Source organism: Colius striatus, chromosome 4, assembly GCF_028858725.1.
Source record: "Colius striatus isolate bColStr4 chromosome 4, bColStr4.1.hap1, whole genome shotgun sequence".
NCBI lineage: Eukaryota > Metazoa > Chordata > Aves > Coliiformes > Coliidae > Colius > Colius striatus.
In genome coordinates this window covers 78,448,265-78,736,622 of record NC_084762.1, presented here as the reverse complement: position 1 = coordinate 78,736,622, position 288,358 = coordinate 78,448,265, and the positions used below count along the sequence as shown (strand labels likewise).

The 288,358-nt window shown below is 37.0% G+C and overlaps 1 protein-coding gene across 1 annotated transcript; it reads left to right on the top strand.

The window, feature by feature from the left end:
* The first annotated feature begins 118,416 nt into the window (after positions 1–118,416).
* Positions 118,417–279,716, top strand: ANGPT1 (angiopoietin 1). Its single transcript, XM_061994978.1, has 9 exons — positions 118,417–118,842; positions 192,277–192,432; positions 195,461–195,582; positions 205,883–206,115; positions 221,845–221,972; positions 227,422–227,523; positions 241,272–241,438; positions 266,545–266,675; positions 277,483–279,716. The coding sequence occupies exons 1-9, from the start codon at positions 118,546–118,548 to the stop codon at positions 277,641–277,643; spliced, it is 1,497 nt and encodes a 498-aa protein (XP_061850962.1). The 5' UTR covers positions 118,417–118,545; the 3' UTR covers positions 277,644–279,716.
* Positions 279,717–288,358: the final 8,642 nt, after the last annotated feature.

Here is a 288,358-nt window from a genome sequence, read left to right as displayed (position 1 = left end):
TGCTAAAGCCAGGTATTACAAGGTGATTGCGGTTTACAACTTAACCTTAGGCAAACATAGTCTGTCTGTGAATTTTGGAAGAAATTAGGTACCTAATTGGGAACAGCTGTTGTGAACATTGCCTCCAGAATTCTTGTGCCCTACTGCTGAATGCACTTCTATACCTCTCAGAGGTGTTGTAGGAATGAAGACCTTAAACAGTAAGCTGATAGGGAAACATGTTTTGGGCACACATATCTCAAGATGAAATGATGTTCTAGGAGTGCTTATTTTTCTCCATAGACTATAATGGAAGACTACAGATGCCACACTTCCATGTCTATAATACACACTTCCAAGTTAGGGCACACAAATCCTGCTATACGTAATTTAATAATTCTTAGAGATTAGTATGATGTCTCCATGACTTTACTGTCAGAAAATGAGTAGTGAATAAAACTTAGTGGTATACCCACTGAAATGATCTCTATAGAGTCCATGGACATAGCTTACAGAAGTTACACAGAAACCTGTAAGACAGTCATATTTTAATAGGGTTTCATCCCCCTTTCTTGTTGCTTGAGTAATAACCCTAAGCAAATTAAGTTGCTTGAGCAGAACAAGGCTTTTTCTGTCATGATGATCAGTCAAGTTGGATCCTTTTCACTGCTTATCTTTGCAAGCAGTTGGTGGGTAAATGTGCAGGCTGTTGCCTAACCCCATTCTTGTGTTACCTTCTGACGTTGAACTGTTCTTGTTTTCTATATGATATAGACTAAATTAAAATAAAATGCACATAGTTCACTTCATAATGAGCCTGGAAAGTTAAATTAAGATGTGAGTGCGTAGCTATTCCAGGGCTGTTATTAGAACATGTGTGTTTCCAGACTATAAAATGGTTCAAATTTAATACTCAAAAGGCCTATCTCTGATAGACCCAATTTTATTAGTTTTTTAAACTAGTTTGCAGAGTCCTCATTATCAGCCCTGGTCACAGTTCATTGAGAAGAATGTACACAAAATTTTTAGGAAAAAATTACTCATTATCTATGAAGGGGATGTGAAGAGCCAGAATGATGGAAAAAATATTATTTTAAATACAACTGTATTTCAAAATCTCTTTTGTGGATCTACATGTTTTTAAATCACCTAGTAGACATGCACTTGTCCTTTAATCATGGATAATTATACCCTACCAGGCACATGTATAGATTGTGTCTGAGTGAAAAACAGTACTTTAAACCTGCATACTTTCTGTTTCCCACTTTAATGGCTACTCACAACTTCTTAGAATAGTGAACTCATGGTTAGCTGATTGCCAGGCTTATAAATTCAGACCATATTTCAATAGTTGAGGTACGTTCTGCCTAGTCCACAGTAACAGGTTCTGCATTTCAGGTTGCCAGTATTTCCTTGGAGATGCATGAAATACAGAATATGTGGTAGCTTATCTGACACTATAAATACCTTATAGATTCATGTTTGTCAAAAAACCTATATTCAGAATGGGAAAAGATTTGATAAACAATTAGATGCTGTTTTTCCATTGAACCCAAACCACAATGAAAATTTGGCTCAATATATTAGAGCCTTAAGGTGTTTTGACTATCCCAAGAATGGTTGATCTTTCCATATTCTGTTATGAGCATTACAGTGTAATAAATATTTAGATTTGGATATCAAAGCTAAGATGCATTTGTGGTAATGGTCAAAGTGTATCAGATTTTTCTCCTTCAAATAATTAAAAATGTAGTTTGAGACAGACATTTGACCATTCACTGCTTGTTGTAAGAAATGAGCAGCCACCTGTAACACCTTAGACTTTTTTGCATTCTCACATATAAAACTGAACAGAGAGACAGTCACTTACTAAAGGATTTTGGAAACTGGTAAAAATGAAGGAAATGTAGAGAAAGGCAAGAATAAAGACCGAACTTGCTGAAATAAAAGATCCAGTTTTTCAACAATTTTATAACACCAGAGCAACATAAAACTTAGATAAATGTAGTAACCTTCAAGTATTCCACAAATAAACTTGGACGCTGCATCTGGGTTAGAAGTAAAATATCCAAGTCCTGATCATTTCAACTAATTTTTGACCTTTTACAAAGTAAGTATTCCTGCTGCTGCACAAAAAAGGGAAAAAAATGTACTTTATACTAAGATTCGGAACATATTTACAAAAAAATTAAGTCTTTGAGGGATAAGCAGTTATGAGAGAATTCATTATATTTTCTTTTCCCTTGTAAATCTCTGTGGTCAGAGAGGATCTCTGTAGGAACCAGAGGAATTTTACAAAAAACAGACACCTCTATTTCCCTGATGTCCCACTCTTCATTATGCCAAAAGGTTTTAAAAATATGTATATGGTCTTTGCTTAAAATAACACTCTGTTTATTTCACACTGACAAAAATGTGCTGTTTTCTCCTCTAAAAAGTCTAATGAAATCTGTAAATTGCCCTCAGTAGAAAGATATGTAGTAATTTGCTCAGAAGAAATATTGTGCAATTTTCCTTTTACTTTCTTCCTCCTGCCTTTTCTTTCTCCCAGTCTCTTTCAGAAAGACCTTCACATAAGCTTAATTAAGAAATACCTATGCATCAGTAGAGGTAAGAGGCAGTGTTTCTACTGACAGTGGTATTGATATATTGTACTATCAGTGTATTTTGGCTAATGATCTAAAACACATTACAGCTGTAAACCTTCAGATCTGGACACTTGCCACACTATAGTAACATCATATACATATATACACAAAATACATGTACACACACGTGCACATATATGCATATATTCCTATTTATATGCACACTGAAATGAGGGTCAAGGCTCGTGCATTCTATAAGGTCTTTTTATAGATCATAAATCAATTTATTATGAGTGTTTCTGCTTCATGGTTATGAAATGTAGCCAGAATTTTTTTTAATGTTATGTGATATGATGTTAGCCAAACATGAAAAAGCATTAAAAGAATGTTCAACCAGGGGAGATTTAATGAACACCAAACAAGAAGTGCTTTCATAAATCTACTTGCATGTGTTAGGATGAAGGCAAAAAATCTGGTCATATGTAACAAGATAATATTTTGTACATGTAAACATGGCAGAGCTTCTTTTTTAAATGATGATATTAAGGGACACAAGTAAACAGTACAAAAAATAAATGTATCCCTGTGATAATGAATGTAACCACAGTGAGCTAGAAGCACTCATGAGATAATGCTTGCATGCTGGCCTCTATCATAAATATAAAGTACATGTTTCAGTGTGTTGGAAAGGGAAGGGTTAGTGTAGGCTCTGCAGTGAGCAGAGAGAGATGAAGAGCAGTAGCAGTGAGGTGCCAAGTGTGAGCATAACAAGCCACTCTTTCCTGAAGTGACAAAATCATTTGTCTCAAAACAGAGACCATGATAGATAAGCACTTTAAATGTTCAATAAGTTAAAAAAGAAATTTAAAGAACTGATTTCCTCAAGTGTGCTAGTAATTCAGGCAGTAAAATCTGGAGCTTCTTACTCCTAAACTTAAGTTTAAACTCCTCAAAATAATACGGAAAACACCTGGAACTGATGAGTTTATACTCAAAGTGACCCTATAACTCAGGTTATTAAGTTTAAAATTGGGATGAATATAAGACTGTCATCAGAGGAGCAGAGACACAACTGGGAAAGCTAAAGCCTTGTTGGGGTTATAATCTGAAAGGGAGGACAAGAACGACAAGAAGGGCTTCCTCAAATATGTTGTACCAACTAGGAACTCATGAAAGCGTAGGGTCTGATTGAGCTGTGAAGGTTGAGGGCAGCCTTGGCTGCAGAGACCAGGAGATGGTGGAGTTCAGGATGTTGTGCAGTAGGAAGAGAATACCAAGCAGGATCATAACTCCAGGCTTTAGCAGGGCCAACTTTGCCCTTTACAAGCAATTGCTAGGGGACATCCCATGGGTACTGGAAGGTAAAGGGGCCCAAGATAGTTGGTCTGTGTTCAAGGATCACTTTTTCCAAGCTCAAGATCAGAGCATCCCAGTGGGTAGGAAAATGAGAAAGGGAGTCAGGAGACTTGCATGGTTAAACAGGGAACTGTTGGGCAAATTCAAGTGGAAGAAGAGAGTCTATAGATCATGGAAGAAAGGGATGGCCATTTGGGATGAATATAAGACTGTTGTCACAGGATGTAGGGAGGCAACTAGGAAAGCTAAAGCTTCATTGGCATTGGCATTGAAAGGGAGGTCAAGGACAACAAGAAGGGCTTCTTCAAATACATTGCAGATAAAACTAACACTGCAGGCCCTGTAGGCCCACTGTTGAATGAGGCTGGTGTCCCGGTGACAGGGATACAGAGAAGGCAGAGTTATGGAATGCCTTCTTTGCCTCTGTCTATACTGCTGGAGACTGTCCTCAGGAGCCCCAGACGCCAGGGGAAGTCAGGTTAAAGGAGGATTTTTGTTTGGTTGATGAGGACTGGGTTCAGGATCAGCTGAGCAGTCTGGATGTACATAAATCCATGGACCCCCATGGGATGGACCCACAGGTGCTGAGGGAGCTGGCAGTAGTCATTGCTAAACCATTCCCCATCATCTTCAGTAAGTCATGGAGAACAGGAGAAGTGTCTGAGGACTGTAGGAAAGCAAATGTCACTCCAGCCTTCAGAAAGGGTAAGAAGGAGGAGCCGGGTAACCACAGACTGGTCAGACTCACCTCCATCCCTGGAAAAATAAGATCTCCACTCAGTCTCTTCTTCTCTAGACTAAACAGCTCCATTTCCCACAGCCTTTCCTTGTATGAAAGATGTTCCAGTTCCCTGGTCATCTTGGTGGCCCTGCGCTGGACTCTCTCCAGAAATTCTCCGTCCCTCTTGACCTGAGGAGCCCAGAGTTGGACACAGTACTCCAGATGAGGCCTCACCAGGGTAGAGGGCTAGAAGAACCTCCCTCGACTTCCCAGATGCAGGACACTGCACTTGTCCTTCTTGAACCTCATAGGATTCTCTCTGCCCAACTCTCAAGCCGGCTGAGATCCTCTGAATGTCAGCACAGCCTTCTGAGGAATCAGTCAGTCCTCCCAGTTTGGTGTCATCAGCCAACTTGCTGAGGGTACACTCTGTCCCCTCATCCAGATCGTTGATGAAGATGTTGAATAAGACTGGCCCCAGAATTGATCCCTATGGAACTCCACTGGCCACAGGCCTCCAACTCAACTCTGTGTCATTGATCACCACCCTCTGGGCTCTGTCATTCAGCCAGCTCTTGATTCACCTCACTGTCCTCTCATCCAAGCCACACTCCTGAGCTTTCTGATGAGGATGTTGTGGGAGACAGTGTTAAAATCCTTGTTGAAGTCAGGATAGGTGGCATCCGCTGCTCTCCCCTCATCTAGGCAGCCGGTTATGCACTCATAGAAGGCTATCAGGTTAGTCAAACAAGATTTCCCCTTGGTGAAGCCATGTTGACTCCCCTTGATAACTATCTTTTCCTTCATAAGTTTAATGACAACATTCAGGATGAGTTGTTCCATCACTTTTCCAGGGATGGAGGTGAGGCTGACCGGCTCTTAGTTTCCTGGGTAGTCCTTCCTGCCCTTTGAAGACTGGTGTGACATTGGCCTTTCTCCAGTCCTCAGGCACCTCACCTGTCCTTCATGATTTTTTAAAAATGATGGAGAGAGGCTTAGCAATCATATCAGCCAGCTCTCTCGGCACTCTAGGATGCATCCCATCAGGATCCATTGACTTATGAGCCTTAAGCTTGGCCAACAAGTCTTTAATCTCTTCCTCTTCCACCCAGGGCAAGTCTTCTGCTGTCCAGGCCATCCTGTTATCCTTGCTGGACTGGGCTTCCCGAGAGCCAGCCTTAACCATAAAGACTGAAGCAAAGAAGGCATTCAGTACTTCGACCTACTCTGCATCCTCAGTCACCAGGGCACCCTCAGCATTTAGCAACGAGCCCACATTACCCCTCACCATCCTTCTGCTGCTGATGTACTTGAAAAATGCCTTATTGCTGTCCTTAACATCCCTGGCTAAATTTAATTCTAGAAGGGCTCTAGCCTTCCTAGTTGCACCCCTGCATGCCCTGGCAATGTTCCTATACTCTTCCCAAGAAGCCAGCCCCTGTTTCCACCTTTCATAGATGGCTGCTTTCTGCCTGAGTTGTCCCAGCAGATTCTTGCTCATCCATGGAGGCCTCCTACCTCCTTTTCCTCCTTTCTTGCTCATTGGGACACACTGATCCTGGGTTTTGAGGAAGTGGTGCTTGAAGATTGACCAGCTCTCATTGGCACTTCTACCTTCTAGAATCATATCCCATGAGATCCATCCAAGTAGATCTTTGGAGAGGCCAAAGTCGACTCGCCTGAAATCCGGGGTCACGGTCATGGTCCGACTTTGTGTTCTGCCCCTTACACAGGATCTTGAACTCTACAATCTCATGGTCACCACAGCCGAGGTTGCCTCCAACCTTCACATCCCCAACCAGGCCCTCTCTATTCATCAGTACCAGGTCCAGCAGCACATGTCTCCTTGTTGGTTCCTCGATCATCTGCGAGAGGAAGTTGTCATCAACAATCTGTAGGAACCTCCTGGACTGCGTGTGCTTGGCTGTGTGGCTATCCCAGCAAATATCAGGGTGGTTGAAGTTCCCCCTGAGGACCAAGGGATTGTGATTGTGAGGCAGCTCCCAGCTGTTCGTAGAGGAGACTGAGGGGTGACATCATTCATCTTTACAAATATGTAAAGGGTGAGTGTTAGGAGGATGGAGCCAGACTGTTCTCAATGATGGCCAATGATAGGACAAGGAGCAATGGGTACAAGCTGGAACATAAGAGGTTCCAAAGAAACACAAGGAAGAATTTCTTCACTGTGAGGTTGATGGAACACTGGAACTGGATGCCCAGATGGGTTATTGAGTCTCCTTCTCTGGAGACATTCAAAACCCACCTAGATGAGTTCCTGTGTGACCTATTCTAGGTGGTCCTGCTCTGGCAAGGGGTTTGGACTAGATGGTCTTTCGAGGTCCCTTCCAACCCTTAAGATTCTGTGGTTCTGTGATTTTTTCAGATGAACTGATCACTGCTCTTTTTTCCTTACATGTATGTCTGAAGATGGACATGCAAAAATGGACTACAAACTTCTGATTCATCTCTTCTTTACTTTTACCATTTTTTTCATTGAGATAATATTTATCAGCTTTCACAGAAAAGTTTCTAATGGGTGGAAAGCAGATTAAAGTACCTTTTTAGTGAGCACAGTAGATACAAAGTAGAAAATACTGAATGAGACCTTGAAAGCTCTTGAAGAACAATCTAAACAAAACAGGGGCGAATAGTTGTAGTACATTTTCTGGAGATTCTTTTTCACGGTAAGAAATTTGAATAGCTGCTGAAATCTATTTATTTTACTGGCAGTTATGGCTTGAAAGAAAAATTTTAAAAGTAATAAAAAATAGCAAGTTTATTTGGAGACAACAGGAAGTGGAAGAACATGATACTTAAGAGGAAATGATTAACTGTCTTTAGATCAGTGTTCTCTCTTGCTTATTGAATGCGAGCATACACTCTGTAACTTGCAGAAAGATCTTTCTGCTTCTTATTTACCTCTTGCAATAAGTGTAGTCAGCTCATGTGCCTGCTGTTATAGTGAAGAGGAACAGGAAAAGTAACAGGACAGGGGAGTATACCTGGGTACTAAGATATGTTAGAGTCGTCATTGCTTTAGTTCATCCTAGTTACAATCCTACTTTTTCAAGACATAATGGTGAATTCTGGAAATGCTCATATGGGAGGACATCTTACCGACCAAGTAAAGATATTGAAGAAAAGGGGAAGGAACACCCATGAGAGCTTTTGTAAGTACATGGAAAGATTAGGTCCAGAAAATGAGTTATTATAAAAACTAGAAGTTTGGGAATGTTTGACTGACTTGGATTATGCAGACTATATTTTGCCTATATGATTTATAATGTTTAAGCTAAAGAAAGAGTTAAATAAATCATAGTTGTTCAGTGATTGAGCATCTACTGATCACACTAGCTTAAAACCACAGATTTCAGGATAAACGTGCATAATATGCCTTATTTACGGTCAGAAGACTAAGGACCAACAATTTAAAACTTAATTCTCACCTAAGGAGTAGTTGCAAAATTCCTTTTAAGAGGCACTTTCAGGTTTAGAAGGGAGAAATTCCCTTTTAGTAAGTGTGTTTATGTCAAAGTCCTCCTAGCTTCCTTTCCCAGTTCTCAAGATAGATCTGGCTGCAGAGAAAATGAAAGGATCGTTCTGTAAAAAGTTACTCATGAGTTTTTGTGTTTTAAAGATATATCCTTAATGGACAGTGACAGATTTTTGCGGTTGTATGAGGTAGAAACATGATTCATTTACTAAGAAGACCTTGTGATGAGTTTGGTCAACATTTCTTCAAGTCATAGACCTTCCAGTGTTCTAGGTGAAGTTCTGCTTCCATAGATTTTTAAAAGAATCATATTTACCATAGCAAAATAGAAGAGCGTACAAATAGTTTGCACTTTGTCCCTTCTGGCTCTAGAAAAGAAGTATTAGAAATGAGTAAAAATACACTCCCTGTCTCCTCAACTTCCGTGTTCAAGGCTCCTATCTACATTCTCACACATGTTATCAATCACTCCACATCCATCTTAATAGAGTCAAACTTCACTCTCCTGCCTTTCAGCACCATGCATACTCTACATATTCCTGTAGGTCATCAACTTTCCTGACTATCTTGAAGCTTAAAATGTTCAGCTGAAATACACTTAATCAAGCAATAGCCCTAACAACCAAAAACAGGCACAATCTGTTAATATGTTTCCCTTTTTAGTAGAAAACCATAAATGATGTCAGGGTTGTACAGGGTTGGACATATTTCTTTAAACAATTAAGTAGAACTGATACCTTCCTAGGTCCAGCAGAGCTTTCTAGTAGTAGTTTTTTTGACTCTTTCTTCAATATGTACAGTGTGATGTAATGCTGTGCCTGAGACGTTTTGGAAACTCTAGGCCTCTTGTGTAAACTGGTAATCTTTTAATTGCACTGTTCACATGACATTATGATGTGACTGATGCCATGCTTGAAAGGCAAATATTTTTCAAAAGAGGTTTGAGAGAGGGTAAAGAATTTTTTTAATTGTGAGTTACCATCATAATACCCTCATAATCCCGTGAGTATTCACTGCTGTTCAGGCTACAAGAGGAAGTGCATGTTCTACCACACTCATTTGGTGTTGTTCAGATGATCTAGTGTCATACAGACTTGGGTTTGTATGAGTGAATCCCCCTTTGAACAAATAGCATCAGATGTACTGGCACCAGCTTGATCCCAAGATCTTACTTGCTGTAATCTTCAGATTGTACTTGCCTTGAAAATAAAACCTAATATCCAGAACAAATTCTTTGCTTTATAAAAGCATCAGCTATCTGTTCACACCTTCCATGGGCTGTTTGGGCCACCCAGATGAAGTAGTCGCAAATCAAAATGGAACTCCCGTCATGCTGTTAAACACTCCCCTAAGATAAGAGCAACAGGCCTGTAACATCAATTATCTCACCAGTAAGAGACAGCAATGAGGTTTCACAGTATCTTGTTCTTTTGACAGTTTGTGCTAAAATAAACCAGGTTACAGCACAAATAAATGAATATGTTAAAAAATAGTCTCATCTATGTGGCTGTTGTGCACAAAAGCATTGTGTATGTGGCTATAGCAGACTCAAACTGAACTGAGTCTAAGACTGATTAATGACAGAGCAAATACATTTAGCTTTGGTAGTGGGCTTCTACTTATATAGTAGAGAAAATCACAGAGTCACTGTTGGGGAGAATTAGGCTAGACATGAATTTATTTTATATTTCCAGGACTGCTTGTTGAAAATACCTCTACTCTTTCCCCATGAATTAAAAATACTTCCCCCAGTCTTTTTCTTTGGAATTTTGTATGTTAAATCAATTAGTTTTATTTACTTGAGAGCCAGACAGGAATGTAAAGACCTTAAATGGATGCGGTTATTAGCACAATTTACCCATCCTTTCATTAGGCCAAAGATGCCACTCATGAGTCTCTAATACACCTGAAAAATCTTTCCTGCATCAACTCTGAGAAAGGAAATGTTTAGCCCTTCTACCTGCCACCTTTCTTGCTATGCATCACAAGCAATATTCCAGAACTCAGTATGAGTCTCAGCGAGGGACATAAATTGCAGTGATCTTAACTTATTTTTCTCAGATCAATAAGCTGGATATTGGCAAAGATTTCATAAGGCTGCTGTGAACAACCATCCTTCTTTATTTAAAAGCATTTGGAGACAGAAAGTACACTGAAGTGAGGGAATATTCTATAGATGTGCCTTTTTTTTCTTTTTTGTTTTTTTACCATCATGTATACTGCATATGTTGTCATATGGACTGAGAACAGAGCAAATTTCAGATTATTTGGGCAGTAATGTACTTAAATTCATTGATTTGTTTATGTCTTTATACCTACAGCGGTATTAATGGTATTTCTTGTTTCTTGTGAAAATCAGCCAAGAAATGCGGAGGTATTACTACTTTTTTACTGTGTTTTATAGTCTTCCTTTCAGTAGCAGCATGACTATCCAGTAGTCATTGAAGTATCCAACAATATCCTGTGCATGCAGCAGGAGCAGTCATAGTTAATATTGGGTATGAAAGAAGTAATACATTCACCAATATTGCAAGAAAAAGAAAGAGACTAATCATTTCCTTTCTGCTTTTTTACAAATGAACAAAAAGTCTCAATGAAGAAAGGTTAGAAAATTAGTATTGCATATTCTCTTTTACTTTTATTCAACAAAAATAAGGTTCCTTTAAATGAAGCAAAAATAATTTATAGCTTTTCTCATCATGTCGAAAAACCAGAAAAGAGTGGTTTTGATGTGTCTAAGGTTCAGAAAACAGTAAGCAAATAAAAAGAAACTGTATATTTTTCATTAGAGGAAGGATTCCTGACTGGCAATTTTTTGAATTCTCAAAATTGCTAGTGATGCCTGACAATAGTAATTGACACTAAAGCATTCCTTTTGGGTGCAATCTGAAGAATTTATTATACATGACCTAATGCCTAAATTGCAAGGTTCTGTCATACCTGCCATAGTTTACTTCTATCTTCTATCTGTTCCTCACATTTTCTTCTATAATGTCTGAAAGATTTTCATCTCGAATAATTATTTGTTGCCAGTTTTAATTGTGACTGTTAAGTGACAAATTTGTTCTGTCTCTGACTTCCTTCATGATCTTTTCTAACTGGCATGATTCCCCTTTCTACCCCTTTGTAGCACCAGCAATACTTCTTTTAAAAGAAGACATCTTGACACTGCAGGTCTGGCTAGTGGCCTGCTGCACAGAGTGATTTTTACCATGCATGTTCAAAGTCTCAGCAATCTGCATGGCCTCCTATGTCACAGACTGGTGTTCCCAGGCATGATGGTAAGAATCATACATAAAGAACGACCTTCTGTAGCTTTTATTAAATAGTATGATAGCAACATTATCTCTTTTTTTCCCCCTACTTTTCTTTCCTTCCCTTCCCTAGGGAGGATTTAATAAACTTCCTATCAGTGTTTCTAAGTCTACATAACACCAGACAGCCGTGTGGCTCTCCACTTTCAATGTGATTTTGAAGGCAGGCTCTGGAAAGTTGATAACATATTTCATGACCTTCGTGTCTGGAAGCAGTTTCCCCTGATTGAAGTCATATAAGTTCAGCTAAGTTGGAGTGTGTTGTAAATATTTATCTGACAGTCTGACATATAAAGTTGTTCTGAAATTACAAAGTACATTCCTGTCTTTCATGTATTATTACCACTTTTTTTCAATACACTTGTGAGTGATATTATTTAGAGAACCTTCTATAAGTGACTTATCATTGCTTGTTAAAGTTCTCACACTCTGTTGTACGGTCATTTTTTTAGGATGGTAGCTCTTGAGTTGTATTACTTCCCTATCTTTTAAAACATAAATGTAAGATTATTTCAGAAGTGCAACAAGAATTTATGCAATGAGGTAAGCATGGTTGGCACATTTCATTTTAAAACCTAGTTTTGTGGCACTTATTTCCACGAAGGGCTCCAGATGCTTTCTATTGCTGGCAAATCTATGGTGTTGACAACTTCTCTAATCATTAGGTCGTTTGTCATTACCTATCAAATAATTATATATCAAGTAATGCTTCTGGGTAGAAATTCTTTCCCAGAGACAGAATTAATTCAGCTTAAACTTCTCCTGCATATCCTTGTTGTTTTCATTTATAGTCTAAAATTAATTTTATGCTGTACAAGGTGCTGTGTCTGAAATGTACTCTTTTTTTTTACAGAGATATAAGACAGGTTCAATAAAGTCAGTACTAGGATGAATTGTGTGCTGCTGCTGAGCTCTCAACTGGAGTCTTTTCAAGTTCAAACAAAGCTCTAAGTGTATTTTGCAAAACTTTAGTGTGCTTCAGTGTGAGTCGCTTCTCTGAGTTTGTGAGTAGCTTTCATGGGAAGAAGGAGGAAGGGAACTGAGGTGACAAGTCAGCTAATTTCAGCAAGCATTTCTCATTTGTACCTCTTTCAGCTGAAACAACCATTGATGGGTTGAAATAGCTGCAGTACAGCTTCCCTGACACTATATTTTCCAAGGCCGGAAGCCATTATAGTCTGTCAAACTCCACATTTCAAAGACTGTCACTGGCTACTATTAGGATGCAGTTAGAGACTGTGGATGTGCAGTTTCTCTGAGCCTGGTAACTGGAGATAGTTTACCTTTGTAATAATTAATGTCAGGAGCAAACCTCTGGATTATATATACATAGACACACACAAAAAATGTTGACTCATAATCATGGGTTAATTTTTGTTCTAGTTTTGGTGTTGTTTCCTATTAAATGTTGATTTATTAAAATAATTATGTAAATGACATAAAAGCCTGTAATTACTCTCTGAAGCCTGCCTCTGACTGAATTAGAAACATTACTTCTCCTTCAATCCTGAATGACAGCAAAATAAAAACTATTCAGGAAACATTAGGAGAAACTTTTAACATGTAAAATACCTATCACTTATTTAAAAGTATTAAATTTAGCTATTAATGTAGATGAACACTAAAGAAACAAGATATACAAGGAAAAATTTCTTGATTAATTCCAACCTAACAATGATTTTGTGTAGCTAGAGAACAAATTCTCACATTTCAAGTTAAAAACTAATTTAAATGTGGTCAGATAGCTCTAAGACTTATATTTCCAAAGAAAACAAACTAACTGTTTTATGGTACCTCTGTTTGCAGAAAAATGAGAGCTTTCCTTTGCTTTTTGGCTGAGAAGGGACTGAATAGCTGCAGAAATAAATTAGTTTGTTACCAACTATTTGGATCAAACAAGGAGAAAACTGCTTTCTGCAGATCATGATGGTTGGGCAGACTGATAACTGGTCCCAAAATCTATAGATACCATGAAAACAATGTGAGGGAAGAGGGAAAATTAAATTCTTTCCATGTTCTGTTTAGCAACTGCAAAATAGGCACTTCTGAGATAGTATCATGATATTAAATATTCTAGACTCATTTATCAGTGTTACCTGATGTTCTATGCTCTATATTGCAGGACTTTGTTATTCTGTATTCTTAGGGATGCAAAAAAACCCTTCAGAAAACCACCTGCTGATACATAAGTAAGTAGTTCAGTTTTGATCATTTAAGAGTGATTGCGTTTGAGAGGATGCAATCTGATTGTCTACCTAGTTGACTGCAGTCTTTTGGGAAATTTACAAGAAAATCATGTTTTGATTAAAAATATATATATTCTTCTAACTATTTATGCATTTAGTTTCTAAAATTTAAATGAAAATTGCTGCTTTTCCAACATTAATGCAAATTATGTCATTTTTTTGCATCTTGGATTCTAGTTCAATAAAGCACTCAAGTTTTCATGGGAATGTGTTCTCAGGAATATAACTGCTGAAAACCTTAAACTCTTAAACAGGAAATAATATGTGTCATGAGCTGTTGCTATAGCTTTATAAAAAGTTGTGTGTTATCAGGGTGGTAACTCATCCATGTCTGATTCTGCAAAGGAGATCCCATTAGTGACATGGCTCTCCATACAGGTTTTTTGTGTTTCTATAAGATAAAGAATACTTGATACATATATTTGCATTGGAAGAAACTGTGTATGTGCATGAGGAGCAGACTACCATTTGATCCAACCAAGGACAAACTACCAGTATGACCCAACTAAATATGTAGTCTCATATGAATAAGAATTGAATATTTACCCTCTAACTCATATCATAAAGGTATTCAACATCATATTGATCCAGTATATTGTGATAGTTTCTCTTTTCAGGACGTTATTGTTCAATGATATGAATTTAATCACATTAAGAAGACCACAAATGGAATGATTTGTATTGACCTTATACCCAACAGAGACATGATATAGTTAAGGATACGTGTAAGGAAGATTTCTCAGGAAATAGTGAACTGTTGAAACTGAAGATTTAAAATTCAGAGCTTGCTGTTCTGTTCTTGGCTCTGTCACAGTGTTGATATGGGATGTTTGACCAGTCACTAAACCACCCTATGCTTTCACTGCACCTTCTGTTACCAAGTTAGAGTGAGGTTTTATTTTCTTTCTTACTCTGTTTATAAAGCATTTTGCAACTCTCAAAAGGGAAAATGAGCATTACAAGTTTAAAGTTATAAGATTGTTGCCATATATATGTAATTCAACCCACTTATCTAAAGCAATGAAAAGCCTTATAAGCATAGTACTATATCTTTTTAGCTGAGCTATTCCATACCATATGACAGAGAGAGTATGCTTGTTGTTGCGGTTTGTATCTATTTCACTGAAAATATCTGATGCTGGTTTTCTGTAAAAAGCAGATTATGGACAAGATAGAGCCAGTTTCATCCAAATGATTAATTTCTATGTTCCAAAACTAAGCTTTTCATACAGTGGTGGGGAAGCGTAATGCAATAGATGGCTTTCTTTACTGTTGTTAAGTCACTGCTACAGTATTATTTCAATTTAATCACTTTTACAGAAGTGTAACAGAAGGTATTTCCAATAAATATACACTTTGCTTGCACTGGGACATATTTACACTACTATGAAATAATTTTATTTACTTCAAGTAGTCATTGAAGTACAAATATTTTTGCTAGACAGAGTAAGATTCGTGTGTGAGTCATTACAGGAAGAGTGATTTAAAACAGCTTTTTTTCCATCACCTGGGTCTCTGCACTTTGGTGCTAAGATTTCAACCCTTTGGAATCGCCTTGAGCCTTCTAGATCATTCTCCTTGAAAATTAGATGTTTCACTGGTTTATATGAGTATTCTACTCTTTAAAGCAAAACTTTGTAAGTTTTACATCTGCTTGTCTTTTTGTTAAACAATTGTACTGTTAAAACTGAAGCTATGGACAACACTAGGGTATCAGTTGAATGTTTAAGAAAGCAAGCAAGTTCATGTTTTATCTAGATTTCACATATGATAAATGCTTGAATATTCATTTCTCTATTTCAAGAGAGTTTGAGTTCTTGTAACTCACAAACATAGAGAAATACATCTTTTCTTACCATGTGCTTCTCCTACATTGCCTTTTGCTACCCCTTCTTTTACTTTGGCACTAGGCATCAGGATCTCCTGGTTAAATGCTCTTGCCATACATCAGTGGTTGTAATGTCCTCCGTTAGTGTTGCATTCACACAAAATTGCCTTATTCTTAAAAAGAAAATAACAACAAAAGTAGAAACAGACTCAATAATTTACTAAAGGTAATTGTTGAAATATCTTTACATTACTAACAGAAGAGGTCAAATCTCACCTCAGAGATTATGCTGTCGTTTTTAAATGTGTGACCTCATCTAGTAGTTCTTTATTTCAGTAGCATTCTTCTAAACTACACAGGCTCTGTTTGACCTGAGCAAACTTCTTTCATCTGGAATAACAAACACAGTCAGCATTAAATACAGCAATATGTTCACTAGAAAAAATGATATTGCTCTTATTACTTTGTTTCTTTTTTATATTCTAAGCTACTTATTACTCCTTTTCAATACACACATCCTGATATGAAATGTTCTTCATGATGATTTAATAAAACCAAATTAACATCTTCAAGATTTTATGTAAATTCACTGACTGATATTTCTTTCATGTCTCTGGTCCTCAGGATAGAGTAGTAATCAGTTAAGAAAGACTGTATGGTGCTCTTCGGTTCTTTTAACCCTTTCAAGACATATTCCACCTTAAAATGAATAGCCTTATAACAGTTTGAAATGTCGGAGATCTAAGATTTGTAGCAATGTAGGTGGGGACTCAACTTCAACAGAAGAAAACAATCTATCTTCCCCCTGTACTTTCTGAGAACCCTTTCCTGCTGGATCTTGGCAACATTAAAGACATCCATCACTACTAACTATGCTTGTCTTGAAACAACACACTGATGTACCTATTATAGAAGGCTTGATTTAAACATTTCCACTCCATCTCCGCACGTGATCTCCATACATGGACTCACATATGTAATCCCAGAGATGCACTTTGTAATCTGATTAGTGCTGTAAACTGATGGAGGTGGACAGGGCTGTATGTCTCTCTGTGAGCATCTCAAGAGGGCTGGCCTGAGCAGGTTTTGCCAGATACAAGGAATGCTGCTGTGAACTTCACAATTATTACTTTAAAAAATTACAGGCTCTGGCTGTCACCCAAAATATAGCAATTTACCTCTGATGACTGATGTTCTGGTAGCAAACTGTGCATACCCTATTTTGATTTACTATGATTATGGTATGTGCCCTCCAACTTTTCTTTCCTTGTTTTTGAGGAGATTACAGGCGTGCTTCTTCCTAAATCCCAAAAGTGCAGCTGTGAGCAGGAGAGACATATGCATGTGATTAATCAGTGGATGATGAGAAATCAGTGCCCCATTTTCATTATTTTGTGGTGACCAAAATTTCCTAGCTATTCATGCATAAAGTGGGTTTTAGTCTGTAGAAAATTCAACATTGGGATAGCAATGGGGATAGCTAAGTGCGGATGAGATTTTTCAGGAGATTTTGTAGAAAATAGTCTTCTTTTTACAGCAAATGAGAACTGGGGCTATCCTTTATAGCTGTAGAGGGCTGTGGGATCAAACTTTGTTACTATGTCTGGTTCTATACATTTCGCCAAAAATAACTTTGAAGGCTAAAAGAATTAAAATGTTAACTTACTGAGAGAAAGAAAAATAATCTGCTGTTTCTACAAACAGCCTTTCACTGTCTCTCTGCAGCTGCCTCAGCAATACTCAGTAGGATAAGAAATAGGTTTTCATTGCTATTAAAGACCACATGAAAATATATGGAGGAGTCTCCTCTGAAATAGAAGGCTGATTCATTTTATTTTGTTTTACAAAGAGAGATGAATTATGCATTACTGCACAGCTTCTGAAGGATTTAATGGCACTCCTTACAGATATTTAGAATTATCTGAGAAACATATGAGATGCGTAAAGAACTTTTTTCTTTTGAAATATTTACAGCTGGGAAAGAAGATTTAAGTCTTAAATGTTGAGGTACTTCTTATCTATTGAAATATAATGATCCATGCATTTTAGTGCTACTGTGTTAGTGATATTTGAGCAAGAATAAAAATATGGGTTTCTTCTTTGTGTGAGATGCATACTATTTATTCGTATTTGTGTTTGCTTTTAGAGGTATGAATGAATGGGACTTGGAATCTGACATGAATTGAGGAAGATATATAGCACAAGCTAAACCTGAAATTAGCAGTGCTTCTCATTTCTGTCTACTGTTTCTCTCCTATAAGAGAGATAGGTAATGGTTTGATGAAATGCATGGACATGAGTAACCTGTTTTCAGATGGAGAGCAATGAGATAACTGGAATTTAGCAAATATTACTTCAAATTGTTTTTGTGGTTTACTTTTTTAAAGTTCAACTATCTTACTGAAATAAATATATGATACACTGTGACACTCCATCTGTGAATCTGTCTGTGTATGTAGTCTTTCCCAGGACCTACTTGAGAGAAGATTTTTTTAATGTCAAGGAATTCTTTCTCATTACATAGCTTTAAATATTGGAAATATATTCACCAAATGGCCATATGTCATGACATCTCATCGTTACTATCTAACAGATGGTTTAGTGAAAATCTGGCTCTTTGCTTTCCGTAAAATCAAGTTATAAGTAACAGCTAAGGAAAACTGTGTCTGGAGAGGTCTCAGGAGTGTATGCTTTTCTAATTAGATTGATGCTTAGGTAAATTTAATATTGAGATGGCTGAGCATTGCAACAGGAATCCCTTAAAACCTCTGCACTAAAGTTAGGAGCTTGCTTCTCTCTCTCGCCCTCTTAATGGAGTAGTGGAACATCTTTAAGCTATACTGGAGTCAGAGAGATTTGTATGACCACATTTTTGTGATTTAGAAAGTATGCCAGACTATCCCAAGAATGCTGCAATATAGAAACAGTGTTGAGCCCTACTACTGGAAAGAAACTGAAAGGAATGGGCAAGACCTGCGAGGTGGTAAGTTCAGGCAGAAAATTGGGACCGTTGTTAAAAATGGTCAATCAAAAGAGATGCTTTTTGCCCGAGTAGAGAAAAAGAAGGTATAGGCATAGATGGCAACATAGTATAGGACGTCATCTCTACACAGTCTTGTCCTATCACAACGGTGGAGTCCGTGTTGCTGTAAATGGTAACCTAGACCTAGTATGAAAAGCTGCTACAAACAAACTATAGTGGTTTTGCTTCTACAAGAAGCTTCCCCTGTAGCTGATAGGGCTAGGGCCAATAAATTCTAAGATGGACCCTGCAGCTGACCTAGGCCTGGCCAATTAGTGATGAAGGTCATGCGTCTGTGAATAACGTATTTGAGAATGAGAAGAAGTTGCTGTGCAGTTGCAAAACTGCTGCAGCAAAGGGAGTGAGAACATGAAAGCATCTCTGTAGACACCAAGGTCAGTGGAGAAGGAGGGGGAGGAGGGTGCTTAGGCCCTGGAAGAGAGATTCCACTGTGACCTGTGGTGAGGACCATGGTGAGGCAACTGTGCCACTGCAGTACATGGAGGCCATCAGGAAGAGAGATCCACTCACGGCCCATGGAGGACGTCATGCTGGAGTGAGTAGATGCCTGAAGGAGGCTGTGACTCCATGGGAAGCTTTCTCTAGAGCAAGTTCCTGGCAGAACCTGGGGAGTCTGTGGGGAGAGAAGAGCCCACATCAGAGCAAGTTTGCTGTCAGGACTTGTGATCCTGTGAGGGACTCAGACTGGAGCAGTTGGTACCTGAAGGATTGTTCTCCCAGTGGATGACCCACGTTGGGGCAGGGTGTGAGGAGCTGCCCCTATGGGAGGCTCCATGCCGGAGCAGTTCATGAAGAACTGTATCCCATGGGAAGGAGAAGTTCCTGAGGGACTATGTCCCATGAGGAGGGACCCCACAATGTAGCAGTGGGAAGTCCCTAAGTTGAGTCTGTTTTGCCCATGACACTAATTGCCGAGTGATCTCTCCGTCCTTAACTCAACTCACAAACCATTTTTTAAATTTCTCTCTCTCTCCTGTTCACTTTAGGAGGGTGAATTATATTATGACTTGGTGGACACACTCCCTGACTTGTAAGCAGGTCTGCACTAATCTCTTTCTTTCTGTGGATCAAGATTTGCCACAGTCCAACAGCCATATTTTTACTGGCTTATTCAAAGTACTCCACAATCTGTATTTTCTTCCCACAAAGATCTGTTGCAATTTCTATTCAATTGTTGAATACACACAAATCACTGGTGTCCAGTGTCTATATAGGCAGCCTCTGTCTCACGGTGAATCTGGAGACTAAGGAAGCACAGGAACATTTCTCCACTGCTGTTAAGCACTATTTTTAGATATCTCTAGTGTTTTAAACTCTACATTTGGACACACATCATTCTTGAACTATTCCTGCTCTTTAAAAAATCCTGCAGAGTAGACAATCTTTAAAGGTTTTAACCTGTTAGATGTGGCTGGCTTCCAGGACGTTATGTCAAGGCATACTTTAGAGCATGAAAAAAATTTCTTCTGAGGTGGAAATAAGTACTCCAGGGGAAAAAAAAGTGACACCGTCCTGCAAAGAAGTCATCACTCTTTCATAGAGTTTCTAAGGGACTCTGGAAAACAGGATATTGTTTCTAGATTGCTGCACTCACAATCAGCACAATTTGCAACACAGTTTATGGCATCAGACATGCACATGTGACATAGAAGGCTTAATTCAGAGTAGTTCAAGTCACCAGCTATAAATAGTTCTTCTCGTGAGTGTGACTGGATAAACAAATGATAAATGTGCATCTTCATGAGTATAGGAAAGAAAGGACAAACTTATAGCACTCCATCTTTCCTGCTAGAAATGTAAAATGTTGGGTGCTTTATGTTCAAAGCCATGTTCCTTACGGTAGTGATTGTAGTCTTAGAACCAACAGAGTACAGTGTTTCTGCTACAGCTGAGCACTCAATCTTCTCATATAGGAGTCTGAAATTACATTTCCCCAAATTTCACACACTCTAAGATATATTATGCGGCCAGCATTTTGGTTACAATTTAAAAAAAATCCCAAAAAACCAAAACAGAGCAGGATAAATTATAATGAAATTATAAATTTATAAACAAACTATTAACAGAGCAAGCCAAAATTATTTTTCAAATGCAACACCTGTACATTATTTTAACTTTAGATCATGAAGTCTGCAGGTGAAAACTAGACACACAGTTTTACCAAATGTGTGTAAAACCCAAAACTTGGTTGTTTCAAATGAAAAACTATTTTCAATTAAAAAAACCCCAACCCAATCACTTTCCTACTGGTTTCTATTTTAGTTTTTGCATTACAAATGTTAACAAACCTCAAATTTCTAGAAATTAATTTCAACAAAAATATAAGTCTTTTTAAAAAATTGCATTTAAAAATCAACAAGTATTTTTTATTCTTAAAGTAAAAACAACACTAAGCTGTTTTGGGTTTTTTTTACCTATTTAATTTCCATTTTTTAAACAAAATCAGTTACATTGGAATAAAACACCAATTTTACACTTCAAACCTTTGAATGCATTTCCAGCTATCTAGAGATGTTAAAGAAACAAAATTAAATTTTCAATTATGCTGAAGAAGGAAGCCTGTATTTTTCTAATCAGGACAGGAAATGTTCCTGAGGACAGGTGGGATGTCAGACCTTTGCAGTTTTCACTTTCTGAGTACAGCTGCACCTGTACATCTGTACATAAATTTAATGACAGATGCTTAGCGCTCATATGGAAGAAGAATTTTCACAATTAACTGCATGAGATGTTTCCAAAAGATTTAATAAACTTATGCAATATTCTTGCAAAGGCCTTTAGTTTGTAAAACATTCTTATATTTAACAGGTAGTTTTCTATATTTCAGTTAATATATCCAGTTTTACAGAGGTAGTTCATTTCACTCCCTTTCTATTTTCTTCTCAATGGCTTCTTCTTAAGGTACTTTGCAAATAACAGCAATAAATCCCAAAGGATTTTGAACTATATTGAACTAACATCTCTGTAAGAGAAATATGTTTGAAATACACTGTAGGCTGAAATAGTAGTCTTCTAAATTGATATCTACAAAGACAATATCTCCTTGGTTAAGATTAACAGAATGCCAAAGAAAATACTGCATTCTCATAGTGCAAACTAAAATATCACTTGATATTTGCAAACAGAATTGGACAAAGACAGGAAAATCCACTGTTAAAAGGTCTGACATTTTTTTCTATTAGAATTTGAAAGGAAAACTAAAAAATTACAGAGGTCTCCATGGAAAAAAGAAGCCATTATTAATTGAATTAAAAAATAGCTACAAACTGCACTAAAAACTAATTAAATGATTAAATTTAGAATCATTGTGAGAATAAAAATTTTTATAGCTTTAAAGCAACTTTTTATCTTCAAACTATTTTATTCTGCTTTTGTTGTTATTATGTATGTACATTGTGATTTTATCTTCTATTTTGTTTTAAATATATTTACTTATATACATTTATTTTTGAAGCTTTTTGAATCTTATTGTAAAGAACAACTGTTTCTGACATAGAACTTATGTGACTTTTTTCTTCAGAGTGTCTTTGGAGTTTTCATAGAAGGCCCTGAAACTTTGAACTAGCAAATGAGTCCTCAGTATAATTTAGCTAGAAGCTTGTTTTTAATATCTGGATAGCATCTTGGATGTATTTTGCTGCAGTAATAAAACATCTGCTACTCTAACTTGCATTGAGTGAGACACCTTTCTTTCTTATTCCAGATTTTTCTTCACTAATTTCATGTTATAATAGAGCAACTTTACACCTCAATTCAAGGCATCAGATTGCTTTATTAAAATAGAAGAGATACTCTGAAGAAGTTATTATAATAAGACATATAAAATGTTCAAAGCTCCTATTTAAAATATTTATGATACATTTTTAAAAGTAAAAAATAAAATATGTGGGTGTTGTGATTTAGAAACTGCTGAAATCCAGAGGAACTAATTTCTGAAGCAGTGTGAACCATATTAAGGGGTATGAACTGTGAAGACCCAGCTGTGTTGGGGAGCTGGAATTTCTGTGGCAAGTATGTTCTTGTGAATCCTGAAAGTCAAGCAGCCCAACTGTTTCAGGAGCCGTGGCAATTGGAGAGAAAGCCTATAAACTGTAAGAAAAAAGTCCTATAAACTGTCAGAAGATAGGATTTTTCTCATTTCCAGAGGGAAGATATTTAAATAGATGCATTCCTACAGTATATGCCATTCTTCTAATGATTCTGTTATTTTTCTTGGGAAAAATATTACATTCCCTACTCAACTCTCCTAGGGAAGTATCTGCCTAATCTTTCTGCAATGCCCAATAAACTTGCTTCTCCACTTGCTTCAGTGTAAAGACGACTTATAATTTCTATATGCTTGTGATATGATTTAATGTGCCTCTCTTGTTTACAGCTCATTACTATGAACCATCTCTAAGAAGTCCAATATCAATGCTATTGGCTAGCCCACATCACAGCAAGATTGCTTTCTTTTTGAAAAAAAGCATTCCTGTCTAAACTTTGTTTCCAAATTATTTTCCTGAGTGAAGCTATACTATTGTTGCTCTGTAAAAAAATGAGAAGATTCTCTATGAGACTCAGTCTAAATATTTAACTTGCAGAAATCATAATAGCTCCATGGTGCTTGTTGAACAAGGATTTCTGATATGCAATGTAAAATATCTGCTTTTCAACCAAAAGTTAATGACGAGCTTCGATACATTCCTCCCAAGCCTCAGTGAGTTCAACTATTTCCTTTCAGAAGTAGATTGATTACAGTTCTCATTTTCATATTTCAGCTCTTTAAGTCAGGATTATGCTATTATAAATTTGGAGGTCACTTTTGGTTCTTTGTGTCAACTGACACTGCAATTGTCACATAAATAAAAACTTTAGGTGATTACTGTTAGGACTTAGCATTAATCATGCATAATGTAGCTGTTGTGGTTTTCAGATCTTAGAAAACTTGATGTTTTAATGTAAGACAGTACTAATATGAGGCCCAAATGTTAGCAATTGTAGGCAAAATGCATTGCTGCTTTTTTATCATTAAGTTAGTAAATAACAGACTACCAATTATCAATGTGATTTAAAAAATAATAAATAACTTGACCAAAAGCCATATATTTTTCATTTCTTGGTCCTCAATTCTTTAAAGGAACACAGCTCTCTGAGACGTGATTAGCATGATAGTCTTCTGAAACATGATATTTTTAGTAGAAAATAAGTGTTGGCTTCTAAAAGTTTGGAGGAGAGGGATAATTGGAGATAATTAATTGGAGAGAACAATTGCATACAGAAAGACTTTATGCTCTTAAATTACTTTTAATGAGAGGTCGAAAGAGCAATGCAGTCACTAAAGAATATCTGCATTAAAATCTTAAGTGTTGCGGCACTTCAGGGAAATGTATAACATAATTTCTTACCAACAGTCAGACAATTCTCCAGGCAGCCATACATAATGCAGTAGAACTCTGTTATGACAAGGGAAAAGTAATATGGTTTCATTAAAAACTAGTGAATGAGACAGGTTAGGTCCCGATAAATAAAGGTGGTCTTTAAAATGTCATATATATAGGAGTAGAAATAACATTGTATATATTATTTATAATATGTTACACTGATATTGTGAAGCTGACCTCAACTAGACTGAGAAATTCCTTGTACTGGACACCAGGTCAAAATATTGAGACATCCTATGACCTATCTAAATAATGTTCCAAACCTCCAACCCCTACCATTTTATGATTCTATGATTCTGTGTTTGAAGATCTGCCTCTTTTCAGATGGAAATAGCTAGCAGACAGTGTATGTTTACTTCAGATGCAAACCTCACAGTTATTCACACCTTTCAAGTTAAAGTTGAACTACTACCCCATGCTACCAAAACTGAACTTATTCATTAAGTTGAGATCATTTTTCTATAAGTGAACTGAAAATTACTATGTGATCTTTATTTGTTTGTCTTGTTTTCACCATCCTCTGGGCCTGGTAATTCAGTTTTCAGACCACCTCACTCTCTGCCTTTTCAACCTATTCTTTTCTATAAACCTGCAGTTCCTCGAGTCCTTCTTGACATTTGTGAAGATAGGAGTGATGTTTGTTTTCCTCCAGTCCTCATGTACTTCTAATCATGACTGAATGTTATTGAGTGTTGTCCACAATGGCATATGCCAACTTCCTCATTAACTGTGGGTGCATCTCATCAGGCTACATGGACTTATTTATGTTCAATTTGCTTAAATATTTCTTGGTCTGATACCCTTCTACCACAGGTACATCTTCCTCCAGTTTTTCCCATGTTTCTTGGACCTAGGATTCCTGAAGGCTGGTCTTACTAGTAAAGACTAAAGTGAAGAAAGTATTCAGTACCTCAGCCTTTTCCATGTCCTGTGTCACCAAATACATCCATCTTCAGCAGTGAACCCACATTTTCCCTAGTCTTCCTTTTGGCACTACATATTTTCGAAGCTCTTTTGGCTTCTGACTTTCCTTGCTAGACTCAGTTTTGTTTGGTCTTTGACTTTGTTAATCTCACGTCTAGATGCTCAGACAATGCCTCTGTATTCTTCCCATTCCCTATATTCCTGACAAAGCTTGTACTTATGTTGCTAAAGACATAACAGTGAGACAAATGAGCTGCCAGCCATCTATATTCCTTATTATGCTTCTAGGTAGCATCTAATCACTAATGGTGATTAAATTTCCTGAGACAAAGCCTGGGCATGGTTTTCTGGATAGCATGCACCCAAAAGCACCCTCAATAGGCAACATGGTCTAGAGTGCAGCAGATGTGAAACTTTTACCCATATTTTCTCATTTGTTCCAACAAGCTTTTCCATCTTATACCTTCCTAGAACACCCCTTGGCATGTAGTATGCACTTGCAATATAACAATATGAAAAAACCCTGCTCTATTTTCTTCAATATTACTTCCAGGCACTTTGGATAGAAAGACAATAGATAAATCTGTAGTGGGTCTAGGATGGTAGTGATCAACAGTGCTGTGCTTACTGTTGATATCAATATTATGGCTACTGCTCACACAGCATCAGGGCTGTCCCTCCAGCATTCCTTCCCCCACCTTCACCAATAGCTGTGGGTGGGCATGATCTTGGGAGGGACCATGGCCAGGACAGTTGACCCAGGCTGACCAAGGAGATATTCCATACCATATGATGTCAGCTCAGTAATGAGAGGAGCGGGAAGCGGGGGGCAAGATTCATTTTTTTGGCCTTCCAAAAGCAACCATTACACGTACTGAAGCCCTGCTTCTTTATTAAACTGCTTTTATCTCAACCCACGAGACTCTCATCTTATTTTTCTCCCCTTCCCTGGCTTGCTGAGGAGGTGGGTGATAGAGCAGTGTGGTGGGCACCTGGCATCCAGCCAGGATCAAACTACCACAAAAACATACCATCATATGCTACTCAGAAACAACACAAGATTAAGAGAAGACATAGGGCCAAGTGCTAGGAGATGTGGGTGTCAGTGGTCTGTGATACTTGACCTCAAATCTGGAAAGAGATTTCATAGATTGGAGATATTTAACTATGCAAGTACAGCTTAAGAGATCTCAAGGCCTCTGGTGACATATTTTGGTCAGCAGAGATGACTGAGTTGAAATTACTTCTGTAAAAAGACATAGATTGCCTTACAAGTCATTCTCCATCTGGTCCTCACACTCTTGTTTCAATGGGTCTGTAAAGCCCTCAATTTTTCTACTGTCAGAATATTTTGCAAGACCATATCTTCTATTTATTCAGAAAAAAGTTTAATACTAATGTTGGGCAGTGTAGGATATTAGTCTTCTTTCAAAGACTGGAATGGGAATTATTTGATACATATGGAGATATTTGGCATCTTTTCCTAAAAGAGAGGGTTACCAATAAAAAAATTGTATCAGGTGAAGGTTTCATGATACTGATTTAATTTCTTATAATAAATATCTTCTTTGACAGTTGGCACTGTAAAAAAATACTTTGTGAATTTCTCATTTTTTTTGTCTGGATTTCATGTAAAATGTGTTTCCTCTTCCCTAAAGAAAAGTTAACAACTCTGCACACACCATACTAGATTAGAGAGTAGATCTGAATTACACCCATCTCATTTAATTCTAACAGCTAGTATGAAAGGCTCAAATCTTTATGTCTCCCATTTGATATGCCTTTTCGTCTGCTAGTGTCACATGTCAAAAGCTCTATGAAGAAGACTGGGCATCAGCTGACCAATTTACATTGTTTTGTGTGAAAAGTATAGATATTGCTGGCTGCCTTTCACAGAGTCACAGAATGGTAGGCGTTGGAAGGGACCTTTAAAGATCATCTAGTCCAACCCCCCTGCAGATGCAAGTCCACCTAGATCAGGTTGCACAGGAACTTGTCCAGGCAGGTTTTGAAGACCTCCAGAGAAGGAGACTCCACATCCTCCATGGGCAGTCTGTTCCACTGCTCCTTCATCCTCACTGTGAAATAGTTTTTTCTTATGTTTAAATGGAACTTTTTGGGTTCCAGCTTTTTTCAATACTCCTTGTCCTGTCACTGGATACAACAGAAAAAAGAGATGTCCCAACCTCCTGACAACCATCATTTAGATATTTGTAAATATTAATAAAATCCCCACTCAGTCTCCTCTTCTCTAGACTAAACACCTCCAGTTCCCACAGCCTTTCCTCACAGGGGAGATGCTTCAGAACCCTGGCCATCTTGGTGGCCCTGCACCGGACTCTCTCCAGAAGTTCTTCGTCCTTCTTGAGCTGGGGAGCCCAGAACTAGACACAGTACTCCAGATGAGGTCTCACCAGGGCAGAATAGAGGGGAAGCAAAACTCCTTTGACCTTCTGGCCACACTCTTCTTGATGCATCCCAGGATGTCATTGGCCTTCTTGGCCACGAGGGCACATTGCAGGCCCATGTTTAATTTGTTCTCAACCAGGACTCCCACGTCTCTCTCTGTAGAGCTGCTCTCCAACAGGTCAAACCCCAGCCTGTACTGGTGCATGGGGTTATTCCTCTCAAGATGCAAGGAAATTATGAGGTAATGTCAGCTGATGGACTTCTGGACTTCCCTGCATCTGGACTATCGGAATGCCAAAAGGCATTCCTTGCCAGTCAGAAAGAACTCAGGAAAGTGTGAAGTAATACTGACCAGAAAAGGGAAATCTTGTGCATATCTGGTCAAAAAAACTGCTTCCACCATTCATTGAAGAAATACAGCTGTCATTCATCAAAATGGTGCAAAGCCTCAGGGCTCTGTTTAACTCCTTGTTGACCGATACTGGATGAGCGGGTAACATCAGTTTCCAGAAATGCCTCATTTTATTTCCATCTGGCTGGGAAAAGTAATTACCTTCTTTCTGATGAGAATTTTACTACAGTAGTCTGCAATTTTTCTCACTCCTGTGAAAAATACTTTAAATATGGTTTTAGAAACCAAATACGACTGTCATGAGCACACTCTAGCTAGTACAAAATGTATCTTTCTACTTTCCTTATGGTTTTGACCACTAAAAAAAAAGAGAGAAGTTTGTGAAGTCCATTGTGGTAGGTGACTTTCTCTTCCAGATTAAGAACTTCTTTCTTGAAGGCAATTATCAGGCAGAGGAGGATTTGTCTTGGCACATTCTACAACCACTCAGAAATAAACAAAGTCAAAGTTGAGGACAAGACTTATTTACCAATGAAGCCAATACTAAAATGAGACTGTTAAGACATTAGATGGATATCAAATCTGTCTGTCCTTAGGAAAAAACTGACAAATTTCCCTTCTTAGACACCTTCTCCAATACATGTAACCTCACAAAATATTTTTGTTTCCAGGCTCTTTTAGTCTCTCTTATTTCAGGAAGAGGGTTTTTTTTTTTTTTCTCAAAGGAGGAAGTGTTAAAGTCTTTTGGAAGTTTGTTAATTTCTGCATTACTGTCATTTATTTTATTGGGAAAGTGGGCAGATGCTAGGATAAATAAAAGTAGAAAATATTTGGTAGATAGTAATACAAGGAATTAGTAAGTCACCCAGAGGACTGTGAAAAATTTCAAAGATACATAACCAGCTAGAGTAAATGAAGTCAGTGTTACTGCTGCAGGATTTCAGTGTTGATAAATATAAAAGGAAATATAAAGGAAATATAAAGGAAAATTTGAAGTCTAAAGTTAACAGCACCAGGTCAGTTTAGGGGAACTGGCTGTCACTGCATATATGTTACTGAAAGCTGATGTTCAGAAGAGTTAGGAATCAGATGAGAGACAGTCTAAGTCACTAGGGTTTACAAGAACGAAGAAATTTGCTTTTAAAATGTTATTAACATTGCACAATAAATTCATATGTTTTTCTGTGATACTGTATGTGAATCTGGCCATCCTGTCTTAAAAGCAAAAAGAATAATACAAAATATAGAGTGAATCAGAATTACATGATGAAATTAACAAACCTATGGCTATAAAAAAAAATTATATCAAGAGAAATTCAGAGGTCATTTTGCTTATCATAGAAGACAGCCTGTCATGGCACTAGATAAAATAATTTAAAGAATGAAACAGAAACTCCATGTTTGTAACTTCTGTTCTCCTAGTCTTAAAAATGTGTGACATTTAAAGAAACTTGAGTGTAAAAATTCTAAAATGCATAAAAAGTAATAATTTTCTACATAAAACACTTTTGACATAGGATACCTCTAGTATGCTCACAGGAAAAGGAAAGGGAAAGACTAGAGGAAAGGGAAATAAGACATTTCTTTTAGAAGTATGTAATGAATTTGAAACAACAGCTTCAGGATAAATAATAAACACCACATCTAAGTGATTATGGCAGTTTCTACTACTAGACTCACTTTTGTTTACTTATATGGGTTTTTGAATATTCATGTGAATTGTCTGACATAGTCACTTTTGGAAATATATCTCATATAATGTTGAAATGACTATGTTGTATACGACTGATTATAAACGAGTAACTAGTTACTGCTACAGATGGTGAAAAGAAATAAAAATAAGAGAGTCTTTTAACACTGATACTGGGTCAACGGTTTCTGAATACAAATCTGTCTTCTAGATGCATTGAAATGATTGACATGCAGTTGATAGCTGAAAGTAGACAATATTGACACAGTATGTTAATTTGATTATTTCATACAATATTTGTAATATTACCACCTCTTTTATATTTTACACATCAATTTTATCTTGCCCTAAATGAATACAGAGACACTGGGATGTCTTCATACATCACTTAGCACAGTAATTGATCCTGATTGCCAAAATATAAACAAGCATAGTGAATTACTTTAGTTCTATTTGGAAAACTGAAACATATCTGAATAACAATATTGACTTTGTCTCATGTTATTGTATGTTAAAAGCAAACCTGAACTTCATCTATTACTAATACTATGATCAGATAAGGCATTTCCCCAGGTCCCTTAGCCATATCTGCAGATCCCATTGAGATGGAAAGAAGGAAAATAACTCTAAACTATTTCTCACTGTTTAATAAAACTGTGAACCTAATCTACTCATGTACATTTCCAGGGGTTACAAGGCTGCCAAATCTTTTTACTTAAGTAAATTGTTCTGGAATAGTGGGTCCGTAAATAATTAAAGTGATGCTATACCCCTGTCAGTCACTGTCAGTGAAACAAATAGAGTATTTTAATTACTATACATAACATCTTTGTAACAACGAATTCCCACATCCCTGCCTGCTCTGAGTTCCTTCCAGAAGAGTTCAAATGAAAAAAGATATTTTCTATAGTATTTTATTTTAAATAACTGAGGAATATCAGTCCAGTCAACCCTTTATGCTGCATTCCAGATGTGTAGTACTTAAAACACTATGGGATTGTGTAATGCAATTAAGGGAATTTGATCAAGAGACCAGACAAACAAAATATTCAGTGATAATGACTTGCCAATGTGAGTCTTCCTTGAAGTAATGCAAAATTCTCTCTTTTTAATGAAGCAAGTTAAATAAATGTGTACCTTAATATTGTTGTTCCAGGAATGGACCATTGAGAAGTTAAAAATCCTTACTCATCAAGAACTCCTCTGGAGTTTTGGGTATTTTTTTGGGTGTACTTTCTCCAGAGTTTTTGTTTTGTTTTATTTTTTGTTGTTGTTTTTTTTTTAAAAAAAAAAAAAAGAAAAAAGCCATCTATAGTCATAAAGTAATATTTTGAAGAAACTTAAGAAGCATCACCTAACATGCAAGAAGTTGTTTCAGTGTTCATCCTGTTACCACAAGAACATGAATCCCATCTATGAAAATACTTTCTCTTCTTTCTCAATTCAGTGTTTTAATTTTTAATTTCTTACTCTGTTGAACTTTTCCTAGAACAAGATAGACGATGATAGCATATGGGACAGAGTATTCTGAGGTGGTTCTATGTTTTGGGCATAAGTGAACCAACAAAAAAAATTCACACTGCACACAAACCCATATTTCCACCTAATGGTTAAAAAAGTGACTAGTTTACCTCCAGGGCCAAATTACATTCAAATTACTCAGACATAAAATTTTGTGAAGTCATCTGAGCTAAAAGTGTAGGTAAGGTGGCTTGGATTTGGTGGCTTTATTACCCCAATGTTGTTGTCAATTATTACTTTGAAGGAGAGAACATAGTTTTTTTAAACTCCCCTGGGTAGAAATAAAAGCCATTATTTATTTTAGGAGAGACCAATGGCTTTACATGGGCCAATCAATCTTTTTTAAGGAAGGATAACAATAAGGTCAAAGTTTTAACAAGACCTAAAATTAATGTAATTCCTTATGGACATTCAAAATGTTTAAGACTTGAAGAGATGGCCTGAAATCAACAAAGTAAAATACAGTAAAAAAAAAGTGAAATGATTGTCAATAAAAAGCTTGATACATAACTAGTTATTTCTTATGGCAGAAATTGGACTATTAAAATCGATGACAAACTATAAGTTTATGAGGCTGCAAGAAGAAATTATGAAGGATGCATCTTCCATCCAGGAAGTAGCTAGTAAAGTTTCTTCAGGAAATTGAAGTGTTCACCTGGATGATGTGCCCAGCTGCACACCATGCTTCTTGGAAGGTATAGATTAAGAGGAGTGAATTGAGAGAAAAGAAATAAGCATGAAAGGAGGTTTTGAAACTCTAAATTGCTAGAAAAGGTTGAAAAGTGTGTTTGTTTAATCTAAGAAACAAAAAACCAAGGGAGTGGGACATAAGAGTCTTCCAGTAGACAAAAGAAATAGATATTAAATTCTAAGAATGGAGATTTAGGATGAAAAGCTCTGGAATCTTTTATTGGAAGTTTGTAAGATCAACTCGTGCAAACAACTACTGAGGAGAATGGTATAGACATCTGAGAGTTTGTCCAAGTCACAAGTTGGAAACATGATTTTATATATCTTCTACTTTTAACAGTAATTTGCAACATGGCTATGTGATAAAAGGACAATTAATACTGTCTCATATGCAAGAACATGTTCAAAAACATGAAACTGAAAAATTAAAAACTCAAATCAATGAGTGGTTACTTTTCTGTGGATACCACTCTGAAATGCAAGAAAGTGTTTGGATTTTCTCATTTCTATCTTGTTTTAAAGTTTAACTTCAAGAATTTAACTATTAGTCTACTGATTGACATTATGTTAATGAAAATGAATTTGCTTTCAACTGTTTTTTCAAATAGATATGCTTTTTCTAGGTTGATCTTTTCCTACATTTCTCCATTTATATTTTTAAATATTATTATTCAAAACAATACATATTTTTTTATTGTTAATATTATTCTCAGATATTATTCTTGTCTTTTGAATCTTCAGCTTGATCTTTCTTTCAGTTATCTTATTGAGTTTTTCTGAATGGAACTTAAAAGAATGCCAAAATATATTTGTTATCTATATAGGAAAACTTGGAATATTGAGAACTGCAAGCTGGTGTATTAACTTTGAAAAAACTCAGTCTTTGTGTATTATTTTTTTAAATCCTAATTTCAGTGTTACATATTTTCTTTTAAGAAATAATTTTAGAAACAAATATAATTTTAAGTAACTTTGAGTTCACAGTGAGGACTGTGATATTTTTAACAATTTCAATTTCTTGAGAATAATTACACACATGTAACTTAGTGGGACTAAGTTTTATTTATTATAAAAGTTGGAATATATAGGGATTTGTATTTCGGCTTTGAAAGTTACTAATGAAAGATAATTTTGATTTTGGCTCACAGATAGGTTTGTTATCTAACAGTAAAACTGATTCTTCATTCTTTGAAAAGATCATCTGTTTAGTATTGTGTAGCTGATAGCTGTCCTTAGTATATTTTTGCACTTGAGAAAGGCTAATGCATATCTACTGTAGGAAAGATGAATTAATGCCAGAGGAATAATACTGCATTGTCAGAGGAAACTGAGCTTTGCAGTTGATAGTTTCCCCTGTGACTGGGGTGGGAATGTGGAATAAAACACAGTCTCATAAATCACTGCACTCAGGTGGTGAGTATGGAAGCAGTGCAGGCTTGTCTATACAAAACTAAATAGTGTCTCTTAGCAGTTTTTCTACTGACTCCACATCTAACACTGCAGTGAGTTTCAGTGGCTTTAATTTTTCAAAACTAGCAGTAGATTAAGACCCTATTAAAACAGAGACTAAAAATGCATAGGCAACACAACAATAAATTTTTACATTCAACTTGTGTATTTCAACTGCAAAATGCAAGAGGCTGTATATGAAAACTGCTAAACTCCTCCCCAAGGAAAACTACTAAGCAATGGCCTAGTGAAAGAATATTTGCTACAGGAATACCTTTTCATAACCATCAGTCATCAGGAAGAGGGGAAAATATGAACAAATATGAGACTAAATGTTTTAGAACTAATGCTGTTCCACGTATAACATTACATTACTAGTGAAGGTCTGTCTCTATAGGAGGAAATATCACTTTATGTCTCTACATAGGGCTGTAGTTCTGCACAATAGAAGGCAAAGTAACAGCACAGTTCTGTATAAAGTACCAAAAATTAAGATCTATTTTCATTTGTATCAGTGAAAGCTAAAATACTTATTATTTTGTCTTTATTTGCTAATTTATTTTCTCTTTACTTTCACTTGACAATCTTCAAGTTAACACAACTTCTCTGAGTCAGTATTAAAATTAGAATTTTTACAGAAAAGTTTCTTTCTAAACTATGAGATTCTAGTAGAAATAGAAAAAAAAATAATATGAACATAGGCAATTTGTGTTTAGCTGAGAGTGATCCCTGGATACATCATCATTGGGAAAAGCAATATGTTCTTTAGATAATACTTTTGGTCCTTTTCTGGTATGAATTTAAAATTCCGTCATGGATTTGAGATAGAGAGGACTTTAAATTGTTGTGGAAAACTATTTAAATAAACTTCCAAGTTTTTGAATGTTTGCTGGAAGCTTGTTTGATTTGCTCCTTTTAAAAAAATCATGCCGGTAATCTTGCAACCACAGTTAATCCCCTGGGACTTTTGATTAAGACAGAAACAGTCTGTTTCTCTGCCTCTTCAGCTTCTAAGCCCAACTAGAATCAGAGAGAGGAGATAGTCTGAAAAGTAAAGATAGTCAGCTAAGTAAAGACTAGAGTCAGGTCTGTTCTTACCTCATCCTCATTCATCTGCTCATCTGTTTTGACCTTTCTGAGAAACAAAAAGGAATTTCTTTTGTGTTAAGGTTAGGACCATTTAGGAAGCAACGGACTGTTGCTATTTCAGACAGGTCCCTATGAGGATCCCTTTCTCTCTCACTTTTGACAGTGCCTGCATTGTCTGTCATATCAACACAAGCTGTTTGGATCAATCTGAGCTGTTGCCAAGGAAAGCTGTTGCAAAACAATGTGAAGTCTCTGCACGGACAAGTCTAAACAAGCTTCTTCCCAAAGTGGACTAAGCTGAACGACACAAAGGAGCTCTTGTGTGGAATAAACTTTTCCATATTCTTTCATTCCCAGATACTTCCCTGTGGTCGGCCTGGATGGCTTGCCCTTGCTGCTTTCATTTCTACAGGGCTGAATCATCCCTGTCCAAATCTGTCTGTCCCTCACAGCTGCCCTGTACATTCTTTGCAGATTTGTGAAATGGTATTTTTCTCTTCCATCCAAATATACAAATGTTATGAGTTCTGCCAACCACTATTAGGCAGCTAAGAGGATTTTAAAGTGGATTTCTAAAAGGACTTCTTGAGATATCCTTCAAATGTACATGTGCATTGAGTAAGTGGTCAATTAAGCATCTTCTTCCAACGGCAGTCATTTACCCACAGATCTCCAAACTATTGTGATGTAAAACTGCAGTCTCAAATACTTGTTCCTTTCAGATTTTCTGATAATTCAGTAGAAGACTACATTTTTTTTTGTTGGTGACAACTACCAATCATGTTTGCATTTCTGGATCCTTCAAGAGGGAAAGAAACGTATTTTTTAGAAGCTACGTCTTTGAGGGTCAAGTGGCTAGAAAGCAACTTGGCAGAAGATCTGAGTGGTCTCTTGGAAACGAAATTGAACATGAACCAGAAATGTGACATTACAGCAAAGAAGGCTGAAGGTATCCCAGACTATATAAGGAAAAGTGGTCATCCTTCCCTTCGACACTGCTGAGGTCACATTTGGAGAAGTATGTCCATTTCTAGAGTCCTCAGTACAAGAGAGCCATAGAGGCACTGGAGAGAGCCCAGCAAAATCCTGCAAGGATAATTAAGGGCCTGGACTCTCTCTCTTGTGAGAAAATGCAGAGAGAGCTGGGACTGCCATGCTTGGAGAAGAGAAGACTCGGGGAGATCCCATCAATGTATGTAAATACTTGAAGGAAGGATATAAAGAGAGTGGAGCCAGGCTTTTTTCAGTGGTGCCTAATGAAAGTATATTAAGCGATGAGCTTGAACCGAAGTGCAGCAGGTTCCCTCTAAACATCAGCAAACACTTTTTTACTGTGAAGGTGACTGAGCACTGACACAGGTTGCCCAGGGAGTCTGTGAGTCTCCCTCCTTGGAATTATTCAGAAGCCATCTGGACACAGTCCTGGGCAACCATATCTAGGTGGCCCTGCTTGAGCAGAGGTATTGGATCAAATGATCTCCAGAGGTCCCTTACAATCTCACTCACTCTATGATTCTGTTATGATTATGAGAATTGTCACTTGGAGTTTTGTAGGATTATAAAGATCATGACGCAGAGTTTAAACTTGATTTAGAGAAGCAGAAGCTAGTGTTTTGAGTAGCTTGAGTATTGACAATACAGGGATTTTTGGTATATGAGATGAGATACCTCGTAAAATTTTATTTGAAGCAATAGTGTCATAAGAACCTTCTCTGCACATAGTTTGTTACAATTTCTGTCTGAAAAATATGAGCTACTTGCCTGAAAAAAAGAATAAAATGAAATTTGTAATAGTTGGCTTAGCTTTAATGATTGACATGATTTGGACTTAGTTTACTTTTAAATGGTTCAGGTTCGCTCTGAAGCTCACTGTATTGCCTGTCCTGGCTTCACAGCATATGAAAGCAATAACACACCATATGGTAGAACTTTATTTAATAACTATTGTTGACCTTTCTTTCAACTCCCAGCCTTTGTGCAGGACAATCCCATCACACTTCACCAAGACAGTAAGTACTGCAAGCTGGACCTGCATACTGCCCTGTGGCTGTTTCACCTTAGTATGCATAAACTATTTACAATGTGTTTATATAAAGATTATGGAAGCTCTGTGATATAGACCATTCACACATAATGAGCCAATTCCAATGCCTTTCAACCCCAGTAGTTCCTTGGAAGAAGTAACGTCATTGAAGTCAGTGGGGTTCCTCATGGAGGGGTTAAGTATGACTCAACATGAGGAAAGGCATTGAGAGCTGGGCTTATGTTTTCTATGACGCAGCTAAACATTATCTCTACAGATTCTTTAGTTCAGGGTTTTGGTTTTTTTTAAATTGATAGTGATCTCAGTACAACCATAATTGTAGTACATTATATAAATACTACAAGTACAGCAAAGGTCATTTTCATCCTGACCCTGCCCTTCTACCACTCCCAGCACAGAATGAGTGACTCATTTATTTCAGTGGAAAAATTTCCATCACTTTAACAGAAACAGATAGCGCTTTGAGGGATCAAGATCATAATTACTTTCACAGCCGTATATGTTGTACATTGGTGAAAGTTTTAACAATTAAAAAAATGATTAGTCAATCACATAATTTCTATTCTCCTCTGTATCAATGTCTTAGAAAATTATTTTCCTTCCCTTCAAACTCAATTCTGAACAGATTAGTTAATACTTTTACTATGTCAGAACTATCTGATGCTGTGACCTTCCTTCTGAATGTTTATTTAGTTAACCTTTATGTCAAAAATTGATGACTATTGATACCTACAACTACAGCAATGTTTGTGATGTGCTCTCAGTCTTCAGGGGGATTTGAGGAGGTATATAATTTCAAGGGCTTCCCTCTTTAAAGCATGCTCATTTATCATTCTACTGTCTCACATAAACAGGGATTTTGCACGTTATCTGAATTAAACATTAATTTAGAACCAATTTAATTTTTATGCCTTGCTAACCTCAGTACAGAGATTGTGGTTAACTGCAGTAAGACAGTTGAAACCTAGAAAGGGTATTCAACTGGAGAAAGCCAAAAACTTAACTAGATACCATTGCAGAAATGACTGTAGCAAATTTCTAACACAAAACAAATATACTGCTTTTTGTTGCCATGACAAAGTTTTGTTGCACTGTGTTAAGGATGTCAAAAATGCCTTTTAATGGAGTTTGGGGAATTCAAACAAAAAGGAAAGCTAAGGACTATTTTGCGATCTTAATTTGCTAATAGGAATAATGATTTGGCAAAGAAATATAATATAAAATGAAAAACAGTCATATTAGGACAACTACCACATTGCAATGCGAGACCAATGTTGTTCTGCCATCAAATTAAGATAAATGCTGTAATTCAATGTCTAACTAGAATTTGTTCAGTTGCTGGAAGCTGAAAAAATAACTAAACATTGATGTGAAAATAACACATCGTTCTCATCAAGGAAAAGTACAATACTGTCATTGTTATGCTTGCTGTGAGACTAGAGCTAGAATGATTATTAAATCTGTTGTATCTTTCAAACATATAACACTTTTTTGAAAACAGGTACTTTATTCTGAAATAACTTTATGGTAGCTACTCTACAGACATTGAGGATAAAAATGCCTTTTGTGCAGGAAAGTAATTTGCAGAAAGACTAAAGATAATTTTAAGAGTTATTAAAGAATTGTAGCATCCTGATCTCAGCAGATCTAGACAAAACAATTTTAACTTTCATACAATATCTAAAATCCTCCATGTATACAAAAGATAGACTTCATAGAAAACTTTGTAAATATTGTTTTTAATGAGAAAGCATTTGTGAGAACTTTAATGATTTTTTTTTCTCTATAATTTATCTAGCATTTTTAATTTAAAGCAACATCCTCCCAGTTACTGGAAAATGGCTTCAGATTTTCTTTGTTTCCTCAATGTCGGTGTTCAGTTTCTGAAGTTATCTCTATAGAAACCTGAAACTTTCAGAAATTCTTCAAGACCCACCTGGACACATTCCTATGCAACCTGATCTAGGTTGACCTGCTTCTGCAGGGAGCTGGACTAGATGATCTCTGACTGTCCCTTCCAACCCTACCATTCTATGATTCTATGATTGAGATAAAGTATTATATGCCATGTGTGCTTGCACAAATATTTCTAGTTGAAAGAAATAGTAAATAGAAATAGAATGTGGATGTGCCCACACAACAAGTGATAGTCTCGTAAACAGGAATTCAAAATCCATTAAATATCAAATAACAATCTGTTTTGCAAAGAGTTATATTTTACTTCAGTGTTAAGAAAGATGATAGAATAGGAAGCAAGTTCAATGTTTTGTTAGGATTTTGTGTTCCTAATTTCAGGCAATCAGATGCACAAATCTTTTTAAAGGGTACCTCATTTACCTATTCTGATTATGGAAAGACACAGATGGTTTTAAAAGTGAACAAAACTTTGTTTAAAACTCTCATAAGTATGACATAAGTGGGCAGAAACTGTATTATTAGTCTCTAAGGACAGTAAATAAATGAAACACATATAAATATATGTTAGTTATAGTAAGTATAACTTAATTTTGTGTTCTTAAAGGACACATTATGTTAAGGAAAATAAAATAACTTGACAAATTTTAGTATTTGACAGAATTTCTACTTTTTAAGAGTATAGTATTTGAGGAGTTTTTTTGTTTGATTTTTTTTTCAAGGGGATGTTTTACTTCTTCACTGTGAGGGTGAAGGAACACTGGAATGGGCTGCCCAAATGGGTTGTAGAGTCTGCTTCTTTGGAGACATTCAAAACCTGACTGGACAGGTTTCTGTGTGACCTACTCTAGGTGGTCCTACTCTGGCAGGGGGATTGGACTAGATTGTCTTTCAGGGTCCCTTGCAACCCCTTAAGATTCTGTGATTCTATGATGTTTTCACTCATAAACAAGGAAAAAAATGACAGATATGTACACATAACAAGGCTAGAGTAGCTTCACCTTAAGGGGATACTACAGTTTCCACAGTGGTATGAATTGTGTATATTAAAGACATTTTTTAGACAGAGTTATACATTAAATAATAGTGAACTCTAACTTGTCAGAGTTAAGTGGAATTTAATCACCCAACCTCTGGATTTTGGGGGAGCTGAGCAATGAAATTACACGAAACTCTGAAAATTTAGGGTTAAAAGGGTCCGGCAAGCATAAAAATAAGGAAATTCAAAATGATATGTGACCCCAAAAGACTTGGAATTTGGACAAGCTATGAACAAGTGTCTAAAAGTTCAGATCTTTATCTGATCCTCTGGAGCCTACACAGTTGAGCTGGAAGTCTTGAAGAAGGATGGTTACTTTTAAGATTTCTAGCACTTTATGGTGGTTTAGCCCTGGATGGGGGCCAGATGCCCACCAAATCATTCTATTACTTCCCCTCCTAAACTGGACAGGGGAGAGAGAAATATAATGAGAGGTTTGTGGGTCAAGGTAAAGACAGGAAATCACTCAGCAATTAACATCAGGGGAAAAACAGACTCAACTTGGGGAGAAATGATTTGATCTATTAATGAACAATCAGAATAGAGCAGGGAAAATGAGAAATAAATCCGAATCTTAAAACACCTCCCCCCACCTCTCCTTCTTCCCAGACTCTCCTTCCTTCCCCCTCTGCAGTGCAGGGGATGGGGGATGGGGGTTGTAGTCAGTTCATTAGAGATGGACTTTGCCACTGCATTTTCTCAGGGGGAGACCTCCTCACACCTCCCACTGTTACAGTGTGGGGTCCCTCTGACTGGACATAGTCCACAAACTTTTGCAATGTTGGTCCTTCCCACAGGCTAGTTTTTCCCAAATTGCTCTGGAATGAGTCCTTCCCACTGGGTGTACCTTTTCACACACTGCCCCAATGGGGATCTTCCATTGGGAGAAAAATCCTGTAGGTACAGGCTGCTCCAACCTGAGTCACAAGTCCTGACAGCAAACCTGCTCTGGCATGGACACCTCTCTGCATGGCTTCCCAGGTCCAGCCAGGTACTCACTCCAGTGTGGGCTTCTCACAGAGTCACAGCCTACTTCAGACATCCACCTGCTCTGGAATGAGGTCCTTCATGGGCTCTTGGTGGATCTCTACTGCCCCGTGTACCTCTATCACTTCAAGGGGACAGCTGCCTCACCATGGTCTTCACCACGGGTCTCAGGGGAGTCTCTCTTCCAGTACCTGGGCATTTTCTCCCCTCCTTTTCCAGTGACCTTGATGTCTGTGGGAAAAGTTATTCTCACATTTTCACTCCCTCCTGCTGCTGCAGATTTGCATCTATGAAGCAACTTCTTCCCCTTCTCAAATATATTGTTCACAGAATCGTTATCTCCATTACTAATTGGCCTGTCCTTGGTCAACAATGGGTTCGTCTTACAGCCAACTGGCACTGGCCCTGTCAGCTACAGGAGTGGTTTTTGGAAGCTCTTTGTTTAAAGCCACTTCTGTAGGCCCTTGGCTACCAAAACCTGACTGAGATAAAACCACTACACACTTCTACTTCTGTTCGTAGCTGAATATAATCCCTAAATAATCTTTACTTCTTGGTATGCTCTTCCTATTTGTTTCTGGAAAAGTGATTTGGAGGGAATGGATGTTAAAATGTAATCTTTTCCAACTTAATAATTCTTTTCTCATATATAAATTTAATAATAAGTAATTTAAAGTCATTAATTAAGGCCAGGAAAATGAGAAGTAGTATAAAATTAGTAGTTGTCTTCTGACTTGCCCAAAAGCAGACTTCAAAGTATCATGCTGAAAGGAGTTTGACTGAGCTCTTGAATAACTTGTTTGAGATGAATTATGTTAAATGTTTCAGTACTGACCTGAAGATAGTGGGTAGAAATTTCCTAGTGAGAACTGGTCATGTCACAAAACTGGCATTATTGATATGATGAAGAATGGAGAAAATGCGATCTGAAGGGATACCTTGAGACAGAATACACTTTATATCCACAAATTCAGTGCACTATTTAATCTAAAGGACAATACTGGAACAAGTGAAAATTAGTATGTAGATAAATTTGAGATGGAAATGAGAAAAATACTCTTAAACATCAGAGTAACAGGACATTGTAACGACTCTTCCACAGTAGCAGTGGAGGTGAGAAATATAACTGCTGTCAGGATGGAGCTAGAGTAAATATTTGGGGGATTTCAACTTGTGATTACAAACAGAAATAGTTGATACAGAAAATGGAATTTGTTCTTTTAAAAAATATCCCTGTCAATTCATGAAACATATGCATATGTTTTAAAATTTGAAAACTGCTGCTAGAGTTCAGATGTAGTGGACAAGTGGAAGTGGACAGTCTGACAAATAATGTAAACATAATATTTTTTTCTCCCTGATGTTTGTCATAAAAAGAGAATAAAATGATACTGGCATGAACAGTTATATACTGATTGAACTGAAAATTCATTAATAATTGAATACATTAGAAATATAATCTACTTCAGTTTAAGTGTCCTCTGCGTTTCTCATTTGACAATTGCTGAAATTTTTCCAATGTCCTGTGGGACTATGATTCTTCCTCAGAGGTCCAGCCCTCACAAATGTAGAATATAATAGGCATAAGCTAGGAGAGCGTTTAATCTCAATTTTTAACACATAACTTAATCTCCAGAGATCACACTAAACCTAACACAAAGCCTGTGTGTTAGGCCTACATGTTAAACAGGTCTATACATTTCTACAGCAGGGGGCAAGAGAAGATTTTCAATTTATTTTCTGTTTTATCCTATTTTTCTGTGTGTAGATACATTTTATACCATATATATCTCAGCTTCAGATCTGAGGATCGGCATGACAGTCAATTCAAAGCACTGTTAATCCATTTCAAGTAGAGTAACTGGTCTTCTCTGAATATTTACATTTCATAGAAACATAGAATCATAGAATGGTAGGGGTTGGAAGGGACTTTTAGAGATCATCTAGTCCAACTCCCCTGCAGAAGCAGCTTCATCTAGATCAGGTCCCATAGGAACATGTCCAGGCAGGTCTTGAAGACCTCCAAGGAAGGAGCCTCCACAACCCCTCTGGGCAACCTGTGCCAGGGCTCCCTCACCCTCATAGTGAAATAGTTTTTTCTTCTATTTAAGTGGAACTTTTTGTGTTCCTGGTTCATCCCATTACCCCTTGTCTTGTTGCTAGTTATTTAAAGATAAATTTCCTCTCATCGCTGTCTGAATAAACTATAAGTAAAGACATAATAATCAAACATGACTTTACTTATACTATTGTTACCTATTGAAGAAAAATGTAGTGAGACAGAAGTTTCAAATAGTACTGAAATTCTCTCTGTGTTAATAATTATCTCTCATCTAAAGAGAAGATACATTTGAGGAAACAGACTTAATTTTTTCAAATTTTAGTGCTTTGAATCAGCCACATCCACACAGAAAACACTGATTTGTGTTTTCCGCACAAGAACTGGAAGATTCTCTGATTTTTCTGCATATCTTGCTTGCTCCTGCCCTTTGGAATAAAAATGCACTATCAGATGCACAGCACTGTGACTTTTATATGCTAGGACTCCTTAAATGGCAGCAACCATACATACTGTCTGTTTTAATTTGGGATGTGAAATAGTAAGGTAGCTCCACCTAATAATACCGACTTTATTTGTTTACACTGTGCTCTTAAGGAATTCATCACCCTTTAGGGATTCTGTGTTCCTAGAAACAGAATGTCTTTCTATTGGGACTATAGCACATCTGTATAGGTGACAAGTGCTTGAAAATGCCACTTCTTTAAAAGTAGTGTAGTAAGAGCCTGATCTCTTTCTCTCTTTTTTTTTTTTTTTTTTTTTTTTTGTACTTTGTGTGTTGCTTCTACAAAATATTAAGTGATCTGAGATCTCAAGGGGGTTTTTTTGGATTTTGATCTATTACTGTAGAGACATTTCTGTCATTTTACTGTTTTTTTATAGCTGGCAAGCTAAATCCTGAGGTAAGGCAAGTTAATTTTGTAGAACAGTATTGATTTCTATTTGTCCCCACTGTGTTTCATGCAATTATTTTTCAGTAAGCGGGACTAGTAAGCAGAATAGAAAATAAGATGGAAAAATTGTTGAAGTAGAAATTTGACACTACAAAAGAAAAATTGTAATATTTTCCTGATTATTTGCAGATTATAGGTTTTTTGACATAGCTCAAGAATTTTATTTGATAGATTTTATGTTATAGTAAGTATAGTAAGTATAAATATTTTGCAACAGTTTCATTGCTGACGTGTAACATTACCTAGGTACTGACTTCATCCCTCCCTACAAATATATGTAGGCAAAGTTGTCATTGAAATACTATTGAAATCTTTGCAACATTTTGTTTTGGTGGGCATTTTAGTGTGACATTTGTTTAGCATTTTTAAAGATAACCATTCAAGAAAAGATGAATACCTGAAAATCCTAGTAAATTTCATTAGAGACAAAATAATGTGTGACTTCCAATGCATTATTTCTGGTAGTAAATAAAATGTTATGTCATATGAACGATAAATATATTTTTTCAAAATTTGTGTAATGCAATTTATAGTCACTCATACCAAGAATTGGCTTCTTAACTAAAAATATCAGTTAAAAACAAGATATGTCAAGACTAAAATACTGTTTAGATAAATGCTTTGATTTTGGATTTACCTTTTTTTAATAATGATTGGTTAGTATTGACATGTTGTAATTATTATTCTTTCTTGGCAGGTTTTAACACTTGTGGAAGACATACCATTGTTTTTCACTTAAGTTAAAATTGGATGAATCAGCTTCTGTGTTTGAAAAATAATACAATCTTAAACAAATGTACACAGTTCTTTTATTCTTTTTCTCTTTGTATGCAGCCTTATCTACATGACTTGCTATCAGCAGGAATATTGTGACATTATCTGAAAACTGAGCAAGTACTAGAAAATTCAAAAGACAAAACATCTTGCTCTCTGATATCAGAGTTTTAAGCACCAGCATCCAGACGAGACTTACAAACACAAACTCTTTGCCTGCATGAACTTCTGAGACACTTTTTGCACTTTGCATGTGAATAACCTGTACAAGAGACCATGGAATATAATTTTTGGTGGTTGACAGAACCCAAGTGAATAGAGTTCATTTTTGAGGCTGTCAGAAATCTGCCTTATCCATATGGGCTTTATGTTCTGGAAGATGAGAAAGTAGAATCTCTAGGCAATCTCTTGTTGCATTTGTGCCAGACATATGATATTTACATTAAGTTGATGTTTATATATTTTTATACAGGAAGAGTCCTTTTTTGTTAAAGCACTCTCTCTCAGACACCAATCTGGAAAAGTTTAAACACATCACTAAGTTTATGCCTTTTTTCACAGTCACAATGAATCAATGGGTGTTAAATTACATCTTGACAAAAAAAATCTTTACAACTTTGTGACCTTAAATATTTTATACAGATTTAAAGTCTCTATGTATGAAATATTTCAATTTTACAAGGAAAAAACCCCCAATTAGAAAAGAGAAAATTTTGCTGCGAAGCACCAGTAAGAAGGTTTTTTTCCGTATATGTTAATAAATTTCTCATGTGGAAGCAAGATGCACAAAATTAGTCTCAAGATGGTCAAATATAATGTCTTGTTCATGCTTTTCCTTTATAAACTATATTTTTTTCCTCAAATAAAAGAATTCTATTTACTTTTATACCAGAAAAAATGGTATACTTTTATGGTGGCTATAGACCACAGTCACTCAATTGCCTGAAGCTACTGAAAATTTGCTCATGATTTTTTTAGCATCTATCACTTGAATAAAGAAAAACCCATTAAAAGAAACATTACTCAAACTCTTTTTCTGATTACTTTAATATTTTGACACATTAAAACCAGAAATTAATGCGGTAAAATTTGCATAACATAAACCTAGATTGTAGAATCAAATTTTATCTCTTCATCTCTGTAGTGTTTATTATGGTGACATCTACCTCAGCCAGATGTGAGTGTTACAAACATGTTCTCTTCTCAAAATTATGGCAGTACAATTAAATTTTAGTTTCTTAATTGTACTGGAGGGAATAAGAGAAATTCCAGTGCACCAGTATCTTTATTATTTTATTTGATTAATCTCAAGTGAGCATAGCATAATTGCATTTATGATTGTAAAAAAATAAATGAGTTGAAACTCTGCAAACAGTATCATTTCCCTTTTTACATCTCTCTCTGTTATGTTATGAGGAATGCTTACAATGAGGTATGTTAATTGGAGATTCATTTAGTTATTTCAGTTCCTTTCACGGGGGAAACACGAGTTTTTAATTGGCTTGCACAATGGCTTATTTAGTTCATTACCACATTTCTGATATTTTTTCAATTCCTCCAAATCAGAAGAAAGGCAAAATATGAATTAGGCTTCATGAAAAAATGGAACAGAAAACAAGAGTTTGTCCTTCCAGGTATTTATATTCTTACTTTTGTCTACATTCGACACCTGAATTTAAACAAAATTCTTTCAATGGTCTGTGGAAAAAACATGATTTTAGTCAATGGTGCACTTTTTCATCAAATGTATTATGTTTATTATCTCTCTAATTCTGGTTAGAAATAACAACATACTCTGGACTTCAGAAACATTTCTATCAAACATTATCAAAACTGATGCAATTTAACACAATATTTCATTTTTGACAAAACAATATATTTTAAGAAAAGCACATTTTGTCATGTTCTCCTACCAGCATTGCTAATGAAAAACATCAGTATAAAAAATAATTTATGGAAATATCCCAGTCTTTCAAAGAATGGTGGGGTTTTTTTTCAGTTTTGTCTGCACTGCACTTTCATCTGCAGCTAGAATGATATAGAAATAGCTTGTGTTAAAAAAAAGGCCCTTGTTGTGGTGTATCAGTCTTGGAACAGGAAGGTACTAGAAATATTGTGAGACAGACGATTTTCAAGATTGCCAGCTCAATTTTGCAGGCCCAAGGGGGATTTTGTTGTTTAGATAAGCCATTTAATATTTGCCCAGAACAAGTCTTGGGTCACTTAAGAGTTCAGTAAAAAACTTCTGTTACATGAGCAATTATTGTTATACTCCTGTAATCTTATCTTCTGCACAGAGATTTAGCTAAAGTACTCAAAGTTTGCAAAAAAAATCTTAATGATAAAATTTGTACCATGGGTCTATGAAATCTCTACTCTGTGGTTACAGTATCCATTTAAAAAAAAAACTCTGTGAGCCTGCAAGACATCAAGAGGCTGAGATTTGCTGCTATGTGATAGATAAACAACATCAGTCATTACAAAAGCCTAGCTGTTAATTTGCTTTCACATGTATCTGTGCAACGCCTGATATATCCTCTTGTTTATGCAGATATTTCTTTTCTATGTTGCATGCTTCAGGTCAATGTAGCTGACCCTTTAAGGTAGAAAGCAGGCATTAGTGAAATGCACTTTATCTTTTGAGAAACGTGGAGGGGAGATTAGGAAATACCTCTGGAATGGCTTATATTTTGATCAGGTGCATTTGCAGACACATCTCTTATCCCTCCCCAAAATTACAGAAGGATTTACAAGTCTTACTGTGAAAGTGGTGTCAAAGACATCTCTAAGTAAAGAAAGACATTCTTCAGAGCTTCAATCCATCTGTTGAGAGCTTTCTTGGCAGGCAACTCTCATCACAAAAAGGTGTTCAAAGAGAGGGATTTGCTCTGAACTGGCAAGTTGTAATGATGCTTCACAGGCGTCATATGAATTGTATTAAAGTCTCTTGGGATTTAAGTGAAATTGCTTTGCTCTTCCTTGTAACTGGCAGGTTTAGGGAATATGCTGCTGTTGAAATAGATCAATATAAATGTCCACAGATCACTTTTGTGCACTGTAGTGAGTATGATAAGTTCTGGATGAACTTAATATAACAAAAGAACAGCTATTTTAACCTATTTGCTTTGTCTTTTATCATGATGATTTATCAGCTTCTTTTACTGCTATTTCTATGTTCTAGAGAAGTGTAAGGAATAGAAGAACTGAATTAGAGCATATGTTCATCTCAGAGCTTTCTGTGGTTTTGTCTGTTGAGGGGAAACATCTATGAGTTTTATAATGGGAACTGTCATGGTGCTCCACTTGATTTCTCAAAAATGTAGGAATCTTTCTGTCATCAACATCTGGTGTTTTTGACAGAGATGGAAAAAAGTCAGTAAAACTACCTCCCTTGTAGTTTCAGCAGTGAATTTAGTCCTAAACTTTCACAGGCTTTCATCCTGCAAGAGCTATTGAGATGCAAAAAGGATGCAAAAAGGCAGTGGTAAGTGTGAATAATGTATATCACGAATGAGTCAGAATTGTCCAGGCATCATCGAACTCCTGCCATAGATTTGATGCTACACCCTTGGGTTTTTGCAACTAGCTCACTGTACAACTCAGATGGCTTGCCAAAAAGGGAACTGCCATTCCCACTGTAGTGGTGAGGATATTTGCACTGATGGCAAGGAAAACACGTTGTCCTGCCAGCAGAAAACAGATCCTTTTTTGGGCTACAAAAAAGTGACATTAATTAGAGGTGAACAATGTTAACAAATGCCTTGAATTATTTCCACTACTCTCTACACTTTTAAAGACATGTTTGCATAATTCAGGAGCACCATTTCTCATCACTCATTGCTATTGCATATGAAATTTTTGCTTCAGCTTTTTACACTACTCCCCGGGACACTAATTTTTATGAACTGTATACATGGTGAACTTTACTGACATAACTAGTCCCACTGACTTCAGGACTGTTGTTCACTTGCCTAACCTACAGCAGGAATAATTTTGTCACAATTGTGGTGGTATAGAGGTATAAGGAAAAAACAGTAGAGAGAAAGCGCTAGCTGTGAGAACAGATTGATTTTCAGACCAGTTTTGTTCCTCAGTCTCTGAAGCTAGTCAGTGTACTGAAATTCTGCATAGATGGGGAAGGATTCATGGAAATGCTGAAAATCTTAAAGATGACATCATTTGAATGATTTTCAGATTTTAACAGCTAAAACTGACTAAAATAGTTTATTGAGTTACTATGGATTAAAGAACTATTTTTTTAAACAAATATCAAAAAGGTTAAATGAAGTTGTTTTTAATTGTCAGTACAAACCACTTTGCAATAGAGTGTCTTGGTTACACTTACATTATTTCTTTCTAATTTATTGAGGTTATATTTAGAGTAACATTGTTGTCATGGAGTAGGCTAGAATTTATTCCTTACCCTTGAAAATCATAGAGGTAGTCAAATTACTCAAAGGTATATTTAAATATCATTCATGTAATAAAATTTCTTATCTTAGACATCTTAAAATAACCCTTTTCCTTTCTGCTGGCATGGCATATCAAAGAGTGTTCAGCAAGGTAGAAATGTTTTACAGTAAAATATGGTGTCTGGTTCCAACACACAAACACCCAAACCACTGCACAGAGGTGAGGCTGTGCCTCTTCATTTAGCTCAATTGTTTATAGAAATTTCTTGGTAACAATAAGTTGATCAGAAAATCTTTAGAAACACTTTTTTTTTTCACTAAAAAACCCGATGCTATTGAATGCAAAACACATTGAAGAATGTATATGTTTTGAAAGTATCAACAATGATAGTTCTTTAGATCACACTGTTTTCTGGAAAAATAAACATGTTTAAAGGCTTGTTTACATTCTAAGCCACTGCTTGTGTCTGAAAGGTTTTGTTTTCATATAAGTACAAAAAAACCCCTTATTTCATAGCCTTGAAGTTTATAATGAAAGGCTTAAATTTTGTTCATCTATGGAGGAGAGCTTACGGTAGCAGGATCACCAAGATGATCAGGGGACTGGAACATCTTTCATATGAGGAAGGACTGCGGGAACTGGGGCTGTTTAGTCTGAAGAAGAGGAGATTGAGGGGTGATCTTATTAACATTTACAAGTATATAAAGGGTGGGTGTCAGAAGGTTGAGACATCCCTTTTTTCTATTGTAGCTAGCAACAGGACAAAGGGTAATGGGATGAAGCTGGAACACAAAAAGTTTCATTTAAATATAAGAAAAAACTATTTCACTGTTCAGGTGAGGGAGCCCTGGCACAGGCTGCCCAGAGGAGTTGTGGAGTCTCCTTCCTTGGAGGTCTTCAAGACCCGCCTGGACATGTTCCTATGCGACCTGATCTAGGTGAAGCTGCTTCTGCAGGGAGGTTGGACTAGATGATCACCAAAAGTCTCTTCCAACCCCTACCAATCTATGATTCTATGATATCTTCAAAGAGAGTTGTCTCCAAATTCCTTACATCTTTCTTGAAAATACTGGAGTCCATAAACTTTTGAGTAAATATTTTATTAGCAGTGAAGAAACAAATTGAAGACTTGTATCTATATGTGGAGAATAATTTATTATAATGACGAACAAGTGACATGAAGAGCAGGAGCCCAGTTCAAAAACCACAGATGCTTTATTGCTGAAGAACACTAATACATTTTTTGCTAGTGTTCCCATAAAAAGTGTACAGCAAATATAAGCTTTTTTATAATTCAGTAGTTAGAGTTCTATGATATGCACTGTAATTACAGTGCTATGGTAATTCTCTCTCTTCTGCATGACATGTAAGGTTTTTTCAGTATCTTTTTGAACTTCTATGCTATTAATTTGATTAAGTTTCAGGTTTTTCTTTATAAACTGCAGTAGGACAATTTTTACCTGTATTCTTTGGCACTGACAGGTTCATTCCAGCTAACAGCTTTCCTCATCCTTGAGAAAATGCTTAAATCTGTGTAGCTTTGCTATTCTGGCTACTTTTCCAGTAAAATTCCTTGATTTATTCCATTGTTGTTCATCGCTCTATGTTTCATCCATAGTTTTTTCTGTAGATCTATGTCTTTAATCAACATCTTTTTTCTAATAGTATTATTCTTAGTTTAGGGCTTTACTTTTTTTTGTTGTAGTTGTTCCAAGCAGTTGGTTCACTTATGTAAGGGGAGTAGAATCCCATTGTCAGCTTTAAAAATGAAAAGAAACCTACAAGTGCAGATGAGGTCTAAAGTCACATAAACTAGGTTATGAAAAACTTTCTCCCAGTTGGGGAATCTGTTTTTTCTGTTCTTAGTTTTCATCACACCTGTAAGCTGACAGCTTGTGACTATTACCAGACACAGTATCTATCTATCAATCAGTGTTTGCTTTTGTTAATTAAGAGCAGATGGTAAGTGTTAAAAAAAAAATTAAAAGTATGCAACTGTGGATGAAGTGGAAAAAAAAAGTAAAAAAAAAAAAAAGAGAACAGGCTATGTACTTGGCCCACAAATGTATTAGTCCATACATGGATTTATGGGAACATATTCAGTTTTATTTTCTAAGAGTAAATGAAATTGTTATCTGTGCATAGGACATCTGTCTTTGCATTTAAAAAAAAAAGTAAAAGAATTATATTACTTTTGCTTGAAACTGAAAAGACTTCATTAGGCCCCTTCCAACCACTACCATTCTATGATTCTATGTTTCTAAAGGTCCACTGAAAAAAATCCAACTTCCCTTTAGGTTAAACCTGATTTGGAATCTGTAAGGTGAATTAGCCCAGGTTAACAGTGAACACAGTTCACTTGTACCAGGTCCCTGGTCAAATAAGATCTGTCACATACTCTACTTCATAGATTCATAGAATCAAAGAATGGTAGGGGTTGGAAGGGACCTTTAGAGAACATCTAGCCCAACCCCCTTGCAGTAACAAGTCCAACTAGATCAGATCACAATCAATCTATTTGCATTCCTGATTGTAATATGCACGTCAGGGGGTTGCAGTGCATTTGGTTGATAATGTCTAATTTTTTTTTCAGTTGTTAGGGAAGTTTCTGCAACAGTTTTCAAATGAGTTTAGATGTGATCAGTACAAAATATTCAAACTGTAGCTTTCTTCACTATGGTCAAAATCCTGAATCAGGAGAAACAATTCCTCCAACCACAGTGGTACTACTTCTACAAGCAAGGACATGTTTTCCCTGATTGCAGTGGGAAATTACATTATGTCTTTTTATACAAAAAGAACAGAATACACAGCTCTGTAGGAAAGAAAGCTTCACCGGAAAGAGCAGTGGATCAGCAGCAATACAAATTCCTCCCCTGAGTTCATAAACATACTGAGGGCTCAAGATCTAACACCTTTCCAACAGCAAGACTAGGAGTCATATTAGAATCTACATTGCTCAAAGGATCAGTCAGCATCTACATCCAAAGCTATACAAAATGGCTTTGCTCAAACTAGACTCTTAACCACATCAGTGAACCATTATCTTAACTTTCAGTGAGTGGCTGCATGGTGCTTGGTTGCCAGCTGTGGTTAAACCACAACAGACACTGTAATAGCTCCTTTTGTATCCTGTCTGATGCAGGAAGTATAAATGAAGTTATACTGAAAAAAATATAGAACTCTAACTCTTATTGAATAGTATCTCCTACTCCAAAATTCATCTACCTAGAAAAATCTGGATATTTCACTTGCATCAATTGTTGTCCGTACAGTAGTTCTGGCAAGGCAAAAGAAGTAGAACAAAACCAAAAAATCATCCAGTTTTTATTCTTTATACAATTTCTTTGAGCATGGACAAAATGGAGATGACTACCCACTGCCTAGTTGTGAGGAATTGACTGCTCAAATTCTTACTTTCCTGTTGTTAAAAAAAAAAAATAAATCCTTTTTGTGTGTGTGTGTGTGTGTGTGTGCACACTCACAATGGCTTAGCATGCACACACATGCACTTTATTTGCCTGTTAGTAGCCCTTTTCTATTAAATAAGTCCATTGAGATTGAAAAATTTCTCTTCTCTCAGTGTGGGAAAACTGAAAAAGTCCTTGCAAAATATTTTTTAAATGCTGGCAGCCATGGATACAAGGATACAAGCCAGAATAGGCAGCTCTACTTTGTTTTTGTTTTTGTTTTGAAGGGTCTGAAGATGTATACAAACTCCTGCACTCCACTCTTAAGCATGCACTGAGTCCCATGGAGGTCTGGGATGTATCTGAACTGCATTACTGACCCTTCTCCTCAGTCTGGTGCTCTGAGTATACCTGTGATTGTAATGCTTTGATATTGATCACTTTCTGAAGAGTGAGTAGGAGTACAGATGAACATTGAACCAAGCCCTTTTTTCTCCAAGATGTTGATGTGCAGATGTCAATGAACTTTCTGGGAAGAAGTACATCAACTCTGACAGAGATCGCTCAAGATGAGGTTGGAATTTTCCCCTGTGACTAGTCTGTGAGATTGCCCCAGTACAGGCTGGTTCTGTACCGAGCTGTCATGGTTCAGAGTCTGTCTGAAGCTGCCATACATGGCACAGGCAAATGCAAAGAACGCTGGGATTAGTGATTTTTTAGTTTTCTCTCCAATGTTATTGCAAGTTTCTGGGATTCTTCCTAATGGAAGACAAAAAACCATATATAAAACCTAAGAATTCTGCAAGATGAGATAATTATTTCCTCCCTTTCTGCAGTCTGAAACTCTTCATGTAGCTTCCTAACACACATCTTAAGGAACTGTGAACTTTGAGAGTTTGGTTTAAAGACATACATTTATTGCTGCAGAAGACGAGTGTCTGAGGTGTCTCTCTGGTTATTTGGTCATTGTAGAGTGTATGACAGTGAACCTTAGTAACAAAATGTTAGTAATTTGTAAAATATTTAGGTATAAAAAAATATGTAGAAAATACTTGAAGACAAACTTGTTACAACTTATTTCTCATGTGATATGAGATGAATGCTCTGCTATGTGCACAAAACTCAAAACTGGCCTCTCAGTCAAGAAAGAACTTTAAACTGTCCTCCGTTTACAAGGGAAAAAAATCCAGTTCTCTTTCAACATGAATCTTATGCTTTAGTTCATGCCCTACAGGAATATGTTCAGCATTTCAGACCTGAGTCCTCCAAGTCCACAGCAGTGCCAAGAATTATAAAATGTGTCTGTAACTACAATGCTGATTGGATTTTGTTCATGTGGAAGGCAATTAGTCGAAAGGTTACCATTTTCCAGTTTGTTTAAACCTGTGTGCTAAGGTGCTTGCAAGTAACATTTTTTTTCTCCTTATAAAAACTCTGTAAACTGAAATACCTCAGGGACAGTAGGGAGCTGTTTCTGCACATAATTTGATTTCACATCACATTAATCCATGGACGATATATTTTTCCTTAGGAATTGCTTTTTTTTGTATATACTTGTTCACTTCTACTTTCAAAAAACAACCAGGAAGTCTTGTCTCCAATCCCATATAGAGGCAAAAAGGATAAGGAAGTGGATTATTAACCTTAGTCTGTCATATGGTATGCTGGCAGGCTTATTGGTAATAAAACATAAGGTTTAAAAAGAAAGATATGGTGTCATATAACAAAGCTGAAGCTCAGTCTTTTTAAGGCAGCCTCATAGTCATCACCTGACATTGACAACTTCAAGACTTATTTCCTATAAGGAAGAAAAAGAAAATGTATTTTTATCACTTTTGTGGAAACATTAAACAGTGGGGCTATACAAAAGCCAAACACTGGCAAAGAATATTTGAAAACGTGCTTGTTATTATGGATATATGTTAAACTAGGACCTAACTCTGTGGTGACATATTTGAGAGTTGTTTCTTCTACTTGCAGGAAAAAATGATGTGGGATCTGTTGCTGATTTAGCTAGAAGGTTACTGTTCCAATATATATTATTTTGAATAAACCAAACCTGGAAATGAACAGTAATTTCTGGACAGTTAAGGTGTTTTCTATAAGCCATTCTTTTATCACTGTTACATGACCACATTTTTACTCCCTTTATCACTGTACTTGATCTAGGCATCCTTTTGCTATAGAAAACATTGTCTCTTCAGACATTTGGTTGAAAGATGCATCTGTGAAAGACTGCTTCACTGAGGCTGCAACTCAGAGGAAAGCATAAGTCTATAAGATTGCCTTAAGAGGATGAACCAAGGTACCAACTTTAAATTTCTGTCTAAGGTTGAAAGTGGATGTTCCTGGGGATAATTCATGGCATGGTTGTTGAAGAACAGCCAAATTTATACTGAATTACTGAGAAGTGGCTTAAAACCCATGGTTCTATCCGACACTTGGTCTCTTGAAATTATAAACAAATCCCTCAGCCTCCTGGGGTTCAGTGCTAGGTGAGCTCAGCTCAGCTCCTCTTCCCGATTTCTCTGCTCAGTGGGAACTGCCATGGGAGACATTGGCTGTGATCCTTGTTAGCGGCACAGAGGTACCTGCCAAATTCACAACATTGTTCACTTCACTGGGCTGCAGGCAAACGTATGCTTTTTATCGGGCTAACAAGTACTCCCTGCTGGTGGTGACATTTAATGTCTTCAACACTTTAAAAGTTTTGTGTAGTTTGCAATGTACATGGCTTTTTATGACAGGAGATCTCTGATTATTTTCCATTGCCTATAGATTGAGGCATACCCACACTTCTCTTTATGATTATGTCTCTAGTAGAGCTGTTCACTCCTGGGAAGATTTACCTATGCAACAAAACATTTTGTTGAAGGTAGATCATGAAGTATTTCATAGTCAAGGTGAATCCTCTGTGCTAGCATACTCCATGCCTTACATTATATTAGCACTTGGCAAATACTTTTTGATTTACTCACCTGTGAAGTAAACACTATTCCCGTTGTAAGGTATTTCACATACACAAGGCATTTCAGAGTGATTTATCTGTGCAAGGAAGGGCTGAAGTCTTGGAATTTGAAAGGTTTTCAATAAGTAGGATCTTTATTAGCATTAAGTATGAAGAGAAATTTTCTGGCTGTAACTCCATACATTTAATCAGAATTTTGGAAAGCCATCTGTGTATGGTGGGATATAATGTACTACTGTACAAAAGGCTGAATTTGGTGGGGAAGTAGCTGTCCTTCATTTGAAGTGAACATCAGGAAGCAGCTGAGCTCATTTCAGGAAAAGATGGCTGAAATAATAGAAGCCACCAAACCAAATTCAAGGTGGATTAGAGCCTGACCATTGAGTAGTACAAAGGATCTCTGGAAGGTGTATTAGAAAAGCAGTGGCTACTCAACTAGGGCAGACAACTCCTCCAGCAGTCAGGCTGTTTCTGTTCAGGCTCTGCAGAAAATAAAGAATAAAATAAGCAGCTGATGAAGCATGGCTGAAGCATCCTTCCTTCTCTCCTCTTAAAAATGAGATTATTAACTAAAAAGAAAATAATACAAAATTACAGTTTTGTAGCGTGCAAATAACTGTTAATTTTTCTTTTTTAGTCTCTGGACTTGTTTTCTTTGACATTGATGGCAGAAACAAAGCTAAATCCATTTTAATTCTTTCTCCACTGGTCCATCGATCATTTTAATTGTGTGAGTGTGCATGCATTGTATGCGTGTGCGTGGGTGGGAACCAATATGCCAAGAAGACCAAGCCTGACATCAGCTTTCCCTGAGGTTAGGACAAGGGCCCAAGAGCATAGGCCTGAAAACAAGGCTGTCTACCCCAGAGCAGGGGCTCTGTAGCCTCTACAAGATATGTCTACAGAAGGAAAAGTCTGAAGCATTACATTACTGCAGCTCTCAGCACTTAATACCACTGTACTATTTTCATTCGTCTGTTCCAGCCACCTTTGCCTGAAATTCAACTCTTTACTATATATATCCCAGGCACTTTATTGCTGCCACTTGAAATACATGTTGTTCAGGATATTAAAAATAAATATTATTTTAGAAAATGTAAAGATTTCCAAGATCTCATTACAAACCACAGTCATTTGTGACTCTGCATGGTTTGAGTGATTGATTATACTTTCCTGTAAGTCAGAAATCATCAATTTTTAAGTAAGTACATAATATCTATTCGTTTAAAAATAAATATAAGTTTTAGCAAAATAAACAATTTGATTATTTAAAAATAAACATTCAATGGTTTTATACAGGATGCTAAAATGTCATCCTGGAAATTTTTGTAAGAATGAATTTTTTATGAGAAACTAATGGCCGATCTTTGTTATTTAATGCAAAGCAACTATCACCAATGATACTAAGGGATATAAAATGATATGGTAAATGAGGTGCTAAATGGAGATGGCAAACACCTTTACTCAGCTTTCAAACCTTTCTAACATCAATGCAAACCCTTGCTGAAGTGATGAACTTGCTTAAAATTCATGAAACCTTTCATATAGACGAAAATTTAATTCATGAAAAACATTCGGATGAAGAAAATGATAAATTTGATTTATAAGCCATAAAAAAAATCTGCCTTAAAAATAATGAAAAGCATAACACTAAAAACAACCTAGGGACCAGCAGAAACCTGAAGGCTGCAGTTGTGTGTGTTTGAGTAAAGATGGCCTTGACTGGAGCAGTTTGTAGGAAGGGCTTTGTCTGGACACACATTCAGCTCTGGAAGTTGCAGCTTTTCAAGAGCTATGACCAGAGAACAATAACAGTATTTTCTGGTCTTGAAGTATTAATGTCCTCTCCTAATGTATTGAAATACAGATAGAGAGAAGGGTCTTTCCTCAGCAACTATAGGTGAGAAAACATAGGGAGAGTTCCAGGGTTGGACTGAAACCAAAACAGCCTTTAACAACCATGAGGATGTATAAATGTGGCTCTTCAAACTAAATATGCATGCAAAAGCCTGACTTAGGACACATATTTCCTGAGATTGTGGTCTTAGTGTTCTACTTGGTCATATTTAAAGCCTTCAATTTCATATAAATGTGGCTCTTTTGCAAACTAGTTTGTCTCCCTGTGAGAAGACCTTGAGATACTCAGTCTAAATTCTTCATTCTTAGTTTTATCTTCAGATTCTCTAAACAGTTCATTTTTACACTGTTCATACTCTTACCTGTCAAGTATATATAATGCTATTTGCTCCTACTCCAGGATAAATATATTTAGGCCTACTATTTTAACTTACATGTGGGTAATTTTTACTTTGCTTTTCAGAAACTTATAGTTTCCATAAGGTTATAGTAGATTTACTGCAGTCCAGATTCCTAAAAAGACCCATCTCATCTTTGGTACCTTGTCATAGGTACAAGACAAAGAATGCTTGTTCATTCATTCATTCATTCATTCATTCAATCATTCATTCATTCAGCTTCAGAAGTATTGCATAGTACTTTATAGGATTATATTTGTTTGAAAAAAATGCTTATATGCTGCACTAATTTTCCTAGATTTCTTTCTTATTCTGTACTGCATTAATTTATTTTTCCCCTGAGGTTTACAGATATTCCAACAAAAAATTTGCTTACCCTAGCCCTTCACTTTCCAACTAGTACTAACACCTCTTCCAATTCATTGCCATCTCAAAATGTCATCCATGCTCCCTGTACTACAATTTCCATATGGAGATATTCAGTAAGGCCAAGTGCCAATCTCAGTTGCTGTCTCTTCCAATGTAGTATTTTTCTTTATCATAATCCTTTATTTGCTTCTTTAGCTAGTTCTAAATTTACATTTATATTTTTAATAATTCATATTGGCTTGGGTAAATATGTCAAGTTAGATTTTATGATATAGAATATAAAATTCTTTATTAAAATTTAATTTTAACACACTACATGCACATTATTCTGTGGTCTTTTAATATCTGAAAATCAGTTTATCAGGCAAAAGGGCTTTTTTCCTTCATAGATGATTATTTGTTACCAATTCTTTTTTTACTCTCAGAAACAGTCACATTATTTTAGTCCATTTCAGTTTATTAGTTGATGAGAATTGCTCTCTTTTCCTGATGTAAATCAGTACACTTACTTTTCTCAGTATTTTTGGGACCTGCTGAGTTTACAGTATCATTGGAAAATGGAACTATTGCTTTCTTGTTTTTGCTTGTTTTTAATGGTTTGTCTTTCAAAACAACACAGAAAGTAAACCAGCTGTAGGTACATCTTCTACAGTTATATGAGAGCAGTATATATATTTGTATTCAGTAACATTTTATTATAAGGAGATACACGAGGTGGGAAGGAGAAAGGAAGGAAATAGTGACTACATTTCATGCTGCAATGAAGACAAGATCCATGAGCTAGCAGTTATGACATTTGCTATATCCAGCCAATGCAGGGATGCTACATTTATCTTCAGAGCACTATAGCTGGATTTAATGATCTCTGAGTTACGACATGGTGACAGGCTTGAGCCACTGCCTCTGTTTAAAGAACAGTCATTGACTCTGTGGTCTCAAGTTGGATTAAGTGAGGTTTAGATTGGATGTTAGGAAAAAAATCTTCACCAAAAGGGTTGTCAAGCATTGGAACAGGTTGCCCAGAGAAGTTGTGGAGTTACCATCACTGGAAATAACTAAAAGATGTGTAGATATGGCACTGAAAAGATATATTTTAGTGGTAGACATCACAGTGTTGGGTTAACAGTTGGGCTAGGTGATCTTAAAGCTCTCTTCCAACTTGAACAATTATATGAAAGTAACTGGATTATTTGGGAGTAGACTAGCAAATTTAATAAAGAGGTCTTTAAGGGACTTGGGGAGTGGGGGGAGAAGCAAAACAGAACAAACTGTCCCCTCTAGCTGGGAAATAGGGCAGGACAGGGTATGCAATGATAAGTGCCCTTCATCTGCACACTGGGCTGAGATACGGAAGGCTGACCACCCTGAGAAAGAGTCAAATCAGGGAGGATCCTCCTGCACCCGCCCAGGGAAACCTGTGTGTTTGAGCAAGCCCCTGAGCTGCCTCTACACCAATGCAAGCAGCCTGGGGAATCAGCAGGAGGAACTGGAGATGTGGGTGCGGATGCGGGGCTACGACTTCACTGTGGTCACAGAGACGTGGTGGGACAGCTGCCGTGACTGGAGCACAGCCATGGAGGGTTATGTATTGTTCAGGAAACACAGACTGACAAGGCGTGGAGGTGGAGGTGCTCTCTATGTGAGAGAGCATTTAATGTGTACTGAACTGTGCCTGGGTGGGGATGAGGAGAGAGTAGAGTGCTTATGGGTAAAAAATAATGGCCAGGGCAAGGCAGGTGATATTGTTGTAGGAGTCTGCTACAGGCCACCTGATCAGGAGGAGGATGTGGATGAGGCCTTCTACAAACAGCTGGGAGCTGCCTCACAATCACGGTCCCTGGTTCATGGGGGACTTCAACCACCCTGATGTTTGCTGGGATAGCCGCACAGCCAAGCACACGCAGTCCAGGAGGTTCCTACAGATTGTTGACAACAACTTCCTCTAGCAGATGATCGAGGAACCAACGAGGAGGGGTGTGCTGCTGGACCTGGTACTGATGAATAGAGAGGGCCTGGTTGGGGATGTGAAGGTTGGAGGCAACCTCGGCTGCAGTGACCATGAGACGGTAGAGTTCAAGATCCTGTGTGGAAGGGGCAGGACACAAAGTCGGACCATGACCGTGACCCTGGATTTCAGGCGAGCCAACTTTGGCCTCTTCAAAGACCTACTTGGATGGATCTCATGGGATATGATTCTAGAAGGTAGAACTGCCAATGAGATCTGGTCAGTCTTCAAGCACCACTTCCTCCAAACCCAGGATCAGTGTGTCCCAACGCGCAAGAAAGGAGGAAAAGGAGGTAGGAGGCCTCCATGGATGAGCAAGGATCTACTGGGACAACTCAGGCAGAAAGAGAGGTGGAAACAGGGGCTGGCTTCTTGGGAAGAATATAGGAACATTGCCAGGGCATGCAGGGGTGCAACTAGGAAGGCTAGAGCCCTTCTAGAGTTAAATTTAGCCAGGGATGTTAGTACAGTAATAAGGCATTTTTCAAGTACATCAGCAGCAGAAGGATGGTGAGGGGTAATGTGGGCCTGCTGCTAAACACTGAGGGTGCCCTGGTGACTGAGGATGCAGAGTAGGTAGAAGTACTGAATGTCACGTCAGTCTTCAAAGGGCGGGAAGGACAACCCAGGAAACTACAGGCCAGTCAGCCTCACCTCCATCCCTGGAAAAGTGATGGAACAACTCATCCTGAATGTTGTCATTAAACTTATGAAGGAAAAGATCGTTATCAGGGGGAGTCAACACAGATTCACCAAAGGGAAATTCTGTTTGAACAACCTGATAGTCTTCTATCAGTGCATAACCGGCTGGCTAGATGAGGGGAGAGCAGCGGATGTCATCTACCTTGACTTCAGCAAGGCTTTTGACACTGTCTCCCAAAACATCCTCATCAGAAACTTCAAGCAGTGTGGCTTGGACTAGTGGACAGTGAGGTGGATCGAGAGTTGGCTGAATGACAGAGCCTAGGGGGTGGTGATCAATGGCGCAGAATTGAGTTGGAAGCCTGTGGCCAGTGGAGTTCCACAGGGATCAGTTCTGGGGCCAGTGTTGTTCATCATCTTCATCAACGACCTGGATGAGGGGACAGAGTGTACCCTCAGCAAGTTGGCCGATGACACCAAACTGGGAGGACTGGCTGATTCCCCAGAAGGCTGTGCTGCCATTCAGCGAGACCTCGACCGACTTGAGAGTTGGGCAGAGAGGAACCTCATGAGGTTCAACAAGGACAAGTGCAGAGTCCTGCATCTGGGAAGGAACAATCCCATGCACTAGTACAGGCTGAGGGTCGAACTGCTGAAGAGCAGCTCTGCAGAGAGCGTCCTGGGAGTCCTGACTGATAATAAACTAAATATGAGCCAGCAATGTGCCCTTGGCAGAACTACTCAAGTGAAGACCTTATTATCTTCACTTAATCTGTTTAATGTTTTAATACAAAAACCTTAAAGAATAGGAGGGAGAAGAGAATAAACATGTTGGAAAAAACTTCTGCTTTAACAGTGTTTAAATCCATTCTGAGTAGGAACTGGCTGAGACACCCAGTTACTGCCACTTAGAGCTGCCACAGCAAAGCGTATTACACTGGCTGTCAGGACAATGAATGAATCCCTGCAAGTAAATCGTGCCAATACAACGAGCTAAAATCAGTTCAGCACTTCAGAGACAGTTTGTGTGAAGAACATATGCTTTCATGAGGGAAGATAATGATGGGAAACTATGACCATTTAAGGATTTGCCACTCTCTATGTACCTTTAAATATGTGGAGCCCTGCCTACCTTATCCCTGTAGGAACTAGATGAAAGTTGCAGTGATGATGGTTTAACATTTCCAGTTTTGTTCTAGACTGTAAGCCTGCTTGTCTAGTAAAGTTAAAACAATAGAATTTTACATAGTATAAAGAAAGCGTGACATGAATAACAACTTAGTCATAAAAATAGTAGATACAGACTGCATGCAAAGCTGTCTGGAGGATAAACGTTTTTTCAGTAAGTTTCAAGGTTTGAAATTTTGATTTTACTGAAAACTTTACTAAATAAAACAATGAAAGTTTTGAGTGGTTAGGTGTTGAGTCAAAACCAGAAGTGCTTTTATATGGGAGAGTGTTTTTGACTGCACTATGTGGTCATATTTGTTTCTCTTTCTTATGATCAGAGATAAATATTTTGCTGTCTGAGTTAGACTAAGAATTTCAACCTGTGTCTTTAACATCCCAGCATGTGAACCAATGAAATGTGAGTACTAATCTTGATCTTTCTCATCTTTACTGGTTGCAATACTCAGGAAGCCTTGGATCTGCAAAATGTTGAAAGAGATACTTTTCTGGAAGACATCTGCTTCGATAAAATTTCGCTCCTTCCAAAACATTTGTTCAGCTTTAATCATTACCTCTTCCTTGTATTCTATTACTGTGTCTGTCTGCTATTTTTTAAGACATCTAAAGGTATTAGTTGTTCAAATATCATTCCAACATGGTGGGAGCTAATCAACAAACTTTTGCTGAGTTTTTAAAATATCAGACTTTCTTTATGAACAGAGTTTTTAGGAAGGCCTACAATTATTTCTTTCTATTTGGCTCAATGTTTATCCTTTGCTTATAACACATTCTAATTATACTATTACTGCATTAATACGCACATAAAGAATTAATTGACAGAGCCTAATTCTTGCAGGCAAAACTATGCCCATATGAACAAAAGCTTGTTTTCAAACTATGTTTTATATTTTTGCCTAGTCCAAATGATTATGGTTCTTCATTCTTTACATTTGAAAGTTATTTCAGTGACCATTAACTATATAGAACAAACGAGAATAACATAGCATAGCACAGAACAGAGTAATTCAGTTGGAAGGGACCTACAGTAATTGTCTAGTCCAACTGCCTGACCAATCCAGAGCTGCCCTAAAGTATGTTGTCAAAGGCACTGTCTAAATGCCTCTTAAACACTGACAGGCTTGGGGCATTAACTTCCTCTCTAGAAAGCCTGTTCCAGTGTTTGACCACCCTCTCAGTAAGAAATGTGTCCTGATGTCAAGTGTGAACCTCTCCTGCTGAAGCTTTGACCCATTCCCACATGTCTTGTTACTGGATACCAGAGACAAGGGATTAACATCTCCCTCTCCACTTCTCCAGTGGAGTATGTTGCAAAAGATTATCTTTACAATAAAGACTAGAAAAAGATGAACTTTTTGAGACAAGAAAGCTATTAACATCATGGGAGCAAAAGGGGAATAAAATAGAACAGAATACCCAATGAGTATACTTATCCTGAAAGCAATGCTTGTCCTTACTGTTATTTGCCTTGATCCAATGACCTTCTGAACCAAGGAAAGACATGTGGAAAGTCTACACCTGAGAGAGGGAAACAAAGTCTCTGGAATGACTGGACTTTATTAGGACTGGCTAGGTATCCTCTAAACAATGTCTTCTGAAATATTTTGTACAGAGTCTTTAATTAAAAAACCCCACAAGATTAACATGGAGCCTAGTTTCCTCTTTCTGTCTTGGGTAAAAATGTAGAGGGAGATGTCACTCCTGCCAACAGAAGTGAAATGTGTGAAAATAATTAAGCATTTCAAAATGGAATTTTGAACGGCCATGGAAGAGTAAATAATAACATGAAAAACAATGACAAAGACATTAAATTTTGCCATTAAATAGGAGGAGAAGATGAGACTCTTATCCCAAGGGTAACAAGTCAAGACTGACTTTGGCCTTAGTTCAATGGTTTTCTTTACTGCAAGAAAGAGCTATATTCAGTTCTTCTTGTACATGGAGAAGTTTATTTTGGGTCAGGAATACATGAAATAAAACTTGAAAGAGTAACTGAGCTTTGGATGAGAGTTACTTGAGAGCACAAATAGTTTAGGTCCTTGTAAGGTTGCTTTATAGAGATGTTCACATGGCTTACCTTACATACAGCTAAGAGTCACGTAACAAGACATGACATATCTCTTCAACTATACCTATGCTTCTGAAAGGTCCCCAATATGCTGTGTGAGATGTATAGTGTGACCTCTGAACTAACAGCTTTGCATAAAAATAGCTTAGAGAGGACTACTGAGAAACACTAATGAATCCTCATGTATACGAGGTTGTGACCAGTATCTTTTGAAGTCCAAGTGGGAGTGACTTTTCAGACGGGAGTAGTTGAACAGTTCTGTCCCCACAGAGCTGCAAAAAATAACTTTTCTTCTCTTTATTGATATTAATGGTATCGCAAGAGTTGTCAACATTAAGGTTAAAATTTGGTTTCCTTTATAAATCTGATTCATAGAGGATTTCACATCTGGATTATTTCAAATTACATCAAGCTTCAAGAAATGTGGTGTCTAAATTGTCAGCATGAGTGTGACTTTTTTTAAGCAAAAGTGTTTAAATCCATTAAAATATTAGAGCTATGGAGTGGGAAAGTATAACGTGTTCCCATGGGATCAATGGGAGTTTTGCCTTTGACTTCAATTGAAACAGGAAGCATGCCATAACTCGTAATCAGTCTCAGAATTCCCCAGCCCCATCCCATGCTCCAAACTTTAGCTAAATTAAAAGTGGATCATGGAGGGTATATATGCTTTTTCCCTCTGGCAACCTTTTAGCAGGAATTCAGTGATGCTTTATCTCAAACTCACTTCTAGTTACAGTGTCAGTACACCTCTGCTGAAATAACACCTTATTGTCAGAGCAATGGAAACACGCCACACATAAATCTCCAGTGTCTTCAATGCAAGAGACTGGTATCTTGTTTCGAGTCCCCTGAAACATGCAGTCACAGAGTGAGAGTAACTAGAGACGGAAAGCTGAGTATTAGGTCACATGTTACTCTCCCCTGTCAGTCTAAAATTGATCCCTGCAGTGTACAACCTAGTTTTGAATAACATGAGTATTAAGGGACATTCTGCTCTATCCTCAGGAGTATATACCAATTTAACAGACTTGCTTTAGGAAACATATCCAGATAAACACTAGATACTCCCTGAACTCAGTCTAAGGGTAACCTCTTTGATCACATAAAATAATCATGTTATCTCTTGCTCCCACTATCTTTTAGTTCTTGCAGATGATGATGTCTGTTTCTTCACATCTCCTTCTGTCATTACTTTACCTAATATTACTTTACCTACCCTATTCATATAGGGATCTTTTAATATTGCCTTATTTTGTTGTCTTTGTTTAATTTGAGCATGAAGGGATCTTATTTTCATTCCATCTTATTTTGGTGACTATAGTTGGTACCTTCAAAATGTATGTGTTACAGATTATAGTACAGTAGAAATACCCAGTGCCTCTTTCTGAAATTGATAACATCTCACAGTTCACAAGTAGCTGTCTTCTCTAGTTTTTCTTGCACAAACATTGACTGTAAAATTTACTATTGAAAATTATGCCTGACAGCTGAAATAACATTCAATTGCCCTGTATTCAGGAACGCTGCTTTATATCATGTCAGGTTACATCATGCAGTATGTGATACAAGTTACCTGAAATAATGCAGCTCAAATAAACAAAAAGAACACAAAAACCCAACACTCCTCTGTCCTCTCCACTCTCCCTTCCCTCCCCCACACCCTCCCCCTCAAAATCAGGAATTTGAGCCGACTGTTATCTTCAGTGTAAAATAGCTCAACTGATTATAGGATAAAATGACTTATCAGAAACATATGTTTTTGAGTAAGCTGGTTGCTTGTGACAGTGAACTGTTGCTTTTAATAACAAATCACATATCGTGATGTAAATCCTGGCTCATCCATCCCCAGGTTGTGCCACATTCAACAATGTGTCTAAGAGTTAGTGAAGACTGGTAACACAACAGAGTATAGTACAGTGAATGATACAGACTGATTACTCCAAGGGAATATTTCAACAATTTCTTCTATTATAGAAAAGATCAGTTGTAAGGGACCTACAGTGATCAATCTAGTACAACTGCCTGACCAATTCAGAGCTGACCAAAAGTATATTATTAAGAGCATTGTCCAAATGTCTCAATACTGACAGGTTTGGAGCATTGACTTTCTCTCTAGCAAGCCCATTCCAGTGTTTGACCACTCTCTTGGTAAACAAATGTTTCTTAATATCCAGTCTAAACCTTCCCTGCTGCAGCTTTGAACCATTCATATTGTCCTGTCACTGGATACCAGTGAGAAGGGCTCATCAAGAGGTCAGAGCAAGATGGGTGAAACCATTGCTCCACTGTGATCAGTGAAATTGCTCCCTTGATGTCAAAGAACTTAACATTCCAAAATTTCAGTACAAAATCTGTATTTGGCTATTTTGTGAAAGTGCCTAAATGTATTTGTATTAAAGGCAGTGACAAAACTCAAGATGAATTTAAAGAAATATCTTCCAAAAAAATATCTCAAGAGCAACACAGAGAAGATATAATTTCTTGGTTGATGCAACATGAAATAATTCAGGCTTTTTAAAGTTTCTTCCTATTCCTATTGGATTGGCAGGTCAGAGACTACCCTGTGAACTTCTTTCTTTCCACAGCTCTGTCCAAACTTATTTGTTCTTTCAGCCCTCAGCATTCCAGACCTGTCACCAGTAAAGAGAGTAAAAGAATATTAAATTAACATAAGTAAGTATTTATCAGCTTTGCCTCTGTCGTGAAGAGGTCTGATCTGGCACCTCGGGAAGCCTCCTCTTTTTATGTTATGAAAGCTGAAGTGGCCCACGTAACAAGCAGCCAAATTCCCAGTCTTTTAGTTACTTTTAAATTAAGTTTTAACAGGACTGTCAAGCACTGCATGCAGTATGTCAGTTAACACTCTGAGGTAAAATTGACAAAGAGCACTTTCTGTACCTTCAGAGCAAGTATATCTTTACCAACACTTTGGAGCTATTTTAGGTTTGTAAGCTGCAAGTATCTCCTGCCCTCAGATTTGATAACAGTAGAACCAAGAGTAGAGATGAGTAGCACCTGGCAATTAATAATCTGGCAAGTCTGTAGTCTTTAATAAGCAGAATGATAAAAGTTTAAAATGTCCTGACTCTGTCAATCCCTTCTCCAAATACTGAGGAATGTTTGTTTCACAATCGAAGGCAGGCTTGCCCCCCTTCTCCCTCCCCGTTATTGCTATGTAAAGATCTCTTAGAAGTATGTGAAAAATCAGAGAAGGGTTGATCCTGAGATGAAATACATTAAAAATAACAGAATTCTTTGTGTTGGTTGCCAAAAAGGAAAATCCTCCCATAATTTTGTGAAAGTAAATGACTTTCAGAATTCTATAATTGTTCCTTTCAACATTACTTTCTTCTCATCATGTCCCAGAACAGCAAAGCCTCTGCATATGCTGTGGTTAGCTTTTAAGAACCAGTCACTGAAATGAAAGTGAAATGAGAAAAAGGGCATTTTAAGAATTCTCTAACTTTTCTTGTAGTGTTTCCATTTAATAACATCTGCTGTTCATAACTCATGAAAGAAACCCGTAATAGTCTGTAATACTGACACACGGTAGAAAGCAAGAATCTTTCAACTATTTCAGGTAGGCAAATACTTTCATGTTAAAGTAATAAAAGCAGAATATTAATTTCTTCCTGACCATTTGCTAATACAATCTGACCTCAGTGTTGCTGGCACTGGGGAGTATAAGGTGGCCCACCCTGACTGCTGTGACACAGACTTGCAGTCATCACCACGTCCACACTCAGTCTGCTGCACTTCATGTACCAAACCTAATCTGTGCTTGCCTTGCTCTGCTGGCAACATGCAGACAAGCAGCTGGTGCCGGGATGGTTCTTGTTGCCTTGGGTGCTGGGCTGTCACTTATCCTCCTCAACTGCTTTCCTCTGGGCATCAAAAAATTGTGCCTTTTTTTGACAGCAGTATGTGGGAAGTTCTGTCCATCATCTTTTGTCTGTGTCTGAGTGACTTGCCTGTGGCACACAGGTGTGTTAGGTAGAATATGATTTTGTTTCACTGTCCATCATGGTGCTTCCAGTAGTTCTTTTATATATATATATATATAAATATAGCTGGATGCTAAGAGAACTGTCAGATTTAACTCCTGTGTATAACCTTACAGGGACACCAATAATCTACTAGGAAGTAAAATCAGATGTAGAAAGTCAGGCTTATGCCTCATCTTAAAAACACTACTAGGCTTTGGGATATTGTCAGAAAAAAGTGTCTGAGGGGTTCTAAAATACCAAAGGAAAGTCTTGCCTATGATGATCAAATTAAGACAAACTATGCCTAATGAAAGAAAAAGCCAAATAGGTATTGCTGTGGGTAAAAACAAACAGACAAAGTAACTTGACTTTCCATAATAACCAGTTTCACCCTTATTTCACTCAGATTTGATACATAAATCCAGGAGCACCATTCTTAAAAGTTCCATGACATATAGAGCAGTAGTAGAGAAACGAACTCTTGTGTCATATGTAGGCAGGATGAAACAGCAAGATGAAATACTGATTGCCACTTCATGGTTTATACCCCTGGACTCTAATATGTGAGCTTACCTCATCTTGGATGCAAAACCATTAAGGTGCATCATGGGTCAGAAACTCCTTGAGGGCTGAGAGGTCTCTCCAGTGAACGCAGGGCAAAGTCTGACAGTCTGGGACTCTCCCACTCCAAGGCAGGAGTAGGGCAGCCAGGAGTCATGAAGACTACATCAGCCCTGAGCATCAGACACCTCTCTGGGGACAAGGATAGGCCAAGGCTGGGACAGAACACTGACTCACAGGTCAAAGTCAATATCAAAACCTTGTATTTTTCTTGAACGTCGTGAAGTTTCTGTTCATCTAGTCCTCAAGTTCTCAATACACTTTGGATTGAAGCTTTGTTGTTTGACATATCATTCTGTCCCCTTAATTTAATAATGTCCACAATGTTGCTGAGGGTGTGCTTTGACTTCTCATTCCAGTGATGAAGATATTAAACAATATTAGATAAACATCAGCTTCTGGAATACAGCACTACTGATCAACTGCAAACTGAATGTCAAGATTGCCATCATCTGAGCCCAATAGTTCCAGTCAGCTTACAAAACCCCTGCCAGTGTGTCCATTCGGCCCATAATTCCTCAGCTTCCAAAAGACAATGCTATGGGGGGTAGTGTCAAAGACTATATTGAAGTCAAGATATGATACATCCACTGTTTTCCTGCTGTCTTCAAATATGTTCATTTCATCACAGAAGGTAGTCAGGCTGATGAAACATGATTTATCTCTGGTGGATGCACGCTGACTTGTCTTAATGACTTTGTTGTTCATGTTGATGTTGAATTACTAGGGGTTGTTCCACTATCTTTCCAGGAACAGAGGTGAAGCTGATAGACGCATTTGTCCCAAGTTATCTTGGTCTTTAAGTTGGGAGTAACATTAGCCTTTTCCTTGTTGTTAGTAATTTTTCCATGTATCACGATTCTCATCAGTGATTCAGAACAGACTTACAATCTCACCAGAGCCAACTCTTTCAGCATTTGATTGAATCCTACACATTTTAAGTTGCCTATATCTGGATTTTCTGACATTACTAGCACAACTCATGAGTCTCAGAGATTGATATCAGCCAGGTTAGAGCACTGAAGATTTTTATTTTGGATGGAGGTACTTGTCTTCACCATTTGGAGACATATTTGAGCTTCACTGCTTTTCATTCAAAGGTCAAAGAGGACACTAGGCCTTTTTTTGACTTGCAATGAAATGTCTTTCTGACACTAACACCTATGTCAATATTACCCATATAATTTTCCTTATTACAGAATCACAGAATGGTACGGGTTGCAATTTCTAGAGATCATCTAGTCCAACCCTCTGCTAAAGCAGGTTCACCTCCATCAGGTCACACAGGAATGCAGCCAGGTAGGTATTGAAAACCTCCAGAGAGGGAGACTTTATAGCCTCTCTGGGCAGTATGTTCCATCCAGTGCTCTGTTACCCTCACAGCAAAGAAGTCTCTCTTGGTCAAGCAGAAATCCTTATACGTCAGCTTGTGTCCATTACTCCTTGTTCTGGCACTGGGTACTACAGAAAAAAAAGCCTCATCCCATCTTATTGACACTTGCCCTTTAAGTATTTATAAGTGTTGATAAGATCCCCCTTCAGTTTTCTGTTGTCCAGGCTAAATAGTCTGAGGTCTCACAGCCTTTCCTCATATGAGAGATGTATCAGTCCTCTCATCACCTTGGTAGCCCTCCACTGGACTCTCTCCAGAAGTTTCTTATCACTCTTGAACTGGGGAGCCCAGAACTGGATGCAATACTTCCAAATGTGACCTTACTAGGGCAGAGTAGTTTGTTTACTACTTGCCTATATCATTTCAGTCCTTCATCCATCATTTGGTGAAGAACTCTCTAAGGCAGTTTAGAACTTTTTACTGTAAGACTTTGTTAAGACCCCGGTAGTCTTAGAAATAACACAAATCTACAAGATCAGTTTTCAGAAAGGCACACCATTCCCATTGCTGGTATCCACAAATACTAATTTATTCCAAGACATTAATATTCCTAAGTATGATGATCAACTTTTATTAGAAATCTGATTAGACAAAGTCCATTCTAAAAACTCTGACTTCATATTAGTGGAATACTTAAACTGCAAAGGGTTTAAACACAGAGACATTGGTTGATTTTACTGAAATTCTTTAGTAAAGTTTCAGTCTTTAAAAGTGTTCCTGAATATTGTTCTTTTGGTTTTGAAAAGAGATAACTGCTTTTTAATAGTTTCACAAGGTAGAAAATAATGTTTAAAAAAAATCTCAAAAAATTCAAAGGTTATCCTCCTTCTCATGGCATGAACAAATCTAAATCAGCCTTTGCAGAGAGCTTTAGGCGAAATACTTGTCAAATTTTCTGTTGATGAAGAAATAATTTTTTTTTTTAATGTCTTACACAACTTTTTTCTTTTAGACTCTGAAATCAGTCCTTTTCTACCTATATTCCTTTAACTCATTGATCCTCATCTATTAACAAATTATGTGTTGAGGTTCTGAATTCTGCAAGAATCCATGTAATACTATGTGATATGTTGCCAAGGGACATTGTAATCCTGAAAATATTGGTTGCAGAGAAAATAATGCAAAGGATTTGGAGACAGAGGGGATAGAGTCAGTTTCATGGGCCGTGAGGCCACACAGTGTTGAGTGCTAATCAGTGTGAATTATAACCTTGCAAGTCTTTGAACAGCTGAGGTTGAAACCACACAGTGCAACATCCTCTCTTTGATGGCAGAACTTCTTATCCTAGAAGCCAAGACTACAAGTATAGCACCCAAGTGCTAAAAACCCTTGAAGTTTCCTCCTCAAAGAGGAGATTCTTCCTATGCTGGCTTCACAAAAAAATTCTCCTTTAGCAAAATAAAGATGGGCAACGCATGAACCTAAGTCTAGGCATGAGATTGCTCACACTGTTTAGTTGTTGGCAATTAGCAGCTGTCACACTTCTGGACAAGTTTTGGATCTGGTAAAACATTCCCAAAAAAACCTTGACTTTAATACCTCACACAGGTCAGGGACCATTCCAGGGGGAAATTTGGATGCAACATTGTTTTGTAAGGTAAGAGAGTTTGGCTGTTAGTATATAAAGTGCCATGTGAGATGGCCTCAAGGTCTTAGTTGATTGTCTTTAGTAGTATACAAATGTTTACAGCAATTTTATTCCAAGTAGATTTATTGGGCAAGTCTCCACCAAGAAAATTTTCGTTGTTAGAGCTCTTGTTGAGGTTCACATTGAAGAACATTGACACAAAACAGTACCTCCTAAACATGCCAATCACTGTCACTGAGAACACACTTGGGCGCTCCACTTACCTCACAGATTGTAGAAATATGATCAACATGATTTTTTTTTGCCTTCCTCATAGCTGCATCTTCTTTGCACCCTAACTCAACCAGACATGTTTTTTAGCCATCTCTACTGGTAGACTTCATCAAGTTTGATATTTGTAATGTTCAAGAGCAATATTAAACTCTTTATCATTACTGCTAACCTGAGGGAAGGTTGAAATAGTCCTCCACTGATTATCATATATCACAACTATTGGTGATATCAAATTGTCCCTCAGATGTGGGCTGTTAATAATAATAATTAATAATAAATAATACTTAATTCTGTTGCTAAAAGAAACACTCAAATTTTCAGAATTACATTGAGGTTTTTTTTTTTTTTTACAAATCAAAAGTGACTTTCTTTTATATGCAGATAGGAAAAAATCATCAGTTGGGAATGAATATGCTTAGCTCCCTTTAATTGAGTCAGCCTGTGCCAAATTATCTTAGCAAAGATTATGGCTGCAGGATAGGCAGAATAATTTTAAAACTGTCTCCATGATGATAATTTGTTTGTTTTAAAGAAGAAAAAATTACTTCATAGTTGTTAGGGATCATTTATTGTTTTAAGGCATTATTAAATTCTAACAGTAATGTTTTTCACTGTGTCAAGCAGAGATAATTAGATCTATCGTAACTATCCAGATTGAAATATCTTCTTATTTTCCTTGTATGGGAAAAAGAGTCCTTTTAGAAGAGTAATAGATAAACAGCTCTACTTCTTTTTAAGGACATAGAACAAAATAAATTGGTTAGGTATTCTTTTAGAGCTTAATGGGAATATGGAAGCAACTAATATTCTTACAAGCTAAGTAATACAAAGCATATGACTTTCCTAATTAAAAACATAGAGAAATAGAGCTCTGACTAAAAAATCAAGATAGAAAACTCAGTCATAATTTCTATAGAACTGTATGTGAAAACATTGTGATAATCTACATAAAAATAGTGCTATAATTCTGTGATTCTATCAAATGTAATTAATAGAATATAAAACATTTTCTACAACTACATATTTTGGCTTATTATTGATAAATTTCATATTTTGAAATGAAAGTGTGATTTATACTTGATTTTATAAATATTTTAGAGTTTTGTTGCAGTGTTCTTAATCTTACTTTTTTACCCCATTTCCCTTTTTTTTTTAAAGTCAAAATATTTCTTGTGCTTTGAAGACCAAGCATGCCATCACTGTGGTCTGTGAGCCTATAAGGAATCTCTTTATTTGAAAAAATGCACAGTAGATAATCTATTTTCTACTGGAGACAGCATTGCATTTTTATTTCAATAGACCTTAAATGCCTACGAACACAAGAATGGCCTATTGCTAGATATAGATATAAATATAGATTAGATATAGATATAGATATAGATATAGATATAGATATAGATATAGATATAGATATAGATATAGATATAGATATATCCAAGCAAATTCCTGATAGGAAGTAAAAGAGACAAAGTGTAACAAAACAATGCAACCTTTAGAAAGAAGTGTTCAGTTATTTCAAGTTGATTGGACAGCAACTAAAAATATGAATGATTTCTCATTCATCTTGCTAAAGCTGGCTTAAGCATTTTTATGCTATGTGGCTCAGAGACTGAACTGTCATTTTCATCAAAGCTTTATAAGATGGTAAATTAAAATCAGGTTCTACAGTCAGGCCATATGCTATATCCTAGGACATATCAGGTTTTAAAATCAAATTTCAGAAAGTATTTCTCTTCAGACACTCTGAAAAAGTGTAATGAAGCAAACATCATCTGGATGTGGGATACAGGGAGACATGAGAGTGAAATAAATTTCAGGTTTGTTGATTTCCATCTGGATAGCTCATTAGCTTCAAGTGGAGCTAGATACAATTAGATATGATTAAATCAGTCAAAAAAAAAGGAGGAATCTTTAAAAAGAAAATGCAGACAGCATAATTTTTCCTTCAAAACTGGGAAAACTGCGAAAAATTGAGTTTACTAATGTTGATTAACGTTGATTCTGTTGATTCTGTTTGCGTTCTTCTGAACATTCCTAGACATGAATGATGCTACCACCTATATCTCTATATTTTTTTTTCTGTCAAAACTCTTCAAGATGCTAAAAGAAGGAAGAGGCAGTCATTTACTGTCTTTCATTCCAATTCAGACAATGATATTATTAAGGCAGTAAAAATGTTCCTGACAACATTGAGCTGCAAAACTGCATACTTTGTTGAGAGTTGCAATAATGAAGAATAAGACAGGCACTGATCAGGATCTTTAATCTTTTTATCATTTCCTCTCATCTCACCTTCCACTCACTGGAGTACCCTGATATCCACTGAAACATTATCCCCTCAGATAATGAACCTAGAAGCTGCTCTAGAAGGTGGAGTAATTCTCATGTGGTCTGGGTTTCCCAGTCATATTTAATCAAGGCACTTAAACAAATATTTAATTCTTAATGGGTATAAAAAAATTCATTTGGACTCTTTGTATATTTCTATTAAAAAATTATACTTAGTTCTTTCTTTGACTTCTGTAGAAATATTCCAGATTTACACTCAGAAGATCTGAGATGAGAATCTGGCCTAGTATGTCAACACATTAGGGAAAAGAAACATCTGGATTCAAAGCTGTTCTCTAAGATCTTTTTCACAATTCCCAAGAAAGTAAGGAACCACTGGTAGCAGATAGCCCCCTTCTTGCCAAGATTCTGCAAAAAAATGATAGAGTATTTGTTTCTTGGTGAAAAAGATTAGGTAGTGGCTATAGTGAAAAGTATGTTTTGCTATCTAAATGTGTATTTTCACATTAAAAGGAAAAAAAAGGAGTATGTTAAAACTAGTGTGCTTTATCTTACAGAAGAACAGATTGCTGTTTTGGCTGACTACAAACTTAGCGTTACAAATTACATTAAAAGCAATTTTTTATCACTTACTTTGAGTACATAAATACGACAGCATAAATAATTTGCTGTAGGCATTTTTTGCATCTTCTCAATCAGAAACTATCATGGATATGACTGCATACCTTCATTTTCTATGTTGAAATTTAGCAATGGCAAACTTTTTTTTTCTTTTAAGACAAAACAGAAGACCTCCTGCATCTCTCGTTCTGACAAAAGCCAGAACAAACAGCAATATGTCTGGGTAAAACACTCAGTTGGTCGTAAAATTAGAGTTGATTGAAAATTTTCACTCAATAATTGTTAAAAGAACATCAAGTTCTTCAAGATGTGATTTTGCAATGTTCCTTGCAGGTCAACACAACCGAGTTAGCTGCAATTCAAAGAAAAGTCAGTCTGAAAAAGGAAGCATGTTTGTAGACAAAATTCTGGCAACAGAATTTTTCCTGAGCCCTGGTGAAATGCTTCATACCCTATATGAAATTTCTAACTTTGATTAGTAGTTGTGTCAAATACCTATATCACATCCTCTTAGGATTTTATGTAACCAAGTTAGGGTTGATCAAATGTTTTCTATCAAATTTGGTTTTAGCAGAAAATTTAATTTTCTAAGAAACATTTTCATACTGCAAGTGTCTGTTTTCCATGGAAAAACTGATCTTTTGCCAATACCCCCAAATGAAACCTTTGTTGCCAACTCCTAATACTTCTTTTTTTTTTTTCAGCAGATAGCTTTCTGAGGCTTGTTTTGTCAAAAAGATAACATTTTCCAGAGATGCATTTGTTTTTGTGTTATGAGACTAAGACTATAGTTCAGTAATTCCATTTCATGTTTTTATCATGTCTCATCTTATCTGCCTTTCTAAAGTAAACAACTCCAAACTCTTCAGCCTGCCTTCACACAAATTTTTCATGGCCTCAGTCTTTCTCAGAACTGTGTACTTCTGCAATATCTTCTTGGTGGTGGTGTGACCTGTTCAGCACATCTCATTGGCAAGGTAAACCAGTCAACTTATAAAAGATAGAACTTTTTTTAACATTCTCCAATGTTGTCTTTTTAATGTTTTATCGCTTCAGTTGTATATGTAACTTCTCCTTCACATTGACAGAGGTATTTCCTGAATGCCTATGTTCATCTCCTGAATTAACATAGCTAATTCAGTAACCTGTAGGTAGTTCAAGTGTTTTTCCTTCAATATGCATTATGTTGCACTTGTCAGCACCACATTGTGATACCTGTCAACATGTGCTCATTTACAAAGCATGATTAAGACCCAAGGAGAATTAAGATTTGTGCTTGGTCTCAATTTAATTAACCCCACCTCAATATTTTAATATGTGGCTATATGTATTCAACATAAAATGACCTTAGTTTAGATGTCTTGTATTTCTTACCTGTATTTACAGATTGTAGGCTTTTTATCTGGAGACAATGCCTGTTGAACACTTTTAATATAAAAGAAGCAAGAATGGTGTAGAGGAAAATGTATTATTTATGAACAGGGAGCCACTTTTGAAAATGAATTGAATAGGTAAACATTTTCAAGAGCCCTAAATAAATGAATAACTTGATGAGGTCTTCTAAAGACAGATGGGAGCAGCCTCAAAGTCACAGGCCCTGGTTCTCATGGGGGATTTTAACTACCCAGACATTTGCTGGAAGGTCCACATGGCTAGTTACTTACAGTCCAGAAAGTTCATTCAGTGCATCAGTGATAACTTCTTGATGCAAATTGTGGATGTACCAACTAGGAACTCATGAACGAGCAGGGTCTGATTGAAGTGGTGAAGGTTGAGGGCAGCCTTGGCTGCAGAGACCAGGAGATGATGGAGTTCAGGATGTTGTGCAGTAGGAAGAGAATACCAAGCAGGATCATAACTCCAGGCTTTAGCAGGGCCAACTTTGCCCTTTACAAGCAATTGCTAGGGGACATCCCATGGGTACTGGAAGGTAAAGGGGCCCAAGATAGTTGGTCTGTGTTCAAGGATCACTTTTTCCAAGCTCAAGATCAGAGCATCCCAGTGGGTAGGAAAATGAGAAAGGGAGTCAGGAGACTTGCATGGTTAAACAGGGAACTGTTGGGCAAATTCAAGTGGAAGAAGAGAGTCTATAGATCACGGAAGAAAGGGATGGCCATTTGGGATGAATATAAGACTGTTGTCACAGGATGTAGGGAGGCAACTAGGAAAGCTAAAGCTTCATTGGCGTTGGCATTGAAAGGGAGGTCAAGGACAACAAGAAGGGCTTCTTCAAATACATTGCAGATAAAACTAACACTAGAGGAAAGTAGGCCCACTGTTGAATGAGGCTGGTGTCCTGGTGACAGAGGATACAGAGAAGGCAGAGTTATGGAATGCCTTCTTTGCCTCTGTCTATACTGCTGGAGACTGTCCTCAGGAGCCCCAGACGCCAGGGGAAGTCAGGTTAAAGGAGGATTTTTGTTTGGTTGATGAGGACTGGGTTCAGGATCAGCTGAGCAGTCTGGATGTACATAAATCCAGGGGCCCCAATGGGATGCACTTGCGGGTGCTGAGGGAGCTGGTGGAAGTCATTGCTAAACCACTCCCCATCATCTTGAGTAAGTCGTGGAGAACAGGAGAGGTGCCTGAGGACTGCAGGAAAGCAAATGTCACTCCAGCCTTCAAAAAGGGTAAGAAGGAGGAGACGGGTAACTACAGACTGGTCAGCCTCACCTCCATCCCTGGAAAGGTGATGGAATAGTTTATGCTGGGTGGTTATCCTGGGTATCCAGGCATTTGAAGGACAAGAGGGTCATTAGGAGCAGTCAACCAAGGGGAAGTCATGTTTGACCTACCTGATAGCCTTTTATGAAGGCATAACCAGGAGGATAGATGGTGGTGGTGCAGTGGATGTGGTTTATCTGGATTTCAGTAAAGCATTTGACACCATCTCCCACAGCATCCTTCCAGCAAAACTGAGAAAGTGTGGGCTGGATGATCAGATAGTGAGGTGGATTGTTAACCGGTTGAAGGGGAGAAGACAGAGAGTTGTGATCAATAGAATAGGGTCTAGTTAGAGGCCTGTACCTGGTGGAGTACCTCAGGGTTCGGTGCTGGGACTGGTACTGTTCAATATATTCGTTAATAACCTTGATGAGGGAACAGAGGGCACGGTCAGCAAGTTTACCAGTGTCACTAAACTAGGGGCAGTGGCTGATGCACCAGAAGGCTGTGCTGCCATTCAATGAGACCTGGACAGACTGGAGAGTTGGGCAGAGAGAAATCTAATGAAATTGAACAAGGGCAAGTGTAGAGTCTTGCATCTGGGAAGGAATAACTCCATGTACCAATGTATATTGGGGAATGAACTGTCAGAGAGTAGTGTAGGAGAAAGGGACCTGGGGGTCCTGATGTACAGCAGGATGGCCCTGAGCCAGCAATGTGCCCCTGTGGCCAAGAAGGCCAGTTGCATCCTGGGGTATATGATAAGGGCTGTGGGCAGTAGGTTGAGAGAGGTTCTCCTCCCCCTCTACTCTGCCCTTGTGAGACCACGTCAGGAATATTGTGTCTAGTTCTGGGCACCTCAGTTCAAGAAGGACAGGGAGCTGCTGGAGATAGCTCAGGGCAGGGCTATGAAGACGATGGAGTGGATGGTCTCCCTTCTGATGAAGGGCTGAGGGAGCTGAGGCTCTTTAGCTTGGAGAAGAGGAGACTGAAGGGTAACCTCATCACTGTTTACAAATACGTAAAGGATGGGTGTCAGAATGATGAAGCCAGACTGTTCTCAGTGATGTCCAGCTGTAGGACCAGAGGCAATGGGTACATAGCTGGAACATAAGAGGTTCTAGAGAAACATAAGGCAAAACTTATTCACTGTGAGGAAGCTTTGGAACAGGCTGCCCAGATGGATTGTGGAGTCTCCTTCTCTGGAAACATTCAAGACCCAACTGGATGAGTTCCTGTGTGACCTACTCTAGGAGATTGTCATGGTTTTGCCCAGCCAGCAATGAAACACCATGACAGTCTCTTTTTCGGTGCCCCCCATTTGTTAGAAAAAATCCCCACCCTCGTTAGAATGGCAGAGGACCAGTGAGATTGGAGGCATAAAAATATAACCAAGGATCGTGTGGATTGAGACAAGGTCAGGGAGGACTCCTTGCCAATTGTGGTTCTGGGCAAAACAGACTCCACTACTCGACTTAGAGAGGAAAGTAGGAAAGTTTATTCTACTACCTACGAGAAACAGAATGGAATAAAAGCAAAAAGCAGTAGGATTCTGAGAAAATTACAATCAGCACTTTAAGATCTCCCTCCCCCATCCCTCCTTTCTTCCCGGGCCCAGCTCACTGCTCCCGATATCTCTACCTCCTCCCCCCTCAATGGCTCGGGGAGGCAGGGAATGGGGGATGTGGTCAGTCTCTCACAGATGGGCTCTGACTTCTTTCTTCTCAGAGGAGGACAATTCCTTGCATTCTTCCCCTGCTCCAATACAGGGTCCCTCCCAAGGGACACAGTCCTTAATGAACTTCTCTGATGTGGATTGTTCCCAACAGCTATTGCTTCTGTCAATACAGGGTCCCTTACATGGGACACAGCCTCCTCTGCCCTTTTTCTGCCCCTGGCACAGGGTCTTTTATGAAGTGCAAACAAATCAAAGCTTCACCAGACGTCTCCACAGGATACAGGGGAGTCTCTGCTCCAACACATCTCCTCCTCTCTTCCCTCACTGATCTTGGGGTCTGCATGTTTGCTTCTCTTTCTCTTCCAACTCCTTGCATTACCAGCCAGAAAAGAAGGAAAAAACAATAAAGGAACAGGAAGAACCCTCCTTTTCCTGCTCCTTCTTCTTAAAAAGTGATCATGGAGGCTCAGCCCTAGAAATGGGTCTGACTCAGAGCTGGGGAGAGATTTGAGGAACTTCTTACAAAGGCCATCTTAACAGCCTCTTCCCCAGTACCAGAAATGGCTCCACATAAAACCATGACAGAGGTCCTGCTCTGGCAAGAGGGTGGGACTAGATGATCTTTCAAGGTCCCCTCCAATCCTTAAGATTCTGTGATTTTGTGATCACTGGCTATATATTACTTAATTCCTGAAACATGAAATAGTTATTTATTTATTAATTATTTACTTCACAACTAAAGCTTATATAGAGCTCACAATTGTACAGGAAGAAATAAATTGTTTCTGGATTATACATATATATACGTATATACAGTTATTTTTGTGTCCAGAAAACTGCATAAATATCTTAGTAATCAATTGACTGGGCTCAAAAATTCTCTTAATCAAATATCTTAAATCATCAAAAATACTTTTCAATATTTTAATTGATACAATGATAAAAAGAAAACTTGTTTTATTTCTAGTTATCTCACTATCAAAATATAAGACATCTTGCAATATCTTCAGTGTTTTATGTGTCTTGCTATATTGAAACAGCTACCTGTTTACTAAAATTTGAGTTGACATCTGTAAGAGAGAGATCTAAAAGCTCTTCAAATATGTGTTATAAAACCCTTCAACCACTGATCTCCTCTGTGTCACATCTTAGGGAATTCAATTATATCATCAGCACCCTTAACTCTTTTTTTTTAGTATTGGGGTGCAAATTTTCACACTTCAGTTGCAGATTTCTGGATGAGCAAATTATGGTAAATTGTTGATGACATATAAATTTGAAGTTTAAATCTTTGTTACTGTTCTTCGTTTCTCTTCCACAGCTGATATTTTGCCCAATATTTCTCTGATGCTCATGACACAAAAATTATGGAAAAGTCTGAATTTTTCCCTTTCTTCTTAGTCAAGAGAGAGCTCTTTTTGTCAAGTTATTATGAAATAGGTTGGGTCATGGCCATGCCTGTGTACTGACAGCTGATATCAGTCAAAAAGAAGTGATAAAGCAGAGGGGGATATATGAAAAGTCTTGGTTTTCTGAATGACCTGGATTATTCAATTTTGAGTTAGTGACATTAAGTTTACCAGAATAATACCAAAAATATTACACATCTACATTCATATTTAAAGTGTGATGACTACCAGAGATATTGCCAGAATATATTTCAGTTCAATGGAAATTGAAATTACAGGGTTTGGGGCTAAATTCACAGACTACTTTGTGATGAGGATACTTCTGTACTATCCATTGCAGCTTGGCTGCCACAAGCAATCCAACTGCTATGGAGTTGGGCAATTTAGCCTTTGTAGAGCACCCCACTAACACAACTATCATATTTCTGATAATCTGTAACATACTGCAGGATGTCATGTGATGTTTATGTTCTCTGCACTGCAGTCTACAGCTTTTAGTCTCCTGCTATCTCTTGGGAGGTCACAATACATGAATTAGATATGGACTGTCCATACATCATATGGAAAGAGAGAAGTGCCAGCACTCTGACCAGATAATAAGCTCAGCAAACTAACAGGAAACATCACACAGAATGCCTTGTCAAGATGTAGGCATTCTATCATTGCCACAGCAAGAGATTTCATATTATATATAATTCATAGCTATTCCTGCTGTTGAGACTTGTTTCTTAAGGATTGAGTAGAGGAACAAGGTCAATGAAGGAATGAGGTTTTAAGCGACTTTTTCCACATAGACCCATGTTACAATATTCACCTGTTGTCAGGAGATGTGGCTACAGGTTCATGTGCTCTCTAAACTGATTTGAAGTCACATCTCCTGCTTCATGGGAGAGAGTGGTTATTCTATATTTATAAGGTATACGGGATGGAGAGAGACCGATCATGCGTTGCTGGGACACCAGCAATCACAATGCACCCATCTGGTTTAGTAGTAAATAGAAGTTAAAAGCAGATATATCCAGATGGGAATTATAAAAATATTTCATAGAACATACTCCTGATTTCCAACTTTTTGTTGCTCAGGAAATTCATGATCAGAGAAGGTATCTGTTGAAGCTGTTTGTCTTTCAAGGAGCAATTAAGATCTTAACGGGATAGAAGCAGGAAAAAAAAAGCATAAATCTTTGGGATTTTTTCAATCCATGTTTTGTCCTTCTCAGCAAATTCAGAAGGCAGAATGTATGAAGGATCAAGCTTCTTGTGTAACTGCTAGTGTGGAAGGAATGAGTCCTTGTTCCCTGAGAGTAAATTAATTTGTTTGCTTATCTGTTGAGTAATGGTTTGTTTGATTGCAGTTTGTCAGATCTGTGGTTTGGCTACAATTTCATGTTTGCAGAACATGTTTGGGGTTGTCTGTTCTGAGTAGGAAAAAATGTCTTGCAGCTGAGGGACGAAAAAACCTTTCTGCTTTTAATCACTGACAACAGCGTTAAAAGTTTGTTAGCTGCCAAACCTCCATGACAGGAGAGGATTGACCTAGGTAGATGTTTCAAAAGCCCAAGTAGTGAAGAACTAGCAGCAGGTGAAGGGTAATTGGCAGTGGAAAGTGCATTGTCCTGTCTTTAAGATGAGGAAAAAAAAAAATACTGAAAAACCAGCACAGAAATCAAGAAATTGAAATGAGTTTAAATTCTGCAAATAGCTTTTAAAAATCAAGTCAGTAACTTTTTTATGTCCTTGTTTAAAAAATTGCCATGGTATATGTGGGGTGACATGATAGCTGAGAATTTCACTTGAAGAGTTCATTGTGTATTTCCTGAAAGCATGTAAAATGTTTACGTGTTTGCATGTAAAACAGTGTATTTTGGAATACAGACGTGATTCAGTTGAAGGTGTAGCAATTAAAATTTCATTTAGAAAGACCTCACAACAGTGATTATGTATCTGAAAGAGATTGGGGTTATCAGTCCAAGAATCACAGCATGTAGTGCCCGTTTTATGGGTTATGGGATGGCAATCTCAATCTAATGTAGTATGTTCTTTGGCATTTTTTTGGGACAACTCAGCTTCTATTTGCAAAATTATCCACTTTTGGGGGGGAATTATGTCAATTAGAAGGTATTGCGGAATCAGGCTGTATTTACACCTCTACTTGCAAGACAAATTTAACAGTTATCTGCCTGGGTAACTTTTTAAACAGAAACAGTAGAAAGGCTTCTTGCCTTGTCATAGTAATAAACACAGATATATATGCATTTATTAAGTCAGATGGATGGGCAACTAGGATCACAATCACAACTATATTTACTGTTTATTATGCATTTTTGTTATAATCCTTTAGAAAAGGAGTGTCTGGGCAGCAGAAAGAAAGGCTACATGTTGCCTTGACATTGCACTCTTACGTAAAAGTCAATGGAAAGAGGGACAGGTCACTTCTGGATCAAGTTGATGTTTTATTACTGGCAGTCAAGATAGGAAAAGTAGGATGGTCAGTCAGAATAGGCAAGAAAGGTAAAAAGACTTCGAATATCAGGGTACAAATTTCAGTAATGGAAAGGAAGTCTCAGAGGGAGAAGAGATGGACTGTGTTAAAGGAAAGTCATGCTTGACCAACTTGATAAACTTCAAGAGGCCTTGCATAGGGATCCAATTGAAGATTGAAGAATTGGGCAATCATTAATGGCATCTGGGATGATATAATGCCTGACACAAGTATAAAATGGGAGCAACTTGCCAAATGGAACCACTAAGAGGCATTAAACAAAGCAAAGTAGTGATTATCCTGCTTTATTAGTGTTGGTGCATCCTTGCTTCTAGTATTATGTGAAGCTCTTTACCGGATAACTTCTGGAGGTCCCTTCCAACCTCAACTATTCTGGAGTCTGATGATTCTGTGAATTTGTTGTGGCCCAGGATGACACTCAAAGTCACAGAATCAAAGTGTAGAGAAAAGAATACATGAGCATACAGAGTATAGGTTTTTATTTCTCTTCTATCTTATGCTGAAAACTGTAATTACAGATGGAAGCACTTAAGATTTACAGTTAAGCTGTTCCTCTTCCAGTGTCTTTGAGAAGAATGGTAGCTAGTGTCAGAGAAGTATTTTGCAGATGTGTAAGGATCCACAGTGGATAGAAAACTCCAGGATGTCAGAGTTGCTCAAGCATATTTGTCTTGAATTTATCCTCTAAGTAGTGTCTCATCTGGTGTGTCAATGAATTAAACTTATTCATCAAGAAGTTCAAAACTCCTAGTCTTTGCTTTTGTCTTAATCAGTGCTTCAAATTTGGGGTAGTAACCTACCAGTACTTGACCTGTGATATGACTGTGACTGTGCAAGGGTCTTGGCTTGGATTACATCCAGATGAAATACAGCGAGAAGATCACAACAGATTCTGCTCAAATATATTTTCCCACTGATCTACTGCTTTCACATATTCCTGGCCTTTTCTACTGCATTTACCTCTCTTATCTAACAGGTGCTGTTCCTCATTATCAGGAGTTCTGTGGTACCAGCTGTTCTAAACTACTGTGGACACTTTACATCCTTCAGTAGTCCAGAAAAAAAACAGTTGTTTTTTTTTTTCGTTTATCTTTTCCAGTTCTGGCTTACTGATGCTATGTATTTGGGATAATATGTGTCTGTGCTGGGCCCTATTACTTGGTAACCATGACTGTACCTGCTGCTTTGATTAAGGAAAGTGTTAAAAAGTCACTTCCCTGTTGTCAGTCTCAGTAACTTTCCAGTAATTTTGTAGTTATTGGTCAGCACAGAATTAAACATGATGGCCATTTGAAGGGTAAAAATAAAAGATCCTGGTGTCAGATTGCTCTGTACAGTGTTTGCAAATAATAGTGGAAAAAGAATGTAGACTGGGAGTAGAACTTCTAAGCCATGAATCTGAGGGTTTTGGCAATTGTTAAAAATTTTAGCTGCTGCACACATGCCTCAGTCCTGGTCTTGCAGACTTAGGTCATCCTAGTGCTCATCCTATTGAATGTGTGATGATCATCCATTCTGTGTATAGACCAGTTCATTTCTGAGTGGACTTCAAGAATGAACTACCTAGGCTCTCTATGGTCTGGTTCTGAGGAGAAATCTTTTCAGAAACCCATTCCAACAGGCAGTATGAAAGAGGTTTGCTTCCTCACTCACTTCTTCAGCCTTATCCTTGGAAGACTTATTTTTCACATATCTACATACTCTCATGTAGCAGCTTAGTTTCATGACATAGAAACAGCACCACAGCTGTTAGCTACAATATTAAGACACAATGACAAAATTTCTTTTTTACTTTTTTTTCTTTTTTGCTTTTCCCTCCAGTCCTTTTTGTCCTGCAGATTTTACCAGTATAGTTTTTACCATGTTTTAAATCCCAGATGAGTGGGCTTTTCCATCCCAACCCTGAAGGCTTTGGGATTCTAAGTACAGACATAACAATACAGCTTAGAATTTGTCAAGGGGAAATGTACAAAGACTTTAAACCAAAGGATTTTGGAAAACAGACGCTGGAAATGGCACATAACAGAAACTGCAAAATTCAGACTCCCAGGGTCACTGAAGCAGACTTGATCCCAGTAGGCACTGCTTGCAGCCTGTTATTGTTCTTCTGGAAGAAGCCTGTTTTGATCTCTGGAAGCTAATGAAAATTGAGCTGTTTACTTAGGAAAGTGTCTGAGATATGGACTGGGGAAACTGCTCATGAAGTAGGTGACTTAAATATTGAGTGTGTGAGGTGTTTGAACAAGAACTGGGTGCCAGTAGAGATCTTCCCACACATTATGCTAGGTCTCTCATAACCTACCTCTCCTATCTTCTGGCTTTTGTCCTGCTCAGAATTAGTATGCAAGTAATTGTGTGCAGCTGTAGCTGTCATTTGGCTCCAGCTCAGGACAATAACAGTATAGTACACTTCGTTTGGGCCAAACGATGTTTGCTTGAGTCCTCTCTACTGTCCTGCCATAATTTAATTTCATAGATTACCCATCTACTTAATCAAAGATCAAGCTCATGTACCCAGGCAGTTGACTGACTACAGATACCCAAACTGCTTAAACAGAAAAGAGAAATGGTCATTGTAGATAACCAAGATAAATAACCAGCCTTTGTCCATTTCATATACATATCCTCTGTATAAGTCAGCTCTGGTGATTTTAGGTTCTGTCTGTGCAGTCCTGTGCCTGCTGGTGTCCCAATGAGAATGGAGGGGAGAGCTTGTAACTGCTGGATCTAGTACGTTCTCCAAGCTCTGCCAAGACTAGGTCCAGTACATGAAGAATCAAGGAGACTATCAGATGCAGACAGCCCACTGTTACCTCTAGCAGTAAATTATTTATGCTTCATGATGACAGTCTTCTGTGTAATTACAGAAGTACAAAAATATTTTTTCAACAGCATGCATCCTTCCTGTACAGCACAAAATGCTCTAAAATACTGAATGTATTGTTCAGAAAAAAGTAGCCTCTATGGAAAAGCTCATTGTCCCAGAAGACATCTAGGTATACTTTCTACCTGTCTCACACTGATGTATAACTATATAACCGCTGACACAGATGAAATGGGAATAGTAAGTGATGATCAATGGGTAGGAGGTAAGTCAGTCCAATCTCGTTTTCCTTCTCCAAGTACTTTTGAGCAGGAAAATCATCATTCTTCCTGTTTAGGTATGTGTGTATCTACATTTTAAAATTAATATGGTCTATTCATGTCCAGTGTCAGGAAAAGGAGTAATGGACACAAGCTGGAACACAGCCTTCCTGTAAGGGTAATGGATCCCTGGTACAGGCTTCCCAGAGAGGTTGTGGAGTCTCCTTCTCTGGACATTTTCGAAACTCGCCTGGACGTGTTCCTGAGTGACCTGATCTAAGTGAACCTGCTTTATAAGAGCATTTGGACTAGATGATCTCTGGATGTCCCTTCCGACTCTTGCCATTCTGTGTTTCTGTGATATTGTGTAATTCCAGTAAAACAAGCCAGTGGGGGATTTTTGTGGAAAGAAACAAGTATGGGGCTGTGATTCACAACTTGGAACAAATGTAGCAGGAAGTAAAAGCCATCAGATGTTACAGTCACTGGGTCCTGTACTAGAGAGCTTATTTTGAGAGGAGAAGGGTTTGGGTAGCATAAGTCCAGCTCCTAGTCTGTGATAGAAGGACAGACTAGTCAGCAACACTAAGCTATTTTACTGGCAGAATGTCTAGGAGCTGACTATATGCTTAGAAAATGATAAGAAAACAGAAATGGGTCTCAATGGCCTTAAAAATGATCCAGAGTTTGTCCTCAGATGCTCTTTATTTTCCTAGGCAGCAAACAGGAGGCCCGTCAAACATCTGTATCTGACTACACTGCAATCAGGCAGTTGCCAAGATCTTTGCAGTACTTGCAGGATGTCTTCCCACCATCTATACTGCAATTGTTATCCTCAATCTGTATTAAGCCTTCTTCAGAGCCTTCACCTTAGTCAAACACACCTGGTTCTGTTAGACCTGTACCAATAGATTAAACAAAGCCAAAGCCTCTCCTTTGACTCTAAATACAGAAGATTTGGATGGCTGAAATTCTCCCTCCTCTACAAGTAAGAAAAGAATGAACGTGTTTGTAGTTCCTATGGACCAGTACTTGGCTAATGGTGTATTCCAGAGCTGTAGAAGAAGTTCAGCTGGCTCAAGCCAAAACTATGCAAAGGAAAGTGCTAGCAGTTAAACGGCTGGGCTAGACTCAATGCCATGCTACGGTCCTGCGAAGCTAAACTAAACTTCATGCACAGCCATAATGCAGCATACAGGACCTTTGCATGTGCTGGCAGTAAGAGACCTGTTGGAAGAGTCTCCTCTTTGGGCTGTAGCAGCTGTTTTAGATCTAATCATCTTCATTATGGCTTGAGATAAACATGGTGGGATTGGGGATAATGCAAATAAGACACACATGGCCTTGATCTAGCTCAAATCCTTTCCTTGTCTCCATGATGATAACCATAGTGTTGTAGCTAACATTTGGTTATGTGGTACGGGCAAAGTTTGAGGCAGTGTGCCAACATAGAGACACAATGTGTGGCAGATTCACATTGTTGCCTGTGACTACAGATGGAAACCAAAACCAAAGGGAAATATAGGGCTCTGTGCCTGCACATAAAGGATGCAAGGCTGTTTCCAAGGACAATGACTCTGTGGGTAAACAGACAGAAATGGATCATGAAGGGGCCGTGAAAAGACTCACAGCGTATCTGTAGGAGATTCACTAGCTGCAGGAGATCTGGCATGGTCAGGCAGTCCTGACTTAGCATAAAGCTAGTTGGCACAAAGTTAACTCATCAACATTTTTTGAGTACTATAAACTTATATCTCTGGCTCAAGTGTAAGTTTATCAGCATTCTGCATCATGTAGTGGGAGTGTTCTTGTTTCAGCCAAGTCTGGATTTAATCTACAGCCAAGCTACGGACAGCCACTGAGAGCTGTAACCTAACAAGAAAATGGATAAGTGCACTAATGGTAAAAATTCAGTAAAAATGAAGTCAATACAGCATGGGGGAGCAAACTGGCAAATATAAGTGCTGAGCAGAGAAATGAAAAGTATCCAAAATACCAAGTGATTATAGAGAAATGGTGTTACAGCATATACAATTCCTATGGATATCAAGTGCAGAGCATGCTGTGACAAATGTTTTGCAAATGGCCCAGTGGAAGTTGAAATATACAGCCTTCACAGTAGGAAAGACAAGTAAAAAACACAGTGAATGAGCTTATGACATGCTCCCTGTGATCCTTAATGTTCATATATCATTCAAGTGATTTCCTGCAGACCAGAGAAACTCCAGTGTTGCTAATTTTACTGGAAGTTTCTCCTGCCTTCCTTCAGTGTCACTTCATTATTACTGGGCCATGCAACTAAGCAGAAGACCCACTTTGATGTCATCTGCATCCTTTCAAGGATAATCTGGAGAACCTAAGTGCATTAAAAAGTGCCCCATTTCTCAGTTTATAGGTCCATTTTTTTCCTTTAGGTAAGCAACATCTTATTTTTACTAGGATATCTTAGCCCACATTTAAATCAAGCCAGGTAAACACAAGTAGAAAATACCAGTATTCATAACATCTCAGATAATGCAGTTGTTCCTATTTATAAAATGTAACCAAAGAAATATAAGAAAAAAAAAACACCTACTCATAATATACTTATGTCAGGAAAGTCTCTCTCTGCCGCATTCAGGTGACTTCCAGTTCTGAGAGGTGTCAGCTCCAGTCCTTGGATAGGTTATACATATCACTTCATAGAATAGATTGAGTTGGAAGAAACCTTTAAAGATCATCTAGTCCAACCTCCCTGCAATAAGAAGGGACATCTTCAACTAGATCAGATTGCTCAGAGTCTCATCTAGCCTCATGTTGAGCATTTCCAGATATGAGGCACTCTTGACCACAGGTTCTAGTGTTTCACCACCCTCACTGTAAAACATTCGTTCCTTAGATCTAGTCTGAATCTACCCTATCTAGTTTATAACCTCTAGCTTATTTCCTCTTGTCCTATCACAGCAGGCCCTACTAAAAAGTTTGTCCACATCTTTCTTATAAACTCCCTTAAAGGACCGAATGGCGGCAATAAGGTCTCCCTAGAACCTTCTCTTCTATAGGCTGAGCAATCCCAACTCACACAGCTTTTTGTCATAGGAGAGGTTCCAGTCCTCTGATCATTTTCATGGTCCTGCTCTAGAACAACTCCAACATGTCCATGTCTTTCCTGTGCTGAGGACTCCAGAGCTGGATACAGCACTGCAAGTGGGGTATCACCAGACCAGAGTGGCAAAATTACCTCTCTTGGCCTGTTGACCACACTGCTTTTGATGCAGCCCAGGATACAACTGTCTTTCTGGGCTGCAAGCATCCATGTCCATGACTCATGTCTCCTCATCTCCAGCTTTTCATCCACCAGTATTCACAAGTCCTTCTCCATAGTGCTGTTCTCAATCCCTTCATCTCCCAGCAAGTATTGATATCAGGTGTGACTCTGACCCAGGTGCATGACCTTGCATTTGGCTTTATTGAACCTTATAAGGTTCATGTGGGTCTACTTCTCAAGCTTGTCCAGGTCCCTCTGGATGGCATCCCTTCCCTCAAGTGCACTCCACTCAGTCTTACAAAATTGCTGAGAATGTACTTGATTTCACTGTCTATGATGAAGATATTAGTACTAGTCAAAATACAGACCCCTGAGGGACAGCACTTGCTACTAATCTCCATGTGGACATTGAGCCATTGGCTACTACCTCCTGCATATTACCATCTAACCAACTCCTCATCCATGAAACAGTCTATCCATGAAATCCATATCTCCAATTTAGAGAAAAGGATGTTGTAGGAGACCACATCCAAGACTTTACAGAAGTCCAAATAGAATCATAGAATCGTTTCAGGTGGAAGACATCATCGAGTGCAGCCTTTGTCCCAGCTCTATCAACCACTAGACCATTTCTTTAAGTGCAACATCCACCCATCTCTTAAACACCTCCAGGGACGGACGGTGACTCCACCACCTCACTGGGCAGCCCGTTCCAATACCTGACAACCCTTGCAGTAAAGAAATTCCTCCTAATAGAAAGCCTGAACCTCCCCTAGCTGTGATGTCCTCCAGGACAGTGCTGCGGTCTGATCTGGTTTACATCTTTGTAAGTGATCTGGATGAGGGGATTGAGTGCATCAGTCAGTTAGTTTGCATATAACATGAAGCTGATTAGGTGTGTAGACCTGCTTGAGGGCACAAAGGCACTTTAGAAGGACCTGAATAGACTAGATTGATGGGCTGACACCAATTGTGTGAGATTTAACTAGATTAAGTGCCAGTCCCTGAACTTGGGCTACAACAACTCCACGCAATGCTACAGGCTTGAGGATGTTGGTTAACAGCTGAATGAATATGAGCCAGTAGTGTGCCCAAGTGGTCAAGAAGGCCAATGGCTTGTATTAGAAAGAGTGTGGCTAACAGGATCTGTGTTCAGTTTTGGGCCCCTCAGTACAAGAAAGACATTGAGGTGCTGGAGTATGTACAGACACGGGCAATGAAGTGGCTGAGGGAGCTGGGGTGATTTAGCCTGGAGAAGAGAAGGCTGAGAAGAGACATGGTAACTCTACAACTATATGAAATGAGGTTGTAGTGGTGGGGGAGTCAGTCTCACCTATGGTAATGAATGACAGCACAAGAAGAAATGAGCTCCAGTTGTGCCATGGGAGGTTTAGATTAGAGATTATAGGATCACACAGAATCACAGAATGGTAGGGGGTCAGAAGGGACCTTTAGAGATCATCTAGTCCAATGCCTCTGACAAAGCAGGTTAACCTAGTTCAGGTCGCACAGGAACACGTACACCTTGGTTTTCAAGGCCTCCAGAGAAGGAGACTCCACACCCTCCCTGGGCAGCCTGTGCCAGGGCTCCCTCACCCTCACAGTAAAATAGTTTTTCCTTATGTTTAAGTGGAACTTTTTTAATTTCTCCATCTCATTACTCCTTGTCCTGTTGCTAGATACAATAGAAAAAAGGGATGTCTCAACGTCCTGACATCCACCATTTAGATATTTGTAAATATTACTAAGATCAGTCTCCTCTTCTCTAGGATAAACAGCCCCAGTTACTGCAGCCTTTCCTCATAAGGAAGATGCTTGAGTCCGCTGATCATCTTGCCGGCCCTGTGCTAGACTCTCTCCAGAAGTTCCCTGTCTCTCTTGAGTTGAGGAGCCCAGAACAAGACACAGGACTCCAATATGAGGCCTCACCAGGACAGACTAGAGGGATAGGAGAATCTCCCTTCATCTGTTAGCCACACTCTTCTTGATGCATCCCAGGATGCCATTGGCTTTCTTGGCCACGAGGGCACATTGCTGGCTCCTGTTCAGTTTATTATCAACCAGGACTCCCAAGTCGCTCTCTGCAGAGCTGCTCTTCAGCAGTTCGACTGCCAGCCTGTACTGGTGCATGGGGTTGTTCCTTCCCAGATGCAGGACTCTGCACTTGTCCTTGTTGAACCTCATGAGGTTCCTCTCTGCCCAACTCTCAAGCCGGTCGAGATCCCGCTGAATGGCAGCACAGCCTTCTGGGGAATCAGCCAGTCCTCCCAGTTTGGTGTCATCAGGGAACTTGCTGAGGGTACACTGTCCCTTCATCCAGGTCATTGATGAAGATGTTGAACAAGACTGGCCCAGAACTGATCCTGTGGAACTCCACTGGCCACAGGCCTCCAACTCGACTCTGTGCCATCAGTCATCACCCTCTGGGCTTTGTCATTCAGGCAGCTCTCGATCCACCTCACTGTCCACTCATCCAAGCCACACTGCTTGAGCTTTCTGATGAGGATGTTATGGGAGACAGTGTCAAAAGCCTTGCTGAAGTCAAGGTACGTGACATCTGCTGTTCTCCTCTCATCTAGCCAGGAAGTTATGCACTCATAGAAGACTATCAGGTTGGTCAAACAGAATTTCCCTTTGGTGAATCTGTGTTGACTCCCCCTGATAACTATCTTTTCCTTCATAAGTTTAATGACAACATTCAGGATGAGTTGTTCCATCACTTTTCCAGGGATGGAGGTGAGGCTGACTGGCCTGTAGTTTCCTGGATCGTCCTTCCTGCCCTTTTTGAAGACTGGGGTGACATTGGCCTTTCTCCAGTTCTCAGGCACCTCGCCTGTCCTCCATGATTGTTCAAAAATGATAGAGAGAGGCTTAGCAATCACATCAGCCAGCTCTCTCAGCACTCTAGGATGCATCCCATCAGGACCCATTGACTTATGAGCCTTAAACTTGGCCAACAAGTCTTTAACCTCTTCCTCTTCCACCAATGGCAAGTCCTCTGCTGTCCAGGCCATCCTGTTATCCTTGCTGGTCTGAGCTTCCCGAGGGCCAGCCTTGGACATAAATACTGAACCAAAGTAGGTGTTCAGTACTTCAGCCTCCTCTGCATCCTTGGTCACTTCTGTGTTTAGCAACGGGCCCACATTCCAGTTCATCTTCCTTTTGCTGCTGATGTACTTGAAAAACATCTTATTTCTGTCCTTAACTTCCCTGGCTAAATTCAATTCTAAGAAGGGCTTTAGCTTTCCTGGTTGCACTTCTGCATGCCCTGGCATTTTTCCTACACTCATCCCAAGATGAATGCATGCCCTATTTCTACCTCTCATAGATGGCTGCTTTCTGCCTGAGTTGTCCCAGCAGATCCTTGTTCATCCATGGAGGCCTCCTACCTATATGATGTTACATTTGAAAACATCAATCCTAAGCCACATTATTGTATAATGTGACTTATTCAGGATGTTTTTCACAATTGATTGAAGATAAAAGTATTCCAAATTAGGAAAGGAAATCAAGAGTTATTAACTTTATGAGAGAAATTCATGATTCAGATTTCATGACATGAAAATATAACAGTAAAAGGGTGAAACCAGGCATTGGAAAAATAATATTTATTTTTTCTTGTCATAGAAACATCTATGAAAATCACCTGCAGGACACCATGAGCTAATAGATGAAACTTTTTACAATTATTTTCAATTGTAATGCTAATCCTCAAGAGTACACTGACATTTTCCTTATGAAATTGCCTCACAAATAGCACAAAATTTAATTGAGTTATTGGTATGTTTATTGACACAAGCATCAAATGACTTTGTCTTCATGAAACGGCTGATCCAAACATTCTCAATCTATCTGTTTCCATGAGCATAAATTAGACACAATTTATCTTATGTCTAGTCTTTACAGTGTCAGATAAAAGTGACAGGAGCCATGACACAATAATATGCAGATGACAACTGTAGAGTTGCAGTGATTTAGTCCATTTTGAATGTCCAGCTACATAGGCTGGTGTGATGGAGGCCAGCAACAAACCTGACTGCTTTTCAGGACCACAGGACGTGGTTTTACTGCTGCATTGACTTGTAGATGTCCAATGTTAACACCTGGAAGAATGACAGTGCCTGCCTGTTGTCACCAAACAATTTCAAATCTCGAGTGGATTTGCTGGGAGGATGGGAGGGATAAAATGAACACTGCTCGTGACTGTTGGACAGACTAAGGTGCATGCTGTATGCTTGTCCAGTCAATATCACTATTGCTTCCAGATCTATAAATAGATATAAAAAACCTTATCATAATACAAAAACTATTTAATGTTAGTGGTTTAAACTACCTGTAGTTGTATAATGAGATTAAAACTTGATGGAACAGCATTAGGCTCTGTGATGCCTCTGGATAAAGCCAATGGTATCTTAGTCAATATTACAATATAAGAAAAAATGGAAAACTCCAGTAATGTCCAGGGCTGAATGAATGCCATCATCCTTTCCTGTAACTTACTAAATGCCCTTCTCTCTGACTGTTTATCCTTTTTATTAAAGTTCCACCAGGAAGATCTCAGGAAATGTTCCTTAGAGAGAAACTGAGGGAGAGGCTTTGTAGTATCCCTGTGCCAAGCTGTTACTGGGCTATGTAGATGAGCTGCAAATCCACCTAGAATACCATTTAAAACCAGTAATCTTTACTGATTCATGAGAAGCACCTACTACCTAATGAACCACTGATTATTATTTGATCCCCAGCTTGCTTGGTGTTTTTTAATCCAAAGTACCCCACCTATGACAAAACTCTAGAGATAAAAATAAGTTATTCCCTAGAAAGTGTGCATTACCACAGAATAATTAAGATTTTGTTATTATCATTTTGCATCCTGACTAGCCAATACATTAATTTTAGCCATACATGTTTCTTACATGACAAATGACACTATAAATTGAGGTAATAGAGGGCAAGGACAGGTCCTTTGTCTTCAGAATTCAGGTAGTACTATCAGGTGTTACTGCTAATATTATGATGGATGTATCACATATATATGTACACGTTTTAATATTATACATAGTAACTGCAGTGGAGACCATCAGGCATCAGATTTCCTTGAATCTTCTTTTTCAGCTGTGTGTTTCTCCAACTGTGTTTGGGCAGAGGAAAAGAGGCTGTGGTCAGGCTGTGGTCTCAGTACACCTGCTTTGGCACACTCTCAGAGCATACCTTGTAGCAATAAAAAATGATCCCTCACTCTTCCCTCTCTGCTGTGAAAGACAGAGTAGGAATAATGGTTACAGTGAAATTGAGTTCTTATCTAGAGGAGTTCCCTATAGGAAGCAGCTACAGGATGTTCACAGGAGTGCAGAGGTATCCTCACATACCTTACAGATGAGGGAGAGTCATCCACATGCACCCAAAGCACATGGAGCAGTTGGTTCACCAATATCCTGGTGGAAGCAGCTAAGTACAAGCATGAAAAGAATTTAATGGTCTGGGGAGAAATATACATTTTTGTTCTTTCTTCTGAAGGGGATAGTCAGTTAAAAAAACCAAACTAAATAAAACAACTTTTTTTTTTTTTTTTAGGAATGGTAACTACAAGTAAATGACAGAAGATTTTTTGTTGTTGTATTGATAATTGAGATTGATCCAGATCTCCTGGAAGGCTGTCACTTTTTGTGATAGAGTACAGGGATTCTGGAAAAACAAGTAAAATTTCTGGAATAATCTCAAGTCAGTCAGGCTGCAGTGATTTTTCTGTTTTCTTAAGGTTCTTTTGAAAGACTGCAGGAAGATGCATGGGAGTGAGAATCAGTAAAGAAGTGAATTGAAGAGGAGACTAGGAGGACTGAAGAAGGAAATATCAAAGATTGTCTGATATGAGACAATTGGAAGAAGGTGTTATATTTTATAGTTGAAATTGCTATATGGTAGTCATCAGTTAAATTTCTGACATTGATTGATACAGATATTCATTGGCTTCCTTGCTTCTGAGTATTTTCTGAGCAATAACTGACACTGTGACAAATTATCTAAGAAAAAAAGATCTCTTTACTTTCTACTAAAGATTCATGCAAATGAAGTGTCCAAAAACTGTACAAATGCATGATGAATGGAGAAAGTATTACTTTGCTCTAGGGGCAAAAGCAATGTTACAGGCAAAGAGAGTTTGTTCTGTTTCTAACAAATGCTTCATTCTGACCCTCTTAATCATTTTTGTCTACTATAGGCAGAGGAAGCTAGCTGTAACATTGCATTAAAAAATTGTGAAGATGTTGCACTCCACAGAAGCTTTAATATGAAAAAAAGAAAATTCTAAAAGGTAAGATGAATGAGCTGTCAGTCTGAAAGCATAGGGAAAGCTAAATTTAAAAGTTGGACACAGTTGTGCAAGACAGTGTTATGCCAAAAGCTGTAATATTAGCACTGAAAGGAGAGCCACAGGCAGCAGAGGGTAAGATGGTAAACTTCAGCCTTATGATAGTGAACTTATCCCCGCTAAGGGAGTTTGTGAACTAAATTCGTAGGGAAACAACCTGTTGGAAAGGATTCAATTTGTAATTGGACCAGAGGAAAAAGTATCTGTTATAGGATTAAATAGAGGTCATGCAATGGTGTTGTTGAGTTGGTTCTCCCACTGTTCTGTTCTGAGTCCACCTTAGAACATCCTCAGAGATTGGGGAAAGTTGCAGGACAGGAGTTGACAACTGTACTTTTCACTTATTTAAGTAGTCATTCTTTGTCTGTGGTAAAGGCTTAATCAAGAGGTAGATAGAATTTGTGTGTGTAAGGAGAGTGGAGGAATAGCAATTTCCAAAATATTTGGTGCTCTCCACTTGTGCAAATGGATTCAAGATGTATTTTTTTTCTCTGAAGGTAAGCTACCTCCTTAAAGTGAGTAGGAAATGAGAACTTAAAAGCATACATTTAAAGAGGAGTAATGTACACTTATCATGCTGTAGGTTGATTGTGGTGGTGTTGTCATATAATCTAAAACAAGTAAATATGTAATCAGAAGGTATTGTTTATGATTATATTTCCTAGTTTATCAGTATTTGAATAATGAAAGCCTCATTGTGTTAAGTCCACACTGGATTTCAAATTGCTTGTGGCACTAAGGTGTGGTAAATCTTCTTTTTATATGCTGATACAGTCCTTAAAACCTCATTCCTGCCTGGAACTGATGCACAAAATTATCTAGTCAGTGTTACAAATCTCCTGAGTCCTGCCATCCAGAATCTTAGAGCAATATCTCATTTGAGAAGGACAGGAAAGGAAACTGCTTTCCTATCCACAAATTAAAGAATAAATTTATGTTTCTTTTACTTCAAATTTATCTTGACCTGTCTTTGTTTTAAGACCAAAAGCCTTTAAGCAAAGTATAGCCACTTCTTGGTGTGGAGAGAGAAACTGCGTGTAGCTAGTATCTCTTGAGGAAGTTGCTGCTACCACAGAATCATGGAATCACAGAACTGTTTCAGTTGGAAAAAAACTTTAAGATCATCAAATCCAAGCACTAATCTAACATTGCCAAGCCCAGTACTAAAACATGTCCCTCACCACCTCATCTAAACATTTTTAAAATATCTCCAGGAATGGTGACTCCACCACACCACTGGGCAGCCTATTCCAGTGTTTAACAATCTTCTCAGTGAAAAACTTTTTCCCAATCTTCAATCTAAACCTCCCTTGATGCAATTTAATACCATTTCCTCTTGTGCTATCATTCATTACATGAGAGCAGAGACCGATCTCCACCTTACTACAGTCTTCTTGCAGGTAGCTGTAGAGAGTGATCGTGTCTGCTATTAGCATCCTCTTCTTCAGAGTAAATCATCCCAGCTCCCTCAGCCACTTCTCTTAAGACCTGTGTTCTTAACTCTTCACCACCTTTGTTGCCCATCTCTGGACACTCACCAGCCCCTCAATGTCTTTCTCGTAGTGAGGGACCCAAAACTGGACACAATATTTGAGATGTGACCTCACTAGTGCTGAGTACAGGGGGCTAATCACTTCCCTGGTCCTGCTGGTCACACTATTTCAGATACAGGGCAGGATGCCATTGGCCCTTTTGGCCATGTGGGCACACTGCTGGCTCATATTCAGCCTGCTGTTGATTAACATCCCCAGGTCCTTTTCCACCAGGCAGCTTTCCAGTCACTCTGTCTCAAGCCTGTAGTGTTACATGGGGCTGTTGTGGCCCAAGAACAAGATCCAGCACTTGGCCTTGTTGAATCTCATACAATTGGCTTAAGCCCATAACTGAGCTTTCCTGCTCTCAAACAGATCTATGCACCCACCTCGCTTTGTGTCATCTGCAGACTTACTGAGGGTGCACTTGATTCCCTCATCCAGATTATTGATGAAAATAAATATAACAAGCTCCAGTGCTGAGCCCTGGGAACACCACTGATGACCAGTCACTGACTGAGTTTAATCACCACCACTGTCTGGGTCAAGCCACCCAGATAATTTTCTGCTGCTGTCTGCACAGTTTGTTTTGGAAAAAATATATATGTTATTGATACTAAATGTTGCTACTTGATTATTAGACACTTTATTGTTTTTGTCTAATAAGGAACCTTTACAAGTGAAGAAAACACTTCCTGATTATTTACTTTCCTGAGGCCCTGGTAGAAAAGGGAAATGTCATAATTGCCGATGCAATTGTAGAATGGTCAGAAGATCATAGTAGTGTGTCACACTAAAATGTTTTTAGTGAGATATTAGACAGACGTCTGGTGTATTTCTAAACTATGTGTCAGGTCTTGAAAGTTTTCAACTGATTGTCTCCAGGTTTAGTAAAGCAAAAATTTCTGTGGTAAAGGGCTATCACAAATATACAAAGGCTTTAAAACTCAGAGGAACAATACTCATACTGAAAACTTATGTGTAGATCTCAAAGAACTTTTAATCACTGGATGTCTCACTAATTTGCAGCAGATTTCTTAGCTAACAATTATAGCCTCTTTTTCAATTCACAAAGTATTTGTGAATACAGTATTTGCAAACTGTGACTCTCGCAAACTATTCAGTCACTCAAAGCTCTTAGAAAAGTATCTCTTTAATACTTTCCAAGTGTTATATTCCACTCTTTAAAATAAGGGGGAAAAGGGTTGAATCTGGAACAACAAAAAAATATATTTAAATGTAAGAGAAAATTATTTTACTATTAGGGGGACAGAGCTCTAGCACAGGCTGCCCAGGGAGCATGTGGAGTCTCCTCTCGAGTTATTCAAAACCCACCTGGACATGTTCCTGTGTAACCTGATCTAGATGGACCTGCTTCTGCAGTGGGGTTGGGCTAGATGGTCTCCAGAGGTCCCTTCCAATCCCTACCATTCTATGATTCTAAGCTACATAACAGTATTTTGCATATATATTTACCTCTCTATATGTATAATATAGCTATAGCTACAAACACTTTGTCTATTGCTTGTGACTTCTGTGACGTGCAGCTCCTCACTGAAAACCTCACTCTGGAGGCAGAAGATGGCTTTCTTGTGCATTTAAAAGGTAGTCTTCAATGAAGATCAAATCTCAAATGTGTTACAACCCCTCTGTGACCCCATCTAAAGATTGTCCAGTAACATATACATGGTACATCTCAAATGAGCCCGTTCCACTGCTCCCTCACTCTCACGGTGAAATAGTTTTTTCTTATGTTTAAGTGGAACTTTTTGTGTTCCAGCTTCATCCCATTACCCCTTGTCCTGTTGCTAGCTACAATAGAAAAAAGGAATGTCCCAACCTCCTGGCACTCACCCTTTAGATATTTATAAATGATAATAAGATCTCCCCTCAATCTCCTCTTCTCCAGACTAAACAGCCCCAGTTCCCGTAGCCTTTCCTATTATGAAAGATGTTCTATACCCTTGATCATCTTGGTGGCCCTGCACTGGACTCTCTCCAGCACTTCCCTGTCCCTCTTGAGCTGAGGAGCCCAGAACTGGACACAGTACACCAGATGAGACCTCACCAGAGCAGAGGGGGAGAAGAACCTCCCTCAACCTGCTGGCCACATTCTTCTTGATGCATCCCAGGATGCCATTGGCCTTCTTGGCCATGAGGGCACAATGCTGGCTCATATTTAGTTTATTATCAATCAGGACTCCCAGGTCTCTCTCTGCAGAGCTGCTCTTCAGCAGTTCGACCCCCAGCCTGTACTGGTGCATGGGATTGTTCCTTCCCAGATGCAGGACTCTGTACTTGTCCTTGTTGAACCTCATGAGGTTCCTCTCTGCCCAACTCTCAAGTCGGTCGAGATTTCGCTGAATGGCAGCACAGCCTCTGGGGAATCAGCCAGTCCTCCCAGTTTGGTGTCATCGGCCAACTTGCTGAGGGTACACTCTGTCCCCTCATCCAGATTGTTGATGAAGATGTTGAACAAGACTGGCCCCAGAACTGATCCTGTGGAATTCCACTGGCCACAGGCCTCCAACTTGACTCTGTGCCATCAGTCACCACCCTCTGGGCTCCGTCATTCAGGCAGCTCTCGATCCACCTCACTGTCCACTCATCCAAGTTTATTCTATTTTATTTATATGCATACATAAGTGTATATATATATATTTATGCATACGTAAACCACACATACATACACACACATATAAATATATAAAAAAACTTCTGAGAGAAAATATCTTTGAAATTATATAATTAGATAAGAAGATTTGGATATTCACCTTTGGATGTTTTTAAAAAATACAAATGTCACTTCCTTCTTTCCTTCTAAACAAAGAAATTTCTCTGTTGTTCCAGACATTCACTTTTAATTTAACAGAGAAACAAGCAAACAAAAAAAAAAGCAACTACAACTACATGCAAATAATCAAAGCTTCTCCCTAAGCAATGAAATAATTCATTTTACAAAATTCCCCTGGTTTAAACATAGGGGCAGTATTAATAGTGAAATTATCACTGAACATTTTTTTGGTCAAGTAGTTTCTCAGGGCTACTCTATAAATTAACAGTTATTTCAAACAGTCTATTAGTCTGTGGTCTTCTGCCAGAATGTTACATGTAAACATCATAACTGTTAGAAATACATATGAAAAATGGAAATTTACAATTTAAATCTTCAAAGAGTGAACATCTTTTTTCCTTATTAAAATTTTATTGGCAAGTTTATAGAGAGGTTAAATACTTATAATTTTGTTTTCCTAGAAATATTTTTCATATAGCACTATTAAAGAATCAATTTTAAAAGTCTGTTAGTACATTAAGCATGTTGCCAACATTTAATGTAGTCTGGTCATCATAAATACATAAGCAGGAAGATTTAATGTGAAATGCAAGAAGTGAATTTATAAATTGGTGCTTTGAAAGCCTTACAGTTAATAAGAAGGAGATACACTTTTAAAAACTCTATTTCTTTTGTTGGAACAGCTGTATCTTGCACACACCATAACCCCAGGTGAATTCATGCTTGCATTGTTGTATATAATAGAGCTATCTCACACAACATAAATGTAATAATATTAAAGAAACCATATCAAATTTTTGTAGAACTGAAAAAAAAATACATAGATACTTCATTGCCTGCTTTTCCATCTTTCTATAGTTCAGATTTATGTTTTTAAATATTTTTCATTATTTCTTGAACTTTCAAAATATGTTCATAGAGTCATAGAACTGTTTAGATTGGAAGAGATCCTTAAAAGGATTAAGTCCAACCATTAACCTAACACCGCCAAGTCCACCACTAAACCATGTCCCTAAAGTGTCACATCTATACATCTTTTAAATACCTCCAGGGATCATGACAATCACTTCCTTGAGCAGCCTGTCCTAGTGTTTGACAACCCTTTCAGTGAAGAAATTTTTCTTAGTATCCAATTTAAACTTCCACTGGAGCAACTTGAAGACACTTCTGTCTATCAGCACGATGGATTATGCTTGTTTAGGCTGCAAGAAGTAAACACTTATTTAAATTATAATTATCTCCTTTATCTGTTTTTTTTGAATTGGTATAGGATGACTTGATTGCTATAGTAAATGCACACAGCTAAGTGTCAGGAGAGCTGTAGCCTAAAGTGTGTCCTCTTGGTAGAACTTTGAACTTCTTTATCAGTCCTCCACACTAACAAATTTATGTCTAGTTACTTCTGTAAATTACTACTGGAACTATGAAATCACTTATATCTGACTTTGTGGCAAAGATGGCAGTTCTTTTAGTCTACTTTCTTACTGGGAAAGTCTCTAGATTTTACTGAAGTACCAAGAGAGCATATAAGGGAGGAGAAGGTAATTAGAGAACTTAAAAAATGTTCTCAGAGGCAAAATGGATAAAAGTATTTACAGTTGCTCTTTAACAATATTGGTTGTGATTAAAATTAAGAATGTATGGGGCAGAGATAAACAGTAAAAAATACACAAAAGCAGAAAAGCTTCTTTTTTACAGAAACTAATACTTTCTGGTATTGAGGGGCAGGCTGTATGATATAATCTTTGGTTGAAAAAAAAATGGCTGAAAGTATCTTCAGTAGTGCCATTTATTCAGTGGAAGAAATGATAAATGGACTTTGCATGGGTTGTAGGTCCTGGTTCTTTACACTAAAAAAAAACAGCTATTTTGGTACTTGGAATGCTTCGCATAACAAACATACTGGCATAGATTGATTCATAATCTTACCCTTGGGTCATAAACTTTTTTACCAGTTCTGCTTGTGCTTGTGGAGTACTTGGTGCAAATTTACACTAGTACTTTCACCAGTGTTTACTTGAGCATTTCAGTTAGTTTCAAAGTGACTAGGTCAGAAATACGTAAATGTAGTTCACTCCATTCCTGCTTTGCTCTCAGTGACTTTTTTTGTTGCATTTTTCATTTGATATGAAATGTAAATCATTGCATTTAAAGATTTTTGCATCTTTATGCAAGCTTCAAGAATAAAGAAGGTACAGCAGAATCCTGTACAACTGTGTATGGATGCTGCCAGTCTAAAATTGGCAGGACATTAAGAATTTTCTGTTGTTTTTCAACCACTTTAAGACATTCTGGAGGAACTGGTTAATTTAGACCATTTGTTCTTGTTGTCAGACATCCTGCACCTCATATCTCTTTCCTTGTGACTTGTGTAGGCGTACAGCAATACAGAACCAGAGCTTGATATTTTTCTTTCTTTAGGAAGGAGATGACTGCATGCGTTTGTTTGCCACACATTGCAGTAATATGGACTCTTGAGTTTTGAGTACATTGAAATGCCAATGCCGCTACATATAGTTTAATATTACATATAGGTCAGGGTTATGTGTAAAGGGGAAAATGACATTTCTCCAAGGACAGATAATATTATTTATAACAAAGTTCTTACACATTTCAGTGATAGTATCAATTGTTTACAACTGACTGCAACAAGAAGTTGAAATGGTCTGATAAGGGATTGAAGCTTGGGTCTAAGCCCAGATCCTTTTACTAAGGCTGTAATAGGGCACCTTGCAAGACCATGTAGCCAGGGAGCTGCTGAAAATGTAGCATAAGTATTTTTAGGTAAAAACCTGGTTCCATTGCAAATTTTTCATTAAGGTAATGATTTAAATGATTTCAAAGTTTCTCCCCTACTGTGAGGCTGATATATCATTTGTACAGGGTATTTAAAAAATAAAAGCATTTGTTAATGCTAGTACATTGCCTGAACTGAAAGAGAATTTTATTATCATTTATGAAGATTATGTCTGTTAAGATAGCCTCTAACGGTGAAATCACATTCTAGTGTAATGATTATATTGATGTTTTAGGTGATTTTCAGCTTTGAACATTGTAAAGAGAACAGCAGCTGAAATACTTTTGATAATGAAACATGCAGTTAGCATGAAAATAATTGATCCCAAGTTGGGACTCTTTTCTGTCATAGAATTTCAGAAAAGCTCAATCAATGGTATTTCTTAGGTGATAGTTACATATAGATTGTCAAAAATGTCAATAAGCTGAAAGTCAACCTGTAGATTCCAGTGATAATCTGAACATAAATCTTTTTTATCTCTTTTTTGAAACCTTTTCAAAATTTGTTGTTCTCTATCATTCGACAATGACATGAAATTAGAGAAAGGATTCAGACGAGGAAGAGAGTCCATTTCTTATGTTCTCTGCAAGACATAAAAAGGACTTTTTAAAAGACATTTTTACTAGTGATCTACCAGTGATATTTGCTGATATTCAGAAATTGGCCTCATGTAACCCAGGGTTAGTTTACTGTAGGTCTTTAAAGGAAGGGCCACTGCAGGATGGCATCTCTCCCCCTTCGCCCCATGCTCCATACTGTCTCTTCCGCTGCTGCAACTGCATCCCAAGAGCAGCTGCATTTACAGACAGAGGAAGTGGCTACAAACACTATTAATTAGATTGGAACCCCTCAAAATACTATCACTATCATTTTAATTGATTCCTTTTGTTCTAAAATGTGGGTTGTTTTCTTTTTACACTGGTGATGTAAATTTTCCACTTTTTCGCCGTGCATGTATGCAGGTGCGTGCTCAGTCCTTGCTCAGGCGGGAATGCGTTTGTTTTTATTTGTTTCCCTCCGTCTTTCCCTCGTTTTGGGCCCGGGAGCGGCCCTGGCCGGGGCGGCGGGAGCGGGGCGGCGGGTGGCCAGCAGGGGGCGGTCACAGCCCGCGCGCCGCGCGGCGCAGCGCCCGCCGCAGAGCCGAGCTCGCCCCCGGCCCCTCGGGGCCCGGCGCCAGTCGGGGCTCCTGCGCCTCCGCGGCCGCGCCGGGAAACGGACTGGGGGTCTGAGCAACTGCAGTTAGAGAAAAATCGTCTCCAGGAGTACAGCAGCAGCAACAGCCACCAGCGGTAGCGCGAAAGAACTGTTTTGTCACTGTCCTCCCAAAATCTCTAAAATAAACAAACAAAACACCCCAGCCACTTTGGAACAAAATGTAGCCAGAAAAAACCTTTACTTTCCTGCATTTGAAACACACTAATTTCAAGTATGTAATAAAAAGATACCAATTATCCTAGTGATGATAGTGTGGAGATGAAGCTTACTTCTGACATTTTGGTCTTAGCTCTGCTGCAATGGCTGGGGCTTCCTTTGTCTTATATTCAAAAGGCCTGTATGGATAAGTGCATGAGAACTGAAAATCTCAACTAATGGTTTCTGAAGTAGCCTCTCCTACAGGTGCAAATATGCTAAAGTGGATTTAATTATGAGTTATTTCTTTTAGAGCAAAATATAAATATATCTCCACTGCATCAGTTAAATTTCACACGAACATGAAAAGTGTTGTAGGAGTTACTTGTTCAATTCCATATCTCCTTGAATACAATTTACCCACATTCATCCTTTTTACAACCTAACTAATGACTTTTTAGAGTAGTGGCAGGACTTGTGTAGTTGTTGAACACAGTCATAGGCTATCCTTTCCCTTTTGTTACAATCACAGTAAAATCATTCTTGTTCAGTCAGACCAATGCCTAAATGTAGAGCAGTAGGTTGAAACTGAAGTGCTAAACAATGAACTACAATGTTCCATTACTGAATTTCTTTTTGCAAATAGATTCAGAGAATTATTTTCCCATAATAATCAATTTATCTCAAATCTGCTATGTTTATTGCTTAGACAAGCATTAAGGTGGACTTATGTACTGCAGACAGTGCATACGCTTTTTTCCTAGGTTCAGCTACACATCAGCACCATATTCTTACTCCAATTAGCTTATTTCCTTTTAGAAAAAGAAAAGAAAAGTGGGAGTAATTTAACCTTAGGTAGAATTGCTTTGCAATGAGATCCATCTGCACAAAGGTGTGTTGATAGTACCCAGGTGGCATGCTTCTACTTACTCACTTCTCCACTTAAAAATGCCCACCAGTGGGAGATTTAGATATGTATCTCACTCCAACTTCCTGGTAGCTTCCTGACCTCCAGTTTCACTTCTAACACTTTTTTGTTTTGTTTTAAAAATCACCTGAGGGAGTATTTTTTAAGTGATACAGCTCATTTGACCTGCAGATGATGTGTATGAAAACGTGTTAGTTGATTAAAACTGAGCCTTTTGCAAAATTACAGCCTGATTATGTTTCCTTTCTCGTATTTATTTCTTTCTCCTTTCTTAAGAGATGCTCATCATAATGCCATCAGAGTGTTGTCTAGACTGGGGAAACATAATACTCCTGTCTTTGACAAGTATAACATCGTTTCTACAGGGCTTTCCACAAAAAAACATAGCCAAAAAGGACCCACGTGCATGCATTTTCCCTTCCTAAATACTTTGCAAAGATGTGTGCCTTCCATCTGGAATAATGAACTTATGAAGGTACTTTACATACAAAGTCTTTGACTGAACTAAAATCCAAGCAAACAGCTAGTGTCTGTCCTTTAAGTGACAGACTTTATTCTTTGGAGCTCCTGTGCATAGGAAGACAAGTACCACCCATGAGATTTGTAAGTTCCATTAGACATCTTGGGTAAAGTTCACATAGCATGCTAGTCAAGTGGACCAAGGCTTTGAGCTTGTCCCGATTTTTTTTCAGTGTGCAAAGGGAGACCAGATTGCTTTCAACAGCCTGGATTGCCAAGGCATGCTACAGCATTTAATAAAGACAGCTTCAAACGTCATACTCAAGTAGCTTGCATCACGATGGCTTGGCTGAAAAGCAACTAAGAACAGATCACTAGCTTTCTGGATACCATATGGTTGTCTTTCTGTAAATTATGTGGACTATGGTCTGAATTGAAATTTCTAGGTGTCAGCAAAAGTGAATGCACTGCACAGCTGAACTCTTGCCATCAATATTGATCTGTCTTCCTACTGGGTCCAACTATTCTTTGTTTGTGTAATCTCTGATGCAACACTGATGCTGCTTGATGTCTTGTCATAATGGTAACAGCTGAATGGATCAATCATTTAGTAATTAAAAACAGATTATAAAAAACATTAAAGGAAGAACCATTTCTTTTTAAGAGTTTATAAGTGAATAGACCTGGCAGCTGAGATGCTATTTACTACCTTTTCCAATGGGAAGCATTCTCCTCAAAACCAGCTTGCGTTATGTTAGGTAGCTGTTCAGAAGTTAAGGACTTCTGCTGCTTCTCAAGTGAAACATCAGTAATGCATGGTCATCAGTGTCTAATGCTAAGGAGAAGTCCAGGAGAATAAGAAGAGATGATTACATAATTTTCAGTGGCTGATGATACTGTTTGGTATCATTTGGTATACTTTTACCAACCAAACTCAAGTCATACCAACCAGTCTTGATACTGAGGTAATCTATTTTTGTTAGATGAGTTGCTTTCCCTTTATCTGGATTCTCTAAGGGTTTATTTGGGATACGATGTACAATACTGAATATTAAGAAATTACGTTGTCAGGACTGATCTAGACTCTGTCAAGATCAATGAAGGTGGGTAGGCAGAGGAGATGTCCTGTCTGAATAATTCACTGCCTATTTTGTTATTACCGTGATAGTTGCTGTTTGTTACTCTCTCATGCACCAGCAAGAATTTGGATAATCAAACAGGTAACACTTCTGCAAGTGTGACACAGTTCAAACAGAGCAATGAAACCACCTTTCCCTACTCTTCTAGTGCTGCTGCCTGTCTTTGTTTCTATTGCATTCTCATCTAATACATAACATTTTCAGATTCCCAAAACAAATCCTCTAGTAGAGTGAGCATATGAAAAGTCTTGAAAGCAGAGACTTCTCAAAGTAAAGATCTGGTTTCCATTAGCACATTGCAAACTCACCACCTTGTCTCCATGACACAAACCAGCTAAGAACATATTACTGTACTTCTTCAGGTTTTAGATTCCTCTTGTCTTCTGAGGTCCTGTGCTTTTAACAATGATATACTTTGTAGGACCTAATTCTGGTTGAATGGAGGGTGAGTGATACAGTAAAAATATACATTGGGAAAGACTGAAGAGAAGAGGCTTAAGCATTCAAAGTTTGCTGGAAGGAGAGAGAATGGGTTAATCTCAATGGAAAATAGCAATAATGCTGATGTTCCATTTCCTTCACATTTCATTAATACAGTGACTGCCTTGCTTTAGAGCATTTAATAACACTTCTGCTCTGTATAACATTTGCTCATGTTCCCATTCAAGTCTTCAATTTTCCTTTGCCTTTGGGAAAAAAAAAAAAAAGCAGCTCCCCTGTTATAGGTAGTGTGAAAACACCGCAGCAGGAAGCAGTTTTCTAAACAGAAATTGTTGGTAGCGACTGCTACGGAAATTTTGATTCATCCTTCTTTCTTTGATCTAGCACTGGTGAAATCGGGGAATGTTAATACGACATTTTTCTCTCATGCACATAACATAGTGGAATAAGTGGCACTTGTTACCCCCTAATGCTCATACCTTACATATTGACAGGCCCTAATAAAACATAAATCATATGTGCAATTTATTTCAAAAAAGCAGAGCAACAATATGATGGCAACATATTAATGACATTACAACTTCCCCAGTCACTGTAGACCTTTCTGCCTACTTCCTTTGTACTGGACAAGGTCTAGTACTCTCCCTGCTTCCTACAACAGACAGTACCTCCAGATGCACAGCCTTGCTTTGCACTCCCTTTGTGTGTATTTTAGGAACTGTGAGTTTATGCTTGCTTACTGCCTATGGTAGTATTTAAAGTGATGATTCCATATTTATTAAAACATTTCTTTTAAAACACCATATGAGCAATAAAGAACTTGCAAAAACAGACTAAGGGTGGAGAAAGCAGAGCCACATCAGATGTCGCTGCACTTTGCACTTCATGCCTGAAAGGTCAATACGAAAGCCTCAGCACTGTGTTTGATCTTGTCATGGTACTTTCATTTTTTTACAGTTCCTGGTTCTGACATGAATAGTTACAAGCACTTGTGTCACTGCACAAACATCCAGTGTTTCCAGTGGCATGGTACGGTCCCAGACACTTAAATAATGTCATGTGGGACAGGTAATGAAGGGAACATGAGTTCATGGCAATTCAAACATGGATCTGTGTGCAGCTAGGGGACATGAAAAATCTGAGGATATTTCTTTTACACACTTCAGAATTGAAGGAACAAGATTATATCATGCAACAAAACTCCCTAGAGCTTGGCTTTCTTGGATCTGGATTACATCTTCAAGGCTGTACTTAAAATTTTGATAAAGTTGTCCTCATTTTGCCACTTGTTGTATAATAATGTTTTTCTATGTAAAAACTACCATTGGCCAGATGGAACTTTTTATAAATTACAATAACAGTGTTTTATAAATGACTGCAAATCACCAGCTGAAATGTGACACTATATAAACATATGCATTTAAAATCTTTTGTAGAAGATATGTAAAGTACTTTACTAGCAGTAATACTTGGATACAGACCTAGCTAGTCTCTTGTTTTCTGGGTTTTTTTTTTTCTTTGCCTCCTGCTCTCCTGTTCCAGCACTTACAGCAGACTTGACTCTTGTTCTGGGACCAACCTGGGCACACACAGTTGATAACTGTTAGAGTGGACGTCAGCTGAGCACAGTCTCCAAACAGGAAAGGGACTCTGGTCCTTTTAAAAAGAAGAATGTACATTTTCACAGGTCGAGTCTCTCCCAGTCTTCACCATTGTACCAAGATGATCCTCACCTGATCCAAGGCATGGGGTTTAATTATTGCATGGGAAACATGCAGAGAAAGTTGCAGTCAGAAAATACTTCATCTCCACCTTCTGAATTAGAAGATGACATCACAGATGCTAAAACCAGAGTAATATTTCTTACTTTTTTTTCCCCCTAAGAATTATACAATATTTCAATGTCAGAGCAGGGGATTAAACCCTAAACTGGCAAAAGTAATCACTTCCCAGGTCATGAGCTCGACACTCCCTAAGAGCTAAGGTTAATATTTATCTATGCCCCCTGGCAGTAGTTTTGAAGGTGTTGATCTTGGGGATTAATTGCTCTTTTAAATGTGCAGTTAACAGTTTAAATAACATTTTTATTGGCATACAGTAGTTAAATGCCTACTAGAGTGCTGATGGGTTTATGATGATCAAAGTGAATTAAGAGACCATCTTTGAGTTACACACTATTAGAAACACTGGGTTATTTGAATACTCTGGTTTAATTAATGTGTGTGAGATGTAGAGTAGCTGGTGTATACAGAGAAGAAAATGTTAATTTTAAAATATTATACTTCAGAATATTTTCTGTTCTATTTACTGTTGGAAATTAAGCTCTCAGGCTACTGGTGCTCCAGCCACCCAGTGCCTGAGCACATATGTTCCCGAGGACACAGTCCAGGCTCTGGTGCTCATATTTAAGCACTGGTTTTCCACAGGATACAGCACCATGCTTGGAAGAAGTATTGCCAGGGTGTCACAGGTCCTAAACTGCACTATGTTCACAGAAGTAGCTGAAGAATTGACTGCAAATAAACATCAGTTTTGGATTCAATACAGTATAAACGGTATCTGTATGATGATTAGTATTAGAAGAAATCAAAGATAGTCATAACCTCATTAATTATCTTTGTTTTTACAGCTTAGTGATCAGGCATTTTGAGATCTTCAAAGTGACTAGAAGCCTGAAACATATATTCTGGCTTCCTGCTATATGTGTTTCTCTCTAACAGTGTGGCTATGCCTGCTTTCCGCAGGGAACTGCAACCTGACAATGTCCACAGCTTCACTAAAGTGAGTTTTACACACCTCTTTGGGCATTTGTGCCAGAGTAGGTTGTATAAATGTGCTTTAGGAAATTTCTGAAGGGAAGGTGGAATGCCTCTAGTGCAATTGTGGTGTGACATGAAGATGTCTGAGCTATGAGGCTAGTTATAGCTATGTAGCACAGTGCTTGAGACTCAGTACTAGGCATGCCCTTGTCTCCAGGACATGGATTCCTATCTATATTTTGCAGCTCTTTTTGAAAATAGTCCCTGACTATTACTGACTTGGTCCTAGCAGACCAATTAATCAGAGCCGAGTTGTGATAAATGTTTCCCTGTATAAAATTATGACAAGTTACTGTCTAAGTATAGGGTGAATATATCCTATACTTCATCTGGGAAGTACAGCATGTGGATGTAACAAGGCTATTTAGCATGGCACAGCTGATGTACCTCGCTGCTGCGATTCCATGGGATGCCGCTCGTAAACCATACTTAGCCTCTTGCCTCACTGCTGTTTATTTGTGTGGTCTGACTTTTTGTTTCCTAATTAAAATCATCATGTACAATTGGGAAGAAATTGTTTGGTCTCTTAAAATAATTTTCTAATTAGTTAACCATGAATTTTGGTATTATCAGGACAGTGCTGGAATGGAGCACAGAAACCAACCCTCTGCTTCATACCCACGTATAGAATGTGAAACCAGAAGCTGTTTGCGAAAATAAATAATAGGTGGGGAGAAAAGTACACTACAAAAATACAGGAGATATTTTATTTTTAAACCACCTTCTTAAATAAGAAATGATTGCAATTCTTAATTCCAGCCTGTCTCTCTGTGCCTCTCCCTTTCAATGGCTACATTGCTCCTTATTTACCTCTACTATTTCATCTCTCAGGTGGCTAATCCCTGCCTTTTTCTCTGCTATATCTATCACTCAGAACCCAACTCTTAGCTACTGGGAATGAATTAATAAATAGACTGAATGTAAAGAAGCTGCCATGTTCCTAGAGGCTGCAAGGTTTTAGGTAGACTGAAGTCCAATATGCTACTCTTGCTATTGAAATATTCAATTAGGATTTGACTTAATTACTGAAAATACATGTAGTTATATGGATATATAATCTATTTAGTAGTGCCAGAGAAAGCAGTTGAAATTTTGACTCTCTGATTCAGAGAAAAGAGGTAAGATTTTAAAGGATTTTTTAATGCAAAATCTAGGCTCGATCAGATCTGTCATATATTCACACCATCACAGTGAGATTTTATTGCCTGCAGTTTAAATTTAAATATGTTTTTGCATTGTTTTTCACCAGTTTCTAGAGGAATGTACCCTTTTGTTTCTTTTGTTCCATTTACTGCATTTTGTTTCATCTGAGGATTCTGTATCATATAAGCTAGGTTGGCTATGCTATAAATCTCAGTATTGGTCAATGTAAAAAATAACTGTATTGTTCTCCTCTCTACTTCCTTTCTTACTATTTGTTCTCTCCAGAACAAGAACTAGGAAGGTGATCTTGAATGCTGGAAGACTGGGCTGCTTGCATTCTGTCACATCGTTAACTATTGACTACTACTACTCCTGTATGGTCAAAAAAATTAAGCTAAAATGGATGAATGCTGAGAGTATGCATGGAACTGAGTGTGTTCCTTCGTGAAAAATATAGCAAGGACTCGGATACAAATGCTGCCATATTGAGATTGCTTACTTTTGGGACTAGTTAATTTCTCAGAAACATCATTGCCTTTGCCACATTCTTTTTTAACGAGACACCTAATATAATTAAGATGGGGTTTTGAGGGCAAACTCAAACAAGAATAGCAATTCAAGTTCATAATCTCATTTTTTTCCCAATTTAAAATTGATATCAAAAGCTAGATATTTCACACACATAATTAACTGTTAGCCTGTATAGTTGAAGAGCGGGTTTCATCCTTCTTTTGACTGAAAGCAGATGTGTTATAGTTCTAGAAAAGCAATAATGCCAGGTTTTTTACAGAAACTTGTAAAATGGAGATTCGGTGCATTCTCTGTACCTTTTTCCTCTTTGTTCATTGATGCATAGATTACACCTCTTCCAGGCCATTTTCACCAGTGGCTTTGATTTGCAGGTATTTTTCAAAATGTTAATAGAAATTGATTAGAGCACTGTAGAAACTCAAGAGAAAAAGTTGATGTTCTTCCCTTCTACTGCAGCATTATATCCAGTAAAGTTTCTTTCCTGTGGACTATTTTACCTAAGGCTATTTTATGAAAAAATTGTCAGGAGAATCAGGTTTAATTGGAAAAATTTTCTACCTTTATGGAAGTAGAATGGTGCTACCATGTAAATACTATTTCCTTGCTACATCTTTTTCTACATAGAGGAAACAAAAGAGAAGGTTGTTTAGAGTGTCATCCAGGTTGATGGGGAATTTGGTTGGTGTGTCTCAATGAGCAGAAGAAATCAGAGTACTCATTCATGGCCTCTTGTGAATACATCTGCTCAAAAAGATAAGAGTTGGATTTCTGTCTCATTCCATATCATAGAGTAGAACGATTTAAAACAAGGACACACTTCCCAATGCTCTGACCATTCATGGCAGTGGCATCACTTCCCTCTTTGTTCCACCTGAGTTAAAAAGAACTGAGCTACATAGAGATCTATGAAGAAAAGCCTTTCTAATGAGGACAGAAAGACTGAATTCACCAAAGCATAGTGCTCAAGAATGATGACTAGATCTCATGTTTCTTCTATGGACAACGTGAGGGATTTTGTCACCAATATTTTGGCTTTTGTGTCTCTAACCACTTGAATCAGGATTTTGGTTTCCATTAGGTAAGAAGGCTATAGCCTTGCAGGACTTGACCCTTAATACTCCAAATGAGAGAGTTTAAGTTGGTAATGTATAGAGTTTGAGGAAACTTCAATTATTTGTTGCTAAATATTCAACTTTCACCGTTATTCAAAATAATCTTTTTTTATTTACATTTGACGGGGGGACTGCAATATTTTTTTCCCAATCATGATATCATGATTCCTGCCTTTGTGACCTCAAGAATAGATGCACATATTGCAGAGTGCTTGGAGCTATATTTTTAATTAATTCAAGAACTGGATGTAATGAATCAATGGGTTATTGTTTCTCTCCTGTACTTTTCTCTGGCAATCGGGAGATAGTCCATAGAATAAGTAAACTGTTCAACCAAACAATATTGCTAATAAATAATTGTCACAAAGTTCACTTTAAATTTAATTTGCAAAAAAAAGGCACATTCACATGATAGAGCTAAATGACTTGTAGCCATACAAAATATCTTTCTTTTAAATCTCTGCAATTGCTTGGTTTTGTCTAGAATTTACAGTGGATGTTGATTATCAGCCATTTTATATCAGGATATTTATTTTTCTATTTTCAAACAGAAATGCCATGCCTTCTGTGTTCAGCTACTGTACATCACTTCCTGTTGGAAGTTGGTCCTTAAAAATGACTCGAGTATCCTGCAATAGTGCGAAAGCTAAAGACAAAACTTACCTTAGACATATAAAAAGAGGATGCTGGGGTCATTCCCTCCTTCCCCAGAGAATGAGAGCAAATTCAAGTAAATTATTCTACATGATTTTTTCACTACATGTGTAAACTGAAAGATTTGTTATGAATATAAGAACAACTTTATTTTCCCATGTTCCCAGAAGTAGGAAAATAAATTTTCAAAAGAACATCTACGTCTCTCAGCTGCCAACGTGTTTGAAAACAGTCCAATAAAGCTTTTGCCCAGAGAAACTTCACAATCTCTGTGTCAGACAAAATTCAGACAGGTTTTATGACATAACCAGTAGCTCAGATGTTCCTGTGGTAAACCACCATGTTCTAAGAGCTGATGCTTCTTGCCACTCTACTAGTGTTCCCAGCTGTTTATGTGTTCCCAGGTGTGAAATCAAATGCCAGGAGAGCAGGGCTGGGCTGCAGCATGACTCAGCATCCACCACTGTTCCTTTGAAGGAAGAATATGGCAAGCAGCACTATGTGGGATTATGCACATGTAAATATACAAACTTCAGTCCTGAGAAGTAATTTCTTTAAGATGACTGATTGCTTGTTCCCAGGAGAGTAAGACATTTTTCACTGTTTCCCACAGCATTCTCTTAGAGAAATTGCCTGTTCTTGGCTTGGATGGACATACAATTTCCTGGGTGAAAAACTGGTTAGATGGTTGAGTCCAAAGAGTCGTGGTCAATGGAGTTAAATCCAGTTGATGCCTGGTCACAAGTGGTGTCCCTCAAGGCTCAGTACCTGGGCCACTCGTGTTTAACATCTTTAGTAATGATCTGAATTAGGGGATAAAGTTCACCCTTAGTAAGTTTGTAGATGACACCAAGCTGGGTGGAAGTGTCAATCTGCTTGAGGGCAGGGAAGCTTTACAGAGAGATCAAGATAGGCTGGATGGCTGGGCCAAGGCCAATGCCATGAGTTTTAATAAGGCCAAGTGCTGGGTCCTGCACTTGGTCCACAACAACTCCCAGCAGTGCTACAGGCCTGGGGAGGAGTGGTTGGAAAGCTGCCAGGCAGAGAGGGACCTGGCAGTGTTGGTTGACAGCAGCTGAATATGAGCCAGCCATGTGCCCAGGTGGCCAAGAAGGCCAATGGCATCCTGGTCTGGATCAGGAACAGTGTTGTCAGCAGCAGCAGGTGATCATTCCCCTCTACTTGGCTTTGGTGAGGCCACACCTTGAATACTGTGTCCAGTTTTGGGCCCCTCTCTACAAGAAGCACGTGGAGGTGCAGGAGAGGATCCAGAGGTGAGCTACCAAGCTAGTCTGTTCTCCCTAGTAACAAACAATAGAAGAAGAGGAAATGGCCTCAAGTTGTGCTAGGGGAGATTCAGGCTGGATATTAGGAGGAATATCTTTACTGAGAGTATTGTCAGGCATTGGAATGGGCTGCCCAGGGAGGTGATGGAGTCACCGTCCCTTGGAGGCATTTAAGAGATGAGTGGATGTTGCACTTAGGGCAATGTTATAGTGGTTGATAGGGCTGGGACAAAGGCTAGGCTCAATGACCTTAAAGGTCTCCTCCAGCTGAAACAACTCTATGATTCTATAAAAGAAAGCATACAGGTAGTAGAAGAAAGTGTTATTGCATGGTAATTCAGTCTTTCCCTTCCTCTGCTCTCAAGACCATCTGACTGTAGGGTCAGACAAATAACCTGCATTTCATTCTGGTCTTAGTACTACGGTAAATTTCAACCATCTCCACTGAAGTCGCTGAAGAAGCATGAAAATAACTTGTTAGACTTATGGGACTTCAGGTACTATTTTATTCTTTGACTTTATACACTTAGAGTGAGGGGGTTTGGAATGTGCTATATTAAAAGTAAACATTTTTTGTCCTGCTAAATAGTATTGGTTTACCTAGAGTTAAAAGCCTGCTTCTAATACCTGTACTTGGGAGCTACTCTGCAGTGACTTCCCTTATATGCTGAGGAAGTTGAGTTGAAGTAACTTCAATTTCAGTATGTGACATGATGCAACCTTATTGCAACCCATCTGCAGCAATATCACATATTGCAGCAGAAATGTAAAGAAAGGGAAACAAATTTGGTTTCCTAGAATATGTATTTGAACTCTGAGCATGATATGATTCTGTGACAAAAGCCATTAAATTATATTAATGCTCAATATGTGGGAACTGATATCGTGTGAATGTAACCTTTATCTGGATGTTGAATTCTCATTTATTTTGCCTTGTAGGATTGATTACATAGTGAGCTACAGTATTTTGCATAACTACTAAATAAACAATGTGTATGAGACTCTGAATGGTCTGGGAATGAAGCCTCTAGATCCATCCCTTCCCTGTTACACAGAAGAAAGGTTTAGGGGAATACGAAACTACTCATTGTGTTGGAGGAAGTGGTCTTAGGAAAATAAAGAATCTTTTAAATGTATGCATTCCCCTACTCAGTTTCTCTCCAAGATATGGGTGTTCTTTGCAATCCTGGAGAAATCATTTAGATTACATCTGTAGTACTCAATGTAAGATCCTGCAAAAATGCCTACAATGACCTTGACTGAACTTTTAGAATTATTTTAATCTCACCTTACCAAGATTTTCAGATCTTTAAAAGCTAGGACAGGTCATATAGGTCAGATGGTACTGGGATAATAAACTATACATTTATGAGGTCAGTTAGAAGACACCAAACCATTGAAATTCTTTGGGCAAGTTTATTTGGTGGTTGATCATTTTTTTGGAAAGAAAAAAGTAAATAATAGGAATAGAAAAGTTTAGAAAATGAAAACTTTTCTTATTTCTGAACTTCTTTTCCTTAGATAAAATGGAATTGCTTAGACAAATGTGCCGTGGAATTAAATGGCTATAGATCTGGAAAGAAGTTTTTAATGTATTTTTTGTTGCACTCCTGCTTGTGTCTGCATGGAACGATGAATGTGCTAGGGAGGAGGTTAAAGTGAATTTGACCTGACTGGCTCAATGTTCTTATCAACTCAACTTTGCTATAGGTTTTGGGGAACAGCAAACCAACATTGGGGGTCTCTGTGTTAGAGGATTGGAAGTGTCTGTGCTTCTAGCTAGAGACACTGGTGGTACCAGCCAGAGCAGCCGCAATACTTTCTGAGTTTCAGTGTAGCGAAAAGAGCTGCTGTCCTTGCTAAAGTTTAAATGTGTCCCAGCACAATTCACTTTCTGTTCCTAACCTTGGGCTAGAAAGGCTGTAAAGTAGGACTGGCTCTTGCACATTCCCGTGGGCTCCTGCCATAACTTCCTCACCTCTGTGTGAGACTCCCACATGTTTGGACACACGAGATGTTTCAGATGTGCTACTCCTACAAGACAGATGTGGGCAGTACTTGAGTAGGAGGATTTGGTTGTGTCTAGCAAAGAGTCTTTAGCACACTGTGCTGGTAGGATGTTCTCTGTCTGCTCCATAGCTGTGCTGCATCTCTTCACTGTGGTACTTGACCATTGTGTGCTGCTCAGTCTAGGGCATGGGGTCAGGGCTCTGGTTTTGAGAGGCAGGTACTGTGGCACGGAACTAAGCTGGAGACAAATAAGCAAATGTCAAAGATGCCTGTTAACATTGTGTGACTCTTCAAGGTCTTTATGGCTGTTACCCCTCAGGAAGAAGGGGACAGAAGGGGAAGAAGAAGTCACCTCAAGCCAATGAGAAGGGGCCATGTAATAGCAATAGAGTGACCCTCTCCTTCTGGGGAGTCTTTTCTGATCTGAAAAACATCAGTTGTGTGTTTTCAATCTCACTTTTCCATATTTGCTTGTGAATAAGGCTATTGCTTAAATACTCTGCAGAAAGTGAATGTAGCATTTGTGTAAAAAGCAGTATTTTAAAATATGAACTAAAAATCTAGGAAGCCTTTGTACACCCACCTTCACTATTCTCCTTTTAGCTACTCTGAGGCCCTTTCATAAAGTTCCCTTTTTACTTTTTTTTAAAAAGCATGTATTGTTATCATGTTTATGCTCTGGTATTTTTGCTTTGCCTCATAGAGAATAGAGGTTTTTATGCTAACCCTTCAGCTCAACATCTGATCTCTCAGTTTTCTTCCATATTGAAGCTCCCTGGTCTTATATGAGCAGATATCTTGCAATTGCATTTCACAGTAATTGCAAAGACAATGTAATAAACCTTAGCAGAACAAGTTCTGGTGAAAACGGAGAGTTATGAGAAATGCTATATGAGAGCAGGAAAGCAAACTAAGAAGAAGCTGTTTTTCAGAGTGTTCTTTGCTTTGTATTCTTTTCTTTTTATTCCTTCTCTGTATTGGACATACAGACATTTTAAAGCAAGACTTCCTCATTTCTCTATATTATTGAAGGGGATATTTCTTATTGGTTCAAATGCAGCAGTTTCTTTCTGGATGCAAGACGAAAAGCTTTCACCCCTGGTTTTGAGTTGGAACAGCTTCCTTGGGAGCAGGTCGGATGTCTGGCTAAATATTCCAGGCAGTTCTTTTAGAATGAAGTTGTAGTTGTGGTAGAGGTACCAATTGCATGAGAATTGAAGGTGTTTGCTCCCAGTATACTTGCCAGTAGTCTCCTTATGGTAAAAACCTTGTAGTGATGTGTTGTTTCTATTTGGAAAGCTACTTACTTTCATGGGAAAACAATGTGCAGTGACCTGCATAGGTGTTGGCTGGTATTTACAGAACAACAAATACTCATCAGGAACTGAGATGCAAATTCTTCTGGATTTCAGGAATATTCCAATCTGCGCATTTTTTATTTGTCCCTAGCAAATACTGATGTTGTTATTTAAGTATAACTTTGTTTCTTAAACAGTTACCACAGCCTTATCCTGAGGAAGTTGCCCCCAAGAAAGTTTCTTTATATAATGAGAGGTGCCTGTATAGCCCAAATAGACTTGTAAATTGGAAGAAGTATTTTGCATGTGATAACTATGCAGCGGTACAGAAGACAATCTGGAATAGTTCAGCCACTATCCCTCACTGTTTTATAATTAGTTACCTTAGTTTAGATGCCAAAGTATTTCAATAATAGAAAATTATTATCCTTCTGAACTGCCATATTCCATTACTATTTGGCAGCCTTAATTTCATTATAAGCTGTAAAAAAAAAAAAACCCTGCAAACTGCTAAAGAAGCAGAACAGTCTTAGAAAAGCAGCTAAAGCATGTCAGGGTTAAACGTAACTTTTTTCCCATGTGTCATTCCCCCGACTTAGAATTCTTTAATAGATACTGAGCAGCACAGAACTGAAAGTATTTTTAATTTCAGTGCTTTGTATATTTACAGAGGGATTACAACAAACCCCTACACTTTATCTACATTTTAATAGGTCAGTGTGAACATATGAAGTGTATTAAGGTGGACTGCCTTCCTTATTAAACTTCTGTGAATTCGTCAAAAGCCCTTAGTAGTTGTGTGCAACAGGGGCTGGAAAGCCATGCAGGATTGAGGTCATGCATCCAGCCAGTTTGTAAGATGATCCCTCTGTAGTGAGCCATCAGCCATCCTTAGCATAGGGGCGCACTCATACACGCATTCCTGTCAAGTCATCTTGTGAAAGGCTGCTTGCTTCCAGCTTGGCTTGAAAGTGCAACCTTAATAAAACTCACTGAAGTCTGAGAGAAAATAGCAGTTCTGCAGCAGATAGTGTAGGGGAAAGAGACTGGGATATGCATATGCAGCTGACTAAAGCAGGCTACATGCTGGACTGTAGCAGAGAGGAAACAATAAATCTTAACTACTATGCAATAAATATTCCCAATTTTAACTAAGGAAGCTATCCTCACAGTGAAATTAAAAAAAATAACACTTTATCCAAGCTCGGTTACTAAAGCGTGCTCCTCCAGTCCTTTTTCCAAAAGACTTTAAGGGAAATTAAAAACAAATTTAAAGAAAGAGGAAGACGAATTTTTCTTAAAGGAGGAAAGGAAAGTAACAATAACATGTCAGTTTTTCTTTACTTTACTTTCCTGGCAGCTATTCTTGCTCACATCGGCTGTAATAGCCAGCGTCGGGGTCCAGAAGCCAGTGGAAGAAGATTTAACCGGATTCAGCATGGGCAGTGCACCTATACTTTCATTCTGCCTGAACAGGATGGGAACTGTCGTGAAAGCACGACAGACCAGTACAACACAAATGCTCTTCAGAGAGATGCTCCTCACGTGGAACAGGATTTCTCTTCCCAGAAACTGCAACATCTGGAACATGTGATGGAAAATTACACTCAGTGGCTGCAAAAAGTAAGTGGTTTTTAATTTTTTTTTTTCCTCATTTCTCACTAAATGGAGTTTTTGGTGATGCCTGCACTGTTCAAAGTTTTCATTAGTTTCTGTGAGAACTGAGGTAATAAGGAGAGATTGAGTTTGTGTCTGTGTAAGGGAGTAATATTCCAGACAGAGTGCACCCTTCTCAGTGACATTGCTCGTGAGAGCAGAATTTTCTTCATGTACTGAAAGATGAAACTTCTTAAAGCTTTATCTCAAGAGACCAAGGATGTTTGTGAGCCAGAAAGCACAGAAATCCTCTAGAGACTCTAATGAGAGAGCTTACTAAGTATCCCTACAAACTCTGCTTATAGCTCACAGCTTCAGATCAGATGCCACACAGGATACCTGCTACTTTGACAGCAAAAAAGAACATATAAAAAAAATTGGCATTTGAAGGCACTGGGTTAAGAATATCATTGTTCCTCTGTAAATAGATCCTGTAAAGCTATTCTACCCAGCTAATTGCTGGAAAGAAATGAGAAAGTATATAGGCATTTGCACTCCCTAAACATCACAGTAAACATTTTGAACTGTGTAGATTACATTGGACTTGAAACAGCTTGTTTTCATTTGTGTATGGATATGTACATTCTTTCATAGAAAGAGAAAAATGGATTTGAAGGTGTTGCAATACCTTAGCAGTAGTAATTACTTTTAAGAATTTCTACAATAGATCTGAACTTCTAATAAACTTCTCAGTATTTTATGCATGAGATGAAGTTTGGAACTGGAAAGACTTAAATATGTGAATAAATTAATTCATATGAGCAGTCCCATCCACCTTAACAGGATTACTCACTTGTGTAAAATTATACACCTTGTAGAATCTTGTCCATGCCTTGATAATGAAAACGCCTTAGGACAGCTGACCAGTGAAAATAAAGAAACAAACAGTCTTTGTATATAGTTGCTTGTAACATTCCTATTCTCACACTGGCATTTTGACCCAGCAAAACTTGGAAAATTGAGCAATAGAGTAATGCAACTGACATGTAAGATGACACAAGAAAACCGCTGTATGTACCCACTTGAGAGATACATGGTTTAACTCTAACACAAGTTGATCCTAAGAATGAATATCATAAAAATTCTAGTGAAGACTGTACTAAGTGGACTAAAACTTCATTTAAGCATAGATACTGTTTCCTATCTCATTTACATTTGTTTCATACAAACAGTATACAAGACAGAAATATGTTAAAAAGTATATACAGTCATGCCCATCCCCCTAACCCTGCTCAAATCTTTAGAGATCATTTCCTGATCTCTTGGTAAATTAATTGTGCTCTTTGCATATCTGGCTTTGGCAAGAGAGAAAAGACTCTGTCCATTTAACATGTGACTATAAACCAAAATATAACCAAGCATTTCCTTTTTAGACTACTTCTCTAATTTTTTTAACATCTTGATCTGCTTCAGGGAATACAAGGCTGTGAGGGGATGTCTTTCGCAGAAGAAAGCATTTCTTAAGAAATTATATTACTGTACTTTGGGAGGCTGAGGCAAGCATTAAAAAAAGGAAATTTGCTGCCTGTGTTTATGCACACATGATTTTACTTGAACAAATTGCCTGCTGAATCATGCTTGTAAGACCTTACTTATTCTATGTTTGTCCACTAGAGACTGAACTAAGATCACTGTTTCACTGTGAACTGAATGTGAAGAAATATGAGTCTCTGGTGTGTGAATGTCTGAGTTAGGGTTAGTCCTCTCATGCTTTGGAGGGAAGTGATTAAACAGGTAGGAAGCCTCGTAAGAGGGACTTGTATTTGAGGACTATTTTCTTCTGCAGTGAATGTAAAACTGGCTATGGGCGGAACTGTCCCCCTCCTGCTTTCCTTCCCAGCCCCCAGCCCTCTGCTCCCAGGGGTTTACATAAAACTGGGATTGTGCATGTATCCCCATGTGTCAGTTTTCCCTGGGATGAAAGGACTCGTTTCTCTGTGTGATGGAGTATGCCTCACTCTGAACAAATGGGGCTGATCCAGCTGCATTATAACATCTCTGAATACTGCAACTACTTTGTTGCTGTTGCCAGTACAAAGCTTCTCACCCATAACTCATTTCCTTTAAAAACAAGCACAATGCCTAATTGTAATGAGTATATTATGCAGATATCTTGCATCTCATTCTTAAAATCTGCATTTATTTTATCCCCTAGATTTTTAATATCAGATACAGCTGCTGCTACACTAAACAGCATTTTATAATGCACCTGCTGTGAACAAAGTAAAAAATAATTAATAACTATAGGTCTATAGCTCTATGACTGGAAGTGAATAGTTGTAATAAGAAATAATGTTTAAGAATTTGAGATATGTTCTGATATATAAAGGAAATATGTTTAATTAATTTCATTAAAATTGTACATAGGAAATGCTTGGCAGGATTAATTGTTTTCTCAGCACAGATACTATCTTACAATATGGAAAGAGTATTTATTTTAAAAGTTTGTAAGAATCCAAATTTCCTTAATTCTGTAGTATTTTAATTTTAAAATGTTTTAACTTGATATCTAAACTAGCTGATTTCTAGGAGCAAAACAAGTATTCATTTTTTTAATATGTAAATTTTCTAATGCTTAAAACCAAAGTTCTTTGAGGACCTACAAGCTTAATTTTAGATAAAAATACTCTTGCTTGGGGAGCCAATTACAGACAATTAAGTCCCAGCCTGGTCCATTAGTATTTGCATATCTATAGTCAGGATAACTAGGATTGGTTGGCAAACCAAGGACAAGACAAAAGGCTTTGCGCAGAAAGTACTTGGGAGAAGATGGGTAAACATTGGGTAAACATTTTCTGAGATTTTCCTAGAACTGTTTATTTTAATACCGGATAACTTTCCCCATTGTTTAAGCTTGAGTTTCATTTCTGCAATATGTTTATACTAATAGTTCAAAACAAACAGTTCATCACAAGTTTCTTTCTTGCAGTAACTGACTGGCACACGTGATACTGTTTGGTATTTAATTACAGCACTAAGTATTGCCAAAGAGGAGTTACATGGAATTTTAACATCATGTTCTGATTGAGACCTTTCTGTTAGGCAACTTGCTGAACTTACAGTATCTATGAACTCAGTATATATTCAGGATAGGTACCCAGATGAACGTTTCCTACACTTATCCCTCAGTCCAAATAGAAGTAATAATTGCTATTAGAGTAGGAAGTGAATTTTACATGATTTAGTCTTTCTTTTTTTCTGATTGTTACCTAAGTAGAATACCATAAAAGTTTAAAATTAATGTTGAATAATAGTATACTATAAGAACTTAACACAGATGTGCAAGTTGGAGTTGAAAGTGAACCACACTTATTCTGGTCAGCCACTATCCATACTTAGATTTTTTTTTTTTTTCTCAGCATTTTCTCTGGAAATATTGATGGCACCACTACAGTTAAAACTAGATAAAGAACTTTCAGCTCTCTTCTCTTTCCCTTTACAGTGCTTGTGCTGTCACCAACTATAACAGAATTAACATAAAATTTTGAAATGGATTCAGTAATTAATGAAAGAAATTATGAGCAATTTTTCTTTAGTATCTGTAGCCATTTGATAGTCTACTTTAAAGCTTATACTTACTCTGCAAATAAATTGCTAAATTATTTGTCTATGACATTCTCTATGCTCTCTGTTGAGTTGTTTTACAGAAGTAACATCTCAAGTGCTCACTTGAGTTTTAAACATGTAAGGAATCTAGATTTTGAAGGGGACCACTTATTGCACAGAAGAAACTGGCTTTTGGACTGATGTTTGTCATTGTGTGCCATAGCTCCATTAAAAGTCTACTCCCCACTGCTGTCAGGGGATCCACTGCAATGAAATAGTAATAATATGCTTGTGGAGTGGCTGGATTTTGCCTTGGATTTCATATGGTGAGGATAGGAAAATTCCTTATGTGTCACTTTTGTTGTGAATCTGTGTGAAAGTGTGACAGAGCCTGTGCTGAGGAAGAGAGTTCTAAAGAACTGTCATAATATCCTCTGAGGTAGATTTATATTGATATAAAGATGGAGGTGACCATAGTGTATGTAAAATTTCAAAGCATTAAGAAACCAGTTATCCCTAATTGAACTACGACAAGAAATAGTAAAAAACTATTTTTATTTATGATTATGTCTCATTGTGTGTTTTATAATGTAACATGTGACCTTGAAGTCCACATCACAGAATCACAGAATGATAGGAGTTGGAAGAGACCTCCAGAGATTGTCTAGTGCAGCTGTTTGCTAGAGCAGGCTCCCCTCAATCAGGCCGAACAAGAACATGTCCAGACAGGTTTGAAAACCTCCAGAGAAGGAGTCTTCAAAATGTCTCAGGGCAGCCTGTGCCAGGGCTCCCTCACCCTCTCACAAAAGAAGTTTCTCCTTTTGTTCAATTGGAACTTCCTGTGTTCCAACTAGTGCACACTACCCCTTGTCTTGTCGCTGGGCACTACAGAAAAAAAAAACCTGAACCCATCCTTTAAATACCCATTGTTTAGGTATTTATAAGCCTTGGTGAGATCCTCTACCAGTCCTCTCCAGGCTAAAAAGTCCTAGGTCTGAGACCTAGATGAGAGATGTTCCAGTCCTCTAAATACATAATATTTGTACATTAAATGCAACCAGAAGATCCATGATAAACTTCTGTTAATTTTTTGCAAATAAAAGCCGGTCATTAGGTTTGGAATCTGCCATTCTACTTGTATGGGCATTACAAACAGGGCTGTGTAAGAAATGACTTTACATTAATCTTTCATTTTTCAAGATAGACCAGGGCTGAAAGGAAACAGAGAACTTCATCCACAACTGTTCACTAGACTCCTATTTGGAATCCAGCTTGAACCTGGATTTCTCGTCTGAACCAAGAGGCTGTTTAGTATTTTAAGTGTACTTTTTTGCTTTGGAATCAATGAATTCTGATATCCAAGCCTCATCTTAGTGACATTTGAGGTGCAGTTCCCACAAACAAGCTCCCACAAACTAATGGTGGGATTCAAATTAGAAGGATTACTTATATAGTATGTGCTACTCAATGAATAAGTATACATAAAAGCCAAATTTAAGGAGAAATAATCAGTTCATGGAAACAAACTTCTAAGAAAATTTATTTCATTGTAAAACCAAAATTGATTATTTACCTCCACAAAATGTCATGGACAATAACATTAATTTCAAAGACTTAATAATCAAGTTACTGATGTCCTTGAGATATTTTAAGATACTCACAAGAAAAAGGAAAGACTTCAAATGTGGAAATACCTGAAAGCCTTATGTTATTGAGGATAACCTAATTGGCATTGTTTGGGGTTTTTTTTAAGAATCAGAGAGGTAGACTGAAGGGTAGTCTCACATTTGGCAGCAAATTACTTTAAAAAAATATTTCCCATGTGTGGACAGAAGACTTTATCATAATGTGCGGTAGAACCTGAATGTGTTCATTTACAGTGATGGCAGCTGTAATTAGGAACTTTCTGGTAACAATAAAATATTACATTTATTAGTCATCAGAACTGTCCAACCAACATGCCCAGTGGGAGATCTCGTTTGGAGCACTGAGAGCTTTTCTAAATGCAACTGATATGAAGTAAAATGCATGTCAATTTGAGGGTGCTGAGAACTCATCGTTCTCATTCTCTTCTGTGGTTTGGAAGCAATCTCTACTTCACAGTGCTGAGTGTCTTGGGAAAAAAAAAGACAATCCATGTGGGAAAAGTATAGAGCTGGATATTTTAGACCTACATCAGCCCACTCAAAGTCCTGGCCAAAACCCAGAGATAGCGAAGATAGGTTTTTCTTTGCTGTTGGGAATCTCTCAGTGCTGTGTTAAGAAGCAGTAGCAAGCCCAGAAGTAGAGTCAGACATCTGAACTGTCCTTTGGAAGTTCTTGCTTCTCTTCATGTACGCCAGGGAAAATCTGAGCAGCTTGCTTCCCAGTTTAAATGCTTCAGTTAAGTGGGATGGATTTAAGCTTTACTTCTGTCTATGGCTGTAGCATAGGCTTCCTTTGTGACTGCAAGGAAATCAAAACTGTATTCCTGTTTCATTTCTCTGACACAGATATAGTACTACTACTCAGTTTCACAAGGCTTTTGGGAGGCTTAGTGTGTTATTTTTTCTGTTGCTATTGGGGTGTTTCTGGTTAACTGCATTTTGTGCTGTTAACAGTTTATGTATGAAAATAATACTTTCAATATTTACAGAAAATATTGCTAAATTAAAAATATTTTGCAAGGAAAATATTTTTAAGATAAGTAAAATAATTTATTTAAAAATAAATATATTCATGCAATGAAAAGGAATCTATAATATTAAGTATCTTTTTAAGGTTGCAGTTGAGTAAATGTATTATATATGTCCTCCTAACACAGAAGGTCCTCATTCCTGCTGTGGTCTTAAAACCCATTGAGCAGCTACCACTCCAGTCTACATTCATCTAAAATGAATAGGACTGTTTCTTAGTCTTGTAAAGATTCTCAGGAAGATCTGTGAGAAATGTCTAGTTTTTCAGAGCGATTGTTAGCAGTGATTTTGAATAAACTTGGCATTATCAAAACTGGGCTTGCTTGTGTGATTTATTGCAAGCATATTGTGAAAGGTAAAGATACTTAACAATCTGCTTGTAGTCAATCTCAGCTGTGGTTCACCTTAGTTTGATTATCTTCTCTGTAATTGCAATAAGATGCAAACAGGTAAAAGCTGTAAATTATGACCTTCTAGAATCAATATCATGGCTTTAGCTGTGCTGAGAACCTCATCTTCAACACCAGTAGCTCAAGTGTCTTGAATAAACAGTCCTGGTGTAAAAGTCTCTCCAGTAGCATAAGGATTTCCTCTCTTGTTAAAGGGTTGAAGTTTGATCAGGAAAAGGAAATTGAAATGGTTTCATATTTCATAGGAAGGGGTCATATTCTTATGAAACAAGCTGTAATTTAACACAAGTTTATTCTTCTGTAACCACATGTGCATACTTTAGACGGTATTTTGAAACACCAGGGCAGTGAATGTTCACTTGGAAGGGTAACAGAAATGCCATAAATTGTTGCACATTTGCACTACATTCTCAATGCTCCTGCACAAAGATCAAGCTTATCTTTTCATTATATCAGTTAGAAATAAGGTCAATCTAAAGCAGAGTAAGTCGCTCCTAAATTGGGATAAGAAATCTACCCAGGGACTCGCCCCAGTTTAATTATACCAATTTATAACTGATGCGAGTCAAACTAGTGAAATTCCTTGTCTAATGAAAACCTATGGGGCTACACTCAACATTGAACAAACATCTGGATGCATACAGTCAAAGCAAGACAGGTACAGAGACAGCTAGAAAAATGCTCAAGCTACACTATTCTACATTTCTAAAAATAATTTGCTTTCAGAATTGAAACCAACCAATCAACCAACAAAAAAAAAAAAAAAAGTATTGAGATAATTTTATAATACTTCAGAGGAAGTAATGTAGAAAATCAATATTCTAGGCCATGGAAGTACATGAATAAAACAAATTTGTTACACTACCTTAGTAACTTCTGTCAGTAGTAATGAAAAAAAAGGAAGAAAATCCAGAACAAAAAGGATAATAGAAAACTATTCTAGCTTTAGGGTGCAATAGATGTGTCTTTAGCAAAGGTACTTTAAAGATCTTTTATGTGGTATTACAGTCAGTCACATGATCTGTTACTATTCATAGAATAGAACCATAGAATCATAGAAAGGTAGGGGTTGGAAAGGACCTTTAGAGATCATCTAGTCCAACCCCTCTGCAGAAGCAGCTTCATCTAGATCAGGTCGCATAGGAACATGTCCAGGCGGGTCTTGAAGACCTCAGAGGAAGGAGACTCCACAACCCCTCTGGGCAGCCTGTGCCAGAGCTCCCTCACCCTCACAGTGAAAGAGTTTTTTCTTATATTTAAGTGGAACTTTTTGCGTTCCTAGTTCATCCCATTACCCCTTGTCTGTTGCTAGCTACTATAGAAAAAAGGGATGCCCGAACCTCCTGACACTCACCATTTAGATATTTGTATATGTTAATAACATCTCCCCTCAGTCTCCTCTTCTCCAGACTAAACAGCCCCAGTTCCTGCAGCCTTTCCTCGTATGAAAGATGTTCCAGTCCCCTGATCATCTTGGTGGCCTTGCACTGGACTCTCTCCAGAAGTTCTCTGTCCCTCTTGAGCTGAGGAGCCCAGAACAAGACACAGTAAACCAGATGAGGCCTCACCAGGGCAGAGTAGAGGGGGAGAAGAACCTCCTTTGACCTGCTGGCCACACTCTTCTTGCATCCCAGGATGCTGTCGGCCTTCTTGGCCACGAGAGCACATCGCTGACTCATGGTTAGTTTATTATCAATCAGGACTCCCAGGTCTCTCTCTGCAGAGCTGCTCTTCAGCAGTTCGACCCCCAGCCTGTACTGGTGAATGGGGTTGTTCCTTCCCAGATGCAGGACTCTGCACTTGTCCTTGTTGAACCTCATGAGGTTCCTCTCTGCCCAACTCTCAAGCCAGTTGAGATCCCGCTGAATGGCAGCACAGCCTTCTGGGGAAGCAGCCAGTCCTCTCAGTTTGGTGTCACCAGCCAACTTGCTGAGGGTACACTCTGTCCCCTCATCCAGGTCATTGATGAAGGTGTTGAATAAGACTGCCCCAGAATCGATCCCTGTGGAACTCCACTGGCCACAGGCCTCCATCTTGATTCCGTGCCATTGATCACCACCCTCTGGGCTCTGTCTTTCAGCCAGCTCTCGATCCACCTCACTGTCCACTCATCCAAGCCACACTGCCTGAGCTTTCTGATGAGGATGATATGGGAGACAGTGTCAAAAGCCTTGCTGAAGTCAAGGTAGATGACATCCTCTGCTCTCCTCTCATCTAGTCAACCAGTTAAGCACTCATCAAAGGAAATCAGGTTGGTTAAACAGAATTTCCCCTTGGTGAATCTTTGTTGACTTCCCTTGATAACCATGTTTTCCTTCATATGTTTAGTGACAACATTCAGAATGAGTTGTTCCATCATTTTTCCAGGGATGGAGGTGAGGCTGACTGGCCTGTAGTTTCCTGGGTAGTCCTTCCTGCCCTTTGAAGACTGACGTGACATTGGCCTTTCTCCAGTCCTCAGGCACCTCACCTGTCCTCCATGATTGTTCAAAAATGATGGAGAGAGGCTGAGTAATCACATCAGCCAGCTCTCTCAGCACTCTAGGATGCATCCCATCAGGACCCATTGACTTATGAGCTTTAAACTTGCCCAAGCCTTTAACCTCTTCCTCTTCCACCCAGGTCAAGTCCTCTGCTGTCCAGGCCATCCTGCTGTCCTTGCTGGACTTAGCCTCTGGAGGGCTGGCCTTGGCTGTAAAGACTGAAGCAAAGAAGGCATTCGGTACTTTGGCCTTCTCTGCATCCTTGGTCACCAGGGCACCCTCAGTGTTTAAAAGGGCTCTAGCCTTCCTAGTTGCACCCGTGCATGTCCTGGTAATGTTCCTATACTCTTCCCAAGAAGCCAGCCCTTGTTTCCTCCTCTCATAGATGGCTGCTTTCTGCCTGAGTTGTCCCAGCAGATCCTTGCTCATCCATGGAGGCCTCCTACTTCCTTTTCCTCCTTTCTTGCGCATTGGGACACACTGATCCTGGGTTTCGAGGAAGTGGTGCTTGAAGATTGACTAGCTCTCATTGGCACTTCAATCTTTTAGAATCATATCCCATGAGATCCATACAAGTAGGTCTTTGAAGAGGCCAAAGTCGGCTCGCCTGAAATGCAGGTTCATGGTCCTGCTTTGTGTTCTGCCTCTTCCACACAGGATCTTGAACTCTACCATCTCAGTCACTGCAGCCGAGGTCCCCAACCAGGCCCTCTCTATTTGTCAGTACCAGGTCCAGCAGCACACCCCTCCTTGTTGGTTCCTTGATCATCTGTGACAGGAAGTTGTCATCAACAATCTGTAGGAACCTCCTGGACTGCGTGTGCTTGGCTGTGTGGCTATCCCAGCAAATATCAGGGTGGTTGAAGTCCCCCATGAACCAGGGACCGTGATTGTGAGGCAGCTCCCAGCTGTTTGTAGAAGGCCTCATCCACATCCTCCTCCTGATCAGGTGGCCTGTAGCAGACTCCTACAACAATATCACCTGCCTTGCCCTGGCCATTATTTTTTACCCATAAGCACTCTACTCTCTCCTCATCCCCACCCAGGCACAGTTCAGTACACATTAATTGCTCTCTGACATAGAAAGCACCTCCTCCTCCACGTCTTGTCAGTCTGTCTTTCCTGAACAACACATAACCCTCCATGGCTGTGCTCTAGTCATGGCAGCTGTCCCACCACGTCTCTGTGACCGCAATGAGGTCGTAGCCCCGCATCCACACCCACATCTCCAGTTCCTCCTACTTATTTCCCAGGCTGCTTGCATTGGTGTAGAGACAGCGCAGGGTCTTACTCTAACACACAGATTTCCTTGGATGGATGCAGGAGGATCCTCTCCGGTTTGTCTCTTCCTCAAGGTAGTCAGCCTTCCGTATCTCAGCCCAGTGTGCAGATGAAGGGCACTTATCATTGCATTCCCTGTCCTGCCCTCTTTCCCAAATAGAGGAGACAACTTGTTCTATTTTGCTTCTCCCCCCCCAACTCAAGTCCCTTAGTTTAAAGACCTCTTTATTAAGTTTGCTAGCCTACTCTTAAATATTCCAGTGCCCTTACGGAAGAGATGAATCCCATCCCATCCTATGAAACTGTAGTCCCCAAGGAAGGAATCCAAAGCCTTTCTGCTGGCACCAGCCTCTCAACCAGGAGTTCACTTGGCTGATTTTTCCGTTGCAGACTCCCCCTTAATCTCTAGTGAACAGGATGGAGGACATCATTCATACCTACATGGAACACAAGTAAGGGGTAGTAGCCTGCATCTCTGCCTAGCCGTGGCACCCTCAGCCACCTCCCTGATCTTGGTTTCTGACAGGCAACACACCTCTCATGATTCCCTATCTGCTCCACAGATAGGTCTCTCATTGCCCCTTAGCAGTGAGTCACCCACAACAAGCACCCGTCTCTTCCTTCTATGGTGTCCATTACTTGTTGCAGGTGGAGCAGCTGATGGGTTGTTTGGTGGGTTGTTTGATGGATTTTCCCCTTTTGGAGCTTGCTATCTTAAAGAGAAAGAAATAGACTGAAAGAGCAGGTACAATCACACAGTTGGAAAATCTGGTTTGAAGATCTATGAGTAAAAAGTGGCTGATCAGAAATTCTATGAGATGTCTGTAGAATTCCTTTCCCTTGGTCACCTCACCCTGGTGCGTGAGTGTGTGTACACATATATGCATGTACATGCACATGTATATGCATTTAGATTTTTGAGTGTTTGGTATTACGGTACATGGAAATCTGATTCTAAGTGTTGTATCTTAAATCCATTTTTTTGTTTCATACCTACTTGCCTCTTGTCAGTCTGGTTTTCTCTTGGAACTGATTTGTTGGCTCAAAAAAACTAGAGAAGTTGGCAGCAAGCTGAAATCTGATGTATTGTTCACATACATTAATTCTGCATGAACAATTCCCCAAACTGTGTTGTTGACAAACTCTAAAGCCTTTGCTTTTGTTCTATACAGAATGTATGTGAAGCAAGAATTTTCATGTATTCTGGAAAATAATATTGTACCTTGTACTCTCCATCCTTTGTTTCTCTCCTTATATGTGCATATGTTTCAAGACAGACCTGATTGTGCTTTGTGCATACATGGCATCTACTTCATTAATAGAACTTGGCAGAACTACATAGTTATATTTTTTTCACCAGGTCTTCTGGGAGTTTTTATTTATTGGATTAAATTCTTCCCATTTGTCACATTTTGCCTTATTTTCTTGTTGCAAATAATATACCAGGCATTCCTTCTGCAATAAGAATGTATAGGAAAAACCAAAATCCACTTGTTCCAGTTATCAGAATTCCCTTCTGACCTGGTTGTGCCCAAGGATTTGCGTCCTGGCATACTTTCTCCTCCCTCTGTACCAAGCAGGAAAACAGGCTTGAGAGATTACCCTAGAGACAGGATAAGCTCTGAGTATCCCTACCAGGAAATTAAGGCAAGACTAGAGAACTGTGGGAGACAACTGGAAGCATGAGCAGACTACCTTAGAATGTAATTTAGCTCTTTTTCACAGCATGGCTTCTTTCACACTAAAACATGGATGATCAGATTGGTGCTAATCAATCTTGAATCTAAAAACTGTTTCTACTGCAGGCTGATAGGCCATTTATAGACTGATTGTGCCTTGTTTCACATCTAAACTTCCTTTAAAGGCTTTCTGTTTGCAAGAGAATTTTCTTACAAGATACTATCTGTGTTATGAAGCTTCTGTCTTCAGGATAACATTGTTTAGCAGGCCAGGCTTTTAGTTTCCTCATCTGTGCCCACCCCAATCTAAACCTGCAGAGGGAACTTGCAAGGTTTCAAGGAGAAAAACACTGGTGTCTTTTGATTGCTCCTGCCCACTAGTTTAAACGTTGCAGCAAACCTTCAGTCATTATCAAAAGCTCTCCAGCCTTCAAAGTAGGATTCTTACTTCCTGACTGTAGGTGAAAAAAACCCTGATTCTCTACTAAATGTGAATTTACTATTTTGAGATGTATTTTAATGTTCAACATTTAATACACTCCAAATTAACAGAGTCCATTTAAAATATTCACAGTAGTCAAAGAAGTGATCCTAGTACAATCCTGAGAGATGCTTTTACATTTATCTTCAGGGTTGTGGTAGACATGCCTGCCCTTTGGATCATGCTATTTATGAATCTGTTCAAGTTGTCAACCTATGCTTATAAAAGTTTAATTTTTTTTTCTGAATCTCTTGTCTGAAAATACGTTCTTTCATAGTGGGAATATAGGAAAAAATGATATAGTTGTTCAATGATGATTTTATAATTTTTTTTTTCTAAGCATTGTGTTGAATGAATTTTCCATTTGAATTAAACCACCTATGGCTCTATTCAAATATTCTGATTTTCACTTTTATGCATTCAGCTTTAGTTAGCTTTAGCAGAAATTATCTTCTGTCAGCTATAATTTTCATACAGAAGCATTTTTAGGGAAATAGAACTGTATTAAATATATACTGTTGCAAAACCATCTCCCGTTAGCTCAGTGTGGGTAACACTGAGGTTGAATAATTGGATTATTTACATGCCTTTCTCTTCTCTCTTCCAAGTCATATGTTTATGTCTCAAGAAGGCTAGGATCTTCAGATAATTATCTCACTATCACTGTCAGACCACTAGTTCTAAAAACCTACCAAAAATTGTGTAGAAATGACTTGATATTTCTGAAATCTCACAGAAACACTCTATATACAACCTGGTTCTCTGAAGACTCCTCCAATACCAAAGTACTCAATGTAGATTGATATAGACATTGAAAATTGGTCACTTATATGTAGATAAAAGTAGCTGAAGTGAGAATTTATAATCACTGTCATTTTCATTTAAGCATTACATATATTCATTTGTGTCATAGTTAAATATTTACCCTCTATAGTCTTAATTCTTCAGGAAATTCCTGTGGCCTTGTAGGACACATTGGCAAGTCAACACAATAACAGGCAGCCCCTAAACCATTGTGCCTTTGGTCCTGTGCCTGGAATTTTGAGGATCTGCTCAGAGGGAATATTGCTTAGAGAGATGACCTATCTCTCTCTGAGTGAACTATTCTCTATTCTTCCTTGGCTAACACTTCATACTTCACTCTGTGTGGGACTTACCATGGTAGAGATAAATGGTCAAGGCCCATCTGTATTTCCTCCATCACTTCTATCCTGTAAATAGGAAAGGTCATCAATTCTAGGAAGTTTTTCTGTTACTATTTTTGTGCAGAAGAGATATGGACTTCAAAATTATTTATCACTTTAGCCTGCTAACTACAGAGGCGATGATTAAGGTTGTTTCTCTTCACATTTTTCTTGAATGATCCAGTTTGATCTCTTGACTTTTCCAAGAATCATGTCTGATGCAATAAACATCCTTTTGTATATTCCTGGGGCATTGTTTGCCACCGTGACATCGAAGAGCGCACCGTTATGGCCTCTGCCCTCACATCCATTATTAAAGAATTATATGTAACTGTTACAATACCAGGGTTCTGTGCAGGGCAGCATAGGCAAGACAATGGTATTTTCAGAGGTTCACAAGAAGAGTTTACCAAGTAACAAAGGATTATCTTTAAAGGTAAAGGATGATTACAGTAGAATAAATTCAATAATTGTTGGTAAAAGATAAATTTTAATAGTTTGATCTGCTTGGTGAGCCACTGTGCCAGTCACCCTAAAAAAAAATAATGTGGTTCTGTCTGCAACTGAGAGGTATCCTGCTGAGTGAGTGATTTCAAACCCTCATTAGTGTAGTTTTGCTGAGAAAGATGACTTCCACCACTAACTTCCCTGAAATCATGGTGGCACTAGTTGAGTTTCTGCATCTCATCTCACTGGAAAAGTGCTCACACCTCATTGCATGCTTTCATACACTTCTCTAAAGACACAATGTTATTGGTAAACTATGTGAAATATCTGCGATAGGTTTGCAGGCTGGGTAAACTGTAAGTGAAATAAGAATATGTATATCTTTCTAAGTGCTTTTTAAATTATTTTCAATTCTGTAAAATAGTTGTGGGACAGGTAGGCCCAAGGAAACTGAAGATGAGTTTGGAATTGAAGACTACTGTCTCTTGGAAAGGGTCACGTCAGAGAAAGCGTAAGAGACCTGGAGAAAGATTGAAAAGGCTAAATATTCGATAGGAGGTGAGGGTAGTGTTCCAGAGCAAGAAGTATGTCTATTTGAAGTTGATAGAGGGTTTTCATTAAAAGTCTGGCAAGAACTGTGGTAATTGCTTCTGTAATCCATAAATGCATGTGCTACCCAAGGTATCAACATGTCACTAAAGCAGCAAATAAGGTAACTTGTCCTATAGTGACAGAAAACTCAAAAATTTCTGCAGTGTAACGCACTATGTTCAATAAAATGCCCTGAAGCAATGTAGCTGTAAACTATTGACTGGTAGTACAAAGACCATAATAATATATATTTCAGCAGTATTACAGTCTGATGAAGAAAAATTCATCCCATTTGGGGAAGACATTATTTAAAATAAGTCTTGTTTCATTAAAAAAAAAAAACAGAAAAAATACTTTTAAGAATAAAGGAGTGAAGCAAAGAAGATGCTCAGCAGCATGGTTTAGTAAGGAAACGGTGAATTTTCCAAATTTTGCTGGTTATATTAAAGCATCTTAAATAGAGATGACGCCCAGCTAAAATGTTGAGCAGAACCAGAATGCCATGTGTGGCAGTGCAGATGGCCACAAAAACACTCTTCTACCAGGAACATTTTAATAACTGTCAATGACAACCTTGAAAGTAATGTTTGTGTTTGCTGCATGTATTTGACCATTAAATGAAGAAACTGGCAACTACGCAATCTGTGATGAGTTAGAAGTCAGAAATACTAGAAGAGCATTTGACCAAACTTGCCAACTTTATCTTTAAGATGTTCTAAGAATCAAGGGTCCTGTTTATAGTTGATGACATTTAGATGGTAGTGGTTTCTAGGAAACACCTATCACAATGTAAGCTTTACCCCTATAAAATAAATCGTTCATTTCACTATTGGAAAGTGTTATCACAAGCATACTCTATTTTATACTTTTGGATTACAATAGGAAGTCCAGAGACTTCTTACAGAAGTCTTCCTATAGACAACACTGTCACAACAATTCAAAGCATGAAAAAAGGTGAGTTATAATTCCTTGCACAGTTCACCTAGGGGATCATATGACCTTACCTATCTTTTTTGCCAAAGCATGATAATCATGATAGCACATGCTGTACTGGCTGCCAAGTTGTAAAAACATAAAAATATTTCATTATTGTTATATGAGTGGATAAATGATGTATTTAAATGTTTATAATACATATGTATATATTGACTTTTTAAGTGAAACTTTCAAAATAGTTATAAAATTGCATATAGATAGAAATAAAACAATTTTTCTGGCATTTGAATTCTTAAAGCTACAATTATTGATTGTGTTGATTTAATGTTAAACAAGTAAGCCAAAAAAGTAGCATTTGTTGCCTTCTACTTTAATGCTACCCACAAAAAATTCCTGCATTATGAACTCCAGAAATGGAAAAAAAAAGTTTCCCCAATTCAGGATTTTACACTCCTACATGTCTTGGAAACCTCTAGTAATCTGGCCTCTGATCTTGCGGGGTATTTCCTAGAAGAATAATTGAACAAGATTGAAAATGCTTTTGCCTCATTGTTATAAGCATACAGTTAGGACATTAGGACAAACCCTTAAGATTCTGTGAATTCTTGATTTATAAAATATAAAACAAGTGTGACATCCTTTTTTGTGCATTTTTAAAGATTACTTCAATATTTTCATTCATTATTTTCTGCAAGGTCATGAATAGCTTCTGAAAGTACATTCAAAACTCTTTGATCCTTTATCACTAGAATTAGCCTTGCTTTTTTAGTTCAGGCTGTAACTCACCATGATCGAACACTGGAAAATGTGTTTTACAGTAAATTTCTGATTTTCATTCTTATTAAGTTTCAAGATGACATCTCAATGTCAGTTATGGCAGTGTGGTTTTGAATGCTCATGTTTTCACATCCATAGTGAAAACTCCTTCTGAAAGGCTTTATAAGTGCATTGCAGACAGATTATTTTTAGACTACTCATAATGCAATACAAGCTTTATATTGTGAGACTACTTTACAAACTATGTCAGAGTTGCTATGTGTTTTTTTCTGTCAGATTGAGTATTTTTGGGTTTGCTTTTATCAGACTTAGTCTGATAGATGTTAGATCATATTTTCTGGGTGTTGCTAGTGTGAGACCTTACCAAAAAGTATAACTGGAAAAAGCAGTTATTTCCTTTGGGAACATGAACCCAAAGGAGGTTTTCAACAAATTCCACAAACTCAAACCATTATCATTAAATAGGCTTGAGAGGATTAGAATCTGAAAAAAGAAGTCTCTCTACTCTCATTCGAGTGTGATGCTAATGAATTCCTGCAGAGCAAAGCTTGACCAATGCTGCTCACAGTGAATCAGCAGTAACAATCTGAACTCAGTTCCTGTCCATGAAAGGGTATTTCCCAACCTCAAGCCCACCCAGCTGAAACTGACCCTTTGGCCTCTCCTTCCTCTGGTGCTTTCGGGAATGGTAGAATTTCCAGGTCTACTTTTTGACACTCTCTCCAGATTCACCTACTTCAAAACATCTCTTCCCTAATGTAATGGGATTTCTTAATGGTAAGAGGCCAACCTCAGCTCTGTCTGGACAAACCTATTTGTCAGAAGAGGAAATTCCCAGATGGTCAGGAGGAATTTTAAAGGGCTGGAGGGATATGTTGCAAAACAACAGCCTAGCACTCATAGAGACTGAAGTCTGCTATTTATAGAAAAGCAGAGGCAGAGAACAGATGGTGTGCTTCCTCACAATATGCTCTACAGTCGCTGCATTGTGTCAGCATAAATTTGTGGGATACCACATCCAGAACTGAAATGATAGTGTGGTCTCTATCTGCAGCCAGTTCTTTCCTCCACATGCCTAGAAAGATATTAGCTAATACCATGTGTAGTGGTAATTTTATGATACAAAAAAAGACCACCTTTAGAAAGCACTGGAACAATAGTATAAGTAAAAAATCAAGTCAAGGGCATTGGTGGAATGATGCCAGTGTCAATCTGCTGCAGCTGAAAGAAGACTCAAGCCCAGTCTGTGAGAATCAGACAAACCGTGTTCTTTGTTCATTAGAGAATAGAATCTTGTGTACAGCTTTTATTATAAGCACAACCTTCTCCCAAAACTCCTCAGGCCCGAAAATGGCATGTACATCTCATGAGAACAATTTTATAATACTGTTTTCAGTATTTCCTCTTTTGTTCACATCAAAAAGAAAAGGAATGACTTTACCTATGGTATTTTTTCAGGATTCCACTATATGGCCTCTTAAAACACCAAAGAAGACATGAGATATCTGTTGAAACAGAACTCAAACTGTCAGTCAGATTATCTGAATTTAAACCTAGTCTCAGATTCTATCTGAGTTATATTTTCAGGGGAAATTTGAGTTTCTCATGTTTCTTTTCCTGAAGCCAGGCAGCTAGTGGCATTGTTTCTTTTTCTGAAATGTTTAAAAATAGAGGAGTCCTTTTTGTTGATATTTTCTGCAGATTATTTGGACATTTCCATAAGAAATGTGTGACTGAATTGCAATCTAGTTAGAGACTTTCCAGCCTGAGGACTTGAGAACTCAGGTAGAAGTATCCATGTGGCAGAGGGCAAAATAGTTGTTTTCAGTCAAAAGGTTAGAATCTTGGTCAAATAATGTAATATATCTCTTTTTATCTGTTTATATATTATAAATTAATCTCGCTTTTCTTCTACAATATTTGAGTTTTTCATAAACTGAAAGAAAGGTTACCTGGTGATAAAGAGAAAATCATCAGCCTGCTACAATGTGGCTGTCTTAGGGCTGTCTCAAGTGCAAGTAGAATGAAATTGCAGTATGATCTTGGGATACAAAGGAGATGCCTAAGTGCACTAACAATGCACAGGCACAGTGGAGATACTAGGAAAAGAATGCACTGTATTGGTGTTCTCCTGTTTATCTGGGAACAGTTGCTTCTGCAGTTCCTTTTTTTTTTCCTCCTTAAAAAGATAGAGAGAATATGCATGTGGAATGTTGTTGATATAGACAAGATCATGCAAACTGTCCCCACTGAACCAGAGTCATCTGAGTTCAAAGAGAAATATTTATAACTTTCCTTCCATTGTCCTTGTTTTTGGTTTAATTAAGAAAAATATTTTTCATCTGGCTAATTTAGTTCATGTTAAAAGCACAAAAAAAATCACCAATCTGCCTAAGAAAAAGCACTTATAGCAAAAATGTTTTAAAACAAAAAAGTTGATCTATGTTGAACACTTTATAATATTCCACAATTTTTTTAGTGATATACTAGAAATGCATTTCTGGATGTCACAGAAATGATGTGAAAAATAGAAGCTCTCTCTTTTTTATGAACTTGATGGAATCTGTATGACTAGGCTGATAGGATTATGTGTCATTCCTCTGGCATCTTCTGATTATAATGCCTTTTAATACTGTAAGCCAGTCACCAAGCCCATCTACATTTTACTTATATGTTTCTACACTGCAACATACTGACAAAAAAATCTTACTGTGAATGTAACCAGATAATATTTTTCAATTAGAAGAGTTACTGGAATTTCCCCCCCCCATAAACTATCTCTCTGCTTAAATTTTTAACTTATTCATATTTTTCAGCTCATGCTGTCTTTGATAATTCACACATCCGTGATTCTTTTGTGTAGTGCTTTTTGCAAAATGATTGTTAATTAAAATGTACTTTCCAAATAAAATTTGACTGCTATTGCCTTCCTTTGGGAAATCTTTTGTATATGGAATAAAATTGTTTGCCCAGTTCTTAAATCCAGAATTTGTTCTAGAACATTCCTAGCTAGAAGCAACTAATGAAAGTTTTTTATATTTAATTACTAAGCATAAATAAAAACCACTTGCCTTTCACAGTTCATCACAACTGAATTATGTACATTAAATACAACACACCATGGAGAGGGAACACAGGCAAAATGCAATTGCAGTAAAAGTATAGATTTTTTTAGCTTGGAACAAAGCTTATAGAATTACTGATAAACTTGATAAGAAAATGTTGCAATCATTACGTTTCAAATTATGAACAACAGTTTACTTACATTTTCTGATATAAATAAAACATCTAGAAAGATGTTACTTATAGTGATATCACAAGTAGAACTTCTCAGTGCAAACAAGACAGTGCTGGTTCAATTTCTGGCATTACGGAAGTAGTAGTGTTCATGCTCTAAGTTCCGTGCATATATCTGTTACATCTCTCTTTAATAGTGACAGAAGCTGCACACATGCTTTCTAGTCTTGCACTCATTTTTTAAATAATAGCAACAATTGATCATATTTCTATAACCTTTTGTATTCAACATGTCAACACATCTTACAGACATCAATGAGTAAAGCTTCAGAGTCATCAGAAGGCTTGGTGATAGTATTTTGTTCTTGTTATCCAGTGGAAAACTCAAAGTGCACAAGCAGTATCTGATGTACCTTTAGACACGTGGGAAATCAAAGTAAAACCAACAAGAAAAGAAGGACTTGAAGCAGCCTCAGTGTTTATATGGTAACTATTAAAAAACTTCACAGTAAGAGACATAGGTAAATATCCAGGAGTCTCTCAGGTTACTCATTACTGTCTAGAAATTGTATTTTTTGTGGCAGTTACTGATGGACTAATTTTATAACTTCTGTAAATTGACACTGTTTAACCTAGAATGGTGGAATGCTGTTGATTTAAATCAACTAGGCATCTGGATGTTCATGTTTGCATCAAAACCTCATTGTCAATGTATCAGAAACCATGCCTCTTTGATGAATTTTCCCACTTTATTAGAATGAAATTAAACTGATCAGAGCCTCTCATACATCCATGCTATTTCATTTTCTCACTCATTTTCCAAAGTGGCCTTTTTTCTGGCTTTATTAAGAGGCCAGCCCTGGTCAAACAACCTGATGTGTAAAGAGGCAGTGATGATATGCAGGTGTGTATCCTCAGCCAAATCATTTGACATCTACTTCTAGAGAATTTTTTACTCTTTTTAGCAAATAAAAAACTTTCCTGAAACAAAATATCTTGTTATGTTACAGACCATTGCTTCCTATTGCTGCAGAGAATTTTTGGAAACATCTGACAACACTAATTTTAAAGTGAAAAGTAACATCTGAAATTTGTTGAAAGTGCCTTACAATATCCTGTATAATTTATTAGCAACAAAACACTCTCTGATGGGCTTAAATGTGATGACAGGTAAAATAGAGCATGTGCCGCCTTGTATGAATCATGCTAGAAACTCATCCAAATGATGTATGAAATATACAGATCCAATAGTTTTTTACACAAAGAATGTGCTTTAAAACCCTTTGTTTAATCACGAGTAGGAAAATCACAGAGTTTAACGGTAGCATTGAAGCAATTTTTTATTTTCCTTTTAATATCTATCATTTGAAGTTTAGAGGCTCCTGTACATTCAGTCTGTAAATTAAAGTCTGTCAGAAAGAGAATGTAAAATCTGATCTTCACAGGGACTATGACAGCTGCTCCTCACATTGTCAGTAGAAGTGTGTGTTTAATGATATTGAAAATCCATACATAAATTACATTTTCAAAGATTACTAGTAATCAGGGTGTACAGTCTGCCACGCCAGTCTCTTAGGAGCTGCAGAATCAACATCTGTTGACAATTTAGACCCATTAAGAAAGTTCTCAAAAATCAGAGCAGTCCTGAATCAGACAGTATGTAGGGCAGTCTTTTGACCATTAAGTCAACAAAGGTCACTAGCACTTGTTCTCATGGAAGACTTCAACTTGCCAGATGTCTACTGGAAGTATGGTGCAGCAGACAAACAAACTTCCACATTCTTATCCATGTTCAAGATTGCAAATTAGGGAATTTTCTTACAGGTTTGGTGTTTTTTTCCTGTCTGTAATCCTTATAAGGGCTATACCAAGAACTCAACAATGCTTTACCAGTCTGGTCATTGTAAATTAATCTGCTTTATGTGATTGTAAGACAAAGTTAGTTCACACACATATATATGCTCATCAACTTGCTGGGTCTCTGGTTTTAAGATAAATTTGCTTTGCTTGCAGTAAGCCACACACCTGCACATCCCAGACTGGCCTGCAGACCTGCAGCAAAGGACGGGTCTGGGCACTGGGGTGCTGCAGTGCCAAGTGGGAAGTTCCCTCTAGAACATATCCTGTCAATAGATCTACTTCTGCTCTTTCACTTAAAACCAATTGCAAAAATTGAACCCAAGAGTTAAACTTCTTTCAGTGTAAACCCCACAAAATGGATGCATTTTGCACCAAGTTTGTGGTAGTATAGCTCTAACAGAGATAGTAGAATAATAAGCAGCTGGGAAAAGTCTCACAAGCTCTGGCATTTGTTGTGGAGGACTTCGACTTACTGAACGTCTGCTGGAAATACAGTGCAGCAGAGAGAAAACAGTCTAGAGAGTTCCTGGAGTGTGGAAGATAACTTCCTGATAAGACAGCTGGTGAGAGAGATCATGAGGGATGGTGCCTTGCTGGACACGATGTTTTTGAACAGAGAAGGTCATGTGGGAGATGATAAGTTGGAGGCTATCTTGGGCATAGCAATCACAAAATGATATTTTGAATCCTTGAAGGCTTAAGGAATGACTTTTAACTTGGACTTCCAGAGGACAGACTTTGGGCTGCTTAGGCATCTGGTTGTCAGAGTCCCCTGGGAGGCAGTCCTGAAGAACAAAGGAGTCCAGGAAGGCTGGACATTCTTCAAGAAGGAAATCTTAAAGGTACAGAGGCAGACCATCCCCACATGTCAAAAGATGAGTCAGCAGCAAAGAAGACTGGCTTGGCTGAACAGAGTTTTGCCTGGGACTCAGGAGAAAAAGGAGAGTCTATGACTTTTGCAAGAAGGAGTAGGCAACTCAGGAGCACTACACGGCTTTTGTGAGGTTATACAGGAAGGAAATTGGAAGGGCTAAAGCCCAACTAGAATTTAATCTGGCTACTACTGTAAACGGTAATTAAAAGTGTTTCTGTAAATATATCAGCATTAAAAGAAGGGCTAAGGAGAATCTCCACCCTTTATTTAACATAGAGGGAAATATAGAGACAAGAGATGAAGGAAAGGCTGAGATATTTAATGCTTTGTCTCAATCTTTAAGAGCTGTTGTTCTCCAGGCACCCAACCCACTGATCTCCATAATCCCAAGGGAAATGTTTAGTGACCTGCTACACCACTTAGACACTTAGAATTCATAGAGACCTGGACAGGCTGGATGATGAGCCAAGGCAATTGTATGAAGTCTAACGAGGCCAAGTGCCGGGTCCTGCCCTTGGGCTGCAACAACCCCATGCAACGCTACAGGCTTGGGGAGGAGTGACTGAAAAGCTGCTTGTTGGAAAGGGACCTGGAGATGTTGGCAAATAGCTAGCTGGATATGAGCCAGCAGTGTACCCAGGTGGTCAAGAAGGCCGATGGCTTTCGGGCTTTTATCAAAATAATACGGTCAACAGGACTAGGGAAGAGTTTGTCCTCTTGTACTCAGCACTGATGAAGCTGTACCTCAAGTACTGTGTTCTGTTTTGGACCCCTCACTACAAGAAAGACACTAAGATTTTGGAGCATATCCAAAGATGGGCAATGAAAGTGGTGAAGGATTTGGAGAACAAGTCTTATGAGGAGCAGCTGATGGAGCTGGGTTGTTTAGTCTACAGAAAGGGAAGGATACCTTATCACTCTCCATAACTACTTGAAAGAATATTCTAGTGATGTGGGAGTCAGTCTCTTCTCCCAGATAACAAGTGATAAGACAAGAGCAAACGCTCTCAAATTGTGTCAGATAAGGTTTAAATTGGATATTGGGAAAACTCCTTCACTTAAGGAGCTGTCAAATATTAGAACAGACTGGACAGGGAACCAATTGAGTCAGCATCCCCAGATGTATTTAAGATGTTCTGGGCCCTTCAGTTCAAGAAGGACAGCCAAGCTGCTGGGGAGAGTTCATTGCAGAGCCATCAAGATGATAGAGTGGAGCATCTCCCTTATGATGAAAGGCAGAGGGAGTTGAGGCTCTTTAGCTTGGAGGAGACTGAGGGGTGACCTCATTAATGTTTACAAATACGTAAAGGACGGGTGTCAGGAAGATGGAGGCAGGCTCTTCTCAGTGATGTACAGTGGTAAGACAAGAGGCAATGGGTATAAACTAGAACAGAAGAGGTTTCAAAGAAATACAAGGAAGAATTCCTTCACTGTGAGGGTGACAGAGCACTGGCACAGGCTGCCCAGATAGGTTATTGAATCTCCTTCTATGGGGACACTTAAAACCTACCTAGACGAGTTCCTGTGTGACCTACTCTAGGTGATCCTGCTCTGGCAGGGGCGGTTGGACTAGATGATCTTTCAAAGTCCCTTCCAACCCTTAAGATTCTGTGATTCTGTGTAAATATGGTGCTTAGGGACATGGTTGGTGGTGGATATGACAGTGTAAGCTTGGACTTGATGATCACAAGGGTCTATTCCAAGCTAAATGATTCTATGATTCTATGATTGCATGATTAGTAGAAATGAGTTTGTTCTAAAATGATTACAAAATGTGAACATTTTCAAAGTGATTTGTCTGTACACAGAGTGCTGTACCTGGTTCATCAACATATTTTTTTGTGTGATACATATTTTTTACTCTGTTGCCTGGCAAAATGTCATCATTGCAGAACAAATGACTATGACAATATGGATATTTAATTTAACTTTTATGAGTGAGTCTGAAGTTGCCACATACTTGCCTAAAACCACATTGTGTGAATTTTCAGACATGTAAAAGAAAGTGGTCTATTTTTATATATTGCTATTATGTGCAAATGTCCAAAATTAACATTTTTACTATACTGTGTATAATTTTACTTGACTTCATATACGTACACATATTTTCTACTGTAGGTCTTAGAAAGCTATGTTCATGTAAATATTTAGAATAGCATACTTTTGTTTGATTTACAATTTCTTCAAATGTCTTCTAGTTTGGAAGAGTTAGCTTCTTAGGTCAAAACACTGTTATCTCTGTTGCATAGCGTGTAAGGGAATGAACCATTAAAATGCATAAGCACAAACAAATTTGGTAAAAATATAAGGAATATTAGTCAAGACATCATTCCACTATGGAGTAGAAAACATATCAAATTTTCTGTAGGAAGAAGGATAAGATGGAAGGAAGATGATAAGAAAATTCCAAGGAACAATGTTAGTATATCTGAAAACTTGCAGAAGCCTTTTCATTTAAAGATTAATGATCAGGTCTTTTATCCATACTTAAAACATTCTTTGCAACAGAAAATGACACTTTAATGAGAAAATCGGTACATAGGTTTACTTATATTTTGACATCCTTTTCTATGTTATCAAGGCTAGGAAATATTAATACTAATTTCACACATTTTGGAGTATTTTGATTAATTTCTCTCAGTGACATAAGACATTCTCTCTTTCTTGTTATACTCTCTGGAATATCCGCTGGCCTTGCTTCTGTTTCCGCTTACTTTGGCTGTACATCAGTATAACATCTCTGAGTTCAACAAAATGTAACTACAAGCAAAACAGGCATTGTTTGCTTTTGCATGTGTACACATAATTTTGAACATATGGTTCCAAGTATATTCTTTATTTAAATTGTCATTAACTTCAATGTATGCTTGTTTTTCATTTTTGTTATACTTTTATGTTTTATGTTATTTGCCCAAGAGATTCATAGTCAGCTTCAAGGCTTCTTCTTTGGGAAACACCCAAAAGGAGTTAAACGAAAGCAGCTAGAAAACTCCACTGTATGAAGACATCCAAAGATATTCAGTTTGCCCAATACAAGTGACTGTTACAAGAAGTGAGACTAGGGTTGATGAATACAATCTGAATTAACAATTACTACTAGTGTAGGAGATTTTGGGAGTTATTATGGATCAGCTTTCATCTGGAGGTATTCTAAATTCTGGTGAGGCCAACTTCTCTTTCAAATACTCACCGTACCTGAGAGAGACTGAAAAAGTTTTATTTTCCTCTTATTTCAACGTATCATCCAAAGATAATTTGGCAGATTTCAATATCTCTTTGGCACAAGAGAACTTTTCAGATACCTATAATCTTTTTTTTCCGCCTTCAAATTATAATCTAGAAATACCTAAATTTTGTTAGTAGAGGTTACTATCTTAAGAATATGCAAAAATTATTATTTTCTACCCAGGAAATCACAAGCATTGTAAAATAAGGATGTTCAATGAAACTCAAACCATCTGCAACTTTGAATGACAGAATATATATTCGGGAAGAATCTTTTGATCCCTTTTTTTTAAAAAAAAATATTTACTGTCATAGAATCCACTTATACTCACTTCAGAAATAGCACTAAAGAACTGCATTACAAACATGAAAACGAAACTCTCTTTAGCACAGACTGATTTGGTTGAAACCTGGTATAATGTTAAAATCATCAGAAATACTGTGTCAGAATGTGCTGTTTAATTATTTGGTTAGAATTTTTTTTTTTTACTTAATGATAGTGAAAAAATGAGACATACAGTAATATTGATGTAAGCAGTGACAATTTTACACATATTCATCACACTAAAACTGACCTCTATTGCTTTGAGGACAAGACATTACTCTTCACAACATAATTTTAATTTAAGTTTTGCATAGTTTTCTCCTGTCATGAAATGTTATTCTCAATCTATTAGATTTGATGGAATTAATAGGGTGATTTAAATCTTGAATTTCCTATTCTTCATATCAAGAGGTTATATAGCAGTAAGAGATTAACACCTCTGATGACTGTCCTAAAAAACAGAAGATGAATAGGGAACAAGACTTTAAAGATAGGAAGGGAAGTCATTCAATACAGAAAAAAGAATCTTGCCCTTTCATTTTTGTAAGTAAAATAAGCCGATCACTTTTATATTTTTGTTACTTCAGATCTCCATACTTACAGTTGTCCCAGTAGTACTTTTCTGCACTTGTTTATATAATCTGAGGATAGATGTTCAGAATTGTACAAATTAGTCCTGTCTTTTTTTTTTTTTTCCTCTAGAAAACCTCAAGTAATAAAGATGATATTTGGTGGCTGAAACTTCCATTTCTGGTTGTTGAATGACTATCTGTCTCTCCAATCTCCATATAAATATTTTAACAGAAAATTGAAGCAAAAAGTTCATTCACTTATAGGGTTGTACAGGGATTACCTTTAATTTTCAACCTGTTCATCATCTAGTTGCTCTGTTTTTTTCTTCTTTGTTTTCATTTAACTTATTATAACTTGATACTAGATGATCTATTCAAGTGCCTCTGTTCTTTATGACATAGTTTTATTTCCTGATTATTATGGTTTTTTTTCCTTTGGTCATTCATTGTGGGTAACTTTTTAGTTCTCTCTGTTCTTCAGGCAGTCTCAAGAATTTTCCAAGATCTTAAAATTAGGTTTCAGCTTGATCAGGAATTATTATTCATAATTCTTTGTGAAAGGAAATGCAATCCTGGCTCAGAAACAGCCAGTCTGATGAGCTGGCTTTGTGCCGCAGGGTGATCCCTGAGATTCCAAGATGCAGGGGAACTGGAGTGCCTAGGAGTCAAAGCTGACCCAGAAACCTTGGCAGCTAGATGATACGGCTCCCATGAGCTTCAAAACTCCTGCCTTCATGTCTGTCCAGGCTGAAATGGAGCCAAGAACTTGTTAACCTTGGAGGACCTGGGAGTCTAGACCTTTGCAGCTGGCTATCCTAGGAGTTTCCAGGCCATACATTCTTGCAAATCCATTCAGTGGCTCTTTGCAGAGCTAGAAAATTGGAAGTGTCTTTATGTTGGGCCACAAAATGGAAATGGAGGTGACAAATCCTGCCTGGAAAGTTTCATTGCACCTTTGAACTCCTTTCATGAAACATTCTTACAATAATAATTTGGAATTGTTTTAAGAGGATTTTTGAAGTAGAGTTTGCTTGAAGGACCTCTGCAAGTCCCCGGATGTTTTGTTCTTTGAAACACTGATACAGAGAAGAAGAGTTTTTGAGGTATCTTGCAGTGGCTCCAGGAGTTTGTTTTAAACTCTTGCTCTAGATTTGACCTAGAAAGCAAGGTGTATCCTTGATTTTTCATCACCCTGAAGTTATCTACATCACATTAGAAGATAGCATTTTAGCTCTCACAATTTATTAATCCAAACCATCAACTAAGATTTTAATGTTTCTAATAATTTAAAAATACTTGTTTAAGAACCTTACTCAGTCTGGCCTCTATGCTGGTAAAGTGTCAGATAGAAGATGGAGGACAAAATGGTCTCCTGCTAAGGTACTGGAGGTCTCATAGTTCATGTCAGAATGTTGCAATTATTGAGCCAATTTATTAAGATCAAAATGTGTCAACATAGCATTTACTTGTAAGAGAATATATAAAGTCTACACAAGGCCTAAGACTATAACTGGATGTCTTTTGTGAAAAGAATATATTTGTCCTCTTCATGCCCAAGGCATATCTTTTCAATTCATGATTAAAACTGCCTGAACAGCACAAAGGTGTGAAAGATATTTCTGTACTGTACTACTTCCTAATAAACAATAAGTGCCATGTTTCAAGTGCTAGAACTCAGGCTCAGACTCTGAGTTCAAACATTATTCTCTAGGCTACATTCTTATACTCTCAGTGTTTAGGATGTAGATACCTAAATGCCTTACTAGATACTAATTAAATTAAGAAAGTGTTTTGTGTTTATGTAGCTAATTGGGTAGTTAGGCAAGAAAAAAAACAAAAGGAAAGAAAAAGGAAATGATAATCCTCATCAAATCAGAACTTGAAATAATTACTAATTATACCACTTTTATGAATTTTTTTGTAAAACTTCATTGGTTTGTTCTTCCTTATGAAACTATTATTTTATTCAAGTCAGACTTCTGCCTACTCTATAGAATGTTGCAAAATCTATAATCAGCAAAAGTTACAAAAGCAAATTGGCAATAACAAATATTCTTGAGAGTTTACTTTGTGCTTAAGATCTACATTAATAGAGGTCAAACTATTTGATTATCATTAATTGGATTTCAGAGAAGTTTACAATTTTAGAGGACCTGGCTAGGAATTCTTTGCGTTATTGACAAAGTTTGTGTTCTGCTTTGTGTCAGCTGAAATAAACAGATAGAAAATGTGTTTCTCTGCAGCCTTTTTCTGTATTATGTTAAGGAACATTAAAGAGATAACACTAATTTGAGGAGATTCCTTCAAAAATTTCATTTATTAAGTCACCAAAGTCTGATAGAATTAGACCCTAGCTGAATCTTTCTTAAAAGCTGATAAATATCTATCCCTTTTCTTAGGTGGCTGATTTTTAAATATAAACCAGAAAGTTCTTATATAAAGTCTTTGTGCTTCAAAATTTATTTTGCGTCACTCTTGTAGGATTTGAATACAGGAAACACATTTTAAGTTATATAATGGAAGAATATAACACTGTAGGTCACACAGATTGGCTCACATTAATTTACAGGTCACTAGTCATGATATGTCAGTTAAGAAGTCACTATTTTCAATTACAAACCTCCCTTGAAGTTGCTCTTTGGTTTTTTTTTGGTCATTCACAGGCTAATCCACATGTCCCACAGATGTTTATGCAGATGCATTAATATTTTTTAAAATATTTTATTTTAGATGATGTTCAAAAACTATAATAAATGGTTTGCTGCAAAAAGTGTGTTGTAGCCCTAGTACATTTACCCAAGGAAAAGACTCATTCTTGGAGTTGCTTCCTCCTAATACACCCCACAAAGCACCAGGCCATTCAGCCTTGGGCTGTGTCTGAGCTGTGAGACAGGAATGGCACACATATGCTTAGCAGTCCAATCTCCTACTGATGTTCCCGCTGGGGTATCATGTTGGACACAAGGACTCATGAATGCATTCAGAGGGATGGCAGCACAGCAAAGCATACTACCCCCTTGCAACAGGAATCTGTGCTCAGGGGCTCCATGAGAAAGATGGAGTCAATGTGTGACTTCATGCGCCTCATATTGCTGCTGTTGTAGTATGGGAAAAATGATAGGCACAAACCACAGACAATGGTTTAATCCAAAAAGTAGAATGGTTCAAATAACTGAATTGTTTTAGCAGGCTAAATGAATCAAAATTTGAGAAACTGTTACAGTGGCTCAGGAGGGATTGGCTTTGTTTGCCCGTTTTTGCAAAAATAAGAAATAAATGTAAATAATATTACAATGCAGGTGCACACTGTTACACTGTCACTTGTAAACACAGAAACTAGGTTCATAAATCTGTGATTCTCTTTCCATTTGGTAATGAAAGATGGTGAATTTTGGAGGTATTTGTTCAACTTCTGTTTGGAAAAAAAGGGAGAGGGGTAGTTTTGCCCTGAGGACAGGGATTTAAAGGTCAATGTCCTTTGCTTTATGACTCAATATCTCTTCCTTTATGACTAACAGTGTTACAGCCTCTTATGTGACTAATTCCCAGAGAAAAATTGTAAAATTAAACTAATTAATACATATAAAATTTTATGTCTAAGTCTGAAAAGTATCAAGGAAATATGAATAATTCATTTTTTACATTTTTGTGTGCATCTATTGAGTTGGACAGAATACACTTCCTTTTTGCGTGGTTATAAAAAAAAGAACTTGTTAAGGCCAAAATGCAGAAACTTGTAGCAATAAAATAACATAAGCACTAAATCTTGTTAGAATAATGCTTGTATTTCAGTTATGAAATAATCAGTGTTATGCATTGGGATGATTTTTCTTCTCTGCTAAGGGATATCACAAGTTTTCCTAGAGACTAGTCCCTGGATAACACAAACATAATACTAATTTTTCTCAAAAGTTATTTTGTTAACATTATCAACCATTGACTTAACTATCTCACTGCTACCTAAGATTTATATTCATATGAAGTTAACAAAACATGGATGTAGTAGTTCATACGGGACTTATTATACTATAACTACTTAGAATAGTGGTTGAACACTTTATCAGCTAAAGAGAACAAACTGCTACATGTTAATATGTAACAGATATCTAAATCAGTTATCTTCACTTATACAAATATTATATTACATCCTGTCTTTTGGCCAATGCACCAAAATCTATTGCCTTTGAAAATGTACTTGCAGCTCACACCCATTTGCAAACTTAAATAAGATGTCACATTAAATTGTGTATTTTGTTTTTAAAGAGTTTGGATCAGTACTAAAAATATTTTTTGTTGAAATTACATATTGTATTCATTATCTTGAATTATGTTGAATTCCATGATAGTAATTTTCCATAATCAAGGAAAGGAAACTCTAAAAAAATTCTCACATACTGTTGCTAACTCAAATACAAGCAAACAAAACTGTTCATATTATGATTTCAATTAGTAATCACAGTGAAGACACGTTTTTCTACAGGAAAAAAAATTTTGCATATACACAACATAATGTTTATATCTGAGAAAACTGCAATCAAATTCCAACATTTCTGAACTCTGAAGACAGGTAAAGACAAAATGCATTATTTTTCTTTTTCATAATCAAGATATCAAATATTGAATGTCAGCAATTGCTGTCATAAAAAGGAAAAAAGTAAGGTTTAGTAACAAATATATCTTTGTCAAGATTTGTAATCTCAGTTGTTAGAAGACAGTGATTTAAATAATTTTTCCTATAAAAAATGACAATAATTTTTACAAGAATTTAGGAGTGTTTGACAGCAAAGGGCACTCATTTTCTGGGAAGGTAATAAAACCACTTTTTAATTTACATAAATACTGTGCAAGTATATGTATATACAGTATATATAAACATATCTAAAAGAAACAGTAAGAAAAATACAAATACAAGGCAAAATCTCACAGTGCATACATGGTAAGGTCTTCATATATTGTAAGCAGACTGTATTTACTGCATTACGTGTTTTGAAATTGAAGAAAAATAACTAATACTTCCTGTTTATGTGTCCAAATATTTGTTCCTACAGAAACTTGTTTGAGTATCTGTATGAATGTATGTATGCATTGATGCATGTGGTTATAGATATGTAGGATTTCTATGTTTCAGTCTGTGGTCCGTACAGAAAAAAAAAAAAAAGTGGAAAATCTCAGTCAATATAAATATATTCATGTGAAGTTAGAAAGACGTAGATACATATATTTACAGTTAATATAAACATATTTCTTTTCAGCTTTACAGTTATGAGGCACACGAGTGACTATACTAGTGGCATTTGGAAGATGTCTCTATATTTTAAGTATTTAATCTTCTACCATGGATATAGCTCTGTTAGTCACTTTCAGGCAAAGTTTCCACTGAAATCAGAAGTTTAGTCTGAGAAAGTGCTTTAGGTTTAAGCTTTTTATTGAGAAATAGCTGTCAATAATAATTCCCTTTTCAAATAAAGACTATGCTCAGACATGGCTTAAGCATTGTATTTGCTAATTTATTACTTTTAAACTTACACTTAAAAGATATTTATGAGCACATAATTTAGAAATTAACATCTGGAAGCTCAGAACGGATGCAGTTTGAGAGTAAGGTGGCTGGAGAAATGCTTCCCATGCTTAGAATTATATTGAATTTGCTTCCTGGAACAGGAATGTGAGGCACCGCAATGGCTTTCATATGTTTACAAATGGTGCATGAAAAGCATCACCGTTCAGCATTGTTTGGGTAAGTTAGACCCACAGGTTGTATACTCAGCATGGATTTTTCCTGTCACGAGAGAGGATAAGCTCATCGGGTCCATTAGGTCAGAGGTTGAATAGGAAAGGCAAGAGACCATGCAAGAGTTCCCACCACTATGCCCTACTTGTAAATAAATAGGAGACTTCAGTCTCCACCACTATTAAGTCTTCTCTTTTCACAAACACTTAATTCAGCAGCACAAATAGGCTTTTTTTTTTTTTCTTAAAAGATAAAAAGACACCTAGAGATCTTATTCTGTTTGCCTGGGACTGTCAACCTCTCTTTACCATTTGTGACGATTGATTGCTTCTGTGTTTCATCAATTAAAAATGTTTCAGAGTAAAAAGTCTTCAGTATGTTTAATAGAATCTGGTTAAGTAAACATCCTCCACCAAAGCAGTACAAGTAGAGCTTAAAAGAAATAATGCTACTGTGCCAAGTTAATAAATACTAGGACATTTAGCATTTTACCATGTCGTAAGCATAGTCATTAAAAACCAAAAAAAGCTTTGTGTACTCACTGTAGTTGTCATGATACTATAGCCATTTAAGTATTGCAGGGTTTTTACATTTTTGAAATGTTGGATTTTCTGGTTGTATCATATGGAAAACATGTTTCAAAGAACCAAAAGCTGAACTTGAAGATGGAGCAATGGTCAGGCCTTGTGAAAAAACTGACAAAGTTCTTTGTTACTAATTTCTTTCTGACAATAGAATAAATTTGCAAGGATACGATGTGAAAGGATCCAATGCATCATCCTAGTGTCACCAGCTTTATTGGAAAAGCAGACTTTCATCTGTGATTTTATTTCAAGACAGATAAAATCTATTATAGTTAGGTGACAGATACTTGTTACATCCAAGAAAACTGACCTTAACAACTGCATGTTTCCAAAACATATCACTGGAAAGTTTTACACTAAATGATACTTTGGGGATATGAACATTTAAGAAAAATATATCCCCAACAACTTAACTTTTCCAGGATGTGTGTTTGACAAGCTGGTTTCTATTTTAGGCATACAAGGGTATCTAATTAAGTCGCATTAGGTCCAAAACTCCATGTTTGTCTGTCCCTAAACCTTGAGAAAATTTGGGATTGGAGATAGGTGTGTATAAGTGGAATGGTTGTGGCTGTGGCTATATGCTTCTGGAATACCTGCCATGGTGCTCCAGCAGTTATCAGTCATCTGTACCTTAATTTTTTTTCCCTAAAAACTTCTCATATAATGCCTTCTCTATCATTACTGAAAACTTAATTTACAATCTTCTTGGTTAAAGATTTTTTTTTTTTACTAATTGCTGAGAAATGTGGTCAATAAAAGGAAAGTAGAAGTAAGTTCTGAAGGAAAGATAGTTGAGTTCTTCCCTTCTAAATTCAGCTTTAACTTATATCTGAGTTCTAGATTTCCACTCTATGGTCTTCAGCTTCCAGTTCTTTTTCATTTTCTCTCCACCACTCCTTTGGGCCTGTGCAATTTTGAGCATTACCATATACTTAATGAAAGATTAAAAATAAAAAAGTAATAGTTCTGTAATTAGATAGTCACTAGAGATTTTGTATGTTGTGTAACTTTTTTCAGATTTGAAAAGCACCCATGCTTTACACTGGAAATGAAAATACAAGATAGTCATATGTTTATGAATGAGAAAGTAACTAATTAAAATAAAGATTATTGTAAGTATTCCTACTGATTACATTTGTGACATATTTGACCAAACCATTGGCAGGAAGAGCATTCTTGTTTTGAATTCCAAATAGTAAGATTGCTTAATTAGGCAGCATTCTTTAACATATATGAACTACTAAAGTTGAGGTTGTTTAAGTATGCTATAACCATTCATACAACCTAAAACTACACCAGGAAAAGTTTTCATATTTCATGAGCCCATATGCATTTGTTGGCAATAGTGTCACAGTATTTCCAGGCAATTGCTACAATTTATATTGCATTAGCAAAACAAAGTACTGTGCTATTAAGAAAAGAAAAAAAGAGTAATTTAATTTACCACTTCAATTAAAAAATATGTTAAATGTTGCAATTTCATAGCTGTGCAACGATACAGTGCATTTGCTTGAAGACATCACAGCACTGCAACTATGCCAAAAAATGAGCAGTACAGCCATGCTAATCTCCCAACACAAGAAACTAAAGTGTTATAGAGGAAGGAAACTTTAACAAACAGGTTCTCATCACTTAACAGTTCAGTTAATCAACTTTGATAACAAATTGAAAAGTACATTTATTTACATACCAATTTTGGTTCAACAACATGAGAATGAATTTCTACTCTAGTTTGTCAATGCCTTTCCTGTACTGAACAATCTAAACTGTGATGCAGAATTCCATATGTGATCTTGTGAGTTCCAAATAGTTCAGGAGACTTTTCAGTGAAGTGCCAAACAGGGAGGAAGCTTCTCAGACTGCACATCATTTTATGTGCTTGTGTCTGGACTCACTGCTGCAAGGGCACCCTCTTGCTCGACTCCACCAGGATTCCTACGGCCATCTCTGAAGAGCTGCTCCACAGCCAGCTGCACTAGTGCATAGGGCTGTCCCCTTAGGGGGAAGGAGTTTATACCCACTAATATTGCATTTTACTATGTGTCCATCAATCCATTTCTCTGACTTACTGGAGTCCCTCTGAACAGCAGCCCTGCCCTCCTGTCTATCAACTGCTCACTGCAGTTTACTATTATCTGAGAATTTGCTAAGAGTACATTTGATTTTGTTTTACTACTTGATTATTAAAACGTAAGAACTGGCCTCCAATATGGACAATGAGGAACAGCACTAGCAGCCACACATCAACTAGACTGTAGCTGAGGCAGACCAGTCAATTTTTCACAAACCTTAGTCCACCTATCCAGTTCTCTCCTCCCAGCTATGGCTACTGAGAGGACAGGCTGAAAGCCTGGCTAAGGCAGGATACCTGCTACTGTTTCCTCACCCCCACAGTCAGCCATGTCCTCATGAGAGGCAAGAAGAAGAGATAAGTAGCAGCCACTTAACTGTCCGAGGTCTTGTACATTGATCTGCAAATTGTGTGTTATCTATTTTATTTTCTATTTCTTCTTTAATATGCAAAAAACTCTTGATCTCCATTTAAATGTGAGGAGAAAATTCCTTCCCTTGAGAGTGAGGAATCTCTAGCACAGGCTGCCCAGAGAGGTTGTGGAGTCTTCTCTGGAGGTTTTCAAACCCACTTGGATACATTCCTGTGCAATCTGATGCAGGTGAAACTGCTTTACCAGTGGATTGGACTAGATGATCTCTAAAGGTCACTTTCAATCCTCTGATTCTGTGATCTGTAGCATGCTACTAATAATTTTAAAATATTAAAATCAGTTACTAATTTAAATGATCAAATATTCAGTGTTACACAGTTTGCCAACTGTGTAACACAACACAACAGTCCACTAATACAATTTTGCTTTATTCAAACAGTCTCCTGGAGTTTGATTCAAAGTTCTCGGCCAAAACTCTCTAGTACTTAGGTCATTTCACTCACTAATTCCAAAGAAAATCATCATATCTTCTTAAAAGTCCAAACTCAGTGCTGCATTATTTGTGTCCAAAGACCTAAAGCTTTAAAATCAAGGTACTGAATACAAATATTTGGTTGGTTGTTTACATCTAAGTCAACCCTCAGCAGCCAGGGGTTCTGAAGAGGCCAAAGAACAAAACTTTCAAGACTTACTGGGCCAGAACTTGTGTGTCCCACCATCTGATATCTTCCTTTTCTAGTACAAAATGTGACAGGTGAAGCAAGGTGAGGGAAAGCTACCTTAAAAATTCCTTTCACAACTAATCGAGTTCATTGGCTGAAGAATACTTAGAGATTTATTTTCACTTTCAACAAATAATTCCACTCATACAATTGCAATTGTATTGTATTTTGGCTAGGAATTTATTCTACAGTGAAGGAAATACTCAGAATGTTTAAAAAAACTAACATAAAGATGGCAATATGAAATGAAATGAAATATCCACATACAAATTACTCCTACATTCATTTCATCTGCTCTATGAGCAGCCAAAACGATCCTCTCTGTATTTCTGCTACAATGAATACCTCCAATTTTTCTATGAGTTTAAAAAGTTCCATTTCAATGCCTACTTAAATGCCACAGTGCTTTATATTCTCCTCTGAGAGTGAGCAGAATTATCCTCTCTATACCCTTGCTACGGAAGAATAGTATTGTTTTCTCTGTGGTATTGAGGGAATAATAGATTAAACGACTTTCTCAATAACACAGAAAAAAGAATCCTAGTATCATGAAATCTTAAACATGAGTATTAACCACCAGACCACCAAAGCTCTGCAACCTGAAGCACAATCTGCTAAAGGAAAAATGTCAAGTTAAATATTTTAAATTGAAACTGGTGAGTCTTCCAATCCCTTCCACAGTTATTCTCCAACAGAGCTGAACAGGACCTTGTGCATTACCTGACTGTAGAAATGAAAGTTCTAAAGGATGCAGTGAGGAATATCACGGAGGACCAGCTCATGTGAGCTGGGACAGCAAGGAGAGGACTTTCTGGACAGCACTGCATATTGTGTCAGCTTTCAGGAGAGCTGTCATCATGGTTTCTGTGTCAGTAGAAGAATATTTAAACAAAAAAACAGTTGTAAACCCCTCTAATCAGAGTTGCACTTGACATTTGCAGACCATACCAGGTGAAAGAGAGACAAAAAATGAATCTGAAAGCTTAGAAGAACTATTTTTTTTTTAATAACCTGCATAGTCTGCCCTTGTAGAGTGAGTGGAACAGGAGATACTGTTGGCTCTCTCATGAAGTTTCCTGCAGCAAGAAGTGCTGAAGTCATGGAGTCACCCAGGAACAGCACTGACCAGGAACAGTGCCTTTGCACTACACCTCGCACTCTCTCACCAAGACTGGACAGTTGGGCAGGATAGACAAATTGCTGGATATCCTGATTGATGCCAGAATGTTGAGAGAGGTTCTCCTCCTCCCCTACTGTTCCCTGGGAAGACCACATGGGGAGTACTATGTCCAGTTCTGAACTGCTCAGTTCAAGATTCTGGAGATAGTCCAGTGGAGCACTACCAAGATGATCAGGGGACTGGAACATCTTTCCTATGGGAAAAGGCTGTGAGACCTCGGGCTGTTTAGCCTGTGCAAGATTGAGGGGACACTTTAACATCACTTATAAATATCTAAAAGATGAATGTCAGGAGGATGGGGTGACATTTTTTCTGTAGTGTCCAGTGACAGGACAAGAGATAATGAACATAAAATGGGACACAAAAAATTCCACTTAAACACAAGGAAAAACTGCTGTAAGGGTGATGGAGCTCTGGCACAGGCTACTCAAGGAGGCTGCAGTCTCATCTCTGGAGATTTCCTGACCTGCCTGGACATATCCTTGTGTGACCCGATTAAGATGAACCTGCTTAAACAGGGGATTGAACTAGATGATCTCTAGAGAACCCTTGCAACCCCTACCATTCTGTAATCCTGTGTGAACTCTGGATAAGTGAGATGAGAAAAGACAGAGACTGTTCAAACACGTTAACATGTGACAAGTGAGGAACAGTAAGAGGGTGTCCTGAGTTTCTTTTACAGGGCAAGGTTCTTCCATCTTACACTCTTATGTTGACCAGTTGTGGAATTAATGCTTAGCTTTAAAATCCATGAAATTTAATGTATATTTATAATTATCACGGTGGAAAATGTGTTACTGTTAGAGTGAATGTGAGATAGTTTTAAGATAAGCATGGATAATGTGTGAGGTTATTTTAATTAATAGTTTTTGGTTGGTCTTTTTCTTTTATTGTTTAAGAAACTGCAAATGAGTTGTTTAAATCCAACAGTCAGAAATCTTGAGGTGAACAAATAATAAACTCATTTCATAATATGCTAGAAAGTTATAGCACTGATTAAAATGAGAGCACTTTTGTCTCAGAGTATTGCTTCATGATTAATGGATAAGAATTTGCATATGGAGTATTGCACTTTCTAGTGCTACTAGTGAAATGTAAAAATCTCTTTTCTTTGTCTTTGTTTTTCCTCCAGAAAGTCTGATTTCTTGGAATTATCATATTATGGAAAAAATATATTCTTTTATGTAGAATCAAAATTAATAGTCACTCATATTTTCAGGAGAAAAAAAAAAGGGAAATGTTACCTGCATTTGTTACAGAATAAGAATAAAAATCTAAAAATAAAACCAAACACTGAAAATTTACCTTCTTAAATTCTCATAATTTTTTCTTAACATAAGAATTTATAAAATTTCAATGACATTTGTAAATCTGAAAACAGATGAGTTTACTTTGCAATATAAAAGAAACCACTGAAATATCTTTTTTCCAGCATAGAATTATCAAAAATATATTAATTTTTCTAATGTCAAATGTAGTAAATATACTAGTATTTCAAAAGCCACGTTGGAATTCACATTACAGCATCTAAGTTAGCAGAAGATTTTCTTCCATAGTATGTCCAGGACAATACTGTTGCAAACTTTGAATATGGATTTTGGAAAAAGTCATAGTAGGAATAGGAGAATTTGTCCTGGAGTTCTTCATTAGTACTCCACTTCCCTGGAAGACTTGTCCCTTGTGACTATAGCATCATACTGGAAATCATTTGTCTAACTGATATTTTAGTGCAAGAACATTTCCAGATGGATCCTGATCAACATCCCCCCACCTCCATTCTGTTTTCTTTGAAAATAAACTTCCAAAGATGAGACTCTGATTCAGCAGGAAATTCGGTGATTAAATTGGAGATATTTTTTGAAAGAAAGGACTATACTCATAGGTGGTCAGGCTGACATATATCCAGAGTGAAACTGGACTGTCCTTTTGGAACTATAAATAAAAGAGTAAGAGAACACTGAAACTCTTAAATTGCATTTTGATCAGTGTTTTTACTCCCTTACCAGAAAAAGAATTGGAGACCAATCTAAGTATCAACAAACTAAATAATATTCTTTTCTTCTCATCATAAAAAAATGATGAAGTCATAGTGAGAGAGATGGCTGAAAGGTTTGGTGAAATTAGGCTCAATCATGTTTGTCAGCTGACAATTATTAAACAGCTTTTGAGAAATGCAATTCCTAAAAGTCACATATTTTTAATTTCAGTTACAGGACAAAATATAAAATGAAAGATTTACTTGTACTTTGCTATTTAACTGTGGTAGCTAAAAGCTGAAGGAAAAAAATGCTTTGGTCTGAACATGGATAATAACTTGAAGAAAGAGTTTGTGTCTGATTCTAGATAAAATTACACAGCTAGACCTTTCCTTTCACCCTTTTCAGTCATAAACATAGAGACAGAAGTATTCAAACTCCATGACTGTATTTAAATTTTGAAGCTTGGCACTGTTTCCAACTGTTGCCAGTAGTAGATCTTTCTGAGGACAGTCTTCATTTATTTTTAACTCTGTTCAAAGGAGTCATCTGCTTCTCAAATATCTCAGCTAAAAAATGACTGCAATGTATATTTAATAATTAACTGCTAATGAGCTGAAATGAGCAACTTTATAATTGAGTAAGCATTTGTAAATCCATTCTCTTCTTCTGTTTACCTAATGAGATTTTAAACTTTTAGGATTTGCAAATCACAGTGTTTTTCAAAGTTGTTTTCCAGCAGATGAGAACTTTTATATACTGATATGAAGCTAACTTTTCTTTGATGCTCTCCACCAATTCCTTAGACAAAGACTATGAACTGAAAAACCATCTGAGTATATGTTAAAAATACTACCCAAATCAAAAGTATATTCAGTGCATATGGAAAGGTAGTTAAAGGTTTTAAAAGACAGAAGTAAATAGGAGTAAAATAGAGCATAGTTATACTTTGGCAAATTTGCTTTCTAAGTTTCCTCTGTGCTTCTCCATATTGTGAAGAGTTTGACTCAATTAATCAATGGTAAAAGAAGCCATTCCTATTAACAAATGTTCCTTGAAATGAAAATTATGGAAGTTTGCAGGATTTCTCATACAAATCTTAAGGACAGACCCTGATCCCAGTTTACTCTCTGAGGATTGCAAAGATTATTTTGCATAGTTGATAGTTCTGATGGATTTTGGCCAGTACATCTCACTATTAAGAAACACTGATGATCTATGATTTATAGTTGAGTGTCAGAGCCAGCTTTGAAAACATGGAGGTTTTTTCTTTAGAATTACTCTGAAAATCCCTTGAGAAGAGAACTGTCTGGCCCTTCTATTTCCAGTCTGAGCAGGAAGTTCAGGGGAACAAGCAAGCTAGAATAATATCAGAATATTTGTACAAAGTTTAAGCTGAATCTGGAGTGAAATCAAGTGTATGCTTTCTTTTTCTTTTTTAATTAGGCATGCAATGCTTATCAGCAGATGATTTTATCCTAGTGCTTTGCTCAGATCTTAAGGTTACTCCAAACACATCCTCTGTAATGAGAACATGACTCCTAGTATTTTCTGCCTTTGTGGTCTGCACACCATGGGATTGTCATGTGGATTTATTGTACCCCGAGAAGACCACTTGAGAAGCTAGGCTTGGGAGGTACAGACAATCTCTGATCTCCTCAGTGTGCTAGATTACACAACTAAGACACAGCACATACAATGACCCATGTCCTCTCCTTTTTCTATGTCCATCCTGGTCTCACGTCCCCAGTCTGTGCAGCTGCTAGAGCCTGATACAGAGTATCTTTTGCTAACTGTGAGGTGCAGAGTCAAGAAAGTCACTTTGCACAAGATTACTTTTAAGCATCATGCTGCCCAATATTTAGCCATGTATGACCATAAAATATTTAAAGGAAAACACAAACAGTGAAACTATTTGAGTACTTAGCATCCCTCTTTTTCCTCCGGAGTAGTGAATGACTAACAGCCCTGGTTTTTAGCTTTTACTCAGAAAGACATTTCCATTAGTTTCTGTCTGATCTGAGATTGAGTTTTGTAGCTAAATATTTTGTGGCTTAGGGCTTCAGTCTTAAACAGGGACCAAACAGCTTAAACTCCTGTGTTGTCTTTGAATTGCATAGGTTGCCAGATTTCTAAGTTAGTTTTACCTGCCTCAGTATGAAAGGAAAGCAAGGAGAGTAAGTGAGAATGAATAATTGTGAAGCTGAACTTCTTCAGGAGTTGACAGTTTATCAGCTCTGTACAGTAGGAAGAAGGAAATGTATGGAATGAAATCAAGATAGACTTAAACTTGTGCATGAACCAGGGAACTTCTCAGTGTGATGCGCCTCTGCAAAGCTGACTCTGAAAAGAGCTCTGCATGGGGCTCATTAAAATTCTGCAGTCATGGTCCACAAACAGCAGTACACGCAATGAATAAAAATCCTACAAACACAAAACAGGAAAAATCAGATTGCTTTGTTATAATCTGATGTTTCAGTCTTGAAAATCATGCTCTCAGTGGCATTTCTATTGGCTTAAGTGGTATGATGGAGTCCTCAGGACTATCTGAAGATAAATCAGCCCTGCAGCCTCATCAAAAAAACCCACCAGTCCAAATATTAATTTCTCCTTCACTCTGTTGCCTCAGTATGGCTAAAAGTACATATTGTACTCTTCTGCTGCTTTTTCTTTTTTTAAATGAAAATATGAAATGACATGAGAGAATAATTTTGCATGCAATTACTTGCAATTTCATAAAGTAGGATGTTTTTACTCATGATTTAACAAACAAACACAGAATGTTTCAAAAGCTAATAGCTTTTGAGACCTGAGAGGAACAGTTAGCCAGAACTCTTTGATAACATAAATATCTCATGAACAAAACTATAGCCTGTACTTGAGTTGGATATTGTTTTCTAGAAGTAAATCTAAGGTGAAATTCTGATCCTGCCTTCTCAGATACATAGGCAGCTAATAGGAAATGGAGAATTGGGTTCTGGAAGTTGTTTGTTTAGTTTAATTCAGGGTAAAAGATACTCTTAATTATAGTTTATGAACACTAATGTGTACGATAAAATAGTAAATGCTATACATCAGTGTTCTTTTTAAAATATATATTTCATTAAAACTAACATACAACAGTTGCTCCAGAAAGTTCAACGCTGTCCTCCTTTCTCAGGCAGCCTATCCCTTCATTAGGTTCATCTGGATATCATCGGAATAAAGAACTGCAGGGTCTGCTCCCATGGACTGTGGATGAAATAAATTCAACAGGATCATTCACTAAGAAAACAAGTCAAAAAGGCTTTTTCTGTTTGTAGTGTGAGACATGCTGACAGCAGCTAACTTTACCAGAAAGCTTGTTGCTTCCATGTAAACCTGTTCCCCTTCAGATTTTTGGGACATGTTGCCAAAGAACTTTGGCAGAGTCTATGTTTGCCACTGCTGATCCCCTTTAATGAGGTTTGTGAGTCATTTGAAACCTGCAAAGCAAAGCGAGACTTGCCAATTTTGCCAATTTCATTATGCTTTGGCTGGCAGTTATGAGTCATTTCCAAAAGCCTAATGGACATATTTATTAGGTTGCTACAAGGGTACTACTTTCTTTCTTTTCCTGGCAGATTTCCATATTTGCTGTGACTAATGCAAACTCTATTGTTTCTTGACATGAGGAAAAAAAAGACATTTTTTTTAATCCTCACGGGCAGATGCTGTCAGCTACCAGAATAAAGACTTCAGTGTTTAGCTTTCCACACAGCCCAATGACCACACAGAGGCAACAGGAGATTTCTAATGGCTAGAATGAAAGAATAAACAAAAAAATAACATCAATGGACTAAAAAAGTAAACAATTTGCATATTTCTTCCTGTCAGTCTGCCTTTTCTTCAGTGGCATATCACTATGGAAACAAGTAAAGATCACCTTAAGACAGTTATTAGCATTTCAACAAACCAGCCACTTTTTGGCCACTCCTCAGAAGGTTGCTATGTCATTTGGATGCACAAAAGTGAATGTCAAAGCAATTCAGAATGCCTAGAGTACTCAACTTTTTACTGCTTTCAGGACCTTAGGCAAAATTGTCAATGGAACCAAAGGGGCATTTTTGCTTAGTAAAGAATGGAGGATGGCACTGCTGGAAGCCTATTATCTGCTCAGTGCCTGACCTGAGCAAGTGGCTTGGATGTCAGACAGAAGTATTTGAGTGGGAAATATCTGTTTCCTGATCCCAAGATAGATCTGCCAGGATGATATTTCATCCCTTCCACAGAAAGGGAGAAAGAAGATTTTCGTAATACTGGGATCCATATTTACACTTTGGGTTTCCACATTTCATTCTCCTTTCTTTGGGAAGGTGCAGGAAGCAGAGTTTCCTGCTTTTCTCTATGCATTTCACATCCATTCTCAGACTACCCCTATTTTGGCAAATGTTACTGTTCTGCAGGGTGCTCCTCAGGTGTCTTTTCCCTCAGTTGGACTAGTTGGGACATACATTTTCCTTTTATTTAAAACAAATGATGTTATTGCCATATGTGTCTATAGAGGACCAGATACATAATTCAGGAGAGGAAGCAGGGCAGAGAAAGTGTGATATTCTTTATTTACATTCCAGTGAGATTAGAATTATTGCAAGGATTTGACCCTAGCAGTTGCTGCATATGCAAGCAAAGCAGAGGGTCAGAAGTCTTTCCCTACTCGTCATTTCCCTAGCACAGTAGCACAAATGAAACATTTATGGTCCCAAGATCCTGTAAGGTGGTCCAACCTATTTTTTCTCATTCAAACTGTCACTGGAGAGTTTACACAGCAGATGCTTACATCTGTCACTGCAAACACACTTTTTCAGCAGGTTCTGGACCTCCTGAGGGTCAGTGGCTCCTGTTCCTTCTGCTGCACCCTGCTAGTCCCTGCCTACTCCTCAAAAGGTGGTTCAGCAGAAAGCAGCAGTTTTCATCAGTTATTTTCATCTTCAAACAGATTTTTCTCAGTGAATATTTCTGCAGATATCATATTTCTGTGTACCAATACACTTTTAGATACAACTTCATCAGCACAAGCTGGAAAATCTGAGAAAAACTGTGAAAAGCTCAGAAAAGCAAGTGAACTCTGCTGCCAGAATTGCCAACCTGCACTACTGCCTACCAGTGCTGATCCCCTCAGACTAATTATGAGATAGTGCTATGTAGTCTTCAGACACTGAAAGAATTAAGCTGATGCACCAGTCAACTTTCTCTGCTAGCCATTTTGTTAATATTCCATACTTTCTATGGAATCTGGGATCATATCCATATTGATACATTACTAGTACACTCTCATCACTACAGGACCATCAACCTACTGCTGTTGTCTCCACAGTCTGAAAGGATGGACCTGTTTTAGCTGCATGTGATGAATCAGATAGGGTCCAAGCTACATTCATTTAACTGACTTTATGAATCAGAGACCTCACGGTTCAATTTTCTCCTCTGCAAAATGAGAATAATGATATTTTCTTACTTCCACAAGATATTGCATACATAAATATATTAAAGACTGTGAGATAAGAAAATAATGGATCTGTAGTTCAAAGAGCTTAAACCAATGGCACAGGAATAGACTGATAGATCCATTTGACTCTAAACAAATCTAAGGAGATTTGGATATGCTTTTATTTAAGTAATACAGTATAATTTGACTGAAATTGTTTGACAAATAAGATATGAAAGAAAAGGTTATTAAAACAATTCAATCTGCTTCAACTTTCAAAAAAAGAAGTACAGAGATTTGAGGGCGGTTGGATTAGCAAAAACATGCACTCTCCCTAATACCAGAGCAGAGTCATTGCATCTTCCAAACATGTATAGATAACGCTACTTATCTATAGAAGTCTATATCAGAACACTAATGCTGTCTATATCAATGAAGGGTTTTAACTTACCTTCACATCTTCAAGTGTATATGTAAGAGATATGGAACAGCACCCAGAACATTCAACGACTAAGCCCTCTATCATTTTCTTCCACTGAAATTAAATTATTTCTTTTTGCTAAGCATAAAAAAATCCACAAACAAACCCTCAAAAATAAGACAAAACTTTAAATGGGTCAATTTGAAAGGAACCCCTCAAAATTAAAGATCAGTTCTCCACACTACTGTCTGTGGAAGTGACTGCTTAAATGAGATACTGTCATAGCACTCTAGGAGTGACTTCTGTTAATGAGAATGAGAATGAAAAACACAACCAGACCAAAGTCTTTTGCAATATATGTGTCAGAGAAAGAAATAGACTCAGGATCATCAGTACAGATCTGATGGCTTACTTATGTCAAATGTATAAGTGATTGCGTTTTTAACAGGCTTTCAGTATGACTTGGCCTCTGAACTGTGCTGTGCTCAGTACATTACAGTAGCATCTTTCTTTACTCTTTATGAATATATCGAATTTCACTACGTTTCAGGCACCATTACGACACTGGATTGCAAGCTGAGAAGTGTTGTAATTTAGGTGTAATATTCCTCTGCTATGAGTTTGCAAAAAAAAAAAAACCTGATACAAAAACCAGAAATATTTCTACCTCAAGAACCTCCACACATCTCATTTCTGTAATTCCTAAGTGCCTCTAGGCCATTGGCATGATTTCTGTCAGGCAGGCAGTTGCTAGCCTGCTTTCAAAGGAAGAAAACTGAACTACAGTGTCGGTTAATTGAATCATAGAATCATGGAATTGTTTTATTTGGAAAAGACCTTAAAGACTTTGAAGTACTTGCCTTATCCAAGGTCATCCAAGCATAGGCAGTAGCATAATCTTGAGCATCTATGTGTAACTATCAAATACTGCTTACTTCCAAGTATGTAAGTATTCTTAGAAGGAAGGAGGAATGAAAGATTCTGTACCATTTGCTTGAATCTAGGTGCTTAAATGTTGCTTGAGTTACACTCAAAGTTTTTAAAGCCAGTTATGGATCTGACTAAAATATTACAGGCAGCAATAAACTCTTTACTACAGACCACTACTATAAAAATCTAAAGAAAACTGAATTATCCATTACTTTCCTTGAATGGGAGTGTTGTATCTCAGTAACAAAATTTGCAAACTGGTGTTGTTTTTGTTTGCCTCTATCATTGCAATACAAACACATTTCCAGGTATAACAGACTGCTAAATATCAGTATGTTTCGTTATTCAAATCAGCTGTGTGAAGTAAGTTCTATATTCTCTAGGAAAGTATCTGTACTTAGGAAGTGCTTCCTGAATGGATTTACTACTTTAGATATTAGTGGTAATTTCAAATAAACTTAAAATATTTCACCTACTATACTCTGATTTATTTTATAAACATTTATTGGAAGCTGATTGCCAAACTTTGTACAAACTAACTAAAAAGTAGTTTGCTGGCTAAATTAAAAATCCAGTTACAATATGTATCTAATGTCTAAATCTAAGGGCAGTAATTCAAGTCTGAAAACAACCACACTCAGTTTCACATTCTGGTAACAGCATCAAGACTGCTGTTTACATCCCCGTGTGTTACAGAGTTTACAAAACATGATTGGTCTATCATAAAAGTCAAAAGATATTTGTATATATATAGGTGCATAGCATGCATCACGCTAAGCCTGTTTCAGCCTGTTTCAGCCTGTTTCTGTTTTTCACATTATCATTCACATATACATGCAGTATATATACATACAGAATACTTTTTACATAGTTTTGTGAGGAGCCACTTTTGCTTGGTAATGGAGTGGGATCTACAGTGAAGGCCTCATAAAGAGTTCTTGGACTTTGCCCCAGGTCTGAGGTTCAGACTCACCTCTGGCCCAACTGGGCCAATCTGGCACCTCTATGATCACTATTTAAGGACAGGAATTTGAATACGTAGAAGGAGATGGAAGGGAAGAGCAAGATGGAGGTGGCTATGAGGATCACAGAGTCAGGAAAAGAAAAAGTGATGCCGGACCATAGACATCCTTGCAACCCACAAAGAGAAGTAGGGACTCTGTGACAAAGGAGTGTGAGTTGAGATTCTGGGTCAGGAGGAGTGAGCAGTTTAGACCCCAAACCAGAGAAGATGAACTGGGGTTGCAGTGCCCCATCAGAACAGCCCATGCAGGGCTGCCCGGTGTGTGGGACACCCCGAGTTGGAACAAGGGAGGGCTGGTGAGGAGCACTTCTCCTCAGGAGTGAGATGAGAGGCAAGAGATATCAGGAAAGGACTGACTGTATCCCCTATTCCCTGTCCCTGGTACTGCTTATGGGGGAGGAAGTAATGACACTGGGTGCAGGGCTCTGAGCCTGTGAAGAGAGAAGGGGTAGGGGAAAACTGATCTTAAAGAGGTGATTGCACTTCCATTATTCATCCTGCTCTGTATTATTTTTCCATTGGATATTTCTGGTTTTTATGTTTTAGATTGAGGCAGATTAAGTTTTGTTTTCTTCCACAGTGTGAGTAGCTTGGTCTGTTTTGTCTGCGACCATCAGCAGTAATTAAGCTCTCCCCATTCTTTGGGAGTTCCGAAGTCTGTGGCACTTAAGTCTGATCATGGTTTTTTGTCCTTCAATGGGCTTAAACCATGACATACAGTTACTATGTACAGTTACTTGCCAATTGGATTTGTTCTTTGAGCTTTTAAAGAATTCATATATCTTTCATACGGGGAAAGGCTGTGGGAACTGGGGCTGTTGAGTCTGGAAAAGAGGAGACTGAGGGGGGATCTCATTAATATTTATAAACACCTAAATGATGGGTATCAGGAGATTGGGACACCCCTTTTTTCTATTGTATCTAGCAACAGGACAAGGGGTAATGGGATGAAGCTGAAACACAAAAAGTTCCATGTCCTTCTTTGGAGGTCTTCCAGACCCATAGATGGACCTGCTTCTGCAGGGGGTTTGGACTAGATGATCTCTAAAGGTCCCTTCCAAACCCTGATTCTATGATTTGTGTCTTTTCCTGGCAAAGTTGATAAAAATGTATTAAAATAAATTAGAATAAATCCATTATACCATAACAATAGCCTCTGGAACCTGTATAAAATAAATACTTGGTATATTTAGCTTGCTAACATAGGTATCTAATGAAGTATTTTAAAACAATAACCCATCGCTTATGATAATTCCTATCTTTTCAGTAAGGTCATTGACAACTATAAATATTAATGAAATTTGAAGCCCAGTCTTTGGTGTAACATTATAGCTTTAGATAAAATGCAAGCAAATCAGTCAAACTCATAGGAGTTTACTCCTTATGCATGCCCACATGGAAGAGCAGCAGTGGACAGTAGCCTGCATTCTTGAAAAGACATTGCATTCTCTCAGCCATATCTCAGATCTTGGCTCCCAGTAGGCAGCACACCTCACCTGACTCCTTGCCTGGTTGACTAAGAGTAGTTTCAACTACTAGTCACTTCAAAAATGAGATGCTATCCCTTAACCAACTTTAGAAGGCAAGTCTTTGCAAATCCAGACATAAAGCCCAGTCTACCAGAGCTGTAACACATGGCTGTTGTATCTCTTTTAAACTACATAATTTTCACAAAAGGGTAGAAAAAATATGTCTCATTTATCTCAATAAGAATATATATGTATCACACATTTCTCTGATCTCCTGTTAATTCATTCTGTTTTCTAGAAAATCTATATTACAGTGTCGTTATTAGAAGTATACTAAAAGCCTGTACATTATCTGCCTTGATTATATGAGAAATTGGGAAAAGAAAGGAGTCTTCTGATTATGTTCACTTAATATTTTGCATTTCTTACAGTCTAAATGTAAATGTTTCAGAAAATATAGGGACAAAGTAACAGACAGAGATGAATAAAAAATATGCCTAAAAGCTGATCTTGCCATCCTTCAAAAATTACAAAATGTATTTTTTTTGTAACAAAAGTTACAAAAATGTAATTGCTTTAAATGAAAATATAATTTATGATTACTTTTAGAACATTTTATGAATAGCCTAATACTCGTGGCTGTAGCTTGAGTTTTATAATCAATGATTCATCTTGTTTTGTTGTGTATGTGTGTGTTTTCTTGATCTATTGAGTTTTTGAGAGCTTGTTCTGTCACAGGGTCTTTTTTTAGGCTTGTTCTACTAGATACTTCATTGTCTCTGATTAGAAAAAATATTGTCTGTTCCAAATAAGACAGTTAAATAAAAAAAACACCCCTATTGAGAATACTTAGAGCTCAGGATTTATTTTATTCAAATGTAAATGTACATTAATCCTCATTTTTCCTAAAGGAAACTAAGGCGTGGAGATGACAAACGGAGATAGTGGCACAGTGGCACAGTAAGCTCTAGACCACAGGAGTTTCTAATTTGTTCAATGTCTATTCAGCTTGAATATTTCCATGGTGCCTGTTTATCTCAGATAGTCACATGCCGTTTTTCAGTTTCCTTTCAAGGATCAGTGTGCCAAATACTGTCATGCAGCGATTGCTATTGACATGGGGACCTCCATGTCAAAGTTAACACCACATGATCACATTTTCTAGCAGCTTAAATCAGAAGCTAGCTAAAGTCACATCTATTTAAAATTATAAAGGAGTGAGCAAAGTAAATCAAAAGAAGCAGTGATTACCTCAGCTATTATTAGATGGGACATCCAGAATGGGAGAGGAAAACATACTATGTGTAGCCTCCAGCTCCAGGCATTTGAGCTGTATGGGTATATTAGGAGTGCAGAAGCCTTATAGAAGCAGTGAAGAGAGGAAGGATCTATGAACAGTATGCAGATCAGCAACACTGTGAGCCTGCCTTTACAGACATCAGCATGGAGTGCCTAGGACAGGGGGACTGAAGAAAATCTAGATTTGTGCTCTTTGCAGGTAGCCTGTCACGTCTGTCACATTTCCCTTTTCACCTTTAGGTTCAAACATATACCAATATCCTGCTGCATGCTAACAACTTGCCAATAGCTTATGAAGCTGAGATTCTTTGATTATAGCAGGGAAAATAATGTGGAAATAGAGAAGCTAAAAAATGACCTGCTTAGCTTATTTATAAATTTTCCATACCACTTGAAAAATTTCTGCTATCTTGTTGCCTTTAAATAACACTTAAATCAGCTTAAGGTAGCCGTTGAATAAAAGCACTGTATTCAAAATAGATAATACAGTTGTAGAATTTTGTTGAATACATAAGTGAATTGAAAAAGAAAGCATACTAACCTGTGTGTTTTAAGGGTATATTGGTCGGGTTTTGTTCCCTGTGCCTAGCTAACTTGTTCTCAGCTTCCAGGAAAGTGGTAAATACAGCATAAATCTTCATTCAGAAGACATAACCCTGAGCAATACCAGCTGGGGGCTTCTGTTGGAAAATCCTGAGAGCCTTCCACTAGAGATGCCTTTCAGGAGCATGTCTTTTGAATATTTACTGTGCATTGATAATGCAAGTTAGCATAGTGATGCTGTATTCTTGAAGCCTTCATTGAAGTCCAGATTTTGATCTTTCATATTCAAACTGATTTCTTGCACTTGTAATGATAAGAATTACCCTCACTTTTCCTCCCAGTTGAAATAAGAATGCCAAGGAAGGAGCCTCCACAACCCCTCTGGGAATAAATTGAGAAGTAGCATTGAGTATTTGTTTCTACAAAGGGAAGGTGTGAGGGTATCAGGCTGTAGCTATCTACTTAGCAAGTCACATTCTTCAAAGTGGAAATTCACTACTGACAGTCTTATATGCATGTTTATTATCTAAATATATGGATATTTTCAGCTCATTACATGAGGACTTCAAAGAGGACATGTCACAGCATATAAAATCATGCTGCTTGTCACACCACAGGCTGTATTCTGGTCTGCCTTTAGGATTTTCCTTTTCACGTATTTCTATAGCAGTCTGGAGCTCTTCATTGGAATGTACATGAAATAAAGCCTGTTTTTCAGCCACTCACATTTCTCACTGGATACATGTGGCTAAACATCTGGCACTGGTTTGTGGCACACAGATATCCAGGACTGAAAAGACAGCATTGACAAAAAGAGAAACTGTACTACACTTTACAAGTAATGGCTTCTCTGCTTTGCCCTGCTGGGAAATTTCAACTTAGTCTTTGGTCTGTGCTGTGACTGCCCCCTTGCTCTCCTGGCTGCAAAACTGTGGTCAGAATCAGTATCTGGCTTGTGCAGCTCTGCAAGCGTGTGTCACAGCAGCATTACTCTTTACTGGGTAAATACAGAGATTGTTCATTTTTCCCTCTTTCCCTTAGGGACAAACAAACAAAAGGAAGTACTTTTTCTCATGATGTGTAATAAAATTATGGAACTCGTTGACACAGGATGTTGTGGAGGCCAAAAATATAAATGATTTTTAAATGATATTAGATAAATAAATGAGGGTTGGATCCAACAGTGATTATAAAGTACAATTATCTGCATATAAACTTACCTCAGGAATTCCTAAGCTACAGGTATCATGGAGAATATATTGTCCATGAGAAATGATACATGCTTTGCTCTTATAGGGCTTCTACTATTAACCATTGTCAGAAATAGAATTCTGAACAACAGAAAATTAGTAAATTAGTAAATTAGTATAGTCATTTTAAGTCTTTCTGTTCTCGTCTTTTAAAATTTCCTAATTATTGCCAGTACTAAAGTCTCCAAGTATGTTTTCTTATCTTGTCGTTCAACCCACTAACTTATTTCTCAAGGCAATGAAGCAACAGAAAATGTTACTAAATGTCAGTTTGCTTCATAAAATTATCAACAGATTTTTTTTTACTTTTTCAGTGGATTTTTTTTTTATTTTAACAGATAATGGAAATTGAACCAGTCTCTAATATGCCACACAGCAGCTTAACCAGAGGAAATTCTCCCTTACTTTCTAGGAAGAATTGATCATTTCTTTTAAAATTGCTAAATATTGAAGTGGTTTACAGTCATACAGCTGCATTCCAGCAAGAATCTACAGGAACTGACCTGGAGTCTGTTTGAACAAACTGCCCAGGGAAGATTCTCCAGAGAGCAATTGGCTACAGATTTATCAATATTAACTGTTAAAGTAGCAGGTCCTTATCTGGTGCAAATCAACTCCACCAAGCTCTGCCATCTTCATGCCAGTCAGACAGCTAAGGATGAGACCTGAAATTTGGTTAACAACACAGTAAGTGTTTAGAAAAATAAAATAAATATTTGTACAAATTTTTGTGAAGAAATTCAAGTTGATCACTGAAATAATATATTTTAAAAATTTCTTCACCATATGCTTGTTTTAAAATTCAACTTTTCCCCCTGAAATAAACAAATCCACTTGATCTTAAAAATTTGTGATAACTGCCTATGAAGTAAGGTGAGACAAACTCACATGAATCCAGATTATTGTAATGGAAGCAGATTCATGCCTGTAGCTTCATTTGAATAAAGCACTATTTACATCTTTGACTTCTTCCCTGCCTCCACTTAAAATAAAGGACCATATATCAATCTCTTTCCATACAACTGTACTATTCCCACTAACATTAGTAAGGATTGTGTATATGACTTATGGATGCTATGTAATTTCCAATGGCAGTAGCAGTGTTTACACTGTAGAACTGTCTGCACAGGTGAGAGAATAGTTCTTTTGTTATTTAATTCAGATAGAAAACACCTAAAGCAAATCACCCTCAGTAGACAGATACCGTGAAGGCTATATACTCTGTGACTGTATTTAAACAAAAAACTTCTCGATTAAATTAATTCTTCCATTAAATACAATTTCCTTCTGAATTTCACAGCACTTCAAGTAGGCAGATTCATTCAAGTAGACAGGAGATTCCTATGTAAAAAGAGATAATGAGGTGTTGAAAGATGGTGCTAAATGCTTTTCCTTAAACACATAGACATATATAATTAGTCAGAGGACCACAGAGAAAAGAAAGCTTTAAATAGAACATGACACTGAAAGAAAACAAAAGAAAACTTCTCAGGGGAGGAAATTATGTTATGTAAACAACAGATTTCTTCAGAGAGAATATAAAATAGTTCTGGAATCAGTGAGGCCAGTAGACATGTTTTCTGTGCAAATCTACACAACTGTGTTAATCCTGTAAATCCTATCATCATAACCTATTAACAAAATGTTTTGGCAGCCAACAGCAGAGGAGAAACAGTCTCCACAATAAATTTATCAATGTCTTCTCCTTTTTTCAAATAAATAATTGTTCAAAAATATCTTGAATATCTTGTGCTGAGCCACACTGCCTCAAATCAGTGTCTGTCAATGTCACATCCGTTGAAGCACTAGGATCTGCTATGGGTAAAAAGTACCAAGTGATGAGTAAGTACATTTACACTCATGACCTGAGGGCAGGGTTGTAACTGTTTCTAAATCTCTTAAAAGGCTAATTACCAGCTAAGTACCAACTAAAAGGCTAAATACCAACACCTTAGAGCATTTCTTAACTTTTATGACTACCTGAAATTTTGGTAAGAGAGAAATTAACTGTATTTGAATCTGTGGATAAAGGAAATACAATGTGTAAATAAGTTTACAAGATGAATACAAGAAATTCCATAACGAAAAACAGGTTAAGAAAGTAGTAGGTGAAACTTTTACATTAAATATGCTTATAGTAAAGACTAGGGTAATGAATGACACATTTCCAGTTTATGAGTTATGCCAAAGTACTTCAAGCAAGTCACTTATCAAATTTGAGGGATGTAATTTGATTATACTAACCCTGAATTTTCAATATTTTTCTTGCACCCTAACAAATATCGTCTCAGTGATTTTTTCTTTCCCTTGATTTTTCAAATTGTGCTTGATTTAAAAAAAAAAGAAAAAAATGTTTCCATACTGCTGATAGCAGAAAGTACTCGATGGTCCAGGTAGTATTTTTCTCTACAACAAGAGATGGGAGAAGAAATGGCTAGTCCTGTTTTGTATTATGAAGAGAAAGGGAAAGGGAGAAGAGGATGAGGAGGGAGAAGGGGGAAAACAAAAGGGAGTGTAAAGGGAAATGATATTTCCATGGTGATTTAATGACAGGTGATTATCTGACATCTATAATTTAATTCATCTATGAAAAGTATTTCTTTGTTATAAGGAGGTGGTAATCCATTTATGGAATTTCCCCCCCCCCCCCAACCTATATATCCCCAGTTGAATAATTCTTTCACTGCTCTTTACAGTAAATTCATAGGGCTCGGGGGTGCTATATATCACTTGAGGATGTGGTCCTCTATCATCAAATCATAACAGCCATGTTTTAAAGACCCACTTAGATAAGCATATTCAACAGCAATCATGCCATCACTATTGAAGGTGAAGGTTTAAATTGCATTGTTGAAATAAGATAGTTTTATATTTTTATTTCCACTGCTCTTTATCTGAACCACAGGAAACAAAAGCCTTCTTACACAATGATCAGAAAACGTTTGGAAGAATTAAATGAATTCTCTGAAACATAATCAATTATTTTACATGTGAAACCTAGACTGTGCTGTCAATTTTGCTTCCACAGTCATAACCCATGTAGCTAATCACAAACTGATAATACCACTTTCAAGTGTATGCAACATCAAAACCCGTATTGTTTGTAAAAAGAAAGCAAGAAGCTCTATTTCATTTAAGTGATGACTGATAAAAAGCAGTTCATTTGAAACCTGTTTGCATTGGCTGTGTCTTGCTATCCCTTTCAATGCCTCTTTTGTGTAGTGAAGGATTTTATTTAAAAGTGCAGGGTGTCTTAAAGTGTTGAATGTGTCCATGGGTCAAAATTGAGCAGTTTTGGTAAGCATTACTGGTCTCAGGTTGTTGTGTGTAGACATCTGCAGAATAGGTAGACAGTTGTAAATAAATCCTACCTTCCAAACCTGTTAAATCTCTTTTTTTTTTTTTTTTTTTTTTGTAAGCTAACTGTATGTTAAAAGTCTGTTTTGATTTCTTTGGAAGATAGGCTTGCCAGCATTGAATGCTGTGCAACTATTATGTATGTGGAATGTGAGAACTCCTAAATTTCAAACCAAAAGTTTATTTATGCAGAAGATTTGTGGAGCAATTTTCTGAATATCTTCCCACTTTGAACAGTGCCCAAATAAGAAATCTGTGGGAATTAGGAACAGAAACAGAGTATAGCACTAAGACATATATTCATAAAATTCTGATACTTACAGTGGAATTTTGGAGGTATGGAAACATTTAAATTTAAGCATTTTACAAATCTGTAATGGATTTTGCATGGGGTCACCCAACCTGTGAATCCTCAGACCCATAGTTTTTCACAATTATGTTCAAAAACTATCTTCAGAGACTGCTTAATGCACACCTGAAATCTTAAATTCACCATGAAGTACAGTGGTATCCTTTCTATGATTTAGCTGATTGTTGGGAAAAGAAGCTAAATGGTATACTTACTCAATGATTCTTGCAAAATTCATAAACAGTGCTGGGAAAAGAGACAAATCCTTAGGACACCTGAAATGTATATCACTGGGCTGCCACAGCACAATCCTACTTAAATACTTTCTTTTTAGCATTATGAACCTTGTGGTCTTCATGATACAATGATCCTGTTTCAGCAGAAGTGTATAGAACATATTTGACCCATCTTAGTTCACATTCCTATGGATCAAACTCTTACTTGGAAGAGACTTTGCAGACCTACAAGCTCTCAGACTGAAGAGGGAATAGTTCTGTTTTCTACTCTCTCATATAAAAGTGTTAATAAACCCCAAATAATTTAGTTTTACTGTAACTGAGGAGCTGATGGCTAATCCAGGAGGAAATATCTAACAGTTATGTCAACCTAATTCCAGTGACACACATCTGCCAGCTGGCTTGAGTAAACTTCTGCTCACTATATTTCAACTATGACATATTATTAAGAGCTTAACGACCAACTTTCAAGTTGATCAAGTTGTATAAGTAATTAAAATATTTAACTTTGCTCTAAAGCTCTCCTTATAGATCTAAATTTAGTCCATCTGAAATTCATGTCCTAGAAGATTATTCTTAAAAATGTTCCTATGCTTTACTGTTTATATGAGATACAATCTTTGGACATACTGATTAACCTCTGTACTGTAGAGGAGTATCCTTTATGTGCAAGACCGTGAAACTTCTCTACCTTGACTAAAAGGCAAGGTTTCTGTTCTACAATCAACATTATGTATACTGTTTAGTTTGACTCTATTAAAAGTGTGTGCATTTGTCAATATTTGGCTGAACAGAAATATTTTTTTAGGTTTAGGTTGGCTACTTGACTAGTAGTTTGGGACCTCAACAATCATCTTGAAAACCATTAATTATATAGGCCTGTTGGGATGTATTAGTGAAATGACCAGTTCTAGTGCCCAGGATAAAGGAAACAATGAAACGCAATAGTGAAGCTGTACCCTTATCTTGCAAACCTAAAGCAATATCTTTATAAAAGAGATTGTTGGAGTGGGCTAATCCTGGAAAATTTATCAGAATGACTCCCAGTCTTTTCTTATTCAGAAAAGAAACGAAAGAGAAAAAAATCTCCCCTTTATAAATACATTGAAACAGAGTTTAGACTCACACCAATGGCATTGGCACTAAGGTATATAAGAAACTAGCTAAGAGACATCTTAAAATCACAAATTCCTTAAAGCTAGCAATATTTTTATTTTCCCAGAGTACAAAAGTGAAGAGATGAATCATGCCAAATAATACAGAATGTAATTATTTTTAGCTCTGATTCAACAGGAGATTTACAGACAGATTAGTTGTCACCAAAGAAGTATTTGCATCTGTTGTTTATGTTATGACATCTCAGATCAAAGTAAGGCTTTAACTTTCTGTTTTCCAAATGAATAATAACACTGGAAAAAAGCTGAAGATGTGAGGAGGGAAAAGCTATAGAGTATTAAATACGTTGAGAACAATTTTGAAATGAAGGGGATACTTATGATGAAGCCCAGAGGTTGAATGCATCAAACTTCAGAACACTCTGCATCCTCAACCGCTGGATTATGTACATATATGTGTGTGCCTGTGAATCCTAATGATTGTGGAAACACTCCATGTTAAAAACGAGGCCTGCATTGGCCTCAGGCTTTGCTGCATGTCCAGTGTGCTTAATTCTGTGTACCTATCGTGATAAAACATTTCTGTGGCTGAAGTTAACGAAGTTAGTACTGAGTTGCATTGGCAGAAACAAATCCAGCAAAAATGCAGAGTGGAAACTCAGCCAAAATAAAGCTTCTTTCTAAACAGATGCTAAGATTTTTTGAGTAAGTATGAATCTTTGAGGAGCTGGTTTTAAGTAAGTTGAGGGTCTCTTTGAAGAGATAATTGGATTCCTACAGTCAAAAGGGATCTATTAACTACCTTGTAAAAACAGACATCACCAACAGGAAAAAAATCCCATAGCAACAAAAACCCCGTTTGAGTCTTTAATGAGATCATAATTAGACCTTTTATGAGGGTTAACTAAGAAGCAAAAAAGAAGAAAGGCACCTATGAGTTAGCTCTGGAGATCTCATCACAATTAAAATTCACTTTTAAAATACAACTCAGGTCAATAATAGTCAAAGGTATTTTCATTTATTAGATTTCAGAGATCTTTAATGAAATAATTGCCTGGCTTTGGTTCAGTTTGTATTCTCTGATGCCATACAGAGATCTCCATGGAAAGACACTGTATAGTAACAGATGCTCAGAATTTCAGCCTGTATAAGTGTATCAGTACAAACATACACTGACTCAATAATATTGTTCTACACATGCATGAAAAGGTAGGATCTGAGAAGTCTTTTTCAAAGAACAGCCATGATAAATTATTTCTGTCTTTGGCTGCAAATTTCCTGGACATGGCAAGTGTTGGGCTTAACGTGTAGACTGATGTTCTCTTCTTGGCTTTATTTATGGTCTTTCTTGGGCACAGTTAACTGAGTAGAAATTTAACAGAGACAAAATGTTATTAACAAAAAAAGCAAACAAAATGACCAGAAAGGCCTTTCTCTCAGCACTCATTTACATATCACTGTTGGTATTACTTGGAAAGAGTGTAATATGGTAAAAAAGGTCTAAATATAAGGTTGACTTTAAATTGGCATTGTCTTACAAAAATATTTAAAGTCACTGTGTGGATATAAATTCTTACAGAATGTTCTTTTCCCTTAACTGAACATTACATTTGATTTGTTTGGATTATTTATTTGTGTTGGAACAACTGTATGAATTTAAATTTAATTTAATGAGCTAACTAACTTGTCCTTTAATGGTATCAAAGTTTCACTAAATTTGAGAAGTAAACATGGTTTTAAACAAAATTAGGGGGATGGTTTAAATAACTAATTTAATCTGATTTTGAAAGTTAAGTATTGTGAAGTATAGCTGCTGTGTTTTCTCAGCAATTCTGAAGTTCTATTACATGTTCTTTTATTTTTGAGTAAGGTAAACTATTTCTAGCTGAAAGCATGGCCTTCACTTTGAATCCCAATATATTTCTCTCATACAATTTTCTGTGTAGAAATAGCACTATTTTTAAATAACTTGTAACTGTTCAAAATAAATTTCAGTCATCCATGTAAGAGACAGTACATCAGCATCCCTTTGTGTTTATACCTTATGTTACAGAAAATTATCCTGGAAGGATATTTACAGCAATTAAAAATCATTCTATTTATTATTAAGCAATCATTTATTATTAAGCAACCATTTATTATTAAGCAATCATTCTGCTGATGTACCAAAGCACAACTATTCATAGCGTCCTAAGAATGACAGATTCAATAGAACTATTCAATCACCTCTTTCCTTCCTTAAAAATTCAGGATTATTTCCTAAAGGATATTTCTCCAGCTACTAAGTCTATCAGAGTTAATTCTATACTATATGTTCCATTTTTAACATTCACCTCATTCTTCTCAATAAAATCTTTACAGTTCACACAAGAGTAGAATAAACTTTAATTATAAAAGAAATAAAATTAAATACCAATCTGTTTAACATCTCAGGACAAAGAAAGATAGTTTATACTAAAAAATCTTCTTACTACTCTGACTTTGCAAAAAAGTGTGTTAAAAAGTGGATATTATGACAATCTATTGCAGTAAAGGATGCAAGCATTCCTCTTTGTGCTAGTTCAGCTGATCTACAGCATGGTCTGTGCCAAGACCCTCTTCCTTTCTTAAAAACTGCAAAGATGTCCACAACTGAGTCATTCTTCATATTTGTGCTGGTCACTTATTTCTTGTAAATGTCACCAAATCTTTGAAGTGTTTTGTTAATGAGGGCACATAGGGCTTGCATCATGTTTGAATCACACATAGAAGAGCTCTGTTCATGTTTATGAGGATATTTGTTTACTAACCAATAAAAACAGCATTGGATTAAGGATTTTTTTTTTCTCTCATTACTTACATGAGTTATAATTGCAGCTTTGTGATTTTGGTAGTTCACATGGAGCTTACCTTCCGAAAGGCAATATTTACCCTATATTTACAAAAGGAAATTAAAACTGCCATATGAAGGAAAATTATATGACAGCTCGTGTTTCAGTTTATTATTTCACAGGTGTATCAGAGACTTCTTGTGAGACAAGCTAACAGCCTTGTGGAAAGTTCATGGAAGCCAGGAAGTCATAAACTAAATGTCACTTGGTTTTTAACTGCTCATTGTTTTATAGTTGTGATGATTAAATAGGGATTCACACTCTTAATTTTAGCAGCAGATGAGTTATCAGTGTCAGCTTCCTTTTTACCTGATAAATTCATGTGTTGTACACATTTTTTTTTCTGACAGGATGGAAATAGAAACTACTTCTTACAGAATCACTTGTCACATACATGAGTACACTGTCACCACCAGGAAAGTGGGGAATAGACTAAACCTTTGTATAGAGCTGTTTCAAGAATAACCATCTCCAACCACCAGTGTCCATATTGCTCTACATAACAAAAATAGAAGCAGCATTATGAATGCATTGCATTCAAGTAGGGCTGGGTGAATTCCTGATCTGCTCTGAGTTTCTGGGAGCTGGGACAAGGGAAAAAAGCCAAATTACTTTTCTCTTACATTTTGTTAATGTCCAGGAAAAAAATCTGTAGGAAATTTTGATAGTACAGCTAGAGGAATTTCTTTCTACTTCTTGCAAAAATCTGCTTTCACTTATGAAAGCAGGCTGGTTCGTCCATGTGCCAGTGAAAAACTGTGCAACTATCCCAGATAAAAGGGAAACTTAGAGTAACCAGGCTAACACAGATGTTTGCAAACACATGAAGGAGAAGTGAGACACTCATGTTTTCTAAAGACTCAGTTGTCAGTTTGGATAAGGAACCTACAATTCAAGCTGAATATTGCTGTATGCTTGAGATTTGTTATCTAGTTTTCTTTGGCAAGCAGAGGAAGTCTTACCTGAAAAGCTGTTAAGATCAGCTAAGCTACTGCAGTGCTCCAGCTGAGTCTCTCATCCTACATGCCACAGGTTTGTGGATGATGATGAAGAAGTTGCTTTCATGTCATAACCTTCTCTCACATGGCAGCAGTGGATTGCATGTCCACTTACAATGACCCTTCCTTTGAGGTGCCATGACGGCACAGCTATCGCTGCTGCCCCACTGTGAAAGATCTGCTACTGGAACTGCAGAGAGGTAAAAAGATAAGCTTCAAACAAACCCCCAACACTCCGACCTTTCAGGAAGTTCAGTTCTCAACTGGATCTCTGCAGCTTTTGGTTCTGTTACATAAACCTTCCTCTATTCTTTCTTTTAAAGAAAACACCTTTGTGATGGTCTTGCAGTCCACTTGCAAATAAAGGAACAAAGGTCTGTTTTCCTGCTTCTTTGTCATCACACTGACAAAACGAACAGTGTCACTACTTCTACTGTTATCACAGAGAAATCCATTAAACATTCTAGACCTTGTACAGAAATTGATGTCTCTCCTTCCCTTTTCCTGCTGGGAATTTGTGGTAGCGTGGTAATTTATTTCAATTGAAACAGAAGCATTTCTGTTTTAGCTTTCTTTTAATGTCTAGAAGCTAGCAGTTTATACTAAATAGTGGTTAATAATTCCTATGTGTATGCTTGCATTAATGTTAACAGCATACTTCTCATAGGAAAAGTATCTTGCATAACATGTTATCAGGTTTACAGGAAAATTATAACCCCCAATGTTTGGTTTCAGAGCAGATTACAATTGCAGACAGTAATAAAATGATAGCTATCCTGTTGGCTTTGGGAAGATGCTTTTACCTATTCTGGATCTGAAAGTCAAAAAGAAAAGTGAAGTTTCAGGTGTGAAATCCTAGTCAAACTGAGGTTAACTGTAAAACCTCCACTGACTTCAAGATGTCTGGATTTCAGACTTTATTCCAACCTTTCTGGGTCATTCCATCATACGTTTTTTTTCCCTCTGATAAATCTATAAGTTTCTTAACTCCACATTGTTTGACCTCATGGAAATGAAAACAGAACATTACCTGAATAGAAAGAATTAGATCTAAATGAGACATGAATGCAGTGGGGAATCAGGGATTTCCTGGCTTGTTACCCCACAACTCTCCTGTATGGCTCTGTCATTTCCATACCCTGGTCTCTTCCCCTACCTGATCATACCTTTAGGCACGGCATGAAGTCAGTATTGTTTTCATCAGCATCAATATCAGGGATGGAAAACCTGTATCCTGAAAAAGAGAACATCTATACCTATCTTGGAACCTTTAATCATGACTTTTATTTTTTTTCCCATGAATTAGATTTAGATTTTCAGTGCTCAGGGCATATGGCTCTGCAGATGGGAACAGGGTTCAAATGTGCTTTGCAGTAATTGCTATAGCTTCCTTGAGTCCTCTGTGAGCAACAAATATGAGTGTGATTAGTCACAAACAGAATGTTGTTTTAGCATTTGACAAGATTTTTCATCTGTTTTTGGTACTGAAGAAATTGCTATGCTATACTGTTCTGACTACAGAGCATGAATGTTTTCACTAGTTAATAGGTATAATGTGGAACTGTTAAAATAATTGTGACCTACAACTTAGTGAAATATCTGACAAACTTTCCTAAAGATTCATTAATACTTTATTCTCTACTATTATGGTACAAGTGTGATAAATGTGAACAGTATTAGTGTCAATTCTTTTGATTAAATAGCTATAATTATGAGAAATGTTATCCTAATTCTTGTATGTTCTTCACTTGTAGCTAAACTAATGACCTGAAAGTCTGCATTTATGTACAGCAACTGCAAAGCCAATACCACAGATATTTTTCCTTACCCCTGAGGGAGAAAAATGGTACCACATGACTATCATTAAGAAAATAAGATTGAACCAAAATCCTGAATCTGAATACTTGAAAGTTTAGGAATATCTGTATTTAATTTAGGGCCCTGGTCATCTCTGATTCTGGAGAGTTACAGCATGGTTTAAAGGTTTGGGATATTTTCCTTTTATTTAATAGTCCTGTTATTCTGATATGTTGGTTTATTCAATGTATTTTTATTACATTGTAAATGCTTCTGGGTTATTACAAAACGACTCTTCTGAATGTGGTTTTATTTGGCAAGAAAACATTAGTCCTATAGCTATACATGACCTACTTGGGATTTATTGTAAAATTAAAAGGATTGTAGAAGGAAGATTGAGAAAGCAAAACCAATGACAAATACTAAGAATGCAAATAAGAACTGAGTAAAGGACAGACATAAATAACTGGTGTGTCTCACCTTTGACTCATTGCTCTGTGTTTTCACTACATTAATCATGCCAGAAAGATTGTCACTTTATTTTTCTGAACTGTGAAACTCTGTCAGGGCAAGGGCCAGTACATGGTTACTGGATTACAAATTGGAAGTAACTGATTGTTATCACTTTGGGCACAGGGACACCATGGAAATTTGCAAACAGAAGTAGCAACTTAATCAGAGAGAGACTGGGCCTGACAGCTATCCTGCTGCCTTGCTGGGAATGTGGGAGCAGCCAAGGGTACCAGTACACCTGGGATCATTGGGAAGATGCTCATACTTAGATTGTCCAAAGGATACATCAAAGATATTTAAACAATTTCTTTCTATTAAGAAAGAATTAAAACCATGCTATGTCACTTCTGGCATAAGTCTTTGAATCTGTATTGAGTATACAAGAATCTCAAACCATTTGTGTCTAATTGTTTTTAACTTGATCATTAAGCATTGTGAATACATGCCTGGTGGCTTCTGTTTTCCCTCGTAAAGCCAGACATATTTACAAATTGCTGCATGCAAACTGCCTATCTCTTTGTCTAGCAACCAATTTCTAATAAATGCTCCTCTTCCTCTCTCTGTGATTTGCTACATCTGTTGTTCTATATGTGTTTATGCACATACATAATAATTGTTTGTCTACGAATTTGTTTGTCCTGTGTTTCTTAACAACAGCAATAGGAACTGTACATCAGCTGTAGAACGATAAACTACTGACAATGAGTTAGCAGATATGAAAATGAAGGCTGAAAGCTTCTCTACTTTAGCTTGTGATCTGATGACATACAAAAGAATGCCTTGCAACAACATTGACTTCCAGGAAGTTATGATTATGATAAAGTGAAGTAGGGATGAATATTCTTGCCAGGTCCTAGAGAAAAAAAAACAAAAAGGGAAAAATGTTGCTCGTGCAAGGCCTTAGGAGGGAGATTCTTCCATCATTCCTTTACATTTGTCTCCTCTTTACAGTGACTTAAGAATGTCTCTGAAAGATTTAAATTTTCAGATTTTCCCTAAATTTAAACAAATTTGGACTGGTTTTTATTCCACAGAATTAGAGTAACAGAAGAGGTTGTCAACCCACTTTTCTTATCACCACTACTGATATTGTGCTCAGTGCTAGTTTCAAAAAGGTCTGATTTTACTCCTCATCATTGCATCATAGCTCCAGTATGGTTACTCCTTTAGCACCTAATGGACACAATATTTATTCCTGCTATATGGACTCTCTAGAGAAAATTACAGTTTTACATTTCTTGTTCAAAGGCTGCAGCATTCAAGAAGTAAACTTGGGGCAAGGAATTGATCCTCACAATTATATCCTCATTCTCACTCCAGCAACACGGGAGGAAGGTGTTAGTATTAGCATGTTTACTTTAAGGAAGTCTATGGTTACTCACTTTCAAAATCTCCAGGGCAAAGTAATGGAAGGAGGGACCACAATTGTCTTTGTAAAGTTTGTCTACTCTCATATTTCCTATAAAAAAGACCTTATCTTTTTATACAATTATTAAAGCCTTAAAAGGATATATATCTTGAACTATGACATTTCGGATAAATGAAGGCAATTCCATCTAAGTAAGTTCATGATCTTTTCTGCAACCTAATGATAACCTGATATTTTATCATATCATATCATCAATTTAGTGGAATGAACTCATCCTTGTTTTATACATGCACGCATACATACATGTATGTACATATGTAAATATATGTACATGTATATTGAATATGTGACAGAGTCAATCTGAGATTTTCATGCATGTTACTCATTTTAATAATTATTGGAAAAGATTATTTGACAAGACTTATTTATGTATTATAATTAACTATTTAACATGTATTACAGCTGTCAGATCCATCAGCAAAGGAAGAAATAATATTTTCTGGGGCTCTATATATTTTGGCAGGACCATCTCCCCAGTACGCAGAGTTATACATTCATCACAATGCTGAAAATTATAGGACTGTCTGGACACACTTAGAGAATAATGGATGTGTATAGAATTTCAAGAATGGAAAGAAAAGGTGTTAGATTTTGTACTAGTAGTTAACTCTTTTTAATGCTATGGGAAACTGATGTTCTTGGTTTACTGCTACAGATATTGCTGGAAATTTCATTTATTCGTGCCTTTAGATTATAAAGCAATTCCAGCAGAGATGTATCAATACAATTTTTTAATGTTGCTAGTAAAACTAAGGTAAATACTGTCATGTACCCAGAACAACGACTTGTGCTGAGATTATTGTAATAAAAGATAAGAAACATAAATATAGCCAAACTTTATAGGACACAAATGAACATTACTGTCTATCTACATGATAAGCCATAATTTAGGGAAGTTATCATATATACACTCATGTAAATCTATGCACATAAATACTTTGTGTGAGATTATATAAACCCTTGTCAAGGACTAATTGCTGATAGACTAAAGTAGTTCAGCAGACTTCAGGCCTCTACCTCCCTGTTTTCCACGGGGGAATGGATTTTACGGCATATGGAGGCTTTGTTCTTTGCTCTATTAGGCACCAGTGGATAAGAAGACGGGAATCATAATGTTAAAGCTAAATGCTGAATACAAGACATAAAGCAAAATAAAAAAATATTTGCCATTATTAGGCAAGGGAAAAGAGGGGAAAAAAACAGGGCTCTTGATAAAATATTATCATTCTATGTAGTGTAGATGAGATTCTTTAAAACATTTTTTAATGAATAAGACATGTTGAAGTCAGGGATCTTATCTGCTTACAAACACTTTGGCTACTTAGGTGCTCTAGCTTGTCAAAGGCTTCACTAAGGTCACAAGTTGGGAGCATATTCTGCGCTAGAACAGGCCATTTACCATACTGTTGTTACAGATTAATTCTGCTTTGTTTTTTCCCTGTGATTTGAGGTTAAGTTAGTGTATAAATGTTAAACATGGCTACAGGATGACTGGCCCTGCACTTCAACTGGTTTTGGCAAAGCTCTACTGTGGTTCACGCCTTACCATGTGCCTGTTAAATATCATAGACATCACAGGTGGGAAGTACATAATAAGATTTACATTTCTGGTAACACTAAAACTTTAGGAAGTGTACATTATTCCCTGTCATCTAGCAAAAGTTATGACATCACTTTCAGTTTCACTCTCCACTAGGTGATTAATGATAGAAGCACACACATGGAGGACGTGAATACACAGTGCTTAGGTCATGAGATCTGCTGAGTGTTTTAAGACTGGTGGGATGCAGGGAGTGGATATTTTGGTATCTCTCGGCTGAAGTTAAAAATAAGTAAATGTCTGGAACAGTGGGGAAGTTATTTGATGGCCCACGGGTTGCCTTTGCATTCCTGGAGCCCCATGTATACTTGAAATTGCAGAACTTTCAGTGGTTTCAGTGTATCTAAACTTCCCATTTATGCTTTCAAAAAACATCATAAATTAAGACTGTAGATTATTGGCAGTCACCATCATACAGTGTCTTGGGTCTCCAGCTGACTTTGAGACATTTTATCACATGCTGATGAAGGGCAGAAAGGTAGTCTCTAAGGAAGTTGCATTTTACACGGGAAAGACAGCCAAATGCTCATGAAAAGGATTTGATTTCTTCGTTAATGAGGACCTAAGACAGAACTTAAGCACTAAAGCAGAGCTCATGGTAATGAATGAAGAGATTCCTGTTCTGAGGTATTTATATAAGGCACTATAGAAAGAATCTTGTGCAAAGACTAGAATGTAAAGTAGCTGAGTCTCAATTTCACATTTCTTGGAAAAGTGTTTTCATACACAGAGTACCAACAATACACTCATATGCCATAGTGATGAGTGTAAGAAATCAAGTAGAATAAAAATAGATTAAATAACACAATTTAGAAACATTATACTCCCTCCTATAACACAAATTTAAAGTTATGTATAGATTCCAAACTATACTACAGCTTCCCAGGTTCACTGAAAGTTTAGGTATAAGCTGGCAGTGAAACACAGCAACCAGAGCTGTTTATGCAGTTTAAGATTATATTTTTTCAAGAACCATGTGTAATGTAATGAGGAGATGTTTCAGTGAAATTCATTTTAAGTCATATGTCCATCCTCTAGGAATGAACATGTCGAAATATCCTTCTTCACAGAAGTTATTTCAATATTAGTCATTCTGAAAAGTACCCGTCATCAAAAGTATCTTTGCCAAAGAAAACTGATTAATTCCACACTTTAACAGCAAAATATTTTTTTTGAAAAACCCCTGCAGATGTTAATTTGTTTAGGGTAAGATTGCCTTTTTTACAATTATGCCTTCTCCTTCAGTGTGTATTGTGGATGGTCCATGTTTGCAGTCAACTGTATAATCAAATGAATTTAGTTTATAGAATTAAGTGGTTTGGAAAGTTAGATCAAGAAAGAAAAATGTGGTTGACACTGTAATAAAATTTGTAAAGGTTGACATTGAACTAGATAATTCTTTGAACCAGAAATATTACTAATAGGTAGAAAATGAGAACATATTGTTATGATTTACTTGTTATTAGTAGCTTCCTTATGGGATCATTAAATAACATTTGATATGATTCTCAGTTATGCTACTTATTGACTTTTTTAAGACTTAAGGTTAAAAAATTGAGAGGTCTAACAGTCATAAAAAAGTAATTGAAATTGACTCAGAGTCGTATGTATGCTTTTGTAATAATTGTAGTTAGTTACATTTGAAATGACAAATTTATACAGACTTTTGAGGTTTAGTCTACAAGTAAGCTTTTAGAGTAATATAAACCTTTGAAAACAAATTGGAAATGTTTCTTGAAGATACCTTAGTAGAAAGATCAGACTGAATTATCATAGGCCAGTACAATCAATACTTGTCCTAAGTCAATACATTGTCTTTGATATGCCAGATACTTTGTGAGAAAGAAACTTAACCTTCTTGTTTCCACATAGTACCCATATACTGAGTATTACGCTTTTGGGTAAAACTAACTGGAGAAGTCTTGATATCTTGAAACAAAGAACATTGTGTTCTTCAAATCTTGTCTTGACTGATGTAGTAAGGACTATTTCTTTTCATATTAAAGCACGGTGCTTAATAAAATTATTTTTGCTTTCAATTTCAAAAAATTCCAGTGGGATGCAACACAGTATATTCTTCCATGATTATTGTCTATTATGGCCTATTACTTTTTATGTACTTTACTGAATAACAGATATGCCAAGCCACCACTGACCCAAGCTCAATTATCCACAAATTGGTTGATTTTCAGAGACTGTAGTTTCTAAAGCAGCGTACTAGAAGTAAATTGAGTACAATAATTTGCTGTTATTTTACAATTGTAGAGCTGGTTCATTCAATAGTTTCTGAAATGGTTCTGCTGACTTTATCCCTACTGTGGGTTGGATTCATACATTCAGAAACATTCTCAGCAGCTTTCCTCATTTTGATGATTTGGTTTCTACAGAACTGCTTCTCTTATGTATATCAGTATATGTGGGTTTGGTTTTCTTTGACTGTGTTTTTGATTCATGAGACTTCTCTTTTTCATTCTAGAAGTTTCAATAGGAGAAGAGTTTCAAACCTCTCTCAGTCCAATGTTGCTTTTATTATTTTATTCCAGATACTGAGTATGTGAGCTCAGGTCTGAAGTAAAGTAGAGAGAAACGATAGAACTAGAAAGAACTATAAAATGCTACATAATCTGCTCGATCTTTACCTAAACTATTCTTTAAAGAAATCCAGTGACGGAGTTTTCACAGTTTTCCCACAAGTTCCCTATCATTATTTTATTACCTGTATTGTTACAAAACGTTTCTTATAATATATAAGGATTCCATTTCATTCACTGCAGCTTCATGGATGTGGAAAACTCTTTGCCATTTTCTGTCCTTCTAGACAGTTATTTTCTTGTTATTTTTATTTTATTAAGATTAAATTTATTAAGATAAACTTTCCTTTCAGTTTTCCAGAACTATGACCACTCTGTCTTCTTCACATGCTCTGAAAATAATGTGTATGTTTCTTGATTTGGAACAATCAGACATAGAAACAAACTTCCTGCAGACACTATAGTGATGTTGAATCCAGCAGAAAGATTACTTCACATGTTTTGGAACATGTTACATCTGTTATCCCTAATATCTTCTGACAACAAGATGTCTTGTCATCTTTTTGTCTATCTGAAGAGGAAAATCTGGGGATGGTGGGGTGTGGGAGGTGTGTTATTTATTTTTTAACTATATAAAATATTCTTCTACATTCATAGACAACTTCTATTGAACTGAAAGTTGCTATAAACCCAAGCTCGAGCACCATAAGGCAAGTGTCATTCATATATTGGAAGTCACCTGGATTAGAAATTTCAATATTGGTCAGCTGGAGTTGAACTGAACTTTGTTTGGTCTCTGTGCTGAGAAAGCAGCTACTGTTTAACTGGTCACATGCTAAAAAAATGAGAAGTGGTTATTTATATCTGTGAGCATATCCATACATATCAGGATATGTTAACAGTTTATATATATATATATATATATACACACATCTTACACAGGCTATAAAACAAACATGCATAGTCAACCACCCATTTTTCATGAGAGCAATTGAATTGTGTCTATTAATTATAGACAAAAATGTTGAGTTCCACTTCCAGAAATAGTGGAAGGATATATTCTGGTTGGTGTCTACTTTTTGGATCTATAAGACAAGGCTGCATCATTGTAAATTTGTCATTTTATCAGTCTTTTCTCATTGACAAATGCCTTGTAGAAGATATTACATCTTTTTAAAAATAAACGCAATGTTGGCCTTTTCAATACATAAATACAATCACTTTTCTCAGTGCTCCTTCCTAACTCCCTCTTCTGCAAAAGTCAAAGAAATTCAAAATTTCAACTTCTTTTAGCTTACTCCCGCTAAAACTGTTTGCGTGTTTATAAAATACGTATTATATCAAATGTCACTTTTATATTTCATTCCCCAAGGCAGTTTGTCTGTGTGGAGAGGTATGATTCAACCTCAAACAGAAGAACAAATAAAGAAATGAACTTTCATTGGTTCCAGGGGTATAGTATTACTAGTACCTCTTCAGGTACACAGACTTTCCATTATGCAAAATGATGTACATTATATGGCAGGAAAGGGATAGAAGTCTACTATTACTTCAAATTGCACCGCTGTTCTAAGGCACTGTGTGAAAACCTGATGTCAGCTGGATGCCACAGCAGTCCTTAACATATAACTACATGGGTTCAAAGTTACTTGATCAAAGTAAAAGCAAAAGCTTTTATTTTATTTATAAGCCATCTGCCACAAACCATTGTAATTTACTTAGACCTTAAGTTACAGCTTTCATTTAAACAGTTCTATTAGAGTTTGTGTGATTACTATGAAGATTATTCTATAGACATTGTCCAGAAAAAGCTAAATATTTTAAAGCATAATCCTCTGGAATGTTTATTAAACAATAACACTGAATCTTCTGACATTTAACTTAATTATAGGATGAAGAGGTTCTAAAAATTACTTAAACCCCTAAATATTCTTGAATTTACTTCTGTGACTAGGTGCCACATTTTCTACGAGGCCACCCTGTAAGGATCCCTTTTTCACTTGTTAAATAGATACTATTCTTCTTAACTAACCACAAAGAAAGCTCAGTCTAAGATTCAGTAAATTCAACACAATGTCTCCAAAGGCTTCAGATAAAACTCAGTGCTTGGCAATAATGAACTTGGTAAATGTTGGTTTCCTGTAATAAAAATAATAACTGAAATCTTGGCTTATTGAAATCAGTGGGAATGTTGCCATTGATTTTAGCAGGGCCAGGATTGCAACCAATAAATCTACTGAGCAAACTGAAAGAAGTGGGTAAAGAAGAAAGGGAAATTAATATAACAGAACTTCTACATTATTTCAGTCCTTCTTCTACCTTCCTCTGCCTGAGTGAATAGCTCATGATACTCCTGAGGTGTGCTCACAGAAATTGTTATGGCCTGTACTGAATACAAAATATTTACAAAAGCTTTCAATGAGCAATTGTGAAACAGAAAAATCAGCTTTGCCATTATAATGAGATTCAGAATCTCAGTCTGAGATTCAAATAGAGGCTGTTTTAGGGGTGAGTAACCAAGGGCAATTGCTCAAGACTAGATACCATAGGGAATGTGTTAGACTACAATAAAGTACAAGTTATCCAATATGCCTCAATCAATGCCTGTGTTCTTAGTAAAAACGTGCTGTGGCTCCACACAGATGCAGTTAGATCTTTCAAATGCAATCCCTTCTCTAATGTGAGAAAAATAATAGGAAAAAATTAGTAAATTAAAACACATATTTTTATCTTTTTATATTTACATTCCATCTGTGTTTCTTTTAACTGATATGTGAAAATATTAATTACTGATGTGTAACAAGTGTGGCTACCATATTTTTGCATGGGTTTTCAAAGATACGTACAGAAAGACAGTTTCAGAAAGCTGCATATCAGCAAATCAAGCATTGCACAGTCATACTATAGACTTTCAATGTTCTTATCTGGAAAGAAAGGACATGTGAGGATAACGTATATGCTGGTACCTCATCAAGGACGGTACCATGACTTGAGAGCCCTGTGTTTCATTAGGAGGTAAAAGGTCTCGGAATTTGACCTTTTAATTTCTTGTTCGGGTGGTCTAGTACCTGGATCTGAATATGGAGAAGGACAACTATCAGTCTGTGGGACATTTTCATAGGGATTATTTATAACTAAGGGATAGTATGAAAAATAAAAAATTACTGATTAGAAAATAAGAAGCAATCGGTGCCTAAAAATACGTTATCTCCTATGAAAGATGAATAGAGGCAAAGCAATTCTGAACATAAAGGCATGGTGTCGAAATGTGACGGATCTGCAAAATCTCCCTTGAACTAGTTTACTATTTGTAACATTTATCTTACAGTAGTAAACTAAAACAAAGTAGCAAACTAACACTGGGAGTAGAAAATGGTGTCACCCATTGAGACATTGTTTTGCAATAAACAGGTTTCTTTCTCTGATAAATCTCATTTTAATATTTATTCAAAAATAAATGTTCCCCACCACCTAGAACAGTCTGCAGATTTCCAGACCAGGTTGGTTACCTGACAATTCAAGAAAATATTTTTCTTGTCTTAAATTTTAGGCCATTCTCTTTGGTTTTGACCATCATGGTTATCAAGTGCTCCTCCAAATGGGGTTAAACAAGCCACCACCAACTGTCTTATCCAGAAAGTATTTTACATTGCGGCAGTGTTCCCTCTCTGTAAAAATGTTTATAAACTAGTAGGAGATGCACATAAATGATAAAATTGGTAATAAACCTTTTGTGAGCTCAACTGATGTGGCTCATTTGAACACTGAACAGTAGTTACCCCTAAGCAACGGTATGCTATTGGCAAGATGAAAGCAGCCCTTCTTATTAATCACATTGTATATCATTTCACTCCTGCTCCTTTCTTCAGTCTTTAAATCAACTCCATCTGGTTCTTAGTTGTTCAGATGTGCAGCTTATTTTTTCACAGTGAAGCATACTTATTGCTGCAGAAACAGGTCCAATGTGATTAAAGTTATTAAACATGATAAAAAATATTGAATGTAATTAAAATGGTGGTTACCTAAGTCTGGAATCAGCTAACCATAAAAACTACGATGATCCCAAATGAAACTGAGGATCGAATCTTCACTCACTGTATATTGTCTGGACTCCAGCTGATTTCAGTGGAAGGTATTGAAAGTATGTTAACATTTTATGGAGCACATCAAGAAAAATGCCAGACTAATGCTTGTACAAGTAAGACACAATCTCATCCTATTGTAAACCGGTCCTGGGTTTCTGGTCTGCTGTGGCAGATAGAATGTAATGACTTGTTAACTACAACAACCCGAAACAAAAAATACTCCCCTTTCTGAGGTACTCAGTTTATTTATGGGATCTTAATTCAGATTCTGTTAAAACAGGGTGCAAATGTAAGCCAAACAATATGAAGATAACAAAAGTAACAGAGCAAAACAACTTTTTTATTCTTTTTTTCTTTAACAAGAGCTTCTGTCTTTTATTGGCATGACTGTGTCCATTACTTTAGGATTTTTGAGGGCACCTGAACTAAGCTGCATTCATTGTTGAGTTTATGAAACTATTTCTGGGGCTCTAACCCAGTAAAAATTTGTATTGCTGAATTAGTGTGATAGCAACAATCCCATGAAGGTAGTGTATCTTCTAGGAAGTACTCACATGTAAGTTGTAATGTTTAAGTGAGACGTGGTGTTTCCCTGTGGTGTGATTTGTTCATTTAGAGGTTCATTTTGGAGCTTTCATGATATTTCTACCACAAATACTCACTGCAACCTCAACACAGATGGAGGCAGGCAGGGCTGTGATACTTGGAAAAAACATTGGGAGTCGGTGACTGGAAAGGCCTACCCAGATAGTTAGGTTCCTACTCCAACAATCACACAGTCAACTGAGACTTGGTCTCCTCCTGAAAATGTTGAATTTTCTCCTTTTTGTCAAGAATGCCAGCTATGCACCTTGATTGTCACCAGAATGCCTACACAGGTAAAAATATCTCATCTACAACCTTTTCTCTTTTACAGCTTGAGAACTACATTGTGGAAAACATGAAATCGGAGATGGTGCAGCTGCAGCAGAATGCTGTGCAGAACCACACTGCCACCATGCTTGAGATAGGGACCAGCCTCCTCAGCCAGACTGCAGAGCAGACAAGAAAACTCACGGATGTTGAAACTCAGGTATGTTCCCAGAGTGGTTTTTAAAAGCTTTTAATTGCAGAGAACTTTTCCCATCGTCTTTCCTTTCTAATACACCACCATGCAAAACATTTCAACACAGGGCTCCAAGAAACATACACACCTTTTCTTGGTGCTAACAGTTGTGATGACTGACCCTTGTTATGTGTCTCTTTTGAGTTCATTTAGCTCATGTATTTAGCTCTGTGTGTGTAAGGCAGGCAGGACTGTCCAGGAAACAAACTCAGTGCTTGACTTCAAATAAACAGCCCAGTGACCAACTTTGAATGATACAAATGTCAAGCTAAATAACAAGTTTCAGTCTAAAACAGAGCCTTTGATTTCCATTGTTATTTGCCTCTTTACAATTACAAGAAAGTTTGTTTATTCTCTGCAAGATATTTCCAGCTGTTTGAAGATTGGTGTATGTCTGCAGCTTTTAAATAGAGAGGGACAAGCATTAGCTTCTTTTTACAAAACACTATGTCTTTGTTATTACTGTGAAATTGTATAACCTCACATGAATTTAAGAGCCATTTACATATGATTCCTAAATCATGGTTGTGATTGAAGTGACAAGAACTTATTATTGTCGTAACACAGAGTATAATTTAATACTGGGCTTGTTGCAAAGAAATGAACTACTTTTCCCATTTGAATTCTTTTATCAGTTTAAGATTTTGTTCCTCATTTTTGCTGACTTCTTGATCTTTGTAGCATGTCGTATATTCCTAGCTGCATGGCATTTGTTATTTAAAACAGAGAAATTAAAGTACTATATTTATCTGGTTTGTTTTAGTAGCATATACACTTCTTGAAGGATCATATTTTCTGTTCAAACATCCTTACTGATGTTTACAATATCATTACCAAGTTTTTACATAATTACATTACAGTACACAGAGAAGTAACAGTAGTTATGAAAGACAGATACAGTCTTATATAGGTTCCCTGCATTCTTTTTCATACATGTTAACTATTATTCACTAATAATAACAAATAATCATTATTCACTTATAAATGTTGCCATCTCAAATGACCCAAAATGTTGGAGAAAATGTTTAATTCAGTAACAACAGAATATATAAATGGAGATATAAGAGACAAAGACCTATGTACTGTAGTTTCATATGTTCAGTAAAGAAAAAAAAAAAAGGTGTAGAAATTATTTTCATAGTCCAGAAGACCTACCTAGGGGTAAGTGCTGAGTACTCATTTGCAGTTTCCTCCTTTAAGCAGGTAAAGGACAAACATGCAATGCCTTACTTTTCCTTTGTGGCACCACTTCAAGGTGAAGGCATCACTGACAATTGCATGGAGGAGCAGATGACTTCCTCTCTCCACAGATATTGATGAAGAACGTAAGGGGTGTTCAAGATATCACTGGGGTTGGCTCTTCCTTGTTGCAGTACTAGCTTTGACTTTTAGCTCAGTGATGGTATTTCCCATATCCTATCTTTGAGCAATATTAGAAAGTCCCAGTAGTCTCTGGCATTACCATCAATCAGGAAAAAAGTAGTGCAGGTGGCTCAAGAAATTGAAAAGAAATTGCTCTTGGCAGTGATAGAGGTAGCCAGTTGCATAGCAGAGGTGAAGCTCTGTAGGATAAAAGTTGGAGAAAGGTAGATCAGGATCTCATTCTTGTAAAAAGAAGTACTCTTATCAGTCTAAGGAGGCATCTGAAGGACCGAAGATAAAGCCTTCAATTCCTGAAAATCTCACCGCTTGATCCATCCAAAATCCCATTGATTCCCTTTAGGCTTTCTTCTCTACCTGAAGCCCTACTGATATTTTGTAGACTATTCAACAGATTTATGTTCTTTGGAAATCTGTTGATGTCTCTTGTCTTCTTACCCCCTGCCAACCTCCATAATACATCTTCAATTTCTGTAGGTTCTTCTGAAACTGTGGTGGTGCGTCCTGGCACTTCCAAATGTATCCATCTGGAACAACCTTAACAACTGCATATTGATAATTTCCCACTTTTTCAACCTCTGTACCCTTAAAAAAGAACAACTCAAGTTGCTGTCTGAATGTTGGCAATTTTAAACAAAAATAAGACACTGAATTGACTTTAAAAGGCATCCTTTTGCCTTTATGTTCTATAACAAATTCCTATCAGGAATGCATGAGAGATATGTTACCATATAATCCTATGATGATGCTTATAAACGTGCTTCCAAGAAAGGACTGATTGGTTCCATTAAAGAGGCATCATTTTCAGTTCCAGAAGTGATTGTGTCTCATTGTTGTATGCGCAAACATCCACAAAAATTATTTACACACACTCCTTCAGCTGTATGGCATAAACAACAATAGCTCAACATAACCAATTTAATTAATATTATTGCTTTAATTTATGAAAGCATTCTGTTATTTCTACCTTTGAACTGGTTTTTTTTGTTTGAAAGGATCTATTCTCTTTCATCTAGTTGAAAGGCTTCTTTCAGTCTGATGTACTTAGTAACACTTGTGTTACTGATACAAACCACCACCAAAGTGAAAAGCAATTGTATTAAGCAATGCTTAGGATCACAGTCTTCATCTTAAAAATCTATGTAAGAGTGCAAATAGTGAAAACACAAGCAGACACCAGACTTTTGCCAACGCTGCAAAAGAAAGAACTCGGGAAAGTTAAAGTAGGAGTTCTATTTACAAAACAGCCCATGTAACACTTTGGCTTCAGTCCAAATACTCTTGCACTCTTCTGGTTTAAGCATGCTTTGTAGGAATGCACGTCTGACTCATGCCTCTTGTTCTTTCCATTGAAATGAAGCTTATTTGGCAGTCACTTTTCATTTTTCTGCTGGCCTAGTATTATTCTACAATAAATAGGGTGCCAGAATATCAGCTGGTACATATCAGTGTAGCTTGATTGAGTTCATTTGCACCAGATGAGCAGCTGAGCTTAAAAAAGGATTTAGAAACAATTTTTGATGAAACACCAAATCAGAATGAAATGATTGCATTGTGTTACTATTATGATATAACCATGACAATATAAACATGATGTTTTTAATTTATCCTTAAGGTGCTAAATCAAACATCTAGACTTGAAATTCAACTACTGGAAAATTCACTGTCCACGTACAAGCTAGAAAAACAGCTGCTACAACAGACACATGAAATCCTGAAAATTCATGAGAAAAATAGGTAAGAATGAGCAGCTGGTTGCTTACACTCTTTCTCTGTTCATCACAAAGTGGTCTATGCATACTTTGTTCTAAGCAACTGATGAAAGGAAAGAAGCAAATATGGGAAGTGTAAAATACAGCTAATATTTATGAAATAGCTAAAATAGCTAACGTGTGAATTTATCATGTAGTTTCTAACACATGATTTTTACCACTTGGTAAAAATGTGGTTGATTTTTACCACTTCATGTGCAATGCATCTTGGTTTGCTTCATGATAATTTAGTCATATGACCACAGTTCCTGTTACTGAAAAGTATAAAGATAACTTTCAAGTAGAAAAATATTAATAATGCATAAAAATTAGAAAATCTTCAGTAGTTAATCTTTCTAATTTTAATGAATACAAAGATCTGACAAGTAGAAGAATCTCTCTCTCTTAGAAATGGATATATATAGTATACTTGGAGCCGTGCTCCATTTAAAGAATAATTGAATGGTAACCATTTGGGATTTATGTTGAAATTGAATTATAAAATATTTAGCAGCACATAACTATTTAAGCAGAGTCAGTAAGAAGTTTCAGTGTCATCCCTTTCTGTGCTACACAGCAACATCTCTTTCTGTGAGAGGTGCCTCTGTGATGTATTATCTGAAGTCACTAGATTTAGCAATTCTGCATCTGAGAGTACCTGTGGTGGGCTGACCTTGTCTGCTCTGCCAGACACCCACCCAGCCATTCTCTCACTTCTCCTCCTCAACGGGATATAGCAAGAAAATACAATGAAAATCTTGTGGTCGAAATAAAGACAGGGAGATCATCCCCCACCAGTTATAGTCATGAGCAAAGCAGCCTCATTTATTACTAATGAGTAATAACATAAGATAGTAAGAAATAGAAACAAAACCTAAAAGATCTTTCTCCCCTTCCTCCCCTTCTTCTCATGCTCAGCATCACTCCTGACTCCTTCCTCCCACACCAAACAGTGCAGAGGTATGAAGAATAGGGGTTGTGGCCAGATCAACACACTTTGCCTTTCCTTTTTATCATAGCATGGTAGGGGGTGAAAGGGACCTTTAGAGATCATCTAGTCCAAACCCCCTGCAGAAGCAAGTCCACCTAGATCAGGTCACACAGGAACATGTCCAGGTGGGTTTTGAAGACCTTCAGAGAAAGAGACTCTACACCCTCCCTGGACAGCCTGTGCCAGGGCTCCATCCCCCTAACAATAAAACAGTTTTTCCTTATGTTTAAATTGAACTTTTCCAGCTTCATCACATTACCCCTTGTCCAACCTGCTAGTGGCTATTCCTCAGACAAGTCTTCACAATCTGTCTATTTCTTGATATAAACAGCAAACTCTACACCACTCCTTCCTCCCCTGTCTCTTCTCAACAGTCTGTAGTCATTAATAGCAGCACTCCAGTCATAAGACTCCTTTCACTAAGTTTCACTAATGGCCACTAGGTGATAGCTTCCTAGCAGCATGGTGCTTCCAGCTTCTCCTGTTTCTTGCCCATGCTGTGTGCATAGATGTAGAGGCACTTTATTTGGACTGTTGGCCTTGTCACCTTCTTAGAGAAAAACCCCTTAATTCCTCAGAGGTGTTTGACTGGTGGTTCTCTGTTGGCTCCTATTACCTCAGCAGCCTCCGGCACATCTCCATAAGACTTCAAGTGGGCTCTAGTGTAGCCAGCATGTCACAGAACAGAGGGCTGATGACCCTCAATAGCACTCTGTCCTTTCAACCTTGGTGTGCTAACCTACAGCTTGTCACAGCCTGATATTATTTTCCTGTCCCTTCAAGTCCAGTTTGAGACAGGTGAATTACATCTGATATCAGCAGGCCTGGTGCCATCCCATTATAGAAAAATCCAAACTTGTGGGGGTGACACCAGCCACAGAGCAACATATTAGTAGACTGAGTCCATCTGTTTCTTCCAATACTGCTGCCCGCAACTGGCAGGAGAGAGATCCTTTCCTTCATATGTTTACTAACAACACTGAGAATGAGATGTTCCGTCACCTTTCCAGGGATGGAGGTGAGGCTGACCGGCCTGTAGTTTCCTGGGTCATTCTTCCTGCCCTTTTTGAAGACTGGAGTGACATTGGCCTTTCTCCAGTCCTCAGGCACCTCACCTGTCCTCCATAATTGTTCAAAAACACTGGACAGAGACTTGACAACCATATCAGCCAGCTCCCTCGTCACTCTTGGATGCACCCCATCACATCCCATTGACTTATAAGTTGCCCAACAAGTGTTTAACCTCTTCCTCATTCACCCAGTGCAAGTCCTCTGCTGTCCAGGCCATCCTACTATCCTTGCTTCCTGAGAGACGACCTTGACTGTAAAGACCAAAGCAAAGAAAGAATTCAGTATTTCAGCCTTCTCTGCATCCTCAGTGACCAGGGCACTCTCTGTGTTCAGCAGCAGGCCTACAATCTCTCTAATGTTCCTTTTGCTGCTGATGCACCTGAAAAAACCCTTTTTGCTTTCCTTTACTTCCTGATCAAGTTTAATTCTAAAAGGATTTTAGCCTTCCTGATTGCACCCCTGTATGCTCTGGCAAAGTTCCTGTACTCTTTCCAAAAAATTAGGTCCTGTTTCCACCTCTCATAGATGGCTGCTGTCTCCCTGAGTTGTCCTAGCAGATCTTTATTTCTCCATAGTGTCCTCATGCCTCATTTTTCCCACTTTTCTACTTGTTGGGACATTCCTAGGCTTGGAGGAAGTGGGACTTGAAGATCAACCAGGTCTCTTGGGCACTTCTACCATCTAGAATCCTATCCCATGTGATCCCTTTGAGCAAGTCTTTGAAGAGGCCAAAGTTAGCTTGCCTGAAATCCAGGGTCACAATCCTGATTGGTGTTCTGCTTCTTCCACACAGGATCTTGAACCCTACTATCTCATGGTAACTGCAGCCAGGGTTGAATATGTTCATATTCAAGGTTCTTGAATATGCTTTCCCTGATGGGCAACATTTTTGGCTGGTGGGCTCAGCTATGCCCTGTGTTGTGTCTGTGGGAGCTGGCTGGAACAATTTGGAACTGGCTGTTTTCCAAGTGAGGCAGCCCTGGCCTCTCCTCACAGAGAAATAGGCCTGGGAACCTGTACTCAATACTAGATGAAGCCTTTTTCCTTCTTGGCTGCCCTTTTAGAGACCAAAGACTCATAGTACTGCCTCTGTAATGGCCGAGTTTAAGCAGGGAAGACAGAGAGGGCTTTTGCTCCCCAACTTCACTCTCAGTTCCCTTCTAGAAACTGTGAAGTAAATCTGACTAGGACTGAGGTTTCTGTTTCCTCTATTTACATTTGATATTAAAACAAGGCAAACATCTTTACAAGTAAGGTAGCTACTGTACAAGCTTTAGAGGACTGTTTAAATCAAGATCAGACAATTTGCCAACAGGTAATGTGATTGTGCTGCTGCTGGACAGCAATCTACAACAAAGGCAGAAAGACCTTGCCAAGGGTTATAGGCAAGGAAGACTAACACCACAGTGGACAAGGAGCTATTAGGAAAAGAAGATAAAGAACCAGATAATGATGAAAAATAGAACAAACTGTTACGAAAAAGTGTGTTTGATAAATGTGTCTAGTTGCAAAGCTGGTAAAACAATACACCATTATTGCTACCGGTTGTGAAAACCAATTAATGTGTTTTCGTCTAGCAAAGATTTATAACCAGTAATTCCAGTAGAGGTTATTCTGGATAAATTGGATTACACTGAAAATTCCTGAACTCCACTGATTTTACTTGATGAATTTGAAATATAAATAAATCAGTATGAGATTCATTTAGACTTCAGTCATGTCAAAATTAAGTAATTCGCCTAAACTGCATATATTGACTCACTCTGTAGTCCATGGAAAGAGTAGGCATGTGCAGAAGGCTCTTCATTCTACATATTTTGGAAACCTATTTTGATTTGGGTTTAACCCAAGAATTAGTTTAATATATAAATATCTGCTGCAATCTGGTTAGCAACAAAATTTTATTTGCTGCTTGTATACTTAAAATTCAGAATTTATTTATCTTACTAATGTGCCAGGGTGCAAAGCCTCCATGTCAGTAAACGAATAATTTTTACTTAAATTGACCTTTGACTTGGTTGACATTATGATGAAATGGTCTGTGATGTGACAAAATGGTTTGCCTTGTGTTTTTGGAAGAAAACAGGAGGAATGTTAAAAAGTACAATTTATACACAATTGTTTCAGAAGTAGTTGTATGTGGATAAGTGAAAAAGAACATGAACATTCATCTTATAAAAAAGTAAGAACCTAACACACCTTGTCTAGGTGCTCTTACCGTTTCCTTAGACATGATAAAATTAGGGAGAGGGGAGTGTTATGCTTGCACTAAATTATGGATTATCAGCTTCTGTATATTTATCTGCTCTTAACAAAGAGCTGCACAGTGTTTGCCTTGTAGGTCCTGATCCTGAAATCAATTATGTATGTTGAGTTCACTATGGGATAAATCTTGATGAGCTCAGTAGATACTAAGTTTGTGGACATGCCAATGATTTTAGCTTCTTTGACTTTCAACAGTACTTCCAGGCTACCCATCAGGGTATGTTCAGTAGTTATTTGCAGTTGGACTGTCTTCAGCCTGTTCTACATCATTTTCACATGAATGAAATAGAGATATATCCTTTTATCCACGCCTACATGGAGTGTAAGCTTTTTTGGAAAGGGTCTTTCTTTTTCAGGAGGTCTACACCATGGTGGGAAAGAGAGAAGGAGCTAGTGTCATTGCAAAAATAATAAAAACAGATGGTGTACTGTGGGTAGATTGTTTCTTTCTCTGTGCTAAAATTTCCTCCATATAAAATAAAAATAATGATCTTAATTGCTTTCAAAGAAATGTATTTTGGAGAAAAGTAATCCAAAATCTTATAGTAATAATAAGTAACCATTGATGTACTACACTAACTTGTATATTATCCTTAACTAAAATGAACACTACATATCAACAGGGGACCAATGCATGCTCTTTAGACTAGAAATATATTTATTCTTGGCCTTTCTCTGTACTTCCTGTCTCTGCTGCGGAAAGTGGCCAAGGTTTGTGGTGGTTTTTTTTTTATCTCACTGAAGTGAAAGATATTCCATGGCATAAGTAGAGTCACATTTGCCCCAGAATCATGTTTCTCTTGAGTGCTCTCATGCCATAAATAATTTAGTTTTGTGGGTTCCCACCCACTATAATGTAAATGGTGGTTTCTTCTATTGCCATTTTTTCTCCCACAAGAACTTTCTAAAAACTATTTTGATTTATTCTTCAAAGATTTCCCTATTTAAGTGCTTTTATGAGACACTCTTTTTTTCTCAGTGTACCAGCTGCATTTAACTTATTCTGTGCCATTTATTTCAATACATGTGTATATAACCAATTTTTTATTTACTCAAATGAAAAAAAAATAAGAAAAAATGTAGTAAAATTCTGGATCACAATAAATAGTGAAAGTGAAATTTAAACATAAAATTCATCCTGAATGTGTGGACAACCAAACCAGATTAACTTGTTCAGTACGAGAACTACTGTACTCTATGAAAGAACTGAAGAATGATTCTCGGTTTTCCACCAGATTGTGTGAAAGATGAGGAAACACAATATGTCTAAAAAGATTTATTTGGAGGCTTCATATATGCTAAAAAGACAAATCCATATTTTTCACTTCACTTGTGTGATTTTAATGGAATTATCTTAACAATTATATAAAAAATAGGCTTAATTACCAGTTACTTTCCTGGTCTTGGGAAATATGAGGACACATATTTTTACAATTTCTTGAGCTGATTGAACAATATCAGATCACTGAAATATGAAAAGTCAGGGTATAATAATATAGGGAAAATATCACTCATGTAAAACCAAGTGCAAAGATACTCTTCAATGAGAATATACCGTTCCTTTACTCTAAGCATTTAAATTCTCTACCCGTTTGTCTTCCCATGTGTACATAATACTAGAAAACCTCATGGATACAGACAAATATTTTCTTCTAGTGTGACATTATTTGACTTTATTTATTGAATAGCTCAATAAAGAAAATGTTTTATCTGTATTTTTAATAAATCCAGAATTTTTAAAAGATTATTTTAATGTGAAAGATGTCCATGTCTAAGATCTGGTCTATATCCTGTTTTCACATGTCTAAATTGAGGCCTCTGAAAACAAAGTTAAAAAAAATCTCTTCAACTACTGTGGTCTGGAATGGATTAGTGAATAAACTACTTACCTTATAAGGCAGATTGTCTAAACCAGACTTCCTTTCCTCCCCAGAGAGCTACCAGGGTGCTTTCTATATGTTCTACTTTATCACCTTTCAAAATGACAGAAGCTTTCACTGGCAGTTGTTCTTTGACTTCTGTATGGGCCTTCTACCCTCTCAAGCATTATCAGTGGATTTTTTCCTAAATCAGCTGAATGCAACACAATTGCACTGAGGCATCCCACCGGCTTATGTCCTGACAAAATTAACACATCATTTGTGTAGCTGAAAATACTCCTAGCCTTGCCAAGGTTATAGGGTTAGACACTGAGACATGGTTAACTTTTAAGAAAATTAAGTTTGTCTGTGTTTAGGGTGTGTGCATTTATTCTTCATTTAATTGTCTTCTAGATAACAAGTCGAAAGTGTCATTGTCCAATGGATAATTTCGGTATATATCCATGTTAACAATAACATTTGTTTTTCCACAACTTCATTGTTCTCCAAATGCATGATTTGTTTCTCCAAATTGAGGGCTACAGTTATAAAGACCACACATACATATGTGTACGTATACATGTGTATGTATATGATGCTTCTAGTGAATGATGATTTATTTTTATTGTGAGCATTGTCATTCCCATGACTGCTTCATCTGTCTAGGTGAGCGATGTTTTCAAACACAGGAATTTCAAACGTATAATAAATGTGTAGGAATTTAAAACTTATAGGAAGTGTATTCAGTTGAATTGCTGTGAAAAAGACAGTCATTGCATCATTTCAAGCTGTTTCAAGACTTTTTAAATAACATTTCTAGATTTTTTTTTTTTTTTGGCTTAAATGAACTACAAAAAATATGAATGTAACAATACAAATGAAAAATTCTGGCCACGTTGGAGTCAGAGGCCATAAGAGCAGCTTTTCTCATGATGTTTAAGGATTTCTTCCTTTTGGAACAGGGCAGTGAAGAAATCCCCAATTTATGTGAAGTTTTTGTTTTTGTCTGTCTGGAGCTTTGAGCAAAGGTTTCTCATTGTTTCTCAGTAAAATATAGCAAACATTTTGGATTTATCCCAGGAATACAGGGAGTGGTCCTATCCTCAGGACTTATCTGTTGTAAATTTATGGATATAGAAAGATCATTGCATAAGTGCATATGCATTCCTTAAAATAGCTTAGTTTTTTAGTTAATAATAACAGGACTTTTAATCTAAGTAGAAAACCATAAAGGAATCAAATGCTATGACACTCCTGTCTCTCCACCACATGTTGTTGACATACCTCTCATAAATATTAGGATGTATTACTACCAAATCCATAAAACATCTGTTTGCTGTCTGTCTCTGTAGACACCAAACTGAGAAGCTCTAAACATTGTCAGCTTCTTCCTTCTTGCTAGACATGGCCAGTGTTGCTACAAATAAGACTATCATCACCATGGGTTCATTTACTATGGTCCCAGGAAGGCTATGGTGGGAAACAAATAATGCAATGCACAAATTGTGGCTGTTAAAGGCTCTTTTACATGAAATAATTCAGATATGGAAATAATTTAGATGTGGAAATATAGATAGGGTGTTGTTGAAGTAGGAAAATGCTATGTACTGTGCACAAGGGCACAGACGAAGATTATTTATCTTTACTTACCATTTAGTGATAAAGCAATATTTTGTCTTCAAGAATGGCATATTCTCTTACACTGACAATATATAACATTGATGGATTGTAAGATGTTAGACTGGAATGTGGCCACATTTAGCACTCATTCTGTCACAGACTGTTCACAGGGCCTTGTTCCTATCCAAAGTGCATTGATATACCTTATAGTCTATCAAAAAAGCTAAACTAGAAAGTCAAAATGAGCATTTCAATAATTTCTGTGAAAAAGTGGACAGAACTCATAAAATTCTGATAGAACTTTTTTTTTTTAACTGCGTTTTATGACTAAAACCAGTTCCAACACAGCATTTTCAAATACTTCTTCCTAACTAAACTAATTAGTTTGACCTGCTTTAACAAAGCTCAAAGACTTACATGTACATACTATCAAAAAAGTCCATATAAGATCAGAACATAAAGGCATCATGTTTAATGTTATAGTTCAAGTGACAAAAAAAACCAGCTACAGGTCTAATAAGATGTTAAAAAAATTTTTGATGTTTGGCTTCAAAATCAATACTTAGTTTCAGGTTGAGACTTTCTATCATCTGATAGATGACAGAATCACTGAATCGTGTTATGCTTTCATTACTAATTAATGAGCCTTTTAGGGTGAAATATCATGTTCCTCTTTGCATTTGGGACCTCATAAAAAAGTGTTCCCTTTCCATCTTTTACTGCTTTTATCCAGATTCTTCTGGTTTTCACAGAACTAGACATGTATACAAAATATATGTGTATACAAAATATACAAAGTATATTTTCTTCAGTATCTTTATAACTAGCACAATTATAACATTTCAGAAAAAGAAATTTACTGCTTTGTTTCTTTTATTTAAAAAAAAAAAAGTTTTATATTACTCTAGCTTGCACAGCAAATCCAGGGCCCGAATTTAATATTTGTATTGTTATAATTTGTAATAAGACTTCATGACACCTAGTAGAAACAATTCCATATGGATTTTATTACATACTTCAGTTAGGTTAAGTGACCTGAAATTATGCAGGCATTTTGCCACTGATCTATTATCCAGAAGTGAAAACAAAGATAGGAGAAGAGTGTAAATAAGTAAAACCTAAGACTGACTTGAACAGGAAGCAGTTTATTGGCAAGTTTGTAACCACCAGTTGGTTTATGGGCACGAGAAACACCTCTTTTGCTGTATACAGAAGTATTGCTGAAGAGAAAGTAGCAGAGGGACTGAATTAATTTCTTTATCTAATAGTAATAAAATCCTTCTGCTAAACTCTCACCACAACATCAAAGCACTGGTCTGAAGAAAGTTTGTGTTCACTATTGACAGGTATTAGCTCTCTTTATGTCTACAAGTCCTCTATTCTTTTAGATATAGTCTGATATGCCTTTGATCTTTGCAAATGGTATATTTCCAACTCAGGTCAGAAATGGCACGAGAAAACTAATATTAACCAGGAGTGTTTCCATATATGTGTAAAATGATTTATAAAAATTTGAGTAAATAGGTCACACAGTATACCACCGAACAGTTTTCTTCATGAGGAGATTTTGTTGAACTAGAAAAGGCTGAGGAGGAATATGTAAAGGAAAGCAAGCAAATGCTACCTTAAAATGCTAACTTATGAGTTACTCTTTTCAAGAACCAGTACTATTTTTAATGTGAAAAGAGATGCCACTCATCTGGTGCACAATTCCTTTTACAGCTTCACAGCCCACGTCAAAAAGTTCCACTTAAGGAAAAGCTTCTTTACTGTGAGGATGATGGAGCCCTGGCACAGGCTGCCCAGGAAGGTTGTGGAGTCTCCTTCCCTGGAGATTTTCAAAGCCTGCCTGGACGCAATCCTAAGTGACCTGCTAGGCGCACCTGGTCAAGCAGGGGAATAGGACTAGATCGTCTTTAGTGGTCCCTTCCAATCCCTATCATTCTAGAATTCTATGAAATGGCATTTTATTGTGGGTACCATATCCCTTGATAATACTCCATAGCTTCTAATGCTTACCTTCCATTCAGTGGCTAAAACCTTCATAAACACTTTTTTAGTTTACCCCTGGTTTTTGTCTTTTATCCTACTGACCTATTCATGCTACTAATGACGTCCTCTTCAATGTCCTGCTTTTCTGTGTCCTTTGCCTACCTTAGGCTTTTCCACCTGAACTTCTATATACAAATGGGTTACTAACCCTATGCTTGTGCACTTGAGTGTGACAACCAGATATAAGAGTTCTGTGCAATTTTCTCTGAGCAGTACAGCATACAAATATTACAAATTGGAACCTTAGAGGTCACTTCTGTATGGCTACTTGATAGAAAAAATCAATGGGCTGGATTAATAGCTGTGACATTTTAGAAATAAATTATATAGGTATCAAATTCTACAGTGAAAAATTTTGTTTTCTGTTTTCTATATTAATAAATATGTTGGTATGAAATAATGTCTACAATTGTTTTATTTCATTTTAGTTTACTTGAGCACAGAGTTTTAGAAATGGAAGAAAGGCATAAAGAGGAGCTGGACACTTTGAAGGAGGAAAAAGAGAACTTACAAAGTTTGGTCACACGGCAAAGCTACATAATCCAGGAACTAGAGAAGCAGTTAAACAAGGCAATGAGCAATAACAGTGTCCTGCAGAAACAGCAGCTTGAACTGATGGATACAGTTCACACTCTGATCACCCTCTGTTCCAAGGAAGGAGGTAAGAAAGTAGCATTATAAAACATTAGAAATACTAGTAAATTTCTTCTAAATTGAATCCTGAATTTTTGGTAAGGCAGAATTTAATGTCTTTATCCACAGAAAGAAAAAGACATTATAATTGAGAACAAATTGCTGATGAGAACACTCAAATCAAATAAGGTTCAGATAGTGTTAAGGCCGACTCTTGTACTACGAGCCATATTTGATTTTTAGAATTTAATGTTATTGAATTATTATACCTTGACCATAGCTGATGTATGTGATATTTTCATTGACTTCACATTAGTAATACTCATTTGTTCCTCTGAGTATCTGTCTTCTACTGAAAGTAAAACAATAAAATGTGGATGTTAACTTTATAAGTACCTGCATGTAATTTACTCTAGACTTCCTTTACAATCAATAGAGAGAACAGGATACTAAATTAAAGAAAGTAATCCAGGACTTTACACATATATATGAGTTATAATGTTGATGAACTTAGATGCAGGCATTCATGTTGCCATAGAAATCCAAAAGATGAAACTTTTATCTTGAATGAGATATTATTTATAATACAGTATAAGTTTTCTTCCTTTTGCATTACTGGGTTTGGTTTATTCCTTGATGCATTAGGCACACTACAAACACAAAAAGGAGGAATAACATCCTCTGACAAAAGGGTTGACAAAGACTCTAGGGTGATTCTCTTCAAGTCTGCCTGCCTTAGAAAACAGATTTCTTACAGGGACCAAGAAAAAATATCAGGTGGGATTTAGATTTTCAAATGCTAAAAAGACTGCAGAATGTCTCTGGAAAGAAATTCCTTTCAGTAGAACTATTCAACCGGAGACCACTGTAAAGGATGGAAATTTGTCACTGGAAAGAACAAATTAGTGACTACAAAAAACAAGACAAAGTCATGCAGAATACAAGGAGGAAGAAATGTAAGAGAGAATATAAGAGAAAAGATATCTGCTGTAACAGTTAGAAGGAGGTGAACAGCTGTGCCTTATATAACATGCAGAGGGTTAAGAATACTGCGGAAAACTGAAGAAATAAAATAATATCCATCTGTGCAGAGGCCATCAAAACCCTTCTGAGAGAGCAAATGGGATAAACTTAGAGAGGAACTGTAGATGTACAAGTAATATTAGTCATTCAGTGAGTGTGGAAGCACGGATGAAAAATGTCTATGGTACCTATGGAAAAAGGTTAAGTACCAGCAATCCAAAGAGCCGAGCGTATTTGCTCATTGTAATTCCAGAACTCTAAGTGTCATAAATATCTGGAAGCCAAAAAATGAAAAAACAAAACCCCCAAACCACAACTCCATTTGTCCAGTCAAAACCTTGTCACCTATATTATTATTCAATACTCTATTTAAGACGTAGAAGACATTAGATCATTCAAACTAGTCAGCTGACAGCAATGTGGATTTACTCTTTACTATATATTCCCATGCAACTTGTGTGGCTTAAATCTAAACCACTCCAGTGACAAGGATACATCTCTTCCTTTGGAAGTGTTGCGTGCTTGGGCTCACATTGACAGACTATTTAAAAAAAAAAAAACACTTTTTTTCCCTCTTCATATTTATTTTAAATGTTCCCTTCTGCTTATTCCATTATATAGGTCCCCAGCATTTTGAGTTAAGGAACACACTTCATAGTAGGCTGTTCTCACATCAGTATAGAAACGTTGTGATGCAATGCAAATCATCTGTTATGTTTTATGGCCTTTTGGCAAAGAAACCTGGCAAAGCTGTGTTCAGAGTGTTCTATGAGAGCCCAGGAGTACTTTAAAATTAATATAAAAATGAAATATATATTATTCTCATACAGAGATATACTACAATTTATTTTTAAAGTTAGAAAGAACTACTAATAATTTTGACTTTAACTCAAAGAAGAAACCATACGAACCAACATTTTCCCTATAGTTAGTTTACTTGGCTGCTTCTTATAAAAACATTGAGTGAGGATTACAAAAGTGGATGTTTCAAATTGGACTCCTGTGTACAGATCCAGGTGCCCTGAAACCTGAATTTTCAGCCTTTTTTTTTTTTTTTTTACTTCTGAAGAACTGTGGAATCAACAGATGCTCTGCACAGTTAAATGCTTAAATATATTTTTATGGACTAACTCAAACCCTTGATTTTGGATTATACTACTTTTTATGTATTAACGTATTCAGAATTTTCTTTGGATACCTTTTTATTCAAAGAGAATAATTTAAAGAGAAATAATTGCAGAAATGTTGGACTTCTTGTTTGTTTAAGTCTAGTTGATCAACAGTTGAAAAAGGATCCAGACAGGTTGAGTTAAAATTATAATACAAGACCATTCTGATGAAGGCCGAATACTAAAACATTTGGTTGTATCAAAAATTAATACCAACTTCAGTATTTGCAAATAACTTTTGAAGATGGAAAAGTATGCATACTGTGAAGTGTTGCTGAAGCTACTCCAAATTCACACAAAAATATGAAGCTTATATAGTCTTATACAAGTCTTCATATGTACGCTAACGTTCAAAACAAAATATACTGTGAGAACTGGTGTTTATTGGGGGAGAGAGAATAACAAAATGCAAATCATAAATCAGTGACACTTCTTATGTCTTATATTTTGGTAAATCTCAGTCATCTAATTTCATAAGGGATATAGCAGAAATGGAAATGGTCCAGAAGAGACTAGGACAATGGAGATAATTAGAGACCTGTAACCATTTCCATATGAGGAGAAAGAGCTGTAACATATAGATGTTAGATGGAAAAAAAGGTATGTAAGGATGATGTTATGGAAGTACACAAAATAACTAATAGTAGGGAGAAAGCAAAAGCTAGTAACACAGTTTTTCACTGATAAAAGACAGTATTTGGTCAAGTAAAGCAAAGATTGCTAGATATTGAGACTGAAAAGGATTTTTGAGTTATTAGAAAGCTGAAGAGATAGCAAAGGGTCAATCTCCTCTGGAACTCCAGGCTTTTAACTAGCAATACTCATCTTTGAAAGGAAGCACAACATAAGCAAGGCATTAAGGATAGAAGGCCAGGTTGTCAAAGATGAGTTACTTCTTAAGGATGCACATAGAAGTTGAGATAAATTGCAGACTATGTCTAAACCCTGAGGTATTTTTAAGAATGGCTTTAAGTACCTTTGTTAGATTTTCAGCTGTAAAGAAAAGAAGTAAGTTGATATCTTTTGTATTACATGTGTGAATCTATACTTTAAAAACTATTATCTGTATCAAGAAGCCTAAAAATCTTTCCCAACATAAATTTTTAAAATACAGATGGACCTAAATGCAAAATCTCAACTTCAGTGTCAATTTTGTTACAGACCAGTTTTGAGACAAGGGCCACCTGTAAAACTTGGAATTCTTAGTACGTTTGGTTTCCAAAATACCACCCACCCCTATCCCACTGTGAGTAATTCTAGGATTTCAATTGCATGAAACCCTGAATATAGACACGTAATAGATCACAAAACCTACAGACAGTCAAATATACGCAGGATACCGTGAACATTCACATGTCTCCATTTGGGCCTGTGTATATAGCTAAATAGATCTGTCACATTGTCTATGCATTTTTTAGAAAGGGACAATAATCTTGGCAATGGCTGCTGATAAATTTTGATAAAAGGATTTCTAAAAAAGTAGCACTCCCAGACTACCAAATGAAATGATTATTCAGTATGGTGAAAATTAAAAGTAACTTTTTAAATATTAAGTAATCTCCAAATTCAGATACAAATAAATGCCTTTTTCTAACTTTTCTCTAACAAAAGATGAACACAAAGAAACATTGAGGTTTAATAATTAATCACTGTAGCCTATCTCCAACATTGTAGAATTCCTTTACCTGTAACATATAAGAGTTGGATAGACAGAGCATCATTCTTTGTAAAAGTCATTAAAGATTCTGTGATTACTATTTTCTTTGAACTGTGAATTCCTTCTACTACTTTGAATAGTTTTTGTCTGAGGATACATAAAGCATTTTGGCACACTGTTATAGCTGTCAGACAATAAATTCATATCACTACTGTGTTTAGTGACAGACATTCTAGTTGTAAGTAGAGAGTAACAAAAATCTTACTCAAAAAAACCCACAACCCAAACTAAAAAAAAACCACCCCAAAATAAACCCCAAACAAAACAAGAAATACACTACAAATTATATTATGTAGCATATACAAGTTCAAACCAAGTAATTCAGAAATTCTGCTGGTACAGTAGGAAATCATGTTTCAAGCCAAATGTCACAAAATATTCCCAGTTTTCAAATACATTGTATTTTTTTCCCAGTATAAGGAAATAGATCTAGAGAGTCTATTGTGTTAATATTAATTTGCATAACTTAGTAGAGTTGCCAAAGTACTCCTATCCAAAGGATAAGTGAAGGTAAAAGTTCAATGATAAAGTATATTTAACCATAAACTTCCTTTCTTTATTCATGTTGTCTGTGACACTGCAAATTAAGAACATAACTTGTTAAAATGTTTGGTTTAAACTTATGTACTTCAGAGAACTCATGAAACAGGAGAGAAAGTTTGGCATGAGTGTCTGCTTTTGTGACGTCCTAGTTGGGGAGAAATGAAGCATTAGCTTCCTCTTGAATGCTAACAAAAAGCTAAGCTTACTTCTCAAAATAATACACATATATGCTAGGAATTTACCTCCCTAGAAGTGCCTATTGAGTTTATGAAGTAAGTAACATGGTTAGTGAATCTGGCTTTTCTGAAAAAGTATGGATCTCCTGGTTTATGGGTACTTTTCACATTTTAGAAAGTTGCACAGGAAATGTAAATGTGTTCAAAATTTATTTTAATGGAATTTATGAATTTAAAGCCATAGAAATTAGTTTATTCAAAACATTAAACAGTAAGTAATCTATTCCACTTCTTGGCCTATGATTATTATAATGTTAAAATTTATGCTGAAGAGAAGGGAGTAAGAATAAAATGAGAACTTCAAAGAAATGACCTGAAGGTTATAGGCACAGGGGTTTCCCATTGACAGAAGCAGAATTACCCCAGCAGTGATGCTGGCCTACTTCATTAGAAAGACTTCAAAGACACTTTATTAATACAAACTAGTATTTAAAAAAAAAAAAAAAAAAACAGTGTGAATGCCAGACTAGAATAACAGATTCAGGTGTTCTGAAAGGTAGATTTAAATCATAATGTTTGAGCTATGTTCAGTAAGTCACTTTTTCTATACTATATTGATTCAGCCATATATTGGAATACAATAACGAGGATATTTCATATATTTTAGACGGCAGTGTAGAGGAGTAAAGTTGCATGATATAGTTCTTGGTAATTTTTCTTCTGTACGAAGGAAAAATATTGTTACTCATCTGAGATATATCTTGAGGTGACAGCATATTTTGTCTGGTATCATTGCCCTAAAAATAACTTTTCCTTCTCTAAGCACTTACCTTCTCTATGTACCTCATCCTTGACATTGCTAAAGCTTTTATTCAACACAGCTAGTGAGGCAGAAATTTAGAGTACGGCGTATCAGTCATTTCTGACGCACAGAAGCAAACACAATAAGATCTTTTGCTAGATACACAGAAGTTTCTAACCAACTTTGTCTGTAAGCTATAGGTTTGAGGTGGATGAAGATTGTGCTTGAAACATGGCTATAAGAAAAGAATATTTGAACAAAGTGACAGGTATTTTTTTCTTATACCCGAAATTGCACTTTTATTACCAATGTGTTACACTGCAGTGTAATAATAAAACATGATGCTTTTCATCTATGAATTCCATATATTTAATAATCTGATTTTTCTTAATATTAATTAAAAATTAATTAAAACCCAGAGAATTTATGAAGTTGGAGTGATCATGCCAGAGCTTTAAACAAGACCTCGTTTAAAGTACTAAATCCATATGGTGTTCTACGCTTACCTTGTTCTGTCATGAATTCCTACTTTGATCCCCAAAGATAATTAGTGAAGACTGACAGCATGTATGCTCAAGAATACTGAAAACGTGCATTAGCTCACTTTGTCTCTACTTCCTCCTGCTTTAGAGATTTAATGAACAAGCAGTTTCTTTTAAGACATCTTAAAGCAAGGATAGAAATACTTTTAATTTAAAAAGGGATCAGAAGATTACTATCAGAAAACATCCACCCACAGTTCGCAAAGCTCACTGTTATAAAAATACATTCCACTTTTTCATCTGCCTTTATTCATAATTTGAAAGCTGGGGGGAAATTTAATCTTAATTTTGCACTTAATATAATGGAAGAGGAGTCCCTTTACCCTTACTGGATCCAGTTGAGCACATGAACACACTGAGGTGGGAAGCGCTACAATGGCTGCAGTCAGAAGCCGAGTTGTCTTTCTACAGCTATGTATATGTTCAGTAAAACATTCACATAAACAGCAGCTTCATTTTGGTTTTCTTGATTTTTCTGTTCACCCATACATTTCTCATTTGCCTTGGAGACTTTCTGTATTGACATGCACTTTTCAGAGACATTCAGAAAGCTCAAGTAAGAGTTTCTGGGGGACAACCTCACCTGATTCATATAATATTTGCAGTGTAGATGTAGAGTCCTGGTCTGAACTTCCTTTAGTCAACAAAGGCAAAGTGAATTGCCGTAGGATGAGGTGAATTGCATCTGCAAGTACCTGTTTTCTCCATATTATCTGTTAAAGGGTGATGATAGGGCTTCTATTTATATGATCAGAATCTATACTGAGGGAGATTAAGTTTATATTATTATTTTCTAAATCTAAATAAATTATAATATTAATTTGAAATCATCATGATTTAACAATAAACGTATTTTAATCCCTTGCAGAGGGAAGAGTACCTTAATTTCTAAGCTATGCTACATAATAAAATGCAACAAAATATGTTAGGTAAGATTAAGCTAGGCTGTGATTTTATAGAGATTTGTACTGAAATAAGAGAAATAAGACAGTTTGAATGGGCAGGATGGAAACAGATCAATGATAAAATATTTAAGTTCTTCAAAACAGAATTGGACTTTCACATCTCTTATTCTTGTTAACTTATTGACGGTCACAGTAGGAAGTCAATATTTATTAGCACTGAAAAATTGGCATTTAAAATACACACTTTTAAATTCTTAATTAAATTCTTAAATTCTTGATTGTTAATATTGAAATTCATTCCTGCTCTCATTCCTGCAGTATATGTCAGTGCCAAATCTCTCTTCACTCTGCTTTGTGAACGTAGTATTATCCACTCACAGCAAATGTATTACAGGGGATATCAGCATATATAAACTGACTAACAACATAATATCAGCCAAACAGCTTGTTAGTGAAAAATGCCTTTGAATGCATACAACTCTTCAGCTGGAAACACTAAATGCACATTAGGGTGCCTGTGTGGAAAAATATAAATCAATTAAAGAAATATGGACACTAGAAATATTAAACAAAGCCAGTGGCTTAATCTCTCTTGTAGCAGTTTTTGAAAGACTTCTTTAGTTCTCATCTCGATGAATGGCTGGTTACTCACAAAATTGCTGTCTCAAGCAGAAACTTTTAAGGAACTAAATTGAGGCTGGATAATTGAGTGTCTATCTCTTTGTAAATGGGCCATAAGGCATTCTATTTCAGCTCACTAATGAGGACCACTTTATGGTATTCATAATGATGTCTTTCAAAAACACAGTGAGTTGAAGTATTATTGTTTTTCCCAGTGACTAAGGCTGGATTTATTGGGAAATAGACATCCTAACTGTTGATAATTTATTAGGTAGTAAATAAGTATGCCTTGGAGAGAGTGAGAAATCACTATATTAACATAATTTTCCAAGACTGAGTAAATTCCTGCAGCACTACAGGAGGGAAATTCTTTAAATTATTTATTTAATAAATAGTTGGATAATTTTAAGTGCTCTTGCTAGGTAGTTGTTTGCTTTTCGTACTTCGGACTCTTAGGAGGTGTGTTAACATGAGGCATCTAATTGGTTGTCTCTTTTTTCTTCCCCTTCTCTCTTGAAAATATTAATCTGAAATTCCTGAGTGTAATGAATTTTAGTGCTCCTAATGAATCTGAGACTGGACTAGTTCCTAGACTGGTAGAATCATCATAGCACTACTAACCGCCTTTCAGCATGGCCTGGTAGTTATGCTGAATTGTATTTGAGAGGTTTGCACAACTGTTTGGGCCTTCCACACACAGTAAGTGGTATGAATGCAGCCATGAAGGACTAGGGATTGATGGCAAAGGGGTTATTTTTGCTTTTGTCTTTGGTCCTTGGAAACAAAATCCTTCTACTTCTTCAGTCTAGTGACTGTTGGGTCAAAGAATGAATCGAATCATTGAGCTGCTCCAGTGAAATAATGAACCTCTGTGGCAAAAAGAGAAACAAAACAAGAGCTAAACAGCCAAATGAGCAAACAAAAAGCCTAGGCCTTCTATCTCTCTTCCTTCCCTACAACAAACAAAATCACTTTCTGCCAGATCTCACATTAGCTGATTTGCTCGGTGGCTACGGAAACAGTCTACAAGCCACAGAAATGGGAAGTGCAACACTATTCTAAAATGACATCCTACCATTGCACAGTGTTTTGGGATTATGACTACAGGCTCTCTTAGACACTAAAAATGTGCATTTACACACCCATATATATATTTATAGGAATTCTAGAGTTTTGTTTTCTCCCACTTTCTAAAATACTCATGTAAGTTAAAGGTCAGTTCCCAAGGAAATCTTAAATAAAAGTTACGAGAGGTTCTACTTGCCTATTAATGGTCAAAATGAAAATTTGTTTAAGAAATTATTACAAATGAACAGAAGGGAAGTCAGAAAAATGTATTACAGTACAATTCATGACATCCTAAAATATCACATAAAATATTGGATCCCACATTTCAAAAAAAGAGAAAGATCTGAAACCAAAAAAAGATGAAAAAACCTACAAAGACTGTGACCAAAGATGGTCAGAGATACAAAATAATATTCATTAAGTATACTAGAGATACTTCAGACATGTAAAAGATAATAGAAGAATCCAGTAGCAACTTCATGTAGTTTTAGAGCATGAATGCAGAATTACGGATACTTCCAGTTAAGAATGAAAAGTCAAGAGCTGAAATACACCGGTTAAAAGCTAAGAATGGGAGATTGTCCTTCATATGTTACGTGTATGGAGTTTCTTGGTATGGGACACTGTGAATGATTAAAATTCATGTGGTTTCAGAAAAAGCAACTGGAGAAATTAATAGAAGAAAATTCTTTCAAAGTCTTTTAAATACACAGATATTGTATCTGGCAAAGGAAGCAGCTATGCTGTTAATTCCTGCATATATTATCTACTCTTACACTGTTCTCCATTCAGCTGCTTTGGACATCTCTTCCTACTGAAGACTCCTTTTTGGGCCAGGTATTAGCCCAGCCCTAGAAAAACTGTAGATTCCTCCTGGGGAGGGAAGGGTGTAAAGGAAAAAAAAAATAAGTAATTATGAGGGTGCAAGTAAAGAAGAAAATAGAACAGTGAGAATTAAAAGATCAAGTCTGGTGAGGAAGCCTTATGATTTCTAGGGCTTCTGATGGTGGAGATGGGACACTGGAGAGGCTGAAGCAACAATGTAACCTGGAAAAAACACACTCATATCTTCATTTTAGATTAATGAGTGTCTTGACAATAAAATTTTATAAACTACAATCTGCAAAATCATGATCTATAAACTTCATAATGGAGCAATAGTTCCCACAAGATAAATATTTTATTTCAGTGTGTCAAAATGAACTTTTTATTTCCAATTTGCCTCTGGCCATATCTTTTTGTCAGATTCAGAGTAATATCACAAAGAAATATTGGAAAGCATTATGGTGAATATATATTTTGCTGGAACGAATATATATGTCCATACTGCAGTCCTAATCTCACTCAACTTCCTCATAAACAAATGTGAGTACATAAGCATTTACAAACAATGACTAGTCTGAGAAGTTTGCTGGACTCCAAGACATATAGAATCAGCTTCATATTAATACTCTCCCTCTTTTTTTTTTTTTTTTCTAAGATGATATTCAAACTTTGTGGGGATCAAAGTAAAGCATGAAATTAATACAGGAGAAACTAAAGTTGATGTTGGAGAAAGTTTGGAATCAGATGGTGGTAGTACATTATCATAATGATTTAGAATTGAGTACCAAGTGCATATAAGTTACAGAATCTTAAGGGTTGGAAGGAACCTTGAAAGATCATCTGGTCCAACCAGCAAAGTTCACTTTTAAATTTTTTTCTGCACTAACAAGGCCAAGTTCCAGATCCTGCACTTGGGTCACAACAACCCCATGCAACACTGCAGGCTTGTGGATGTGTGGCTGGAGAGCTGTCCAGTGGAAAAGAACTTGGGGGTGCTGGGTGACAGTTGCTGAACATGAGCCAGCAGAGTATGTCAAGAGACAGGAAACAAAGCTGGTGAAGGGTCTGGAAAACAAGACTGATGAGGAGCAGCTGAGGAAACTGGGGTTATTTAGTCTGGAGAAGAGGTGGTTGAGAGGAGACATGATCACTGTCTACCTCTACCTGAAAGGAGATGGTAGTGAGGTAGGGTCTGCTCCCATGTAATGAGTGACAGGGCAAGAGGAAATGGCTTCACTGTAGTTATCTGCAGTTATCTGGAGAGCATATCAGACTTGAAGTCAGCCTATAGGTTTCTGACTTTCTTGTGGTTTCTCTAACATTTTCAGTATAACTGTGTTGCCACAGGGTTATCTTGTTACTGGGAATAGTTGAACATCACAGCTAGCTATTAGGTTGCAGTTTAATGTTTGTTCTCAAGTGGAGCTTGGTGTATGCAACACTAAGTTCATGAAACAACAAGACTATATCTCTGGCTGTAAGTCAGTAAAATCTGAGTGGCTGTAACACTATGCATATTTTTCCCTCTCTAAACAAAAGTAATCTTCACCCTTTCTCTGTCAGATCTGTTTGTGGTTCCTACTGCTAAGTCTAGGAACTCAGACTTACGTGTCTATGTGTAGGCAGTGTTCCAGGCCTCCTCACTGGGAATATTTGATTGACATACTTTCTGTAACATTAGCAAACTGCTCCTTATTTGATTTTTCATGAGCTAGGCCTTATTTGCCATCATAACTGGAACTGTGGTGGTGCAAAACAGCTGCACCCAAATGGCTGGGAAAGAGGTCAGAGATACAGGGTCTCCTATACAAATGTAAAATTCCCCACCATGTGTCTGGAATCGTGACAAGATCCAGGCAACATTTATTTGCAGTCTGGATCTAGACAGAAGCTGCCATTTTGTAGTCCTTGAATAACCCCGTCATGGAATGCTACAGCTGTAGGTAAAACCCATCCATTTACAAACTTTTCTATTTTGACTTTTTAGCAGTTGCTTGTCTGGTGACAGACATTATCACCTCAGATGCTTTTGATAGAGCAGTTAAAATTTAGGTTAAAATTATATTTGCCAATAAGATACGTAGAGAACTTTTTTCCTTTCTGGCTTCAAAAGCACAAAGAATTTTTTTAGTGTCTTTTGGTATGTATTGTGATTATTAAGTCCTATGAGATAATTAAATTCATACAAATAAAACATTAAAACAATGAAAATACAATAATTCACTGAGATATGACTGCATATCTGTCCAAATAAATCAATATCATGCAAAAAAAAAAAAAAAGAACAGCTGCCTTTCATTTGCTGGCAGTATCACTAAAGGACATAAGACTAGTGATTAACTCAGTCTCAACTGATTTCACAAACATGGCAGTTCAAATCTTAAATAATTTAGTAAATATGAATGTTATTTTATTGATTCAGTCAACATAATGAACTGCATTTTAACATTCTTTACTAATTAACAGACAAACTGCACTATTCATTCTCCAGATATCTGACAGACACTTGAAAAGCAATGAGATAACCGCTTCCTTTTCTCAAAAACAACCAGAAACCTCAATTTAAAAAAATAAGTATATTTAAAATATTTTTAGCTAGCAGAGATGAGATTTGACAATTTTCATATAGCTAGGAAAAAGATAGATACTGTATGGTTTACATTTTGTGTTTCTAGAGGAGAGCTTTAGATTACTAAATATTTCAGAAGATATTTATCCTTAGTAGTCCTTTTGCACTTCTTCAAACCCTCAGAAGAAAAGCAACCATTCTTCATCTGTGATAGCTGTTAGGATCTAGTAACCTCATTTACTAGTAATTTATTTTCATAACTTACAACAGAAAAATAGTCTCAGCCTACAAAGAAGCACAGAACTAGCGATCTGTTAAGGGATTTCCCTGGCTATTGTTCTGAGAAAAGGCCTTGCACATCAGAGCTCTCTTAATTGCCAGTAATCTGTTCTAAGGAAACTGAAGAGGATACAACCTCATATGCTAAGCCCAGCTTTCTGGGAAAGTTAATAACCTGTTAGTAGGAGCAGCAGAACAGCTGCTCAGCCCTGGCAGCCTATGGGTTAACAGAAACCTTATTCATTTGAGTTTCTGTTCCTCCACATGGCTCAGAGAGGCTGTACTGACAGGTCAGTTGACTCTACATGGGACCCACCATCTGGCAGAGATTTGAGCAGCTGGGGATGGTGTTGGCAGTATTGTATGGATGCAAATCACCCAGGGCACCAAGGAAAAGAAAGAGCCGAAATACTGATAACTAAAATAAATAACACATCAAATAGGGAAACATTGGTAGCATAACCCAAGGAGAAAGTTATTTAGATAAGGATTAAACAAAAGGCTTTCCAAAATGCAATAAAATAACTTATTTCTTTTGTTAATTGTCTTTCTGTTCAAGAAAGTACGATCTTCCATGTAGATGCCATGACTTCAAAAGAGCATAACTTCATCACCAGTTTCATCCAGAAAAGGCAATCAAAAAAATCCCCCAAGGGTCCAAATTTTGGCTAAGCATTCAGGTTTAAAAAGTGATAACATTATTTTGCTTGACATAGACTTATCCTTCAGGTACATAGAACTTTGACTTAAGCACTGTTTCTGAAAAATACTAAACTAACTTTAGTAATCTGTGTAAAGTCAATTACGATTCTGGACATGTTCCCATGCTATCTGATCTACAGGGAGACTTCTACAGGGAGATTGGACTAGGGGATCTCTAAAGGTCCCTTCCAACCCCTACCATTCTATGATTCTACGATTTTTAAGCTGGATAAATAAATGTAAGGACTATGTATTTTGGTTTAGAACTACTTTCTTTAAGCCTTGTCACTTCATTTAAAATTTATTTATACATTTATCATACATAAGTCAAGTCATCATTCAGGAACTTCACTATGTATAAAGGATTCAAGGTCTATATAATGCTACAGAAAAAACAGTCTGGAGTTACAGTAGGTAGAAGTAGTTTGAAAAGTGTATGGAATATTAAGTTAGAAAAACAGCAGTAAACCTTAGAAAAAATAGATTTCACACTAAAAGAAAACAGTAGCATTCCTGAGTATTAATTTTCTGATAAGTTTGGGCTGCTCTTGCAAATTACAGTATGATGCATCAAGAAAAAGTAAACTTTGTACTGGTCACACTTAATATACTGCACTGCAATCTGTAATAGCTGAGCTCTTTCATAAGGAGCTAGGTTTTCTTCCAGTGGGAGCACCAACTCCTAAAAAAGGGATGAGAGGCACCCAAGCAAAGCCACGTTCTCCTGTGTAGAGTGGTTCACCAAATAAAACCTACTGCTGCAAAACAAGAGTATTGAGTTTCTTAGTCTGTAGGAAATTAAGACAACTGCTGTCTGTGATGTCAGGCATTTCAGCTGCTTGATACTGAGAAGAAGGATGGAAGGAAGTAGGCACATTTTTAGCATTTATCTGTCCTTGTCTCCTTTATCTCTTACATCAATAGCAGTTTTATTGTGATTTCTTCTAGTGTATAGTATGATGAAAAAATTTGTTTCAAATATGCTTCCTAGAGATCCATCTCCTTAGAAAATTGTTTTCAAATCTAATTCTAATTACTCTGAAATTAAATCCTACCTTGTTTAAAATTTAAAGAATATAAACTTTAGCATGTACTTATGATTTTTTATGCACTATGTTTTCCAAATATAGCTAGGTTTCAAAGCCATTGATTTTTCAAGTGAAATTCATGTGCAAATATGTGAAACAGGTTTTATTTTTATAGATGATATTGGATAAAAATAATAAATATGCAGCAAATACATGAAATGAGAGACTTAAGGATGTGTTTTTTTGCTAAAATCAAATTTTTAAGGAACAAAATAAAACACATAGAACCAAAAAAAGAATATGATGTGTGTAAAATACCTACCTAGAGAGCAGGATAGTCATACAGGTTTAATTAGATTTATCTCTCTTTTTTTTTTTATTTTCACCTTTTCATAAAATCCCTGAGGTAAAACATTTACCTTTCTCTTCCTCAGTGTCCACTTCTGTGAAATGATATTAATGCAAATTGATCTGGCAGGAATTTGCCATCCTAAAATACTAAAATCCTAAGGTGTTCAACAGAGAGGTAGTATTTAAAACCACAAAGACTTGGCATTATTTTATATCATCTTAAGGCCTGGATAGCCCCACAGGCTGTACAAAATCATTGCCTTTTTGCTAAATACTGGTTTTGCTTCACAGGCCACTTCATTGAGAGTGAATAAGATATAGTCTTCTTTGTACCTATAATTCACACTTTCAAGACAGAAATAAAAAAGATATGTCTACCTCACTCAGATATGAATGTGTCTGGAGGGCTTAAATATTGTTTCCTTACAATAGGCATTAATACAATGCTGTCTCAGGCCCTGCACAGCACTGAAGGATATGTTTAAGAATCTAAGTAGACTGATAGACTGTCAAGGGAAGATAAATGTGCTTCAAGTATGTATTGTTGGAATGAAGTAATATCCTTCAGTATCTCATGAAGTCACACTACTTCTGTTAGTGAAAGTGAAGGAAGACTTTTAGATGCCTCCTTCAGGGAATCTTCTGGTTGTTCAAGACTGGGATCCTCAAGCATCTTGCCCTCCTGATATCTGAACTCACGTGCATATATGTGATCTATTTGCAATACATGAGAACAAGACGTGCACTGGTGTTCTAATATTAATTTTTTCCTTTTCTGAGATGAAAATACATTTAATAAATCATTACTCTAAATCATTGACTTCAGTAACATTGATTTTTCTTCTTTTCTGTACTAATTATATTAGCAACTTTAAAGTATGTAGGTATGAAAATCATTAAATAATTCTCTGCCAAAAAAATCCCGGTTTAAGCAAACAGATTCCCTTGCCCCAAGCCCCATGGCTGCTCAAGAGGAAGAGGAAGGGCACAATCTCTGTACTTCCACAGTTCTGAGTTGCTGTTTTAGGTGTGCCTCTGTGTCAGATCACAACACTGAACAAGTTTCCCACTCATGTGCCATCTCTGGGGCACTCTTTAGCAACCTCCCAGACACAGCTTGAATCAGGCAACACCTGCAGCTGCACCAGACCTTTACGCTCAGAAGGAATGTGCTGTGTTCATCTCCTGGTAGACAGGATCTTCTGTTTAGCTATCTGCATCATGGATTACTTCTGCTGGTGCCTAGTCTGCCATCTGTCTGAGAGTTTCATACTAACTCTTTAATAGAATTACTAATTACATTAACTGTGTAAGGACCCCAGTACAGTAATATCTGTGCATATTTAAAAAGAATACAGTATGCAAAAGTGGACTTTATTGATATAGAAACACTTAAGACTGCTGTTGTATATTTATAATGGGGTTTTTATTTTGCAGTTTTACTAAAGAATGCAAAAAAGGAAGAAGAAAAGCCTTTCAGAGACTGTGCAGATGTATACCAATCTGGTTTTAACAAAAGTGGAGTCTACACTATTTATATTAACAATGTGTCGGATCCTAAAAAGGTAAATACTCATTTTATTTTATTTTATTTTATTTTATTTTATTTTATTTTATTTTATTTTATTGTTTGTTACTATGATGTTTCTTTATTGAAGTTCTCATTCTGAAAAATATTTTACTGGTATTTATAACCTAAACTAATAAACAGTTTTTAAATATAAAGATAAAAGGTTAAGGCTCACTTGATGGTTTAGCCCTGGCTGGTTGCCAAATGCCCACTAAGTTGTTCTATTACTCCCCCTCCTAAACTGAAGAGGGAGAGAAAAATATAATGAGAAGTTTGTGAGTCAATATAAGGACAGGGAGATCACTCAGCAATTAGTGTCATCAGCAAAACAGGCTCAACTTGGGGAGAAATGATTTAATTTATTAATGAACAAACAGAACAGAGCAGGGAAAATGAGAAATTAAACTACCTCTCCTCTCCTTTCCAGCACTCTCCTTCCTTCCCCCCAGCGGCACGGGGGATGGGGGATGGGGGTTGTGGTCAGTTCATCGCATATGGACTTTCCTGCTGCTTCTTCTCAGGGGGAGACCTCATCACACTTCCCACTGCTACCGTGTGGGGTCCCTCCCACAGGAGATAGTCCTCCACAAACTTCTCCAGCATGAGTCCTTCCCATGGGCTACAATTCTTCATGTACTGCTCCAGTATGGGTCCCCGACAGGATCACAGGTCCTCTTCCCATGGGTTCCTAGGTCTTGCCAGGCACTTGTTCCAACGTGGGCTTTCCACAGGGTCACAGCTTCCTTCAGGCATCCATCTGCTCCACTGTGGTCCTCCATGGAGGGCAATGACCTGCCTCACCATGGGCTGCATCATAGGACACAGGGGAATCTTTCTTCCAGTGCCTGAGTACTTCCTCCCCCTCCTTCTCCACTCTCCTCGGTATCTGCAAAGATATTCTCACATTCTCACTCCCTTTTGCTGCTGTGGCAGTTTTGCATCTGTGTAGCAACTTCTTCCCCTTCTCAAACACATTCTTCACAGCATGTTACCTCAATCATTAATTGTCTGGCCTTGGTTAGTGATGCATCTGTCTTAGCATTGACTGGTAATGACCCTGTCAGCTACAGTGGAAGCTTCTGACATCTCTTTGTTTAAAGAAGCCACCCCTGTAGCCTCCTGCTACCAAAACCTGGCCCAGACAAAATCACTACGGCTGATTACCCAGGAGTGGAGAGTACAATGGTATCCAGAAAGTGGGAGAAACAGAAGAGAGGGAACCACATCCATCTGACAAATTTATTCTCACTGCAATGAAATGGTACCTTGTAAACAGAAGAACAATAAGAAATATTACCAATATTATTGTCTATAGTCATTTTATGATGCTATTAAGGTACATAAATCTTATTTCTAAGCTGTATTTGATTTTGTTAGAGATCATTGGAAGCCTGTAAATGTCAAAATGTTGTAGTTTACTAAGGAATTAGAATTCATTAAACTATGAGCAGAACTAGCATGGGAGAGTGCTATGGGCAAAGATCAGCATAACACTGGTGAGTATGGAGACCCCTTTAAGCATCACAGAACAAGAAAAGAACAATAAATGCAGTTCTGTAGAAGTTGTTCCACTCAAGACAGAGATGTAACCTCAAAGTCCAAACTGCATGTACTAATCGACAGTGTTTTTTCTTAGCCTTAGTTCATAAGCCATTCCCAGAAGCTGGATTGCAATGGAAAACAATGGTTATCTGAAAACACTGACTGATATTTTCAATATATTTACCTTAAACCCACATCACTGATAATGCAAGGACAGTGACACTACGGAGGCCACCCTGTGTTTCTGCTGCACTTCTGTTTGCAGATGATGCTATGAATCAATATGACAGCACAACTCAGCTGATATCAATGCATTATTTTTTCCTGGAGGTTTCCTGTTTTAGCAAGAAAATGTGTGAAATACAGTGTGTGCATGTGTGTGTGTATTTCTGCTACCACCTGTTTCTGTCTTGCCCTAGCAATAACACAGCAAGAGTTGATCCCAGGCGTTTTTGTGTTAAAGTGAGGAGCGTGATTGCTTTAACAGATGTTTTTTCAGACATTAAGATTGTATTGACAGGCTGCAAGTTAGTGCTGTGCAGAGATAGCTGAACTAACTCCAGCTGAGATAGCTTCAAAATTACATAAATGCAGCACTATGCCTGGACCAATTAGCCCAGAGGTAGCACCATGCTGATACAATTAGATTACTCTGGGACCCAAGCTAATATCCAAATAGGTATTCCATGAAGATGTACTGCTTATTTAAAACCAGATTAGTTATCTGGATTACTACAATGCAATGCACAACTCTGACATGTCTTAAAAGGCCTAACATATTGTTACCTTCTGTAATACTCACAGCCACCGGCAACTGTCTCATCTGTAGTAATTTCATACTTCTGATTACAAAAAAATACCTTAATTTCATTTTATATTTCCTAAGGGTTATTTACTAGAATCCTGACATTTGACAGAAAATAGTCCTGTGTCATATATACAACTGTTACTGTCAGTTCTAGTTTTTTGCTGGTTTCACCATCATATATTTGTAGAAAATTTTCTTCTGTGCTTACAACTCAGCTACAGGAGAAGTAGAGATTGCTGATGAGCAGAGGAGCTGTGGGAATGAGGTTGTCACCATTTTGAAACTGAAAGAACCAGTTCACCTTCAGGAGCTGAAATAGGCTGGGGGGCTGGTCTGAGTGAACACAGAACCTCTGTATCTCCCCTCAGATAATCATATTTGACTCTTACTGTCTCCTCTAATGCTCTCACAAGCATAACTTCTACCAACTTCTGGGTGCACTGCACTGAAGATGCAGTGTTATTAATTGCTAGTGGAGTCTATATGTCTGGGCCTTTATGGCTCTGCAAAACCAATTGCCACCGCTGCCATGAATACAGCTGTCACTTCTTTCCCTCCATTTTCTGACTGTGGACTTCCTGCCAAATCAATGTTAATGGTCTCTCTGAGCATAGCTACTAGAATTTTAAAGCATTAAATGTCTACTTGCCCAGTATACTGTGGAAACTATCACTCCAACATGGTTGCTTTCATGCTTGATTTCTGCATAGCAGAAGCCATCTGAAATGGCTGGTCTTGAGCTTGTTGTTCCACACAAAAAATGTAGACTTGTGATGTCTTAGTGTGCATGCATTTAAAATGCAATGTGTGGTAATCCTCTTCCTTTTGTTTGTTTTAAAATTGGTCTTATCTCCAAATTATTGTTATGAAGTTTTTAATAATTTAGTCCATAAAGCTAAAATAGGTATAAATAATCTCATATATATCTTTTAGGAGCTTGAGTATTTCTACTCAAAGACAAGAGCGTAATGCTTTCGATGTTCAAAGTCTTTTAATCTACATCAGGTTTAATTTTATTGATGATAGAATCTAGAGATACATGTATATTCTTTTCTACTATGAGTTAAACATCACAGCATGTTAAAAGGTGTTTAATGGCTGAGTGCCTTGACCTTACCTGGGACAGAAGCCAGCCCAGGACATTTGTTGGCTAGAGTTATGCACAATTAACATGTATAATCAGCTTGGCACTCCTGTTAAGACAGCAGGTGTTTGGGTCTACCACTGTGGAAAGTCCCAGACCACACAATGATGTCTAGTGAATAATGTGTTGCTGGTAAACCTTTCTTTCACTATGCAGTTTTCTAATTCCCTATATTATTCAGAAAACATCAAAGCATTTTAATAAGTGTTTTATCATATTTTAGTATGAAAACCCCATCATTTGTTTGTGCATGTCTTTAAATTGAGTAGCCTTAGTACAGTTGAGGATTTAATGCTTTAAAAATTGGCAGTGGATTCATGGGAGTTTGAAATGACTTACAAGTAAAGTAAATCCATTGTTTAGAAATGCTCACTGTAAATCAGACTAAAGAAATTAAATCCTGTAGATAAATGTTTCAACCCTCAGTGTCTTCCCTGAAGGAGGAATAGTGCCAAAATGTTTCTCTAGCAAATCATTGGTTTTCTTGTGGTTACCCTAAATCAAGTTCACACGCTTGTACTGTTCTGTATTCAATTTCCCTCCTGTACCTACACAGGGACTTAACACAGCATGCCTGGAGCAAATGGAAACAAGAGTGCTTGCATAGGATTACTGTGGCAATGTTTATGAGTAGGAAAAATTTGGAATTGTTTAGCCTGAGGGTAGAATATAGTTCTCCAGCCAACTGAGAGAAGAAGGTTTTTTTAGCTCAATTGAATAGTAACTTTCAATTAGTCAAAGCAACTTAAAGCTGTAAATTACTGATCAGCGATGAATAAATTGACTTTTGTTGATGTAAATAACAAAAGAGGTGATACCTCTTACATACTCACTTCTTACTTAAAAAGTGGGATGTAACTGTTCAAGAGCACCACCAAATGAAATCTAGGATAGTTGCAGTGTCAATATGGCACAAATGAGTATATGGGAATGTAAACCAAGGAAATTCTCTTGGAAAAGTAACACTAAAAAAATTAATTATATCTTAAAATCAAATGTCATACAAATATAGGAATAAAAATGAATATTCTCACTTGCCCTATAATGGGAAAATTGAATAGATAAGTAGTATTTTCATTTTCTCATAATTTTTCTTCTATATTTTTGAAAGGATAATATAAGAGTGACAAGACATGAAACTGAAATATCCATTTTGATCATTATATGAATTATTTAAGATTGTTAAAAGATTTAATTTGACACAATTATACTCACATCAAGCTTCAGCAAAATTGTCAAATCATTAATTATCCTTAATACTCAGAACCCCAGCGTCTAAGTTAGAATTTTATTAGGTCAATGATGGCAGAATATCATCTTAAGTGTTTGGTATGGGTCTTAACTTCTGAGCTTGTACCACAGACTTCACTTCTTGGGCCTATTCCTATCTATGTCCTCTATCAGCTGTAAGGTAGCTTAGACTGATACCCACTATTTCTTGTTTGGTACACTGCCTGGCACATTGTAAGTAACATTAAAATACAAACCAAAATGGAATAATGTCACCTATGCTACATTTTTAACTTTTTTGTGTGTATTTTCTGTAAGAATTCTTGAAGATTCTTAGACAGAATGACACTGCTAAAAGCTATGGAAAACATTGTTATCAGTGAAAGAACAGACTTGTTCATTAAGAGGAAGGGAGTGATTTCATAGAAAAGGAAGATGAAAGGATTCTGCTGAGGATGCAGGAGATGATGAAGAGATCTTCTTGGTTAATGTACTGAAAATACAGAAGATATTACGGGGAGAATTACACTGAACATAAGGAGAGTTCTGGTTGTAATGAAGTGATCAAGGATACCATGGAGGGCATAGAGCATGAATCCATAGGAAAACAGGCTTCCTTAGTTCAATTGTTGATAGATATCTTCTTTTCCCCCTAGGATGACAGAATTCCAATGCAAGGGTTTTTTTAAACTGTTTGGGTCTTATTTTATTACTGCATAGGTCTTTTGCAATATGGAAATTGCTGGAGGAGGATGGACAGTTATACAGCATCGAGAAGATGGGAGTCTGGATTTTCAAAAAAGCTGGAAAGAGTACAAAATGGTAAGGTGGAAAATATGAAACAGCTGTATGGTTCCTAGATTTATTGGATTTCAAATAGTACTTGTCATTATTTTAAGCAGATAGTTTTGCCTACAGTGATGTGGTGTGGTCCTGCAGTCTTTCATGAGATACCTTTTGTCATATTTGTAATGTTAGAAAATCATCATATCCTTTTTACTCGATTGATTGAGTATTATTTCACATGACTTAGGGTTTCTTTCAGATTAGTTACCGAGATTAAAATGAGGTCAGGTCCAGGCATATGCACTAAGGAATATTGCTGTCTGTCCTGCTATACTTTTGACTTTCTGTGATAATAAGGAGTAACAGGTATGTGACGATGTTCCTAATGCATAGATGTTTTCAGCTGAGGGGAACTCCTGAACTCGGAGCATCTCAGATAGAATTGAAAAATTTTACTGGGGTTTATCCCAAGTCATACAACACCTCTGCCAATCAGGCTAATGTACTGGAAATGTTGAAACTTCAAATAGGATTAAAAGAAAATAAATAACTTACCAAATTACAGATTACATGATTTCAACAGGCTGTTTTTCCTTTGCCAACTCCAAAAAAAATTACTCCAATATAAACAACTTCTGAGTTTTTTAATTCACTGCCTGATTAAAACTTTCTGATGGAGGAAGCTTCTTTCTCTGGGTCCCTGAGGACTGCCTTGGGTGTCAATGACATTCTCAGTGAATTTTTCAGAACTGTGTTATCAGACTGGAAAAAGAAAGTCTTTTCTACACATTTTCAAAAAGCACTAAATTATGAGAGCATTTAAAACATTTAAAAAGAAAAGCAAGTTCACTTCTGTAAATTTTAATGGAAAAAGCTCTATTACAGAATCTATTATTTTGAAAAATAAATGTAATATAAAACTATTGAGCCAAAATGTAATTTTTGATTTTATGGATACTTTCTTTTCAATATTTTTATATTATTAAAAAAATTGAGTTAAAAAATAACTGTTTGAATTAGATCTCTGTTACTGTGGATAATCAGAAGATGTAATCTGTTCCATAATATATACCAAATAAAAATAATATTAAAATGACAAGTAGGTATTTTAAATGGATTTGCAAAATCAGAAACTATGAGTTTTTTTTATTACATAAAGTTTTAATTTAGCAAGAATCTTTAAAATTGTTTTGCTCTATTTTCCTTCTGAGTAAAATAAAAAACACAACATCAATTTCTTTTTGGGGAACCAAATGTTAAGATGCTAATAATTCTACTTATGAGGAATTTAGAATTCAGTGGCAATGCTGCTATTACTAAAGACTGAGGCAAAGGAGGCATTAAGCATCTCAGCCTTATCCTCATCTTTTAATACCAAATTTCCTTCTGGATCTAATAGGGGATGGAGACTCTCCCTGGTCTTTCTTTTACTGTTAATGTATTTACAGAAACTTTTCGTATTACCCTTTACCTGTGCAGCCAGTTTGACTTCTAGCTGGGCTTTTGACCTTCTAATTATCTCGTTACATAACTTAACAACATTTCTGTTCTCATTATGAGTTGTCTGCCACTTCTTCCAGAGGCCATAAACTTGCTTTTTTTTTTCCCCCCTGATTTTAATCCAAATTTCCCTATGCAACCAGGTCAGTCTTCTTTGCCTCAAGCTCTTCTTATAGCATGTGGGGATGGCCTGTTCCTGGGCCTCAGTTACAAGCAAGTACTGATTGCCAGGTTTTGAGACAGAGAGGGACTCAGGCCACCAACCTGTAGTACTGCTATTGCCCTCACAAGTTATTTGCTGTCTCAGTTTGGCTATTGCCCATTTTCTTTGACCCTGAGTAGTTAACTTGGAAAGGATCCACATGGAGTATTCTCTGCAAATGTGACAGCACTGCTGTGCTACAGAAGTCACCTGGTAACAATGAGGCAATCATTGTCTTTGATTCAGTTTCATGCTGGTGCCTTCAGCTTCAGCTACAATAGAAAAAAGGAATATCCTAACCTCGTGACATCCACCAATAATATACTTATAAATATTAATGAGATCCTGTTCAGTCTCCTCTTCTCTAGACTAAGTAGCTCCAGTTCCCACAGCCTTTCCTCATAAGGAAGATGCTCCAGTCCCCTGATCATCTTGCTGGCCCTGTGATGGTCTCTCTCCAGAAGTTCTCTGTCCTTCTTGAGCTGAGGAGCCCAGAACTGGACACAGGACTCCAAATGAGGCCTCACCAGGGCAGAGTAGAGGGGGAGAAGAACCTCCCTTGACCTACTGACCACACTCTTCTTTATTCATCCAAGGATGCCATTGGCCTTCTTGGCCACAAGGGCATATTACTGGCTCATGGTTAGTTTATTGTCAACCAGGATTCCCAGGTCTCTCTCTGCAGAGCTGCTCTCCAGCCAGGCAATTCCCAGCCTGTACTAGTTCATGGGGTTGTTCCTCCCTAGACGCAGGACTCTGCACTTGCCTTTGTTGAACCTCATGAGGTTCCTCTCTGCCCAACTCTGAAGCAGATTGAGATCCTGCTTAATGGCAGCACAGCCTTCTGGGGAATCAGCCAGCCATCCCAGTTTGGGATGAACTTGTGAACTTGCTGAGGGTACATTCTGTTCCCTCATTCAGATCATTGATGAAGATGATAAATAAGACTGGCCTAGAACTGATCCCTGTTGAACTCCACTGGCCACAGACCTCTAACTTGATTTTGTGCCATTGATCACCAATGATCAATGATCATCAATGATCTTTTTCAATGATCACCAATTTTACCACATGCCTTTATTGTTACAGTGTTATTTTTCATTCTCTGATGAAAGCTATCCCTTTTTTAATAACTCATGATAGCATAAACTGGATTAGGACCATTTGCACACATTAGACTCACAGTTGAATTTCTAAGTTTTATGGCAACCGTCTCCTATCTTCCTGACCAGCAGATGATGTTTATTTTGTTTCTTTGAGGTAAGAATGATGTTCAGCACTGAATTCCACACCCTATTAATCTCATGGTCCTAATTAACATCTAAGAGTCCAACACCAGTTCAGTGCTTAAAACAAACTGCTACCAGATGCCAGAAGTCATCACTATCATTTTTGTATGCTTGAAATGTGCATCTACAAAATTGCTTCCATTTCTGCTACAGTTCCTTCTCCTTAAAGCTTTTGGGTCAAATTGATGTCTAACTCCATAGTGCCAGTATGGATGATGTCAATGCAAAATAATTTATGCTCTCTTATGGGTACATTCTGCAGCACACTAAGGGCCAGACAGCAGAGAGGGTTAATGGACCATTGTCAAATGACAATTTGCACAGGACTACCTTATTTTCAGAGCTGAGCAAATCTACTGATTTGCTTTCTTCTACTTAGCAGAGCAGTAGAGACTGTTTAGAGCACTATTCACAGCTCTTCACAAAATGTACTCAGAATTTTTTTCTGGATGTAGTTCTAGTGGACATTTACATATGTTAACTGGAATAATCTGACTTTTTTCTGAGCCTTGCTACATTTTAATTAGTATTTAATTAATCTTGTGATACTTGTCTTCTACTTACCTAAAAGACAGAGGAACACCTTTTCAGGTAGTCTTTGCTTTTCTTTTCAGCATGATGTTTTCTACTGTTCTTTTATATACTTTCCATACTTTATTTTTATGAGTAAGTTCTAGGTTGGACATAGGTCCAACCCATTTCCTGGAAGACTTAGTTTGCAACAAATGGTTACTGATTACCTCATGTTTTCAGCCAGCCACTCCTTGCAGATCCTATGAATTCCAAGTTGAGTATTTGAGCATTTACATCTACCCGAATTATTTATACAAGAACTAGCATTCCAACAAAGATTTTATGTCTTAATACCATCTTTCAATTCATTTGAAAAACTTCCAGACTTTACTAACATTTAAGCTTTATTTGCAAAGTGTCCAGCTCCTGGTTTATAATGTGATCTCCTAATTCCTTTTTATGGTCCCCCAGTCTCATTTTAACTTCTCTTGTGAAAGCTTCAGTTCCAGGCTTCAGTTTTGTTATCATTCTTTCTGCCCACACTTCCTGTCTCTAAAATCTGAACACTTTTTTGTTCCATATTTCTTCAATATCAATATTAATTTGTGGGGTTTTTTTCTGTTTCAAAATAGATCTTCACTACAATTAGCATTGTAGTTGAGTTGAGCAAAGAGGCAAAATCTCAAGCTGCTGTACTGTTTCCTTTTGGAACATTAATTGATGATGGATATTTCTCTGTTGCAGTTTTGTCCATTTAAAAACAGCATGCAGATTTTATTTTCTCCCCAAACTCTTGAAGAATCAAACAACTACAGAGAGATCTCCAACCCTTTCCAGCCACGTTAGACTATTATGTTCATCACTTTCTTTTTCAAGTGAGAGGCCGACTGCATAAAAGTGCAGAAAGCTCATTTTTAAATTGTGTAAATGTCATGATTCTCGTTCCCCTCATTCAGCAGAAAATTACTTCAGATGTGGGGTTTTTAAAACAAAAATTACATAAAAAACATGATATCAAATGAGGAAAATATTCTTGTTAAAAAAAAAAAAGAACTTTGCTCATAATTATGGAAAGAATATCTGTCATAATTCTTAGTTTTGATAAAAATAGCTATTCTTAATTAGTTTTAAATATTTTTCTGGATTATAAGTATTTAAGCTACATTATGCATTTGTATGGCCACAATATCTTCACATTTGTTGTATCCACAGTAGCCTAATACTGCTTATACATTTGCTGTATTTGTGTGTTTCTTAAAAGAGAATTCAAATACTATTAAACAGATCTGAAGATGGTAACACTGCTTTTTCTGTGACTATTTCTCATTAAATGACATTGTCAAAAGCTCACTTTTTGAATCTTCATTAATGTGAAAATTTTTACTTTAGAAAAGAGATTACTGGGAGGTAAGAAGTATTCTGCTGCAGGCAGATGGTGCAGTTCCATGGGGTTACAGGATGTCAAGTACTGAAATGGTCATTGAAACTAATGTCAGGTGATACCTGTTAGGGTTTTTTAGAAAGATGTTGCTGTTGTTCACAGGAATTAAAACACTGATCAGCTTTTCAGAGAGCCATTTGTAGTTTTGATGGGAATTTAAAATGAAGAAACCTTTATTGTCATATGAAAAATGCACTTATACATACAAACTAGGGATTCCTAGCTACCAACAGGTCTGGGGTTTTATGAGAGTAAGACGTTTCCTCCACTGATTTTGACTTCAGCTAAATTCAAGTCATGTATTTTATGGTGACTCAAAGAAATATAAGCAAAATAACAAAATATTAAACTTAATGTACATATGGTCAGATATGTAAAGCTTAAAAATATGATTGTTGGTTGATCTCATATAGATATGAATTGTCATCTTCACTGTTTTTACCCCCAAATTGTTTGGCCTGAAGGAATCTCCCAAGGGCAAAGATGTGGGTCTGTTTCCTATATTTAGCTAACTGAATTTTTCCAACAAGAGATTCTAGTTATCCTTGTTTTGCATAGGAGGGATCCAGTGAATGGGGATCTTACTCCTTTTTGATTCAATTATTTCTTTCTCATCTCCTAGGCCATACCATTACTATCACATTGAACAATGCCATGGACTGCATGTGAAAAGTCTTGTGACACAAGGTTTTCATCATTAAATTTTAGTGGAGTTTTGATTTGACTCATGTAACATTCCACAAATAATGCCCAAGCAGAAAGGGTTAATAGACCATTCTCAAATGACAGTTTGCACAGGATTACCTTATTTTCAGAGCTGAGCAAATCTACTGATTTGCTTTCTTCTACTTATTAGAGCAGTAGGGACTGTTTAGAGCACTCTTCACAGCTTCTCCTTCCCATTGTGACTTACTGAAACACTTCTGAGGGAAAGAATTTTTCATTCAAAGAACATGAGGAGGCCTTTTGAAGCTAACCTGGAGAAAGGAAAGGAGTACAGAAAGTTTTGTGGAAGGAGGAGAGCTTCCATAACACTACCTGTGTAAAATCATTCATTTAGCTCACTATAGAATCATAGAATGATAGGAGCTGGAAGGGACCTTTAGAGATCATCTAGTCTAACCCCCCTGCAGAAGCAGGTTCACCTAGATCAGGTCTCATAGGAACATGTCCAGGCGAGTCTTGAAGACCTCCAAGGAAGGAGACTCCACAACCCCTCTGGGCAGCCTGTTCCACTGCTTTGTCAGCCTCACAGTAAAATCATTTTTTCTTATATTTAAGTGGAACTTTTTGTGTTCCAGCTTCATCCCATAATTACCTCTGCAGAAACAGCTTCATGTTCTTCCCCTGTGAATGGCATAAGAATTTTAGGAAGTGTCTTGCAATATCAGCATGGTCCTTTATGCAAGAATGAGGGACTTGAGGACCCGATAGATCTGTGAGAAAGGCAAAAACTGAGGAAAACATATCCTTGGAAAAGACAGAAGGCATGCTGCTTCTGTACCACTAATGAACAGGACAGGTTGGCAGTAATGGTGGTGTGGAATTATTATGTTGCATGCTTATGAGAAAGAGTGGATAGTGAAGACACACTTCAGATGTGGATAATTTTTAAACATAGACACAAACACATTTCTTACCATAGTACACTAAGTTGCCTACATAGAAAAGAAAAATAATTTAAATCAAAAGATTGAGATAGATGGCATGGAAGTAATTTGTTTCTTTAAAACAAATTTGTTTTTTTTAAACATTTACCAAGTAATTTGGATATAAGGAAATGATTTTTGGTGACTGGAATGTATCTTAAGATTTGACTCATGTCAAATTAGCACTAAAACTATTCTACTCTGGAGTCAGTCATCTTCTATTCTTATTCAGCTGTTTAGTGTAGTAGATGGGCCCAAGCAAGACAGAAAAGACCAGTAAATTTGACACCTTGTGTATTTAGATGGATTATAGAGTTAAGTCCCTGCTTAAACTCACATGCAGAATGTTTGACTGTTGGCCTTTCCTGTAGCTCCTAGTCCTCCTCCTATGCTCCTAGCCATGTGAAACTTTGCTCTTTGAATGAACGAAACAGTGTCTTTTGAAAAGAAAAGAAAAGAAAATCAAGTCCTACCTCCAAAAGTTCTTTCTTTTTGCCTGAAGTGAAAGAAACCCACTTTTTTTTTTCTTTGGATTGTCTTTTTAGATTTGGAGGTTTTAGTTTTTGTTTTGGTTTTAGTTTTTGACGAGGTATTTCTAGCTTCAATCTAAACATATTTTTAAAACTTGCCACTAAGTATTTGTTAGCATTTAATAGAAATAATTCCTCATGTTTAGCATTATTTTTCTATATTTTTTAAATTAACAGTATTTAATGTATTATTTTTCTGAGAAAATGGAAGCAATGTCTGTACACCACACATCTCCTTCAAATCATTCAATGAATAATTGAACATGATGGAAATGAAGAGGTATACTGACTTTTTTAGAAATTATCTTCTTAAATAAAGTCTATTCCATGTTCTCAACTAAAGCAAAAGGAGATGAATATTCTTTATGACTTCTGGGAAGACATTGCTGCTTTAAAACACTGAATTATTATCTACTCTATTCAGTGAATTGTCTGACAGGAGATGAACCCGTAGGATATATTGACTGAGTCTGGTTTCAATTTTGTTTTGTCTATAAAAAGTCAAAGCTTCCTATGAGCATTATCAGACAAAATAAATAAAGTAAGAGAGATAATTGTTTAATGAACTTGGAGAAACATGATTCAAGCAGAATACCCACATAGATTTTGCCAAAGCTAATAAAACTCTTTTGCACCCTACTTATTATTTTTGAATAAGTATCAACTTTGTAAATTCTTAAGGTCATTTTAAAAACTGGTATTGAATTTCATTTCTTTGTACTTATGATTGCTTTAGTAGTTTTTACTGTGTTAATCACCATGCAATTGGAAATAAGTTAATGTAGAACCTGGACATCATCTAGAGTAAATATCATAAAATCATGTACTTTTGTCAGTGATTCCTAGATCTAAGTACTTCAATTCATACAAAATAACAACAAATGACTCTTCATCTATTTTTTTAAAATAATAGTTGGACACTAGGTCAGAATTTACCCCATTTCCTATGTAGTTATAGGCATAAAGAATCAGAAAACTCCTTCACTTCATCCTAGTACAGAAATGGGACTGAAAACATCAGTAAAGTTTTATTTCCTGTTATTCCAACTACTCTGAAAATGAGTATTATCATGTCTACAAGAACAATTTGTTCTGAATGTAGTATAAAACACTACATGATTATGTTTTGATAAAAAAATCTATTTTACTAATTGGTTGTGATTTTTATGGTTTTTTAATTGACTTATTTCAGACAAAAAAAATGATAAAATGTAATTTTGGTGTAATTTTCATCAGCAAAAATAGAAATTTTTTCTATTATGAACAACAGCATTAAACACTAAAATGATCTTTGCTACATCAGTACAAGGATTTATGTATCTTATCTGTGGCTAGTAGTGGACAGGTAGGTATATTATGGTAATATAAGCATATTTACCTGATACATTCTTCAAACTTACTTAGAGTGCTAATGAGGGAAATGTCAAACTAAAAGCTTTCAGAAATTTCTGACTTTTCCCTATTACATTAAGCAGTCTTGAGCTAACTCAAAGGCTCTGATTTGCTAGTCATCCCAAAATGTTACTCAACATTCAAGGGAAATGCAAAATAAGTACTTTTTAAATGAAACACAAAACTTAAAAAATTAATTACTTTACTTGGAAACATACAATGAACAAAATATAGAAAGCTAATGACAAAATAGTGTCTCTTACTAATTTAAAATACAATTTTGTAACAATGCTTAAGATGTGCTGGGTTTTAGAGCAATTTAAAATATAGTAAACTACAAACACATTCATGGAATACAGATTATGTTTCCCCTAGTAGGTTGAGGATGACTTGGATTACCTCATGTATTTCCTTGACTTTAATTACAAATTATTCTGGAGGCATTTGCTATAGCAATATGAATGCAAAAAAAATCCCAATTCAGTGAGCATGCTGCCTGAGTGCATATGTTCTGGGAAACAAATATATTTAATGACAGCTATGTGTCTGGACTAGGTGACTCCTAATGTTAAGATTTAACACTATGTTCTAAGACAGTCTCAAAACCAAACTCTTTGTCCATAGAAGATTATAAGTACGGTCTTAAGCAAGGCTGAAGGCATCTTATCACTTGGGACCTCAGAGACTTGAGTAACAGTATAAAGATTATTTTTCCATTAACTAAAATGCTTAGATTTCATTACTGAAAGATTACTAAGTTTTCTCATGAACAGAAAAATTATTGAGATCTGCTTCTCTCTGGATTTTTTCTTCTATGTCCCACATAGACGTTCCATTCTCATTATTAATAATCTCCTGAATCACTCTTATTTTCTAAGATTCTCGATTGCAACAGCACAAATTCCCCTTTTATGCCCTTCAAATTCCTCCCAGATGCCTATGGGTCCTTCAAGGCAATACGTGTTCAGCATTTGTGCTTGTGTTCCCGGTCTGTGCCTGTTGTTAGGCAACTGGAATAGACAACTGCTGAGATTCTACTTCAACATTTTTCACAGCAGCAACTCATCTCGAACACCAGTTCTCCCGAAACCTTGCTGAACTTCAAGTTTTAGTTATTTGTCTTGGTACATGAATATTGTTCAAAATGCATTGCTCAAAAATAACGGACAGGTGGTCATAAAAACTGAACAAACTTGTTTCCTTAAGTTTTCTGGCCAAAATAAAATTAAAAAAGATTTTGTATTTGAAGATAAAATTCTGAAGAGTACTTTGAAGGCTAAAGGTCTTGAAGGCAAATCAAAAGAACCTGACATAATAAGTTTCTTTGCCAGCCTGAGGGTTGAGAATGGAAATGGAAAGTTAAATCATGTTTTTCATGGGTGTATGGCTAGTAATATGTCATTCTCTTCTGCACACAAAGGCTTACATATCTTTTCAAAGTAGTAGGCTCTTATAGCAGCACCAGTCTAAGTAAAATATAAGTAAGGAAAGCTGTGTAGTTATTAACTCAGTCAATCTGGAAGAAACAGGAAGCATGCAAATATTTTTCTGTGCCTGAAATAGAGGCAGTAAACTGCATGCTAAATACAGGTTTGGAAACAGTTGAGCTTGGCATAATAAAATTATACTTGAAGAAATTGTTCCCCAGTCTGTACTTAAACAAAATGTACTGCTCCTCTCTGGTTTAGATCTGTGAAAGCTTTGAGTGTCTGTTTGTTTGTTTATTTCTTTTTCCAGCCATATTAGGTGTTTAATAAAATTTACTACTTCTCTTTAGGAAAATCCCATGTTTCAGAGGTATTTTTTATATTCCACTTGCTTCTTTGGTTTTCTTTTCATAAGCGCAAGGCATTTGTTTAAAAAGATGTTACTCCTATAAAAATTAAAAATATAAAAATTCTTAATCTAGGCATTTGTAATCTGAGTTTCAGTACTGTATCTCTTTATAACAGGGTTCAGTTTTTTGTAACTAATGTGATAACTTTCCTCATAATTTTTTATATTCATTTTTTATTCCTTCTGGTCTCTTTTGCTGTTACTTCTTTTCCTCTGGTCAGGAGAGCAAACCACTTAGTGATAGATTTTCATCTTAGTGTAGTAACACATGTGAAAAGGGAGAAGGAAGTGTAAATGTGAAGAAGAAAAGTTATTATTATTTCAGAATGATTATATATGGAGTCTGGAGTTTATATAGAACACATATGGGAACACATAATGTTAAAAAAGCCACACGTACTACATCCTGAATAGGCTGTAATCTAAATAAGATAAGACAAATATAATTCAATAAAGCCACAGTTCAAAGGGGAGTCCCTTCAGCTTCCCAGCACTGGGAAAAAGGGAGAAAGGATTTCCTGAAAGTCTTCTTTTAAAGGGAGACAGCTGATAAGAATAATAATATATGTTCTGTGAATAAAAATCCATGTAGACTGCAAAGGAACATATTCTGGAACATATGCTCCAACTTTAGCCTTCTGGATTTTAGGGAGACAAACTGTTAGGCTGTCAATACAGGGTATATGTTCCCTTCCTTTTAGACAAGTGGCAATCACTAGGAGTGAAAGAGGGTGTCAAACCACTGACTTCTCTGGCATGACATTGACAAAGCTGCTAGAACAGAAGATACCATATGTAGCAGCGATAGGTCAGAAAGTCAAGGCAAGGACAGGTAAATGATCAAGAGAACAGATAGGAAACAGTGAAAGCTACAAAAAGAGATGTCAGCTGCAGACTGGGTTTATGTAGGTGAAGAACAAACTTGTATTTTAGGAAGTAAGTATGAATACAAATATGCATGAGAATGCAATCAAAAGAGTAGGTGAGAGATACAGAAACATCATCATGGGGAAAGCTAGAGGAGCAGGAACTCTGAAAGACTGCAGAGGCCAAAGCAAGATGTCATCAGTATTAGCTTACAACCAGTATTTACAGGGACTTATGTAGGAGACTGTCTAATTTACAAGGACAATACAATGAAATAATGTGCAGGAAAGGAAAAGTCGACCAATAGCATCCTCTCATATTTCAGTTTAAGTCTTCTCTGAGACTCACTGTGGACTACAGAATTTTGGTTCTTGCAGACTAAGCGCTTTGTACACAGGTACTACTTTATGGTCTCTGAACCAAAAGCCATACATGCTTATTCACAACATAAACTAGTGTACTCATCTCAGTGAAGTCAAATATAGCATGACTTCTCAACTTCTGGTATTAGTAGGCACCAAATATCTGCTCAGGTAGACTAGTTAAAACAGAATTGACTCCTGAATAGAGTGCTCTCTAATGTAGGAACAACAAAAAAACTCCTTTATTTTGTTTGGAGTAGTAGTGCTATTGCAGCAGTCCTGTGTAAAATATAAATAAGGAAAGCTGTGTAGTTATTGTCAGACAAAAAATTTCAAACTTTTAAATTTTTTTAAATTAAGTTTCTTCAGAAGTTTAGAAAGTGCTATACCTATGCATTACCTGAATGAATTACTAGTCGTGCTTGATCTTAATTCAATTGTCGCATGGCCTCTCGAAGGCTAGATCTTACTAGTCAGGGCTGGAGCCAAGGCAATGCAATAAGGAACAAAAGAGAGAGAGAAAGTTGTACTTTCAATGCTTCCATCTCATGTTAGGAGTGACTAAAACATTGTATAAAGAACATTGATTTCACATCAATGTGTCTCAGGGACACATTTCCCATTACCTAACTTCTAGTCACAAAGAACTCTTAGTTTCAACCCTCTTGAACATTCCACTGACACAGTTAATGTCAGATTACATGGTTTAATTCATGATCTGACACTGAAGGTAAATGTTGTCTGTTAAATACCATTATGGGGAGCGCAGAGGGAAAGTAACTTCTTATAGAGAATGACAAAGGAAAATATTTGAGATTGGATGCAGTCTAATTTATTCCAAAACCAGAATTGCTTTTGTGCTTATTTCTTTCCTGTAGCTGGCAGTCACAGTTTAGTGAGGATAAATTTGTATTAAATGATAGAAAGTAATCCAATTTAAAAAAACCCAATGTTTTGTTTAATTTGATCAGGAAATTTTCACAAGGGTCTTCTAAAATGCTCCTACTACATCAAGGTAACTAAATCAGGAGATTTCTAGCTCCCATTTTTCCTATCTTAAGAAATATGAATAGTCATATTGAAATAGGTCTCCTAAGCAAAGATTTCAGTTTAGAATAATTCTTAGTGTTTAAGGAGAACAAAAATGTATCTAAGTAGTCTTAGATATGAATGAATCATTTATGAATAAAAACAATTTTAATAGATAGTAAATTAATTTAATTACATTAAAAAACCCCTTACATTTAATATAGTAAAATATTAACTAAAATTTAAACAATCTTATAACATAGAAAGTATACAAAAATATATGCCTAGGAATACATTTTGAAAACTGATTATACTTTTTCCTTTACTATTGTTTTTCTATGTTTGAAAATTGTATAGTTTGCTTAGCTGGAAAAAAGATCATCCTAATATATGAAATGTGAAGAGAGTTAGATACCTTGAGTATTCTACTTATGTTTACTTTCATTCTTAGAAAATAAAGTTACACTACTCTCACCCGTGCTTTAGATAAGAGTACTCTTAACATTAAGTTAAAACTTTCAAAGCATAAAAACGTATATAGATATCGTATTTCACCTCAGAAGAGTGAGAAATAAACCACTTTGTACTAGCCAAATTCTTAGTCCATATGAGTTTTAGTGGATCAAGAATGAAGTAAATAAATATTACTGACAGAAACTGTCCTGTCCAGCAGATCTTATAAACAGAAAAGGATTTTAAACTAAAAACTTCCTTCTGATTGCAACAGACACTTGACAGCAAAGGAATGTTCCGTTCTTTAGAGATTAAGACATGAGCTATGATCCACAGCTAACTTGATTTCAATGTATAATCTAGGTTGATTTAAATTATTTTTTATAGCTTATAGTAGAATTCTGTTTTAAATTAGTTTTCTTAATGATAACTAGGTATAACATCATATGAAATGTATTATGGAATATGACTATGTACAATATTCCCATTGAAGCAGAAATACAACATCTCAACTGCCCTTTCAAATATCAACCAAACTACATGACACTCCTGAATCGTACATATTAGTAGATTCATTTTAGAGATAGTCAAACTGGAACACAGAAATATATGACCAGTCATTAGAAAGTATAGGTAAAATATAATGACGGTTTTATTATTGTGCAACAGTTCTACCCACTGCAATAATTAAATCTAGTTATTTTCGACATTTTTTTTCTAGGGTTTTGGTAGCCCATCAGGTGAACATTGGCTGGGAAATGAATTTATCTTTGCAATAACAAGTCAGAGACAATATTCGCTAAGAATTGAATTAATGGACTGGGAAGGAAACCGGGCATATTCACAGTATGACAGATTTCACATAGGAAATGAAAAGCAGAATTACAGGTAAGAATCTACTGAAATTCTTTTGACTCTGCTGAGCAATAAATATTTTTCATTGTTCGTTTGTGAAAGGACAATAACATGATACTAATTTTAATTAACAGTGAATAAAAAGAGTAAAAATAAAATAGAAATCAGATTTCTCAGTGATGGAAGGTTGGAGTAAACCTAACATCTGAGAGCAAGGGATGATCTGTTAATTGTGCGGACTGGTAGAACTGGTAAAAAAAAATGTGTAACTTCTAGCATGTCTGAGACCATCAGAACTCAAAACTGATTGAATAGAAAAAGGATATGGATTCTTCATTACAGCTTCAAGGTTTTCTACCTCAGAGGCATTAAACTGAAACAATGAATTATCTGAACAACTTTGATTCAGCAGTAGCAGCGACATGCCATTTATTACAGTTCAAATAAGACATATGAAATTAAAACTTTTTCCAAAAAATAATTTCTCCCACATTTTATTTTTAAGATACAAAAGTAGGAAACCTAAATCTGCGATATAACAAAAGTGCTCTTGTGTCATTTGAAACACAAGAGATATGGATGACCTAAGTGGTTTCATTATTTTAATTTTCTTTTTGTTTCATCTGAACAGATAGTACAATGCTAGGGAAAGAAAATGAAACCCAGGAAAATATTGTAAATTATTTATGACAGCACATCTAGTTGACATAAGACTTAGGAGAGAAATAAATATTTGTAAACCGGAACACTGAAGTCGTAGCATATGTGAAACTAGATTGGTATTCAGACTTTCAAATTAGAGTAACTTGTTTCTAAGAAATGCTGATGGCCTTCCTCTTCCCTGGGCCTTCAGAGAAATGGAATTGAGAACAATGTACTCCTTCTGTTGACAGAACTCTGCCCAGGTGGGACACAAAGTATGCTCCTGTCCTCTGGGCTTTGTCACAAGGCACTACTGGATAGTGTAGAAGCACAAAAGCTACATTTAGAAGCAATCTATATGAGTAAAGGAATTATTTTAAAACAGGCTATTTATACAAAGCATAAAACCAGTGTGTAAAAGTGGATTTTATAGGGCCTTACAACTTAGTAGAACACAATGTTCAGAAATGTAAAGAAAAGATGGGACAAGGACTTTTCAAGTGACAAAAAATGTCAAAGGGCAGTGTTTCACATAGGTCTAAAAATTACAATGATAATCAGAGAAGATGCCAGGAGTATTACTCAGAGAGTGAATTAAGATGGCTGAATTTACTAAAAAAAACACAGTCTTTTTTTTCTAACAGTTACTGTGTACTGTATTGGAAAAACATCTATTGTTGAGGAATCAGAAGAATGTTTAAAATATGACATATTAGATCTTATGTTAAGAGAGGTTTTCTTTTCAGGCTTCATCTGGGTTTATTCATAGCAAAATAGCAAGAAAAAATCCTGTTTTGTTTCAAAATGGACCTGGCACAGTTTTAGCCTCCTTCAAGTAACTCTTTCCCAAGAAATTCCTGAAAGCAGCCATAGGACTTTTTTCCTGTGAACAAGTTTGTCGTGGAAGAAAGTCTGATTGTACAGACATGAGTAGTAGTGTGCCAGTAACCTTCAAAGCCAAAGAGCAAGCCCTAGCCCAAGCTTTACACCTTTATTGAAATTTTGATATGTCCATTGTCTTCTGTAACAAATTTTACCACAAAGAGTGAGCCTTTAAAGGACTTAGGTGCAGGATTTGCTTTGCTGCCTTGGCTGATAACGTAGGCACTTGGAGATTTCTAATAGGTTTAATATTTTGATGAGTAGCCCTGGAAAATCACTCTGAATCAGACTAGGTCTCCAGGATGTCTATATGAACAGGAAAATATCTAGGAAAATAAAGTAAATCCATTTTCATTAGAAGAAGGGAAGATCTTTTGGTGACATAAACAGTATTTTCTTAACATGGAAATCCATGAAAATTCTTCTTGTGAAACGAAAAACAAAAAAGATGTATTTCAAAATTGTAAAACTGGAGAACAGCTCATTCACCAGAAGGGTGTGCTGCCATTCAGTGGGATCTCAACTGACTTGAGAGTTAGGCAAAGAAGAACCTCATGAGGTTCAACAAGGGCAAGTGCAGAGTCCTGTGTCTGGAGAGAAACAACATAATGCACCAGTACAGGCTGGAGATTGACCTGCTGGAGAGAGACCTGGGAGCCCTGGTTGACAATAAACGGAACATGAGCCAGCAATGTGTCCTCATGGCCAAGAAGGCCAATGGCATCTTGGGATGCATCAAGAAGAGTGTATCCAGCAGGTCAAGGGAGGTTCTGCGCCCCCTATACTGTGCCCTGATGAGGCATCATTTGGAGTCCTGTGTCCAGTTCTGGGCTCCCCAGCTCAAGAGGGACAGAGAACTTCTGGAGAGAGTCCATTACAGGGCTAGCAAGATGATAAGGGGACCAGAACATCTTCCTTACTAGGAAAGGCTGTGGGAACTGGGACTGTTTAGAGAAGACTGCGAAGGAATCTCATTAATATTTAGAAATATCTAAATGTTGGATGTCAAGAGATTGCAAAATCTCTTTTTTCTGTTGTATATAGTGACAAGACAAGGGGTAATGGAATGAAGCTGGAACACAAAAAGTTCCATTTAAACATGAGAAAAAGCTATTTTACTGTGAGAGTGAGGGAGCAGTGGCACAGGCTGCCCATGGATGTTGTGGAGTCTCCTTTGGAGGTTTTCAAAAGCTGCTTGGGTGCATTCCCATGTGACCTGATATAGCTGGACCTGTTTTCGCAGTGGGGGTTGGACTGGATGATCTCTAAAGATGTCTTCCAACCCCCACCATTCTGTGATTCTATGATTTGATGAAATTAGATCAGAAAGGGTGTACAGGCCTCAAAAAATGTATAATGTTGTGTAACGAGACAAATTATGCTATTCATGTCAAGTCAATTTTCAACCAAACTCACAAGAAATTTGACTTGAGACTAATGACTGAGATTTTGGTTCTTGTACTACTGCATAGTCAAGTTAAAGGCCAGAATGAGGTCTGCTCATGGTCTCCTTGTGGCCTCCCTACAGTACAACTGAAATTCCTGTTTAGGGAATGGTGAATAATGTGCATTCCATTCACATTATTCTGGAACAAACAGAGAGGCAAAAAGGCTTTGTCCATCTCTGTCAGCCCTTTGGATAACAGATTTATTCCTCAATTATTTTACTCAAACATATATGAGTTTACAGAAAAAAAATGAGTAACAAGGTAACAGTTCTGGAAATAATGAAGTCTAAGCCATGTGCACATTGAAATTTTTTCATGATTGTCAGATGCACTAGTGCCTAGTCCAGATGGATGTATATCCAATACACATTTTGCAAAAAAAAATTATGTTAGGCTTTTTTTAGAAATTACTACAAGAATGCATTCTATGACATAAATATCTTTATATTGCTTGCCAATGTCACTATCTCTGATAGAAACAACTCCAAGCCAAATAAAAGCCTGATTACTGAGTCCTAAACAACTGGCCTCCCTTCAGAGAATGCTATTCTCTCTATCTGCCACTAAGAATTCAGATGATTCTTCTGAAGTTGAGAACCACAATTCTCAAGCTCCTGTTCACAGAATCACAGAATTGTATGGTTTGGAAGAGACCTCTAAGGATCATCTAGTCCAATCCCCCTGCTCAAGCAGGTTTTTCTAGATCAGGTCACACAGAAATGTGTCCAGGTGGGTTTGAAAACCTCCAGAGAAGGAGATTCTACACCCTCCCTGGGCAGCGTGTGCCAGGGCTCCATCACCCTCACAGTAAAGAAGTTTTTCTTTAAGTTTAAATGGTTTTTGTGTTTCAGCTCAAGTCCTATTACTGAGCACTAGACAAAAAGGATGATGTCCCATCCTCTTGACATACACCTTTGAAATACTTATGAGTATTAATGAGGTCCCGGCTCAGACTCCTCCAGGCTGAACAGCCCCAGATTCTGCAGCCTTTCCTCATATGGAAGATGATTATCTTGGTGGCCCTGCACTGGACTGTCTCTAGAAGCTCCCTGTCTCTCTTGAGCTGAGAAGCCCAGAACTGGATACAGTATTCCAGATGAGGCCTCACCAGGGCAGAGTAGAGGAGGAGGAGAATCTCCCTCCACCTGCTAGATACACTCTTCTTAATGCATCCCAGGACTCACAGCCCCTTTCCTTCACAACTGTTTGGCATTTGCCATGTTTACTTTCAGTACCTCAAATACAGAATAGCATACCTTTTCAAAACTTAAATTACTGGTCATTTGAAATAATTTTTACCAAAGAAACTAGTTACTCTCTTATTTTGGAAGCTCTTTGAATTTTCAGCTAGTAACCCACATTACATGTTGCTCTTTCAACACTACTTGCAAAAATAAGTAATGGTAGACTCTCTGAACTCTAAATTATTTTCAAATAATACAAGTTCGCTAAGAAATAATAACCAGTAAAGAGACAAGTTTCCAAGGTGATCTGAACCAGTAGACCAAGGAATTCTGAAATAATGGAAGTGTGTTAAAATGAAAGGAAAAGCTCAAGAAGTGAAACACCTTTCATTTATGCCATGGTAATACCTTGTGCATTTTGGAAGACACGCAAAATTTAAGGTTCTAAGTTTCATGTTTGAACATAGCTTTTTTTCTAAAAAAAAAAAAAACCAACAAATACTATAAAGTGATTTCTATGATTTCTGTGATAAAATGTACCTGAGAAAATATGGAAAATCATTTTCATGCAGTTTTTCCAAAATCCAATCCCAACATTATGTAAAATTTTATTCAGTCTGGATAATTCCCAGTTGGTGATTTCAGAAGGGTTCTGTTTTTTCTCTGGGTTGTTTGTATTCTCTTTACTATTTTTTATTAGCCTAAAGAATCTATGATTAAAAAGAGTAATGCTGAACACATGTATGTGAAAAATATACTTGTTTTTCTTTCAAAATTACACAGCTCTAAAAGGGTTCTGGGAACACAGAATAAAATCTATTTATCCCAGATGATGACTACATAGAAGAAAATTGAAATGAGAGGGTGGATACTGATTAAATAAATATATAATGAAAAATGATAACTGAAACAGATAAATCAATGTTGCACTACATGCGAAACCTTCAATAGCATGGAAATATCTAAGTTGTTAATTTTTGTTCCAGAACATCCTTTGGTTTCTTTTCTAAAGAAAATGATTACACAGAGGGCTGTCCATCAGTGTAATGAAAACTATCTCTACTAGTCTTGCAGTCTTACACTGTTGCAAGTAAAATCTCCATAAGAAGAGTCAGATCTTGCAAGCACTATTCAGAGCAGTATTTCTTAATTTAAGTCAAAGAAGTTATTCATAGTTATTTCAACATAAATTGAAAGAGACTGAGAGAAGATAAACAGCCTCTCCTCTTTTCCTGTGCAGGTTGTACATAGCCTACTCTTGTCTGTTGACATTGTTTGACGTTCTTATGAGCTGTAAAGATATGACATGCTACTGCTCTGACCTGTGTCCCCAAGTCCTCCATAACTAAACAAGAAAAGCAACCACATGCTGGGATTTCAGGCTTCACGCATCGTAATCTTGCACTTAAGTTAATGAAAGTAGATATACTGATGCTGGATTTTAGTGAGAAGTAGTTTCAGTCTGTACGAATATCTGCTTTTGTTACTCACAATACAGGAACAGCAATTCCAAGCAAGACATGAGATGGAGAGTGAGGGAAATATAATTCTCAATTTCCTGAGATATTTGAACCTCAGAGCTCTTAGAAAGATTGAATACACCCTCATCTGCCTATGATTTTATATTCCAATACTTCATCATTGTTTTATTTAGGAAAGCTTTCCATTGCTGCAATTACTCATTACCTTTCATTCTATCAATAAAGGAATATGAATAAATGATGAGGCAGCACTGCTGAAGTAAAGCTTTGACATTGCTGTAGGTATAGGTGAAAACTGATAATGGACAGAGAGCATCCTATAATCTGTGAGTGAATCATGTACTTCAGATGCCAACTGACCTTTGACAGCTAAAATTAAGGAGGATGATCCTTATATTGGAATAAGCATGACAGAGAGAGTAATAAATCTTCAGACAAAAAGAAAGATAGCATAGATACATTATTAGCGGAACAAGCAAATTGACAGGAGACTCTCAGTTATGTAGAGAAGATTCAGATTTATGAATCCTCAGAGGCAAGGAGTGGATGAAATTTAAACATGAGGAAAAGTAATTGAAATCATTCAAATCACTTCAAATCACTGACATGGTCTTGTGATTCATATAAATCTAGGAAGCACAGTTTCCAAGCTCTTCAAAATACTGTTTATCTCCAGATTTTTCTTTGGGAAACCAAATCATTTGTTTGATGTATGCTAACTAGAGGAAAATCCTAAGGCATATGTTGAGATGTAGTATAACTTCCTATCAAAAGTACACAAGAGTACTTTTATCTCACAAATCATATTCAAGAAAAACAATCCTAAACTCAGAGTTCATCTTATGCTTAATCTATTCTATTCTAATTATATTTAATCTTCTTTATAGAGTAGGATTATAAACTACTGATCACAAACCAAATTACTTGTATTTTCAACTCCCTACCTGCTGGCATATCATTATATTATATTACTCCTTTGTAAAACAGTCTAGCTACGTCCAATAGCATCCTAGATCCTTGTTAAACATTTTACTTACAGTGCTGTTTTTTTGACAAAGGGGAATAGAACATCTTTCATACGAGGAAGGACTGCGGGAACTGGGGCTGTTTAGTCTGGAGAAGAGGAGATTGAGGGGAGATCTTATTAACATTTATAAATATCTAAAGGGTGGGTGTCAGGAGGTTGAGACATCCCTTTTTACTACAGTAGCTAGCAACAGGACAAGGGGTAATGGGATGAAGCTGGAACACAAAAAGTTCCACTTAAATATAAGAAAAAATTATTTCACTGTGAGGGTGAGGGAGCAGTGGCACAGGCTGCCTAGAGGGGTTGTGGAGGCTCCTTCCTCATTTCCCTTTGTTTTCTCAGACAAACTAGGTAGGCAGCCTGGATCCAGAGGCCTTGGTGTAATGTCAAACTCTGATTTTTTTTAAGGTGGAGGCTACTGATTCATTTAATCATTGTTGAGGGTGGTTAAATGCCGGAACAAGCTTCCCAGGGTGGTGACAGTGAGGATCCTTGTAAATACTTAAAAGATGTGTAGATGAGGTGCTGAGGGACATGGTTTAGTAGTGGGCTTGGTAGTGTGAGGTTAGTGGTTGGACTTGAGGATCTCAGAGATCTTTTCCAACCACAACAATTCTATGATTCTATGATTCTAACTAATGCTGGAATTTGTTATAAAATTTTATTATTTTTCTTTCTGTAAAGTAGAGAAAAAAAACTTTTTGCACAGAGTTTAAAATTGTACCAATGAAATAGCTCTAATAGGTAAAAAGTAATATTAGTCAAGAATGTGAGTTTTATGGGGACAAGAGGTTCTATGTGTCTTTAATTTAAAAATATATTCCATGAACTATTGTTTCAGCAGTCGAACATTAACAGGACATTGCCACTTTTCTCAAAGTACAAAACCACATTTTTTAATATTGATATAATACTTTGCTCTTACCAAGGCTTTTCAATGATGTAGTTGCCATAAGTAAAATACTTTCTCTGATTGTCACTTTAGTAGTTTAGGTATAACACTGAATCAACCTAACTAACTTCTAAGCTTTTCTGAGCCACCTGCTTAGCCTCTTCTGCATCATTCGTATCACAATAAACCTTCCAGGGGACCATTTGATGGATGGGGAAGAAAAAGTACAGTGGAGGATACATAGGATATCTATAACAAAACAAGAAAAGACAGACCCATTCCTGTACCCAGACACCAGTACTTTTCTTGTGGTATATGAAAACTAGAGAATAATAAAAAAAATAGACAGTGCAAAGAATTAAACACATAGTAATTCACTTTTCTTTGGAATTTTGAAATTCAATTTGCAAGTCTATTTCAGATAAAATATCCATGTAAAATCCTATTAATATGTGGAATGATATTTCTGTTATGCATACTTTCCATGATTTGAAACTATATTTAGTATTTTTTCACCAAACAATGGTATAAAGTGGATATTATAGAAAAAAAGATTTAATATCTCTCTCTATATATAAATATCTTGCTGAATAACTTTATAAGAACACAGTCAGTCCAATAATAGGTTATGAAGTTCAAACACTGGAAGTGCACAGATTCAATCTGATGACCATTAACCAGACATCTTTCTGGAACCAGGCCAGTGTTGCTATATTATATCAGTGACTAAAGCTCACTGGCAGTCCATGCACTATCTTTAAATGTAAGCAGAAATGAACTAAAGCATTTTCTCTGACTAATTGAAAGCTGATGCATTATGGAGTTTATGAATAATAAAACTTAAATTGACTTAAAACTCTCTATATAATATCCATCCACAACTGATCATTTCCTATTTGAAACTGCATAAAGCTCATTTATAGTTCAATATACAATAGCTATGACTATCCTGAAATGGGAACAGAGGTTGTCTTCTATGTTTTGAAATATAATGAGAATGCACATATACTGAATACTATAAAAGTGTGTAAGTAGAGAAGAAGTGAACACTGAGAGAGAATTATGTGAATGGACAGAAGAGGGATGATGTGCAGCTCCTCAGAGAGAGGGGAGAAGGCTCTGTTAGACAGTAGATTAGGGAGTAGCAAAGCACTTTCCCCCACCAAAGGTCCATTTTTGTGATAAGTTAGCTGAGGAACAGGTTGCCAGTATCAAAGCATTTTTCACTTGTGTTCTCTTCAAAAGGTAAGAAAATGGGTCCATTTTAACAAAATAGGCCCACCATGATGTGGCACATAATTCTCTGTTAAGCCCCTGAAATATCATAACTTTCAGTTCTGCAAAATTTAGTGACTATCTGCAGTGTTAGAGTGAAGAAAGCATAGGCTGCAGCCATGAAAGCAGAGTTGTATCAGACCCAGATATAACAGACATTCGATACCAAATTGTCTCTGTCCTTAGAAAGTAGCTAGAAATTGTAACAGAACTACTGATGAGATTTTTTTATTAACACAGTACACTGAACAGTCTCTTTCACATGACAGAAAGGCACTGATGATTACCTTCCTTAGCTTATAATTTAAATATCTTTAAAAGTGAGAAATTTAGTTTGGAATTGTATTATGTGACTTATTATAAGGGTCATGACACAAATAATTCCATCCACAGAAGATGTATTTTCTCCTCTGTAAGAGCGAAGTGTTTGCAGTTTTCATTAGCCCTCTTAGTCTTAAATGTTTCCACGTAAAATGAACGCTGATGTTAGTCTTCAGGGTCTTTTGATAAAAATTATCTACATGCTTATTCAACAGTAATATACTTTCAAGAGCAGAAACTTATAATGCATGAAGTACATTTCAGACAATAGGAAATTTGTTTTTCTTTTAAAAACTCCAATACCAATTCGTATTTGCAAGGTCAGCTTAGAAATGCCACAATTTGTCAGACAGTATTTGTAAAAAGACACCACTGAAAACCTCTAACATTTCTGTTTTGTTTTGGTCATAAATAATGTTAGAATTTTTCAATGCACCAATATCTAGTATATGTAGGAAAACTATGAGACACCTTCTGTACACTCTGAGAAATTCTTTACTTGAGATCTTAGAAAAGTACTGATACACAAACTTTATGAGGTATACACTATTGGTTGTATAGCAGCCTTGCATTCCAGGAGGAAAGCAATGCCATCTCTAAATTGTTGCTGTCTTCAGTCTTGCTTTTCTCTATCTTTTCCACTCAACTGGTTAATTTTCAATTGACTTCTCTAAATAGATACATTTCCTTAAAAAAAAAGAAAACTAAAAAAAACCTCTTCTCCATACATTCATTTTCAAGTAGTCGCAGAACCTTTTAAAAGGCTATTGCTAAATAACTTTCAATAATTAAACTTGATTGTGCTCTTGCATTTCTTGAAACCTTTCCTTCAGCTTTTCAACCACATAGCTGGAGAGAAGGTTGTTTTCCAATATATTTCACCACAGCTATTGCTATGGGACATAGTAAGCATGTCATTATCTCCTCCTCCAGGCTCCTAGATTCTTTTTTTAAGAAAACGAAAATACATGAGTAAGAACAAAAGTATCTTATTCTCTCATAAAGCTTATCTACAATAAAATAAACACATCAATTCAAACTGCTGATTACTTGGGGCAAGAAAAAAATTGGTTTGTAACAACTGGCTGTGGACTTAAACATCATTCTGGATTTAATGAATTTAAGTGCTTTTTAACAAATCAGACATGATTTCCTACAGGTAGGTGAGATAAAGATTTTCAGTGCTAACATTAAAATTGTTGGGCCCTAGGAACAGACTGCAGAACCCTAGCTGAGACACTCAATTCTCTGTGCATGCCTGGGGAGATAAGCTCCTTAGACAGAAGCCAAATCAGGCAACACACAAAGCAGAAAGCTGCCTAGAGTTAACCATTAGGAGATTCTGAAAATAGCAAGGCATCCATTTATATCCACTGATGGTTCACAGTCCACAGCCTGAAGGTAGGAAACAATGTCCTGTCTTACTAAGGAAAGGAATAAAAGACCATGGATTAATGCATTCATTTGCCAGAGGTTGTCCAGACCGAAGTTATTGCTTCCTAAGAGAAGCAAGTGCTGCATGGGAACAGGCTCATCGATGAAGCTGATACTATGCAGGGAAGAATTCACTGCTCAGTGAATTGGTAGGTATCAGGTCATTTGTCAATGAGGTAGGAGGGGGAAATCTAAGGTTAAACTCCCTGCTTCATGTCTCATTTTGAATTAAATAGGTTTTGATTAAATGACAGAAACATATTATGAAGCTCTGAGGACTATCCCTGAACTCTGAACACTATATAAACAATTTTGCCACAGACTTGTATTCCCTCAAGGGCTCAATGAATCTTGAACAATTTTTTTGCAACAGGACACATGTTGCTGGTTATGTCACTGTTGTGATGGAAGCTTCATGGTTTTAAATCCTTTTCACACTGAGTGAAAAGAAACTAGAGTACCAACATGGTGGGCAACTCCTCAGACCAGAAAATTCTTACATGAATAGTGGACAGTAGCAAACACTGGTAGCTCAACTACTTATCACACGGTGAGGATCTCTAGAAAAAAAGTCTTAGTCTACTAAGAACAATATGTGAGAACAGTATCATGCAAAACAAGAGCTGTGTAGTGAAATCCCTGCTGAGGGCTACAGGACAGGCACATAAATTCAAGAGAACTCTCTAATGCATGTTTACATTGGCAGAAAAAATATCTATGGATACATGGTAGTGTTCTTACTTGTTATGTATTGTAAGTCAATGGAGATTTCACCAGCTGTTCCCTAACCATCAGGAACAGGTAGAGAATGATAGGACACATAAGAGAAAGCTGCACAGGTTTTTATAAGGTATTGGTCATTTTTTTTTTTGTTCTCCAATATAAAATGACTATTCTTATCTTCTTAGTATTATCTTTATAAGTAATCAATATTATTACTCTTCTTGCACAGTGTTGCTTGCTTTTGAGTCCCTGTTGCTTTATGCTTTTTTTGTATTAAGAGGGCATGTGAAACATACTGTAACAAAATTTACAAAATCCTGGTGTGAATGGACTTCACTGTCCTCAAGGTAAGAGCTCCCGCTTTTGCCAGTAACAAAACCCAAGAAGAGCTGTTTATTTACATCTGACAAAGCACTCTGACAGTTGAGATTTTACAATATCTCTGTATTAGAATAATTTCATTAATGCAGATGCCATGATTGTATCGTTCAACTCACTATTATCAGTGGATGTTGGGAGGTGGAGTACATTTTTGGGATCCAAATTCAGTTCCAGCTAAAAATATTTACCCTGGACATTATTATTTTCAGAGCCTCAGTCAAAGCTGAAGAAAATTCCAAACGTCCATCCACAGAGGTTGAATTGTTGGTACAAAGAATGAGATATATCTCTGATTTCATTTAGAAAAAATCTATTTTCCTGTGATGATGAATATCATCATCAGATGGAACTCAATCACCAAGTGTTTACAAGACTATGATAAATTTATTTAGCAATATCTTCAGTTAAAAAAATAATTTCACTTGGAAAGTTTATTCAAAACTTCCACCATTTTCACTGTTGGCCAAAAATTTCAACTTAAATTCTCCACAATGTAGAAGCAAAGAATAAAGGGATCTGGAGGAGCCCTCTGTGCAGTTTCTAACAAAGAGGTGTTCACTATCTGTGCCCACATAGCTGTTGACTCTCTGCCCACTCTCTGAGCTAAACAGAAGTTCAATAGACCTGTCATTGTGGCATTGAGCCCAAGTTAAAATATCCTGCTCTTGACTAGGCTCAGTGTCGTGCTTATTGTGACAGTACAGTTTCCAGTCAGGATGGAGTGTGGGTAGAATGAGCTCATGTCTGCTCGAAGACCTGACAGAGCAAGCTTTCATCTGCCTGCAAAAAAACATGCAGAAGTTCTTAGTGACCCTGATCAAATTGAGTATGTTCGTGGTTGAAGTCTCTGAAGTCTTTAGCAACTACTCAGCCAACCAGCTCCAGGGATTTTTTTTATCATTAACAGCTCTACTGGCAAAGTGTCTCTAGAGCCTGATTCTGAGAACATTTTCTACACTATTTTGCCATATTTTCAGGATCGTATAAGCAAAATGGTATGATATTTTCCTGTGAGGAGAAAATTTCGGGAAGAGATCATCCCAGATTTTTTCCAAGGTCATTCATTGCATCAGTCAATCAGAGTTTGTTGTTTTGTTGTTGGCTTTTGGTTTTTCTTCCTATCAAACAGAAACATGATTTTGCTGTGCCTTACTCTAAAGCAATGGTAATAAAAAGTGATATTATTCGTTATTTGGTCCTCAGCAGCAATATAGTGGATGAGTTATTGCACAGAGCAGAGGTAGGTATATATGATGTCTAAAGATCTCTTGAGGTATACACAATGTCTAATTTTAAGTAAACATAGAAGCAGATAACTTTGAATAACAGAGCACAAAAGCATTGTGGCATCTGATGCTGTTTATTTTTACTTGTTTGGTTGGTCTACACAGTTTAAATATACCTTATTTAAGGAAGGAAGAAAAAAGTACTCAATTTCAATGGATGTCTAACTAGAAACAGTCAAATAAGTGCCTGGTGCCACACAGTGCCTAGTTTCAAATCAGTGCTAGGAACAGCTCACCACACTTAACCCAAGTATATGTGCACCATTTGTGTTCTGTTTTGTTTTATTTAGCATTATAATTCAGTTGCACTAAAGTAAAACCTCTTTGTACTAATCACAAATGCTTTTGAACCAAAGAAGTCATTACTGTGAATCACAGCTCTTATAAGGTCATGACCTGGGTTTTTAGGGGTAAAAAAGTGTGTAAGACATACTGATCCCTGTTAGCCTGGTCAGTGTGGCACCAGCAAAGAACTTGGATCATAAATGGGTGACAGTCAGTGAACCTTTCACTCATTTATGACTGTTTATCAGCCACAAATGACGCCAAGGGAGTTGAAATATGTTTTAACAGTGTGTTTATATTTTTCTACAGAGGTCTTAGTGCCACATAACTCATTTTGGCATTTTTTAAACTTAATTTTGCATTAAGAAAACCAAGCAAACAGTGAAGCTAATATTTATTTTTTGAATAACTCTAAACATTTTGCAGAAACTCTCTGCACATCAGTCACTTTAAAATTTGTTACCTTTTCCTAGATTCTTGCCCTTGTGATGAAAGCCTAACCTTTGTATAACAAAGATAAAGATTAGAGGATGAACAGCATGTTGTACAATACAGACACTAATGAGTAGATGGATCAAGCCAGATCTGTTGCATATTATACAGGCTAAAGGTGGGACGTGGTTGAGGACATAAATACATTCTTTCTACATCCTGTTTTTAGTATCATAAACCTTTAATAAAAAAAATGAATCGTCATCTTGCTGATGTGAATAATATATGAAGACTAAGAGCCTTTTCTTTCTTTTCCTCACCTTTTTCCTCTTCTTTTTCTCTTCCTCTCAGTTTTAAAATTGTTTTGGAAATGTACTTAGGCCCTCATTCAGTAATGAACTTAGATGGTCACGTACTAAGTACTTTACCGAAGCAGGGCCACCAGAGATTTCACTGAAGGTCAAATCAATTTTGTTTCATTACCTTTGCACATTCTTTACGATGACATCAAAATGTAAAAAAACTCAAAATGTCTATATATAATGTGGTCAGAAAGAGATCATGATAGTTACGTTGTTGTTAATATTACCTTATTTTTTTTCTACATTTGGAAATGGTTGTACTTCCTCTCTTCCTCACAAAGTGATTCTTCAAATTCTGTTATACTTTACTGATATCATGAATCTGAATACACAGCTACTAGATTAAGCCCATTAATCTAACTACTAGAAATCCATAAATTGTGAACTGGCTTATTCATTAAGACTGAATAGGCTAAAACACAGGTAAGTGGATAAAAATCCTGATTGACATTTTGCTTTGAAATTTGTATCCCCCTAAAACACCCCTGTATTTTCCTCTGTGATTCACCCAAAGAGAAGCACACAGCTCTTGACACAAATCCCGTCATAAATCTTGAAAATTTCATGCAGAATCCAAAATATTTCTTTTAATGTGTTATTCATTAAGCTATTTCTTTAAATCGTAGTCTGTTGGCAACTGCAAACTCATTCCATTCCAGCCACATTATAGCAATTCTGTAGTATTATTTGAGGGAGTCATTAGGTTATTAACACTGGAAAAAATTCAAAACCAGAATCTGCAAATGCCCACAGGAGCACAATCGTAGAAGAAGATTGCACTGCTAGCACTGAATAAAGTATAAACAATCAAAGAAATTGATGAAAAAATAATTTAAGACTATTTCTATCAATAATTAATAATTTTCTTACATTCAAGCTCTTCACAAGCAGGAAAAAAAAAAAAAGCCCGAGATATTTTAATGATACCTTATGCTGTTTCAAGTAACTATTGTGCCAGTGGAAACATGGGGAAAAAGATTATTCAATCTAGATGTTATGTCCAATATGGTATTTAAATAATGTCTTAATGGTGATTTTAGGTTACACCTCATTCAACATTTAATTTGAAAAAAACAAAGAGAGCTCAGTACTCATATTTCAAGTCAGGATTTCTGTTAACTAGTGTGCCTCTCTTTTAGCCAACACTCTTGGCCTTTACACACAACTTCAAGAAATATAAACCTGTCTAAAGCTGCAATAATTGTTGAACAGAATGGTAGCATTCTACTTTCACTGTATAGAAGTGTAAAGTGACTCACAAGAACTGCCTCATTACAGGAGCTACTTCAGCTTCAGTGACATTTTTAGAACAATTTATTTCAAGAACATTGTCCCATTTTGTTTTAGGCAAAGTCTTAGCATCTAAAGACATTATCTCAGTGCCAGTCCTTGGTTTTACTCATACGTTTCTGCTCCTCTCCCATTTGATTCTTATCTCTTTCTCTCACATGTGTATTTTGTATATTTTGTCCTACTATATGCTACTCGATTTATTTACCCTGGAGGGTAGGCCTGCTTAACAGTTAGTCTGCTCACTGCCTAATTTGTGACCTGTGGTGTTATCATGACCATGGAACTCCAGAGAAACAGTCTAATATTAAGGAAGGTGCCAATATAAATTAAAATATCACATCAATTTCTCCTGCAAAAGATCTCCTGAACCCTTTGGGTAGTGACTTGCTTCAGATAGTCCGAAGCTTTCCATTAAGTTGTACAAATATTTGTTTGAACCTCCATGTTTAAGAAAAAAACAAGTGTCCAGGACCCAGGTAAAACAAAAAACTGTCTCTATTTAGAAAGTTATTTATACCTTTTGTTAATTTCAAAAAATAAAGTAACATATAATAAAATACTTATGTAACCTGTGGAAACTCAAGAATTAGATATGTACAAAACAGTTCAGTGACTGATTTTCTAATGAGAAAAAGCTTACGTATGGATAAACTTCTGAATTTTCTTGTAATAAGAATTGTAGATTTTTATTCCCGTGAATAATAAAATAATGAGAATATGTAATTGCTGAAGAGACAAAAAATGGGGTTTTTTTCTGAAAATGTTAAGGGTTTAGGACTTTTAAACTGTATTTCTTAAAAAGGTGTTTATGAACTCATAACAGGCAACCTGTTAGGTTTTACTGGAAGGTTTTACCAATACCATAGCTACAGGCAAATCAGGGGAAAAAAAAGAAAATGCAATTAGCTATATTTCCTTTTGCATGTCTGTAAATGGAAAAGAAATAACAGTGAAATGTCATCTTCACAGATTTCTTCTTCTAATTTCAAACAACATACAACACAGTAAAGTTTTAGCTAGCAGAAGTCAATTGTAGAGATGGACTTGTGGAACTTAACCTTCTTATAGCACAACTATAACTGATTTCAACCATAATTCTAGCACACTCTTTACAAAGAAAAGAAACAACCAAAAACTCCACAAAAACCCCAAATCAAATCTTAACACCTCTTCAAACCACACTGATTACATGCTGTTTAAATAAATGAACTTCCAAACACCAACATATCTCAGTAAGATTTATATGAATTTTTAACATAGGTCTATCTATGATATTTATAACTTTTTGGTTACTTATGATTAATTACATTCAATTAAGTAAAATATGTGTTAAATACTGTGACCTGTAAATATTATTTTTCAATGACTTTACAGGGTAAAAAGCAGCTATTATCTCTACAGTAGTCATAAGAGTGAAAGTTAGCACTGACAGCATGCTGATACATGAAGTTTTCTATTTCTATTTTATCTAAAACAGTTAATTAGGATAATGTACAACCTATGTGGATGACAATGCATAATTAATATCACCCTCAGTACAACTAAAGCACAGATTTACGAAATCCACTATTTGAATATATCTGCATGGATTTCAACAAACTGTATTTATGAGACTTTTGGAACTTCGAATAGATTTTGGAAGAATTATTAAGTTTCAGTTTTACTGGAGATATGTGGGTCTCATAACTGGATTTTCAAACAGGATTAATCAATTTTTACAGATAAAATTTCAAACTAATGTTCCCTGAACTTTTACTCTAGCTTCAATGGTTGTGAAACAGATCCTTAATACAGAAACATTACAAGGTTCAGCAGTTCACTAAAGATAAGCAGCAAAAAGTCAATTGCTGATACAAACCTTAGAAACTTTTAAAATACGAGTTTCTCTATAGAGCGTCTGTGTTTTTGTTCTGTAAAATCCCTTGAGAGTCAATTTTGGCATTTCAACTGTTGGCTTCAGCCAAACTCAGGTAGTGAAGTCGAGTAGGGAAAAAAATATTTTTAGATTTTAAGTTACATTTTAAGTTAAGCAAACTTCTCTAAACTTGGCTTTGCGTGTGTCCTGGGCAAACGTTCAGACAAGTTTTAATTTTGCATTTTATTTTTTAAGAAGTTCATCCATCTTTAATGTTATCAAAATAATTTCCATTATCATCTTAAGATAAGCACAGTGTTTATATATCTGTGTAAAACATTGATCATCTCTAGTTATTCCAAGTTTGAAAGGAATACAGTCCCTGTGCTTTCTAAATTAACATATTGCATATTCTACAGTCACAAGTCAGGACAAAAGCAGTTATTTCTGTAGCAACAGGATATCTTAACATTTGTATTGCTGATGGAAAAGTGTTGGTGTTTTTTTTTTTCTGTAGAAAGATTTAAGCTTTTAATTAACTTTAAAAAGTTCTAACAATTAAAAAGTTTCCTTTCCGATTTCCATGAGGAAAAAAAAATCTGGGATGATTTGGTTTTAATAAGTATCATACTAAAAAACAATTTAACAGAAGATTGTAGTATCAGATTAACGTATCTTTTCTGTGCTGTGTTTGGTGGGAGATTAGAGTAGAAGGAATTATTTCTGTTCAACACATCACTGTGATAATAGCCTTTAAATACGTTTCTGTCCTTGTTAACAATAAAAACCAGTGTTGCCGTATGTTTCCTCTCCATCACCACCATGTTACTGACATCAACTGCAAACTTAGCAGCTCACACTGCTGCAAGGACTGTTTCTGTGGCTTCTGTAGCATGTTACTTCAAGTAGTAGAAGCATATGTTTGCTTGTTCACTCTCCAGAATAAACATATTTTTAAACATTTTTTACAAGTTGTGACAAAACACCATTTGTCTGCACACAGTGATATGACAGGATATTTGCCTTGTGGTAGGAAAAGATTCTCTGACATTAAATTTGAACATCTTTTAATTATCTCTGTTCAGTGTACCTTTTCCCAATGAGTACCATGCAGCAGTCAAATATTAAAGAAATTTAATACAGAAAAAGCAAATTTGTCATTTTATTTATACAAATTCACATTCAGAACAATAGCAAAGCTCACTGAATTATTCTGTAGTTTGTTGTAATGTATAGATATGTTTCATCTATACATATAGGTTAGATTTGCTTCTTCACTGTCCAGTATAAACATATTCTTCTCCTTTGACCCATCAAGTGTGTATGACTCAAATACAAGCTAAAATTAAATTAACACAAGCTCGTCAAAAAGAAAACAAGCTTTTCTGTTAGTGTGCAATCCTAGGGAGGAGTCTCTACCATGGAGTGTTTGCTCTATTGCTAGAGCTTTATTGCTCTATTTTATATTACCATTTTATCTTTCAAATTGCAGTACATATGTTCTTACTCTGTAGATATAGAATTAGTATTTTGTTGCCTGGCACATTTCACTTGTCTTAACAGGAAAATGGGCAAGGAGATTCAGTAATGCCAAAGTTGTTAATTACAGCAGTGAATCATTGCTACAGAGCAGCAGAGGAGAATTACAGAGGTCATCTTGTCTTCCATTTTTCTTAAGGAGTTGTGGGAGGGAAATGATATTCATGTGATGGTAGCAAGAATATTAAAAGCCAAATTAAAAATCTGTTCAAGTTGTTAGAGCTACTTACTTCATTATTCAGGTTTTTGACAGTTTGCAGAACCATCATGCCTACTGTTATGTACAGAGTGAATTTACCACATACACTGCTTTTCAAGTTTAGACTAAAGTTAGGAGTGGGAAAAAAGTAGTGCTGTTAGGTTTTTACAGTTAATATGGCTGGTTTTGTCCAGGCAGACAGGCTGTGACATTTCATTTCTTACTCTCTTTAGTACATTTATGTCAATCCTTCAAGGACAGGCAGCAATAAAGATGGTGAATGTTCTTGCAACTCAGATAAATGGGTTAGTTACAGCTCAAATTTTTGTCAGAGTAGTGGTAATTAAATAAGTTTTTTAATCTTTGACTCTGTCTGGTTTCTTACATTTCTCTAAAATATTTTCCTTTCTTTGAGAGAAGCTTTTAATTCTCTTCTAATGAATATTTAGCTCATCTGGCGTTAAGTTTTTTTAGCTAACCAATCTTGATTTATCATGAAATATTGGTATTTATTTTAATTTTATTTGCTTTCATAAGCAGAGCATGCATCACCCCCCAAAAAATAAACATTTTTTCCCTGAAATAAAATTGTATATTTAAGAAGAATTTTTATTTCCAAACATAGAAAAGGGATATAAATATAAAGGTGCTTAGGCAATCGAGTGGTAATTTAAATGACAAAAGCAAAAACTACGATGACTTCTCTGCAACCCAAGACAATTCAAACTCACAGGGATCTCCCCAGTCACCACAGATGGCTCATGTTCCATCTCCAACAAGGTAATGGTCATTCCACTGAATTTAGGAGTTACCACAAACAAGGAATGTTTCTCTTTCTCCTTTACTGGGAGTATTAAATGATCAAAAAGTTGGATACCAGAGTAAGGCTTCCCAGACAGTTACCACACTATATTTAGTTTCATGTTTAACAGGATTTTGGCAGACATTTTAGCTTCAACCTCAGCGACAGCAGTTTTTCTCTAGAGTGATTATTTAGATTTTGTCTCCTGTTCACTACACATGATCCATCATTAAATATTTGGAAGATGTATTTATTACAGAGGTGATTTTGCTATTCAGGGACAAGTGTTACTATTGGGAGTATTCATGCAATTTTTTAATATGTTCAGGAACAGGCACATTGGGTAATTTTACAAGGAGGCAACAACTTTTAATATTACTTTGGCAGACATTATATTCTATTTATTGATAAATGATTTGTTATACTCAAATAACTAGTCAAAGTATTTTTGAGAAAAAATCAGAACTGTTTTTGAGGGTGTTTGGGGGTTTTTGGGAGGGAGGTTGTTTTTTACTTAGTATTATTGCAATTAATGTCTAGAATTAAAAGACCAACCTGAGGATAATCTATTACTGGATACTCCTAAATGGTTGCAAACTAGTGAGCTTTGGTTGACAAAGGAACTTAGTCACCTAAATATCATTATAAATGCAATTTAGTTAACTAACACATCAATTCATAAAACTCTACCAAATTCAGCATCTGGGAAGGAACAAACCCATGCACCAGTACAGGCTGGGGTTGAACTGCTGAAGAGCAGCTCTGCAGAGCGAGACCTGGGAGCCTTGGTTGATAATTAACCATGAGTCAGCAATGTGCTCTTGTGACCAAGAAGGCCAATGGCATCCTTGGATGCTCATTCACCAGAAGGGTGTGCTGCCATTCAGTGGGATCTCGACCAACTTGAGAGTTAGGCAAAGAATCTCATGAGGATCAACAAGGGCAAGTGCAGAGTCCTGCATCTGGGGAGAAACAACCTCATGCACCAGTACAGGCTGGAGATTGACCTGATGGAGAGAGACCTGGGAGTCCTGGTTGATAATAAACTGAACATGAGCCAGCAATGTGTCCTCATGACCAAGAAAGCCAATGGCATCTTGGGATGCATCAAGAAGAGTGTATCCAGCAGGTCAAGGGAGGTTCTTCTCCCCCTCTACTCTGCCCTGGTGAGGCCTCATCTGGAGTCCTGTGTCCAGTTCTGGGCTCCCCAGCTCAAGAGGGACAGAGAAATTCTGGAGAGTCCAGCACAAGGCCACCAAGATGATCAAGGAACTGGAACATCTTTCATATGAGGAAAGGCTGCGGGAACTGGGGCTGTTTAGTCTGGAGAAGAGAAGACTGAGGGGAGATCTTATTAACATTTATAAATATCTAAAGAGTGGGTCTCAGGAGGTTGGGACATCCCTTTTTTCTATGGTAGTAGCGAGCAACAGGACAAGAGATAATGGGATGAAGCTGGAACACAAAAAGTTCCACTTAAATATAAGAAAAAACTATTTCACTGTGAGGGTGAGGGAGCCCTGGCACAGGCTGCCCAGAGGGGTTGTGGAGTCTCCTTCCTTGGAGGTCTTCAAGACCCGCCTGGACATGTTCCTATGTGACCTGATCTAGGTGAACCTGCTTCTGCAGGGGGGTTGGACTAGACGATCTCTAAAGGTCCCTTCCAACCCCTATCATTCTATGATTCTATGATTCTACTGCTGTCAGGGAACTAGTAGCCATTAGTTACTCTAGTGCTATGTAGACTTGCTATCTCAGAATAGTTCAAATCCCTATAGATTGACCTGAAACTCAGAATGAGAAGAACTAACTTCTTCAGGATTGATTTTAATTTTGGGTTAATATCTGATTTTGGTCTAAAGCAGTGCCAATTTTGCAGTATTATTTTTCCATAACTGCTGGACAGTACTGACTTAGGAGGAAAGATTGAAGGCAAAAGAATGACCGAGGGAGCTGGGACTCTTTAGCTTAGAGAAGAGGAGACTGAGGTTGTTCTCATTAATGTTTACAAATGTATAAAGAGCAGGTGTCAGGAGGATGGAGCCAGGCTATTCTCAGTGATGTCCAAAAATAACACAAGGGGCAATGGGTACAGGTTGGAGCATAAGAGGTTCTAAAGAAACACAAGGAAAAATTTCTTCACTGTGAGGGTGAAGGAGCACTGGAATAGGCTGGTTGTGGAGTCTTCTTTTCTGGAGACATTCAAAACCCACTTGGATGAGTTCCTGTGTGACCTACTCTAGGTGGTCCTGCTCTGGCAGAGGGGTTGGACTAGATGATCTTTCAAAGTCCCTTCCAACCCTTAAGATTCTGTGATTCTGTGATTCTGTGACTATTTTACCCTACTGTTCATCTGTATACTGCTGCAATATTATAAGCCTATGAGAGTTTAGAGCTAAACTAGGCTTTATACTTTGAAAGTCACCGGAGACCTACTAGACAAATGGTATTGAAGGAAAGTAAAAAATAACTGACGAGATCTGAATTTGTACTGAGTGGAATATTTATAAAATATCAGGGCAAGAGTATGAGCTTGTAAATAATCCTAATGCCCTATCCCTTTGGGGAAAACATTGACATCAAGTATTACTCGTTTCTTTATCGTTTCCTTACATTATATAATTTTTTTACTAGACTAGTATTGTCTTTCATTTAAATAAACCATATTTTCTTTTTATATTGACTTTATGAGACTTCTGTGAGCTTTGGTGTTGCTGATACAATGAGGATCTATGACTGTTTAAAATCATATCTTATAGATCATGTGCCAAAATTTTTCTGTCAACACAAGCTCAAGAAAGTTTATTTTGTCCTGCAAAAAATTAGGCATAGCTTGCAAAACAAGTCTGGTGAATTAAATAGGATCAATTCCAACCTTGCATTTGTATAGAACAAAGAAATGAACATGAGCAAAGACAGACCTCCAGGTACTCTTTTCTAAAACAAGACTCATTGAGAGAGTAACATAGAGATTATGGGCTAATTGCCACTGTAATTGAACAGTAGAATAGTGCGATGACAGTCCTAGATTTCTGCTCTTGAGTTGTTCCTTGTTAAATTTCTAAGACCATTCACGATCTTTTATTGAGGCTCATACTTTGCCTTTTCCATTTTTGTACTAGACAAAGATATTTGACTTTCCATGGTCATAGAATCATAGAATGGTAGGAGTTGGAATGGACCTTTAGAGAGCATCTAGTCCAATCCTGCTGCTAAAGCAAGTCCACTGTGATCAGGTCACAATATGTATCTGTGTGTGCTTATGTATAAATAAAATTTACTCTGAAGATTAAGACAAAAGATATTTAATCATCAGGTTCAGATCAGGTGGTGTGCAACATCAAACAAAGATATGCAGAGTATGTACTTTGGAAGGATTGCCTTGACAGTTCTCAATATTTTTTTTAATTTAATATGTTCATGCTTAGCATCTAATATGTTCATTTTTAAAGATAAAGAACATATAGGAAAAATTTCACTGAAAATTATGTGAGATTTAAGTCATTCTGAAAGCATGAATCTCAGACTCTGGTACTAGTTCTGTGCCTCCACATCTTGAGAGGGATATCCAGAAGAGGCTTTCTGTAATGAGCTTTCTTGACAAGATTAATCACATTAACTTTGTTTGGATCTAATATACACCCACAGATGCATGCATACAAAAAAAGAAAAAAAATCTAAAAAATATAGCAGCCATACACTTAATTAAGCAAAGTTGCCCTATGGTGCCTATGTCCTCCTTCTCTCTCACAAGCAGAGCTCCAAACTCAAGGTCCTGTGGGAGAATTGCAATTTATTTAAAGCTCAGTCTGGGGTAAAATCTCTCATCCTGATACGAGAAAAATACCAATGTCTTATTTACTAGTATGTAGGCTAAAATGGTTAGGGTTGCTCTCTAGTACTGTTAACACAGTGACCATTTTGCAGTGAAGTATCTATTTTCTATCTAAAAAAATGGAGGAATGACACTCTGGTAAAGACATTTGCTTTTTTATTCATCCAAAGTCATTTGATAAAAATACAACAGTTCAAGAGACGATGACAACAAACTGTGACTCATAACTACTTTCCTTGTTCCCTGTGTTTGTAGGAGAAGTTGGGAAGGTATTTTCTAGGATTACACCCCAGTAGTAAATCTCAGAGTCATCTGTCTTGCTTTACACACTTAAGTCTTGCTCTTTCCCCATGAGTCTGGACACTTTTTACATTCTATTTTAAAAGATGCACTTGCCTTACTTCAGTATTCCTAGTAGAAACAGAACTGTTTTTCACGTTCTTCTCAGTGGAGAGGTCTATGCCACTAGATATCAAATTGAGCGCTTTGAATAGTTAACCCTGTGACTCGTGTTACTGACTCTAGAGCTTCAGGGAGAGAGGTGGGACATGCACCTTCCCATCTTGCTTGCTCATATGGTTTCATATTTCTCCAATAGACACTGAGATCCTGTCTTTCCCTTCCTGCATCTGAAACTATTATGATAAAGAATAACTCCCTTTTCCAGTAGTGTTTTATTAAAAAAAACCAAAAAAAACCCCAAAACACAAATTTAGTGGTCAGATATCTGCTGTAGGTAGTTATCTACAGAAAGTAGTTTTTGCTCCAGGCATCTGTCTCCCAATGATGTCTGTCTCACAAAGATGCTTAAGCAGAGGCAAGGAAAACCATTGTGTATAATCTCATCTCCTCTCCAGCATTTAATTGTGCATGTCCCTGTAATTGTGAACTCAGGACAGGTATGCCCAGGTTCCCAGTGTTTCCTTGCTGGGACTCTCAAAATCTCTGTTGCTGATAAACTTGGATTTGGGCACGACAACTGATTGTTGTGGTTTCAACTAGTTAACATGGCTCTTTAAGAAAAAGGGTAGTTAGCATGCAAATCATGACTTTTGTGGCTTGAACTCTAAGTTATTCTCCATTCATCACTCAGAGACAGCTTTGGCAGAACTGGTTTGTTGACTTATGCACTAACTGGTGGATTTAAAAATTCTGAAATGTTGAAATCCTCTTTCGAGCCCACAGATTAATAATATGGCTGCTGTTAACTGGGAGTGCTGTTTCTGTGCCACAGTAAAGAGACCAGCTACTCAAATACTCACTCTGTCAATGTATTCCAGATCTCTGGGCACCTTTCCTCATTCTCATTCCTGCCTCTGACTTCCTTTGCTTATTTGCATTTTCCAGTACAGATTCCATGTGCTCAGTTCTGCTCTGGGGCAGGGACAACGTGCTACTACGTATACATTGAAAAATCCTGAGTGTCCCCATTTTACACCTGAAATATTGACAGGATTGAGCCAAAAAACAAGATATTTCAGAATTTTCTGAGTGAAGCTCAAACAAGGCAAATCTGATGTGGGTTTTTTTTTGGTGACATTGTTTTCGTTTGTTGTTTCAGGCTTTATTTAAAAGGTCACAGTGGAACAGCTGGAAAACAGAGTAGTCTGATCTTACATGGTGCTGAATTCAGTACTAAAGATGCAGACAATGACAACTGCATGTGTAAATGTGCTCTTATGTTGACTGGAGGTGAGTAAAACATCTAAAAATATGAGGTACATTGATGGGAATCTAATGTTTTACTAAAGCAACTGTGGAAGATGTTGCATTCATGGATGTGTAAGTACTGTGTGAAAATTCCCTCTATTATTATTATTATTATTATTGCTTTTTTTCTATGTGTATATTATGGTAACGCCAGTACCTCAAGAAACCTATAAACAAGGAAGGGATTACCCAGAGCTGCAGTCAGTATACTTCTGTGCTGAAGCTGTTGCAATGCCAAGGGACAAACCATAAATTAGTGGTAATAAAGTGCAGGTAATAAAGGCAAAATAAGAGAGAAGGAAAAAAAATAAAAAAGAAATGAAGAAGGGGAAAAGAATTTTGTGAAAAGTGGGAGAATCAGCCATAAAAAAAGAAAAGGCAGGTAAATAGATAAGGTAAAGTTTTAAAACAATGATAATATAGACTTGTAATATATTACATATTTCACAGGTTCATGATTCTGTTATTGAAATTTTTATAATGATTCAGCTTTCTGTCTTATATGAGCATAATATATATAAACACACATACATATCATAGTTAATGTCATACCTAATTCACTCACCTGTAAAAGACTATACCTACAACTCCTTGTTAAATTTTGGCATTTAGTTGTTCCGGAAGATTCAAAACAGAATCTTTAATGAGTTGAGTTGAACTGCAGAAGAAAAGAGAAGAGTTGAGATGGGGAAGAAAACAAAGAAGTGATGCTAAACAGTTTAAAACACCAAGTCAATCTGACTGCCAGCAAGTATAGTGTACGTGTATATATGTATAGTATACGTATAGTTTCCTCCAATGCAGTGGAGGAATATCTGAGATTAATTCCCCCCACACTGTACAAGAGTGATAACTTTTTCTGGCAAATGATGCTTATTATTTTTCCCTATATGAAAAGCTCATTTTTATCCTTAGGACACCACATTAATGCAAAAAGCTTAAATTGGGATTCTTCAGTTCATTAATTGTATGACCAAGACAGGCCCTTTTCTTCACATCTGATCTTCTGAGATTCTCTCTCAGAGATTTCTAACGTCCCACAAAAAAAGTTCTATAGTATATAAATTGTTCAGTATTTTGAATCAGACTGTTAAACTGATATTTGTGGTCGCTGGCGCTCTAACTGAATCCAGCTCAGGCCACATTCAGGCACATATGAATCTCTAAAGCTATCTGCTAACAGAAGATTGATTCCTGTCACTGGGAATCTGTATTAAATACACTATCTAGTTCTTCATTCTATTTTTCTGATTGGAAATAAGATAATACGCTAAATTAAACTGTCTTATTTCTAGGACAGACCAGAGTATAGTGAGAAGTTCCTAAATGTGATTTTTACTTGTGCTGAAGTTCAGGCTCATTCATGTATCCAAGCTGCCTGAAAATACCTCTGCTCCCAGACAACTAATTCTGGGAGCTGAAGGTTTTGTTTATTTTTGTGCCCTGACTTCTATGTCAGGTCAATGCCCTGCTAAGGTCAACTTGCTGTTGAACAATCATTCTGCAGGGTTTACATTTATTTTGCTGCAACAGTCCTGTAAATCAACAGGAAAAGTACATATTGGAATATTGTAGTAGCAAATGAAATGAATAAGGACGAAGGCAGAGAATTACCAAAGGCTGAGGAGGCCATAAATATAACAAATCACAGCAAAGTGAAAGAAGATGTAGATAGACTTTGAGATAGATTAGTCTAGTGTTTTGGACTAGACTCTAAGTACTAATTTTTCAGAGGCAGGCTGTACAGCACTAATTTGTAGTTCTTCAAAAGAAGAAGACTTTATCAAGGAGAGATTTTCTCAAACACTCTGCTATGCTTTGTTCCTTGAAATTACTTTCTCATTCCTTGAGAAATATCAGAAATTGGATTAAATACCAAAACATCTGTTTAGTGAGCAGATTTCAGTTCTGTACCACAGACAAAGACTAATTAAGAAAAGTAGCAATGATAACAGATTTTGGAAAACCTCTATTTTTTTCCAAAAGATGTCAGATTCTCTGTTAGTTTTGGCAACATCACAGAGAACTCTTTAATGATGAATGATACGGAGTCTACAGGCAGGTTTCTAGCTATCTTAACAGTCTGGGTGAACCTGTTATCTCTATGAGGTGAACTGAATATATTTATGTCAGGAATAAAGGCTGAGATAAGGTGAAGCTCAAGACTTTGATAGTCAAGGCTGAAAATAAAAATGTAAGGAAAACACACATTTCTCTCTATGATCTACTAGTTGTCAGTTTTATTTGTTCTGTATCAAAACTATTATTCTTTGCCCTTTTTTCTCTCCTCCCTCTTACCCAGAATAAAAAAATTAAATATTGGCAGAATAATACAGTAGCATCAACAAAGTTTTTTGTATGTGTCTCATGTAATTTAAGAACCATGCTATGCTACTTGACTGTTATCTTAATGTTGATTTTAGGGAACGGCTTCAAAAGTAGATGCATGAGCTGCATTCTTAGCCCCTATGAAATTTACAGTGTAGTTAAACATTTTAGTTGTTTTTCTGTGTCTTGGAAAATTTAAACAAAGTATGCTTGGACTACTTTAAATGCAAATAAAGCATAAATATTAAAATAATTCATTTAAACTTAATATTTGTCAAAATAGTGAAAAAAGACTAATAAAAAAAGCTGTTAAGAACTGGTACAATATCTCAAACCAATAAACTGAACAAAAAGTTTTATTCCCATGTAATTTCAAGTAGTACCCTTAAGACTAATCTCATGAGGTACATACACAGATTTTTACAAGAAACAGCACTTAAGGAGAAGCAAATTGTCACAAGAATGAAGCACTGAACAGATGTCCAAAGCACTTCAGACAGATTTCTAATAGGAGAGCATCCAGTGTCTCTGGATCAGATTTATGGGCACAAGGCTGATTTAGAGCATCCACCATATCAACTGAGCTTCAAGAATTGTTAGTACATTTGCTTTCAGTTCCTGGAAAGTGGTTTATGACTGCTTGGTCCATAGTGAAAGAGTCTTTGGGTGATTTGCTTTGTCTTACATTGGCTGCAGTCTGAGATGTTCACGCTGGCATCTGCCTTGCTTCATATGTTAAGTGAGAATACTGTTAAATTTCTGATCCCGAAATAGTTTGGCAACATGATGGGAAGACTTTCTAGATGTCTTTCTAGTATTGAAACAGCACAGAATTATTGAAATAAATTTATTTTACCTGTAACAGAGGTCCATTCAGCTGCATTCTGCTGTCTCTGACAGCAGGCAGTAGCAGATGTCTCTGTATAGGCATAAGAACAATGCAAATAAATACTTCATCTGAGTATTTGCCCAATATCTTTTGCATCTCAGGGACATCTTGAGTCAGAGGCAGTTCCCATGTATTTAGTAATCCTCAATGGATTTGTCATCTATCAAGTGAGAGACTACTCAATGACAATTGCAAACAGTGGTGTTCATATTGCCTGTTATTCCACTGTTCCTTTTTCCAAGTGGTGAATTTTATGAGTCTCTGACAAGAGTGCTATGCGCTACATAGGATTCTTGTCATGAATTGGAGGGAAATTCTTGGCTGAATATAGACATCTACCCATACTTTATCCAATTAGAAAAAAACCCAGAGTTTCTCTTCTTTTGTTTGAAACAAAAACTTTGAAAGTAATGACCTCAGCACATTTAAAATTATCCAACTTGAAACCTTGGTTATAAATCTACTTACACAGGAAAGCATAAGTTTTTAGCTTTTGTACGTTTTGTTGATTTCATAAGTAGGTTACTTATAAAACATCAGTCATGAAGTATCATATATAATACCTTAATTTTGATAGAAAAATACAAACACCATGCAGATATGAAGTGATTATAATATTATTTAAATTATGTTAGAAATATTGAAAATACTTCATTAGACATGTGACTACTCAGAGCATTTAACAAAATTATAACTATTTTGCTCTGTTTATCAGGATCAAGTATGCCCAATAGTAATAAAATATTAGATAAACACCAAGACATCACTAACTTAAAAACTATACTCTTGATATATTTAGATCAGAACATGGTCACCATCTGTAATTTTCTTGTTATTTTTAATCCATAAAGTGGTTCTTATAAAAAAGACTGTGTTATTGAGTTGATTTGAAAAACTAATGCCTTTTCATCTTATATTATAACAACTAAATTCAGAATGTCGAATACCAATTGTTAAGCAACAGTCTGGCTAATCCAATGCTGTAATGCATAGACCTGGAAGTAACTTCCAGAAATCATTTAGTCCCTTTATAAGACAGATTCTTCTCTTACTTTTTTTTTCCTGTCTTTCTGTTCATCTTCAATATCTACAGCACGATGTTACTTTGCTAGTTTGGCTACATTTAATATAAGAACAATTGTTGACAAAACTAATTCTATGGTGACTGAAGTGTGTTCCATCTTGCCCTGTCCTCCATCACTGGAAGGAATAGACTTTTTCTTTGCATTCTTTGAAAAGCTGCTGTTTTTCAGCAGCTTTTTAATGAATTTGAGATTATTGGCAGTCTGCCTTTTGAATTCTGGACCAAACAACTCTAAATCTTTCCTCTTACATTCACTCTTTTGGACTTTGTAGAGTCAATCCAAGTATAGTTTGATTCGTCATCCAAAACTACATACAGTCTTCCAGCTGAAAAGTTATCAATGTAAAGTCAAACAGATCCTAAGTATTACCATCTAACTTCTTTTAAATGCAGAATATCAGAAACATTGAAAACTTTAATAAAATAAATTCTTATGTCTTTTGAACAATGAAAGCTATTTCAATATTTTTGCATTAGAAATTGTTCTTATTGGATTTCCTGCCAAACACACTAAGTTTTATGGACAAACCCAAAGGACTAGAAATAAATATTTGCATTTCATAGGATCCATTTATCCTATAAAACCATACGAATGTACCATTCAAACATACTTCAGATATTATTGAATGGTTTCTATTGATCTTACTGCATTTGGAGGATTTCAGTGTATTCATGAGAGAGATCGGAGACAGATGTGTGAAGAAAAGGTCTGCCACTAAATGTGCAGGGTTTAGACATTTATTCTTTTAGTATGTAAAAGGAAACTAAGTACCTCTCATCAAACCTGAGTGATCGTTAGCAAGTTCCCAATGCACACTAGATTTATAGTGCATTCAGGACTTGATGAACACTAGGTTACTAACAAAGAATTTTACATACATATATACTCAATTACAGTTTATACAAGAGGCTGAAAAAGGAAAGCTGTTAGCTTTGGCATACAAAAGCCTTTTTATTTTGCCTTTGAAGAAGAAGATTGTATCATATAAAATCTATACTTTTGACTTTAGAAAACCACAATGAAGGATGATCCTGTTTTTTTTTCCTTGTAATATCATTACTAATTTCTGCAATGCTTCTTTCTAAGTGTATTTTTGCAAGAATTTGTAGAAATACTCTTAATATAATTATCTCGATATATTACTATGATCTTAATATACTTATTAATTTAATCTAAATTATCTTAATATATTTGGCCATAGTACAGGCAGCATTGCAAAGCATTGACATGAAATTCAACAGTGGTAATAGCAACACTAATTAGGAGTCCACAAAGCATGAGCACACTTTAACTGCTCCAGAAGACCTGCTGTCTACATTGAAGAGTCATGTTTATTTGTATAGTTTAGCTTTCAAACAACTTATCAAATAATAAAAAAACTTAACAAAATAATTTTTTGTTTGGACAATAGACTTTATAACCTAAGAATTTTTCACACAGAGGTGACAGTGCTACTTGTATTATGCTAATTATTAGACATGGGATAACCTTGAAAGACTGAACTACCATTATTTCAAATAACTGGTGACTTTGTGATCACAACTTGAAGAAACTACCCTAGTTTCTGAATAAAAACTCTCTTAACATTCTGATCAAAGCTTCCACTTTATCACTTCACCAGTTACTTTAAAGTCTTGCTTCTCGTATTCATTCTCATTCTTATGCCCACCCTTAATGATTCTTATGCACGATTCAAATATCCCATGCCAAAAGTTATCTCTAAGGTTAAAATCTTGCTGGTATTCAAAGTAGACCTGATACTTCTTTGGGAAAGCCATTACCCTGTAGTTAAAAACAAACAAGATTCTTCATGGGAGGAAATTCCTCTGAACTCAAGGGAATAAGCCAACATCTAGCTACTGGGAGTCTTTCCTTCACAGAATCACATTTAGGTTAGAAAAGACCTTTAAGATCATTAAGTCCAACTGTTAAGCCAGCACTGCCACATTCACCAATAAATGATGTCTTTAGTGACACATCTAAACTTGAGACTGTTTCCCTTTTTCCTGTTATTGTAACTTAAGAGAAGAAAGTGACTTCCACCTTGCTGCAACCTCCTTTCAGGTAATGTAGAGTGATAAAGTCTCCTCTCAGCCTACTTTTCTCCAGGATAAAAAAACTTCAGTTCCCTCAGTTGCTCCTCACAAGACTTGTGCTCCACACCCTTCACCAGCTTTGTTACTCTTCTTTGGACACACTCCAGCATCTCAGTATCAGGTTAGTCAAGCAGGACTTTCATAAACCCATGGGTTTGGGTCAGATTGTCTCACAGCTTTAGAGATGCTTTATTTGCTGTTTTCTACAATGTCAAGTATCTCCTTCAGAAACCTCTTTTACATTCCCCTACTTCCTCATAGCTACCCAAAAAGTCACTGCTTACATTCCTCTTTCCCCCAATATACAAAACATCTGAAAGAAAACTCCACATTTGCATCCCTGCAAAGATGGAGACATGCAGCAGGAAGTGTTGTGATAATTTGAGTGAATGAAGAGCTTTTTGAGGACAGCAGGGGAGGATAGATAGAAATAACCATATGGAAAACAAACAAACAAACAAACAAAAACAAAAAACCCAACCCAAACAAGAAAAACCCACTTAAAAATGAGAGAAAGTAAATCCAACATTTTAATGTAGTGTTACCAAACATCTTTAAAAAATCATAAAGTCTTACTGATTAGAATACTAGAGTAGCAAAAAAAAAAGGTTCATTAAAACACTTTGTGAAATAAGTATTTATTTAGAAGAAATTTATGAGAAGAGATTTTAACAGGTCTTAAAAAAAGGTTAATAAAATTTTCCAGTTCTTTGACTCATCTCATTTTTAATATAGATTTTGTAGGGCATCAATGCAAACTTTCTCTCTGAAAAGTCTGTTTACACATCTATTCCCGTTCCTTTAAGATGAAATGGTAACTAGCACAGCTTGCTATATCTTCTTCCCAACACCAAAAACAGAACTCAGCTGTATCTATGTACCAGCTTTGAAAAATGAGGATTAGATTTTCTCTGTTTAACTTTCTCCAAAGTTTCTACAAGATTATACTCTGGTTATGGTAAACATCAGCTGTACGACTTTGTCTTTCTTTGGTTATTGCCCCCTTAGGTACAACAATGTAATCAAAGGGAGGTCAGTTGTATAAAAATAGAAGGTTGCCAGGATTTATCTGGCAAAAATTCTTCCCTGAAGACTTCATTATGAAGTGTTATTTCTGAAAAAAGACCTCTAAGTCTTATCCAAAACCTAAGATATCACTTTACCAAGACTAGAAATGTAAATTACATGAACCGGAATACAAAGGAAAGAGTAAGTACTTGATTTGAAGGCAAATCACAGACAATATCATACTAGTAGTGGTAAGGTATAGTTTAAAATACCTTTGTAAAATGCATTCATTATAGGTATCTAGAAGGTTAATACTGAATATGACAAAATTGGAGGTTTCACTAGGGCAGTGAGTGCTGTCAAACAGAGCTTCTCATGGTTTGATGCCATTTCCAGAAGTCAGAAGGGGAAACAATGCTGAAAATTTTACATTCTTCATTTCAGTCCATGATGACACCTGCAGTAGCCACTTGCTAGAGGATCAGTTTGCCACTGCTAATGATGCTTGAGAAAGGTTTTCATGGGTCCTGGGAAGATTACAGTGATGTGACACCCAGATTGAAATAATTTTGTCAAATAAAGTGGCATCTAACTACCAAAAGCAAAAGCCACCACCTGATCTTGATGATCCTATTTGCCTTCATACATGAAGGCAAACTTTCAGTAAAACCATGTTACATGGAAAGACACATAAAACCTGTGTAAAGGATTCACAAAGCCCATAGTTTTTGCTATGAAAAAAAAAAATCTATCAGGAACCCTTCTGACAAACAGAGCTCCTAGTTACTGAGGTTAACATTTTTTTGACATTGGGAATATTAGCTCTTTGTAGTCTGGGGATTCATTCTGCCTTTCTCAGTCTGAACAAAGCATCCTTCTGTTACATTACATAGATACCGTATAAAGTGTTGGAGAGAAATTTCTAATCCCAGCAAAAACTCCCACTGTATTCAGTGGAGTCAGTATGTGACCTAGTTTATCTTTGTCAGTTCTTATTCTGTAATGCTGGTGCTACCAAGTTTCATGTTATTTGAAGTTTTCCTTAAAACTCTGACTCTCATGGCAATCTAAAACTCATCTTAACGAGAAAAGATCTTGGGAGTTTACACAAGAGATTTGACTCATTTTGACTAAGCAACAATTAAAATATATCTGAAGATTCACCACTGACTCCATTTTCTCCATTGATTGAAGACATATGCATGTACTTTCACTACAGAAGTCTAAAGGAGAGATGACATTCTTTGTGCATACAGTTTGCAATCAAACTTATGTTTTCTGCAAATGATAGCAAAATCTCTGTCATTGTGAGTAATGGTCGAGTACTTGATAAATATTTCTGGTTTATTTTCTCTGTCATCTGTGTGTCATTTTTCTAAATCTTTGTCATTGTACAACATGTCCTACAATGAAGTTACCAGAGCAGTGAACTAGAATCACAAGCATTTGGGCAAGACTTTTCTTGCCCTGTCTTCCCAGTCCAATGAAATATATGCAATTGCACACAGTTCAAAGGGTTAAGGAGTAGGAGGCTGCATCTTGCTGGAAAAGAGGAGGCAGGGTTGGGCAGCAGAAAAGACAGTTATCAACTTTTTAAGCCTAACTTTGATATCAATCAGTAAAGTTTTTAATATCTTTTTGCAATCAACGATAGCCTGGTAATTAATAATTCTGTTACCTGTAGACTAGTACAGAAGAACCAGCAATGTGCACTCATGGCCAAGAAGGCCAATGGCATCCTGGGATGCATCAAGAAGAGTGTGTCCAGTAGGTTGAGGGAGGTTCTGCTCCCCTTCTGCTCTGCCCTGGTGAGGACTCATCTGGAATACTGTGTCCAGCTCTGGGCTCCTCAGCTCAAGAGAGACAGGGAACTTCTAGAGAGAGTTCAGTGCAGGGTCACCAAGATGATCAGGGAACTCAAGCATCTTTCTTATGAGAAAAGGCTGTGGGAACTGGGGCTGTTCAGCCTGGAGAAGAGGAGACTGAATGGGGACATCATAAATACTTATAAGTATTTGAAAGGTGTACGTCAAGAGGATGGGACATCATCTTTTTTTCTAGTGCTCAGTGAAGCTGGAACACAAAAAGTTCCCCCCTAAACTTAAGGAAAAACAATTTTACTGTGAGGGTGATGGAGCACTGGCACAGACTGCCCAGGGAGGGTGTGGAGTCTCCTTCTCTGGAGATTTTCAAAACCTGCCTGGACACATTCCTATACAACCTGATCTAGGTAGAGCTGCTTGAGCAGGAGGGAGTTGGATTAGATGATCTCTAAAAGTCACTTCCAACCCCTACCGTACTGTGATTTTATGATTCTATGGTAAAGTGCCTACAAACACCTTTCTGAAAAAAAAAAAAAAAAATGTCCTGGACATTTGTCATTTTCCTCAGGAACTTACTCAGAGTCTTTGAAGAGAAATTAACAAATCTCAAATGGATCTGAGAGAGGACACTCTTACACTGCTGACCCAAATGCATTTGGGTCATTTCAAGATCAAGTTTAGAAGATTCAGATTTACTATAGGTTTTCATTTTCAAAATAATAAGATTAAAGATTTAATGTTACTGTTCTGGCCCAAACTGTACATGCAATGAATACAACTTGATTAAAGTTGGCCATGGTCTGACCTAAATTCAAGCACATTCAGATAATCACCAAAATCCTCTATCCATGCACACAGGTGTTACGTCAGCATTATGTTCACAATGTTACAATTGTGCTCACTTAGTTCTTCCATTCACTCACTGAGTCTTGTTTTTAATTTTACCATATATCTCAACAAAAGAGTCTACCTGTTTCCTTGTACACCATTGTGATTATTGGTTATATATTATTGTAATATTGTCAGTACTATACCAGGACAGCACCACTGTACTCATAACCCACGTTATAACCTAACCTGAGAGCAAAAGCAAACTGTCTGAGCAGCTGAATAATCACAGTTAAGTCAACAGAAAAAGGACTGGTAAATAAAATTAAATTATGCTTATACTCAACCAAATAAGTAAAATTATGAAAAATACTTGTGAACGGTAACACTGTCAGAATATGCAAAGCAGTTTATTTGTCTTTATCATTCTTGCTCTTGCTTCACATACAATCTATGAAACCAGAATGTATTAGGACTTAAATATTTTTCCAACTCTGTAAACACAAGAGTGGATTCTCCAGTGCCACTACGTATAGAATGGCACAAAATTGCAAAAAACCTAAAATCTGAAAACAGCCCCATCACCACCACACCAGGAGTATCTATGAAGTAGGAATATCACCAGGAGTATCTGTGAATACCAGAATTTACTAATCAGCTATACCTATAAAATGAAATAAAAAATGTTTGCAGTGCACTTGCAGTTTAAATTTTTTGTCTTAATGGTTTCAGGGTGGTGGTTTGATGCCTGTGGCCCCTCGAATCTCAATGGGATGTTCTACACAGCTGGGCAAAACCATGGAAAGCTCAATGGCATCAAGTGGCATTACTTCAAAGGCCCCAGCTACTCCTTGCGCTCCACCACCATGATGATTCGGCCCTTGGACTTTTAAAGGCATACCACAGTGAACCACAGAACAAACCAGGATGACCTTGCCCTTAGCAGTACCACTATCACAATCTGAAGGTAGAAGGTGAAGGGCTTCTTGAGAAGAACATGTAGAGATGATGCAAAGTCATTTCATTATCACTACATAACATGCAAACACTCCCCAAATGTCATCCCATGTTTAGATGATCCCGGGAGGTTTGGCTTAGAAGAAGGTGGCTGCAATGAATTTCCAGAGAACAGCAACTGGATCTGGTTATTCTGCCCAAACCTGTTGCTAATCAGTGGATGTGGGTTTTTTTAATATTTTCTTTTTCTAATACAAGATACAAAAACATATCAGATTATTTATCACATCAGAATTTGAAGAACTGAATTGTGTCAACAGTCTGTTGATGCAACATTATACCTATGAAAAAGGATTACAGAGACACCTTTATTAAAACTCAAAGTGCTAAAGGTGACCGCTCTAAATATTGTTTTTCTTAAATGAACTGCATTTGAATGGTGGATGGATTTATGTTAATGTTTGAGTCAAATAATTTGTGTGAATATTATTTTTCATTAACTACTTCAAGGACATGTTTCTCATAAATAAACTGTCAAGCATATGGAGAATGATATGGGTAATATCAAAAATTCTTCAGTTGCTCTGTAGAGGTAAATCAGATAATTGACATAGTCCCTGAGATAGGATTTATAGTGTGATAACAAAAGTATCTGTGTTTTGAGGTTTTTCCCTTCTTTCATAAAAGGCAGTCTGAATGTCATGTAGGAAAATTAATGGAAGGTTTAAAGAATGTGAAATTTTATCCTAAAGAAAATACAGGATTTTGCATGGAATATTTACATCAAAAGTACACAGGAAGGCAAACTGTTAGAGTGTATAAAGATTACATAAATGCATAGCTTAAGGCAATGGATTAATTTTACAGTATCCTTGCATGTTCACAATTTATCATTAAATATTTTACTTTTTTATTACATTTTTGTGAATACCAGAAGCATGCCAGTTCTACAGAGTGCTTAGACAACAACTATAAAAAATAATCATCAGAATTGTATAGAAAATAAAGAATTGTGAACTTGTAAATAGCTTGTTTATATTTTCTGTAATGGCCATTTAATTTGTACAGGCAACCCTGACCCTACTCAAAGGATACAAAATCTCAAAAGGATATAAATATTAAAAGAATTTTAGAAGACTGCTTGCAGGTTGCTAATGGGTAATTTTGTTATATAAAAATGTTGCAGAAGTGTGGGGTAGGGTGGACGATTCAACTGTTGGACAAGAAAAAGTTGCTTTAACAACAATTAAAAAAGTAGTTGTGTGGCCCATGAAGGTACAGAGACAAGTCTTTCCATTTGCAGCCCCTCACAATTTAGTCATATGAATAAAGTCCATTTCAGAAAGTAGCATGCAGTCATCGTCTTTCTGCTGTATCTAAAATGAAAATATTTACCCTGCTCCATTGAAATCCAAAGTAACATTCTCATTGATGAAGCTGGGACCAACACGACATGAAAAGTCTGCATATGGGAAGTTTTTTATTGTCTTTTGCTTTGTTTCACTCATTAAGCTGTTCCTGAGATCAGGCACAACAAAGATTTGAGTATTTTTTAAAGAATTATGAGACTAAAGTAGCTACTTGCTTTTTTTTATCTTTAGCAGTTAATTTTGATGGAGGAGAAAAAACTTCTTGCATTTCTTGAACCTCCCTTCTTAAAGATCACAAGGTCCCACAGGGTCCTCTGTTTTTGTTATAATTGGATATTTGGTTGGTTTTAAGTGGGGAGATCTTTGGTTTTGTGTATTTGTATATATTTATATATATATTTGAATTACTCTTGCCTAAGGATTAATTTGCTGAATAAGTTACCAAACTACTACTTACTCAGCAGTTTCTTCACAGAGCTGGTTTGTCTCAGTTTCCAGCAGTTTTTTGAAACAATCATTTATATGCAAGATATGTGGTCTACTTTTCTTCACATTCTCAAAATGTCTCTATTGCAGGTCTCTATGTTAGGAATGGTGTTTTTGCAGATCTTATCACAAAAGGCAAAGCACATTTAAAATGAAAAGCATGATATTTACTGTTTATTTATCTGGGTTTGAAAAATTGTGGATATGTTTTCCTGTCCTTTATAATAAAACATTTTTTTTAAATTGAGGAGTCTGTGATCCCTTCCTTCACTGAAAGGATTGTTAAACGTTGGAAGACTCTACCACAGGAGGTGGTTGAGTCTGTGAACCCTTCCTTCACTGAGAGAGTTATTAAGCATTGGAATGGACTGCCCAGGGAAGTGATGGAGTCACCATCCCTGAAGATATTTAGAAGATGGTAGATGATGCACAGAGGGACATAGTTTAATGGTGGGCTTGGCAGTGTTAGATTAGCGGTTGGACTTGATGGTCATAAGGGTCTTTTCCAATCAAAGTGTTTCTATGTTTCTATGATTTGATTTGCTTTAAGTGTATCTTTATGTGATAAGCTGATAACTTTTTACAAACTACCTTCTTTCTCTGTATTTAGACAAGGACTAGAAAGGGTGTATAATTAGAGCTTGTCCAGATATTAGTATTTCTAACCTTTCAAATCCATATTTCAGAGGGGTTTATTCAATTGTTTAATTTAAAATCACAGGGCTACATTTTTTCTTTTAAGTCCAAATCATACAACTCTCTATCAATCTTTGAACAAAATGGGTCTTGAATTTCAGAGGCAAAGATACAAATTGAATTATGATGATTGTTTCTCTTGCCTTATGACATTTTTACCCTTCACAGGTAAATTTCTTCCTGTTTTATAAAACAGGAAAGCACAAAAATTTCACAGATCAGTAGATGTGTTTTCCATAGCATATAGATGCTTAATCTAAAATATCTTCTAAAGGTGGACTGGAGATGTAATTTAACTGCACACTTTCCAAATACCCTAGTATCCAGTGCTGGACAATTAAGAAGAGAAGTCATCTACATTTATAATCATCTGTACAACAGATTCCCAAGACACAGCTTCATGAAGAAACCTTCCAGCTACAATAGTAACTTTCTTTTCTACAGACCTGCGGCTCAAACCACAAGTCTGACCGTGTCTCAAACAGCCTCATTTGGAATTGGCACAACACTCATTTTTGCTCTGGGAAGAACAACTGAAGCTGGAATCACAAAAAAAGAAGAGCTTAACTCTCTAGGTAGGATCAAGATTAAATTACAAAGAGACTGCTGCAGTTGTACCAGAAGACATTCCTACCGACCAGATTTTATATGAGCTGGACAACTTGAGGAGAGAGTTGGTAACCCCTAAGTATAGCTGATGGTGCTGCCTGACTCTGACCTGTGGTCCCCCGCACTTACATACACACTCACATCCCATATGTCTGAAGCAAACTTGCCACAACCAATCAAAATGTTCTATTAAAAATTTTATCTAGAGAAAACATAATCTCAGAATCACAAAATCACAGAATCAGAGAATGGTAGGGATTGGAAGGGACTTCTAAGTATCATCTACCCCCCTGCTCAAGCAGGTTCACCTAGATCAGGTTGCAGAGGAATGTGTCCAGGCAGGTTTTGAAAACCTCTGGAAAAGGAGACTCCACACTCTCCCTGGGCAGCCTGTGCCAGGGCTCCATCACCCTAACAGTAAAGAAGTTTTTCCTTAAGTGGAACTTTTTGTGTTCCGACTTTTGTCCATTACTCCTTATCCTGTCACTGGACACTACAGAAAAAGTGTTGTCACACACATCTGTCACACTGTGTAGGAATATCCTTCTCTTCCAGGAGTGTCTGAACCCTCTTTTCGTGGCTTTTCCTCAAATGAGCTGGAATCTATGTGTCTTTTTTATTTTTGTATGTTTTGAGGGGTTTGTTTCTCTTTGTGTTTTTAAAATTTTTCTACAGGAGGTAACTCCATATGAATCTCTGAGAAGACATGCTATTCATGGTTGTGTCAAGAGAGGTCTGCAGAAAGTCCTTTAAAACCAGAAAACATCCTTCAGAAAATGCTGTATTCTGTTGTGTGAATTTTAAGAGTCAATAATGACATCAATGCCCATGCCTTGTGAAATTAGAGTCTTATCCTTCTGCTAGCGAAAATTTCTGTTGGGTGCAGACTTTATTCTCCATAGAAATGATCTGTGCAGTTTACTGAACTAGTATGTTTAATTAATGAAAACTAAAGAATGGATATATAGTGTAAATAGGACTCCCAAAACACCATTGGTATATAAAAGTACAGAAAGGCCTAGACACCAGTCCTGTATTTTGGTAAAGAGAATTTTGAACAAAGTATTACTACTCTTTCTCTCCTTATACTTCTTATTCTAACAGTGCACAGTGTCTCCTTCTAAACTACTTACAATGCTGGCATTCTGCTACCTGGAAATAGTCGCAGGAAGGCAAGAACCACATTTAACAAAAGACCAAAGATCTGCAGAGCTTGTGTTCACTGTCAGTGCCTGCCAAACCACAGGGAAGGAACCTTTCTTGACAGTCATTTGCTCTGCAGGGCCACAGAGGAAAAAATAGGTACATATGCACACAGAGGAGCTTCTTCCTACTTCAACAGGAAACGGATGTTTTGCCAGTTGAACCTAAGAGCCCTAATGGGACTCCAGAAGAATAAATCGTAATCTGCTTTAGCCTAGTAAGAAAAGGAGAGTAAAAAATATCTGAAACAAGGAAAAGGAAAAATAGAGAACCGTCATACACTGAAATGGGTAAGAAAGAGTTGAAGAACAGTGAAAATGGCTGTTATAATAGAGATAAAATGCAAAGGAATCATGTTAGAAAGCTAAAAGCAAGGCCAGAAAATAAAGAAAGTCAGTCTGACAAAAATAGTATTAAGAAATGGCAAACATGAAAGCACATGAAAAGAAGGAAAATGAAGAAGAATTAGGCAGAGGAAATGTTTTAATATATTTATTAATTTTCCAAAGTCTAAAAGAATTAGTGTCACCATTTTACTTTCTGTTTCTATTTTTTATTTGCAATTCAATGGAGATACATTGATATCTGGTAAAATCTAAAGCAATGCTTAAAAAGCAGCCCTTCTTAGATAAATTTTTGGTAACATGCTGCCTGAGAAACAGCTCATGCTTTCAAAATGAGACAAGAAACCACCAATAGATAAATAAGCTTTGGATAATATTTACTCTTCCATTAAAAGATGTGGATTTCCATCCTTTTGCAGCCCTCTCATGCTTAAATTTAGAATCATTATCTGCTCTAAAGGAAACTACAAATCTCAGACCTGATCTCATTCCGCTGCATTATTGAACCACCGGTTTGTTTTCTTATGAGTAACGAAGCAGAACTCCTGAATATATGTTTTACTCTTCTTCTTTAAAAGCAAACCTTTTTTCTTTTTCTTTTTTTTTTTCCTTTATAAAAAATAAATATTTAAAAGCTTCTGGTTTGAAGTTCATTTGTCATCCACTAGAGATGACTATTTAATCTCTCTTTCATAGCTTCACTTAGTGTTGTTTGTTCTGTAACCACGCCCAGCAAAATTCTCCTCTTGGACTCATGCAACAGTTCTTGTCTTAAATCTTCTGCTCTGCCTTCATGTGGAGAGAGTAGCACACTGACAGGCACCAATACTGTCCTTTTTGAGGGTGTTTTGTCAGTCCCTACGGGAAACATAGAACTCTGCAGCAGCATCAGTGCAAGTCCTGGGTCTCACAAATCCTGACCCAGCCCTGCACACCGACCTGCAGCTGCCCAAACTTTTCTGACTGAAGGTTACATCAGGCCTATGTGTATCGTAGTCCAGACAATGGAGAAATCATCAAGCTTCCCCCCTACCCATTTCCCCCCTACCCATGGAGCAGCTCCCTGCCGCAAGAGTGGAGAGAAGTATGTCCTAGGAAGCACCACAATGTTAGTTTCTCACAAGACTGTGTCTCTGTACATCTCTGGGCTGTGCACACAGTAAAGCAGCCCTGTGGAGTGAAAGTCCTGGTTTGGGACTGGCTGCTCACAAGCCAAAGATGATACAAATAAGAGGTCAGTAAGAGGTCCAGCCTCATCAGCCAATGGCTTGTCCAGTATTTTTTCCTGTTTATTAGATTAAGAAACAAATGCTAGTTGTACCACAGGAGGAGACAGACAGTTCCCTAAGCATGTAGGTGGAAATGTGTCTAGTGTCACCCAGAGAGGATTTATACACTCCCTCACCCTTAGCAGGTTACAAAAGCTATGGCATTTGCTTAGAGTTTTCCAGGCTTTGGGAAAAGACAATCATAAATACATTGGACTTTGTGTTGGAAAAATAATTTTATAAGCAAGAGCAGTTTTGAGTATCCAACAATGTAAAATGAAGAGATGGAAGATTACCTCTGTGACTGTGACTATGGGGTTTATTAACAGGGATTTAGACAGAACCCAGCAACTCTGTCACTGCTTCTTTTCCGTTGTGTGACATGCAAATTCATATGACGTCAGAGTCTCCTGAATCTCCTTTCTGGCCACTGTAGTCCACAGCCCAAAGACTAGATCACAAAAAGACCTTAGTTTTATATAATATGAAGCTAATTAAATGATACTGCTGAAAGTCAGTGGATAATGCAGGAAATCGAAAAAGGTTTGTAAGGTGACTAACCTGTTTAACATTTTATACAAACAAGTACTCAGAGGAAAATTTTCAAGACAATTAAGTATAATACAAATATGTAAAATAGTGTAAATAGTCCCTGGATATGTGGAGAAGTCATCTATGACAAAGCAAGATGTCCTGACAGCTCATTCGAGACTGCAGAGGAGACCCCGTTTCTGAAGTTTCTGCTTCTGCTGCCACCTATGGTTCACAAAGAAGCGTTTCCAAAGATCAGCTCATCACGGAACATAAGATCTAAAAAAAAGGAAACTGAAAGCACTAATAAAAATGGTTAGGACATCCAGCACAGATTGTCAAAGCTAAGTCTATATTTAGGTATATGTTTTCAGTTTTAAAAGTACTGAACTCTCAATGATTTCAGTTCATCCCAAATGGATTACAAAATATTGGCTTTACAGCAGTATAGGCCTCCCCTATGGAAAATAATGATATTTACAAAGTAAACATTATTCCAAAAAACATAGATGGTGGAGAAAGGGGAATCACATAAAATCATTCTAAAAAGTCATGTTGCATTTACTACAATTTTACTAGACCAGAGATATGTGTATGGAGCACACATCAGGAAGCCTAAGAGAGAAGTAAAATAAGAAAGCTACACTTAAATATGGGAACTAAACTATATTAAAAAAAAAAAAAAAACAAACAACCCACAACACATTAAAATAGTCTTCAAGACAAATTCTCAGAAGTTGTAAATTCAGTTTGTTCTTCCAAGGTAATTTTAGCCAACACATGGACAATGTATTCTCCTGAAAATTTTTAATTACTCTCTCACACACTGGCTATATTTAATAGTCCAAGAATCATATTGGAATAGAGTTTTTGACTCATGAAGAATAATTCATCAGAAAATGAAAATCCCTATAATTTAATATTTCTAAATCTCCAACTAATCAGCTCATTGTAGTGCCTTTATTTACTCTGGAATCGTATTTAACAATACAAAAATACTATGTCTTTTCAAGAGTTCAAGGATTCCTTTTCTTCACTTAAGCCTACCTGAGTGATATTTGCCATAAGATGGTTCAAATTAATATCTTCAAGCAGCACAAACTGTTAATCCTGTTTCCATATAGAAGCTATCTCATTTCTCTGACCTTTCACTTTGCCGTGTTCAAATCAGAGTCACACTGAGGTTATGATTCACAGGTCATAAGGCCACAGATAACCTTAGATATTAGTAGGACTCCATGTCATTTTCTTACAGAAACCAGAAGTGAATCAATATTTAGAAAGCTGTAGAATCTGATTGTTGGTGCCCTTTTGTCCATTTTGAGATTCAAAAGCTGTGAACATAGCAGCTCTGAACAAATAAAACTGAATGCAGATGAAAAAAAACAGAAGCAATTTCATTCTCCATGGACCAGAAGCATGAGGGACCAATACTGTTTTGCTCACAGCTGCCCAAGAGGTGCTCCAGCTCAGTATTTAGGCTACACAGTGCCTGTGGTGCAGCAGAGAGGAGCTGGCACTGTTACATACGCAGTGAAGATTTGAATTTCAGCACCTCTCCTGTAAAAAAATGTAGGTAAACAGAGTACATACCATAAGGCAAAGCAGTGTTCTGAATTGAAGTTGAATGTCTGAAAGGCCACTTTTCATGGCAGCTGTGCCGTGGGAGTATAGTTTGATTCTTACATGCTTTGCACACAACCAGGAAGCTTGGGGACCAGTGGTAAAAATGAGACTGTCTTTCCTCCAGCTCTTTGACTTCTTCAGGTCAGATGAAACTCTCACCATGAAAGAGCTCAGGCACTACATTCCACACTAACTCAAACAGCCCTCCTCAGGATCACTAATCACAGAATCATCGAATCATAGAATTATGGAGGTTGGAAGGGAACTTTAGAGATCATCTAGTCCAATCCCCCTGCTGAAGCAGCTTCACCTAGACCAGGTTGCATAGGAACACGTCCAGACAGGTTTTGAAGACCTTCAAGGAAGGAATCTCCATACCCTCCCTGGGCAGCCTGTTCCACTGCTCTATCACCCTCACAGTAAAATAGTTTTTCCTGATGTTTAAATGGAACTTTTTGTGTTCCAGCTTCATCCTATTACCCCTTGCCCTGTTGCTAGCTACAACAGAAAAAAGGGATGCCCAACCTCATGGTATCCATCAATTATAAACATTAATGAGATCTCCTCTTAGTCTCCTCTTTTCTAGACTAAACAGCCCCAGGTCCTGCAGCTATTCCTCGTATGAAAGATGTTCCAGTCCCTGATCATCTTGGTGGTCCTGCACTGAGCTCTCTCCAGCACTTCCCTGTCCCTCTTGATCTGGAGAGCCCAGAACTGGACACAGGACTCCAGATGAGGCCTCACCAGGGCAGAGTAGAGGAGGAGGAGAACCTCTCTTGACCTGCTGGATGCACTCTTCTTGATGCATCCCAGGATGCCATTGGCTTTCTTGGCCTTGAGGGCACAATGCTGGCTCATATTTAGTTTATTACCAATCAGGACTCCCAGGTCTCTGCACAGCTGCTCTTCAGCAGTTCAACCCCAGCCTATACTGGTGCATGGGGTTGTTCCTTCCCAGATGCAGGACTCTGCACTTGTCCTTGTTGAACCTCATGAGGTTCCTCTCTGATCAACTCTCAAACTGGTTCTGATCCTGCTGAATGGCAGCACAGCCTTCTGGGGAATCAGCCAGTCCTCCCAGTTTGGTGTCATCAGGGAACTTGCTGAGGGTACACTCTGTCCCCTCATCCAGGTCATTGATGAAGATGTTGAACAAGACTGGCCCCAGAACTGATTTCTGTGGAACTCCACTGGCCACAGGCCTCCAACTCGACTCTGTGCCATTGATCAGCACCCTCTGGGCTCTGTCATTCAGCCAGCTCTCGATCCACCTCACTTTCTAACCACCCAAACCACACTGCCTGAGATTTCTGATAAGAATGTTATGGGAGACTGTCAAAAGCCTTGCTGAAATCAAGGTAGATGATATCTGCTGCTATCCGCTCATCTAGCCAGCCAGTTATGCCCTCATAGAAGGCTATCAGGTTGGTCAAACAGGATTTCCCTTTGGTGAATCTGTGTTGATTCCCCTTGATAACCATCTTTTCCTTCATATGTTTAGTGACAACATTCAGGATGAGTTGTTCCATCACCTTTCCAGGGATGGAGGTGAGGCTGACTGGCCTGTAGTTTCCTGGGCCATCCTTCCTGCCCTTTTTGAAGACTGGAGTGACATTGGCCTTTCTCCAGTCCTCTGGCACCTCTCCTGTCTTCCATGATTGTTCAAAAATGATGGAGAGCATTTTAGCAACCACATCAGCTAGTTCCCTCAACACTCTAGGATGCATCCCATAAGAATCCATAGACTTATGAGAGTTACGCTTGCTCTGCACATTGTTATCAGAAACAACTTGCGTAATAAACAGCACTAAAACCCAACTGGCAGGACCCTGCCAAAGTGCAATGCTCAGTTTGTTACTGTGAAACAAGCTTCATTGATGAGGGCAAGATTTCACCTTCATCGTTCCATAAAGGTCACATTCCTGAGGAAATCTTTTCAGTTCTTACCATCTTTCCTTGTTTGCACTGATCAGTTTTAAAATAAAGATTCCTTAGGTTGTCTTTTTTTTTCTTTTTTTTTTCCTTCTAGAATGTACATTTGGAAATGCTTTAAAATTGTTAATATAGGCATGATCCTAAGACAGTTTAATTCATATTGAAACTTTCAATAGCCATGTTGCAACTAATAATTTTGAAACTTTTTGACTCTTCCTTCATATGACACCTGTGAAAGGGAATCAGAAATATAGCTAAAAAATTGCAAGATGGTCTTTAATTTTAGGAAGCTGCAGCCGTACTACCCCCGTGGGACAAAGTTAAGTAGGTGCTACTTGAAGACTTGTCAAGGACCAAGCTGTATTTCATGGGCTCCTTGCCCATGGAGCTAAGAGAAAACAGCATAAACCATCTTCATTCCCTTTTTCAGTTTGTTGAGAGTAGCTGGGGAATAGGAACATCCTATGTGCACTGCCAAGAGGATGCAAGCTGTCAAAGCAGATTGACATGCTTCTGCTGGAGAAAAAGAAAAAAAATTCTCTAAAGTTACGTAACTGCCAGTGTCTTGGAAAGACTGAGAGGC

What these genes read in the sequence shown, in the direction of transcription:
- ANGPT1 (XM_061994978.1), top strand. Translation starts at nt 118,546, where the DNA reads ATGTCAGTTTTTCTTTACTTTACTTTCCTGGCAGCTATTCTTGCTCAC. An exon ending in AAAATTCATGAGAAAAATAG is followed by an intron (nt 195,583 to 205,882) that starts GTAAGAATGAGC and finishes ATTTCATTTTAG; the next exon opens with TTTACTTGAGCACAGAGTTT. An exon ending in ATGTGTCGGATCCTAAAAAG is followed by an intron (nt 221,973 to 227,421) that starts GTAAATACTCAT and finishes ATTACTGCATAG; the next exon opens with GTCTTTTGCAATATGGAAAT.